We start from the raw sequence: 288,358 nt of genomic DNA, 5'->3' as shown, positions 1-288,358 counted from the left end.
CATTTTCTAATTCATTTTATTTATGGAAAAGGAGAGAGCTCTGTCATTTCTACTAATTCTATAGACAAATATGAAATGCTACAAAGCCAGAAAGAAATCAAACCCTACCACTGAAAACAGCAGAGGAAAACATGCTTTTAGTAATCTTGATTTTTAATTTTCAGCTGATGTAATTATCAGTGTATAAAGAGTGACAGTCTTATGTGAAGAACTTGGTACAGTTTTTCTCTTCCACTTTTCAGGAGAAGATCATAAAGAATAGTCTTCCTTGTGGGAACACTGCAGTTTAGCCTGTAAGTGTGACTTCTAGGTAAACTTATGAGTGAAGTTCTGCGGTTCAGTTTGCAGAGTGTCAGCAGAATTGTTTCTTCCCTTTCAATTCAGGTGGGTTTCAAACTAACCCAAAGTTTCAAGGCTAAATACTGTCACAGTGGCAACTTTCCATAAAACTATAACTCAGCCCAGATTCACGCAAACTTTCCAGAGGTTCGCGAGGTACTAGGCCCCATGGAGTCCCTTTTGCCAGACAGAAGAATCAAAACTGCTCTTAGTGAGAGGCTGAATCATAGAATATTAGGGTTGGAAGAGACCTCAGGAGGTCATCTAGTCCAATCCCCTGCTCAAAGCAGGACCAATCCCCAACTAAGATTTCCCCCAGTCCCCCAACATAGTGGCAGTGTTGGATAGGGGTCAAAGGACAGATGCAGTGCATTGTGCTCAAGGAGTCTCCACCATCTTGATAGTTCTTGAAGGAATGATACAAGATGGCACAATTCAGAACAACCATGACATGACTTAGAGGACTCGCAGCTGCTCCCAAAATTGGAGGGGACAGAAAGATGTGTGGTAAGCCCTGTATTACTGTCCCTGCACTTCCCAATGTGCTCTACAGATTCAACCCTAAGTGTGTAAACCTTAACAAACCTTTCAACAGGCCTGATCTGTGTCTCCAGTTTAGTAAAACTGAGCATTTATATAATGCTTCACATGTTCAAAGCACTCTGTGAACAATGGGGCAGATTATGATGTGATGTATATAGTGTAAATACAGAGTAAAGTTTTCTGAAACCAATAGAATTAGTGCAGTTTTACATTTGATCTAAATCGGGCCCATTAAAAGCTCTCTTCTTATTGTCTAAATCTGTATAAGATGGTGGCAAAATATGTAAAGGAATCATGATTTTAGTTTTTCAATTCTTCTTACAAGTTTTTTGTAATATCCCTTTTGGCTCTTACTCTCCTTTTAATTACATAAGTCTCAAAAATGCACTTTCAAGGGCTAACCAAGATTCTGAGTAATTGAAATGAGTGGAGGATTTCTTGTTCTGACACACACATTAGCTAATTTTCCTTGGGTTTCCATACTAAATATCAAATTCCAACCTCTTTCCGCCCCCCCACCCCCACCCTGGGGTCTTTCTGTGGGCTTGGTGGGTTGTTGGTTATCCTCCCCGCCCCCAACTACAAAGCAGACATCTGGCAGCTCTCTGAGGACTGACATACACATCTTATCATCATGCTTTACCCATTTTTCTGGTTTAGATGGGCAGAGACATAGTCCACGATTCAGAATCTTATTCACATTCTATGGATTTACATATGATGCTATTCCCCCACACCAGCCTTTCTCCTTAGGAAAGGCTATAGGAATATTTCTAATAGATATCTCTAGTAATTTAAGGCCCCAACCTTCCCTGGGTTTCTAATCATGGGGATTCCTTCATTTGGGAGCAGTGCTTTTGCCTTGTCTTTCATCTAGCAAAACTATTGGGGGGAGCTTCACCCCCCCGCCCAAAACCCCAAGAGGCAACAGGTTTCTGAACTGAAACCCCCTTACCTCTGCACTGGCACCTGGCCTCTGCTGCCACAGAGAGCACAGTTCTTCCAGAAGACATTTGTCAGGAGCTCCCCAACCTGACTTGCCTCCGGAAAGAATCCTCAAGGGGAAAAACCTGACACATAGGAGGAAGATTCTATCTGCAATAATTTATACTGCTTATCCTTTGAGTACTTGAGAGTTCACCATAAAGTCCTGCCTGGCCATGGAGTTTCATCCTCCTGTTTAATCACCATTAAGACTAGTATGATATTACCTAGCACTAGATTAAAAACAAATTTATTGATAAATGATTACACTCAAACAAGTAGACAGTCATTTAATGATCTTCCTTTTATCTGACATGTTCTATTTGCCTGTATTTTTTGCATAGATTGTGATTGGTTTTTATTGTAAAATTATTACAAATATTATTTCTACTGTGCATCTTCCTCACATGCTCTTTGAATATTTAATAACTTCCTGTTGCCTTACCTTGAACCTTCCATGACACACCCTCTAAAGTCCTTTAGGAGTCGTATAAAAATAATAAGATTTTATTCCCATGAATGCTATGAAGTCTTCTACTCTTTCAGTACTAAAATATTTCAGCTTTCATGCTGACACATAACACAACTTTGTTGTCAAAATACTTCACTTTATTTATGAAATAGCTTGATTTCACATGATGTTCCCCATTCGCTTTACACGATACACCCTGGATAGTTTTGAAATGATTTTGATATTTGGTTCTGTTAATTTCTTTGGGTTGCTTATGGATTTGCTGATCACTTTCTTATCATGTTTACTTCGCTCTTACTGTTTTAAACTCCAATTTAGTTAGTTTCCTGCTATCCACCTTCTTAATGCTTAAAAATAATTGGCAGTTCTGACTATGGATCTCAACCAGCCCTACCTCTTTAGCATGATGCCAGCCTAGAATAATGCCTTCAAACATTCTCTGAATAACACTGATAATTAACTCTCAAAACTGCATTTTTCATATTCTGAACAAACCATCATACTGTTCGGAGAATTCATATGAATGTATCTCATAAAGCTTTAGTATTGAAGAATATCAGAATTTATAAATATGGGAATGCAGGTAGAAGAAAAATTAATGCTCTTTTAAAAATGAGGTTCATCTGATTAAATCCAGGCTGGAAAGTTCTGAACTGAATTCTCAGAAATATGCAGTAGCAATGAGCACAAAATGCTGAGGAGGTGCCATTATCTCTGACTCAGTATTGGTTTGAGTGTGTCAGTGGCATTTAACACAGTTGATTATAGAATACTCCTGGGAAGTCTAGAACATGTATGTGAGTAGAGAAATAATTTGCAGCTTCAATTTTTTTTTTAGCTTCTGGATTATTGGTGAGAATATCACTATTTCCTCAACAGTATTTATAGTTCACAATATTTTTCTTACAATTTTTTTAAAAAAACTTTATTGTCCTGTCTCAACAGGTATAGTGCCAGCAAAATTTTTTGCATGAATGTTCATGAAAAGCAAATTCAGAATGGGCTACAAACATGGCCACGGCTGAGTTCATTGAAAAAAGTCAAGCAGATATTCACAAAAACGTGTCTGCAGTTATTTGCCTAGGTTTAAGGGAGAGGAATTTTCTTTTATTGGCCTTCCCTTGTTTATTCATGTGCAGCTGGCCAGCACAAGTATGTGACCCTTGTATTTCTAAACACTCATTCTCTGAGCCTTCTCCCTAGTCAGAGGTGCATAATGAGTCTGTCGTAGATTTTACTGCAGAAAACTGAGCATCTGAAATCTGAAAATAGCCGTGAGGATGTGTACTGTTCATTTCAAGCTATAACACAAAGCTAGTGTGGAAGAAGCTGGGGAAGGTTTTAAGCAGATGCTGTGTGTACAGTGAAGCAGACAGAGCCCGAGTAAGAGCAATTACACTGCTTTTTGTTTCCTTATTCTAATAAAATTCCTTCTTCAGTGTTAGAAGGGAGTAGCTTTTGGTGATTCTGTAATACTATCACCTGATGTAATCTCTACTGGACTAGCTGCTATCAGATTTGCTCAGACGCTGCAATGGAAGCTGCAGGATATCCGCATAAGTTCAGATTTGTTATGGAAAGAATAGTGCTTTGCTAGCATAGTTATACTTATCCAAACCACCAATACAATAAGAATATTGGAAAGGATTTGGGCTTGAATTGGTGATCCAAATTATTCTTATTTTTCTCGCTCCCTACATATAGGGTGACTAAAAGGAGGTCTCCAATATAAACAATTTGTTGAAACTGATCAGATTCTTCCTTCTGCTGTTTAAAAAGCGGGCAAGGTTGTGCTACAGACTGTTCTATCTGTCTGATTTGTCACTCACAGAACACAGCTGGAATTTAGCTAATGCTATCATCACAGACTGATGTAGTGCACGTGTCTGTAATCTCTTAAAAATAGACAATTGTACTGCTCTACTTTATGGCTTTCCTGAGAAAATGCTGCATAGCTTCCAACACTGGCAAAATGCTGCTGTCACTAATCTTGAAGGAACTGCATTGGCTCTTTGTAAAACATCAAATTGATTTTAAATTGGCTTTGATTACTTGTATGGTTGGGGAACAGTTTGGGGCCTATGTGTTTCTCTGTATGAGTCTTGTCACAGTCTGAGGTCATTGGGAGCTGGTCTATTGCCCATGCCAAAAATATAGGTTAAAGTCTTATAGCCTATATGCTTTTAGCTGCTGTGCACCTCAGATCTGGAGTACAAAGCTGGCTAAAGTATTTTTTTAAAATCAAACTACATAAGAACGGCCATACTGGATCAGACCAAAGGTCCATCCAGCCCAGTATCCTGTCTTCCGACAGTGGCCAATGTCAGATGCCCCAGAGGGAATGAACAGAACAGATAATCATCAAGTGATCCATCCCCTATCGCCCATTCCTAGCTGGTGTCATACAGAGGCTACGGACATGATCCTTGCCCATCCTGGCTAAAAGCCATTGATGGACCTATCCTCCATGAATTTATCTAGTTCTTTTTTGAACCCTGTTATAGTCTTGGCCTTCATAACATCCTCTGGCAAGGACTTCCACAGGTTGACTGTGTGTTGTATGAAAAAATACTTCCTTTTGTTTGTTTTAAACATGGTACCTATTAATTTCATTTGGTGACCCCTAGTTCTTGTGTTATGAGAAGGAGTAAATAACACTTTCTTATTTACTTTTTTCACACCAGTCATGATTTTATAGACCTCTATCATATTGCCCCTTAGGCGTCTCTTTTCCAAGTGGAAAAGTCCCGGTCTTGTTAATCTCTCCTTATATGGCAACCGTTCCATACCCCTAATCATTTTTGTTGCCCTTTTCTGAACCTTTTCCAAGTCCAATATATCTTTTTTGAGATGGGGTCACCACATCTGCACGCAGTATTCAAGATGTGGGCATACCATGGATTTATATAGAGGCAATATATTTTCTGTCTTCTTATCTATACCTTTCTTAATGATTCCCAACATAGATTCATAGATTATAGGACTGGAAGGGACCTCGAGAGGTCACCGAGTCCAGTCCCCTGCCCGCATGGCAGGACCAAAAACAGCAAACATGCTGTTTGCTTTTTTGACTGCCGTTGCATATTGAGTGGATGTTTTCAGAGAACTATCCACAATGACTCCAAGATCTTTCTTGAGTGGTAACAGCTAATTTAGACCCCATCATTTTATATGTATAGTTGGGATTATGTTTTCTAATGTGCATTACTTTGCATTTATCAACATTGAATTTAATCTGCCATTTTGTTGCCCAGTCATCCAGTTTTGAGAGATCCTTTGGTAGCTCTTTGCAGTCTGCCCAGGACTTAACTATCTTGAGTAGTTTTGTATCATCTGCAAATTTTGCCACCTCACTGTTTACCCCTTTTTCCAGATCATTTATGAATATGTTAAATAGGACTGGGCCAGATACAGACCCCTGGGGGACACCACTATTTACCTCTCTCCATTCTGAAAACTGACCATTTATTCCTACCCATTTTTCCTATCTTTTAACCTGTTACCAATCCATGAGAGAACCTTCCCACTTATCCCATGACTGCTTATTTTGCTTAAGAGCCTTTGGTGAGGGACCTTGTCAAAGGCTTTCTGAAAACCTAAATACACTATGTCCACTGGATCTCCTTTGTCCGCATGCTTGTTGACCCTCCTCAAAGAAGTCTAGTAGATTGGTGAGGCATGGTTTTCCTTTACAAAAAACATGTTGACTCTTCCCCAACAAATTATGTTCATCTATGTGTCTGACAGTTCTGTTCTTTACTATAGTTTCAACCAGTTTGCCCAGTATTGAAGTCAGGCTTACTGGCCTGTAATTGCCGGAATCACCTCTGGAGCTCTTTTTAAAAATTGGCATCAGATTAGCTATCCTTCAATCATCTGGTACAGAAGCTGATTTAAATGATAGGTTACAGATAACGATTAGTAGTCCTGCAGTTTCACATCTGAGTTCCTTCAGAACCCTTGGGTGAAAACCATCTGGTCCTGGTGACTTATTACTGTTTAGTTTATCAGTTTGTTCCAAAACCTCCTCTAATGACTTCTCAATCTGGGACAGTTTCTCAGATTTGTCACCTAAAAAGAATGGCTCAGGTTTAGGAATCTCCCTCACATCCTCAGCCATGCAGATCGATGAAAGGAATTCATTTAGTTTTTTCCGCAATGGCCTTATCATCCTTGAGTGCTCCTCTAGCATCTCAATCATCCAATGGCCCCACTGGTTGTTTAGCAGGCTTCCTGCTTCTGATGTACTTAAAAAACATTTTGCTATTACATTTTGAGTCTTTGGCTAGCTGTTCTTCAAATTCTTTTTTGGCCTTCCTAATTATATTTTTACCCTTCACTTACCAGAGTTTATGCTTCTTTCTATTTTCCTTATTAGGATTTAACTTCCACTTTTTAAATTATGCCTTTTTGCCTCACACTGCTTCTTTTACTTTGTTGTTTAGCCACGGTGGCTCTTTTTTGGTTCTCTTACTATGTTTTTTAATTTGGGGTATACATTTAAGTTAAGCCTCTATTATGGTGTCTTTAAAAAGTTTCCATGCAGTTTGCAGGAATTTTACTTTTGGAGCTGTACCTTTTAATTTCTGCTTAATTAACCTCCTCATTTTTGTGTAGTCACCCTTTCTGAAATTAAATGCTACAGTGTTGGGCTGCTGTAGTGTTTTCCCTGCCACAGGGATGTTAAATTTAAGTATATTATGGTCACTATTACCAAGCAGTCCAGCTATATTCATGTCTTGGACTTGATTCTGTGCTCCACTTAGGACTAAATCAAAAATTGCCTCTCCTCTTGTGGGTTCCAGGACTAGCTGCTCCAAGAAGCAGTCATTTAAGGTATCAAGAAACTTTATCTCTGCATGCCTTCCTGAAGTGACATATATCCAGTCAATATGGGGATAGTTGAAATCCCCCATTATTATTGAGGTTTTTTTTTATTTTAGTAGTCTCTCTAATATCCCTGAGCATTTCACAGTCACACTCACCATCCTGGTCAGGTGGTCTGTAATATATCCCTACTGCTATATTCTTATTAGTCAAGCATGGAATTACTATCCATAGAGATTCTATGGTACAGTTTGGTTCATTTAATATTTTTACTTCATTTGATTTTATGCTTTCTTTCACATATAGTGCCACTGCCCTACCAGCACAACCTGTTCTGTCCTTCCGATATATTTTGTACCCTGATATTACTGTGTCCATTGATTATCCTCATTCTACCAAGTTTCTGTGATGCCTATTATATCAATATCCTCATTTTATACGAGGCACTCTAGTTCACCCATCTTATTATTTAGACTTCAAGCATTGGTGTATATAAGCATTTTAAAAACTTGTCACTTTTTAGCTGTCTGCCATTACATGATGTAATTGAATGGGATTTTTTTTCATTAAACTGTTTCTTTCATCAGATCCTACCTGTATTTTATCATCTCCATCCTCTCCTCCTTATTACGACATAGGGTATCTCCATTTAAGTAATGTCCGAACCACGTGCTCCTCTGCACCTGTCGGCTTTCCCCCAGCCCTTAGTTTAAAAACGTCTCTTCAACCTTTTTAATTTTAAGCGCCAGCAATCTGGTTCCATTCTGGTGTAGGTGGAGCCCATCCCTCCTTTATAGGCTCCCCCTTTCACTACACCATCGTCTCATCCACGTACTGAGACCCTGCAGTTTTGCCTGTCTAACCGGCCCTGCACATGGAACTGGAAGTATTTCAGAGAATGCTTCCATGGAGGTTCTGGACTTAAAACTCTTACCTAGCAGCCTAAATTTGGCCTCCAGGACCTCTCTCCTATTCTTCCCTCTGTCATTGGTACCTACATGTACCACAAACTCCAGCTCCTCCCCAGCACTCCACATATGCCAATCTAGATGTCTCGAGAGATCTGCAACCTTTGCACCAGGCAGGCAAGTCACCATGCGATTCTCCGGTCATCGCAAACCCAGCTATCTATGTTTCTAATGATCGAATTTACTATTACCTGTCTCTTCCTAATAAATGGAGTTCCCTCCCCCGGAGAGGCAGTGGGAGAGGCTACCACAACATCATCTGGAAGGAGGGTCCCAACTATGGGATTGTTTCCTTCGGCTCCAGCTGGATGTTCTCCTTCCCTAAGACTTTCACCCTCTTCAACAGCACAGAGGCTGTCAGACAGGGGGTGGGACCATTCTACTGTGTCCCAGAAAATCTCATCTATGTACCTCTCTGTCCCCCTTAGCTCCTCCAGCTCAGCCATCCTGGCCTCCAAAGCCCATACACAGTCTCTGAGGGCCAGGAGCTCCTTACACCGAAGGCACACATACGCTACCCACCTATATGGCGGGTAATCATACATGCTACATTGAGTGCAATAAACTGGGTAGCCCCCACTCTGTTGCTGGACTTCTGCCTGCATTCTCTTTTTATTCCTGCAGCTAGTTCCTTTGTTGTTGTGTTGTTTAGCAGGGGATATTTTTTACCTTAAGTTTAAGGACTGTTAAGTGTATGTAGCCCCAGCCCTGTAAACTCCCTCACCAAACTTCCCTGTTTGCTAGCTCCTCTGGTCACTTAGGAGTGGGCTTTTTAAAGCCCTGGTCTTCCTGAGTAGCCCTGCCCCCTGGTTAAGGGTTGATGGGTGCTAAAAGGCTTAGGGATCAAAGCCTCATTAAGAAGCTCTCAGCCTTGCCTAGTAGGCCGCTAGGCTCAGCACCCCCACGGTCAGCACACAGTCCCGCAAACAAACAGACCACATGGTATATTTCAGTCCAGTAGCAATAGGGTGACCAGACGTCCCAATTTTTAGGTGTTTGTCCCATGTCCCGACCGATCTCTGACCCAATATTTCGCTCCGCTGGCAGGTTTTTTTTTTTTTTTTTTGCACCCCTCCTCCCCCTGGTGTCCCGATTTTTCTTCCTCTCATCTGGTGACCCTAAGCAGCAATCACACTACCACAAACACAAACAGACACACAACAGACAACAAACTTACCCCAAGGATCACATAATCGCTCCTCCTTCACCTGGAGACGTCCCTCACAAATCTCCCCTGTTAGCCGCTCCTGTTTGCTAGTTGATTTAAAATTAAACTTTCATTTTATCTATTTTTTTCTTTTAAAAATTCCTTTTAACGGGATACCACTGCATTTTAATTAAGCTTATATGTAGGCCGTATATAATTTTAGTTAGTATTGTATATGTGAGAGAAAAAGAGACCAAGAGAAAACTAAGGCTATGTCTACAAAAAAAAAATCATGCTGCTTTAACTATACTGGCTGTTATACTACCATGACACTACTTATACCTGTACAGGTTATTCTCATAATGGAAGGAGAATAAGCTATACCAGCATAAAGCACCTTTATACTTGTGTAACTGTGCCCATACTAGGGGATGTACTGATACAGCTAGTTGGGTAGAAAATCGCACCCCAAACTTAACTATTTAAATTACTACAAAAACTTTGCATAGACAAGGCTTGAAATGAAACAGTACCCCAACTGCTAGTTAAATTTGTCACAATACATGTTTTAACCCTCCTAGTTCTAGATCTGGGGTCGGCAACGTTCAGCACGCGGCTCGCCAGGGTAAGCACCCTGGCGGGCCGGGCCAGTTTTATTTACTGCTGACGCGGCAGGTTCGGCAGATCGCGGCCCCCAGTGGCCGCGGTTTGCCGTCCCGGGCCAATGGGGGCGGCAAGAAGCCGCGGCCAGCACATCGCTCGCCTGCGCCACTTCTCGCCACCCCCATTGGCCTGGGACGGCGAACCGCGGCTAGTGGGGGCCGCGATCGGCCAAACCTGCTACGTCAGCAGGTAAATAAAACTGGCCCGGCCCACCAGGGTGCTTACCCTGGTGAGCTGCGTGCCGAACGTTGCCGACCCCTGTTCTAGATTATGTGCTAGTTATCAGCAGTGGGAATTATTCTTTTCTCAAATTATGTATCTGGAAAGAAAAAAAAGTCACTTTACTATTGACTGGAAAGATTAAAGCTTTCTGTTCAAGCAAGAACTGAGTATTAAAAATTCAAAAACTGAAGACCAAGAAGAAATCTGACCCAAAGGTCATGTTGAATTGCTAAACTTTCTACATTATTTGTAAATTTAGTAGTGATGTTAATTAGGTGAAATTAGGAAGGAAGAAAGTAGGACAGAAACGTGATATCTGAAAACAAAACTTGCTAGAATTCTTGAACAAGCATGATTTGAATCTAGGGATCTGTCTTTAATATATTCACAATTTTAAAGAGAGGCAAAAAGCACCAGACCTTGAGACATATTTGATGGATTAAACTAAAATCGAATGTGGAATATACAGTATATAGCAGCATGTATGTGTAAACATGAGTTTAGAGAAAACTGCATGATGGAGGGACTGGATGGCTCCAGGAATGGGTAATGGGATACAGACCCTTTTACCTGACAGTACTACCTTTCAGATAGTATCAGTGGCGGTCTGGTGGCTTACAGTATAGGAAATGAGGTGGTAGCTTTGGTGAACTCTTCTTTGCACTCTTGGCAGAAAGTAGGGACAGAAATGAGATTGAGGCTGAACCCTCAGCACCAAAGGTGGTCCCTCCAGAGTGGTCCCCTCTCAACATATTAGTATAGGGCACTGACAATGTCCATGCTGGATAAATAGAATTTCAGGTGACCAGAGCCTCAGCTGGGGTAAATCAGCCTAGCTCTGTTGGAGTCAATGGACTCGGGCCAATATACACAAGTAGAGGATCTAGTCCACAGTGTCCAAGGCTGTCCAGCTGATTGCTTTCACAAGCCACTACATTTAAAAAGAAAGAAAGAAACCAACTTCCAGAGTTACTAGGCCTGATTCAGCCCTATGTAATTTCATGACTTCAGTGGAGTTATTCTGGCATAAAACTCAAGTAACCCAAGGGGGAAACCAGACCCAATATGTTTAGATACCACAAAGAAGCATTAAGGGACAGATTCTGATATCCTTACTCAGCCTAAGTTTCCCTTCTCCTCAAGCAGTCTGGTTGCAATCAGTGGTGTATGTCACAGAATAAGGTACAATTTAATGTGAGTAAAACTATCAGAATCTGTCTCTATGTGATTAACTTAATAATGAAGGCCATTCACTTGCCCATAGCTAGCTGACTTCTTAGCTCCAGCCTTTCACAGAAATGGAAGAGCTGGTTTAGTTGTTGGTATTTTTTAATTACAAACTCTCTGATTCTTTCACGACACACCTAGCAATTATTCCCTGAATAATGCTAATTAACAAAAGGAGTAGTTAAAGTAATGCACTGCCACATTGCCACATCCTCAGGCATCTAAAGCCTAGTTAGTATATACTGATCTTGCAACTGCTCAAGTCCATCAGATGAACAGGTAGAGTATCTCAGAGAAACAATTATACTCAGGACACACAGGAAGGCCAAAAACAGTCAAGACGGAACAAAAATCTGATCATTTTAACAGGGTAAAGCTACAAGGTCCCAATTTAGACCCTCTGTTATTAAGTGACAAAACTTGAGAGGTGCATTAATGAGCTATTTAACCTTATATATTGCAGCGATACTGTTCACACTACACACTGCTATAGGTAAAATGGGGCCAATATTTCCAGTTATAAAGCCATATTTTCAGAGCATAGGTCAGATTCTCTCTGGCATCCAGTTATATTGAGTGCAACAGCAAAGGGAAACCATGAGGGAACTGGCTGTTACCCCTTGATTCTCTCCTTAGCCCCAGACACCGGCTTGAGTAACTCGAGTTTGCCTGTGGCAGCTGTCTATAATCCCCATGGCTGGGACTGATGGACCACATCCTTCCTGCCCAGCATGTCCCTTCACACACCCCTAATTGCCCTGGTAATGAGGGCAGTAGGAAGGTAGACATAGGAGCCAGTTATGCTGGATCACTATGTACAGGAGTCATCCTCATGCCAAGGGTATCCCCAGCTGGAGGGTTGCAGTCAGTCTGCACTCCTGATTGCACCACCTGAGCAGTACAAATGGAGCAGAGCAATGGCAAAGAATCTGTTCTTGTGACTTTAACAAAACAGGCCTGATTCTCACCTAATTTACCCCAGGGTAAATGAGGAATTCCACTGAAGCTAATGGACTTGCTCTAGCATAAAACCAGAGTAAGTGAAAGAAGAATCAGGCCTAATATATTTGTAGATATGCAGATGTATGTGAATCTTATTTTCCTCTCATTTAAAGTGGGTTTTACATCTGTGTATCTTAATTGATGTCAGTGGAGTAACTGCTGATTTATGTCAGCATTGTGAAAGGAGACTCAAATCCATAGATATGAATAATCTGTGCACTCTTAAAAGTGCTGTTAGACTATACACTCTTGGTATATATAATCCCTTTGGTAGATCAGAGGCACTATCAAAGCATTCTGAGTACATGAAAATGCCAAGGACTACTAGTTTAATTTTTTTTTTAATTCATGTTCATTAAAACTGTTGTATCACAGAGTTAAAAAAATTAATCCCCCAGATTTGTGAGGCATGTATGAAAATGATAACATATTGTCCATATAACAGGGCCAGGCTCTCTCAATATGCAGTTGCTTTCAGTTTGAGAACTATCCTGAGAAACCAATTAAGGCTTTTCAGAACCTGTGAATGTATGCAAAAGTAATTAGAGCACTGTTCAATATACCCAGTAAAAGACATATGATCCCTTCTTGGCACAAAAGATTTTAGTTAGGCACTCCAAATAGAGCAGTGCTTCATTCTTACCACTGATGTTCCAGGTGCTGCCTGACCAGACAAGAGGTCATCAGAGCAATTGCTTAGGGCCCTGAGCCACTCAAGGCCATCCCTCTCCCGTTCGCTTTTTTATGATGTTTTGTTGGCCAAAAAATGTTCCTGCTTAGGGCCCCCAATGGGTTAGCACCACCTCTGCAGGTCACTATTTAAAGTCTAAGACTGAGGGGGGGTAAGGGGGGGGGGGGGGGGAAAAATCAAAAGAAAATCTACTTTGCATATACAGTATAATTCCAGTTAGCCAAATTCCCTTGATCCAAAAATCCTAATTATCTAGACCCAGTGTGTCCCACATGTAACCCTATGATAGTTAATAGCATTTCCGTTTATCCAAACATCAGTTATACAAAACTTTCAGATGTCCTCCAGGCCAGTGTGCTGTATAACCAGGCTCTCTCACAACCTCTGCTCCAGAGATCCCTGTGGGTATGTTTGATGCTCATGCAGAGGCCTGTACCCTTCCAGAATAGTGACAACCCCTGTATACACAAGTGCATAGGGCTATTCATATAGGAAAGGATAAATAATGGCAGCATTATAACACCTGTGCAATTCAATGAATTACTTACGTTAGAAAGGAAAGACAGTACATTGGTTCAGGAACTGGACTGGAACTCAGGAACAGAACCCAGATCTTATGGCTCCTCGACAGACTTCCTGTCTGACCTTGGGTAAGTCACTTAGGGTAACATTTTCAAAAGCACACACATGACTTAGGAGCCTACATCCTATTTTCAAAGATGACCTGGGCACTTGGCCTGACTTTCAGTAGGATATAGAATCTTAGATGATTAAATCTCTTTTAAAAATGGGGCCCTAGGCTCCTAAATCACATAGGTCTTTTAGAAAATGTTGCCTTTAAGGTGTCTGTTCCTCAGTTTGCTGCCTCAAAAGCATCTTGTGAGGATACATTCATGAATATGTGTGAGGCACTCAGATGCTGTGGTGTTGGGGGGCCATTTGCGGAAGTAGGTAGATATATGCACCTTGGATGATTTCGGTCCAAAGCAACACAGAGAGTTGTCTTCTTCCCTTTGTAAAGTGATATATTTCTGACCACTCTTTTTAACTAAAGAAGAAGGTTTTCTGGATACAAATTTCTTTTCGTCCATTAAAACAATGAAATCAAGAAAAGTGCTGTAAACAAAGGTTCAGTTAGGTGTACTAAAGATGTTATTCCATGTAGAAAGTGAAAGGCAGTAGAGAAGAGCTCCTCTTCAACAGAGAATTCTTGAAATTGTCTCCCTGAAATTGTATGCAAACCATTTATTCTTTCCCAGGCTTTTGTGTTCTAAATTTTGCAGTTCTGGAAGCTGTACTTTTTTTACAAAGCAAAATAGAAGCTACAGAAACAAAACTAATAAATTAAAAATAATTCCAATAAAAACACTGTAAAAAAAGGAACAGGGAAACATTGGAGTTCTATTTGTTAGCATTTCCTGGCTAGGCATACGTCAAAGTATCACTTGGCAACAAATTGGCAACCAACCAGAACAGTCTAAAGCACATGACAGTGCAATTAATACAGCCCTAAATTCATTGTAACTGCTGCTTGGTAAAAACCACGTAGTCCTTTCACTACTACGGTAGGTGATTATCTTTTTTTTTTTTTTTTTTTTTTTTTTTTTTTTGGTCCATCCTCTCTCTCTCACACACACATACACACACACACACACACACACAAAATCAGGTATATAACAACTTTTCAATTTCGGATTCCTCTGGAATGCTCTACTTAACACTTTCAAGTATACACACAGAGTTCACAGAAGAGCTGCATTTCTGAATTCAGTTATATTTTAAGCTTGTACAAACATTGCTCACTCAAAGAACCTTCAGCTTTACAAAATCAACTATTGTTATAGGTTTCCAGTCAACAAACAGTTCTAAATGTCCTTTAAAAGTCGGTCTATTTTGGGTTCTGTATTGCTATAGGCTTTTTTTTTTTTTTCAAATTTGTATCAGAAGCAAGGCATTTAAGAGGCTGAGCCATAGTTCACTGAAGTCAACAGGTTTTCTACTGAGTTCATTGGGCTCTTGATCAGGCCCTCAAAGGGCTATTGATGATGATCTATTAACCAAAACTTTCCAAGGACTATACCAGTCAGCTGAAATTTACATTGACACACCTGTGCAATATGCAGTGAATTCTGCTCCACACAGAAAAACAATGAAATAGCCAAGAGGATTTCTGTAATTTACTCATGCCCTCATTCGAGTGTAGGAAACTGATGAGGAAAAAATGGGACATAATCAGTCTTTTGGAAAATGTGGGCTCTAAAGCAGAGTACAGTTCATAAAGTAAAATTCCTGCAAGGCATATCAGTTGATTGGTTTTTAATGGAGAGCAGACTTTAATCCAGTTAAAAACCAAATCACACCTAAATCAATTTAGGATCCCTCTAGCTGACTTCAGGAAAAGAATGTATCACAAAGCAGCTAGTTTGTTATTGCTTTCATAACAAATTATTATGGATGTGGTGATGGGGAACACTTGTACAGGGTGCATAAGAAATATGGTATCTGTGCATATCTCAGTGTTAATGTAATTAGTGAGTGGACTTACAATGCTTTTCCCAGCATCCATTGCCATCTGGCATTCAGAAGGCAAAAGTTTGTGTTCTCTGAATTCCCCATTTATTTATTTACTCTGGAATTTATGAGCATACAGTCATCGTATAAACTTTTCAGAGTATTTAATTGATACATAATCTAACCCACCCTTAAACAAATACTTAAGCAAACATGACTCTTGTACCATGGGTTAATAAACTACAACTTTGGTGAACCAATGGAAAGCAAGAGGATTCTCTATTGAGTATGTCTTGCCTCCAGATCCCCAGAGTCAACAGAAGCACGTATCCATATCTCAGTAGTAGGAATGGCATGCAAGAAAAGGTGTGACCTTCTTATTAGCCTGAACCCAAATTCTGGAGGCCTAGTGTAAACCTAAAATTTAAGTTCACCTAGCTATATTACTCAGGGCTGTGAAGAATGTGCAGTCTAGTTTGGTGAGCCTAACCCCTGATGTAGATGAAGCTAGATCAATGGAAGAACCCTTTTTTTTTACCTCATTATGGCCTCTGAGAGGTGGATTTACTATAGTGACGGAAAAGCCCTTTGCCACTGTAGTACTTGTAGTATAGACATATCCATAGGCTTTTATAGATTAAAGCCAGCACTTGGAAATGCACTCAGAAGCAGATAAAAAGTAAGTGGAGCAATATGTTCAAGACAACTTATGCTGCTGAGCAGGTGGGCTATATTAGCTGAAAATTCCCAGTTTTTTCCGGGGTTGCTCCAAGTGAATGGCATTGCAGTAGTCTAACCTGGAGGTAACAAGGGCTTGGCTGCTTCCATAGAGAAGTAATCAGCTCTGTTCTGAGCAGGCTCAATGGTAGCCCAGATTGATCAGGCTGTTACCAGTCAACTGTTCTATTGGTGTGAAAACTTTTTTTCTTGTTTCTCAAGGAGAAGTTACAGAAGGTCACTTTGAAGTTGGTGTGACACTGCAGGTGATTATCTGAACTGTAATCATGATGATTTCTGCATATCCAGAGACTTTCCCTTTAAAACAACAGTAAATTTATCATCTCTCCCCTTTGTCTGTCCCCCACCCTCTCTTTTTTGTCCAGAAGTAATACCATAGCTCAAATACTAATTGATAATAATTAATAATTCTTGGCAATTATATAGCACTTTACATTTTCAAAGACCTTCAGAGACACTAACTAAGAAACCCTAAAAACACGCAATGACTTTCTATTAGTGTGCATCATGCATAACCATAATTTATACCCGGTGAAATACAAGAGGCTGCTTTCTCAGGACCACCTTGTTCTGGGGATGGCTATTTGCTTTCAGGTCAACTACACAGTTGTGCATGCTGTGCTACCAAATGCAATTTCTCATCCAAGCTATGTTGGGAGACAAAATGGTTTCAGTTGAGTATGTACATGAGCTTACAATTGTAACCTGCTGCTAAATTGCCCAATCTTTTGTTAGACCAATTACAACATGCTGTGCATTTTCTGATAGAAAGTTGCTGTTTTTTAGGGGGAGAAGGATGTTTCCTTGGATACAAAATGAGGACATTTCTTTAAACATATAAGACTAGGGGGAGGGTAGAATTGATAGGTGAATATTAAATACCCCAAAGGAATGCTGCCCTATCTCTCCTCTTATAGTGTATTCATTGTTGATAGAGGCTGTCTTCCCTTTGTTTGTGTTCATTGTGAAGCGAAGTGCACTAGTTATTTACTGGTGAAAATGAGATGGCAGTAACAAGAAATGGGAGACAGTGTTGTTTTTCATTTTGCATTGATGCCCCTCTACAGAGGCATGCATTTCTCACATTAATCTTCTCAAAGCCTTTATTGTCCTAGCTTCCTGTTACAAATCAAGCTAGTGATGGCAGCCCCATGAAATCCCATTAGAATACTGAGAGCAGTGTATTACAGTACCAGGCAATAGAGTAAATGTAGAACAATAAGTATAATAGGGAACGTATTAACCCAACATGAAATGGAGGCACTGTACCACTAATGTGCCTTTTCTGCTGTTTGAAAACAGACAGAGTATTTGGGGTTCAGCTTCACAGCCAAGTAAAGGCTGAGAAGTTCAAATGACAGAAAAGAGATAAGCAATAAGAACTGAATGCTCAGATGCTTCTGCCTGGTCTCCCTAACTGTTCTAATTTGAATCTCCCTGAAAAGAGATTGACTTGCAGGCATAAAAAGCTGTGTACATTTGATCTCAGGATCTGCAGAGGCGATTGGAGCCTGCAAACAGATGAACTCATTTTGGAGACTTTTCTTTCGTTTCTCCAGTATCGGATACAACTCATGGTGATCATTTGCCTTCAGGAGAGATGCTATCTTTAAAAGCAGCAGGGTTGATTTTCAGTGTCTGCCCCTGAAGGATAGATTGCAAGGGAAGCTGCAAGTTAGTAGCCGGGGGTCCAGGAGCCTGAGAGGAATATATTGATATGTGTGAATGGAAAGACAGCTGAGTCTTCAGCATATGCCAACACAGCAATTATGCTGACAGCTTCCCAGGGGAAGGCCTGTATATGTCTTCTCTATTGGTGGTCTTAATGGTTTTGCAATAAAGGCATATACACAGCAACTGCAAGCCACCTGTGAGAGACAGTGTATTTTTGCACTAACAACAAATTGAAATCCAGTTTAGAGACCACACTAAAAAGGAATTAGCATTTACCCCTCCCTGGAAAGAGCAAACCATTGTAAAGACTCTCTGAAAGCCAGGCCAAAACTGCACATTCCCACTCTCTCTCCTGCCCCCAAATATCTGTGTATTGGAAGGGTGAAAAATCAGCTTATATGACTTCAGAATGACAGGAATCATCAACCAAAAAAGATTTTTAAGAAGGGATGTCTGAGTGTCTTTTTTCATGTTTAATGTTTCTTATGACAAATCATGTTCTGAAATGAAGTAAGTGCATTGTGATTCTAAAAATGGATGTTGGCATTTAAAAAACCCACATACCCACATGCACATCATGATTGCTGTATCACCAAGTCAGTGCAGTGTCTGAATGTGGACATACTTTTTTTTTTTTTTTTTCTGAAATTATTTAGTTTCCAACTTGGGCCCTGACTTTACAAGCCGACCCAATGAAACCAGTGGGGCTCTGTGTGGGCTCAGGGTTTTGTATACACAGATCAGCTTGCAAAATCAGCACAATTCTATTTGCCCTAATAAAAGCAAGTGGTGGGTGACCTCAGAAAGTCAGACTGATTGCGATAAGCACCCAAATAGTCACTTATTTAACTGAAAATAACTGAACCATATTGTTTTGGAAATGGTTATTATATTAATATTGCTATGTTATATTCTGCTACAATTTCCTTTGGAAAATGCAAATTGTGAAATTGAACTTGTGCTGGAAATCTCATAAAAACAGACATATATATGAGATTCTGTATTTTCTGATTCCAAACAGGTTAAATTGCTTAGGCTCAGACAAAGGTAGGAAGTTTTTAAAAGCAGTAGCATTTAAAAACAAAAGCCAACGGGGGGGAAATCCTAACTTAAATACCTTTTGAATCTTGCAAAAATTTCCATTCAGGCGCGATATGGGTTCTGGGCAAAGATTTAGGCTGGACAATAGAGAGAGTTCCCCCCTCCCCTTTTTTAATGGAACAATTCCTACAGTTAGACCCCTTTGCCGTGGAGGCAAATTTGCCATACAAACTTCATCTAGGTTCTGAGGCCAATATGTCCAATACCAGCAAAATAATAGTTGTTTAATGATATTTTCAACAGTAGTTGTGGAGTTTGTTATTTATGCATCCAGGGACAGGCTAGGTTTCTCCTCTTAAAATATTCTAGAAACTTCTGAGAGGTTTTAGAATTCCACTTCCAATGATACTTCAGTTGTTCAATAGCACACATAGAATCATAGAACTGGAAGGGACCTCGAGAGGTCATGTAGTCCAGTCCCCTGCACTTGTGGCAGGACTAAGTATTATCTAGACTATTCCTGACAGGTGTTTGTCTAATCTGCTCTTAAAAATATCCAGTGATGGAGATTCCACAATCCCCTAGGCAATTTATTCCAGTGCTTAACCACCCTGACAGTTAGGAACTTTTTCCTAATGTCCAACCTAAACCTCCCTTGGTGCATTTAAGCCCATTGCTTCTTGTCCTATTCTCAGAGGTTAAGAACAATATTTTTTCTTCCTCCTCCTTGTAACAACCTTTTACATACTTGAAAACTATTATCATGTCCCCTCTCAGTCTTCTCTGCTCCAGACTAAACAAACCCAATTTTTTCAATCTTCACCTCAGAGGTCACATGCTCTGTGAGGTTTAAGAGCAGCTGTCACTACAAATGAAGGTTATCTCACTGATTCTAGATTCAACTTTGAGGAGTCCCCAAATGTAGAAAACTACAGAGGCAGCAAATGGTAGCATCTTTGATGATGATATACCTTTTACTCCAAGAGCATTGCTCTTCCAAAACTCTAACAATGAACTATTAGTAATCCCTCCAATTTGAAGATACATGTTTAAGCAGAAATATCATACATATTGTAAGAGGTAATATAATAACTTATTATTACTAAAAGTGTAATTGACCATACTGCGATAGCAATGATGATGATTACTACTCCTATTTTATCTCTATTGTACCATGTGCACGCATGACATTTCACAAGCCAAAAAAAAAGGCTAAATGGCCTCTAGTAACTATAAAATGCGAAAGCAAACACTATTTGTTTTACCTCAAACTAACCCACTTGGAAGATTCTCCTTAAAACTACCTTGAAATTATCTCTGTGTCATTCAAAGAGGAGTTTATTCAATGTTACATACTGGATCAGGTTATTACATTCTTCTTGATTCCCTGGAAGCCTTCTGTGCTTCAACACCCTCATGTCCAGGCTTTCTAAATTGTGAAGGTCACAATGATTACATGTTGAGTCTTTCTTTACTTTTTCAGTAGTGGTGTGCATGGGGTATGGTATATATTGGACCCAATAATGAAGCCCTTGTTCATTTGGGATACTAGAGGGGTAAGTGTTACTCAATATGAGCCATCAAGGGTCCCTTTATCAGATCTTAAAAATATAAATGTGTAACATTAAATTATTCAGGAATATCAAATATAGCTCAGCCCCCAATAAGAGAGAGCCATTAACAAATATTTTAATCAATCAAGACAGTCTCTAAATCTTCACAAGAAAATATTACAACAACAGTAATCCCTACAATAATACCCTCCTATGGTGCTAAAGGCAAACTGGATAAAAATCATCTAAGGTGTGTCTCAGCATAATTTATTTTGTGAGCTGGCATGTAGTTTTATGACACATTGAACTTCATTGATAGCTAGCCTGAAGAAGTTCTCTAACAATTAAAACATTAATACTGTGAAGAATGGATTTGACATGGCAAGCCATCATTTGGCCGAGGTGTTCTTTGTGGCTTCCCCTTTTTCAGAAAAAATAAAGAAACAATTTATCCTTAAAAGAAAACAAAATGAAAATCCTGAAAGTTTCACTATTGACAACAGACAACTAGAAAATATTATTTATTTGCATTACAGTAGCATCTAATATCTCCAGCTAAGATTAGGAGCCCTCTAGTGAGGCGGTGTGGCCTCCCTATGAGCCAGAGGTGGAGGAACCCCTCTGTCTGCCCGGGTGGGCGGAGTCAGGCTGGGCTCAATTCTCCCACTGGAAGCTGAGAGGTGGGGCAGGAAGTACGAAAAGGAGACAGATGTGCCTTGCTGGCTGCAGCCCGCCGACTCTGCGGCCAAACCGGGCGGCACCCTGGACTCAGAGAGGGCTGAGGCCAGGCAGGAACTGGTGGGACTGCCAGCGGCTGAGTACCCCAACGAAGCAGAGGATCCTGAGACTGCCAGCGGCTGAGTACCCCAACGAAGCAGAGGATCCTGAGACCACGGAGCCTGATCCGGAACTCTGGTAGGAAGTAGCCAGGGAAACCAGACTTCAGTTTGGTGGTGTTGTGGCTTAACAGCCGGTCAGTGTGTTGCGGGAGGATCCCCAATGACCCAGTGGCGGGACACCCCCCGCCACTTTTAGGGCCCTGGGCTGGGACGCAGTAGAGTTGGGCAGGCCTATGTCCCCCTACCCTTGGCACCCCACCCCTGAGGGCTAGAGCAGATACACTACTTGTTAGCCCAGCCCTGCCTGAAGGCCTAGGGCCTATTGACTGTTTGGGGTTCCACCCTGTTACGAAGGCTGGGACAATAACACCTAATCTGCTAATTTCCCTGACACTAGCCCGTGATCCCGGTGACATAGTGAGGCAGCATGGCCTCCCTCTGACCCAGAGTGGGAGAAATGACCGTGACACCACTATAGTCCCATTGCCCTGAACTCTGTATGTGTTTACACATTGTAAGAGAGTCCCTGAACTGATGAGCTTACAGTCTAAAGAGACAAAGGGTGGGAGAATGGACATTTTTATTATCCCCATTTTAAAGTGATTTGTTGATGTCATACTGGAAGTCTATGGCATAGATGGGAATTGAACCTAGAAGTCCTGAGCCCCAGAACAGTGCCTTAGGACCCGAGTCAGCAAAGCACCTAACTTCTTCCTTAAATGCACAATGAACAAGATGATCCTTCCACTCTAAAATCTAATTGGTATACTTTGAAAAGTATGGGAAGGAGAGTGGAATTTAATTTTAGTGGTTTATACTGAGTGCTACTCAGCTGCAGCAATCCAAAATTACTTTGCAAAATTTCCTGTTGGTGTTAGCGTGTTGCCCTCATTCATAGTGATCAGTGAGGCATCATTTCTGAGTATCTGGATTGGAAGTGATTTCTTTAATTTCCTTTGATATTTTCAAAAGCATAAAAAGACTTGCCACCTTTTGGAATGCCACTGATCCGCAGCATAGGGATTGTGAGAAAGTCAGTTGGAGCCAGTTACATTCTTACAGAACTGCTATAGCTTTAAAAAGCCAAACAGAACTTCCTCTATCCTTGCAAGATGGCATCTTGCTTCTATTTATTGTCTGATTTGGAGACGTTAGTCTTATAGATCTGAATTTAGTGAGTATTTTGTTATAACAATCAAATTGGGGTTAGATCCTTACTAAAGATTTCCCCTTGTTTCACTAAGGTATAGTTTGTCCATCTTGCATGTTTCCACTAACTGTATTATATTGTAAGTAATGCCTTTATTTTGAATAGATATGACAATGTTAGGATAAGGTATGGGCAAGAAACTGGTATGGGTAAGGTATGAGTAAGAAACTGCCTAAGCCTTCAAAATTTGAACTGAACATGAACCATTTTGGGAAATATTAAGGTAGGTTGATGATTACCTGTTCTATTCATTCCCTCTGGGGCACCTGGCATTGGCTACTGTCAGAAGACAGGATATTGGGCTAGATGGACCTTTGGTCTGACCCAGTATGGCCATTCTTATGTTCTCATGTTAACTTTTTTATTTTATAAGTACCTCTGGTGTTCCAACTTTCAGCCAAAGCCAAATGTGGATGTATTACAAAAGGCAATAAATGTCTCATGTGAAATTCTGCCTCATGGAACTTCCAGCCCAGTTTCTTCTCCAACTTTATTTATTTATTTAGGTAAGTTTGGTTAAGATTTGAATAAACACCCAAACTTGAAACTACACTGTACCTCTGTGCCATTTGGGATTGATTCATAAACTGCTTAAAATACCATCAAGACATGACTAACACATTTGAGAATTTCACTCTGATCTCACACTAATGTAGTTCCATTGATTTCACTCCAGTTAAACTTGACTTACATTGGAATAAATGAGATCAGAATCAGACCCCAACATATTTTTACTCTGGGGCCAGATCGTCACATCTATCATAAGGATTTCCTCACAGAGATTGACACACACAGAAGGGTCATGGAGCACACCCCATTCATGGTGCATTGTTCCCAGTGAATCTGTGGAAGGCCATGCGGACTGCCTGGAGGCCCTGTGCCTCCATATCAGCTATAGCCACCAGCTACCTCCATTCCTCAGTTCCCTAGAAACATAGCTCCATTGTCTCAGCATAGCTGCTTTGTTCTCAGATACTGAGGGGGGACATAACTGTTTTCAAGTACATAAAAGTTGTTAAAAGGAGGAGAGAGAAAAATTGTTCTCCTTAGCCTCTGAGGGTAGGACAAGAAGCAATAGACTTAAATTTCAGCAGAGGCAGTTTAGGATGGACATTAGAAAAAACTTCCTAACTGTCAGGATGGTTAAGCACTGGAATAAATTGCCTAGGGAGGCTGTGGAATCTCCATCATTGGAGATTTTTAGACAAACACCTGTCAGGGATGATCTAGATAATACTTAGTCCTGACAAGAAAGCAGGGGCCTAGACAAGATGATCTATTAAGGTCCCTGCTAATCTATGATTCTATGTTTGTTTTAAACCTGCTGCATATTAATTTCATTGGGTGACCTCTGGTTCTTGTGTTATGCGAAGGAGTAAATAACACTTTCTCAATACCATTCATGATTTTATATATCTCTATCGTATCATAGAATCATAGAAGATTAGGGTTGGAAGAGACCTCAGGAGGTCATTTGGTCCAATGCCCTGCTCAAAGCAAGACCAATCCCCAACTAAATTATCCCAGCCAGGGCTTTGTCAAGCCGGGCCTTAAAAACCTCTAAGGATGGAGATTCCACCACCTCCCTAGGGTATCCCATTCCAGTACTTCACCACCCTCCTAGTAAAATAGTTGTTCCTAATATTCAACATAGACCTCCCCACTGCAACTTGAAACCATTGCTCCTTGTTCTGTCATCTGCCACCACTGAGAACAGCCTAGCTCCATCCTCTTTGGAACCCCACTTAAGGTAGTTGAAGACTGCTATCAAATCACCCCCTCACTCTTCTTTACTGCAGACTAAATAAGCCCAGTTCCCTCAGCCTCTCCTCATAAGCTATGTGCCCCAGTCCCTTAGTCATTTTTGTTGCCTTCCACTTGACTCTCTCCGCTTTGTCCACATCCTTTCTGTAGTGGGTGAGGGGGCCCAGAACTGGACTCAATACTCCAGATGTGGCCTCACCAGTGCCAAATACAGGGGAATAATCACTTCCCTCGATCTGCTGGCAATGCTCCTACTAATGCAGCCCAATATGCCGTTAGCCTTCTTGGCAACAGGGACGCAGTGTTGACTCATATTTAGCTTCTTATCCACTGTAATCCTCAGGTCCTTTTCTGAAGAACTGCTGCTTAGCCAATTGGTCCCCAGCCTGTAGCAGTGCATATCTGCTCTCAGTCATCTCTTTTCTATGCTGAACAGCCTCAGTCTTTTTATTCTCTGATAGAAAACTTATTCCACTCCCCTAATCATTTTTGTTGCTCTTCTCTGTACCTCCAATATATCTTTTTTGAGATGAGGTGATCAGAATTGCACACAGTATTCATGGATTTATATAGTGGCATTTTGATATTCACTATTTTGAGTAATTTTGTATCATTTTCACTTTGCCACCTCACTGTTTATCCCTTTTTCCAGATCATTTTTGAGCAGCACTGGTCCCAGTAATGACCCTTGAGGGATCCTACCATTTAGCTTTCTCCACTGTGAAAAATGGCCATTTATTCCTACCCTTTGTAATTTTCTTCTTGCTCAGTTGAAGGGAAAATACAAGAAAACATTTCTGTTGTGACTGAGTCTCATTCAACTTTCTCCTGGCTGACCTAGACAGACAGTCAGAGAGGTACTGAACACCCCATTCTCCATCAGTGTACTCGACAAAATGAAATATACTCTTCTGAGCCAGAGGTGAAACTAGAAAGAATTGTTAGTTGTTCTGTTAAAAACAGAAAATCTCAGATGTCTGTCAATTTCCAGTCTTCTTAGCTAAGGCAGCACTTAAAGACTGAAATGTATTGTTTTAGTTCTGTTGTCAGCAGCCTTTGTTAGGTCTTCAAGTTGTCCATAAATTTTTATTTCAGACTTCAGGAATATTTAGGAAATCAAAACTATATCTTATGACAAAAGAAAATCTATGAACAGTTTTTCAATATTTAAATTGTTTAGGAAACTAGATTCTTTAATTCCTTTTATTCTTAGAACTATTAGTAATATTGCTACAGTTGACTAGGGCATTACAAATAAACCTTAGGGACAATATAATTATGTTGTTTGGGTTTTTTGTTTTGTTTCATTTATTTATTTATTTTAATAATCCACATTTTCTCTGAAAGTGAAATCGAGTGATCTGCCCTTCTTTTAACCTAGCAGATTAGAATAATCTCTTAAAACCTCATTCTCAGAAACTCTGCAAAGAGGTATTTTACCAAGGCTCAGTCAGGGCATTTTATCCAACCATGGTATCCTAGAAAATAGTGAATGTTTCAATCAGAACACCCACAGTTCATTAAGAATTCTACCAGGACTTTGCTGCTAATTGAAGAAATGGATAATGTGTCTTCACTTCAGCAGCCTTTATTTATTTTAAGGATATTTTTCATCAACTTTAAGAGATTTTCTCTTTGAAATGCAACATAATTTAATGTTCCCCATCTAGAAAGTTAATAATGTGCGTTAAGAAAGGGAAGGGCAAAAACAGAACTTAAAAAAGGTATTTGACTCCTGTGTCAGTGGACCCAATTAGCTGCATCAATTTCCAGCTGTTTGAGCTGAAGAAGAGGTCAACAGCTGCATCCTTCAGGAAAGCAGCTGATAAAGCCACAAAAACCCTTTTAGCACCTGGTCATCCCCCCCTCTTCACTAATACTATAGGTATCAAATCAACCAGGCTTTGTGTGCTAGCTTTGAAAACTCAAATCTAAAATGAAAAAAAACAAAACCCTTATTATTTTTTCTTTTGCAGTGAAATCCCTTTGCAGGTTCATTTATATAAGTGGTTTTGGTTTCTATTTTATTTTCTGTGAGTTGGATTGAACAGCATAATCCCATATGTGTGGAAATTTATGGGTTTTCTAGTCTGCCCATCAGTAAATACACCAGAGTAATATTGCAAATTACAGAGCAATCAATGAGTTTCTTTGGCACAGTCTAACTATGCAGTTAATTGGTAATATGTATTGTGCTGGGTGGCTTGTACTTAACCTATTTATTTGCTTAAAGAAATACCTACCGCTTAGTTATAGTATCAGTTTATACCTTGAAAACCAATTTATTTCTCACAGTTAAAGGGTGCTGTACTTTTCTTCTGAAAAATAGGAGCATGTTTACTGTTGGGATTGGTAAACCTCAATGAGTCCATAGTCCAGGCCTAGCAGGGTTGAGCAACTAAAAATTCTGATGTTTGTTCAAAGCAACTCTTGAGCCTGCAAAAAAAGGCTGGAAATTTCAAGACAACAGACTTTCTTGCAAGATTTTTGGCACTTTTGGCCCTAGCTGGAAATATTGAGAGAACAGCATTTTTCATGATATTTTGATGCTTCTGTTTTCAGGCCCCACCATAAACTACAAGTGAAAAAAATCACTTTTCTGCACATTTCAGAAACTTTGATTCAGTTTGGGGTTGGTTCTAAAACTGAGTGAAATGTTTGGAGAAGAGCCGGCAAAATTTTTTGAACAAATGGTTTATTTGGCAAAAATAGGTGCTTCGGTTGGCCCAAAACTATTTGAAAATTTGACAAAAATAGTTTCAACCATTCACAAAATGGCCAGAGGGGAAGATGATGGTGATGATGACGATGATGCCCCCTCCCTGCAACATTTAGCCCAGCTGTTAGGATGCTCAATGATAAAGTGGGAGACTCAGATTTGAATCCCCACTGTGGAACAATTCCCAAACAGACTTTTTCAATTCACCAAAAATTCTGGAAAAACTTCAGATTCAGTTCAACCCAAACCAATTTTTTTTTTTTTTTCAGTTTTTTGGAACTGCCACTGAAAAGAAAAATCGGTTATTTGCCCAACTCTGGTTTGGCATCAATCCTATTTCATCCAAATCAGTTTGTCCATCATTAATTTCACAGCAAAGTAAAAGAACAAGAGACAAAGCAAAGCACTCTATTCATAGTGAATAAGTTATACAATGAATCTGGGCCTTTTTCTGCTTTTACATTATTAATGTATTTTGCTTTCATTATATTATCTGTTATTCATTCATTTCCGCTGTGTGGTTAGTCACTTTAATCATGTGGCATCGTTTCTGGTCCCTGACTGGCTGGATGACACTAATAAGCCTTAGGCCAGCCAGATTAGGAATTTTCTTTTTAGGTTACCTGAATATGTAGGCCTTGCCTGAGAAATCACTGCTAGAAAAATTAGGCTATTGTAATATTATTGGTTTGTGTCAGTCAGAATTAAAATTTAATTTTGTCTCAGCATATTTACAAAACGTAACTGAGCATAACTATTCATGCACAGTCCTGGCTATGAAGTTTGTGAGCAGATTTTAACTAGATTTATTTAATTGTCTCTGTGTCAGAGAAGTTGTGTGGTCCTATTGTAAAGAGTGCTTCACATACATTGCCTCTCATTTAAATTAGTTAGCTCCAGGTCTGGGGGATTGGCAACATATTCTCTCCCTATCCTGTTTGTTTTTTTAAACATTTCACGCATATTACCTAGTGTATTTACCGGTCTTCAATTATTTCTCATACCACTATTTCCCACAGTAATTCTCACAAAAAATTAGTAATTGCAGCAAGAATGTATGTACACTATCAGGAAGGGTGCAGTCAAATTCTCATAATATCTCCATGTCCTAGTATGGCCAGAACATTTGAATAAATTTTTGTCCCTCTTTTGTGTTAATTAAGCTTTGTTCTATTTGTAGGTGTCTTTGCTGTCATCAGCATGCACAGTAAACAAGAGAGGTAGGAAAAGGGGAGTAAGAAATATGTATCTGAGCTTTGTGCATATGCCAGGGAACAATCCTAACAAGAATTATATCAACACAGCTTCATCCTCACAACCTGACATTTCTACTTCGCACACTTTGGAAATCTGTGTGTCTGTCTGTTGCTTTCATTCTTTCATTGTACACCTCTACCTTGATATAACGCTGTCCTCAGGAGCCAAAAATCTTACCGCGTTATATGAGAAACCGCATTATATCAAACTTGCTTTGATCCACCAGAGTACACAGCCCCGCCCTCCCAGAGCACTGCTTTACCGCGTTATATCCGAATTCGTGTTATATCGGGGTAGAGGTGTACACGTATAGAATCTGTTAATGGGCGCCTAGGAGTGGCCACATTTATTTAGCAGACTTAGTTTATTTTCCATATATTTTATAGCACAGAAGAGTTGTAGGTAATCAGATTATATGATCGTTCCTTTGAATGTCTGCACTATGCTGGGGATTAGGGCAATTTATTAGTCTACCTTAACAGGCTGGCCACATTGGAATAGCAACTAAGGAGGATGTAGCATGTGAAAAACAGGAGATTGTGATGTCCTGTATATGGTATAAGGGGAATGACATTGCTTCTCCTTCCTCGTCTGCTTTATATATTTCTGTAATTTAATTTATGGGCCCTCATCTAGATGGCTTTTATGCTATTTCCCCTTCCATCTGAAACAAAAGTTGTTTTATCATGGGCAGCAGCCTAAAATGTGTTTTCCATGAGAAGAAACTTTGCTCAAATGCATGTTCATGAAAAAAAAAAATACAGAAAGTCATGCCACTCATGTTGAATTGATATTCAGTATCTAACGCACCAGATTCCTCACAAATAGTCTTTCTCTATGTTCCCCCACCTCAAAAAGAAACATTATCTTCTAATGTCAGCACATGGAATTAATTTAGGCCAAGATCCTGAAAACATTTATGCATGTGCTTAAATCTTTGCAGGATGAAAGCCTAAAAGTATTCTCTTTTTAGACTCTGTCATGATATCCAAAGCTCCATATACACATGATAATGGTTTATGACAAATACTTATTTCTGAAGTATTTCAAGCCTCAAATTACCAGTATTTTCTCACTGTATATTTTTTTATTATTATTATTATTATTATACCCAAAAAACATGTTAAAAGAACATTGTTGAGCACTCAAAAGTTAGGAAATGCCAAAATTAAGGTGCAACCCCTTAATTCAGCTACCTTGTGCCCCTAGTGTCTAGGAGCAGCAATTTCAGGGAAAGTCCTGCTCAGGCCCTGCAGTCCTAGGACAGAGCATGCTGAGTCACTCTGTGAAGATGGCATATGTGTAGTCTGGTCAGCACAGCTGTGAGGGGAAGGAGCATGTTCATCACAGCTGGAAGCTTCAGACAATTTAGATGCCAAATTCTAACAAGTCTTTACTAAGCATGTACAAACTGCGATTAATTTTATTTTTAAAAGCTTTTTTAATTTGGGCAAATTTTCATAAGGACGTCAAAAGATGCTTTCCCAATACTAAGGTGAGTACTCTGCCAAATTTCAAAACCTTTGCTCCAAAGTATGGCATCACTAGAGCTTCTCAGCAAAACAATTGTAAGATTGATTTATTTATTTTTAAGATGAGCAAAATGATGCATTTTCCCTAATCTTGTTCTTGGATATGGCTGAACTATTTTTACTGAAACATTTAAAAAAAAAATCAGCCTGAGGCACATCACTGAAAATTTCAGCCCAAACAGTTTAAGTTTGGCACCGTTATAAACAACTGGAAAAAGGTCTGATAATGGGAAGTGTCAGGCAGCCTTAACCACAAGCATTGCTACCTTCAGCACTTATAATTTGTATTTATTTATGCATTACTGATTATATTTTTTAAAAACACAGCAAAAGCAACAACTAAAATTGTAATGATGATTTTTTAATATAATACAAAATGAAGGGTTTTTTTTTTACTGGCAATGAATTTCTAAGATAAAGCAATCTTTAAAAAAACACAGAGTAGTACAAGAAAGCTTTTAAGTTATTCAATATTTTGAGTCCTTAAAGGTCCATATATCTTTGGAGGATAATGACTTTTTTGACATAAAAATCACTACCTTACAATGACAATATCTGACTTTAAAACTGTCTCTGTTAACATATGTTTCAAGCCTAAAGATACTGCTTATCTCATGAACAAGAGGGTTTAAAATGACTGAATCTTGGATCTTGAATCACTAGGCTATTGTGTTACAAACGCTTATTCTGAAGTATAATGTTTCTCATAAGTATAAGGTTTACCAATACCTTCTCTCTTCATCTCTATCCTTCTGTTCTACTTTCCTCTTTTTGGCAATTACCCTCGACAATAAGTATTTCTTGACAATATTACCCTTTGTATCCAAGAACACAGCAGATCATAATAAGAGATTCTGCCATTAGCTTTTGAAGATGAGATAAAATATCCATAAATCAGAGATTAAGCTACATCAGCTAATTATATTTTTCTTTATTATTGAAGCTATTTGTAGAAGGTTTATTCTCAACTTGTATTCAATCTCTTCTAAACTTACTTTTAGTGTAGCTGGCTCATGTGCCAAAGATTTATAAAAGGTGTCTTTCCATCCATAAAATCAGCTCCAGATTTTAGACTTTCTAAAGACTGCACCTATTCAGGAAGTTCTCTGCTCCAGCCTACCCACTATAAACATCTAACAGCTAAACATTATTAGTCTTCACTCACAGTGCATCTCTATCAGAGATTTTGACATCAAAAAAGACTCTTATAAAGTTTAATGTACTAGGTAGTCTCACCATTATTACCCTTGTTATCACAGTACCTCTTGAGAAACAAACAACTTGGCTCCTGAAAATGGTTTTATATTGTATAAAGGGTTCATTATCCATATATGGTATATCATATATCTATAGATCAAGGAATGGAGAGAGAGAGGGATAATGGGCCAGAGCCACTGCTTTACAATGGCTGAGGATCTGGCCCAGTGAATCCTAGGTGTTTTCCTGATAGATCAAAGTAACAGAAAAATATGTAATTCTACCTAGTAAAAATAGTGAACATTTTTTAGATTAGAAAACTGAAATAGGGACAGGAGCAACCAATTCTGCCATGCCCTATATGCAGAAAGCACAAGGATTCCAAGTCCATTAAAGTGTATTAATTTTTATTTCTTTTACCAAATCACAAAATTTCCAATCTTAAGTACTTGAAATTTCACCTAATTTTAAAATTTCACAATAGGAAGCATAAATCAATACACATTTGTAGATATAACAGACCATAATTCTAAATTCAATAATACACAGATTATTGTTGTTATTCTGATGGTCCTAATCAATAGAGATTAGGGCCTCTTTGTGCTAGATGCTGTACAAATATAGAACTAAAATACAATCCCTGCCCCTAATAATTCACAATTTACTTTAAGACCAGAGGTAACAGGAAGGCAGTGTAAAGGTAAATGAGGGAAGCCCTAGTACAATAATGTATTTACACACTTTATAAGTATGTACATGAGAAACAAAAAATTGATAAGTCTAGTCTAGCAGATCAAGGCTAAAAAAATCCAAAGGCTAAGCTGAAGCCACACATATTCAGACTAGAAAGAAAGTACATATTTTTAACAGTGAAGGGTAATTAACCATTGGAACAGTAAGCTTTATGGTGGATTTCCCATTATTCACAATTTTTAAATCATTTGGATGTTTTTTCTAAAAGATATGCTCTAATTCAAACAGGAATTAATTCAGGGAATTTTATGGCCTATGTTGTACAAGTGGTCAGACCAAATGATCACAGAGGTCCCTTTGGGCCTCATAATCTGTGAATAGTCTGTTAAAAATTAGTGTGGAATATATTATACACATCTCTCTCATTTCCTATTTTGTTCTGACTTTGATAAATAAACTCTGCCTATTGCTATTTGTGTGATTTTTATCAGCTTTGAATGGGACACAATGGAGCAGTGGAGAGGTGAGAAGGGGAGCAATGGGAAAGTGAGGTGTTAGGATGGATTTAGGCAAGGGGAAGAGAAGAAAGTAGGGAAATTGTTGAAGGTGGGACAGGGCATTTGGTGAATGCAGGAGGAACGGGGGAGTGGGAGGGGGACACGACAATATATTAACCGTAAATGACCACAAAGAGTCTTACCCTGAAGCTAGATGTCAGTTTGAAAAATGTTGGCTATAATGTCAGGAGTCTCTGATGTGCTTCTGTCCATCACTGCTGCTGCTCACAATCCATCCACCCCCACCCACAGATGCCTGAGGAAAAAATATGAGATTTGCCATATTTCTGAAAGGCTAACACATTCAGACTCTGGTGGATCAACAGGTGGGGAACCAAATTCTAAAGTCTATGTGCCCTCACAGAGTATGCTCCCTTTGGAAATCTCATTCATTTACATCACTGGAGCACCCAGTTGAGCACCTCCAATCATCCCAGTGATATTGCCCAGTATTATACAGTGGTAGATGTTGTCTCTTGGTTATCTAGGTGTGAAAAAGACATAGTCATCAACAAAGGGCCATAACTTTGAACCAAGAAGACTTGTGGCAGTCCTAGAAGAAAGGCTTTACATCTGAGCTTTCAGTTTTATTGTAGTATTTTCATACTGTACATTTTCTTAAGAAGAAACCTGGATGGATTGCACTCAGTGACTCAATTTCAGATGCTGTAGAATAAAACAAAGGAAAGGGGAAAGAATTCTCAATGGAATTAAAGCACATTTCATCTCAGTTAACCAACAATTTCTTTTTGTTTGTCCCACATGAATTATTCTACTAGTTGTTCAAGACTTCATAGGTTTCATTTTTTCTTTTCTTTCTGGTTTTGCAATTATTATGTAGGTGAAATCACTGCTGTAAATGAATTTCTTCTGCTGCTTATGTCAAAGCAGCAGTAGCCCAAGTGTGCCTTTCTAGTTACGTGTAAATGACAAACAACAGGAAGGAGTCAAGTTAATTAAAAAGTGATAACTTGAATCAATTGTTTTTCCCATTTGTATTGTGTCCTTATAACCCCATATGCTCCTTCTTGATGTTATGTTGCCATGTGAAAAATAATATAGCTACTTGAATCATTTTCCCAATTCTCTTTAAGTCTACCTATAACAACATTCACTTAGACAAAATGCATTGTTCCACTGGATTTACCACAAGACTCTTCTGGTAAACAAACTCACCTTTAAAATAAGAAGATTGTCGAGCTTTCAAGCTTAAGAAGAGCTTCTTTAAAATCACTAGTGAAATCAAAAGTCTGAAAAATTAATGCAGCAAAACACAGAGAAAAGTATAGCAGAGAGAATTAGAAAAACATGATGGGTCAAATTCAGAGATGGCGCTTAGCAAATCTCAGTTCAGGTATAGAAAGCCCACTTGATGCAACTTAGACCTACTTCCAGTACCTTAAGTGTATATATTCTACAAATTTTGGCCCCAATCCTACAAAGACATATTTGCTTAACTTTACACACTGTAATTGTCCTGAGATTTCTCACAGTATATGTAGATTAACCTGGATAGATAAATGATATATGGGTATATGGATGTCCTGAACATCTCCCAACTCTGTTTCTACCAGAATCTCTTCCCCAACCCTTTCCCGCAACTACATAGTAGATGGCTTTCATTGGGTATAGCTATCATGGGTTCACCACTACACTTAGTGCTTCCATGTATAATACTTGCTGCATGTTCTTTATTCCTTGACATGTCTACAAAAAAAATCCTGAATCTTTTAGCTGTTTAATCAAGGGCAGGAGTTCTCTTAGAATAACATCACTAATATTTTGTTGTGCTTCAGGAAATTATCCGTGGCTAAACAGCTCCCCAGTCATACTGGACACAATAACAGCATAGCAAGTATCAAAATAGGGTCAGCAATATTTTAGCTTCCTAAGGGTATGCCTACACTTTGAGCTGGAGGTATAAATTCAAGCTCAAAGAGATACATCGGCACTAGCTTTGATTGAGTTAGTGTGCTAAAAATAGAACGTAGCCGTGGCTGCCCTGAGCAAGTGCCTCATATCTCGGATCAGTACGTACTTGGGGCAGCTAGCCCCTCCCATGGCTTGTGCTGCTACAGCTTCATTTTTATTTTTAGCACGTTAGCGCAATCAGAGCTAAAACAAGTATGTATCCTCCAACTGGAATTTACACTCCCAGTTCAAAGTATAGACAGGAGCAGTGGCTGATATTCTACCACTTGTAGATCCTGTGCTAGTGTCTTCACAGTCACCACACCTATTAGCTGAGCTTGCTAATGGGAAATCTTTCTCATTCCCCTGGACTCATGGCTCAGCTATGACACTAGAGACCTGAGTTGGGTGAGATTTATTTTAGACTTTTACACAAACTGAGATAAGGCGCTATATTGCATTGTTGGAAACTAGTGATTTTTCTATAGCGCTCTTTGGGGTGTTCAGTGATCACTCCGTGTTTAAGATGCTTCCTTAAGCTCTACTTTATTTTGTGTGGATTCCAACTTGCTATGCGTAACAATAAACTAGACCTTTGCAGCACCTCACTCAGGGCAGGGCTACACTTGCAGATGTAGAGCGCTGTGAGTTAAACCAGCCTTCGTAGAGCGCAGTAGGGAAAGCACTGCAGTCTGTCCACACTGACAGCTTCAAACGCACTGGCGTGGCCACATTTGCGGCACTTGCAGTGGCATTGGGAGCAATGCATTACGGGCAGCTATTCCAGCATGCAAGTGACTGCAACGTGCTTTTCAAATGGGGGTGGGGTGGGGTGGAGTGTGACAGGGAGTGTGTTGTGTGTATGTGGGGGGGGGAGAGAGTGGGTTTTTGGGTTGCTGAGAGTGTGTCAGCATGCTGTCTTGTAAGTTCAGACCCCCCTCTCTCCCTCCCGCCTTTCTCTCATTCACTCAAAGCAACAATAAATGTTTGCTTTTCTCTGAGCTAATAAGCAGATGACTTCTTCAAAATGGAGCTTTGAAAGGGCATTTCTGCATTCCTGAAGCTGATTTCACAACAATGACAAGAGTGGCTACTTGACTTAAGGGGATTATGGGACATTTCCGGAGGCTGGTCACAGCACAGTAACGCAACACCTCATTCACACTGGTGCCACGGTGCTCCAGCGGGGGCGCAGCAAACGTTATTCCACTCGCCGAGGTGGAGTACCAGCAGCGCTGTAGTTGCAGAGTCAGAGCACTCTAAGTGCCTTGCCAGTGTGGACGGGGAGTGAGCTAGGGCCCCCGGGACTGCTTTATTGTGCTGTAACTCGCAAGTGTAGCCAAGGCCCAAGAGTCGCTGTCTGGGAAGCAAAGCCCTTAGAGGCACAGTCGCCAATAGCATTATGTACATTGTTATTTAGTAAATATTTATATTACCTATACAAAGTTAATTTTCAAGAAATACCTGCTTCTGTTTCAGTATCTCCCTTCGGTGAAAGGAATATTTATTTTACTCTGGGGAAGCTACTATATGCTAAAGCATGTTTCCAGTTAAGATGATTTCTAACATGGTTAGATTAGATGGGGGTTAAACAATACTTGAATATGTTTTAAACATGATTCTATCACTTTTGATCCCATATCCACACTGGTTGGCCAAATCACATTAGAAACCTGTGTAGGTGGAACTGCGTCTAAAGCAAGTGTAGATGGGGGGGGGGGGGGTGAATGAGGACTTTTCACACCCATCTTCCTTGACAACCTTTCAAAAATAGAAAAAAAAATTGTACTAATCAGTGTGAATGTAGATGATTTTGCAACTTTGTGAAATGGCTACAAATAGTGTATGATGGAAACTAAAATGGAAAATCCCCTGCCCAGTGAACAGAGAATGTAGCGAGAGTTGAGTAATGTCAAATCTGATGTTCTATTTGATATAGCAAGAGATGTACAATATTCCTCTTCCAGAGACCCAGTCACAAATTCTGCCCCCACAAAAAAGTTTTCCAAAGATGAGCAACAAAACCATTCAAACATATTTATTTCTTTCCATTTCCATGCGTCATTTGTGGACTCCCATTTAAAAAAGATCTGAAGCCTGTGGAGAAAACCATTCTCTATGGAGCAATCTCCTCAAAATCAGAACCTTTTAATATAATTTTCAAATAACAGTATTACAGGGAAATATGTTTTAGAAATGCTGAAGAAACAAACTGTGGCCCTGATTTATGCATGTAAAAAGATTTACATGCATAACACAGCTTTACTCCCGTGACTTGTCCCATCAAACACAAAGGGTAAAATCTTACCCCATTGAAGTCAATGGGAGTTTTGCCATTGATTTCAATGGGGCCAGGATTTCACCCAAAGCGCTTACTTGTGTGAATAAAGTTAGTCACATGGGGTAAGTCTTCACAGGACAGGACTTTAAACTGTCTGCTGGGATAGCACAGAGAAATCAGGTAACAAATGTTTTTCTTCTGAGTTTAATGGATGAAAAGTTGTTGAGGAGAGGACTTGTTCAAATCTCTGGCAAACAGCTTGCTGCTGCAGTTCTATTTATTAATTCTGCAGTGGGTGTTTTGTAGACATCACACAATGCCATTGAAGGTTAGCACAGTAACACAGCAAAGTAGATGGGTACTACAAAGTCATTGGCAGTTTATTTTAATTCAGCTGGAAAGAGTGACTTGTGTTTTTATCAGCCTTTGTATTTGGCAAAGGTTAAGATTTATCTCAGTTTCACAAGGTGCCAAACTGTTGAGTAGATCCTGCCATTGTCTCAGTGAACTCTGAGTTGAATATTAAATCTGAGATCTAAGCTTCTGCATCAAAAGGCAAAAGTGTAACCAAACATTGCCCAGCTGGAACATGGGAATCTCTGAAGCTAGATGGGATTGTTTCATTTGACAATCACATGAATCTGATCCTTTTTATGTTTCCTACAGAAATGTTACTGACTCCTTTGAAAGTATGGCTAGAATTTGCTACTACTTGTGGCTTAAAATGAAGTGTAGGCCAGCCCGCTAGTGCAGCATGATTACCTTGTAATGCCATTGAAATGACCCAGGTTTGGAAACAACCTCAGAGTTCCTGCTCTCAGGGCCCCTGGAAGCCAGGTACATCATGGTGATGAAACACATGATTTCCTAGGTGATGTATTGATGACACACACTGCTGCATGCATACCCTGTACCTGCTACCAAAGACACAGTCAAGAATAGGGGCTTCAGCGGGGCTGCATAGTTCTCCTTTCCAGGGGGTAGATGATTGTGGTGAGGGCAACCACAGCAGCCGAAGGAGGAGTGCTTCAGAGTGCAAAGTGAAATAGCCTCTGTTTGCCACAAGCTGGGAATGGGAGACAGGGGATAGATCACTTGATGATTACCTGTTCTGTTCAGTCCCTCTGAAGCATGTGGCATTGGCCACTGTTGTTGGAAGACAGGATACTGGGTTAGATGGACCTTTGGTCTGACCCAGTATGGTTGTTCTTATGTTTTTAACAGGCAACAGTCATGACTTACTCGATAGCTAATGATTTAAGTAGCCACATTTTGGCATTTGACAGACTGTGTGTCATAAATTCATCACCCACAGCTAATTTGTACAGTCTAAATCCAAATCTGAAGTTAAAGAAATGGGAAAATGTGTTTTAAGAAAAAAATCTTCAGAGGAAAAAGCCATAATTTAAAATTGGGTCCTTGAGGTAAAAATATTATTTGCAATTTACCCAAATGCTTAGAGGTGACTTACAATCCCCACCCTGCTCCCAGGTCTAACAAAAAGAATGTTTTTAAAGTATTTTTTTTCTAGATACATTATGACTTCAAAGAAAATGCATCCCCATTGACAAAATGGGTCACTCAAAAGAGCTTAAGGGTAGAAGGAAACTGTAACAAGCAAGGAAATATGAAGAAGTGGGAAGTTAATTTCCTGAAGTTTCCTTTATATTATATAAAGGAGATCCTTGGCCTATTCTTGTTCTCTGCTGGGAACAGTTTTTATCTGCCTTGCTTTTTCTAACACAGAATATTCAAACTTCTGTAACCATGAACAAAACCTTGAGAAAATGACAGGTTTGGTTTTCTCTTTAATTTTTGAATTTTCCGGGAAGTTTTGGCTGGAATCTTCAAAAGGACTTAGCAGAGTTAGGCACCCTACTCTATTGAACATCAATCAGTGCAGCACCTAACTCCCATACAAATCTGACCCTTTATGTTTGCATTACGGAATAGAAGGCTAAGAGATGGGAAGCAATTCACCTCCAACTTCCATTCTTTTATTTCCCCATTCACCCTGATTGACTCAGCTCCTCCACATGATTCATTTTCAGCCTACTATTCTGATGTGAATTTGACCCTTACAAGTGCTGTGCAATGCCCCCACAAAATTATTGTTCTTGTTATTATTTATTATTTTATTTATTTTATTTGTATTACCATAGCACCTAAAAGCCCTAGAGTCATGGAGCATGGCCCTATTATGCTAGGTGCTGTACAAACACAGACCAAAAAGAAGATCCCTACCTCAATCAGTTTGCAATCTAAATATAAAACAGTTGTTTAGCCAATTAGGATGTACTTGCCATACATATATTAACAGTGTTTGCTCTAAAACCTGCACCTATGCTTCCTAAAGGATGTAGTACCTTGGTTATCTACAGTCTTGGAGCTGACTTGCACAAAAAAGTTGATTGCTCCTCCCTTTTCAAGTAGAGTCAAATACTGCAGCTGGAGTTTTGAAAGAGATGGATAATTTTATCACCATTAATAACATGTGCAGGTATGCAAGCTGTGATACTAAAGCTAATCAAATCTCCTGTGTCACAATGTAAACTGGTCTGCTGCAGGAGTCAGGAAGGAATATTTCTCCCAGGTATGTTTTTAGTGCATTATTGGGATTTTGGCTGCCTTGTGAGAACTGCTGGAGGCAGAATAAATTGGTTACTGTTTAAAAAGTCATCATTACCATCAGTTACTATAAAGTGCTGTTTATGATGACATCCAAACCTCCCCTACTTCTCCTCCTGTCCCCACCACCCACTCTATATTGATGGTTTCATGGGTAATTGTTGGCATATTTTAACATTTTAATGGCAGTCACTCATCTGTGTCAGTATAATGAATAGTACTGTCTGTTTCCAAATCTCAAAGGTAAGTAAGTTTCCTTTCGCAGTTTAAGCTTAAATGAGTGTCTATAGGACTCAACCAGGGTTTTTTTCCACTTTGACCATGTGTGCAGCAATGTATGCAGCAGAAAACTCTCTAACCTTCTGGTTCTATTGTATTTGCTTCCAAAGATGAGCTCTAAAGGGACCTTTGGGGGAGGGGGGCTGAATATCCTATATCTTCTGTTTTCACTAATCATGCATACTGTGTAACATAGAGTTTTAACTTTATATATAGCGCAGTTCACTTTCTTATGTGAAAAAGAGGCAGTACTGTTGCACTTCACATCAAAATCAGCTAGTTTGTAGCTGCTGGGACTTTTAATGATTGATGAGAACTTTGGCATAGTTTCTATTTGGAAAGGATAGCTTTGAACTGATGGATGAAATGCGAAAGGAAGAGGCTTAGATAAAGGGCCCATCTCCCCCTAATCTCCTCACCAAAGAATACTCAAGGAAGAAAAACAAGGAGTCCCTTGCAATGACAAGTGCCTTGTTTAATGTATTCAGTTACTTATTAGTAGACCAATATAAATCTTGCAGAACTGTGTGCAAAGTCAGCAGGGGGTCTGAATCCTGATGTTATTTTTCCCACCACTGAATAAATGATTCCTATCACTAGCTTCAGAAGCTCATCCTCATTAGTATGTATGAAATGAGTGGAATAAGCACTGGGAGATTTATATTGTTCTATATGCAATTTAATTAATAAAAGGCAGCACTGATTTCTGGGGGAAAGAGGCAATGTCCATAAGATTCCTGTGCACCTTTCATTGTAATTAGTGATATAAATCTATCACAGCATGGAGACCTTAAAAAGTGCCCTCATAATTTTCTTATCCTACTGATATTCATTAACCAGACCTTTCAGCAACCTGCATATTACAATGTGCTACCATCATTAAGGTGGCAGCAGAGTTTTTATTACAAGGCCCCCTCCTTGCAGGGGTTTATAGCTCTGCTGGAAAATTAAGGATGGAGGTGGACTGCTAAGGAACATTTTTTTAAATACAGTCTTTGCAGAAATAGTACTATGACTATTTTAAAATTCTAGACAGGTAAAAACAAAAAGGGGGAGGGGATGTAGCTTTGAGCCCATATGATTAATTTTAAAACGTGATCTTGTAGGCCACTCCTACATAATCTGGCCATGTATCTTGCAAAGTCTTGAGGGGGACACTGAAAATGCCTACTTATTGCCATTTGAATAGTAACTAATGAACATGAACAGCCACTTCTACAAAAATGTCAAAAGTTCACTAACCAAACCCCTGTCTCCTCACATGTGGAGGTTCCCCAGGCACTGAAACCTGTGCAGTTCTGCTCCACCTGGGTGACTGGGGTGGGGGGGGGAGCTTATAAGTGAATGTACTCCCTTTGTGGCATGGATTACCTTCTGCAGAATGGACAATATGGAGGCTTGGGGATCACACAAGGTTCCAATGGGCTGGAGTAGGCTATGCATCCCATTAGATGAAGTAGGCTGTGGGAGAAAAGAAGGGAAAATTCCTCCCTGCCTGTCCCTCTGTATATATACCCTGTGCCTGGCCTGCGTGCTTGGTGCTGGGGTCTGGATTTGTACCTAGGGGCCAATTCCTTGTTGCACTCAAATCAATGCCAGTTTTGCCATTGGCTTCAATGGGACCAGAATTTGGCCTCGACTTTCTAGATATATACATATTGTACCACATATCACAAAGTTTAGATATTCTATCTGATGCTCTGCAATCCCAGGGTTTAGAAGATAGTATCACAAACTGATTTATGTAAAGAATTTTGAGCATCAGAATTGAAATCCTAGCTCCACTGAAGTCAGTGGCAAAGCTCCCAGGCCATATTCAGAAGGGGACAGAGGGTATGTATACATTGCAATAAAAGGCCCACAGCACAACTGTGCCTGTCCCAGGTCAGCTGATGTGAGACTCAGGCTGTGGGGCTACAAAATTGCAGTATAGATGGTCAGGCTCAGGCTAGAGTCTTGGCTCTGAGAGCCAGGGAGGAAGGGCTCAGATCCCAGGCTTCAGCCTGAGCCCAAATGTCTCCACTGCTATTTTTAACCTCACAGCCCTCATGAGCCCAAGTCAGTTGACCTGGGCTCTGAGACTCGCTGCCATGGGTTTTTTTTATCACAATGTAGACATACCCTTAAGTGCTGCTTTAGGCATCTCGAAAATCACTGGAACAGCAATGAGTTAGGTGCCAACGGTCCCTATACAGTGCACAGGGAGAGAGAGGTGCCTTAGAATGCAATCCACAAAAGCCAGCATTCTAGGCTGCTCCCTGCGTAAGCTAACCAATGAAAGATACTGACTAGAGGGTTGTGTCCTAAGTCTGGGCTGAAGAGAGGTGCCTGTCTCTCGTAGGGAGCCACAATCACAAACCAGGTACTTAACAAAACAACCAGAGGAGGAGGAGCCTCCCCAGGTTAGAATGTTTAGACTAGTGGTTAAAGCACAAAGTTTGCTCACCTATTTTGCATATGGAGTCCAATCCGGCAGGTGTGCCCAGAGGCCGCCTACGGATTACGTCTGATTCAAAATCCATCCAGAGGAGATGCTGATGCCCACCTGTGGCTAAAGCACTCACGCAGGATATGGGAGACCCAGGTTCAATTTCACCCTCTGCCTGGGCGGGTGCCCTAACTATTGGTCTATACAGTCACTCTCTGGCCCAGTGATCATTTAAGTATTTATACAAAATGGAATAACTCCAACAGACAGAGAGACTCACACCAGAATATCCCATAGCTCAGTGGCTAGAGCATTTTCCTGAGGAGTGTGGGAGACCACTTGCAAAAGGGGGGATTAACCTTGGGTCTCCCACATCCCAAGTGAGTTCTCTAGCCACTGGGCTAAAAGTTATAAAATGGGCATTAGCATCTCCTCTGGATGGATTTTGAAAGAGACCTAATCCGTAGGCGGCCTCTGGGCACACCTGCCGGATTGGACTCCATATGCAAATAGGTGAGCAAACTTTGTTCTTTGTGGGGCTTAGGCAGAATAGGCATCTAGGCACCTACAGTGAGGCTGCAGTGTGCATGCCCAGAGGCGGAAACGTAGGTGCTTAATGATCTTTTACTGAAAAAACGTATGTGCTGAGTGAGTTTAGCTGCTCACAGGGTTAGGCAGCAGCCAAGCTGGGCTTTTGCAGACCACAGTGGTACCTAAAAATGGGACTTAGGTGCCTACATACCTGTTGTATCCAGGCCCCAATTACTTTATTGGGGGCCATGATTTTACCCCAGGTGTTCTAGCCCATAGAAAATATAGGTAATTTATAACACCAGATTTGGCCTTTATGCAGTTAAAAAGAAAAAGACTTAACTCTGACAGTGAAAATTCACTACTGGGCAGAGGCCCATACAATGCTTATGCACTGCTTAAATCCACTTATACCTTCAAAATAGGGCTAAAGTGGTGTGTAGGCCTTTGTGTTGGCTATGTGTGAGCTCTAATGCATATTCTATGCGAAATCTAAACAGCCACCACAGAAAGTCACAGCAATAAGGGAAGGATGCTGATTTCAGATATATCACCAGTAAAAGAGCCAGTCACCAATAATGTTATAAATGATGCTGTTGAGAATAATATGTGAGTTTATTTTTCAGAGAATGGAGTTTCATAAATGATAACACACAAATTTAGTGTGATGTTTATTTCATGGAATTTAATGTTTTTCCATATTTTCCCTCTGTTATATATAAACTGTTTAATTCTATTGTTATTTTGTATATATATTTATATGCTTTAACATAAGCAATAATGTCAATATTTACCAACAGAGGATGCATTCTTATGTTTATGTTTGGTGAGATGGATTAGAAAAAGGGCAAAGTTTTAACTCAGAAATCAAAGTTTGTGTCCATTAGTAGCTGGAAAATTCCCATTTGTATAAAGACTCAAACGGGCTTCTGTTCCTACATGGTTTCCTGACCACTTGTTGGTTTAATGAAAAATGTTCAAACTGGCTGGACTCTCCAGTGTATTTCACTTCCTTCCCATTTTGTTATATCAGTGTTGGCCTCAGGGGAGTAACTAGAAATTGTGGCAGATATGGCAATTTCCTGCAATATCTTTGGGAGATCTTACTGAATTAATTTTATGTATCATTGAAGGCCAGTGATTGTATGTAATTGTATTGGGGAGGGCAACCACAGCCCCTCCAGGAACTAGGAACAGTGGAAGGTGATTAGGTAAATTCACTCAGGTTGTAACACCTCCAAAGATGTACCACCTCCTGGGGAGGCTCACATATACTAGTTTAAACTGGATTCTCCAGAGGCCAGCAGGCAAAGAAAGGACTTTTGGATAAATAGTCTGAGTTTAAAATGACTCGGGGCCTTCTTTCTGATCTAGCAAATGGACAGGACCTTCTATCCAAGGGGGGTAGGAGGTGGGCAGTGGGCAGTGTTTAATTTGTGCCAAGGTTTGCCATGGCTGACCCAGCACCTGTAGGCTTGGCAGTTCATAGCCCCAGGATCTCTGGATTTGCAGTGTCAGTTATGAAAGTAAAAAAATTGCAAATTACACACTGGTGTGAGGGCACAATCCTTAGAGAAGAATTGGAAGATCTGACACCTACCAGAGCCCAAGGTTGGAGTTGTGGGTGAACTCTGCCAGGCTTTATAGAATGTGTGTATTGTTTTTTTACTTTTTTTTCTGTAATCGTTTCACCTGAAGAATAAATGTGCTTGTTTACCACTGTGTGGTAATTAACTGTGGGTAATTATGTTGTTCATAATATCTTTGGAGAAGGTAAAGCAGGCCTGCCTAAGCAGACTAACTTGCTGAGGAATTTACAGTGTAGGCAGGGAACTGTGCAACCTTAAAATACCCACTTCAGGAGAGAGAGAAGAGAGATGTCTCCACCCAAGAGAGGTGATGGCTGGGGAGCCAGAAGCCTGAGAGAGGGTTCCCTTGGTGAACCATAGATGGGGAATACAAGTGCAGTTGCCCTGAACTGTGACAGAACCTACTTAAACAACCCTAGAATTTTCCAGCTGGGATTTACCTGAGCCTGTCACAAGTGAGAGAGATTAGCTAACAGATGGTTCCAAGGAAATGAGCAGACACACACCATCTTCTCTCTCTGGTAACAGGGCAGGCTTCATTAGCAAATGTTTTTCAGCTCTAATAATCACCAGTAAGTCCCAGACTAGAATTTCCTCTCTTGTGTAAATGTAATCTAGTTACTTCCCTAGCTAGGCCAAGATACTAAAATTTAGTTTGTAGAGTGTAATACTAATTTCTCATAATTAGTCTTAGGGGAATTTAATGTCCATCACTGGCATTTAACTTCCACCAAGATAATATTATTTTTCAGTTAGAATAAGGCAGAGAGTGGTCTATTCAGTGTAGCAGGTCACCAGTAGTGAAATCCTGACTCCAGTGAAGTGAGTGGCAAAATTCCTATTGATTTCAAGGGGACAAGGATTTCACTCCAGAAGTTTGGGCTTCTGACACTCTTCCGGACTTTGCCACTGATTCAAGCTGCAGGACAAGTTACATCATAGCTCAATTTGCCCATTCATTCCATGGGCATCACAATACTCTCCTACCTCATAGGAGTCTTGTGAGGGTCACTTAATTAAATTTTGCATCATATTTTCTGAACTCATCATATAAACAATTTTCCCTCTAATAATATCAGGTATTGATAACCATTCTGTAGTGCCAGAAGAATAAATCCCCTAGATATGATATATATAGACTACACACACAACTATTTCTGTATCACATATGTTGCCCCAGTTCATTAACCTGTTCTGAACCTGAGAATTCTCTACCCTGGTTGGGCTGTGGTTGGGAAATGATCTCCAAAGTTGGGGCAGCATATTTTCTCCTCACAGTGTATCAAAGTATCAGAGGGGTAACTGTGTTAGTCTGGATCTGTAAAAAGCGACAAAGAATCCTGTGGCACCTTATAGACTAACAGACGTATTGGAGCATAAGCTTTTGTGGGTGAATACCCACTTCATCAGTAGAATGTAGTGGAAATTTCCAGAGGCAGGTATAAATATGCAAGCAAGAATCAGTCTAGAGATAACGAGGTCAGTTCAATCAGGGAGGATGAGGCCCTCTTCTAGCAGTTGAAGTGTGAACACCAAGATAGGAGAAACTGACGAAAGCCACCCACGAAAGCTTATGCTCCAATATGTCTGTTAGTCTGGAAGGTGCCACAGGACTCCTTGTCACTTTTTACTAACCCTCTTAAGTCAGCTTGGATGCACTAGCTGGTGCAATAGGAGAGGGTGGAGCTCAAGCTCACTCGTTCTCAATTTCCTCCCTGCCCAGGAGTAACAGTCAAGTAAAACCTGCTTTCCTCTCCCTCCCAGAGTTGCAATCTGGGTAGGCCATGCATGGAATGGTGCAACCTCACAACTTTTTTTAGCTGCATTAGTCTTGGCTGTACTCTGGACTTAAGTTCAGAGTATCTGTTGTTCACCACCTGCATATCATATATAACTTTTCCTGCACCCAAAATAAGCTCAAAATAACTCAGCAGACCTCTTTGTGAGTTGATTGACATAGATGAATGCTGATCAACCAAAATGGAGACATACTCTTTTCTTTCCTTCTTCTTTTTGTCATTTCTTTCAACATGCTTTCAGTCACTCCTTTCTTTCTTAGCATAATGTGTTTGACTTTAATTTTTCCTTTAATATGCAAAAGTATTATGCTGCTTCAGAACCCGTGCAAACACAAAACAACTCAGGCTCCCCTATCCCAGGTTCCCCTTATATTTTTAATTCTATGCTCCCACAAGATGAGAGGGGGAAATCTGTTTCATATGATCAGTTTTCATCAGTCGCTATCATTTTTCAGGGACCATCAGTGATTGGCCAATCACATTTTTCCTACATTCTCATCCTATAACTGCTAATACTTTGCTAGGCATAATCCTTTTCATCCTTAGCTTCCCCCCTCTCTCTCTCTAGTACCTTTCTCTCTCCTTAGTTCTTTCTGTTTTCCCTATACACGCACCTCTGCTGTTTTCTCAGTCTGTTCTAATCTCAGCAAACTCTTCTCAGCTGGAGCCTTTCTCTCAGCTCTTCCATTTTCTCCTATCTATTCTCTCTCTCTCCTCTCCTCCCCTCCAAATCCTTTTCTTTCTTCCACTGTCATCAGCTAGAAGGGTTTTTAAAAAGTCAGCTGTATGAGATTTAATGTTGTGAATTAAAGTGGGGGGGAGGGGTGGGGAATAAAGCCTCTTTCTTTCAGCTACTGAAACCATTAAAGATTTCTTTTGGTAATATTGTATTGCCTAGCAATTCCACACATTGAGTGTTCCTAAGGGCTCAGTTCAGCACTGAAAGCAATGATTTTTACTTATTTAACTAACTACTTTTTATTATTTAAAATTGGATTTGCTCTCAGTTTGATGCAATTGTATTTTAAACATTTTATTATAATATCGACCTCTTTCAACACTGTCTTTTCAATTATGATAATTTTACACTTTTCTTGCGCCCCCCATCTGAACTGTTCATTGCTATTTTGGGAACCGCAATAATGGTCTGCTTTGGGACACATTCATCCGCAGTAAGAACACAGACAAAGCTAAAATAAATCTACTCTTCCCTCACCACCTTCCCTAAGCTCTTGATTGATGCCCTGATTTTATCAAGTCCTGCTGAGAACACCATGAAAAATGCTTAAACTGGCTTGACTCTCCAGTCCAGATATCTTTTGCACATTCTCAGAGCGTTTTTTTCACCCCTAAACAACACCATTGGGTTAGCTTCAAACCTTGATCGCATAAACAGGGACAGCAACTGAGAATCTATGAATTTTATTATCTTTGGTTCTTAGCTGTATTCAGGATGTAATGGCAATGAACAAAGCAGAAAGAGCTAAAGAAAAAAAACTTCAGAAATGGCAAATAAAACGTACAGTACAATACTACTAACTAAGCTACTGTATAATTACTAACTAAGGAGCATCTCACACCTTCCCACAGTAAAACCCTTGGGAAGGACAGTCTAAAAACTCCACACAATGCACCTCGTACAGTTTCTGCTAAATTCTCCCCTCAAAGGGGACGGGGTTTTGGCATTATAGGAGACCAATGTGCAACCTTCAAAATCCAAAAAACCTGGGAATGTGTGAAGAAAAGAAGCTTTTCCTTATGGAAAATCTTCTAGAATTTAATAGCAAATGTTGACTTTTCTATAGATTTTTGGGACTGTTTTATAGAATTCAATAGAGAATTGTATCCTTGCTATAGAATTCTATAGGATGGTTAAAAAACTCTATACAAAGTGAACCATTCTCAATTAAATTCTATCAGCCAGATCCTCAGGTGGTGTAAATCAACTACAGTGGGCGCAGCTGATTTTTCTTTCATATGGCAAGAGAGGTTAGCAACATTCAACCAAGTCCAGATTAGTGAGCCAGTGAATACCTTTGGAAGTGGCTAGGTGTTATCTGAGATGCGACCAGCAAAGGACTGAAGCAAGCAATGTGGTCTGCAGTTTGCGACTAGTGTCCACGCTCACATTGTGCATTGTATCTTACATTCCAAAGATGACAGCATCTGATATATGATGTTCTGAGATGGTTCAATGCAGACCATTGTTTCTGGGATAGGCTGAAGTGTGGAAGTTCTTTTGTGAGGTCAACAATCAGGTGTTGTATGGGACATTAGCATTATCCCAGAATTATTTCAAATGTGCGCCAGCCAGGATTCAATGAGGATGCTTTGAGAGCTTTAGCCTGATCCCCAAAGGGCTTGCAAAATTTCAGGCATGTCTTTGGAAGGTTCTAGAGGTCCTCATAAATTGATAAGACCAAGTTGGCCATAAATTGGTAAGATCAAGTTGTTCTCGTGAGCTCTGTGTGGGTGTTTTCAGATTTTGGGTGGAGTTATATGTGCCAGAATGGGCAACCATTGAACAGGGCTTGACGTTAATGTTCAATTTAGGATTTTCATTGCAGCATTCAATTGAGCATCCAGAGATTTGGTATGTGAGCTGCTCACCCAGATTAGTGCACAATATTTAGTGGTCGAGTATACCAGGGTTAGAGTCACTGTTTGAAATGTGTGTGCATTGGCATTCTATGTTGTGCCCACAAGTTTTCAGGTGAAGCTAGTCCTTGCTTTTACTTTTCTTCATATCTTTTTTCCAGGTTAGCCTTAAAAATCAAGCTTCTGTCCAAAGTTGCCCCCAGGCACTTCAGATAGGTCTCATTTCAGACCACAAAAAGATGGCACTGAGTGGTTCCTTGAGGCCTTTTTGTTTAGGTGATAGGCTATTACTAAGGATTTGAAGGCACTGGGGAGGAACTTCCAATATTGAAAGTATTCTGCCATTATCTTGAGGTTGCTGGAGAGGGTGTTGCTGATGGTGGCAAGATCTTTGCTTTGTGCTGCAAGAGCAATGTCGTTAGCATAAATGAATTTATGCAACATTTTGTCAGGTAAGTCAATTCAATATAGATGTTGAATAGTGAAGGAGCCAGCATGAACTTCTGAGGCAGACCATCATTGAGGGTGCATGCTTCCCTGATCTGCTGATTCAAAAGGACATGGTATTTATGATAACTCAATACTGTGGCCAAGGGTTGCATTGTGCTATGGTATTTGATGCTCTTCGTGCTTTGAACAATAGTTCATATCCCCATACTGTGTTGTAGTTGGCAAATTAACTTATAAGTGCTGTTCCGGATTTTAGATTCTGCTGGAAGCCAGCCTCAATGAGACTAGTAATAGTGAGTATCTAGTTGCAGCAGCTTCATACCAGTCTAAAACTGGCCGGTTCCTTTGAGGATGGTCTCAAAGATAGGGGTGTAACAGGCCATCTTCATTGACTTGAGAGTTGTAGAGAGGAGTGATATTGGGCATTAGCTGGTGGCATAAGGAGGTAGTTTCCCATGTTTGAGAAGGACAATGACTATCTCCTCACACCAGCTTTGTGGGATAGTCCCCGCAAATAAATAGGTCTCCCAACCATGCTTGTCCCTTTGGCCAAACTCTTAAGGAATTTGGAATACATGCTGTAGCCTTTATTTTTATTTAAAGTTAATTTTAATGATGTTATATTACACCATGGAGGGTTCGGCTCTGGCAGCTACAGTCTTGAGTTCAGCTGCTTAGCAATATAGCTTCAGGCTCCCTCACTAGTTAACACAGCACTCAGTGATCTCAGCTCTTAATAACTTTAGCTCTTTTGTGATTTTAGCTTTTAGTGATTTCAGCTCTTAGAGGCGCCCAGGGGGTGGTATGTAATTGTCCCAGGTCACTGGGTGGGGGCTCAAGCCAGTTTTGCATTGCGTTATTGAAACGGAACCCCTAGATACAGAACCCGGCCCTTGTTGTTGCCAACTTAGATGGGCAGAAGCGTTACATCTGTAATTATAACTGGTGCATAGATAGATCTAGGAGTTGTATATGCTGTGACATTCATAACTTTGTTGGTAACTTTAATAAGATTGGTAAGAGACAGTGGACCTTGTTCTCATGATTGATGTGTTATTTGCCTATGGTTTCATGTGTTCCTATGAGCTCTAGATCTAAACCAGGCAGAGATAACTCTGTTGAACTTGAGCTGGTGCACCATTGGCCCAAAGTGAATTCAGCTCAGCAGCCTGTAACTAGACTTCTAATGGAATCAAAGTTAGCTCTGACATTCAACAGTGGAGAGGGGAGGTGGTGCAATTGGTGTTTCAAGCCCTCAAAGGGGGCCCATACCATCAGGTACAAATACCTATCCCCCATCCTCTCTCAAGTCACTGGGTTTTGTAACCCATGCCCCTTGTCAAGCAAGTGCTACTTAGCTAATGGGAGTCCTTCTGTCATACAACAGTTCCACTGGCCTTGATTCACAGAATCAGGGTAACAAAAATTTATTCTTCCTGCCCCAATAACAGAGAAACTGGGGATCCCACCCCATCCAAAGTAACCACTTTCAGTTGCTGTTGTTTCATGCCAGGCAGGTGGGTGTGCCTGTGCAAACAAGATCAGCCCCTGGAGTTCTTTTCCACACTCGCCATAATTCACCACCAGATGTCAGGATAGAGCTCATCCTGACTCTGCTTACACAGACATACCCACATCCTCCTAGATGGTGTTAGGGTCTGATGGGTCACTCATGGATTGATCAACAGACGGATGGTTCCTGCAGGAGTTTTCCCATAGGAAGCTCAATTTCCCCACTCTGGGCACCCCTTTTTTATGAGGGGATTCTGCCTATACCTACATTATGTGCACGTAGAAAAGAAGGTAAAGAAGTTATGTCAGTGGGCATAGGCCATTCCTGAATTGCATCCACCTTCTGTTGGGCTGCTGTTCAACCTTCTTGAGACAATGTGATACCTGAAAACAAACAAACAAACAAAAACATTTTTGGGACTATTAGTCGTACCTTTGTTGAGTTACACTTCAGTCCTGCTTCCTTGATGATTTGTAAAAGCTCATCCAGGCACTCCAGATGTTCCTCTTGAGTCTCTGTTGCTAAACAAATGTCAACTACATACTGAAATAAAACAGATGGCTTGGAAAACCTATACAGAATTTGCTTCATTTGTCCATGAAAGATAGATGGACTATTACGGAATGCTTGGAGTAAGACTTGGAAAGGGTACTGGGCCTCTTCTATCATGAAAGCCAGATGGTGCTGACTTTCCTTAAAACAGGTGCTGACCAGTAGCCATTGGCAATATCAATGGTAGAAAACCATTTTGCTTTGGGATTTAGATTTATTTAGGTCAGGCATTTTGGCTACAACAGTTGCACAAGCTGGAGTCACTTGATTTAATTTTTGATAATCAATAGTAAGATGCCATGACCCATCTGGTTTTTGTACTGGCCAAACTGGAGAATTGCATACTGAAATACACTTGCCAGCAGCTTTTCCACTTTTAGTGGCCATGAGAGCTTTGTTCCTATCTTCTATAGTATATGGAGATGAGAGCAGTGAAGTGGTGGGGCTTTGTCAGATAGGAAGAACTCTTTCTGAACTTTGAGTCCAGTCATTTTGTTAATTTAGGTCTTTGAGTTACAGAGAAGATATGAGGCAACGGCATTGGCCATCACTTTTGGTTGATGGGGTCTTACTGGGTCAGTGATTTCAGGCTTATGGAGGAGTGCCCAGGCTTCGCAATTGGAAAGAATGAAGTCAAGACCCTCCACAGTCTCATTCCATCTCTTTGGGAGGGCAGAGTTCAATGACTCTATTAGTGCTTTTGCTGTGTCCGGATCACTGCATGAGCTCTTCTCATACTATTTGAAGAGTACTTATCTCTGGCTGCCAGCAAGGCTTGCAATAGCTGCAGAGAATGTATTTCATGGCAACTTTGATAAGAAGGTGAACAAAGTGGTCATAGTTTTCTGGGATCAACTTGGTACAGTATCCCGTTTTCAATATCAGCAGTATATGCAACCCAGTTCACTTTGTGGAAATTCCAGTGCGGTTTTGGTGTTGATTCAATCAGCAAAATTCCAAAGCCAAAATGCAGAATGTGGTGTGCTACATAAAGAAAGTTTCCCAGTACTGTTTATGAAGCTTACAGAGGAACACCACTATTGTCTTTCATTAGAAAGCACAGGTCTGAGTTGTGTTCAGTGTTCCATCTGGCCAAGTGAAAAGTCTCTGATTGTTTGGGGTCAAAAATGAGGCCCAGTCTGTGAGTTTCTCACTAGCTGCATCATTTCTGCTATAACCCTGTTATAAGTAGTGGCTATTAAGGTCACCAAGGCACATGGCAGGATGGAGAAAAAATGGTAATGCGGGCTTTGGCCATTCAATATTTGGAGGTTTGTAGACATTCATGATGGTCAATTGTCTGATTCTTATTGCAGCAATAGAGATTCTTGTAGTCTTAGATTCCTCCAGGACTGAGACATCTATAAGACTGTGTCTGGTGTACCTGGCAAGGCCATACTTCCCATAATTCACAGTGGCAATTAGATCATAGCCCTGAATTTGGTATCTTGCAGCTTGCTCATTCTCTGCAGCATGAGTTTCTTATAGAGCTACAACATCAGTTTTATGCACTTTGAGAACTCTTTAAAGGCACTCACACTTGACATGTGACAAACCTTCTACATTAAGTTGCCAGACACATAGAACTTGTCCTACAGTTCTTCTGCGCTGCCCCAGACAAGGTCTTTTAACACATTTCACATAACTAAAATTTGATGACATTCATTATGTAGAAGAGAGAGAGACACACACACACACACACACATGCATGTGTGTACAATTAGTGCTCAATTTCTAAAAAAAAGAAGAGCTGGAACACCCCCTTCCCTAGAAGGAGAGATGCATGGTCAGCAGTCCAGCATTAACCTGTTTTTACTTTCAATATTCTTACTTTTCTCTATTTGTTGCTTTTCTTTTGTCCTCCCATCCCCCAATATTTATCCAGGAAAATGTGAAGTTAATTTTTTCACTGATTTTTCACTTATTTGTTCATAAACACTAATAAGTTCCTGAGAAAATTGAAACAAAATAAAAACTGGAAAGGAAGGGCCAGGATAACATGTAACAGGAGTACGATGTGAAGGCTGTCATTTTGGAAGCTGCACTGATGTCAATGTAATGCCACTTTATATCAAATGAGGATCTGACCCATATATTTTTAGTTATTTCATAGCAGAACCCTATTAAATAGCTATAGAACTCTACTGGTTTAACATCTATTAAATTCTACAGTTCTTTTCCATATTGTGCTCCTCATACCTGGAGTCTTTGTGTAAGGACAAGTCACTCTGTTCTCCTGACCCCATCCATGACTTTCTCAGGACCTCTGCTGCCACTACCTACTTTGGCCAAGCCTGTGCACCACTCCCCCTGTATGGGAAGCAGATGACACAGATGAGAAGTTATTGTTGCTTCTACAATAGCATGAGTTTCTGCTGATTTTTCTGGCAGAAATACAATTGGCTAACCAAGTCAGCATCTTGCATAAAACAGCTGCTCCCTGACCCTATTTCCCTTCCATCATTCCCCACAGCTGTGCAAACCCAGTTGCGTGGAGTTGTCATAGAGAGGCTCTCTGTGGGCTCCCAGGGAGGGACATATCATGCTGTGGAGCCACTGCTCTCCCTGGTGTGGATTATGTGGCCTTTCTAACCACATTTCTCCCTTCAGCACATCGCGCAGGGCCATCCTGCTCTTACCCTGATTTCAGTTCGCTTACAATATATCTGAAATATGTCGAAAGCTTACAACTCCTAAATCACGGGCTTCATTCTATAGCCCTTATTTAGGCAAAATGTCCATTGACTTCTTGCCCAAGTAATGAGTTCAGGATCGGGCGCCCATAAGTTAACTATTTACCCAGCTTTTTCTTCCTGCCAGCAATGGTGTGATAAGGAATGGTTATCTACTCATCTAATGTCAAACTGCTTTTAAACATACTTGAAATACAGCTGAATTTTGAGAATTCCTCTGATGCGATTAACAGAAGGATCTTATCTTCTCTGTGTAGGAGTAATTACTTTGCTAGGCATTCAACAATGTTGTCTTGACAGAAATCATATTTACAGTTTGGGCTTTCCTTGTTGCAGTAAGATTAAGAAAAGGAACAAAAACATATCTATATTAAGATGTCTTTTTGCTCAGTGCTCTATTCTTGCATTTTAACACAGATGTATCTCCCAACTTTAACGTCATCTTGGCCTGGCTGCACAAAAGAATGGCACCTGGAAAATCACTGCAATTCATACAGCCTGAATTAGGCACCTAAGTTTCTGTACAATGAATGGGGAGAGATAGGTGCCTTAGACTACAGTTCACAAAAGCAGGCATGCTAGGCAGGGAGCCTCCTAAACTAGCCACTTGAGATACTTGAGCCAACCACAGAGGTGTGTGTTAAGCCTCACACTTATCAAGGAGATAGGCACCTATCTCTGCTAACAATTCACAGCCAGGAATCCTCTTTGGAGCTAGGCGCCTATGCCATTTCTGGAAGAAGAAGGAGCAGTATAAAATTAACATGCACATATTAAATGGATGAACAACTGGCTAACGAATAGGTCTCAAACTGTAATTGTAAATGGAGAAACATCATCAGGCAGGTTTGTTTCTAGTGGGGTTCCATGGGGGTCGGTTCTTGGCCCTACGCTATTTAACATTTTTATAAATGACCTGGAAGAAAGCATAAAATCATCACTGATAAAGTTTGCAGACGACACAAGCCTGGGGAAGTGGTAATTCAGAGTGATCTGCTTCACTTGGTAAAGAGGGCACAAGCAAAAAATATGCATTTTAATGTAGCTCAGTGTAAATGTATACACCTAGGAACAAAGAATGTAGGCCATACTTATGATATGGGGGACTCTGTCCCGGGAAACAGTGACCATGAAAAAGATTTGGGGGTCTTGGTAGATAACCAGCTGAACGTGAGCTCCCAGTGTAAGGCTGTGGCCAAAAGAGTTAACGTGACCCTGGAATGCACAGACGGGAATCGTTTGAGTAGAGAAGTTATTTTATCTCAGTATTTGGCTCTGGTGCAACTGCTGCTGGAATATTAGGTCCAGTTCTTGTCCCCACAATTCAAGAAGGATGTCAATAACTTGGAGAGGATTCAGAGAAGAGCCACAAGAATGCTTAAACTATTAGAAAACATGCCTTAGAGCAACAGACTCAAAGGGTACGTCTACACTACAGTTAGGCACCTGCGGCTGGCCTATACCAGCTGACTTGGGCTCATGGGGCTTGGACTAAGGATCTGTTTAATTGCAGCATAAATATTCAGGCTTGGCTAGAGCCTAGGCCAGGGGTAGGCAACCTATGGCACGTGTGCCAAAGGTGGCACACGAGCTGATTTTCAGTGGCACTCACACTGCCCAGGTCCTGGCCACTGGTCCGGGGGGCTCTGCATTTTAGTTTAATTTTAAATGAAGCTTCTTAAACATTTTAAAAACCTTATTTACTTTACATACAACAATAGTTTAGTTATATATTATAGACTTATAGAAAGAGACCTTCTAAAAACGTTAAAATGTATGACTGGCACGCAAAACCTTAAATTAGAGTGAATAAATGAAGACTCAGCACACCACTTCTGAAAGGTTGCTGACCCCTGGCCTAGACTCTGGAACCTTCCCACCTTGCAGGGTCCTAGAGCCTGGGTTCTAGCCAAACCTGAATGTCTACATCGCAATTAAACAGTCCCTGAGCCCTGCAAGCCCGAGTTGGGTGGCACTAATTGCTATGTAGACATACCAAAAGAGCTCAATTTATTTAGCTTAACAAAGAGAAGGTTAAGGGGTGACTTGATTACAGTCTATAAATGTCTACATCGAGAACAAATATTTCATAATGGGCTCTTCAGTGCAGCAGATCCAATGTCTGGAAGTTGAAGCTAAACAAATTCAGACTGGAAATAAGATATACATGTTTGACACTGAGGGTAATTAACCATTGGACCAATTTACCAAGGAACACGGTGGAATCTCCATTACTTACAATTTTAAAATCAAGATTAGATGTTTTTCTAAAAGATCTGCTGTAGGACTTATTTTGGGGAAATTCTATGGCCTGTGTTATACAGAAGATCGGACTAGATGATGACAATGGTCCCTTTTGGCCTTGGCATTTAGGAGCTCCCTCATGAATTTTGGCCTAGTGGTTAGGGCACTTACTTGGGATGTGGGAGAACCCCATGTTCAAGTTCCCCCTCCATCTAAGAGGGAGATGGGATTTGAACAGAAATCTGCCATCTTGCAGTTGGATGCCCTAACAGTCGGGCTAGGGGATATTCTGATGTGGGGCTCCCTCACACTCTCCTGTTGAAGCTGTTGTACTGTGGCTAACAAATAAAAAGAGTCACTGGAGCAGGGGTACTGAATTCTGGATCTCCCAACACAGTGCTCTAGCCATCTCAAGTTATCAGGTGAGAGAGAGAGGTACAGATAGAGTATGAGAATCATGCTGACTCTTTAGCCTGAAATGGGAGGTGGGAGACCCAGAATTCAGTACCCCTGCTCCAGTGACTCTTTTTATTTGTTAGCCACAGTGCAACTTCAACAGGAGAAATTTAGGGTGCCCCACATCAGAATATCCCATAGCCCAGTGATTTGGGTACACACCTGAGAGGTGGTAGATCCTAGTTCACAATCCCATCTCCTCAGGTGGAGGCGCTACTTGACCTAGGCATCTCCCACATCCCAGGTGAGTACTCTAACCAGAGGCTAAAAGTTAGGAAGGAGCTCCTCCTCTCCCCATTTTGTGCAAAGCTCACCTATAGAGGCCTGATCCAGTAGGCAAGGTCTTGGTGCGATTACAGGATTAGGTCCTGCAGGCAGTTTATATGGAGGAATACCTATTTTGTCCCCAGTTTATGCATCACCCTGAGTTTTAAGTGTCTGGATGCCTCATGTACGGCTTATGCTCAGAGGCAGTAACATAAGCACCTAGCAACAGAGGGTCCTGTGGCACCTTTGAGACTAACAGAAGTATTGGGAGCATAAGCTTTCGTGGGTAAGAACCTCACTTCTTCAGATGCATCTGAAGAAGTGAGGTTCTTACCCACGAAAGCTTATGCTCCCAATACTTCTGTTAGTCTCAAAGGTGCCACAGGACCCTCTGTTGCTTTTTACAGATTCAGACTAACACGGCTATCCCTCTGATACATAAGCACCTAGGGAACTCTTACTGTAAAAATTTAGGTGCTGAGCTAGTTTAGGCACCTAAAGGGTTCTGGGGCAACAGAGCAGGGGTTTAGTGAATCTTAGTGGACTGATTCTGGGATTTAGGCATGTGAAGTGGCAGTTAGCCAGTACCTTTACCCTACAATAAAAAGTAGGCTAATGGGGCCAAATCCTCCTCATCATATTCACCTGCATAGGCCCAGCAAGTTAACTTATTAAGGTGAGCAGGATTCATCACTCAGTTTATCCATTCTCAGCAATTATTCTGCTTGGTGCAGAGCTGTCTTGTTTTAAATTTCCAGTGAAAAGAAAGAAAATATATAACGTCTCTGTTCCTTTGGTTAGAAAATTACTCTAAGTACATATTCGGTTTAAACTGTCGAGGGCTGGGGGGTGGGTGAATTTTCTTGATACCAGAAAAATCCTTTTCCTTGTAATCTAACAGCTAGAAATTGAATGTGTTTGTGTGTAACTTTAGATCCTAAAACAAATACCACAGCAAAGCCAATTTCTAGCAGTCTTTTTATTATATAAAAGTAAAAGGCAGAAAAACAGTTGTCATAAACAAGTAATTATTTTAATGCCATGCTTCTTATGGCCAGCTAGTAAATCCATCATTTCACAAATCTGGTTCTGAAATGTATTACTTGAGGCGGCTGTTGTAACATGGGTCAGTTGAGATCTGGAAGATGGAAATTATTCTTGAAGACATTAAGGTCCATACCATACAATTGAAGACCTCAAGAAAATATGCAATTTTGTTATTGTTTTTTGTTGTTGTTTTTTTAGTTACAGATCTAAGTTGTTTAATCTTTGATATTTTTCATCTTATTCTGCTCCAGTTATTTTTTAATTTCCCAAACAATAATTTGATATAAAAAGTGAATGGAGCTAAAGATTCAATGCAGTACAGTAGAATTATTGTTGAAAGGGAAAGGACAGCAGCCCTGTGGATCTATTCATGGGGCACAGATACAGTAAAAGTACTGTTAGGAAACATTTGCACACTAGTTAGATCAAGACAAGAGGAGATGGTCTCGCATCCCCCCAAATGAATTCAGGTTATAGTTTAGCTCCTTCCCAGGACTTTAAAGGTTATGTTTTATAGCCAGATTTAAGATCCTTGAGAAGTCTCCATGTGCTGCACTGAATTGCACTTCATTCACTGTAAAGAGACTCCAGTGTGGTTTGCATCCCTCCCACGTCCCAAGCAGTACTTTGTTTCAAACTGGAGACCAACTGATTGAAGTGGGATTGAGCACTCTGAACGTCAATCCTGTCTGTGAGTGTCAGGTTTTGACCATATAGCCTCTAGGTTTTAGCGGCAGCAGTCAGAGGAGGAACAGGCTGAAATCAGCAAAAGGGGGATGGGGGATCTTTTGCTTTCATTCCCCCCGCTCCTTCTCTTGCTGTCACAAAGGCACTGGTAAAAGAGTCTCAGAGCTCCAAGCGAGCGGATTTACACGTGGCTTCCACTACAGTTTCATCTCATAATCGAAATCCAAACGGTTTAAAATGATAGCTGTCTAACTGGATCGTAATGCAGCGGGATTTGGAAAATCATAGAGGTGGGACACAGCTTTCTTTAGTGATATGCTATGAAAAGGTAAGCAATTGTAAATCAGTGTATTACTGGTTGGATTGTACCAGTAGAAATATCCTCTTCATATAACGACTCTGTGAAATAAAATAAATAAATAAATAAACATTAATATTCAAAATAACAAATACATCCTGCGAAAGAAAACCCCACCCCGCCCTCTCTAGAAAAGCAACGTGTCTCCCATTTCAACGATATCCATAAAGAAAACAAGACAGCTTAATTGTTTGTTTCTCTAAGGGAAGGAGCTAAACCTGGAATTAATTTGGTTCAGCCTGTGAAACAATCCGTTTGCTCTGCCTAATTCCGGCAATTAAAGAAGTTTTCCCAGACACAATTAACATGTAAATCAACCGCGGAGTGTGGGGCTGGGGCTGTTGCTGGAGCCAAGAGTGAAAGGCAGGCTACACCGTTCCTTCACCGCACCTGAGCCTGGGGGCGCTAGTGCTACCACTCGCCGGAGTAGCAGCATTGACTGGCAGCGGTAGCAGCAGGGTTGCTGGGCGGGGGGGTGGGAAACCGGAGGATTAATTTATTAGCTCTGTTCTTGCTTTTCACTGGCTCTGAGACACGGACGGATTAACCCAGCCAGCAGCTAACAAACTGGGATTGGTGGGGTGGGAAAGACAACTGGGACCTGATCTGCCAAACACGACTAGCCCTATTTCCCTAGAGGCCATCGGACGGATGGCATCGTGGTACTGCAGATTAGTGCCCTCCGTGAATGTATAATGTCAGTAACATGCGATTAGGAGGTTACACAATAGACTGGAATACTTCTCCATATAACATGCGTTGTGGAAACTGTATAGCGGTAGCTGGAGATATACGTAGCATGCGTCTATCTGTACAGAGCAGAGACTGGAGCGGGAGGAGCTGTGTCTGTGTATCTGCGCACACAAACTGAACTCGCAGCTGAGAAGTGCGCCACAGTACCATGCTAGCATGACAGGAGGCAGGGGAGCTCCCGCTGTGCTAATACGTGCGCAACTCAGACGTCCGATCCTGCTGCCATTGAAGTTAGTGGGAGTTTTGCCGTCGCCTTCAGAGGAAGCCAGATCAGGCAGCAACTTTGCAAATTTAATCAAGTCTCGCATTGTTTGCCCAGGCGAATTAGTGCAGCGGCCCCTTCTGGCACACCGGGAAAACAGCAAGAGACAGCTCGGAGACGTCTTTCTCCCAAGGCTAAACCCCTCTAGGTAGAGCTATTGTGTGCGTGTGTTCTTAATCATATCATCTGAGATACACTGTACACACAGACTGTACTTATAATATAGGCATATGCTGTGTAACTTGTGTACATACGCAGTGGCACTTAGGTTTCAGAGGTGCAAGTTAGACCACCTGAGGCTTCTGATTTGTTTTTGACTCCGGGCACTTTTTCATTGTCATCTTTTCAGCTCTCTCCTGCAGACCTTGATATACAAGTATAGCTCCCTGCTCTTTTGCTGCTGCTTTCTCTTAAAACGAAACATTGCTACTGGTATGGGAAACAGTTTTAGTGGACCCGGAATAATCGCGGTGGTGGAAAATTTCGATTGCCAACATTTTCAACATTTATGGTTGCCTCACTCAGTACAAATCTGACGTAGACATAAGCATATACATATGGGGTAGAAATAAGGATATACCTTGGGAATGGAGAGGAGTGAGGATGTATTGGCCTTTGGCAAGTTTCCTTTAAAAAAAAGTCTTTTTTTAACGCGGGCGATGGATGGAGGCTGTGTCTTGGCAAGTTAATGTTTGTAGAAGAAAGGTTATCCCTTTTCCTCTCTTCATGCACCTGTATAAAATAAATATTTAAAATGTGCGTGTGTAGGTATTTTTATTGGGGATTTTTTATTGGCACTACATTCACTTTATTAAGGATTTAAATAAAAATTTTCTCATTGCATATAAATACAAAATTTCAATCACAGTGTTCAGACTATCATAGTTCTGTTAGTTTATTCTTGGCATATATTTTTCTTTCAAGAGCTGTTATATCTACTTATTTGTATAAGAATACTATGTACTGAACAGTTATTTTACATATATTTACATATCTTATAGTCAATTCGCTTTGTGTGTAGGATGTTCATTGCTCTAGGATTTGAGCAGTGGAACAGTTCTCAGAATTAGAAAGTCTTAATTCACTTACCCTCATCCTTCAAAACTTTTTTTCATTTAAGAAAATCGATGAGCAAATCCTTTCTTGTATCTCGTCTCCTGGAGCACTTCTTCCTTGCCCTTTTCTGCGTCAAGAATCAGTAATACTTCTCTCATCACTGCTTTATCCCCAGTCCTGATTACAAACACAGTACTGTACATAAATGCTGTATATGGGGTAAGGGCTTTTCCAGCTCTTCACTTTCGTTACCTTCTTGTTTGTATATGTCGGGGGGAGGGGGAATATCCACTTGGAAACTCGCCATGCTCTCACCCTATCCCCTACCCATTGCACATGCTCATCCTTGTTCGGTACAGCAAGGGACTGGAGAAGAAGGGTGGGTGGAATCAAGTGAGTCCATCTGGAGAGATCCAGTCCGGGATTTGACTCCACCCGCAGCGAAGCTGCCTTCCTTTGACAGAGGAGTTGGGACTCGGAGACAAGCAGTGGGGAGAGAGGTTGCTCTGAACTCCTCTACAAACACAGTTCAATGACCAGGAGCTTTGGGCTAAAGCAACCGCGCTTTCCTGCCGTGGCACACAGAGTGCCGCCTGCCTAGGAGTTTTCCTGAAGCAGCCTCTACACCTGGCGCACTTTTGGTAGAAAGGGAGCAGGACAAGACCCTGAAATGACTTATCTCCTAAGATTCGACTGAAGGGGACTTCCTGGAGTGGGATCCTAGTGGAATTTGGGTTTGGAGAGGAGTTGCTAAACCTTTTTTCCTCTTCCCCCTTTTCTCTCCCGTCATTGGAAATGAGCAAATTGCATTTGCATTCCAGAAAGTAGCAATATTAAACATCCCATCCCCCAAAGAAGCACACATGTAGTAATGACAAAGGATTGCAAAGGAGAGAGTGGATCCAGTTTCCCAGAGAGATCCCCTTAAATGGATTACTAAATGGGACACTACATCAGCTAGTTCTGTCCTCTAGCTGCCTAGATACATGCACCGAAAAGGTACAGTACTCCCCGCTCCATATCTATATCTAATCCTTTGGGTTGCTTGCAAAGGAAGGCTCCTCCTGGCTTGCACTGGCGGGTCCGGGAGAAGCGTGTTCGGTGTGTGGTTAAGGTTGGCTGCTGGTTTCTAGCTCGGCAGCGCTTCGGGAAGGCAGGGGAGAGCCGCCCGCCCTAGCACACGTTGTGCGGCTGCCCCTGCCCGGTCAGCTTGCGGCTTGGGCTGCCTTTTTTATCAGTCTAGCTGCTCAGCCCGCTGGCACACCGGGGCGTCCCTATGGGGCTCGGGCGCTAGCTGGGCTGAAGGCGTTTGTCCTCGCGCCTCACTCAGCCCCGCTTGTTCGCAGCGGACGCGGAGCCGGGCTGCTTTGCCCCGCCGCTGGGCGTGCGCGCTGCTGCGGTGCGGGGCGCCCCGAATGAGAGATCCAAAGCGGGCCGGGAGCGGGCTCTGGGGCTCCCAGCCCCCGCCTTTAGCTGCTCATCCCGGGGCTGCAGAGCGTCACGGGGGGAGCTGGCGAGTCTTTGTTATGGGGACAATGTGAGCGCCTTGCACGTGCGTAATCCCTGGGCGCTGCTCTTTAACCCGGGTATTGACGCTGTTGTTATTGACACGGGCGCTGGGTGTGGAACAAAGGAGCCTCCTGCCAGCTGGGAGCCCCACACGCTCTGCCCCGCGCCCCCCGTGCCCATGCTGGTCCCTGGGTGTGGATGTGCGCTGCTGCCTGGCTGGCTTTGTTCGCTAGCATGGGGCTGGCGCTCCGGGCTGATCTCCCCCTCCCAGCCGCGGGCTCCTGTCATTGCTTTGCCAGCAAGGAGCGGGGGAGGCTCTGGCGCTGTCCCCCCCACTCCTAGCTGGGGTGTGTGTTTGTGTCGGGAGCCACCACGGGCTGACTCCCCGCAGCGCCAGTCGGCTCCGAGCGAAGGTGGCTCTCGGGCAGGACTGTTCCCCGCCCCCTCTCGCCGCTGCTGTCAGCTCCTCTGGCACTGGGGTGGGGGCGGCTCAGGCACTCCCTCCCCCATGGTCCTGCCAGCCACACTGGAAGGGCCCACGGGGCTGACCCGCTCTTGCCAACTGTCCGCACTGACCCGAGCATGAAGGAGCCACAACACGGTCCTTTAGGAAACCAAAGCCCTCGCCCTTTCCCTCCTCTGAGCGCCCTTGCCCTGCTGCTCCCCCAGTGTGTGTCCCCCCCCACCCTTCAGACCCCGGGGAACTAGGCAACCCCATGGCAAAGTTTGTCTAAAAGGAAATAACAGGCCTGGATCGCACAATGGAGTGTTTGTTCCGAGCTCCCTCCTAAAAGTGCTGCCTGGGTGAAAAATACAAGGCGGGGGAAGGGGAGGCGAGGGGGGCTCCCTGCTGTAGGGAGTAAGAAGGAACCGTCCTGGGATGGCGATAAGCCCCCTCGCCCTCCGGACTATTTCAGACAGAGAGTGTTAGATCTGAAAGGGACAGAGGACTTTCCGCCACTCTCACCACCGAAATCCCAGCCAGCAGCAGAGGGCGGAGGGGGATGATAGTGGCAGGGAGGATGCTGCTGGTGGGAGGGATTTTTGTGTGTGTGTGCAGGAGCATGAAAAGCTCTCAGTTGAGAGTAATGTGCATTAAGTGCTCTGGCTGTGAATTTGCATGAGCGAAAGTGGGAGCCTGAGCCTGCAAATCCCCATGAGTTGTTTTCCTGCCTGCTGGTGTATTGGAAAAGTGGAGCAGAACTGAGACTGCCTGGGGGAAGGGGGAAAGTTGAGAGCTGGTGGCTGCTGGCCTCCTACAAGCAATTACAGAAGTAACAATTATTAGATAAATCAGTCTGGGTCAGGGGATTGTTGGCTCCGGGGCCAGTGAAGCCATTTGGGGCATTCTCGTGGCCCGGGAAATGTTAGTGAAAGTTTGAAAGTGTGAAAAGGCATCTGGTTTGGGCTGCACTGAGCGCTCTGTGCCAAAGATTTTTGCTTTACTTCCAACTAGCTTTGCTTGTGATGAGAGGAGGGGAAACTGGTGCTGATGACTGACATCCAGAGGAAGGGTTAAATGTAAAAACCACAGCTTTCCCTGTTCCTTTGAAGCTAGGCTCCCAGCAGCTTTGACAAAGTTAAGGCAGTAGGGCTTTTTTTAACCATAGTCAAAGAATCTCATAGAATATCAGGGTTGGAAGGGACCTCAAGAGGTCATCTAGTCCACTTGAGTGACTATTTAATGGCTAGTTGTAATATAGTAATTATTGGGTTCTTCCTACATGTCTGCTTGACCACTTGTTTAGAAGGAAATTTGTTCTTCTCTTTTCTTCTTTCCTAAGATAATTAGCTGGTCTTTAAGTATGTTTGTAAACCTACATACTTATGCCAATGTTTATGCATTTTCAGACCTCTTTAAATTGAGGCAGAATGAAGATCATGAAGTTCATTGCAGATACAGAAATAGTGGCTTTAATTAACTTGGCTATAAATAAAAAATGCAAATTCCTAATGGGGGGGCATGTTTGGGTCTGTAAATACATAACAGGAGAGTTAAATCATCCCAAACACTTTCTATCTCTGGTCTACATATAGTATGGTATTATTTGAAATACACCCTGATAACTCCTGCTTAATATAAACCAGAACTAACGTTAATTATTAACCCAACCTTAAATATAGGGGCAAAATCTTGTCTCCAGCTATTATCCTGTCTTTGTAAAAACAATTTCAATAACTGTGAGTTTGGTTTACACATTCTTATTTACTTTGGGCCCCATCCTGCAATCATTCCTCATGCGAGTAATCTTTACTCACAGGAGTAAATTCATTTACTTCAATAGGACTCTTCCAGTGAGTAAAAATTACTTGCAGAAGGAACGCTTGCAGGATCAGGCCCTTTATGCAGCTCTTGCCCAGATTATTCGACTGGTTTAAGATGTGCATAAATATTACTGTTTTTAGAGATTGGTTTGTGGATTTCAGAAAAAATAATGAAAAAGACAAATGACCTTGTTTTGGTTAATGGGGCTGGCCAGCATATTTTGAAGAAAAGTGGGCCGTTGCCAGCAAGCCCTTCCTTACAGTAGTAGTCCCACAGGACTTTGAATGGAACTACTGGCATGAGTAATAAAATAAAAACCCCAAACCACCTACAGTGCCAATGTGTTTCTCTGTTTATAGTTTTCTTTAGAATATAAAACATCCAATTTTTATATTGGTAACCATTTATAAAAGACCCAAAGACAATAAGACAAAGGGCGTATTCTTCTTGTATAAACCCTAAATATAAAAAATATGGGTGCAATTCTATACTCCTTGTTTCAGGAAAATCTTCCACTGACTTCAATGGAAGTTTAGTCGAGGGACTGCAGGATCCAGCCTTACCTCTGTAAATGATAAACTGATGTTTTTTTAAGAATAATTAATTTCATGCAATACAAGATATTTGCTACATTTGCTTTTCATATAATAGGAGTCAAAGAAGATATGAAACATGAGTGAATAGTTTGAGTGAAAAGAATCATATGCTCACAGATGTTTTGCATATTCTCAATTAGTTTACATTAGAACTGTATATTTTTCTTATGGTGGCAAAATCTACTTTATCAGCTAAACCAATACTCCTAAAAGAGGGGGATAATTGGGCTAAAATTTACTAGGAACATGTGTATTTAACATGTCTTAACTACTTGAAGATAAAAGTAGATGGTAGCTATGGCCCCTTTTTTAATGTTTGTAATTTGAGGAGGGCAGCTATTGCAATTGGAGTCAAAAGAAATAGGTAGCAGAGGGTATAGATAAGGAGCTGCTTTCATTGATTCATTGATTTTTTAAAAAGGAGCAAATTAATGACCTGTGATAAATCCAAAATAGAACTGTTCACATTAAAAAGGAAATAGGTGATTGTGAACCTGTTTGTGTGTGTGTTTTTGTAAGGAAAGGGGAAATTTGTCATCTTGTTTTGAAGAGCGAGAAGAGCCATACATAAATACATCTGAAAGGAGTTCACACGGTTTACAGAGGGAAGACATAAAATGTTTTAGGATTAAATTGGCCTGAGATAACACGTGGGTTGCAACCTACTTGTTTGCAGGAACACATTGTTATGCTACCCAAACAAATGTTTTGTGTATAGTACATGGCTACCATACATGATAATAAAATGCTCAAAACAAACTACAGAGTAAAATCTGGAAAGTAATATTCATTCTGATATATTTTTATATATTTTGGCAAACCATATGTAGGGAGAAAGGCTAATGATACTAAAATAGAAATCTTATATTCCTAAATAGGTACAGATGCTGCTTTCTTTTACCTTTTTTTTTCCATGTGACTTCACTAGTAATGTCAATTCCAGAGCCGGATCTTCAAAAGCTGACTCACGTGAATAATCCTTACTCCTCTGAGTAGTTTCATTAAAGTAAAATGGGATCATGTAAGCAGGGATTACTCTGGTGAGCAAGAGTTTGCAGGATTAAGTCCCTACACTGGAAATTCTATCCTATGGTAAGAAATGGTCCATAGTCAGGGCCTGATATAGTGAGGTGCTGAGCACATCCTTGCAGTATGAAACCCTTAATGGTAATATAGCCCTAAGGCTCTGTATCAGTGGTCTGATTTGAGTGAGGTCAGAGTCAGGTCTGTAATAAATTGTGCTGAACTCCATGTCTTTTAATTCCCTCTTACACCTACCAGCACACCTGGTGATTCTTAAAGCATTTTACAACCATTAACCAATTGTCCTCCATAGCATTACAATGAGGTGGGTAAGGAATATATGGAGATCACTTTGACAGTGAAATGTGGCCACCTCTGGTACAGAGTGGAATTGTTGTTCAATAGCATACAGCAGTAGTACACAACTGTTAGGATAGGAAGCAGAGAAAATTGGATCCTGATCTGTGAACTCTTAGGCTGGTGAGTAACTTTACTTGATCTCAGTGAGGCCACACATATGAGTAAAGTCACTCGGTAGTCAGTAGGCAGACCTGGGGCCAAATCTAGACCACCAGACACTTTTGAATAGACCACAAAATCTTTTTACAGTATTTATTTACTATTATCATCATTGTTATTATTTTTGTATTACTTTCTCTGGAGTCTGGAGCTTGACTATACCTTGACCAAGAAATTTGGACCTTGACAACAAATAATTGATTAACCCAAGGTGTTTGCAGCATTGGGCAAGCAGAACTTAATTTCCCGTTGGAATTTGGTCTGGCACCAGAATTAACATCTCTCCTTTTCTTATGATGCACAAATCTATTTTATCAACTAAATCAATATTCCAGATGGTGGAAATAATTGAGCACTGAAATTTACATTTTTGGGGATATTTAATTATCACAAATGGTCAAGAACTTGGCTTAGGGCTCATCCAAAGAGTGGCACTGGTAGATGTATAGTGCCTCCAAGCACAAAGCTGGGATATTGATATAGCACTTAGAGGGAAGAGTGCCCCTTACTGAATTGCCATTTATTGCAGATCCTAAATTTCTTCTGAAGATCTCCAAACCACAAACTGATCTTGCCTGTCGCTTTTTAGCAATAGTGAGCTCTGAAAGGGTCAAAGCAACAGGGAAAATGAAAATAATTTTAAAAGTAAAGACGTATAGCTAAGAAATCAATCGTTCAGAAAGTCATAGTTTATTTTAAAAATATATCCATAGAAGGACTCATTATTTTTTACATTTCAGAAGCAGAAAAGCTGCTAATGGTTAATGAAGGGGCCACAGGAAATAGAGAAGGGAAGAGACACATAGGAAATATCCCACTTCCTCCCCCAACACAAAATCAGCAAATTTTTGGCTTTTGTGCACCAGATGAACAGAAATAAGGCTGCCAACCTAATGTTTTTTGAAATTTAGAGTTTGACTCAAGCCATAATTTTACAATTTGAAATAGATATCACTTTATGAAAACAACTTTTAAAAAGCAAGAACAACTAGAAAAGAACCACAACCACATTATCCCATAATTCAACTGTAAAACCCCATGAAAGTTCAGTCTTCCAGGGCCTTCCACAGTTTGGAATTATAGTTATTTATCAGCTAAAAAGAGGGGTAGGTAATGCTGTGTGTGAAATACAGAGATTTTCTTGTATGAAAGGATATTTTTTGGTTCCCAAAATATATCTGTAGTGGTTGAAACAGAGATGTAAAATGAAATAGATAAACTAGCTATTAACAGAACTGCCAGTTGCTGTATCTCAAGAGTGAAGACATATGGTAATTCACTGCATTCATGATGACCTTTTTTTTTTAAGTATTGTTAGTAATAGCTATTTCTATATACAGTATTTTAGAGCAGATACTTGGAATGTTTAATATGCTGCCTTCTCCTATTTCTTTTCTGTGGTTATCAAACAAAACTGCTACTGAGGGGATTTCTGCAAAAATATTTGTTAAATGTTCATGCCATATTGAAATTAATAGGATTTTTGCCTGCATGAAGGATTGCAAAATTGGGCCCTTAGTGGTAGGTTAAGAAGAAAGTATGTTCCAATACATCTGTGGTTTCTATATCTAATTGCCTTCAGTGGAAACCAAATGTTTATGGAAGCAGAAAGAAGTGAAGAGTGTTTTTGTTATGGGGTTTTTAGGGTAGCCTGATACCAATGAATAGAGGGTATGTATCAGAAGTTTTCCTGGAGGGGATAGTGACTTACTTATTTATTATGCATTTTTATAAATGTTCCAGGCCTTTCATCAATGTTGTAGTAACCACTAGCCTCCAGCAGTGAAAATGAGTGTCCTGATGTTGCTGATGAAAAGGAATGTACCTCTTATGAATCCCAAACACAATGCGGAAAATTGTATCCCAACATATTCCCAACCCCAGCAAACATTACCCCCACTTCTTATACCCAGCTATGCAGGCTCAATTGGATGATTCCAATATTAGATATGCTTGCATTTGGCTTTGAAATGTCCAGGTAGGAAATTGTCTGTATTGTTCCCTTCATCGTTCTGGTGGATTTTTATCTGTCACTTGTATGGGAGAAACCCGTCTTTTCAGTGTGATATAAATTAGCATCTAAACAATGTTTTGGACTTAAAAGAACAAAAGCCCAGTTTTGTTGATGCCTATCAAAATCTACTTTTTATTGGTAGTTTGAGATGGATTCTATGCTAATTTCTCCTGCTTTCTTGAATTATGGCCTACCTAGACACTGTCGCTGGGATCTTCATCTATTAATCATGGAAGCTGCTTTCTTATTCGGTTGCCATAGTTTCAATGTCTCAGATAGTGTTGGGGTGCCTTGGGAAAGGCTTGAGATATACTAGGACTTGCAAACCTTGCCATTATTTTGGCACTAGTAGAGCTCTAAAAGAATAGAAAACAGCTTCCAACATAATTCAGTGTTGGATTAAAAGAGGCAACTCCTAGATATGTCTCTCTGGACCTTGTTATGTGAACATCCAGCTGATTTTTTAATCTCAAGATTTGCTTCTTGCTAAGTCTTGCTGGTAAAAATGTACAGTTCAGAGACTAATGGCTACTTTTATCTATTGCAAGAGCAGGAAAGGCTTTTCATTAGGACTGTTGATAAATGGTTGGGTAAATTAGGGCATTTAGGGTTTAGTTTACTAAGCAGTCCAGGTAATCTGTTTTAGAATCTCTTGGGCCTAGGTACATGACATCATGTTTTTGACAGAGTAAACATTTGTTTAGTTTCTATTATTAGCTTTATTTAACCCTTCCTTTTTGGGGAGGGAGGTCTCCATTCACAGTGAGGAACATTTTACTGGCTACAGTGGCCATTTGAGTTATTCAGCAGGGAAAAAAGGAAGTAAACTTTTGGCATTCAGAACTAGTTCTCTTTCAGCACTGTATGAGAACAAACATTTACTTTTCTTTAAGGTTGTAGTATCTGTTTTTAATTATAATATTAAATCATTTGTAGCTTTGTATAGGCAGAAGTAGAAGCAGATACTAGTAGCTCACCTGTAAAATGGTGTCTTGTTTGATAGTGGGGGGGAAAGTGGTAGACTAGTAAACTGGTATAGTAAGAAACACTAACTATAGCACAATATGCATTTCTCACTCTAATTAATTATTTGTGTCTGTCATATACGATGTAAAATAGTGCACAGCTTTCTTTTGGTAAGAAAATTATGGATCTGCCTGTCTTCCCATTGAAGCAAAATTCCCATTGACTTCAGCGTGAGAAGGAATGAACCATTCGTTTTTAGCAGATTCTTAAATCCCATTTTCTGTTCGATTTTATTTCCAGTTTCTCAAACAGGAATCAAGTGCTTCCCTCCAGTTTTAATAATGCAATTTGATTCCCATATAGATAAACTTGACCAGTATTTTCCCTTCAAAAAAGAAACCTGTAAAATTCATATCAAGCAAGGCATCATACTAAAAGCTGTGCAGTGAGATTAAAGAAAGCTTGACTTCATTATAAATGGAACTAATCTGAAAAATTAGCCCCTTTTTACTGTAAAATGGCTAGCTTCATTCAAGGATGAGCTTCAGAGCTTCAGTTTGGGATTTCACTACACCAGCTTATCAGTTTTCCAAAAAGATCAATAGTTTTAGTACATGTGCCTACTATACATAACCCTCCTTCATGAATTATACCAAATGACTGATTTCAAAGTCCAACAATTTAAAGTAAATTAGAGGGGATAACAAGGCTTTAATTGCTGTTAGCTTCCACAGATTTCTGGGCCCAGAAATCCATATAGTGAAGTTTTGTACTTTCATGTGACACAGAAGTTTTTGATCCTGTGATGTGACTTTCCCCTAGGCTGAAATTAGCTCCCCAAATCTTTTCCATTAAACAGAGAAAACATGTGTTAGTATATCCAGCATTGTGGTAGCTTGATGATTTAACACTTTAAACGGATAGGCCCTGGTCACTTTACATTTCCCTTATGGATGGGAGTAGGTGGTTTCAAAAGCAAACTGATATTAATGAAAAAATACTTCAGTTCAAAGGCAGTAAAGACAGTTTGCACTAGTTGTGCTTTCTGCCACCAGAACTTGTAGTACTCCAGTTAGTCTCAGGTTAGACAAGGTATTGTTCATGCAGCTTTAAGGAAAGACAGCAGCTCTTTTGTGGGGATGATAGTCATATATAATTTGGAGTTTAAATAACCTTAATTAACAATTTTTGATTACATATTTTTGTGCCTCCAAGGCATAGTCATATCTGAAGTTATGTTACTTCAAAGCATTGTTTTAAGCAGCAAGTTAACTTCAATTGTATTGTCTTTGTATGTACATTGTGCCCAGTCCTGTTCCTATTGAAGTCAGAGGCAAAACTCCTCAGGATTGGTCCCTGAGTATATTTTCAATTTATTAAAATATACGGTTGATTTGAGGTTGGGCAACTAAAGAATGTGTACACATCTCTTCGTAGCGAAACTGTAATATTGTAACATTGAATCCAAGGATCTCATCAAGCAAAGAAAACACACTTCATGAAGAGAATTAAAGTATAATATTTCCTAATTTCAACAACATTATGCAGCATGTTCTGCCACCCTTATTCATATTGAGAAGTCTCTTACTCTGTGAGTAGTCCTAATGGGCTAAATTCTGATTTGGACTGTGGCCCTGTGCAGAGGCTTAAGAAGAAGTAACTTCACCCCACTTCTTCTCCACAACTACATAAGAACGGCCATACTGGATCAGACTGTTGGTCCATCTAGTCCAGTATCCTGTCTTCTGACAGTGGTCAATGCCAGGTGCTTCAGAGGGAATGAACAGAACAGGCAATCATCAAGTGATCCATCCCGTCTTCCACTCCCAGCTTCTGGCAAACAGGCTAGGGACACTCAGAGCATGGTGTTGCATCTCTGCCCATCCTGGCTAATAGCCATTGATGGACCTATCCTCCATGAACTTATGTAGTTCTTTTTTTAACACAGTTATAGTTTTGACTGTCACTACATCCTTTGGCAAAGAGTTCCACAGGTTGACTGTTTGTTGTGTGAAGAAATACTTCCTTTTTTTTTTGTTTTAAACCTACTGCCTATTAATTTCATTGGATGACCCCTAATTCTTGTGTTATGTGAAAAAGTACATAACATTTCCTTATTCACGTACTTCACAATCGTCCTCTATCATATTCTTTCCAAGCTGAAAAGTCTCTGTCTTTTTAATCTCTCATATGAAAGCTGATCCATTCCCCTAATCATTTTTGTTCCCCTTCTCTGTACTTTTTCCAATTCCAATATATCTTTTTTGAGATGGGGCGACCAGATCTGCACACAGTATTCAAGATGTGCACGCACTCTGGATTTATCTAGAGGCATTATGGTATTTTCTGTCTTATTATATATCCCTTTCCTAGTGGTTCCTAACATTCTCTAAGCTTTTTTGACTGCCACTGCACATTAAGGATGTTTTCAGAGAACTATCCCCAATGACTCCAAGATCTCTTTCTTGAGTGGTAACAACTAATTTAGACCCCATCATTCTGTATATATAATCAGGATTTTGTTTTTTAATGTGCATTGCTTTGCATTTATCAACATTGAATTTCATCTGCCATTTTGTTGCCCAGGCACCCTGTTTTGTTAGATCCCTTTGTAACTCTTCACAGTCTGCTTTGGACTTATCTATCTTGAGTAATTTTGGGTATGTCTTCACTACCTGGCCGGATCAGCGGGCAGCAATCGATCCAGCGAGGATCGATTTGTCGTGTCTAGTCTAGACGCGATAAATCAATCCCCGAGTGCTCTCCTGTCGACTTCTCTACTCCAGCTCGGCAAGAGGCGCAGGCAGAGTCGACGGAGGAGTGGCAGCAGTCAACTCACCAGAGTGAAGACACCATGGTAAGTCAATCTATGTACGTCGACTTCAGCTACATTATTCACGTAGCTGAAGTTGCATAATTTAGATCGATCCCCCCCCAGTCTAGACCAGGCCTGAGCATCATCTGCAAATTTTGCCATCTCACTGTTTACCCCTTTTCACAGATCATTATGAATATGCTGCCCAGCACTGGTCCCAGTATAGACCCTTAGGGGACACCACTCTCCATTCTGACAACTGACCATTTATTTCTACTCTTTGTTTCCCATCTCTTAACCAGTTACTGATCCATGAAAGGTCCTCCCCTCTTATCTCATGACTGCTTACCTGGATCTTAGGTCTGGGCAGCATCAGTAAATGGGTGCTATGCACCCACTGCTTCCCTCCTAGAGAAGGGGGATGGAGAGAAGTGATGGGGAGAGTAGTTGGAGCCTTGGCTTTGCTTCCCCAGTGTTCTGGTACAACTGAGCCATTGTGGGTAATGTTGTAAGGTGGTGCTGGAACAGGCCAGCAGCAAAGTACTACCTCCCATGGACACATGACAGAGGAGTGGGGAAGCAAGGTGGGATTTGTGCTGCCAAGAGGCACAATTTATCCTCTGTACTACTCCTGGGGTACACCTATTTGTCACTCCATACACAAGTCTTGTTCCAAAGTAATGATCTAGTCCCAGGGGTCTCTCCATGGAGTGAGGTACTAGCCAACGTCAGCATGGCAAAATCTGACTCAGTATTTGTTTTGAAACACCTTTTTCATTATCAGGTACCTCAGAGCAGACCTCAACCTATTAATTACAATCTTCAAGCCCGGTTGATGAATCATCTCATCAAAGCCCGGTTATCTTTCATAGTACTTAGCTTCTAAGAATAGTTTTCTACTGAACGTAGGGTATAATACATTAGAATTTTAAATTAAATTTCTGCGCGTGAACAATAAATTTGTAGCTTACATAAACTCCTAGTAGCATTTGACCCATCAGTTTTAGAATAATTTGTACTCATTAATTATAAATGCTCAGTTTTTGCATTTATGACTTACTGATCTTTAGTCATCTTACTGAGAAAGGACCTAAATTAAATTGATTTTTAATATTTGCTGTAATGTGTTCTAGGAAACTGATTACATAACATAACTTTTCAGAACTGTACTCATCTAACAAGATTTCCTCTAATAGAAATAAATTCACGCATAGATTTATATGGATTTTTTTCTTGGGGCAGAGTGGAGAGAGGAAAGTAATTTCATTTTTTGCAAACAAATAATAAGACAAACTTCTTTGTAGTGGCTCTTTTGGGTCCCAATACTGCAGTTCAGGCAAAAAAAAAAAAATCTTTGAATTCCATAGGAGTTTTTCCTGAGTAAGTCCTGCAGAATCTGGCCCTTAAAGAGATATTCTGGGAATGGGAAAGCCTTTTGCATAAGCTATTACACTTCTTAAATTATCTTCAAGGTGTTTCCTTTTAGTTCTGAGGAAGGGAAGTTCACTGTGTTCAAATACTGATTAACTTCCTCACCAGAAGCATATTCGTAGGGTGGTGTCGTCTTTTTTCGCCTTTTATCCTGTTCTGAACATAAGACCCAGAGATATTGCCAGAGCATTTCCTTTCCCAAGGTCCTGTTCTTGTTTAACAGTCCAAAGGGATAGTTAGCCAACCTGGAGCTAACAGTCTGAAAACCTGGGATAGAAGGTGGATGGATGACTAACCACTGGAATAATACAGTTCTTTCATTGACAAGATATGTTTCCCAGTATAGTATATAATTCAAATATGTTTATAATGAAAGTTTGACTATACAGACACTACCCGGGTTATGCAAGACCCGACTTACACAAATTCGTACTTATGGAAAAAGTTCCATAAGCCAGAAATAGGATTTTCAAGTTGCAGAAATTTTTGCCTAACGTACGGGTATACGTTTCCGACTTAAGCAAAATTTGAGTTATGCAAGGCTTTCCGGAATGGAACGATTGCGTAAGTCGGGGGGCGTCTGTAATTGGAAAAACTGTTTAAACATAAAAATACAGTCTGTGTAATAATTAGACCGTGTTCTCAGACAAAGGTATTCTATTTCCTTTTTAACAAGTGCTTTACATTTTAACAGATATATGTTTATGTAATAGTTATATTTATCTGTGTTTATGTCTTAAGATATCCTGTGTAACTGAAATGCTGGAGATGACATCACTTGCAAAATCATAAATAGCACCTAGCAAGTGTTGTTTGTAACATTGTGTTGAAAGTAAATGCTGATGTACTGAAGAGGGAAGGAAAATGTAGAATGTGTAATGATTGTTAATGTCAAAGAAGGGATCTGTAAGAATACATGTATTGATTCACCTTGAATAGCAAATCAATTCTTTTAGACATTTTTCAAAAATGGTCAGTAATCAGTGTTAGTTTAAAACAGATGGAAACACTGATTGTCATTGCAATCCAAGAATCCTAAGAACTTTTCAGAATCTAAATCTCCTCTATAGTATTTTCTGAAAACAAGGCCTAATTCTGCAGTCCTGATTCATGCTAAACCACAGGATGCAACTCTTGGGGCCCAATCCTGAAAATCTTTTTTAGGCAAGTAGTCCTTACCTATGTGAATCATCTAATCAAAGCCAATTAGACTGCTCATGTGAGTAAGAACTAGTTGAGTGACTACTCATGAAGTTTTTGAGACTACTCACAAGAGTAAGGGTTAGGAGGATCTAGTGCTCAATCTATTTACACCTAATTCACAAAATTAAGGGCCAATCCTACTCCAAATGGTAAAATCCCAATTTATTTCATTGGGAACAGAATCGATCTGTAAGCGCCCAATCTGATTCCCACTCAAATCAATGGAAGGACTCCCACACATTTCAATGGGAGGTGGACTGGGCCCTCAATCTGGGAGATTTTCAACTCTCTAAAGAAATGAATGAGAAAATTCCATGACATTCAATCCATGAAGAAGTGCTTTATTTCTCTAGGTATATAAAGGTGTGAGTCTGAGTTAGTAGTTGTATTGAAGAAATAATATCTTTTAGAGTCCATGTGGTTGAAGGAGTTTAGATGTGAACTTTTTTTCAAAAGTTAAACCTGGAAAAGCTTGTTATTTAGTGTAGCAAGACTGAACCACACTTCCAGGTCACAATTTTGTTTACTTCTTCTGGAGTAAATAGCCAAAAATGAGCTGCTGTATGAATTCCTGAGGAGATAAACAAAGAATTCTGCAAAGATGAGTGAAATACACTTAAACCCTTAAACTTTGTCTTTCTAGAGAGTTCTGCAGGTAGAATTTACTTGGAGAGTATATGTTGCATTTTCATTAGTTGGGACAGCAAAATTGGCACAAAACAAGCAACTTTCCTTAGTGTTATATAGGAGCTTCAGAAAATCCCTATACTTTCAAGAGAAAAAACTTGTCACTTTATCACAAAGCTAGTTTTAAAATCAAGTCTTCTGTAAAAGTACCACTAACAATAAAGTGCCTAAGGGAACAAAGAAGGGCTTAGCTAGATATTTTTGTGTTGAAAATTAAAAATATTTGTCTTAAGTGTTGTTGTTTTTTTACCTCAGCAATTTAAATTGTGAAAACCAATAGGAAAATATGCATTTCTTTCGTGTTCCTTTTCATATTACATATAGTCTGCCCTCTTGTGTTTATAAATCTCAGTGCAGACACTCTTGTCAGCCAGATTTTAGTAAGGGTAGTGAAAACATTGAAGAGAAATAGGAAAAGACAGACCCAAGCAGCACTTTTCAAATGCCCTGTAGCTTTTATGTTCATGTGTTGTCTTGCTGTTTATAAGTAATATAAGAAGCAATGCAGTTGATAGCTTTTTGCAATAGAGACTGCTGATATCTCAAACTGGGTTAGTGAAACCTACTCACAGACATGTACTCAGAGCCAATTTACAGCAGTGGGTAAAGGCCATAATGTGTCTGATTCAAATGAGATTCACTGCCTTCCCTGAGGAACTGCCGCTAGGATTAACAGACACTTTTAGGGTCCAATCCTGCTTCTAATGAAAGTACTGGTAAAATTCCTGTTTAATTTCAGGGGTAGCAGGGTCTTGCCCTAACACTCCGGGATAAATAGGAATGTCAGGATATACAAGTGTTAACAACTTAGATATGAAATAATACAAATTTTCCTGCATCGAGGCCATGGCTGTTCATTTTGGCAGTACTTCATCTCAGGTTAATATTAAAATAGTGTGGTCTAGCTTTAGCTCTGAATCATTTGGTTTTCTGATTATCATGCAAAGGGGAATTCCTAAAATGGCAGATTAAGTTCAAACAAATTAGCTGGATTTTCCTACAAAGAAAGGAAGGAAGCAAGCAAGAAAGATTTCACGGTCTTTAAACAGTCTCTTCTCCCCGTCCTCTCCACATTCCCCCCCCCCCCCCGGTGAAACAAGAGAGTAAAAATGGCTCCAAATTATTAAATAGTTTCTGGCAATAGTCCCAACTCTCCCCCTTACTCAGATGAAGTATATTTTTCCTGGCTCACAGGAGTATTTATCCCCTATTTTATGTTTTAAACAAATATAAGCGTTTTGAAATGTAAAAAAGTTTTTGGAGGACGCAGAAAAATAGGCTGCCACAGTTCAGTATTAAGCGAGTGCTCAGCAGCACAAAGAAAATTAAGGTCAGTTGCTGTTTTTATTGTTAACCATGTTCATAATTCAACTAGTGGTGGGCCTCCCCTACATATCCAGATCCTGATGGATCCTGAGCCTTAGCATGCAGATCTGACTTCCTCAAAGCTTGGTGTGTATTTGGATCTAGGATTTTGATTCAGGTCCACTTCAAAACTCAATGGTTTTAAAACATTTCATTTGCATTGTGTTGAAATAGGGCACAAAAGCTATCAACCTTTACACCATTTATTGCTTTAAAACGAATCAACTTTTAGATCTGGAACAGGCAAAAGATAATTTTTGTAGCGTTTTTTTTAACCACTGCCTGATTATCAGCATTTAGGGCCTAATTCTTAGTGTGCTCAAGTCCTGTTGAAGTCAGAGGGTTCTATTTCAGACTTTTCTCCAGATCATTCTGCTTGGGGATGAGGTTTATGTGTATGGAGTGAATGAAGGGCCATGCAGACCCTTTGAGATCCATGAAGAGCCCAAGAAATGTGCAGAAGAGCAAAGCCATAGCCTCAGAGGCCCTGTGACAGGGGCTTCCTAACCCTCCTTTGCCTCAGCGCAGTGTGTCACCATGGAGTCCCTCCTGCCAGGGCATATTCATCTAGTATTTGCCACTTTTGCCTCAGGCCCATACCCTTCACCTCTTCTCTGCCCACTCCTCAGTCACAGATCTATAACGTTACACAAGTCCTCTGGGGAGGCAGTTAACCTCTCTTTCCATGGGAAAAGGAGAGGATCGGCACACAAAGGGTTCCCTCAGCACACCGATCTGAGCGGGGATAATTAGGTGTGTTTGTTTGTTTGCATTATTATGAATGTTTATAATATGTTTCAGCCCCAAATGGCAAGGGACTAACAATGTAAATAGCATAAAATTCAGATGTGAATAAAATGAGGGAATTAGGCAAATCTGAAGTCTTTTTCTCCCTGGGTGTGTCATGGAAGTGAGCTACCTACGCTCAGATGTGTGAATGAGAAGAAGGATGATGCCTGATTGCTTCACTGGTGCCTCCTACCTGCCAGTAAACCAACTTTTCCAGTCAAGCCATTTATTTATTTGGATTCATAAGATGTGCTAGTTAATAATCTTTTAGCGTACATAAACATTTAAAAACTGTACTTACACTGTCTATAACTTATCTCAGTGTCAACCAAAGACTCTCCAGCCATCTATTCCCAAACCCTAATCAACGGCTCTCTGCCTGTTAAAGAGCTTGGGAAAATATGTGGGCCTTGCAGTACATCCTGAAGGTCACCAAAAATGTAGTCTGGCTGACAAAGGTGGGGATGGGGAGGAAGGAGTTCCAAAGGCAAAGACCTTTCATTGAGAACACCCACTCACCAATCCCATCTCTTAAACCAATATGTTAACTCTAGCTCCTTTGTGCAACTGATACAGAGACAAACAATAAGAGAGGTGGTCTTTGTGATGATGCCTAGATTATGATGGGTGTGGCTAGGAAGAAGAACATCTGTTTAATAAAGGGGAGGACCACACTGAGGATAATATCTGAACTGGCTTTCAGTTAGAGGTAGGAACAACAAAATATTGGACAAGCTTAAATGCCTGGGGTAGCCTACTACCTCTAACTCAGAAAAAAATGTGTTAAAACACAATCTTAGAACATATGATTTCCTAGGACGGTGCACAGTACTTCCATTAATGTCAGTGGGGGTTCAGCATGCAAAACAAGAGCAGTATTTTTGGCTACAGCTTTAATTTAATCTAACAAAAGCAAGAACATTCAAAGTTAAGGCTGTCACTCTGTGGTTTAAACTCATTCTATTCTGCCTCTATGTTACAGTACACAATATAAAAGATCAAACATGGTTCTGGAAGTCTGCAGTACTAAATGGAAAGTTAAGTATGGAATGGCTCCATTAACTACATTTCTTTGCTTTCCTTGACTGAAATGAAATCCTTAACATTCTTTAACCAAGCATTTTGTCTCTAATACACAGTTTTAGTTCTGTTAACCCTCCGTTGGCTAAAGTAGCTATAGGGAGATGTGTCCTCCTAGTTCAGCATACATCTTAGAGCAATAAATAATACATTAGTTACCTAGGGGTAACACCTGTGAGTTTCTCAAGAGAGGTTTTAGAGACATCTTTGGAAAGTAAATAATGTTTGAAAAATAGTTTATATGACAAGCTGATACCTACTGTGTATGTTCAGTACAAAAGCTTCCAAGCTGAAAAAAAGACCTTCCAGATAGCCTTTTGCACAGCAACACTTCTAAGGTGGTCCAGTACAAGGTATCAGATTATCTACCTCATCTACATTTTCTTTGGATGGAGCTTCACCCTATTTGAATTAAATGGACGGTGCTGTGTTGATTGTAAATCCCCCGCACAAAAAAACCCCTTCATTAAGCTGAAATGAAGATGGCAGGAACACATCAGTGGTTTGCATGTATATTACCTTTCGGGGTAAAAAGAAATAAATTAAATAAAGTTGTAACCCAGTAAATTCAGAGTTAAGGTCAAGCTCACAAGAAGTTCTCTAAAAGGACAGGCAGTTGCAGTGATGGTAGCCTTTGGTTCTTGGCAGGTGCCCTGCCATCCTAACTCTTGGGACACTGGAGGAGGAAGAATAAAGACATCCAGGGGAGTGAGAGTGTGACATTAGCCAGGGTACAATCTGGACTGTTGAACAGCTGTCTCTCCCCAGTTCTCCAACCTAGGGTACCTCTTACAGTGCTTTACTGTGAGAACAGTCACTCCTGGCCGGTTAACACACAGTGTCCAGCGTGTCCCAGTTACATGGTATTGCGTGCTCCTAACTAGCCATTCATGAATTAAACCGCAGAAGAACACCAGCAAGCTCTCTAATCCCAGACTTTACCCCAGAAATGTGCATCTTGCACTGTCCACCACACTGCTGAATAATGCAAGTTCATATAAAGTCTGTCTTTTCATCAGTGGAAAATGATATGCACCAACCTTATTACCCCAATTGGAGCTTCCCACACACTTTAATCCAAACACACTGGTTAAGATAAAACAGTTAAACAAGTTTATTAACTACTAAAAGATAAGAAAGATTTTAAGTGACTGCAAGCAATGAGGCATAAAAGTCGGGATTGGTTACCAAAGAAATACAAGATAAAATGCGAACTGATGGCTAACTTAACAGACTAACAGAATTCAAAGCAAAGGCATTTCTCTTACCACACTCTGCAGTAAATTTCACAGACTGGGTCTCTTTCCAGCCTGGAACCCTTCCCCCTTAGTTCAGTGTCCCTCAGGTATTCATTGAGGTCATGAGCATAGAGATGGGAGGAAGATGAGTGAAGTCAAGCATTATCCCCCCTTGCTGAGTCATGGTGACAAAACAGTCTCTTTCGGCTATGACGTTTGAACCATCCCTGTGATGGAATGTAAATTTCTGTTTACCCCTTCCCCTCTGCTGGAGAATGTCTCTTAAGCAGGCGATAGCCTTTTAGCACCTGGCTGGGGTGTCCGTGTGTCTTTGTCTCTGAGAAACAGGTTTGAACCTGCTTTTCTTAATCTTGGAGCATGTTATAACAATATTATACAGTGGAGTCTTGTAACTTTATATACAATGCTGCCACACATATTTTATCAGGACAATAATGTTCAGCAGATTATGACCTTTCAAATGATATCTCACAAAGCATATTTTGTTCAAAATCTATCATAACCTTATAAAAGGGTACCGGTTGTCACAGGAGACATTCAGGGAACATTTGAGGGAGAGGGGCTATAGGGACCCGGGAGGAACAGGTCTCTGGGTGGGCCACAGGGGGACTTCCAGGACTTGAGGTGGGGAGGTGTGTACTGGCGGGAAGCTCTGAGGTTCAGGAGCTGAAGTGGGGAAGAAGCAATAGCACCTTTCCTGTCTTCTTCACCTTACAAATCTATGGTTTGCACCAATGAGATTTCTTTATGATGAGCCCTTCCATTAAAGGACCTCAGGAGATCCACAGTGTGTGTGGGGGGGGAGGGAGGGGAATGGTGGTGGGTGGGAGGGGGGCAGTCAGAGACAACAGAAGGTTTAGGGAACAGGAGATCATCTTCCCATAGAACTCCTGAGATTCGTAGGTGGGGAAAAATAGAAGTCCCCCACCTGACTTCTCTTTCCTACAAAGTCTTAGGAGACTTGCTGACCCCTCTTGGAAGCCTTTGGTGGGAAAATTGTCTTTTCATCATTAACAAGTGATTGGGTTAGAACTGGAGGTCTAGCTCTCAAGAACAAGAGCTTGATATTTACTTGAAGAGAAAGAAGATTTGCCTTCCAGCAGTCATTTGACATTCCACATGAGGTTCACCAAAGCCAACGTTGACACTCTTGATTCAAAGCAAATAGGTTTTTAAATTAGAATTGAAATTCTGGTTCTGAACAGCTAAAGGGCAGTAAGGTAAATTTTATTGCTTTCCTGCTTGCTTTGTAATAAAGTGGCAAAAAAATTAGAAGACATTTTGAACTCTGGTGAATACCTCTATTTTTAGGGTGTCCAAACTTAGGAAGCTAATTCACTTCAAACTTTGGACCTTGGTAGAATAATTCTACTTCGACCTCATCCCTAACCTATCAAGCACCACCTATCAGATGCTTTTAATGGATTTTATGGAAAGGGGTCAATTTGGGGCCTCTAATGGAAACTGTTTTAATCTTAAATCTACAATAGGTTGAAGGAGGCTTTTCCAAGCATTGGTCTTGAAGCAGTTATAACAAAGAAAACATGTTGATCCTTGCTGAACTACCCACTCATCCGTGGAGGGTCAGACCAAGGTTACGGCATTTGACACGGCTTGCATTGCTGCTGTCCATGCTCTACCTCTTCTGTGATGGGCAGGGGCATTTCTGGCATTTTTCATAAGGCTTAAAAAACATGTTTATTGCAAAGAATATATTGCAGTGAATTTCCAAAACTCAAACTGCAATGGAAGTATTCCCTGACATATTCAAAATACAGACGTACTGGACTTTTCAAATGAGTGCTTTATAAAAATGATTAATCCCTACCTTGATTAGGAACCTTGCTAGAGGAGCTTGTTCATGTTATTCTTTTGAATGTAATTCATTAGTAACAGCTGTGATTTTTTTTCAAATATTTTGATTTTTTTTAAGAGGACAGATTTGAAAAATTATTTTAAACTGGGCTTTTCAAAGCTAAACGTGCTTGACAATGTCCCATTAATAATTAGATGGACTTGCTCCTACTTGGATAGGCTGCAATTAACTGTCTTTGGTTCGACCAGACAAACTGTCTTTTCAGTTCCTGGAGCGCTTTGTGAATGTTTTTAGTATTGGTTGCCTGTGTGTTTTGAGAACAAGTGCTAAAACCTGGCTTTATTATAAATGATGCTATTTTGTGCCAAACTGTTTGAACTCAGCAGAAACCTGTCATAGCTACATTATAAATTAAGTTACACATATATGTATACCATACATATTTTCTAATGGTAGTTATTTGTTTATGACCCATGTCTGAATTGGTTTATTCATGGTGCAGTGCTCCATAGAACGTGACAGCATTCAGAATGTAAGGACCTTGATTGTCTTCCCTTCCCTCCTACCCATCCCCCCTCTGCATGGAAAGTAGCCCTGATTAAAGGAGCCAGAACATACTCAATCGGTAGTGCTGTGTGCTATTGAATCCATTGTTTTATTCTTCCAGTAAGAAGCCAAATCTCATTTTATAACACAATGTGTTGTAGAATTTTCACTTCATTAGGACAACAGGCTTCCCTATGTCTCCGTTTTTCCCATTTATTGCTATTGCTGACAGTACTGTACTGTTTTCTGCAAGTGTGATTATAATCTACTTCTCTGAAAATTTGGTCCCTAATATTATCAGGGAATACAGGCACCATATACTATATCATTTGTATACTAATGATCTTGTATACTAATGAGATGAAGAGACAAAGATGGCAGTGTCTCTGATATTTATTCTTAGTGTAGCTTTTTGGACTTATTTGGAGTTTCAGGGTGGTCTTGGGGGAAGAGTTTTGATAAAGCATTTGTTGTGTGTCTTAACATTTGTTAACATTGAAATAAAACATTATTAAATGATTCATTCATTGTGACACCACAAAGTTAGAAATGTAAAAATACAGTTAGATCAACATTATGATATAGATAAAAATACCATAGGGAAACAAACATATTTGTTTGAAATTTGTCAAAATTTCTATATATGCCACCTATATGTGGTGTCTATGTGATGAATGGCAGAGCCACACATTAAATAGCATTTGTTATGTATCTTTGGCTACCTCACCTGCATTTTGCCCACTAATATATCCCTCCTGGGATTACTTACAACATTCCAAACTTAGAAGCATCTTCATACAGCTGCAATTTTCTTCAATAAACAACCCACCAGAAAAATGTGGCCCTCTTTTACCCAGTAAATGAAGAATTATGTGCCCGAAACTACACTTTGCCCAAGATCAAGGACATTATTCAGTCCTGCCCACAGTGAGAGGTTTAGGGATTGATACCTTCTGACCTATCTTCAGGGTTAGAGAAGCATACAGCTAAGTATCAAACCCCATAGCTCTAAACTATTGGAAAAAGGAGATCTGTATACTGCCAACCAGACACAAGGCACTTTATTCCTGGGACATTTTTAGATACCAGAGTTTAAAATGTTGACATTATTATGTATAGAAAGGCTAATTTGGGTCATTCTTAGGTTTCCAGCGTTGTCTTGTTCATAATTTCCCCCCTTCGGATTTCTGTAAACTTGGATGCTGAGTAGCTAAAACAGTAGGCTCAGATGTTGACAAAGGGATACAAAAATAGTACCAAGTGCTAAGTGTGCTTTAACATTGTTATTGCTAACAGTTTTCAACAATATTGTGCACAGAGCCTTAATTTCATGCCATAGTTCCACACCCTTTAGCTGCTACTGTCTTTTTTTGAAATATTATGTAAAACAGATTTTTTTAATGGGAAATAGAGGAGGTTTTGAATGCTGAATCAAATGATAGAAATGATATTCCGGCTTTCTGCGGCATTTCTCAGACTCTCACAACCAATGGAGGTAAAGGAAGAGAGAACTATGGAGCCACACTGGTAACAGAATACCGCTATCAGAGAGCTTCTGTACAGCAAAATATTGTTAGCATTAGCAAATTTGCTAGGTTATTTCACAGTGCTGATTTCAAACCCCAGAACTGGAGCATTGAAGCTCTGCCAGTATCAAGTAACATTTGAGATAATTCTTTCTGTAACCTTTTTGCAATCCATATAAACATTGCTGACATTGTAAAATTTGTAGCAGACCTTCAGTCTAAAAGTGCAGTTCAGTTTCACTCACCATGGAAAACAAGTGTTACTTATGGTTTTGTCTGTTGTATGAGAGAATCACAGGTTTAGGGAATTGGCATTGGGAGTAGATTGCATTAAGCGGATGACAAAAATCTGCAGGCCTCTGAAAATATATGCAAGAAAGGTGTTAATAAAGGATGGATGCGTGTTATACAATATGATCTTTTGGAGTACTGCTCAGTAGCTCATTAACATTCAGTATGTACCAGAACCTATACAGGCTTTGTAAAGTAAAATGGAAATACGGATAGATAATCTCTCTTTGTATGGATTATATAGAAGAGGTATTTGACTTAATTATCAGAGACCTATTTACATGCTGCATGTGAGAGAAAGGAGGGATGGCCTCATAATCGAAACACAGGCTGTGGAGTTTTCTATTTCTATTTTCATTCTAATCCCCACTCAGATTCAGACTTTTACACGACCTTGGGGAAGTCACTAAACCTTTTTCTCCCTTAGTTCCCCCCATCTGTAAAATGGGGATAGGTTAAATTTTTCTGGGAGGCGTATTACAATGTTAAATTAATTAATGTTTGCGGAAGATGCTGCAGAAGTGCAGTTTATTCATTTATTTAATAATAATGGCTAATATTATCAAAATGAATGTCTTATTACAAATTCATATGATAATTTTCCATTTATTACAAATGAAGGGATTTTTTCTCCAGAGTTTTGCCTTCATGTTTTATCTTCCTCATTCATTTTTTGCAGCTGTTAAGAAAGATATTTGGTCTGACTTCCAGACTTGCTGGATACCCAGCAATGACAGCTGCAGGGGCCCCCTCCCTCTGCAGATCAGATCACTAGGTCTTTACTTTCAGCTCACAGGGTGGGTAACATTGGTATTACCTTGAGCCAGATCCCACAGTTCTTTTTACGCAAATCTCCCATTGACCTCTGTATGTGTCGCACATGCGTAAGGGCTTCAGGATTGGGCTCTTAATGGATTAGCTGACATGGAAGGTACATAACAAAAGCAACCAGATCCCCTTGCCATTTTCCCAGAAAGATTATGAAGAAAATCATTGCAACACACCAAGTTTTCATAGGCAGAGTTCATTCCCAAATGCAGGTCTCACAAGTGGCACTAAAATGTGTCACTGGATAAGCTATGTCTGGTTAAAATTAAAACAAGACAATAGTTTTCAGGAAAGTTTCTAACTTTTTGAGTTCCTCAGAATTCCAAATAAATACAGTATTGCCTATTCAAAAATCATGAGTCAAGACTCCAAAAAACATAAGGAGGTTGACTTCTAAATCATGAGATTTTGAAAAATACTTAATGTTGAGATCTTTTTATTGCCTTCTGGTTTTTGTGTCTTTGAAATTCACATTTTCATTCTTTTCTCCATAACTATGCAGGCTAGAAAATAGGAGGTTTTTTTTAAATAGAGATTTAGATTCTCATATAATCACATGATTCCAGAAGCTGAAGCTTTAAAGGAAACACCAAATATCATGTATCAGAGGGGTAGCCGTGTTAGTCTGAATCTGTAAAAAGCAACAGAGGGTCCTGTGGCACCTTTAAGACTAACAGAAGTATTGGGAGCATAAGCTTTCGTGGGTAAGAACCTCACTTCTTCAGATGTGACTCCTAATAAAGTGGCAAGAGTTAGGAACAATGAAACTATAAAAACATTGCTTTAAAAATGTAAAATGGGCACATTGCATTTCCTGACAATTGTTCCTCTGGGTTAGGGGTTCTCAAACTGGGGATTGGGACCCCTCAGGGGGTCACACGATTCTTACATGGGGGGTCGCGAGCTGTCAGCCTCCACCCCAAACCCTGCTTTGCCTCCAGCATCTATAATGGTGTTAAATATATAAAAAGTGTTTTTAATTTATAAGGAGGGGTTGCACTCAGAGGCAAAGGGGTCACCAGTGCAAAATTTGAAAACCCCTGCTCTGGGTAATTCTGTTTGCAAACAATATTTATTTTTGTCACCTGTCACTTAGCACAAAAGGTAACTTGAGTAATAAAGCAATGAAGGTTTGCTAAGTGGTTACATCATTCACTCATTGTCAGTCACCATAATGTAAACAAGATAACGCATCACAGTAAACAAACAGTTTGTGAAACTAATGCTATTCCTGTGGATTTCAGGATTGCATTCGTTTGGGGATGGATTGTTTGTGAATCAATTGTTGGATATACAACATGGTTTAAACAGGATTTCTCACACAATAAGGGACTAGTCAGCATGAGTAAGTATGGCAGAATCTGGCACATGGTGATTAATGCAGAAGAAACGTTAGTATGGGAGAAACAGCCAGGCATACAGATAGCTCTTAATATGTACAGTTTTAAAAAAATAGCATTTAAGTCTTAACTTTTCACAGGCTGAAAATGTACATATTTTTGTATGAGAGAAAGATGAGAATAATTTTAGAACTGTATCAATAATAGTCTAGTGTGTGATACAAATCCAGATAAAGGTGACTCTCAGGGGGTAGGTGTTCAGCATAGTATGTGAAAAATATGATGCACAAGTATGTTGAACTTTATTCCTTGAGCTTTACACAGAAAGTTTACCCTTTCATAATCAGTGAAATTTTATTGAAAAAAATGCCATGTGCAGTGAAAGCTATTTTATTAACCCCAAAAGCCTTCAGCACCCGAATCTAATGGTTGGTATTGGACTGGCACACCAATTTTATTTAAAAACAGGAATTAAATCCCTTAAAGACTAGAAACAGGAGAAAAAAAAAAGGTTCAAGTGGGCAAGGTCACCCTAAATTGGCCAGGCGCAGTTCCATAGTCACCAGCTACAACTACAATGGAAGAATGTGCCAAAAAGCAGGGAAGAGGTCCAATATCTCTGTTAAAAATATATTCCATGGCTGGATATCTGGATTCTGTAGTTGGCAAAAAAACTTGTAGCTGCAGGAGCTAGCTTCTATGTTACAGCAGGTACAGAAGGATAAGATAAACAAAAGAAGAACATTCTCAACCCCTACTTGTGGTCATTTGAAAGCCAGAGTAGAAAATACATGATGATTTATTTTAGCAAGCATCCCTTTCAGCATTATTCACGAAGCCTGCATAATTTCCTATGGCAGAAATATTTCTCCAATAGCATTTAATATTTACTGTTTCTGCTGAAAGTTGCAGCCAATACATTTATTTATTGGAGTATCTACAAGAGCAAGCAAAACAGAGACATGAAAACAGTAAGAGAATTTATTTAAAAATTCATAGGTATATTTTGTAGGATATGTTCCGCTCTAGTGATAAATTAATCAAATAGACTCCTGAAAGTTAAGGATGAAGAAGACATACTAGATTATTGAGCACATCCCCTAGCAAAAACAGGATATAGTCTGCAGACAGAGCAAACACCAGATGTTAAACTGACATGATATTTGTTCTTAGCCAAAAGGCCAAGAGAATATTTATTGAGTACTTATTGAGAAAAACCCATTTGCAATTCAGATGGGAACAAATAAGCAGCATAAAAAAGTTTGTGAAAGAAATAAAACTAATTCAGAAAGAGAAATGATATGTTAAGGTAAACATTGTGTACTTGAATATTATTCATTAGTAGGTTCTTTAAGGAGTTTTTGATTACTGCCTGTTGTTATAGTATAGTATCTTACTTCCACATAAAATCAATTAGTAGCAGTGAAGTTCCTGTTGGACTTCCTGGAGGTTACAAAGTATTATTCACTTACTTCTCCTACAGTTTTAATGTTCGGCTCATGGGAATTCTGTGCTCTAGAGGAACTACAATACCGTAATTTTCATGTTTTGAAAGAAAAATTTATAGACCCTGACCACATATTCTGTATTTAAGAAAAGCTCCCCTTGACTTTAGTGGTCTGTAAAATAAGTGATAATTTCAGGACATATACACATTATGTACTGAGTCTGTAGATTAGTCATCACTTTTACCTAGAAGGTCTTATTCTGGGCTGTGACGAAGAGTACATAGTAGAGCACAGTTCATGGGGAAGTTCTGTGAAAGTTGTGCCAAGGGGCAATCCCAGTAGGTGGAAATCACCAGAGCATAAGAGCACTTTGGTTATATCCTCATTCTTCTGGCCACTTCCCTTATGTTGATGGCTTGGAGGGCAATAGTGCAGGCATGACAGTAGCAGATCTATGCCAGGAGAAGATCCCTTTACCAAAGGGAGTCCTCAAGTGGTTGGATCTGATAGGCTTATGTCAGTTTTGCTCTGGGGGAATGGAGCAAATAAGATGCTGGAGAATGAGAGCCAGAAAACCATTTTGTGTTACTTGTTTGAAAAACTATGGTATTTACAAAGTCCAAAAAACACCACAAAGAATGAAAACCTAAAGAATATGACACAGCAGCTCTTTGTCATAAAACAAGGAGGGGCTTAGAAATGTTTCTTTGTTTAGCCTTGCAATTCCTTTTAATTGTAGAACATTATTATATTTTTGTTAGTCATTATACTTTAAACATATAAAACTGCCAAACTTTGTCTGAAAACTAATTAAACTAGACCTCAACATTTTGCATGCCTTATGGAACGCAACACCTGCACTATAGAGGATAGAATTCTTAGCTGATATGACTGGAGCCATATTCTATCAGGGTAAACAGAGACTGTAGACTTTACTGACTGAATTTGCTAAGAAGAATTAGCCTAGATTAGACTATTGTTTGGATTAGTTTTATCCTTATCACAGTGTTCAACAACACTTACTTGGGGAAAGGGCCTTTATTTTATTTATTCAGTGCGTGACTATAGTTTATAGTTGAAGACAAATTCAGTATGAAATGAACAAGGGGAGCAAACAGCTTGCATGTGTAGATGTGTCATATTATATGGCTGACTGTAAAACAATAGTTTATAAATCTCCACTAGTGATCAAGGAGCAAGGTGAATAGGGAAATGTGTTTGCATGAGAAGGAATAGGCTAGTTCATGGCAAAGTTCTGCTATCTTTGCTGCAGCCTTGATAATTATTAAATAACAGTAGCAGCAAGGGCAGAACATGCTGTGCTTTTGTTTGAAATACATTTCTACTTATAGTATTTCCAATAGTAATAAATGGAGTATTCAACTGATTAAATGCATCAAACTACATGTAGTGCTTTACATGGAAAATTTCTATGATGGACAAGAGACTGAGTTGGGTTAATACCTTGCTATGCACTCAGGAGAATCATTTAAGACCCCACAAGCAACTCTGAATGTTAAATCCTACATATACCACTGTGGAAAAACTTGCTATAAATAGTGAAGGTCAAATCTCAAAGATCTGGCTTTCAGAAACCATAAACCCTCAGAGATCTGAATGTGATCTGGACCTTCCACCTTTCTCCACGTCTTATCCTAGGACATGTCTACCAGGGAACGCTCAGAAAAGTTAAGCTGAGTTAACTAAACGTGTGAATTTCAAATGCAGTATTTAAAACTCATTAACGCCCTGTGTGGACACTCTTATTCAGAAGCAAAGTGGCCTTAGTTTGCTTTAGCTTAATGTACTTTAACTAATATACTTTAAATTAATCTCTTTAGTTAATGTGACAACTTTCCCGAGTGTCTTCATGTAGACAAGTCCCTAGCATTCTTCCCAACTCAACCTGATCTTTCCTTTCTCCCAAACTACACTATCCAGATCCAGATTCTTGCTCCTTCCCTCCTTTTGTATGAAATCAACTTTCTTAATGATTTTCCCAGCCCTACAACTTCATTCTGATTATGCCTTTTCCTCCATGTTTTTCTTCCATTTTTTGTTTCCCTACTCCCCAGTCTTACGCTGCTATCTTTATTATTGCCCCAAATCCCCAGCAACATCTCAGCAGGTCGGGTCTTCAAGTCACTTGCATTACAGGGCTTTCCCAATTCATAGGCATCCAACAACACTGCACACTGCATTCCTGAGGAAACCCTGGATTACCTGAGATCTGGAGATAGCAGTCAACCCAGCAGAGACTTTTCCACCTGTTGAGCACCATATGATAGAGACTGATATTATCCTAGTAACCAGGGGGTCCTAACACTGACATCAGAAATTACTTATCCAAATCTTTAGAAAGATTCAGATTTCATTCAGTGTCTAGGCTGAGATTCCAGCTGGTAGTCATTTGTCCCCAAACAAATGCAGCCATCCCTAAGTACATTCAGCGATTTAATGTTGTATCAAAGGAGACTCAAATCTGCCTTTATGTATTGTTGATAATACCTTGATCAACATGAATCCCCTGCTAGTACAAATCAAGTCATTGCTATCAAAGCTCTTTGTGAAAATTAAATCATTTTTATTCATTACTGTAACTGGGGCTGTGGAAAATGCTAGTTTTAGTGTTCTTTGGAATGGATATCATAGAGAATCAGTGGACCGCAGATGTGTGTCCTGTACATGGTTACATTTTTTAAAACCTTTTTGTTTAGTTGCAACTATCAGATAATGAACCTGTGTCCAAAACAGGTGGAACAATTATCTGCCAAATGCATCTAAATACAATGTTCATCTTAAAAAAAAGATAGTTTTCCTGCTGACTTAAATAGGAGCAGAATAGGGCCCTAGGAGTCCAGGGATGAAATCCTAGTCCCATTGAAGTCAATGGCAAAACTCCCATTGACTTCCATGGGCCACAAGTTCACTCCAGATTCTCTTTTCAGAAAGCTGGAATTCTGGAAAGATAATATTCTAGACTAGATGTGTTTATCTGCAAGGTCATTATGTACTAGTCATCAGGTTGGAAAGTCTGCATAATAGTTATAATATTTTTGTAGTGACTTTAATGGGCAAATGGCTGGAAATCTATCCTATTGAGTTTAGTTAAGAACCAGGGGAAGTAACGATGAAGGTAATCCTTTGATTGAAAGTAATCTCTCAAAAAGGAGAAAAAGAAAAAAAGGGGAGAAAAGAGGGTGAAAAAATGGGAAAAGAGAGATCACCCTTCTTGTATCGTGTTCAGTTTTTCTACAGATTATATGGGTGTTTCATTCCATATCCCCAAAGACTGGAAGTTTTTCTATACATTAAGAAGGAATGAATCTGAGAAACAGTTGATGGGCTCTGGCCAAGTAAAACAAAAACCAGCACAGGTCCTTTTACACCTTAAAGGTGTTCTAGTTGCAGCTGGCACATGGTCAAAACTGTCATCACCTCCATTGCCTTTGAACAAGGACAATTTAGAAGACGTTTCAGTAAAAAATAGAGAAGTATGTCTCCCCTTTTGTTTTGTCTACAAAACTTTTTTTGATCTTCAGCCATAAGAAATGCTGCCTACATACAAACTGATCTCCATTCACAACGTCTTAATTTATGGAAGCTCATGTTTATTAGCTTGTTTTAACATGCCGATCATTAATTACAAGCAGAGACAACAAATGTGAAAGAGAAAAGGGCGGAGGGTCTTGTGTCTGTGGTTACTATAAACCTTTTAAGTAGCATAGTATAAAGATCAAAAACAAAGGAATGAAAGTGAAAATCCATCTACTCTGGAAATTCCATAAAATGGGGAAATGTCCCTATTTTAATGTTGTGATTCTTAGAAAGTATCTTTACATTTTAAACTGTGCATCCTTCCTGGGCATTTATAAAATGGGCTTTTCAGTGTATGCTTAGATTTAAAGAGAGAAAATGGAAAAGAAGCAGGAATATGATAGGCAGGAAGACAAATGCTGATTACTCTTCGGAAGTTATTTCAGTGAAAACGGCCTACACCTCTGAATTAGACAAACATATTATTAAAGACTTCAAGGCTAAAAGTGTGTAATTTCTAATTATAGTCTTAGAGTATTACATGATCTGTGCAGCAACCAACTCCATTTTTGTAAAAAGAATATTGTACCTCATTCTGCTATGATACTGGTGTAAATCAAGAGTAACTCCATTGAAGCCAATCAGTAATTCTGTCATTGAGTACGAGTAAACCTCGTGTAACTAAGATCAGAATCTTTTCTTTAAATTGAACTTTGTCTGGAATTTTTCTGCAAAGCATACCTCAATCTGCTAAACTTCATGTAAGACCCTCAACATTACATGGATGGTATTCTTTACCAGGACTAGTATGATAAACTTCAAGTTGGTGTAAATAAGGCAAGTAGTTTGGTTTGTTCGCTACGAAGAGAATACCACCACAAAGCAAATGTTTGTAAACCTGGAGATTGTCTTCAGTACTTCTGAATTTCTGATTAGCATTCCTTCAGCATGTTCTGTACTGCTCTTAGTCTAAAGAAGAGCCAGTTGTGCATCTTTAATTGTTACTTCCCTTTTTAAATAGAAGTGTGTTTTATAAGACCTGGCTGCAATGATATAACTCACTGAAGGAAGATGGGACTAATTTAGAGGTGAAGATTAATGCAAGAAAGAAAAGATGCAAACTAAGATGTAATATATTAGAACATGAGACTTCACATCTTCATGGATCAAATTTCTTTGAGGCATGCAGAATTTAGGGTTTTCTCCTGCCCTGAATATCCATTCATGTGTAAGATACAACTAAGCACACTGGAATTATTAATATGTGCTCTGGAATCAGTATTTGAACAGTAATGACAATAATGTGAGCTCAGTATTGACAGACAAAGTTGTGTGGGTGGACTATTAGCAGCAGCATATAGTAATTGATCATTTGCTCTATCCATGGTATTCCTGAGTTTCCAGCAAAGTCGTGTGCAATTATATTATTATTATATAATTTTCCATTCAAAGTCTGTGAACTATCATCACCTTTAGAGGTGAGAAATCGTTGTACAGTTTTAAAGTATCTTTTCTTTTCTTCCTTAAATTAATCATTTTAGTTTCCAAAAACTGATGGAAAGAATTGTGGTGTTAATTTTATTTCTACAAAATCAGAATTTTTTGATTATGAATTGATTATTGCCAATTAGCAGTTTGCCTCAGCAAAGCCAGCATGTAATTCAAGCATTCATCAAAGACTGGGCTTTCTCTCTCCCAGAATAATGTGCATAAATGTTCATAAGGATATTCAGCCTCGAGTATATAGGGAACAAATCTAGTTGTTGACCTTCAGCTACCTTGCCTTCTTTTAGAGATCTCTATAAAGAACCATTGCAGCAGGGATAAGAGAACTAAATTATATGTCACTGTCAGTATGACTTGTTTTAATTCCTATAGTTTACACAGAAAACTCTGACATTGACTTAACTTTGCTAGTGGAAATTATATTTGCCAAGGGTTTCTAGCCTGAATTTAGAGACAAAGCAATAAGATGTAGCCCCAGGACTGAGGGAGATTAAAAATGAAGCAGGGAAAAGAGGGAACTGTGCCAACTGGAAAAGGGGGGACTGCCAAGGAATAATATTATCATGTACTGTATTGCGTCTTTTATTTGAGGATCTTACAGTGCATTACAGACATTAATTAAGCTCCTAACAGCCCTGTGAGGTAGCTATCATTATACAAATTTTGCAAATGGATAAACTGAGTCACAAGGTCATAAAGAAAGTCAGTGGAAGAGCTGGGAAGGGGAGCAAGGAGTGGCTACTCTACACTTTTCCTGGAAGACAATGGAGTGAAAATGATAAATAAATTACTCATACTATATCTGGTCTTTGGATGAATAGAAGGCTCAATCTGTAGGACTACTGGACATCTTTCACCAGGAATACATAGACTTGAAACACTTAAGAGAAAACAAAAAAATGTGCATTAAGAACAAAAGAGGAAATGAAGGCAGAGATACTTGAGAAAAGGTAAAATCAGGAACTCATGCATTTCAATTCCTCAGAATTTGTTCCATTTAGGTTGCCACTATTAACAGCCCTGCCCTGCCTTTTGCCACATTGTCCTCTTGATGTCTTCTTATGCTGTTTCTCTTATTATTATTTCAGTTAAAATCAGATAATCAGGAGCCAGTAATAAATATTAACAGTTTGTGTAAATAATTACAGAATTTATGTCAGTAGTTAATACCCTCTAGTCAGGCATCAGCACAGGGATGGACTCAATGATCTAAAAGGAATTTTCCATCTCTAATTTCTATGACTATGATTTATTTGGGGGGGGGGGGAAGGAATTAGGTTTTTTGTGGGGAGGAGGAATCCAATCTTTTTTTCATCTGTCACAGGGCTAACATATAATGACAGCGTTGTGTCCTTTATTCTTACCTCTGCTGGAAAACACAACCATTCAGAGGAAAATGTTCCAGTTTTACCTCACTGTGTACAATGGGCATGAGTGGCACTGTGACAGAGTGTTTGATCACTGTATGCCAAAATAACTGCCTTATAATTGACATAAAAGCTGCTCCTGGCTTGGTATTTAGGATGTAACACTGCTCTTAGCACAGGTCTGGCTTCCAGAATAAAGCATATTCCTTTTTCTCATGCATGTTAATGCTTTGTCCTTCTTCCTTCTTCTAATAGCCCGTGAGATTTGAACTTGGAGTCAGCAAAGTACAGGCTTTGTGGTGCACAAAAGAACACCAGGTTTTTATCACACTATGCCTGTGTAAAAAAAGCTGTTCAACCATTCAGTTGCTGCTTGTATTGTGCAGCTGTTATTTTACTGCTGAGAACATCTTGCTGTCGACAATGTAGTACCTGAAGGAAACACTAGCATACTGAGCTTTTCAGGAGGAGCTAGGATTGGGATTTTGCCAGTTCACTCTCTGGAAGGTTCAGGCTTTTTCTTTTCTTTTTTTTCTCCACCTTAAAATCTTTGCAAATAAATTACACTTTTTTGCTTGTTTGCCAGTATTTGCTCCAAGATTTTTTCACAGTGACGTCTTCTCAACACATTGGCAGTCACAATTTGTGTTTTAAGCCCACCTCACTAAAACTTACAGTGAGATTTTGATTGGTCATAGTCCACTCACAGTTTGCAATACATCATTGTGTTGACTGAGTTCCCATGAGTGTGAATTCCTGGGACAATGTCCCTTTCTTCACTAAACCGACAGTCAATATCTGGTCAGTCTCATCTATTTAAAGTCAGCCAAGCAGGAATCCCAGTGCTCATGGAGAGGTCTCTTTGTTTGCTTACAAGTTAACAGGAGATTCAATTGTTCCTAATTAAAATTAAATACAAACAACTGTGTTAAAATTACACTGAGGGGCTGATTTAAACCTACAAACCCAGGAAATTCAGAGATAATTTCAGCCTTTTATAGGTGATAGACAAAATCCTGCTTTTGGTGGTGGTGGTGCTGGGGGAGATGTGCAATTCTCATTGCAGTCCAGGGCTCAAATCCTTCTTGTCTCAGTAATGCAAATAGCCACATTTTTTTAAGCAGCAACTTTTCCCCATACACGAATGGAGCATTCCTGTCGCATGGGATAGTGCGAGGCTGAATTTGTGTATTATGAGTCACAGTGCACAATACAATCTACAACAAGACACAAACTATCATTCTAGTTGGTACAGAATACTAATTTCATAGGGCTCCATGTTGCCATCCTCTAGCTGGCTACCCTCCCATTCACTTCATTAAATTCAATGGCAGATTTGCAGGATCAGTCTAGTAGTTTGAATGTGTGACAGCATACAACTAATGCTATGGTAGCATCTAAAGCCCTGACCTTTTCACTACTAAATGCTAAAAGTTTGTGCAATAAAAGCAACCCCAATAAAATAAAATGGTATTTTAGGAAAAATCTGTGAAAAATTAATGTCTGCACTCTAACAATCATAATGTGTTGTATAACGTGAGAACTAATGGATTCTAGTGTGTGCTGTAAACCAAATTCAAAGAACTATTTTACATGCTCAGGAGATATTTTTCAAACTTAAATAGTGGTGTTTTGTCTGATTTTTCCCCCCCAGAAAATGCCCAAACTTTGAGTGTGTTACTGATCCAGCTCCTAAATTCATTGAGAACCTTTCCATTAACTCTAATGTGAATTTGAACTGGGCCTTATACGTTTATAAGAGTTTATGTTTTTTAAAATTAAACTGTCCTTTCCTTTTCTCAGGAACTGTGTACAAAGAGTCCAAACCTCTTTAAAAATACAATATCAGGGTCCAAAAAAGAGTGCAACAGATTCTGGGTTCTTTGTTTTTTGTGGTGGTGTTTTTCTTAGCTGAATTGATATCTGGGGCTGCTGTTCATTGCATTTAGAAGAGCTGATTTACAATTTTATATAATGGATTTATGGGGGAAACATGGGGATTCATGTTTATCTTTGCAGCTGTATAAAACTGAAGTCCATTTTATTTAAATTTAACAACAAGGATTCCCACTATCTATTCAAATTAAGTTAATGTGTGTCAGGGTTTGTGTGCAAATTCCTGCTTTCTCTCATTTCTTCCTGATTCCCCTCCTGCTGCCTAGGCTTCTCCCCAAACTCATACTTATATCCTTATCCCACTCTCATCTTGCTCCTTCTTCCATGTTGCCCCTGATACTTGGAAGCCTTTCTCTCTCCTTATGGGCCATTGCTTAATCCTCTTCTTTCCAGGCACTGTTTTAGGTATACTTGTCATAAGGAAGAATTTTTCTTTTTTTTTGGTGCTTCTGTAACAAGTCCATGTGCACACATGAACCCATCTAGGGTGCTGGGACTAGAATCCAAGCCATTTGTTTCTAAAACCACACAGCTAGAGAATTCCTTAAGCATAGCAGTTCTCAAACTTTTCAGTTTGAACCTCATATGAATACAGTGATTGTTTCAAGGACCACCCGCTTTTACGATTCATGAACTGAAGGCTACCTCCACTCTCCTATATAATCAAAATACATCCCTGAGGAACTTTGGTAATTGCTGATGTGGAAATGTGAGATTAAAGAAGTATGTAATTTATTTTGGCTCTTTTAGTGTGAGTTAGCAGCAGGAAAAGAGGGGAAGAGCCAGCAGCAAGTGACCAGCCAAATATTCACAGAATGATAAGGAAGTGTGCCCCTCAGCCTACATACTACAGTCTACATGCTACAGTTTGAGAATGTCTACTTCTGCTAGCAAGAGAGAGGGGGTCAGTTTCCTCTCTGTGGACCAGCCACTAGAAGTCAACTTCATTCATTCACTAATATATACATGGTATCAATATACACAAAATACTTTGCTCCTATCCTTACACCTATACAAGATTAAAAGGGTCGGTGAGATTTGAAAAGCAAAATAATATATCACATCCATGAGAGCCAACTTCCAAATAAAGGCTTGGAATGAAAATGAATAAAATAGACAGCAGTAACTTTAAAGTTGGGGGGAAGGCGTTTTTTCCTCAGTTTACTTGTTTTTCTTCTTTATTTCCCTCTTTTCCTGTTGGGTCACTTTTCTCTTGTTCTTTTTCACAGTGAACCCTCATTTGTCTTTTCCTTTTCTTCTGCCTCTGCCCATGATCTCATTTCCTTCCTTCTAAAATCATCTCCACTTTTAGCCCTCTTTGCAATTCTTCTCCTGCCCCACAGAATCATCCTTCTTCCACCTATTTGCTTTTTGGGATTTCCCTCCAGCTTTCATTCCCTCATCCATCCTACTTCCCTTCCACCCTTCTTTTTCACTCTAGATCATGTCCCCCAAACACTTCCCTCCCCCCCCCCCCCGCCCAGCCCCCTTTGGCCTAAGATTGCCAGAGCAGGGCAGGAATTATCTTGCGCTTTCCATTAGCACACCCCACTCCTTTGTTTCCTGTTGTTAGGAAGCAAGGAGTCTGACTACTGTCCAGTCAGCAGGGGGCAGAATGAGCAGCTGTTGCCTTGCATCCCAAGAGTTACTATGTTCAATGTGAAGCAGCATTGCTATGGAGCAGACCAGCCTGGCAACAGTGGCATGAAGAGAGGAGCAGCCAGAGTCTGCAGAGGATTTTTTGACATTGTGACACCCACTTGGGTCTACACCTATGATGTTCACCACTACAAAGGAGGGATAGCTCAGTGGTTTGAGCATTGGCCTGCTAAATCCAGGGTTGTGAGTTCAATCCTTGAGGGGCTATTTAGGGATCTGGGGAAAAATCAGTACTTGGTCCTGCTAGTGAAGGCAGGGGGCTGGACTTGATGACCTCTCAAGGTCCCTTCCAGTTCTAGGAGATGGGATATCTCCATTAAAAAACAAAAAAACTTTTTCATACCCCCTCTTTACAGGTGTTTCCATGAGGCCTAGCAATATTAACCCTCCTAATAGTGTTACGTATACATAAAACAAATTAACTCCACCATATCGCTGAGTCTGTACTGTAGTGTTTGTATCACTTAGTGCTTGCTTTTGCAACGGCTTCCCAAGAGAATTCTCAGTGTAGTCAGTGGGAGTTCCACATGGGGAATGACTGCCAAACTGGGCTATTCTAGATGAGATAAACTCACTGGAAGCAGGGAATACATCCCCTCGTACAGTGCTGAGCACATAGCTGGGGCCCAGTGAATAACAGATACACAGGAATAATAATGAATAAGGCTAAGTTTTTGTCACAGATATTTTTAGTAAAAGTCACGAACATGTCACAGCCAATAATGAAAAATTCACGGAAGCCCGTGACATGTCCCTGACTTTTACTAAAAATATCCATGACAAAATGGGGAGCCTGGGCAGTTGCCGGTGGGCTGGGAGCTCCAGGGGTGGCTTGGAGCTCCAGGGTCCCCCTCCGCTGGCAGCCCCCAGCTGCGGGAGCACCCCCTGCCACCTGGGGCTGCCAGAAGCGGTGAAGGGCTCCCGTCTCCTGGGGCAGCAGGGGTACCCCATAGCTCCCTGCCTCTGCAGGCGGCACAGGACCCTGCAGCTACCAGCCGGCACTGGCTGAAGTCGTGGAGGTCTTCGGAAGTCACATATTCTGTGACCTCCATGACTAAATTGCAGCATTAATAATGATACTCTTGTAGATTAAAAGTCCTTGTATAATCAGGAGCGGTGCATTATATTGGCAAATTTTATAATTTCCTTCAAGTTTTGAAGAATGTCACCAGCCTATGCAGGGAAAACTCATTGAAACGTTCCCTTCACACAATATGTCCCATGTTTCAAGTGACAAGGAGGGTAGGTTTTTCTCTTCAGTAGGACGCAATGTGATTAACCTGTCTGGGCACCAGCAGTAGGCAGCCATTGAACAGATCGTTATTAGGGTGGGTATAATTACATTCAAAGTGCCTGCAGGTTATCTGCTTTGAAAGCTGAGGACGCAAAGGCTCATCTCCTTTAGATGTTGAGTTCTGGGCTGTCAGTAAAGTACACATAGATTTTTTTATGTAGTGTCAATCATGTCTTAGGCTGTTAACTGCTGCTGTTTGCTTTTGGAAGCCTGCCTGTTTTTACGATTATGACGAGGGGGATATAAGATATGAACCAGTGATGAGTAAAGGGTTGTAAATGGTATAGCGGTGACACTTCCACAAGTGCTATCATACTATTGCTCTAGTCATTAGCTGAGTGGATATTTGAGCCTAATCAGTATCAAAGGGACGTCCACAAAGTCATCTATTTCATTAAGCTAATTTACATGACTCGGCTTACCCAAGAATCAAATTTTCATGTAGTGTCAATCTTCCTAGCAAGGAAAATAAGGGGATGGGGAGGAGGAGGCCACAAGGCAAGGCCTATGGATGTGCGTATTTCTTTAATCAGATACCCTCTAGTCTTTCATAAGTCCACATTGCTTTTAAAAACCAGAGATAAGTACCAGTAAGCTTTGAAAAGCTTAATTTTAGTCACTTCTCATTACAGGGGACTGACTTAGAAGGAAGAAATTGCATTGCCAAAGTTGAAATTGTAGAACTGGCCTAAGTTCTTGAAGGCTTGAAGGCTTTAGCCACTCCTCAGATTAGAAATGAAGGTAAGTGTTGTTTTCAGAGAAGGGGATCTGAGGGTTAGAATAGTTTGCTCAAACAGACCTTGAAAGCTCCAGTGGTCCCTGAGAGACATCAGTGACGTTTGTATATAGACTCACACAACAATGTGATCCTAGAGGAGTCGTGGCTGCTATTTATATCATACAAGAACCAGCTGTTACTTTAACAGAAAGCTGTAATGTGCTGCAATGTTTTCTTTCTTTCCCCCGGTCGTCAGCATACCATCTTTTTGTAATCTGACTTTTAAAAAAAATCATTACAATATTTAGTATCATCCTTTTCATCATTGCTAGAACTGAGGCTTAAAAAATTAATGACTCCTGAGTGAAACCTTATTCCATTAGTTGGATCAGCTAGTAATTGTTTGTATGTTAAATCTTAATCTTATCTAAAGGAGTTGTTTCTGAGTTTTGTTTTTAACTGTGAATTTGTAGTGATCACTGGCATATCCTTGTTAAATACAGGTGCCAGAAACCATTAATTACAATTCATTTTACATGACAAACGAAAACTGTTGTGTTGGATTTAAAACTATGTCTGGAAAGCACTTCCATAGTTATTGGATCAAGGATGGGGTTCAGCTATTTAACCCATCTTCAAAGGTTTCTAAACCTGTTCCAGCTTCTCTAATAATGATTTCATTGTTTATCCAATTGTTGCTCTATTTTTGATGGCAACTTTTCAGGATAAAGATCTCACAGCAGTCCTCTTGGTATTTATGTAGCTCTTGTCAATGCACCTAAAAAGTGCAGCTCTGAGTGACCATTCAGTAATGAGGAAAACACAAAACAAAAACATGATTATGAGTTGACTGTTACCAGAGAGATGAATCATCATGTTTGTGCTTCTTGAACTGGAAACTGTACTTTCAAGCCATGTCCCTGCTGGAACACAAACTGTGCTAGCAATAACTCGTCTTTTTTGGTGCATATTTCCATGTGCATACTGAGGGTTTTGAAGGCCTTGTTACAGGACTGAGGAACAGTAGTTTTATATAATTGTCAGAGTGTTGGCCGTGGGTGGCGAGGCATGGCTCAGGGTTAAAACTGGCGATTTAAAAATCAAAATGACTAAATAAAACTGCCCGGTTTAAACCATCAGAACTGCAAGTGAGGACCACTTTCAACATGCTTAAGTGAAAAAAAAATCTTGTATTTCACCTCTTATCCTCTTTGTCTGTGTATATGAATTGTAAGCTTTACAGGGCAGGAACCTGTTTTCTTATGCTTTGTAGACCTCTACCACACTTTCGGGAGATATATAAATAACAATTGGATGGTTTGGTCCGGTGTGGCCAAGGCTATTTATTTATATTTTTCTCCAATTAAGCAGTCTGGTTGATCCCAGGGCACAGATTAATCCCCAGCAGTATTCTGGCACTGGGATGTTGCACAAGGTTTGTAATTTGTATGTATGGTAGACACAAATTGGGTTACAACAATTACTTTATGTGTGAAAATGGTTCCAAACCCAGTTACAAGCACTGGTGTGAACAGGGCCTCATACTGCAATCTTTCCTTCAGCTGGCACAGTGTTACTAAAGCCTTTTAGGACATTGGTAATGGTGTGCGGTTGGTTAGAAGCAAATCAGTTATCAAATTTCTAATGTATAGGTCACCAAAGTCAAAGAGAGAGGATGAGCCAGGGAGGGGGGAGGCTGTTGTTGGATAAGCTGGGGGGATAGGTTTCCTATCCCAGCAGTCACACTGCCTTAACTCTTAAGTAGCATCTGGTTTTTCTAATTAGGGCTGCTTTATTTCAGGCCTGTCATAAAGGAGAACATACCTTTTGTCTGTGTTTACATTAGAAATACCTTGAAAGCAGCATATTAGAAATGAAAGGTTTAATATGGCTCTATGTATTTTTTTAAAAAAGTGATAATAAATCCTGTTTAAAAAAAATCCAGAGAGAAGGAGAATACTGGCAAATATTTGCATTTTTTAAGCTGCACTATACGGCTTATATTAGGCCAGCATTTTTTCTGATATGATTAATTCTGTTCATTTCTAAACATGCATAACAATCAAACAAAGACTGTGACTTGAAGAAACTGAAGTGGAAAATGTTACAAATTAGATTTTTGTCACCATTTGCATATCCAGTCAGGCAGAATGCTGCTGGGGTACTGCCCCTCTCTCCTGTAGCAGGAGGGCCTCATACTACTCTGCTGTTCCCGGGAGAGAGAAACAGCACATTCCACTCCAAGGGGAAGGGGAGGAAAGTTGCCCAGTTCCATGAGGGAGCAGGCAGTGAATTTCATTCTGTGGGGAAGAAAGAGGTGAGGGGAGGAAGCGCACTCAGCTCCCAGAAAAGTGAAGGCAGCTTCCTATACAGAACTCCCTCCCACCCCAGTACAAAAGCTAACCACATCTTTCCATTGCAGTCTCTCCTTAAAACACACCTCTTCTGCAAAACCTACCAGTGTTTTCCACTAAGTGAATGTTACAGTCCTGATTTACACAAACACAATAAAAAAGTACGTTCCAGCATTGTGAAATAAAATAAGACCATTTTCTGGCCATCCAGAGCATCCTGGTTATTTGAAGCACTGACAGCGTACTTGGCAGTGTCCGAAAGGCAGGGGAAGAGACTGTCTCCGTCCCTCAGAACTTGCAGTCTAAATAGGCAGACAAAACAATTTGGATATATCAACTCTTGGGAGAGGTTGGAAGAGCTCGGAACATCAAGAGGTGTGTGGGTATAAAGTGGCGGGGTTTTCAGTGCCTAGTGTAAGGGAGGCAGCATCCTTAGCTTTTGTAGGTGAGGGAGTCATCATTATATCTAGCTCTGGTGATGGACAGAAGACTGTGGGGAGCTTTTGGGGTTTATGCTCAGTGTTTTCCTCATGTACTCAGTAATTACTTTAGAAGATTCCATTCTTATTAAACTGAACTGGCTGTTTATTAAAGCAATTTATGGCTGCTCCACTTGCAGCTTCGTCTTCCTATCTGTGTGCAAACTCTGACTTCCTGGAGCCTTTTCCAAATACTTCTCTCCTGCAACCCTTGCTCATCCTTCCAGATTCCATTCAAGTTGCTGTACTCAGCTTCTATGGGAGGAGGTAGCTTGCCCAGAACCTTAGTGAAAGGTGCGCACTTGCTTGCTGAGGGAAACACGCTCAGTTCTAGGGCTGGAATGAGGAGCAGAGTGCTTGGATCCTGAGGTTGCAGGTGAACTCAGGTCCTAAGCAGAGGTGATAATGAAGTACTGGGTGAATTTCAACCCTTTTTCTATTTGTAGATTCAAGTTTTTAAAAATGTATTTGTTATTCAAAATAATTCATCAAAATGCAATTTCATTTATTCTGTGGATGATTCTTTTAGCTGTGTTGCTTAGCTGTGATTGGCCAAGTGGTGGTCTTTCTGGGATGAGCCTAACTCTTACAATCAAGTTCCTGGTGGGAATGTTTTCAAAAATGAATTCAAAATTTGCTTTCCACAACTATTTACGAGTATTATGTCATTCTGCAGCTGCTTCATTGACTGATTCAGCTCTGTGATGGATATCCATGAAAAGTCACTCCTGACGGTCAGGAGATAGGAGCAAAGTGTAGAGATCGGGAGTAGAGATGCTCAACACTTCCAGAACAAGAGATTTGGACAATAAGGTTTTTAATTAAAAATATTTTTTCTAACAGAACTGGTGAACACACACAAAAACTGCAGGAAAGAAAATAATGCTGGCCCTTCACACTATCTTAATCTCATATCTGAGAGAAAGGACCTCTGAAAATCTGTTCTATAGGGGATACTGTGTCCTATAGGGTTACCATATTTCCACAAACAAAAAAGAGGACACTGGGGGGGAGGGGCGGGGGGAAGCCCCGCCCTAGCCCCGCCCCATCCACTCCCTCCCACTTCCCACCCCCTGACTGCTCCCCTCAGAACCCCAACCCCCCCTGCTTCTTGTCCCCGGACTGCCCCCTGCTGAGAACCCCCTACCCTAACTGCCCCCCCCCCAGGACCCTACCTGTCCCCTGACTGCCCTGACCCTTATCCACTCGCATGGGTGGCAGGGTTATAGAAATTTTGGTAGTGCCCAGAACCCCCCACCCCACCTGCCTAAGGCTCTGGGAGGGGGGTTGGGTGGGGGGAGGAGGTCTGGAGTGCAGGTCCTGGGCTGGGGATTAGGGTGCAGGAGGGGTGCAGGTTCTGGGATAGAGTTTGGGTGCTGGGTGCAGGCTCTGGGCTGGGGCAGGGGGTGGGTGTGCAGGAGGGGGTGAGGGGTGCAGGCTCTGGGATGGAGTTTGGGGGTGAGAGGCGGTGCAAAGGGAGGGGGTGCAGGCTTTGGGAGGAAGTTTGAGGGCAGGAGGGGGTGTGTGGGAAGGGGGAGGGGGATTGGGAGGGAGTTTGGGGATAGGAGGGGATGCAGGGGTGAGGGCTGTGGGTCTGGAGGTGACAGGTTCATGATGCAGGAGGGGGCTCAGGGATGGAGCAGTGGATTAGGGTGTGTGGGGATGAGGGCTGGGGCTGGAGGGTTTGGGGTGTTGGAGAGGCTCAGGGCTAGGGTGGAAGGGCAGGGTAAGGGCAGCCTGTCTTCCCATTAGTGGATGGGGGCACTAGGACCCGGGGGCAGCAGACAGCAGTTGCTGCTGGCTCTGGCAGTACACGCAGACAAGGGAGAGGCAGACAGGGAGGGGGGACCCACGGAGGGGGGGATGCGCAGAGGGGGGATGGCAGGTGGAGGCTGGGGACCCATCCAACACTCCCCTGCTCCCTGACTGCCCCCCCCCCCCGACTTCTCTTACCATTCTGGCTCCACGTGGGTCGGTTTGTGTGTTACACAGGACTACAGAGAGAGGGAGGGGGGAGCAGGGGAGGGCTCTGGCTGCTGGAGGCCAATGGGAGTGGGTCAATCGGCCTAGCTGCCCAATCAGCAGCCACACTCTGCATGGAAGGGAGGGAGGGAGGCAAGGGAGAAAACCTCCCCGGACATTTTAACCTTGTTACCAATTTCTCCCGGACGGCTATTTAGAGACGCAAAAGCCGGACATGTCCGGGGAAATACAGACGGATGGTAACCCTAGTGTCCTAGAATTTGTACATATGCACACACACACCTCTTTTGGTGTGAATCTTAAACTCTTGTGAATAATGTGTTGGCTGTGCTGCATTTAGAGTTGAAAGCCTCTGAACTGAGCAACCATATACCATCACATAGGTGATATTGATCCTGTTGTTCAGGACATCAGAAACTCTGAAGGCTGGTTAGAAGGGAGAATTCTGTTATATTTCATGGGCAGCTGAACTGCAATATGTGCCTTTCTTCATTTCAGCAGAGAGAATGGGAGTCAGGACATTGGTCAATAAAGCTGTACAAGGCCAGGAGAAGGTAGTTATTCCGACGGGATTTATGAAAGAGGTATTGCAAAATCATCCATTCCATGAGCCAAATGCTCAGACCTGCTGAGCACCTACGACTTCTGCTGAAGCCAGTGGGAGTTGTGGATGCTTAATCCCATGGACGTCAATGTCAAAATTTCCACTGATTTCAACAGAAGCAGGTCCAGGTCCTTTATTTGTAACTGGTATTTGGCATTTCTCTAGCAAGCCAAAGAATCATTGCTCTAAAGTAATGCAAAAACATAAGACTCAGTCCTTCCTCTCGTACTCATGTGAGTATTCCTATAGATGCCAATGGTCTTATTCACATGAGAAAGGGCTGGAGGACTGAGTCTATGGCAAGAACATGAAACCATCATGCCAGCAAAGATCTCTCCAGGCTTTTCAGGTTACCACAGTACACGCATACAGGCTGCAGTCTCATTAAAAAGCTATTTGAGTATCTGATCTAATTCCTTTTGTGCTTTTAAAAAAAATCTGTTCTCTCTCTGCTGGCAGAGATTCTTGTCTTGGCTGTAGATCAACAAACACTGGCAACTGACCAATTGAACATCCAGGTTATTGAGGCCCATCAAAAGTCATAGGAAATCGTTCTCTGCCATACTTGATATAGATTACATAACCAGCCGAGGTGCAGAGGGAGAAACAACAGAGCAGCAGCTACAATGTTCCTGTTCCTACACAGGAATTATACTTTTCTCGGGCAATTCATGAAGTATTAATTCAAGCCAGGAAAATACACAGCCATGCTAGAGAGATCACAAATGTTCATGAATTTTTCTTTTCATGCACCCCTCCCTCCCCTTCGAAGAGCGAAGCTTGTGGTTGGGGAGGAGGAAAACTCTCCGGTCATCTACTTTTCAATTACAGCCAAACCAAACAATTGTATATGATCCAAACGTACATCAATCCCTAAAGTTAGTGACCTATCCTGGCAGTGAGTTGGTGGGTATAATTTCATAGTTTGGCAGAGTGCCGATGTCTGGTGCTGTATGCATTTTTTTAACTCTACAAAATTAGCTAGAATACTTGTAATAATGTTTTCAGCATCAGATTTAATTGTGTGTCTGAGCCGTTGAAGTTTTTTCCTCTCCAGTATATCTCATTATTGTTTGTTGGAACACGAGTGCAGTCAATCATTCCTAAAATAACTGTAGAAACCATCAATGATATAGAAATCTTTTTGTCTTACTGTTATGGTGGTGGGCTGAATAGTTTAGCCTGTCCTAGCATGCTACCTGGAAACAGACTGCTGACTCATCCATGTGACATTCTTTATTTCCTTTGCAAAGACCATGTATAGGTTATTGAAAGGGCAGCGAATATTTCTTGCAGGAGAGGAGAATGACTTTGCTTTGTTCTACTAGTTATCCAGAGACTGGATTAGAGGTTTCCCCTGTTGACAAGGAAGCTAACCCATCATTTCAGTTCATGTAGACCCCTTTTCTCTCACTGCACTGGACTGGATCTTTTCCTCAACCTTTCCAAAGATGTAAAGTACATAATAACAGAATTATTACTCTTGTAACTTGCACTTTAGGAAGCTATCAGAGTCACTCTGACTCCCTTTCTACACTATTCTTAACCCCCCAAGAAACAGGTGTGAACGAATGCATATGGATGCTTGTACTCTAGAGTAAATGGGTGAGGGCATGTCTATATTAACAGGGCTGCAGCGGTGCAGCTGTGCCACTGTAGTGCTTAGTGAAGACATTACCTATGCCTACAGAAGAGCTTTTCTCATCAACATAGATATACTCTGCCTTCCCGAGAGGTGGTAGTTATGTCAACGAGAGAAGTCCTCCCGTCAACATAGTGCTGTCTACAGGGATTAGGTCCATACCCGTGAGCGAGGTAGTTATCCTGACATAAGTTTGTAGTGTAGACCAGTGCTGAATGTATGCCTGCATAGAAATGTAGTGTGCCTCTTTGGTGCAATGTCTGAGCTCTTCCTGAATTACCACCTCTTTGTCTGACCATCAGTATCTCAGTTTTGTGCCTGCTTTTCAAATCCCTTCACATGGGATAATTTCACATTTCCTCTTGATACTGGTCTCTTGGTAATGAGAGTGATTGTGCATGTTCTATTAATTAAAGAAATTGTGATTTTATATTTAGGGGTTAATTGGTGATATCTGCATATAACATTTTCGTAAAATAAATTAGATTACAGTAATTAACCTTGTGTCCAGTATAGCAGACAATAAGCGTTTGTCTTAAGAGCATCCTGGAAGTAGGATCATTTAATATAGCTATTGGCTCCTTTCATTGACTTTTTTCATATTACCAAAGTAGGTGAAATTAAGCTATGGATGAAAAATATGCCATGTTGTCATGAGTGATCCTTTTTCCACAAAAAAATTCTCGAGGGTAGGATTTTTTCTTGTATCAACCTCTCCATAAACTGTTAAGATTATAGATGATGTATAATTTGGTAATTTTCTGGGCATAAATCCAGGCACAGTAGAGCTCAGAGACTGCCACTTGCAACTAGCAATTACCAGCAGACTGCATGAACTGTATGATTGGTAACTGCAAGCCTGGGGATCATCCCTTTTTGGAAAAGCAAAACTAGATAGATGTCCAGAATCCTTTAGGGTTTTTGTTTGTTTCTTTAAGGCCATACACACTAATGAAAAGATCTGAAAAGTATATGATTCCACAAATTACCAGTAAAAAGAAATAATTAAAGACAAATAGAGATCAAGACAATCTATCTAAATTTTACATGCCCATTACCTTGATATGTGAGCACATGAGATAAAGTGTGTGTGGAATGGTGGAGGCAACATTCCAGTCTCATTCTTGCTGTAAGTGCTCTCAGTTTTGTTATCACCATCAACTTATGCTTACCTACAAGGTGCTTTAAAATTTGCCTTAGGGATTACATCTGTTTTTCGGCCGTTACTCATTTTTGCAGCAATCTCCCTCTTGCCATTCTGAAAGGTGAAAAGAAACCAAAGATTATTGATTTCATAAACAAATAAGGGAATAAATGTATAAACACAAGTCTTCAAGAACTCTTTGCTTACCTGCAGTTTTTATCTGTCAGGGACATACATAAATTCTCATTATGAATTGGTTGCTTTCTGGGGGAAAGTCTTACCTTTACCTTCTCATTCTCCTTCACAAGTTGTGATGTACATTTATAAAAGTCTTCTTGCTTGAGTGGAATGTTGCTGTATTTCATTGAGCAACCTTTCATAGACTATGATCTTGAAATTTGGCCTAAATCCTGGACTAGACTATTCTGGTATATAATGGGTACTGGATTCTCTTAAAGTTGCCATTGTTGCTGTGGAAGTAATGCACTTTCATGGGGGCATGGCACAAGTGATCGGTTTAATCAAACCATGATTTAAATTTTTAAAATTGATTAGCATTGTGGGATGGTTACAGTAAACTTGATCCATATTTTTTGGACTGTGGAGCTTCAGTCACTTTTGAGCTAAAGTTGATTAGTACCTTTTGAAACATATACTGTAGAAAGTTGTTATTCTACTGAATGTAAATCAAGCCAGGTTAGTGACTCTTTTTTCTGAGTAAATTGCATTAATGTGGCCAACGTTACATATCGGTAATTGCACAAAAGCTAGGAGATGTGCTCTGATTACTCAACAGTTGAACTTAAATGTGTTCTCTGCTGTTTCGGGAAATTAAAAAAAAGATGGACATTTCCATTTCAAACAAATAAAATGAGTGTCTTAAAGCAGCCAAATACCACAAATCAAAAGATAATATTTCATTTCTTGAGTTTAGTTTTGAACTTTAAACAAATATGCAAAATAAAAAATATTTATTTATGATTATGTTAAGCAGCAATCAGCCCCTCTAAAACACAATGATATGTTATGTGGGATCCTAATTTTGGTCTAGAATAATGCTGTGCTCTTCATATGATTTGATCTGTTGTGCAGACATAAATCCACTGTAAATTACCTTTTTGTTTTCCTGGATGGGGGAGGAGATTGAAGAAAAGACTGGACTCTATTTAAATATGCACCCATAATAATGAAAGGAGACATATGCTAAGCAACTGAGGGAATCTGACCTGAAGAGTTTAATGCACTAGAGGGATTATTTTAGGATTACTGCCTGATCCTGATGTTATGTTTACTGCAGACATGTAGCAGCTCAGACGATGTCTGCAGGGCTTTGTCAAACTTTTAATCAGTGGCAATTGGCAATACTGTTGTGAAAACATATATGGTTTCATGTTTCACCTTTGTTGTTATCGATAATAAAAAAAGGGAAGAACACATTTCATTCTCTCTATACCTGTGGGTCACAGGCTACAGTGTAATTTTTATTCCATATGCTGAAAGAGAGAATAGAAGGTCTATTGACTAGCACTGATATTTCCCAGGCAAAGTTAGGGTCGGGAAGACTAATGGTATTGTTGGTAGTGTATCTGTTTTCTATTAAGGTTGCTGTGATTAAACAGCAAAGACTATATTAGAGATAGTGTTCTTTCTTGTAAAAAGGTAGTGTTACGTTTAGCTCTTACATCAGTTAAAAATCTTGACAGTGGTTTATTGAAGCCCACAAACAACAAATAGAGCTATTTTTATCTCTTAAACAAATGAGGTGTATTTAAAATAATAAAGAGATCATTGTGATGACTGAACAAGCTGTTCTAAAGTTAGATCTGTTGCTGTGTGTTTCTGGTGGTAAGGAAGAGGAATAATTTGGCCACTGTCTTTGTTCTTTAATGCAGGCTTATTGCCCCAAAAATAAAATTGAAAAATGTTTCTAGCAATAATTCTCCAAGCACAAATGCCTTTCTTGACAGTTTTGGCAAGCCTGTTTTCAGTATAAAACTGAGCAATTATTAGAAAGTGAAATATTGCATGATATAATATCACCATCAACATCAAGACAAACATATTCATTGTGTCTTTTGCTGTGTGAGCAGGTTATTGCCATTACATTATCCATTCCGCTAAAATGTGTACCTCTGATTCCCTGACAAATAGATAACCAGAAGAGTAGAGAGGAGCAGATGCTTTAGCAAGGAACTGTGGCCATTTTCTCATTTGCGTTGGCTCCATATTTCAATGCAAATATCACTGAACAGGTGGTTGATGAGGTCCCTGTAGATTGTTTACAGTAAAGGTTACAACCAGAATCGATAGGCCTGAGATACTTCTAATTCCATCTGGGAGATGTTCATCTTCCATCTGACTGTTCCCTCTCTGAACAACAGCATCCTATTAAAGCTGAAGTCACTGGAACTGTGTCACTCAGGTCAATGGAAGGTTCTTCCTATTAAAGCTTTCATTTGTTCTTCACATTTTCCGTTTGTACTATTCTGGGGTGATCAGTAATGATGATCTATACAAGATAGGTTGCCAGTATTACCTACTGAAATGACACCTTCTTTAGGAAGAGGTTCATTGGTTCTTACTGGGGGTTTTCCAAATCTGTTCATCTTCTCAGTCACTGAATCAGGGGGTAGTGATATGACACACAGAACTGACATTGCAGTGTATGATTTATTGCCTGTGTAAAACTGCAGACTAGTACTTACATTTACACAAACATCAGCATGCTACAATAAAACCAAATCCTCTTGAAACATTTTTGAGAAATATTTGCATTTTGATTTGAAACTTGATTTTAGCCTTAAGTTTGCCCTAGCTTTACTGGAAAGTTGCATAGATCCTTGAATAGATGATTAAATAGTATCTGGTTATACTTGTTTGGTAGATTTTTATTACTCTCTTCAATAAAGGTGTATGCTGTCACTTGCTATATAAGGAAAAATATATCTTATGTTCCACCCTTGTATATCCCCCGGGCCCAATCGTTATATCTGGGATGTAGCCTGCAGCAGGGAAATGAGTAAGCAATGCTAAATCCAATTAAAATGGTAGTAAAGTGCATATATCACAGGATGCCCATATATTCCCCCTATGTGTAAGGAGCGCTTTGGGTGTGCATAATTGATGTGCATTGAATTTATGTGCACATTTTATTTATTTATTAATTGTGGTAGCACCTAAGTAGTCAGATCATAGACAAGGAAGCCATTGTACCAGGCACTATAGAAACACCTACAAAATGGTCAGACTTGCCCCAAGGAACTTACAATTAATACAGGGCATACTCAATGGAAAGTGGGAGGGATATGGGCCTCTCTGCACAAACCTGGACCATGTGCCATTCTCTGCCCCCTAGTAATAATCAGTGGTTCTCTTTTACTGGCCAGATACCTGGAGTGTTTGAGACATGTTTGGCCACAGGAATCAGATGGGCAGCTGTAGAGACAACAGGAGCAGGACAAGATAGGGAAAGATGAATGATGGATGCACAGTGGATCACAGAGAGATGTTGATGGTTAGTAGCTATGGAGGAAGAGGAACCTGGCATGAGTAGTTACAGCCACTCGCACTCAGGTGACTGATTATCATCACAGGAAAAATGAATTGGCCATCCCAGACATCATCTTGCTGTGTGCCAGTTCACTGCTAATGTCTGGCACTCAAAGCGGTTTCCTGATGATTACCACTGTGTCATCTGCATTGTAGTGCTTGTTGAGCTCTGCAAGCACCCTTGAGCTTTCATTGCTTCTGTTTATTCCTTTTTGTCTGCTGCCTGTGGCACCATTCCATTCCCCAGTGGTCATCAGGACCCTTTGTGTGATCTTTTTCACTGCCACACTCAGCCACACCTGAGAGTGGTACCTGGGTGATAGATCTAATTGTTACAAAACAAAACCGCTACCCAAAAATCACATATAGCAATAGCATGTTCCCCTGGACACCTCCCTTAGCTGCTTGCACCTGCCTAGCTTTCCTTCTTTCACAGGGACTGTGGTTCACAAGCTACATTCCTGTTATTGCTGTTTTATTTCTAGCCTCTTTTTCTGGCTTATATAGAGCCATGTCTTTCTCTGTCTAGGAACTGTGACTTTAAAAAGTAGTAAACAATAATAATAATGATACTCTGAATTTATAATAGTGCCTTTTCAAAGGATTGCCAAAGGTTTCTCCAGCTGGAGACAGGGGGGCATAAGTGAATTGCCCATCAACACGTAGCAAGCCTGTGATAGAGTGGGAAATTTTACCACTAGGAAGCACTCTCCTTATATAGAGCAAGGGACACACTTTCAATGAGAGTTAGGCTCCAAGTGTCTAAATCACTTTTGAAAAGGGGACTTAGGTTCCTAAGTCACTTTTCAAAATTTTCTGCCTAGAGATGAATAAACAAATTCAGATGAACCTGCCTTTTAGAACTTTTTACATGTTTTTAAGTTGTCTAATTCCTCCTCCCATCCCTTCATTATTTTTCATGTTTGCTGGGCCCCTGAATGTGATGAGAGTGCCTGTTCTCCAGATATTTATGGGGATCCCCTTGGATTGTGGCTCCATGGATACTGCTGGTTTTACTGGCTATGTCTCCTTTCCTCATGCAGTGGTTCAAATTCTGTTCCCTGGAGGGAAGGTATGACTTGACCTCTTAGATTTCTTAGGCCTTGGCTACACTTACCCGGTAGTTCGACGGCTGGAAATCGAACTTCTGGGTTCGACTTATCGCGTCTAGTCTGGACGTGATAAGTCGAACCCGGAAGTGCTCGCCGTCGACTGCGGTACTCCAGCTCGCCGAGAGGAGTACCGCGGAGTCGACGGGGGAGCCTGCCTGCCGAGTGTGGACCAAGGTAAGTTCGAACTAATTCGAACTAAGGTACTTCGAACTTCAGCTACGTTATTCACGTAGCTGAAGTTGCGTACCTTAGTTCGAATTAGGGGGGTAGTGTAGACCAAGCCTAAGACTTGTTTGCAGGAAGGTAGCTTGTCACCTTTAATTTGTACAAATATATACTGTGACAACGTTCCTCCTCTATCTTGGTGGGTCCTGCGCTTATTGGCAAATTTTCTTGCCAGAGATTTACCATGTGGGTTGGGGAACAGCCCAGAGACCTTCCCCTCTGGGAGGACCCACAGTCCAGGTCAATTGGGAGGTTTGGGGGGGAACTCCTGGGTTCCAGCCCAGGGCCCAGTGGAGTGCAGCTGTCTATAGTGCCTCCTGTAACAGCTGCATGACAGCTACAACTCCCTGGGCTACTTCCCCATGGCCTCCTCCAAACACCTTCCTCCTGATGTCTGATAACACTTGTGCTCCTCAGCCCTCCAGCAGCACACCCTCTCAGCTCCTTGTGCCTTTTGCTCCCAGCTCCTCACAGTCCCACCACAAACTGGGGTGAGCTCCTTTTTAAAACGCAGGTGCCCTGATTAGCTTGCCTTAATTGATTCTAGAAGCTTCTTCTTAATTGGCTCCAGGTGTCCTAATTAGCCTGCCTGCCTTAACTAGTTCTAGCAGGTTCCTGATTACTCTAGTGCAGCCCCTGCTCTGGTCACTCAGGGAACAGAAAACTACTCATCCAGTGACCAGTATATTTGCCCTCTACCAGACTGCTGTACCCCACTGGTCTGCGTCTGTCACAATACATATTCTTCTTATTAATAGAGTCATAGATTGTTATGCTCATTAAGGTCATTTAGTCTCACTTCCTGCCTAACACAGACCACTGGATTTCACCAAGTAATCCCTGCATTGAGCCCAATAGTTTGTGGGTTGAATTACAGCATATCTTTTGGAAAGACATCCAGTCTTGATTTAAAGTAGGTTTATGATATGTGTGAATCCAGCAAAAGCTATGCAAGACTGGTCATGATTGGAGACCCACAGAAAAACCCTGGCATTGTTCTGTATTCTGACTTTACTTGGAATTACACCTGATTAACTGAGGGTACAGCTGAGCGGCAAAGTTAAATCGGTGTTTCTCTGACATGGAAGATTGTAGCTCTTAAGGGCTAAGCACCATACTCTTCTGCAAATATATTTGCAGCTGCTACTGATTTAACAGAAACTATCCCTCTGTTCTCAGGCTTCAAACTGGTCTTAAGTTATCACAGAATCTATCAGGAAATTGGCACTTCATTTTTACATTTTATTTGTAATATGTACAGACTAAGCAAACCCTTCTTATACAGTCCAGACACACTCACAAGGTAATAGGATATTATGGCAGTAGCAATATATTCATTTCCTTAGCCAAACGGTTATTCTGCATGCATTTTTGCCTTGAACCATCACTCACTAAACACTAAAAAAGATCAGACAGCAGAAGGCTGATGTCATGCTGGTGTCTTTCTCTTTGGCTCCGAGAGTCATGGTTTCTAGAAGTTATATATTGCATTTGGCTCAAAAAATCAAACCATTCTCCTTATATCACAAGCCATATTGAGCCAGGGACACTATTTACCTCCTTATCTTCAAATACTCCTTGAGGCCAATAATTTGGTTTTTCCCAATGTATAAATTAGAGACTAATAGCTATAGAAACTTTATTTATTTATTTGTATTGAAATAGCACCTTGAAGTAGCACCTCAATACCCTTATCAAGATCAGTGCCATGCTGTGCTGTACTCTAGCCCCCAGGAGTACAATCTGAGACAACATTTCCCTATTTTCTCCCATAGCGGACTCAAGATTTGCATATGAGACAAAAGATTATATGATTTCTTTAAACTAATCACTACAACGACTAAGACAGGGGAAATATATACTTACTAAGGAAAAGTCTCCTCACTAACATCTGGGCAACTTCAAGAAGACAGTTCAAGGAAAGATCCTCTTGCATCAATGTATACTTGCATTAGTCCAAGGAATTCAAGAAAACAGACTGCTTGTTTGTGTTCTTCAGAACTCAAAAGCAAGTCATACCCTTTCGCAAAACCTCACTATCTCAATGACTAATAATGCTGTGAATTGATATAGAATCTTTCATTCAAGTACTTTAAAGCATTTATCATGCTGTGTCTCCAGAGTTTACAAGTAAAAAAACCAAGCGAACAAAAACCCACTTGGCAAAATTAATACTTTTTCTGTTGGAGCAATGTGTGCTTTTTGAATAGGAGGAATGGAAGTTCTTGGAGTCAGAGCCTCAGCTGATATGAATGGACTTAGCTTTATTGAAGTCAATGGAGCTACTCCAATTTACACCAGCTGAGGATCTAAACCTTGATGTTTACAAAGCCGTTATTTGGAGATGGTACCTCTACTCTCTGGGCATCACCATCTGGCTACTTGTGCTTCATCACATGCTGCATATGGAAGGACATTTGTTTAGGAAGTAGTTCCATTACACTTGTAAGTCAAAATACTTGTATCATTCACAGGAGCCCAACTAAAGCAGAGGACTTGCTGAAAAGGGAATTTATATTAGAAAGGAATGTAACTATTTCTAACAAGCATCTTTCTAAAATGTCACTGAAACTGGACAAAAATCTTGCACCACAGAAAGGATGCCAAAATTCATATTAAATTAGTATAATTACCTTCCAGAAAAAGCTGACATTGGCTGATAGACTCACCTTGGACCCAGTTCTCCATTGCTCAGTAGGCATTTACCCCAGGGAAGAGTGGGTATAATGTTCTAACAGATCAGAATGGGAGCGTTTTGTACTTACTTTGTACTGGTGCTAATGACTACACAAAGTGTAGGGTGGTACATAATCAGCCTCCACGTTTATTAAAAACAAATAAAAATATCCTTAAGAATGACAGAGGATTTTGGCCTGAATTCATTAAACGAGTAAGGTGCCAAAGTCCAGGTTTTGGAACACTGCGGTGCACACAACTCCCGCTGAACCCTGTAGGCATCTAAACTCACATGACACCTACTTTTTTGCAGTAAAGATCCGTGGACACCTATGTTTCAGCCTTGGAGCATGCATACTCATGCCTCCCAATAGGCACCCGAGCAGCTATCTCCTGCTGTAAAAGTGATTCACAAACCAGGGAATGCAGGCATTCCGCTGCCTAAGTTGGGTGCAGGGCCAAATCCGGTAGGGGCCCTGTGAACATGTGTACTGGATTGGGCCCTTCAGATGAGTTCTCACAAAATACCTGGGAAAGAGGAGGTGTTCCCTCATAGCATTTAGCTCAGCGGTTAGGGAACTCACCTGGAATATAGGAGTGCCCCAGTTCAAGTCCCTTCCTTCACCTGAGGGGAGAAGGGATTTGAACAGGGATTTACCACCTCTTAGGTGATTGCTCTAACCACTTGATGTGGGGCTCCTTTAGTTTCTCTTGTTGAAAATTTTGCACTGTGCATAAATATTTAAAGAGTCATTGGAGCAGGGAGACTGGATCCTGGGTTTTCCACCTCTCACTTGAGTGCTCAAACCTCTAGAGTCGTTCACATGCTTGTGCTCTCCCTCTCAGTTAAGGAGACATTTTGGGCAGAGAGTGCAAGCAAGCAAGCAAGCATGAACATGACTCTATAACCAAGTGCAATGATATTCCCTCCAATTTTCTACACCCATGTGCGGAATGAATTTTGTTATGTGCACCAATATGGAGGTGATGTGTGGCTGGGGGTGGGGCCGAGGGGTTTGGAGTGTGGGAGGGGGCTCAGGGCTGGGGTAGAATGTTGGGTGTTGGCGGTGAGGGTTCTGACTGGCGGTGCTGGCTCTGGGGTGGGACCAGGAATGAGGGGTTTGGGGTGGAGGCTGCCCCAGGGCTGCAGTGGGGAGAGAGGACTCCCCCCAGCCCTCTCTCCCTACAACAGCCCAGGGCCGGGGGAGAGCGCCTCTCCCCACTGGGGCAGCTCTGGGGCCAGGGCCAGGGACAAGGTGCCTCTCCCGCCTGCACAGCCCTTGACAGCCTGCACAGCTTAGCGGGAACTTAGGCTAGGTCGTCAGAGCATGCAGCTGGGAGGTGGGAGACAGAAAATCAGGTCCCCATGCTCCAATGACTCTTCAATTAGTTATCTAGAGTGCAGCAGCTTCAACAGGAGAGACTGAGGGACACCCTGCTCCCACCTCCAAATATCCTATTGCCCAATGGTTAGAACACTCATCTGAGAGGTGGTAAATGCCTTCTCCCCTCAGAGGAAGGGGGAATTGAATCAGGGGCTCTCCCACATCCCTAACCACTGGGCTAAAAACTATGGGAGAAGCACCTCCTCCTCCCAGCTTCTTGTTAAAATGGTGTAGGCACCTAATGCCAAGAGAGGGTTTGCATCTGGGCATTGCAAAGAGCGATAGGGCCTCCCTGCGGCCTGCACTTAGACACTTATCTCTGAGACATGAGTGGGGCTTAGTACACATTCCTGTCGTTGGCATCTCCCATTGGCTAGTTTAGGTGGCTCCCTGCATAGCATGCTGGCTTTTGTGAATCACAGTATAAGATGCCTATTCATTTGATAGGAGCTTTGGTGCCTAACTGAGGCTTTGTGAATCACAGTGATTCTCTAGACACCTAAAAAAGTTAAGTTTCAGAGTAACAGCCGTGTTAGTCTGTATCCGCAAAAAGAAGAACAGGAGTACTTGTGGCACCTTAGAGACTAACAAATTTATTAGAGCATAAGCTTTCGTGGACTTCAGCCCACTTCTTCGGATGCATAAAAGTTAGGCATTATGACACGGAGCATCACAACGCCTCACTTCTTTTTGCAGACTCAGGCCTTTGTGTGTAGAAACAGCTTTGCACTATTAAGCTGTTAGATGGCAGAACTGAAAACTCCTTAGTCTTCTCTTTGTGTTCATGTGAAGAAAAAAATCCTGTCTGTTAAACTATACTTAAAATGACCGGTAGTATAACAGAGGTAATTAATCTGACTGGAGACCCTCTTGTCTACATGTTTACATGGGACGGTTCAGAAAGTTGAGTGAGAAGAAGGGAGTGATATATCACAACCTCTCCTGAATAAAGTTTTTAAAGCTCTAAAGTGGAATGGGCAAGATTTATCAACGCTGCCTTAATGCTTTTCCACATATAATACATATATTGTTAGCTAGCTGATGATGTGCTGATAGGGAGTAACATAAAGCAGCTATTCTTCTGTTGCAGTCCCACTGTAAGCCATGTTAAATTTGAATTATCAGCCTGCAGACTGATATTGTGGGTGGAAAGGATTTAAATTGAGAAACTGAATTGCTTGTTAAATTTCTTCTAGATAAATGACTGTTCCTCTCCTGTACTTCAGAAAAGAGCTTTGCATTTGACCAAAGCATTTGCAAGAAGGAAGGAATTGAAATTTGTTGATATAGTAAAGCAGTATACTTTGTTTTGTCACCTTGCAATGCACTTGTAGAAACAAAACAGGCGCTTCATACCGAATATGAAAAATGAGTCTTTAAAGGTAAAGGCAAAACTGTATTTCAAAAGGCTTGTAAGAGGGACGAAAATCAGCCCCTTAATTCTTTTTTTCCTTTTTAAATCCTTCCTTGAATGCAAACCCCGAGGAATCTGTGGTTTTGAGTATTCTCCTTCTTATTTGTTATTTCTGTTGTGGTAGCACCTAAGGACCTCAAACAAGGATTATTATATTAGGCACTATACAAAAAATAACATGGAGATAGTCCCTGCCCCAGAGAGCTCACAATTTAGACACTAGGAAACAGGTGATTAATGAGACAAATGTGGGAAGGGAGAAAATAAAGTAGCTATGGGGAGGCACAGTTGTCTCAGTAGTCACAGGTGGCCACTAGCCTAATGCCAGACAGAACTGTTTCTCTCGAGACTCCTGTGCATTATGCTCTCCCCATATGTTTCCTCGTGTAAAATATAATAGCCAGCCAGTTTCTGTTTTATGTTTTACTTACTCTTGCTGTTGTACCTTTGCCATTCTTTTAACGCTATGTGGCAGTCGAGGAGTCAGTTAGTTAATCACAGAGTGGCTCACATCAGAGTTTATTTTCCATGGGTTCAAACTTTGGTTAATAAAAATACAGAAGCAGCCAAGTTTTCAAGTCTGTGTGTGTGTGTGTGTGTGTGTGTGAACAATAATAGGCAAACATGGAGTATAATAAATCATCTAGTTATAGCCCCGAGGGATCACAATGCCCTTCAACAGAGTTTCCATCTGAAGTTCAGTTATAGGAGCTGGGATTTTATTTCAAAGCACATATTAGAAAAGGCAAATTAATTAGTGTGACGTTTCCAATTGAATAAATGATTGGGAACCAGCTGTGTCTGTGAAATTGCAAGTAAAAATGCAACACTCAGAACTTGTTAATGCTTTTTTTGGCATGGAAAAAGGAGACATAGGTATCTAATATTAAATAGTGTTGCAAAAGGGCAAGTTAGCACTTTATTTGCCAAAGTAACTTTCAAAGACTATCTAGGTTACAAAGTTTGACTTTCTGCACATAAATCTTGAATGATTGACAGACTGCTGTAAAATAGCTTTGTTCAGAAAGATAATCTTTGGCACGCAGCATCAAAGGTTTAAAACCCTGGAAGGGCTGAAAAGAAAACCCCACTTTTAGACTGATTTCCCCTGCAGATCAGCACCTCTGTGAAATTTGCCTGGGAGTTATGAGCTATTTACTGTATTATGATGTTTTCTTTCACTGTATGCACAGGCACCTTTTGTTCTTTTTATCTCCAAGATTTGGGGATTTATTTATTTATTTAGCACATGGAATGTCAATGAGCGAATGCATTGATGCAACATGAGGGAAAAAACCCTGATGTTAGACAGTTCTATTCACCTTTATTTTATTGCAAGTTGGAGTGTTGGTTTTATGGTACTTAAATTTATGGGTACATATTTTTATGGTAAAGCCCAATGACATGTTCAGTGTGCTCCATCAAACTGTCTGTGTTTCTGTGTTTGATTCACAACTCTGCAGGGTATGAATCAGTCTTCCAGTATAACCTTTAATCACTTTTTTTAACCTAAATAATGTAGTGTGGTTTTTATTTATTGCCAGTGTCATCATCTAATTATGTAAACCTACCTAAAGAAACAGCAGATGGAGTATTTCCCTAAAAACTCTTGTCAGCTGTCGATTGACTCAGAGGACAAAGTTTCTTTATTGGGGCCAATCAGCTGAGACAGAAAATTCACAGGTAGCTCACAGCATATTTAAATCTGTTCAAAGCCAAGTTGCAGGTGTGACTGATACGGGCTTGAGGAATGAAAGAAAAGTGGCCCAGCAGGGCAGACTCTTTTAAAAATTACACTTATGTGTTACTTTATAGTGAGAATCCCCTTTGTTATCTGTTCACCATTCAAACCCTACTTTCTGTGTGCAGTAGTTAAAACAGAATGGACAGGAAGCTCTTATGCCCTTGTTTGTTTTCTACAGGGTGAAGTGAAGAAGTAAAGTCTCCCCGCTGAACTACTATGAGGTCAGAAGCCTTGCTGCTATATTTCACACTGCTACACTTTGCTGGGGCTGGTTTCCCAGAAGATTCTGAGCCAATCAGTATTTCGCATGGCAACTGTAAGTATGAAAGGCCTGGTGCTTTTTTTCCTCCCCCAAGTTCCAAGAAGGAATGTATTGATCGCTGAACTTCAAAATTACACAGTTTTAGCTGATCTGAAATGAACAATGTTTTTTATTTCTTGATGGCTCTTCAGATCAGCCAGATTACATTCCCAGATGATAAAACTGGAGCAGAACACTTCTGCCCTGACTTGGGTTTTCAGAACTGATGAGCTGCTTGCTCCTCCAAAACCATAACCTAGAATACTCTTCAAACGGGAGTTCCTGCAGTGCAGTCAGGCCACAGTTTCCCATTCTACCCAACAACAAATGAAGAAAGCTTGTTTTTTATGAACAGAGAGTTTTTTTACCTGACTCCCCAGAAGCAAAGTTCTGGAGAACCAACCAAGTCCATATATCAGGTGTAGCTCACTAATGTAGCTGTGTTGAGGAAATACCATTGAAATGATTTTTCTAGAACTACACAAATAACCAGACTTGTTTGCTCAGCCTTTGATGAATCTTTGTCCCACTTTACCATTTGGCATTTTGGGCAGTAAAACTGTTTGTAAGATTCTGACAAAAACATTTTGATGAAAAGGCTAAATTTTTGCAACAAATATTCTCCATTTTCTATCCTGCTTTAATGGGGACTCTCTCTGAGACTAGGCTAGCACAGGGTGCTGCAAGTCAGGATCAAGATGGCCTGGCTGGACTAGGTGAGAAAGCATGCACTGCATTTGACGACCTAGCTCAGACCCTCAGTATTATTACCAAGTTCCTCTTTATCATGGTTATCACAGTTCAATCACAATTATTCCAGAAAAGCCTTCTGGGGGCTAAATTCACAAGGGGGACTTAGGCATCTCACAGCCCCTTTAGTAGCCTAAGTACAACAAGCAGGTGCCATTGGCATTCACACAATGCCCACCGTAATTCTGGAGCTACCTAGGCATCGAAGTTTCCTTTGTGAAATTTATGAGGTGCATAAATTTATGCCACGAAATCTTACACTGTCCAGCACCTTGGTATCCAATTCACACCTGTGCCCCAGTGAGTTTACAAAGTAGGCATCCTCCCCGCCTGTATGGCCCGATCCATTAGGCATACAAATAGCCCAGACAAGAAACAGGGATTTGAACACAGAGCTCCTTCTCGCAAGTGAGTGCTGTAATTTCTGGGCTCTCTCTCTTGTTGGAGCTATTCCACTTTGTATAAATAATTCAATATTCATTAGTGTAGAGACTTGCACTTGAGTCTCCCCCCTCCCAGGTGAATGCCTTCCAGGCTATAGAGTCATTACCACTCTCTCTGGCCCAGGAGTTTTTAATTAGTTTATACAAAATGGAACAGTGTCAACAGGAGAGACTGAGAGAGACCCACCCCAGAATACCCAGTGGTTAGGGCACTCTCCTGGAAAGTGCGAGAACTGTATTCAAATTCCCCTCTGTCTGATTTGAACCAACGTCTCCCTTCTCTAAGATGAATGCTCTAACCCCTGAACTATTGAATAAGAGGGTGAGATACCATCTGCAACTCAGTTTTTCTTGGGAAAGGGCTGACCTGACTTAGGTACCCAAGTCCATGAGAGGGTTCACAGCCATGAATCCTGAGGGGGGATAAGCATTTCCCTTGGCCCAGACTTAGGCACCTAACTCCTTTTGAGGGGTAGGGCTTAGGCCTCTCTCCTCAGCATTTCCTACAGGCCAGGGGTGAAAGTTACATTAAGCACTTATCGATATGGGGCCCCGGCCTCGGGCAGAAGGGGCAGGGCTGTGGGTCAGCCTCCCCCAGCCAGCCCATCCATGCTGCCTGGCCCATGCTACCCAGTAGCAGCGGCGGTGGTAGGGAGCCCTGGGCTCTTTTAAATTGCTAGCTCCAGAGCAGCTGCCCCTTTTGCCCTGCTGACGGGATGGGGGACAAAAGGTGCAGCAATGTTAAAGTGCTGCCGCAGTCGTACTTTAACGTTAGCTGCATACGGGCTGGTACCAGTGGCCACTTCTTAACGGTATGCCGTACCAGCCCACACTGGCCTCCTTTCATCCCTGCTACTGGCTAGCTTAGCTGGCAGACTGCTCAGCTTGCTGGCTTCTGTGAATCCCATTTTTAGGTGCCTAACTCTCCCCACATATTATATAGGAAGCCTTGGCGCCTCACTTGGGGCTGTGAATTCCACTAGGTGTCAGGGCACCTCGAAGTTAGACACTGCAACAACTAAATCCCCCTTGTGAATCTAGCCCTGGTGATCAGCACTTGTCAGGATTGGCACCTGCATTTGTAAAAGTGTGATTAAGGAATGGCAAGTCAGCAATCTTAACCCCTCTGCAGAGAAAAATATGTGAAACTTCTATTTCTATGTTATGAATGTCAAATGGCTACAAACATACAGGCCTCCGTTCACACAAGGGCAGTCAGTTACAAAGGAAGCAGTGTTGGACAGAGGAAAGGAAAGCTGGAATGTTAAAAATTAGTACTTCTCAAGTAAATCTTGGTCAGGAAGATTAACCTTCTGAACCTCAATCCTCTGTGAGTTTGGTTAATTTATTTACCCAGAAATGGTCTGCTCAGATGCAGCATCTGGATTGCAGGGAAGTTCCTGTTTGTACCAAATTTTACAACTGGGCTAACTAAGACACAGTGATTTGCCCAAGCCTATGCAGTGAGTCAGTAGCTCAACCAAGATTAGTACCAAAGACCCTCCGAAAGAGAGTTCACCGAGAAAATTAAAGCAGAATATCTACAATAATACCACTACCCCCCTCCAAGGTAGCGCTGTTTGTTTGGAGCAAACAGATTTCGGGAGAAAGGGCTTAATGCTTGATTAGATGCCAGTTAACTGCATTATGTGAATGTGCAGGATTTCTGCCTTCTGATGCTGCTCCTACTCATAGTCTCGTTTTCTTTCTGTTTTCTGGGCGTCTTTCTGATTGCTTTCCTGGGAGCTGCTTAGTTGACTGGCTCTTACATCTAGAGACATGCATTGCAAATGCATCAGACAGACAGAAACTCTGTCAGAAATGTTTTCTGGGTGTCTATTATAGGATCTACATACAGATTGTATATAGATCCCATCAGTGCATGTTGACTTCCCAGCAACGAGAGCTCTGGAATATAATGAATAAGTGCTCTCACTGACTGTCAGAGTTGGGGAAAAGGCTGAGTGGCTACTGGTACAGACTTCCAATCAGCATTATCATCTGGCTGCTAGGAAAACTGATGTATCAGACAGGTTGCCAAAAATAAATAAATACAACCAAAAACAGTCAGGTTAAATAAATAAATAAATTAAGGACAATTAATGGCTACCCACAGCTTCTAGAAAAAATACAGCTGCCCTGCACTAGCAGCCCAATCCTATAGGAAACCTGTGAAGCTGGCAATTTTATACCTAGTAATGCCAAGTCCTTAGCTCTAACCACTAGCCAGCATAGCCATTGCAGTGACAGGTAAGTTACTATAAAATAGTGGGTTTGACTCTCTTATTTGTGGACCCCTAAAAAATTTCAAATGGAGATGCGGCCCCCTTTGGAAATCTTAGACATAGTCTGCGGACCCGCCGGGGTCCATGGATCACAGATTGAAAACCACTGTACTAAGGTAATGACAACCTTTCACAGATCCTTTAGACATAGTCTGCGGGCCTCCGGATGTCCATGGACCACAGATTGAAAGCCACTGTATACTGTACCATAAAATAGCTTTGTCCTGAAAGATAAACTTTGGCAGGCAGCATCCAGCATTTAAAACACTGCAGGGGATGAAAGGAAAACTGTGTGGAAGTGCTAAGTACCTTTATGCCAAGAACTCTCAGAGCAGTTTTATGCTCTCAGAAATCACAGTTTTTCATTTCTAAAAACATAATGGCTTTCTCCTTGACAATTGCAAACGAAGATTATAACCTTGATGAGCTATGCAATCCACTGTGCTATTACTTCAGTACCCCAGGCTGTATGGTGGGGAGAGATCGTAAGAGCAGGAATTATAGATTTTGGCAGTGGGTTTGGTGATGGGATATTCCATGTTAACATGATTTCATAATGTGAGTGTCTCTGTGTCTTTTTGCTTTCTTTCTCCCAATCCCTTTCCCTTCTCACAGATACAAAACAGTATCCGGTGTTTGTGGGGCACAAGCCAGGACGGAACGCCACACAAAGGCACAGGCTGGACATCCAGCTGATCATGATAATGAACAGAACCCTCTACATTGCTGCTAGGTCTGTAGTGTTTTCCTAATTCCCTTCTTGCTACTCCTAGAAAAAAATTGATATTCTGAGTTTATCTCTGCCAGACATTTATTTTAGGATTTTATCACACACATTGGTCTTTATAGTCTATCTGTGATACGTCTTAAAAGCTACATTAGTTTGTCATCTTGGGCTCAATCCTGCAAGGCGCTGAGCAGCTTCTGGGGGTGCTGGCCATCTGCAGCCCCCATTAAAGCCAACGGAAGTTGAAGGGACTCACAAGGACTTGGAGGATAGAGACAGAATTATTATTTCCTTAAAGGTGTTTGTGATTTTGTTTGAGCACACAATTAATTACATATTTTGGAGAACAAACACAAATGATCCACTGTGTGCATAAGTACATATTTGAATAAGAGTAATTAAAGTTTAATGTTCTAAGCATATTTTATAGTAAAACCAAAAAAAAAAAGGCAGAAGAAATGTTTACTGCTTTTCTTTTGATGTACTCCATGAGGTTAATTAAATGTCTTTTCTGCAGCTTTTTGCTAGACAGTTATATTTTTATATACACAAACACATGCATTTGTATGAGAAGGCTTATAAAGCCAGCTCCTTAGTCGGTGTAAATTGGCATATCTCTTACAATTTCATTGGAACTATACCAATTTTTAACAGCTGCAGACCTGGTGCATATTATATGTAAATACTCATTCTCCCATATGTTTTTGGCTTTCCAATGCTAACAGGAGGTCAAAACTTATTGTTATTACATAAATGTCACAGAATGGTACCTAAATACCCTGCTGATTGGCACACAAAGAAAATATTCAGGGAGCAGATGGGTTAGAGTCATTGATTGATGGATTGATTGATATGCCAAGGAACAGAATTGTTGAGTAAGAAGGTGCCATTTTTACACCGTAACTGCACTTTCAAGTTGCTTCTCATTATGCCTAGACATTGGAGGAATCTGAAGATTTCACTGCAAAGCTCAGTTTCTGACAAACTCTTCATATATAGGCTTGCATTTCTCACATGTCCTGGAGATTTTGGGTCCACAGTTCTCTGCTGGTTTCCTATGATCTTTCCTTTCCTTAGCAAGTACTCTCCAAGGCCAGCAGTCCCTAGAAAAGGATGCACAGTCTTAGAGTTATGGCAGAGTAGGGAGTAGTGTTTTAAGTTAAGACCATATATTTTCAAAACAAGGCCATTTTGTCTATTTTCCCCCCTTACCCTTTCCTCCGACCTTTCCCATACATCATTGTGCTGATCCTCATGCGTGCTCCAGCCTATTACAAAGTATTGCACGCCATGCTTCTGTAACATTCCCAATTCCTGTCCACAAGGCATTAAAAGATTATCAAGTCTCAAACTCAGATATTCTGCATTGCAGTCTGTTGCACTCAATAAAGGACTAGATAACCAGGCTAGCCTTTAATTTTCATTAGAGGCCAACTGCTGGGAAAGAGCAGCCCAAATAAATAGATGGTTGTACCTCACAGGCAGAGGACTAGAATCCTTAGCTTCAGCTTCTATAGCATTGCTATAGCACCTCCTACACTGCCCAAACAGGTGACAGTTTCTACTATAGGTTTGGGATGGGCGCAATGGATGTGATTTATGCTGCCCCATGTAGTATTTTGGGCAACAGGATCCATGTTATGCATGCAACCACTGTCCATGCCTCCCACCGAACAACTTCGCCTTCAATTATTCTTCAAAGAACAAGTGTGGAACTTGGCTCAATGACACAGAGATTGTGCAGAGTCTCTCAGGGAGAGTGCTCCACTCTTCGCCTTCCCATGAAAACATAGTACCTGTGTGGTTACATGCATGTGGGGGAGCCAGAGGGAGGGCAGGATTTACTCCGTAATGTAATTTTTCATGGGGGAATTGCCTTATTTTTGTGTATGTTTTTTTTTTTTTAAATTGGCAGGTTATTTGCAATGTGACAATTAGAATTAGAAATGTGAATCTGCTTGGTGGATTAAAATATCCAAACATTGTTCCCAGACTAAAATGTTGATGCAAATATTAACTTGTAATCAGCAAGCTACATGCCTCCGCTGCACACTGATGCTACAGTTTGAAAAAGAATCTGAACTTTTCGTGATGGCAAATTACAATTCACAAATTACAGTTCATGTTTAAAAAGTATTGGCTCCTTAGTCTGTGTATGTGTAATATACCATAATTGTGTATGAGTGTGTGTGAATGTGTATATATAAAATATTTTATTATATTATATTCAAATAGAGAAGTGCTTCGACATTATTGGGGACAAATGACCTGCAAAAAGAACAGAAAGACGTAATCCATTTTTATTTACACAAGCACAAAAAATCTTCTTAAACTTTTCTTTGTTCCAGTAACTAAAAAACTGTTAAGTAGATTATTTTCCTCCTCAGAATGTTACTGGGAAAAAATCCCTGCTAGATTGAGAAGCCTATGTGATAAAAATTAAAATTCAAAAGGTCATTTTTATCTTCAAGTGATAAACTTTTAAAAATGAGTGATCTTTCCATAATTAGAGTGAGTGAAAGTTTATATCTGTAACGCTAATGGTGGCAATAAACTGAGAGACTGAAGCAAATGGGAACACAATCAAAAGTGTTTATCAAAGAGCTTCATAACAGGATTAATTGAATCTGTATTTAGCATAAATCCCTTAGCTACCATATCAGATGCTTCTTTTAAGTTGTTTTCTGGGTGTCTAAATATAGTGATACTAAGTTTACATTTGTACCCAATTATCTGAAAACCAATGAAAACAAATGATTAAACATAGAGGTTTTTAAGAAAATCCAGTGCTCACTGTTCACTTTGCAGTTAATTCCCCTGGAAAAAAGGACAAACTAATTTCAGAGACAGCTAACCGTTTACTACTGGATGTCTGGTATACAACAAAATCTGTTTGTCAATTGCCTGTTTTGTCAAATAGGATATGGGGATGTATATAAGAATTTTGTACTAACTATTATTAAACACTTTTTGTGGGTTTTGAAAGATTTCAGTGCAAATTATGGGCTGGATATTCAGCTGATGTAAGTCCTCATAGCTTCACTGAAATCAATGAGGCTAGAGCAGTACACCAATTTACATCAGCTGAGCATCTTTCCCAGGGGCATCATTTGCTATGGGACAAGTAGGGCAGTTGCCCCTCCAGACCTTAGTTTGCTCCTTTCAGACTTTTCCTAGGCCTGTATGCTCCAGAATATCTTCCACTTTTTGCCCCTCCCCCAACTTTACAGGGTACAATACAGTCATAAATTATGTTTTGTGCTGTCACAACTTTTCCCATCTCTTACCCCCAGCTGAGTTTTTCTGAAATGTTGCCCCTGAGCTGTCCCTCTGGATATGTAACAGAATAGCAGCATTTTCTTCTTCCCTCAGAGGGTGCAGGTTTGCACACACCTTTCCTGAAGTTCACTGTGTCATCTCTTCCTGCTGACTTGTTTGGTGGTTGCTTTTGCTCCCATGATCTGTCACCTCCCATATGTATGCACAGAATGGTTCATTGAGCCTCTGCAGTACCAGAGTGCAGTTACACATTTCAGACATTGCACTGAGTGGCCAAGGGTCATGCACAGCCAGCAGCATTATTTAAATTCCCTGCCTCCACAAGATTATACCATGGCAACAAAATTCAGTTCTGCTGATGAGGTGGGAAAACAGAAGCACTAGGATTAAGTCAGTTTGTGTTAGAATAACTTAATTAGCAGAGAACTGTACACATACCACAGCCCGTAGGCAGTATTGGGGCAGAGAGGGCAAAACAGTCCGTTAGTATCTATAATGCCTTTCACTAGACAGTTCTTTTAATTTTTGCCAACACTGTGGGCAACTGTGCGTTAGATACAGCCTGCGGAAATGGTTTTAGTTATCCTGAAATCAGATTTCATTGACATAATTCCATAACTTGGTGTCTGAATTCTCCTATGACACTTTGGCAAGCCAGAAAGTAAGTCGCTTACTCACTTAAGTCGCTCAGAAGGGCCACGGTGTGAGTGATGCTAAGTAACACAAGCCTCTTTCTGAATTTCACCCATTTATTTTTACCGGGTTTTTGTTGTTGCTAGTTTTTCTTTTTAAAAAGAAATCCACAGCACTAAAATGATAATTAATGTAAAGAGTTGTGCCAGAAGGGGGCCAATCAGAACACTTTTTCAGGTGTTGCCAATGCATAATAATCAGTCAATTTACAATTCAGATTCTTGGTTTCTAATTTTATGTGGTAGCCCCAACTGCAACTATGATATATATATATATATATATATATATATATCAAAAGTAACATTGCTGTCTTAAAAGCTGATATGCTAATATATAATTTTATTCTGACACTGACCATGACCATAGCTCCGCTGGTAAAGTCAAGGAAATAATAAGGCATTAAACCCATCTTGAAAGTAAATGATAGTTCTGGTTTGTATTGAAGACTGAGGGAGAAAAACACCTCCTCAGTTTGGCATCTTACAAAACAAACTGCCTCAACTGCAGTGGCAGACAGATTTTTTTTTTTAAAGCCAATTTCTATTAACAATGCTGCCCCTTTTCTCCATGTGAGAGAAGTGTTGCTTATTTTCATCTTACAGCAAAGAGTGTTTTCTGTCTGCTTTAGTTAGAAGCTAATATTGTTTCTCTCAAACTTGATAAAATGAAGCTAATCTTGACAACAGAGGCTTCTAAAATGGAAACAATCTGTATCCTACTTTCAACAGACTCCGATATAACCCCCTTTTAAAGCTATGAATCGTTTTCTAGCCACAAGACTTCCTGCATTTTTAAAAAAGTCATTGTTATTTCAAGGAAAAATTAGATGTTGGGTGTTTTTCACCCCTCCTGCCCAATTTGGTGTGGCTCTTTCAGGTGTTTTGTTTTCTTTTTTAATTCTGTGCCCCAGTCAAAAATGTCTCTGTGATCCACTCACACAGAAGGGGACTGCTTAAAAATATCCCCTCACCTGACTTTCTGAGTCTGTTTCCCCTTGCTCAGGGAAGATTGGTAGCTAATTGTAGAGAAACCCAGGTTTTCAGCAAAACAGGAAGGTGAGCACAGGCGAGATTTAAACTTCTTCTGAGGATGAATTTTAGAGTTTAATTTGGCCATCAGTGTGTGAAGAGAAGACCAATTTTGTTGCTGTCAATTTTTTCCCTTCCATATTGTCAATCAAATCATTATGGCTGAGGTTGGAGGTATAACTTAAAAAAAAAAAAAAAAGCATTAACCTCAGATGACTATGAATGGCATACTGAATGCCATCCCAGGAAGCTGGTAAAGGTTGCCTAAATAGGATTGCAGTTGATATAAAGATGCACAAAAACATCTGCCCACCAGACCCCAGAGATGAGGAACTAGCCCCCTTTTTTAAATCTCATTCATACAAATAAGATACTGGGAAGAATCTTGAGTTAGCTTTTTAGAATTTCTCTTCTAATTGAAAAAGCAAAGCAGTTTATGTACAGTGGTGCATTCTCAGAAGAAGCAGACCAAGCAATCAGTAGTGTTTTCTTGTATCATGTCTGTTCTTTTTTTTTTATTGTATAAAATAAACTGACCAGTGTTTTTGACTTTGCATTGATTTACCTTTGTTTACAGGGACCATATTTATACTGTTGATATGGACACATCACAGACAGAAGAAATTTATTTTAGCAAAGTAAGTAGCTTTTTATCATCCTGAAACTAAAGGCACTAGAAAGAACAGAGAGTAAATAGGAAGTGGGCATTGTTTCAAACAGCTTTCCAGCATTGCTGTAAAAATTGTATTAGTCAAGTAAGGTGGAATTGCTAGTCATATATGGGGAAAGCTGGAATAGCAGTCATGACCTCTGTGAATTTCTTCTAAGCGATTTAGCTAGCTTGATAAGCAGCCAGTACCGAAATACACTGAGCTCCCTGGAATCCATCAAACATCTATTCATTGATATTATGTAGCTTTCTATAATTGATATACTATACCAATTAAGAATACTAAAAATCTCATCATAAAAGGCAAAGTCTAATATATTTTCATATACACATTTTTTAGTCAGTCATGCCAGTATGCAGTAAATAAAATCTTCTTATAACATCATGCTATAAAGTGTTGTAAGAAAAACCACATTACATTCACGGGAAATTATATCCAAAATGGGAATAGTTTTTCTTGCATTGCTCTCCTCTTTATTGTGTGAATGTTTCTAGAAATGACCTCCCACCACTTTCGTCATACTAATCGGCACATGGCATACCCTATATGCAATATATGGTATTCATAGAACACCGGGGTGAATTTCACCTCAGGAAAGGAAAAATGGGCATGTTAAATCCATGAATGATGCCATATATGAGTTTATGACATGATACTCATATTAAAATGAGGTCATAGAGCAGCAGAGAAAAGAAAAACTAGTGTTACATCCATAGGCAGTGGGTGAATCCCGGGCTCGGGGAGGCTAGCCCCCTGCCCAGCCCACCCCATCTGCCTGAGGCCCCACCCCTCCCACCCTCCTTCCCCCGCTGAAGCCCAGAGCTCCCATCAAGGGGGAAGGGCAAGCAGGGAGGGACCTCGGGGTGGAGCATGGGCAAGGCCACATGGGCTGTTTCGGGAACTACAGCCTTCCCCAGCCTATTATACCCGCCGCTCATGCTTACATCCATGAAAAATGTTTTAGTGAAGGACTGTTAATGAATGAGTACTAACTCAATTCATTAAATGGAGCTGTCAGGTCAAAGCCATGATTATTGTTATAAAGGTGTTCGTATTTTAAGCTAGGGACTTCTTAATGAAGTTTTACTATAATTATTCAAAGCTAATACACTCAATCCAGGGCCTAACTGATGGCAATATGTGGGGTCGGGAAGGAATTTTCCCCCAGGTCAGATTGTCCATGATCTTTTTTGCCTTCCTCACAGTGGAAGGTGTGGGCAACCTGCAGGGATCACCCAGGTGAATCACACTTAATTCCCTGCCCTGTCAGGGGCCTCAGGCATCGGTGCACCTCCCATTCTCTGCCTCTGGCACATAAGTCTAATATCTAGTCAAAAATACTTTGCTTTAATTTCAGTTGTTGGGTTAGCGTGCAGGTCCTGGGTGGTATTGGTGGCCTGTGATATACAAGTAGTCAGATTAAATGATTTGGTGGTCCCTTTTGGCCTTAAACTCTATAACTATAATTCAGCTACTTGGCAAGTTTAACGTAACTTCATAACGTGGTGTATCTAGATTCCGGTTCATAGAGGAATGAAAATCCAATATGGGATTTACCTATAACTGTTCCAGGGAAACAATGTTAGAAAATAAAACCTGTCTCTGTACTTCGATAGCTAGAGGATCTCTGAGCCTATTAGCTAATGTGAAGTAAGGAGAATAACCTGAATTGGATTTCTTTGCTCATCTGAACTGGACTGTGCCAATGCGTATGCTTTGGCTTGATAACTAATGAGTTTATAGTCCATTTGCAACAATTTGCTTTGCAAAACAACATCAAATTAAAAGAAATGATGAGAAAAGTCTTTTTTAAAAGTGCATATATTTTTAAAAATTGGCAAATTACTAAGTTCACATGTTTGCAGGCTTTAGAAGGTGAGATGCTATCTATTCATTAAACTAGAAACCCAACAGAAAATTAAGTGAATGTTCTACATCACTGATCTTTCATTGTTATGGTGAATTAATCATGGAGAAAGGGTGCAGAAAGCTTTCAATAAATATATGTTCAGCAGCTAGTCTCCCCTAGGGAACTCTTACTTCTGAAATCAAATGCAACAACCTCTGGGCTCTAATTGATTTCTTTCTTGATCCTTGCAGAAACTGACATGGAAATCTAGACAGGCTGATGTAGACACATGCAGAATGAAGGGAAAACATAAGGTAGGCAATTTTCATTTCTCCTGCAGCTGCCACTTTAGTTTAGTTTCTTAACTATTATCTCAGACTGCTCTCTGTGATGTGGAATGGATCATGCCATTCACTTCTTTGCTAGTAATTGCTTTTTCCATCAACTTACTGAAGTCTTTAATTTGCAAAAATAGTTTGCTTTTAATGTGATGAAACATTACGACAGCAGCTGCAGTAACATCATGAAATACTTAGAAGCAGTGGGAATTATGGACACAGTGCTAAGTGTACTGACATTGCTTAATGCTGCCTCCTATAGCTAAACACTATTGTCCATTCTCCATTGGGAGTTAACTGAAGAGCTCATAAAAAGCCATAATACAAAGTGTGTGTTTCTAGATGCAGATGAACTTATTCTGATCTCACCCCAATTTTACACTAGTGCAAACACTGACTAACATTAGTCAGCTCACAATCGGGCCCAGAGTTTCTGGACCTGATTTCCATCAGTTTTACGTTAGTGTACTGCACTGAATAAATTAGTGTTACTATTGTATTACAGCAATATATCCGAAAGGTCCTCAGTTTTGATTAAAGCAACAAAGTTCAAACAAAATTCATGAACAATAATGAAGTCTGAACTGTAATGTAAATAAAATGTCCTCAGTTCCTAGCAACTGTGTTGAAACAAATGGAATGAAAATTCATTGTCTTGTTCACTGTCAGTTAAAAAATTGTGAAACTAAAGCCCAGAATGTCACAGTGGCTACTAGCCAGCTTCATTTTAGCCCTGACAATGAAAGATCATGGCACAAGAATAAAGCCAAACATTTGTAATATATTGTGTAAAATACTTTTTATTATTTTTCTTCAGGATGAGTGTCATAATTTTATTAAAGTCCTCCTGAAACGAAATGATGATACCTTGTTTATCTGTGGAACAAATGCCTTCAACCCTTCTTGCAGGAACTATAAGGTAGGTGTTATGTTTAGGAGATTGCAGCTGTGTGCTGAGAAATTTAACAATTTATTTTGACTGTGTGGTTGGCAGCATAAAATGTATCATTCAACATTACATAGTTTATCCTCACTTGTTTGACTTCTTCAGCATTCTATATGTGGAATCTTCATTGGGTTTCTACGATTTGCCTGGATTGATATAGACACCTCTTTGCAACCTCTACACATAAAAGTATATTGCTACTTGATCTTATCCTTCTCAGTTGTCTTGAACAATAACTTACAGCTCACTGCAAAAACATGGGCTAGTACCCTGAACTTTCTTAAGTAAAAAGTTTACTTCTGACGCATCTCAAAGTACAGGCCTGAGGCTGAGGATTTCTCATCCATAAACCATTTTGAATCTGGCTGTTGTGTTGTGCCCAATCCCAAAGATACTAGCCTAGACACTTAGGGGCTTAGCATAGTGGAAACTATGCATTTTTTTGCTGCATTGGTATTTGGGGACCCAATTAGTAGGGAACCTGTGCAGGACTCTACACACTTCTTCATTCTGTGAAAGTGATTTCAGCAGTAGACTGCTACAGGGAAATGCAGAGGGGGAAAAGAAATGGGGTATCTACAAGGTCAAAACATCATATAGAGATTAGGAGCAGGCTGCACTAAACAACTGCCCATCTGCCCTGCTAATAAACCACATGTTAGAGCTGAAGATTCCTTCCCTCAGCCCAATTGTGTGCCAGTGTTTCTGCATTCATGCAAAGCCATTTATTCAACCTTTGTCTATTGTCTGAGGAGTAGGGTTTTAGGTCCTGATCCAGACCCCACTGAAATCAATAGGAGTTTTCCAATTGCTTTAATGAGAGTTAGATCAGGGCCTTAGTATTGAGCCTAAGAGCAGTGCACTCTTTTAGAATCTGCCTTTGTCACAAGGTGCATTTCTAACCTTTCTTTGGAGAGGAAGAAGATTCAGTTACTACTGATAAAAAAGCCTACTCCTGTTCATATAGTAGTCAATGGCAAACCTCCCATTACTTCAAGGTACAGGATCAGATCCAGGATTATTGTAAGAAGTGTCCTGAAAACAAACTGAAGATATCAACTGCCAGGAAAGCAACTACAGCGGTGATACACAGTATTACCCTACTTCTCACCATCCTTCCTCTGCCATGCTGGTTTAGCTCCTGCAATGGCTTTAGCCTGGAAGGAGCTAAACACATCAACACATGTGCAGAGCAGCAGCACAGTCTTCTCTATAGCTCTGTGTTAATTATATAGTGCAGATACCTGATATGAGGAGTACTGAAATTAGAACAACTGGTCTGGTTAAAAAAAGTCTCTCTTTTTTCCCCTTCCCTTATCCCCAACCTTCCATCCACATCATGTTGCCAGGTTTCCTGTTTCCAGTCCTAAGTTTAGTTTTCTGTTTGTCATTGCTTAGTGCTCAGTACAATTAATGCTGCTAACAAATTCCTAGGAGTCCCCTTGCCGGAAAGCTATTTTTTAGTACAAATACGGATTTTCTTGGCATCCTAATGTGAGGATCCTTTCTGCAGATGTTTCATTCCCCATGATATATGGCCCATGCTGATTCCCTCAGCTGTTGCTATGCTCTGAGAGCCTGCACGGTGATGTCTCTTGGGGCCTACAGAAGGTCACTCTGACACCTGCACTGACTTTCCTGACTGTATTTCAGGGATTACAGATGGCACCGGGGCACTTGAGATATGCCAAACTGAAGATAAGGCCATCCCTCAGCACTGTAAAGTGAAAGTACAGATGACCCTGGAATGTTGTGCTCCTTGCAGAGGGAAGGACCTCTGGAGCATAGCTCATTTCCTTTCACCATCACTTTAAATGCTTTCCCATCCTAGAGTAAACACAACTGATTCCGTTCAGAAGGTCTTGACAGAAAAGATACATGACAGAAAACAAATGATGACAAATCATCCATTGAATGAGTTAGGTTTCATAACATATGAGCTTAAAGTTGATTGGGGTAGCTTGATGGTGCTAGATGGATTATTTTTCATGGTCTATGATTCTGAACTCTGCATTTGATTTATACAGTGTGTACTGTTGAAGTGAGTTAAATATGTTAGAAGGATTTTACCCCAACATACAAGTTATTGATGTAGCCTGATCCTTTTGAATGGTTAATAATAATAGTATTGATTGCCAATTAATACTAATGAATGAGCTGGAGGGGGGAAGGTAATAGTGTTCTCGTCCCAGAATCAGGCTCCACAGAATTAAAACTGACAAGTTCAATATCTTGTAGGGTACCTCAGGGTGAATGGCAAAGACACTCACACTGAGGATAAAGCAAAGCCTTTGCTATCTTTATTAAAACAATCAGTAAAGACAAAAAACTCCAAACCACATAAACAAATAGCTGTAATACAGTATTAGGGATATCTTTGGTGTCATTCCCTGCATATGCTCACGTTCTTATACTCAACCCTTCCTTGGGGCTCTGGGGGTGAGAGACAAAGGTCGAGCCCTGTCCCTGGCATGCCAACTGAGTCCGATGGTCCAAATCCTCAACACCCAAAGGTCAGTGGTAGATAACAATGAAGAGCTAAAGGATGGAAAGCTAGCCCTTGCTACATGGTGGCTTAGCCTATTATAGAACCTGGGCACTCTCACAGATATTCACTCTGATGCTCAGCCTTCCATGTCCAAATCTAACTTCCTCATCCTCATAATATTGGGGTGCATTTATCCTATAGGTTAACATATTAATGCCATTTACCTCTTTATCATATACGTCACCTATTGCTCAAGCAAGTTGGTGGTTAGACATCTGCCAACAATTGTATCCTAAAATATCCAGGCCAAGTATCAGTTCAGTATTCCTGCATTTGCCTGGTATTATGTACCAACTCCCTCTCTTGAGCAAGCTATTCCCACTTCCCCAAAATCTAGGGTAACTGTCAGGCCATTTTATCTATGCTAAGGGTCATAGGCCTATTTTACTTATTCTAACTTACTTATACCAATGTCTTACAGGATACAGGCCTGTAGGTTCCTTGCATTACTGAAAAGTAAAATAAAATGCTAAGCTAGCTCTGTGGGCTACACTACTGATTAATGTTGCCAGCTACGATATATGAGTCTTAAACATGTGGGATCAGCACCTTTACGTGTAGTTTACTAAAAACCCTTGAACTTCTGCATGAGGTTGAGCTGGTTATTTGTATAATTACCTGTACCTGGTGGTGAATTAATTTCCTAGGGGTTATACTTAAGCCTAAGATTTTAGAACTACCGCACAGATTAATTCTTGCTTGATGGTAAGAGGGTTGCTATATGACACAGGCCCAGTAACACCTGGAAAGTGGTACTTTCCAACATGCAAATCAGAAAAGAGAATAGCACAGTTTTGACTAGTCCAGATAGCGCCCCAGCTTAAGAGGGAGAAAAAATGCACACATAGAAAATTACCTTGTGCTTTTCCTCTCATTTGTATGGGTTGCAGGCTATTGCTCTGGATAATAGTACTTCTGTTGCATCATTTTGAGGATAACATCTGAATATTTTCCAGAATCACAGACCGCATAGCCCATTACAGTTCAACAGGAAACCCATGTACAGAGAAAATATCAGCTGAATACTTTTGTAAAATGTAATGGGGATAAGAACGAGAAGCTTTAAAGGATGTCTGACTTATTGGATACTCTTTCATAGATTGATTTTATGCAATGCTATAATTTTGCACTGTTCTTAACTCATAGCCAAAACCACTGCTACAAAAAGGAACTTCTTCCCTGCTATGAAATGAATAGTATCATAGTTTTTGTCCTGGGTAATAAGTTTCATTTTTTTATTCTGAAGAGATTCCTTTTTTTTCCCCTTCAGATGGAGACACTGGAGTTCCTAGGAGATGAGTTCAGTGGAATGGCCAGGTGCCCCTATGATGCAAAACATGCCAATGTTGCACTGTTCGCAGGTAAATAAGGAAAAGTGAGACTAACCCATTCCTTCCCTTCTTCCAAGTCCTGCTTGCCATGGTACAATATCCCTCCCATACAAAATGACACTTTTAAAATATGAGAGACAAGATGGGTGAGGTAATATCTTTTATTGGACAAACTTCTATTAGTGAGAGAGACAAGTTTTCGAGCTTACATGGAGCTCTTCTTCAGGTCTCATTTAAAATGTGGCGCAATAAGTGAATAATGTCTCAAAATAGGGGCCACAAGAATCATTAGTGCAGGAAACTTCACAAGCTGCTGTATTAACTTCAGTACCATAATCAACATTGTCTAAAGCCTCAGTTTCCTGATTCATGTTTACTGGATTCGTGGTAAAAGAAGTGAGATAATATAACGCCAGATCAGTGTGAGACAGAAATACTGACCGCTTCTATGAAAGCCAAGGATAAAACTCATAATGATTTTAGCGGGAGCAGGCTATGGTCCTGTATTTGGTTAAAACTAAGGTACCCTTCATAATGAAGGTCAGTTCAGAGATGTTTAAAAATATCTGTGAGTGCACTCCTCTGCATCAACAAGGAAAGCAGAAGTGCTAGCTCTCTTTTTTTTAAGTAGAAACATCTTGACAGATCATTCCCAGCTGTGGCAGGGGAAGGAGAGAAATCTCTTGTTTTAATGATGATTTATGCTGCATGTAACCGAATGCAGTTAACTATTGTTTCTCACAGTAATTTAAAAAGTGAGTGCATATTAATGGTTTTAATTTGGGCCATTGGTTATAAAATGATATTTTGGTACTTCTTCCCTTTTATAGATTTCTGATTATATTGTTTCATTTTTGCACTTCTATTTATTATGAACTCTCGTGATCACATCTCAGGTTTGGCTGTAACATAGATGGTAAAGTGTGTTAGCAACCTAGGATAACATTACTCCTGTTTTTTGAGCGGGTATCTTGCTATTACATAGAAAATAATGACTAACTATTTGTTAGAAAAGATGTTAGAAATTCACTTGAGAGTGTAGCAGTTCATAAACAGATCAGCCACTATTAAGTGGAGATCATTGCTGTAACCAAAAAGACATAGTACCACCTACAGTGTCTGAACTGACATGGTGTCTTTTACAAAGGAGAGATTCTCTAGTAGGATGCAGCATGCCCTCACTCAGCTTAGTATAAATTAATGGCGCCATCTAATTTAAAAATACTAATGAATAGTTCATTAATTATAGTAAGGACAAAACTAGAGGGATTTTTCTGGATGTTGGGGAGTGACCTTCTTTTTACTGACTTCTCTTTTTTAATCCAAAAGCAGTTAAATGCTTCCAGAGGAAGAGGGTTTTAAAGAAACAGCATCCACTAATATAAGTGTATTATATAAGTAGCTGCTGTATATTAGCTGCCATTCCCATGTCATAGGCACATATCACACATTCTTACAGTACCCTCATTTTAGATATGTTCCTAGGAGCAAGATACAGTGCAAGTTATCACAAATTAGTCAATTGACTAATGAGGTTCTGTGTATCAGGACTGTTGCCTTTCAGTATAAGAGGTAAAGTTTGTCAAATAAATTGTTACAGAATGGATCAAGTAAACTCGCCCGGCTTTAGTAAAAGCATTCTATGTTTGATAGGTTATAAAGTCTGATCCCCTGGGAAAAGCTTTTGTAGTAACCAGCAGTTTAGGGAGCTAGCCCAGCTGACTTTAATCTGTAGGATGTGCTTATGTGTATATGACTCTTCTTGCAGCTATTGTAGCTAGTGTATGTGAAGTGTGATTGTCACAAGACCTACTGGGATGTGGCAGGAAGGAGAGTGATTATATTAATGTTGAGCTCTGACATCCACAGCTGAAAAGTTCAGCCTTTTTATTGGTTTTAGTGTCTGCTTTTAAAACACTTATTTATTTTCGCCTAAGAAAGTAGACCTATTTTTAAACAGCCAAAATCTGATAGGAGTTGCGTGGTACAGAAGTAAGATTACTGCCCTGGTAATGAAAAGATTTGATCTGTTTTTTAAACCTTGAAGGGAAATGAAATGCTGTCTGCTGCTGTTAGCTGGAAATAAGCAGAGGTATAGGCCAAAAGGGTTCAGAAACCTCTAAACAAGGGGGCACCCACTTTATCATATATCCAGCGTGGATAAGTTCTAGCTTAATACCCATTATAGCTCCCAATGAGGTGGGTGCACCCCATACCCACTTCATTTAGACACAACTGAGATTTGAGTTATTGGAGCTGCATAATGTTCTTTTGTTTGTGTTACTGTGAATTATCATGGGTGAAAGACATTTCTTATAACCTAAAATAGCCCTATGGTACAATGACCAGATTTTGCAATTACTATCAAATTAAACTTTGTCAGTGCTTTCCTTGTGATGTTTTGCCTTACTCTCTTGTCCTTGCTGTGCCCTATTTACAGCACATTCTTAGCTTTCCTCCTCTTATGCTCTTTAAGAGGTAAAGATGCCTAAGCATAGATCAGATATCTAAAAGGATAGAGAGCCTTCATCAGTCTCTTCACAGTTATATATTTGCTTTGCCATGCCATACACTGATAATTTTTGTGCTAGAACTCTTAAAGGAGCGGAGCTTTTTGCACATTAAAGACAAAAAAAAAAGAAATACTAAGTGTCAATTAGCTAACATAACAAAATCAAGGAACAATGCTCTCCAGAAGTACATAGTTTGACAAACTTGTTTAAAAACTAGCAGTTCTCTTGGTCTCCCTCATATCCATTTATTTTGCTGGGATCTGTGGATAACAACCCCATCTTTTCCAGCCATTGTTCCAGTCACATTAGATTACCTATGGTATTGTGGTAGTGGTGTCTACAATGAAGCCGGGCATTCCAGTCCCAATTTATCTAATCTAGTAAAACAGAGGACATTTTCTGGGAATGCCCTGTTTCCAGTGCATCCTTCTGAAATTGCCATTTCATTTTTAAAATGAGGAACATTTCAGTCTGCCTGTGATTCCAGTTACCCACTCAGAATTTTCATTCCAAAGAGATTGAGATGATTTCATTTGTCCCATCTCATTTGATTGATGAAGGAAAATAATTACATTATTTCTCTTTCCTCCCATTTTTTTTCTTTTTCTTTCCCACTCCCCAAGAGGGAAAGCTGTATTCTGCCACAGTGACTGACTTCCTTGCAATAGATGCAGTCATTTACCGGAGCCTTGGAGACAGCCCAACCCTGCGGACAGTCAAACATGACTCAAAATGGTTAAAAGGTGAGTACACAAACGAGAAAAAAAAGGGAGCTGCATCTCTGATGAGAGTCTTGGATTGCTGACAGACCTCGCTGCAGTTTCATTTCATCAATGTTTTCTGTCAGATAGAAGAAACTAAATTACATCTTTTACCTACTCTGATTTCCTTCCTTCCTTCCCCTTCTTCCCTTCCCACCTACCCTCCCCGTTACTGGATACTAAAAGAAACTACAAGTACCACCACAGTAAAATACATTACATCCAACTTTCCAAGCCTGAATCTTTCATTTCATAGCTATTGTGTAAAAAGATGAAATTTTCAGAGCTGGGAGAGGAGACCAATGTTTTTGGGCTGTGCCTGAACCAACTCCTTTCCTAGGATTGTGGTAGGTAACAATCAGGGTTTTATGAGATACAGAGAATTTGTTCTGCAACATTATGATTCATCGATATAAATACCATTCTGGGGATATGACACAAAGCCTTCATTTTAGGTGCTGTATGGCTTTGCCGGTGAATTAGGCAATTTGTAAATACCTTCGTTGTTAAGAAAGTTACTGCTTACCCTCACAAACGCATCATGAATGGCAGTGAGACAGTGAGCCAAGCTCAGGTATAAGGGCTTGGCTTGCATGCAAAAATGCTGAAACAGAATGGGGTTGAGGGAAGAAACCATTAGCCCAGTGTGTGTGTGTGTGTGTGTGTGTGTGTATATGTGTGTTAATACCAGGTACCCATGGAGCTAGTCCATATGTGCTACTGCTATCACTAACACTAGGGAACAGCAGATTGCATGGTTTGCTATTCTCTCCACGTGTGAGGTTTTGGCCATAAGGATCTACCCTTGCACCAGCTACCCATGCCCATATTTGAAAGTGTCACTATCTTCACCTTTCCTAATTCTCCTGCAGAAATCCAAAGGGGGGTAATTTCAGTGGCATGCATGTAAGTGCGTAATTGCCTTGCACTGGTTCTCCACAGAGTTGCCTTCAGCCACTATATCCATCCAAAATGAATTGTTTCCTGTCTGATAAGCCATGGTCTGGGTGAAAGGGCTGAAAACAGAGCTCTGTCCCCCTCCAAAAAAGTTTGTCTCTTTGGGTATGCAATGATATGTTTTGCTCTTATCTGTGCCTTTGATTCATTTTTATTTTATATATGGTGTACACATAGACAGAATGTGTTGTCTGTTTACAGAGCCATACTTTGTCCAAGCGGTAGATTATGGCGACTACATCTACTTCTTCTTTCGGGAAATAGCAGTGGAGTACAACAGTATGGGAAAGGTAAGAGAATTGCCTTCGATTCTTTGTAATATTCAGAAAAAACTGCTCTTGGACCAGTGCTGTTAGGAATGACCTTGAAATGAGAACCATAAATCACAATGACAAGGTCATCGTTTTGAGAGGATCCTACTGCTCGAGCCAAAAGGTTGGTTGAAGTGAAACATTGCACTGTCTGGATACACAATGTGATGGTGGCAATATGTGCTGGAAGCTCTTTTATTTTCCTAACTCTGCAAAGTAAATGGCAAATTCATTTAATTCATCGTATCAGATAATAGTTAAAATTTATACTTTAAAGAGGCAGCTATATTTAGGAGATGAGAGTCAGGAGCACTAAGTAAACAAGGGAGGAATTTTGTTCTTTGCCTTATTGTAAAGAACAATTGAACACTTACTGAATAAAATTTTTTGATATTTCCACAATAGACTTCCAACTAAGCAGACAGAAAAGCTGACAAGGGTCACAAAGGTGCAGGGTATGAATACAAGCCCAGCGAGGTTTGCATAGTTTTGAGTGCTGAAGATACAAGACCCAGAGGCTGGCAGCGTGGGTTGCAGGGATTGTGAATATAAAGTGCTTTTGTTTGGGGAAATAGAAAGCTAAGCAGTCTGTATGGAAATGAGTTTATATGGGCTGAGAACTGATCTCCTGGAGGATTTATGGCTGGGTATTAAATGCCTCAGCCTTATCTTTTATAGCACACTCTTCCAAAGCTGAATTTTCCTCTGTTTGTTATTTGTCACAGATTATGGAAACATGGGATTAAATTAAGCACCTCGCTGTGTCATTTCTATTTTTTTTTTTAAGAAAGTTTCTCTGATCAAAGAAATATTTCATTTTCTCTATTTTTTTCCTTCACTGCAGGTAGTTTTCCCAAGAGTGGCTCAGGTTTGCAAGAATGACATGGGAGGATCCCAGAGAGTTCTGGAAAAACAGTGGACTTCCTTTCTCAAGGCTCGCCTGAACTGCTCAGTTCCTGGCGATTCACACTTCTACTTTAACATACTGCAGGCTGTTACGGATGTTATCCATATCAATGGCCATGATATTGTCTTGGCAACCTTCTCCACCCCTTATAACAGGTAACCAATGCAGTAGCTTTTTGGTTTGTGCTAAATACGTACCGTGTGTTTTGCCTTTTCATTCCAGTTTCTTCTTACACTTTAAAGCTACAAGAAGCAGTAGCTATTAAAATATAAGTTTTATTTAGCATGCACATATGGGCACCCATTTTTCCAATTTTAAATACTCTAGTATTGTTTATTACATTATATGACTGATGCTTGAGATGAGTTTTAAATCATGGCACATTGTCCTTTATGCCATAAAAGGCACATTGTCCTTTATGCTGGAATCATTTTAGATAGGGGACAGAAAACTCTGCAATGTCCAACTTGCAGAGTTTCCTACTCATTCTTCTATTGGCAGAGTGTGGTTTGCCCCTCCCAGATCCCTAGAAGAAGCCCTGGGTTCTTCAAGATACATACAGATGTCCCTTGCCTCCACCCTGCCGCCTTACCCCACCAACTCCTGCTAGCCCCTGGCAGTCTGTCTTCTGGAACAGCTGATCTCTTAAGGTCTTGACCTGGCTGCCCACACATCCACAGAAAAGGGCTCCAAAGTGTGGACAGGATAGTAGTGGAAGTTAACACATCCTCATCTTGTGTTAATCGCTGTAGCTCTCACCATGAGTTTGTAGGGGAGAAACTGGAAGACTCCAGATCTAGCTTGCCACTTTCCTGTCCCTTCTAAGCCAATGGAGCTGTAACCCCATGATGCTCCATTAAAGGGATTCTGAGAGGAAAACAGTGGGCATGCCAAGTGAGGGGAACTCTCCCATTTCATGAATGCAGGATCCCCTCTGTGTATAGACATGCCTTCCTGTGTTTGTACAGAACCTAGCACAATAGAGGTCTGTTCTTGGTAATGGCACTGCCACAACACAAACAATAAATAATAATGGGACCCGTTGTTCTAACACCTGCATTTTATAGTTCAGCATATAAAGGCTTTCCATGACATCTGTTTAGAATTTGTTACCAGTGTATATTATAACATGCTGCTTGGAAAGTTATTAAAACATGTAACTGCATCTAATTACTGAGGTCTCAGGAAAAGTTAAAAAATGTTCTAATTAAAGAAAAATTCCTGCAGGGCCCCAGAGGGTCTGTTTCTTTTCCCCTGTTCTATATTACAAGAGACACTGGGGCTGCAACATGAACTTTATTGCTGGAGTTCATCTGCTCTTGCCGTACATTTCCCACCTAGAGTCAAAGGGTGACCCCTCTGAGGTCAATGACAAAACTCCCACTGATTTCAAATGGGAGCAAGCGCAGGCCTCCAATGTATAATTACTGCTTCTGACAACAAAATTAGAGTAGCTGCTGTGGAATGATTATGCCACAAATGCAGGACATGACTTCAAATAAAAACTAAGCACCAGGAGCAGATGATTCTGTTTTCATGCAAATCACCTAAATAAAATAATAATTAATAAAAAATCAAAAGAATGCACCAGAAAGTGGGCTATATCATCAGAATTGCCTCTAAATTGAAAGTTTTCCAGGGTTTTCCATGCTGTGCTGTTAGTAATCATTAAGATGTCTACTACTGCAACCGTCAGCCCCGAGACCCACCTCCTCGCAGCTGAAGCCCGGAGCCCTGCCACCCTGCAGGGCAGAAGCCCCTAGACCCACTACCCTGCTGCAGGGCAGAAGCTCTGAGTCCTCCCGTCCCCCCAGCCCAGCAGCTGAAGCCCAGAGTCCCAAGCCCCGCCCACCACTGGGCCCTGGAGATTTTATAGCATGTTGGGGAGGCTTGGAGGGCTCTGGGAAATAATCTATGAGAATTTAAGACGTGGAAACCATCATATAATATGTGAAGTATTATTCCTGTGGGCAAAGTCTTTTTTGCAGGGGATGGAAGGATATACATTGCGGCTGGAGACACTGCAACAACAGGTTTATGCATGGAGTGGCTAAAGCTAATTTCTGATCCATTGAGCAGGGCCTTGTAAAATGTCTTTGTTCACAGGAACTAGAAGGGGCTAGTAAGAAGGGAGTCATCAATCCCTGCCTAGAAGTAGGCCATGGGTCTGGGTCCAGCTCCTACTGGGTTATGGGGAATATTGGATATGGCTTGCTGTTCCCGCACTGTGCTAAGTGGATCCACCTGCTGCGATCCTCAATAGCTAGACCTTTGGCCTGCCCATATTCACTTCCACGGGGATCTCTTCACTATGCAGGGTGTGTGGAGTTGAACTCTGCAGGTGGTTTTTGTTCTCCATACCAAACCTCCTGCTGTTAAATTGCTTTTCGCCCTTCATTAGGGGCTTAATCTTATAAAGTGCTGAACTCCTCCATCTCCAATGGGACTTGAAGGTGCTCAGCACGTGCAGGAATTGCTCTTCACCTTTCAGGATTGAGCCCTAGATACTTCTGGCACCCTCAGTTAGACTCTCAGGACCAAAGTCACCCTGGTATAACTCCATCAAAGTTACACCAAGATGAACTTGGCTCTCTCTCTCTTTAAAATGTTTCAGAATGTGGACTCACATTAGCAACCTTTGCACTAGGTCTCCTTCCATGGGACAGCCCAGCCTTTGGAGAGCTAACCACCTCCCTTTGTTTCAAACAGGGCTAGTGAGGTTCCCCTATTTCTGTTTCATTTACTAGCCCTCTGGATGTTGCATTTTGAAATTAAAATGACAAACTCTCATTAATATTTATAAAACTATTTTCATATCAATTTACGTTCCCTTCTAAGTCTTGTGGTATCCCCCCATAGTTTTGTTCCCACTTTCAAAGGCCAAGGAACAAGGTGTCTTCTGTGGTGTATTATAGTCCACTAGCCAAAAGCCTGATTACAAATCTTGGCCAGCTGGTGCTCAGTATTTATCTGATCAAAATCAAGCAGCGGAAGTCAGACGCAAATGCAAGAGTTCATGTGTAAACAATAAAAGGTAGATAAATGAATAATTCATAACTTAAAGTCATTGACCAAGGGAAACCTCTAAGTCCTTCCAATAGTATTTATATAAGAATGTAATTATATTTGGACATGGTTACTATCCGGTTACATGCAAATAATCAAAATCCTAATTGAAATTTTTAGTGGCTATAAGCAACACTGTGTTTGTTTCTGCAAACTCTTTACAGTTGATTGAGTTAACTGTGTATAGGAAGTCAGTTAGAAATGTACAGGAAAACCTGATGGAGATCTGAACCTGAAAGGATGTTGTGATACTGTTCAACTCTCAGTCTTAATGGGATCCTTCAGCACAGAGAGATGCATCAGCTCCAATTTCTGAATTATCTCTAGATTGTATTTTGGGGGCACAGCAAGAACTGTGAGAATCAGTACTGAGAGTGTATTATGAATTACAGGAACTTGGCTTTCCAAGTACTGGGCGCTAAATGAATAGCCTGTTACTCTTCATACATCACCAATGGCAAGCAGAGTTTCCCAGATTCTTTTCCCTCTTCAAGATTACTGAAATTCGTTCTTTCTTTAGAGGCTTTTGAAACTGACTACCCATTGGTACATTTCAAACTTTTGCATGGGGCAGCCTTTTACTGTCAATACCCGGAGGTTATAAAGTTCAGGACTAAGTAGCCTGTGACAGGAAAACTTCTATGCAGCATGTTTTTCAGTCAAAATTTTATGCATAACTGCATAATGAGTAACAATTTCTGGGAAATGTCACGTTGCAGCATCCCTGGCTCTGCAGTCTGTGCCTATGACATGCTTGACATTGCCAATGTATTTACTGGGAGATTCAAAGAACAAAAGTCTCCAGATTCTACGTGGACACCAGTTCCTGATGAGCGAGTGCCCAAACCCAGGTATGCATTCATATGCTGTGTAGTAATGGATTGTGTCTTGGTGCACACAATACAACATGTTAGACAGCTTGAGCAGCAATGTGAGATACAGATGTAATGGGAAATGCATATTTTAACTGAAATAGGAATTCAGCCTGATTCTGATCTAAGTTATGGTGGTGTATCAGTAGTAGTCCATTGAAATCAGCTTTAATACAGGTCAGATCAGGATCATACCCATTAGATCAAAATCAGGGGTTGCTTAAGATGGTATAAGTTACACGTTGTCGGGAAATGAATGGCACCAATTTGCCATTTGGGGGTAACATAACAAATATAACTTAATGTGCCAAGTAGGAGGAAATAAGGCGGAAGAAGAAAAAGCAACTAACTAGAGGGTGTAAGATAAAAAAGGGGATCTGCTTTATCTAATAGCACCTATTAATTGTTTCCCTTATGTCCATTTCCCTTCCACTCCCTTAGACATGTTCATTGCACTCATTTTGTAGACCCATTAAATACCAGTTCAGTGCAAGTTACACTACCTTGCCACCTACACCCATCACACTCAGAGCCAGATTCCACTTAATGGTATACTGGTGTAAATCTGGAATAATTCCATTTATGTCAATAGAGTTATACCACTGTAACCATTAGTAGAATCTGGTCCCAAATCCATCATTTAATTTGATCCAAAAGACTTCCATTGCACCCAGTTACACCAAGTCTGAATTTGGCCCATTATGTTTTAGAGACTTACTGAACCTAGCATTTCAATTTCTTCATTAGGCCTAAGTGTATCTGTCTTCAGCTTTATTTGTAAGTTGTTCCCTGGACAGGAACTTTGAAATGCCATCATGTATATGTTATGTCTACTGTCCCGGGGACAGCCCCTGGGAGCACCTGAGCAGCGGTCCCTGGGACCTCGGAGCAGGGGTTGCTGGGGGCAGTCAGCCCCTGAGGCCAGTGCAGGGGCTAGCCATCGGTGGGCCCCTGCAGCAGCGATGTCCTAGGGGCCCCACAGAGCAGCAGCGCCTGGAACCCCAGGAGCTGCTAAGGTTTAGTCGGGTATTTATATAGTAAAAGTCATGGACTTTTTTTGTATGGATTTTTTGTTTAATGCCCGTGACTTGTCCATGTCTCTTACTAAAAATACCCATGACTAAATCTTAGCCTTACTCATACCTACAGTACTGGGTACTACAGTCACAGTTCAGGGCAATTACACCTGTATTCCTCTCTATGGCACAGCAACGGCACCCACTCTCAGGCTTTCAGCTCCCTAGAAGTTACCTCTCTTGGGTGGAGCCATGTGTCTCCCTCCCTCCTGACCAGGGTATTTCCGGGCTGCCCAGTTCCAGGATTATACTGTGATTTTCCCAGCAAAACACAGTCTGTCTGAACAGGCCTGCTTGCTTCTCCTCTCAGAGACAGCATGCCATGTAATTGCCAACAGTTATGAGTTATCACCCAGCACTTCCTATGCAGACCTATTTTATTCGTAAGGAAAAAGCACTGCATTAAAAACATTAAAACAATAAAAGAATCTACACTCATGCTAATAATCTTACCAGGTTTCACCCCAACTTTAACATGGGCTGTGGTAGGAGCAGTCCTTCATACCTTCACCCCAGAGATTCCTTGTGGTTTCAGATGCAGATGTGGTCACCCCATCTCAAAAAAGATGTATTGGATTTGGAAAAGGTTCAGAAAAGGGCAACAAAAATGACTAGGGGTATGGAACGGCTTCCATATGAGGAGAGATTAATAAGACTGGAACTTTTCAGCTTGAAAAGAGATGACTAAGGAGAGATCTGATAGAGCAGGGGTTCTCAAACTGGGGGTCGGGACCCCTCAGGGGGTCATGAAATTATTACATGCGGGGTCACGAGGTGTTAGTCTCTACCTCAAACCCCGCTTTGTCTCCAGCATTTATAATGGTGTTAAATATATTTAAAAGTGTTTTTAATTTATAAGGGGGGGGTCGCACTCAGAGGCTTGCTATGTGAAAGGGGTCACCAGCACAGATGTCTGAGAACCAGAGTGATAAAGGTCTATAAAATCATGACTGGTGTGGAAAAAGTAAATAAGGAAGTGTTATTTACTCCTCTCAACACAAGAACCAGGGGTCACCAAATGAAATTAATAGGCAGCAGGTTTAAAACAAACAAAAGGAAGTATTTCTTCACACAATGCACAGTTAGTCTGTGGAACTCTTTGCCAGAAGATGTTGTAAAGGCCAAGACTATAACAGGGTTCAAAAAAGAACTAGATAAATTCATGGAGGATAGGTCCATCAATGGCTATGAGCCAGGATGGGCAGGGATGGTGTCCCTAGCCTCTGTTTGTCAGAAGCGGGTAATGGGTGATGGGATAGATCACTTGATGATTACCTGTTCTGTTCATTCCCTCTGAAGCACCTGGCATTAGCCACAGTCAGAAGAAAGGATACTGGTCTAGATGGACCTTTGGTCTGACCCAGTATGGCCGTTCTTATGTTTAAGTTGATCACAGCTTCAGCTCAGAACAAGCATAGTCATGAAAAGTTTAGTCCATCCTTTATACAGGGGTCTTTGATCTGGGGTTTCCAGGAGTAGATAATTAGGAGACAATGGGTCTTTTTCCAGGGCATAGCTGCCAATGGCCTCCCAACTATCTACTAGGAAACCCACTTCACACATATTCTCCCAAAGAAGTTATTTGAAGTTCCTAACATTTATATTAGTCAAGTCCCTAGAAAAATTACATACAATCCTACAGTAACATGTAAACAGTTGCAATTGTAATACAATGGACCCCAAAGATATTAAATCTACTTCAAAAAGGTTTAACTTAATTCACTAAAATGAATCTTTATTCAATGAGGTTTGTTCAGGATATTGCAGGATACTGTCATTCTGCCACACTGGAGTTCTCATGCTTGTCAGAAACAAAGTGAAACCACAGTAAATAAGGTGTTCACATTGATGCTGGGTTCTCCCACCCCCCACTGGGCTGTATTTTGAACATTTTATTTCACACTGTAAAAAACCAACTTTCCCCTTGTAAATTAAATAGAGTACACTTATTCCATGAGAAAGCGCCACAGTAATGGGGCCAGTTAAAACCGGGAGAGTGCCTTATCCATGTACAGTATTTTGCCAAATAAGTCTGTACATTTATTAGACTCCATGTGGGTGGATGGACTGCAGACTCATGTATTTAAAACGTCATGATCTGCTTGTTAGGGTGGCAATAAATCAAAGTATTCCTGAGATAGGCACAACAGAGTCCTGGACTCCCACTAAGATCTCAGCAGGCCCAAAGGAAATCTAACAGTACTTCATTTGGTGGCATTCTGAATTGTTCAGCACAGAACCTTTGGCAAATTCTTGCCTAGTGCCAGATGCTTAGAAAAGCAATTCACTTAGAAGATTTGCCCCCAGGCACTAAATAAGTACTTTCCCCCCTTGTTTCATTTAGGCCAGGTTGCTGTGCTGGCTCTGTATCATTAGAAAAGTACATAACCTCCAATGAGTTCCCAGATGATACTCTAAATTTCATCAAAACGCATCCTCTCATGGACGAGGCTGTTCCTTCAATTGTCAGCAGGCCCTGGTTCCTGAGGACGATGGTCAGGTAAATAACTAACTTCCAAATGGACTTTCCTAACCCTCTTAACATGCTGTCAGGATGTGTTAATGAACTATGCTTAGAATATTTTGAAATTCTAATAATCATTTCTGCTGTGCTGGGCATGAATCCAGCAATGAATGATGACAGTACTGAGTAGATGCCACAGAACTCCCAGAGCAGCTTTCAAGACTGGAAATGATTTCAGTCCTTTCCAACCATGCTGCACTGAAACCAGATTGCAGAGGAAATGTAGAGCAGGGAACATTGCCCTGCATGTTAGCTTATGGGCCAGTATTTGAAACAGCTCTGTAGAAAATTTTGGGTAAAGTTCAACAGATAGCCAGGGGATATGTCCACAGGAAATAAAGATGCCTGTCAGGATATGTTCACAGGATACAAAGATGTCTGTCAGGATATGTGCTGGTGTGTTTCAGTGTTTGCACAAGTGTACAAACAGAAATAATCACATAACTCCCATCTGTTCTATGACAATGAGAAAAGAAATAATAATACAGAGATTTGTACAAAAGCACATAAATCAGCAATCCTCAGATTGTCACCACCACACATTGGGAAACACATTTCTATTCTATTCTGTAAAGGTTCTTACGCTGCTCTCATCATGATAATATCTAAGCACCCTCCTGTAGCGTATTAAGCGAAGTGACTAACATCTGCCTCATGTAGTTTATTCTCTCGCTCTCATTCTCTCCCCAGGGGGAGAATTGTGTGTGCAGTATAGTGTTTAGTTTGGGTTGGGTTTTGTTTTGGAGGAGTTTGTATGTTAGAGAAGACAAGGTCAAACAAATGCACCTAGCACTTGGAGAAGAAGGTGATAAGGTTTGTGGTGGTCTGCGAAAGTTCATTCCACAGTCTCGGACAGACCTCAAGAAAGTTTTGTCTCCCACATAGATGAGCTTTATCCTTATTGTAGAAAATTCCATTGTGCCAGAGGAGCAGAAGTGTCAATCATGGGAGCTTTAGATGGTCTTTTAGATACCATGGGCCCAGGCCATTGACAGCTTTGAAGTTAAAGACCGAGACCTGGAACTTGAGTCAGTAGTCTATTGGAAGTCAGTGAAGAGAGGGGAGGACAGATCTGATGTATTTGTGGTAGGCCATGTTGTTGAGAAGATGTGCTGCAACATGCTTGTTTTAGGTGGAGTTTCCTAAGGGATGGAGGCTTCATGCCCAGGTATATTGCAGTGCTATTATCCAGATGAAGGTGATGAAGGTATGTGTAAGGAATAACGAAGGACTGGAGTCATTGGCATTTCCCAGCCCACCAGAGAAGACAGAAAGCTGCTATGTGAGAACTTGGCATCAACGAGGAATCGAGGCACACTCCTAAACTATGAATCAAATTGATCCATTGTGGGGGGGTGTCTTCAATGAAAGGAGACCACACCATGGCTGCAAACTCCTCTAAGGTTTTCTTCTGCCCACTAGCATCATCTTTGTCTTGCTCAGGTTCAGTTTCAACAAAGCTATTCTTCATCATGAGCTGATGTTGTTGTCCAATCCCTGAGCTATCTTGGTGGTAGTGGTATGGTCATATGTGGTGAAGTATAAGTTCGCCTGATTTAGCTTTTAGCTTTTCAGTATTGTGCTGACACAGCTTTTACTACCAAAAGGATGAATATGGATATGCCATCACTATTGCTTTCTATGACAGAATATGAAATTTTAAACATTTCCACGCACTCATTTTCTTTCCCTGCTCATAGAAGTCATCAGACTAGCACTTTGCTTCTGATTGGAAGAGTAATTGCTAAGTGGTTTCAGACATTTATGCACCTCTTCAGCTGGCTGCTTGAGCTTTGCTGCTGCAAACACTTTTGCTAGCTGTATAACATACATATTCACACACAAAACAGCATCAGTTTGGTGCCCAGCTACTACTCTCTGTGTGAACTAATAGGGTCAGCTCAACTGAAAAAAATAGATTATATTTCTTATATGATTACTAGAAAGCTATCAACTATTATTTGAAGTGGGAAAAGTGATAAAATAAATGATAGACTAACTCAAATAATGACAAATGCTATGTTGTCGTGCTAGATACCGTCTGACCAAAATTGCAGTAGACACTGCTGCTGGGCCACATCAGAATCACACGGTGGTTTTCCTGGGATCAGAGAAGGGAATCATATTGAAGTTCTTGGCCCGGACAGGAAACAGCGGTTTCCTAAATGATAGCCTTTTCCTGGAGGAGATGAATGTTTACAATCCCGAAAAGTACGTATCTGTTTTTTTGTACTCATTTACGGGACAGCATTGACACGTCTGAATTTCCATGGTGCAGGTAGTCCCATAAAAAGGGAATGGCCACAGAATTCAGAGTTTTCGAGTCATTTTGAACGTTCCTTTAGTGTCTGCTTCCCTCTGTTTCTACATTTTATTTTATGTATTTTAATTTCAACACATATAGATAATTGCCCATCACAGCAGGGCCGGCTCTAGGTTTTTGCTGCCCCAAGCAAAAAAAATTTTGGCTGCCCCCCACCCCAGCGCTGGGCTCCCCCCGCACTCACCTGCTGCCCCAGTTCTGGGCTCTTTCCCCCACACCCGCACCTCCTGCCGCCCCAGCCCTGGGTCACTGGTAACTTGCTCCCAGGGTGGGTCATCAGCATCCCGCTCATGACACTAGCAGAGGCGGAGGCTGCATCCACCAGACTCCTTCCCGGCACCCGGGGGTTACTGACTCCACCCGCTCCCCCCTCACCTCCAGCCGGTCTAGCACCGGCAGGGTTGGGGTAAGCAGCGGGGCTCCTGGGCCACGCCTCAGCCCAGGGTCCCTCCAGCCGGGACTCCTGCCTCTAGGACTGGCCAGGAATTGGGAGGGCAGAGCCAGGGGACCGCCCCAGCAGGAGGCTAAGGAGCCGGGACAGGGCAGCCTCAGAGGGAACGGCTAGCGCGGAACAGAGCCCCGGAGAGCGGGATGTGGGCCCCGCACGGCAGCGCCCCGGTCACCAGTTCCCTCTATTGCCGCGCTGCTGCTCCTGGCCGCCCTGCCGCAAGTGTCCCATGATCCACGTGTCGGATGGCCCACCCGGGCCTGGTGGCACGAACCACAGCGGTCCCAGGGCGCTCCCCACGCACGACGCGCTGCTGCTGCTGGACCTCAGTCTTGGGGCCAGCTTTGGCCACCCGCTGCAGCTCTTCCAACTGGACTTCAGCATCAGCTTGGGGACCAGGACAGCGTCTACCTGGGTGAGTGCCCGCAGGGCCGGCTCCCAAACAAACAAACAAACAAAAAGGATGGCCCGCATGCCGCCCCTGCAAATATGCCGCCCCAAGCACCTGCTTGCTTTGCTGGTGCATAGAGCCGACCCTGCATCACAGGCAGCTCTTAAGCATCCCTGACAATGCAATCCAACAAATACAAGAATAGCAGTAGCTAACCAACAACTTGCCCATAAAAATGAACCCCCCCACACTCAAAATGCTGATTCCCCTCAAAAACCCACCCCCAAAATAAGACCTCCTGACCTTCAACCCTCCTCAAATGTAACTAGATTAGTTTTGCAGCATACCATAAAGGTTAAGGAGGGGACTGAATTTGAAAGTCAAGGAGCTACATGGAGTCGTCCCTACTGGCAGCTCCCTCTTGTATATATCCTTTTAACAGTTGTTTATATATCTTAGGAACTATGATTTTAATAGAGTTCATGTATTCTTTTCCTCTGACCTAATAATTTCTCCTCTCTGGAATTTACTCAGATTAAGAAATCATTATGTTATAATTAAATTTGCCAAGAGAACCCATTTATAACATTATCCTACTCTGTCAAATCAGGTGCAGCTATGATGGGGTAGAAGACAAGAGGATTATGGGAATGCAGCTTGACAAACATAGCAGTTCTCTCTATGTAGCATTCTCTACCTGTGTGATAAAGATTCCCCTGGGACGATGTGAGCGTCATGGCAAGTGCAAAAAGTAGGTGTTTTGTGTCAGGGTTTCTCCCCAAGTTTACAAATCCTTTTTCAAGCCATATCGAGCATTAGAAAACTGAAGAAGAAAAAATTCCAGAATGCTTTATGATCTTCTTCTTTCTTAAGGGCCTGCATAGCCTCCAGAGACCCATACTGTGGCTGGGTGAAGGAAGGTGGGGTATGCACACAGCTGTTACCTGGTGTAAAGTAAGTAACCGTTGGCATTGGATAGACAGAGTAAAAATTAGGGGCTTTAGCAATGATGCCATTTAGATACACTTTTGAACAGAACTGTGAAAAAGCCCAGCAGGAGCTCTTGGAAAAAGAATGTGCAAAATGTTTGCTTTCATCCTATTTGCATTCTCTGGAATTCCAGAGTATGATTTGATGCAAACTCTCCACTGATTATTTACCCTTAGGAAAAAGAAAAGAAGATAGATACACAGTAAGTCCCATGTATTGCTCAAAGAAGGAGAACTGTATGAGCAGGTTTGGCACTGGTGCCATCAAAGCTGATTAAAAGAGGCAATAGAATCCAAATTAGATTACTGAAGCAGTCTGACCACCGAAAACAAACAAAGCCAGCTCTCCTAATTTGCTGTGTATTACTAAAATGAATCACAGATCACTAAAGTACACCGAAAGAATTGTTGGGTCTCTTATTGCTTAACAGTGGAATTTCAGTACTTCATAACAACATTTTAGGACTCCGGATGCTTGTTTTAAATGCATTTATAAATGCCTCCTTGCAGGCAACAGATCCACCTGAAAAGTCTCATATTTTTGCCAGGTCTGACACACCACAAGATTGCTCACTTTAAGCCTTGGCTGTACTTCAGAATCTTGGTACAGGTGTATTGTTAACATCAGATAACCTCCGTATTCCTGCCAACAGGAAGCCCCCTGCTTCTTTACAGATCCTCAATAAATATAACTGCTGTGTTATCATTCTTATACCTAGATCAGGCATCTTATTCTTTCTATTACTTTAGAATGTTTTTTTAAAGATTCACTGTAGATCTTTGTTAACTATAAGTGCCCTGTTGCATTCTCTTCATTACAACAATGTGGAATCTGCCTCAGATGGGCCATTTGGTAGAATAGTATTTAAGCATATAATGTTGACATCTATTTCTGCATCTGTGAGCATTTCTGTAGTGATTATTATCATAGTTCCTAGGCTCAGTACCTACATTTTGGGTTAATGTATTTTTCTTGTCAAAATACCAATGCACCTTCTGTAGAATACGAGCAAGTTCAGATAGAATCATAATTGCTTGCTGATAACTTCATTATTTGTTTTAGACTTATCACTTTATTCACAGATGTTCTCCCATTTTTCATAAAGATATGTATCTGTTTGCCTGATTTAGCAATACAAGATGTAGTAGATTTTGCAGAAAAAGATGTCAAAGCATCTTCTGCACCCAAAAGAACCATTAAGAGATGAAAATAATTCAATTTGTCTGTGTTTGCATTTTGCAAGTTTCCCAGTGGTGTATTAAAGAAATGACCAGTTTCTCTCTGTATCTTTATTTCATTTTTAGATGGTATGATTTCTCTCTGGTGATGCCTGTGAGTGTTGTTATTCACACTATTATGTTTCTTTCTGTTATTTAGGTTGGCATTTGAGCAGGACATAGAGCATGGCAATACAGATGGCCTGGGTGACTGCCAAAGTAAGCAAAGCTTTTACTCCCTGTTTATCTTGTGTCAGAGAATCTTTCTGACTGCCCAGAATCACCATTACCTGCCAGGGCTTTATTGGTAGCAATGAAAAACATAACAACAGCAACCACACTTAAAGTAACCAGTCCAAGAAAAGCATTTGTGTGCCTGTTTAAAGAAAACAGCATTTTGGTTTATACAAACAATGGCACTTGTTTTAATGGCAATTGTGTTGTGGGACAAATCCAGCTCTGAAGGATATTAATTATAGCAGCTGTATACACTGTATCTTCGTTGCCATTGTAAACTCAAGGGTGGGTGGGTGGGTTGGTTGGTTTATGTGTATGATCTTGCATGCAGGGTCTCAGCTCCACAGTGCAAAATGAACATTTGTTGCTTTACAAATGTTGGGTGAGATTGTGACTTGGTCTGTGTACCTGTACATGAGAGCCCCTCTGCTCTCTTTACTCAGACCTTGAGTCGCAGCCCGCAAGGGTAAGCAAGGCTACTCTTAGTCCCTCTCTGGAACAGATGGGCAGCAGTGACTTGAGGAGGGATGAGAAGTGTGCATAGCCTTGTCTCCACTCCCTACTCACTGGCCAGCACAGCTGAGCCAGCATGTTGTGGGAGGTAGTAATTTGCAACTGGTATGGCCAGCAGTAAACCCTGAGGAGTAAGGGGCAGAATGGAGGGGAGTGTGACTCCCTGAGAGGCAACTGCTGACTTGGGCTGCTCCTGAGGCAGTGCAGCTTCCCATCACCCCTTATTATGAACTGTGTCATGTGCCAAAATATAGCTCTTTCAGATTAAGCATATTTAAATTTAGGAAAAATACAAGTGTGTGCATAATAAGCCTAATCTTTTATTCTTTGTGCATCCAAAACCCTAGGGGGTGAAATCCAGGCCCCACATAAGTTAGTGGGAGTTTTGCCCTTGTCAGTAATGGTGTCCGGATTTCATCCTTGCTGCCTACAGAATTGGGCTTGTTTATGTTATGGACTTTTTTCTGATTTCCTTGAATTTATGTACATTTACTAACAGGGACAATGTAGACAAGGAGTTTGGAATGAAGACTAATCAGTTGGGACCAAATTCTGATAAACTGAGTTACCATGAGCAGGGCCTAGAATATTCACATTGAAGTCCAGGGCACTCTGGTCAAATAAGGTGCTAGTCAACATGATGAACAAGGCTAGGAGAATGTGGCCTTTGGGATGAAAGAAATGACACACGTTATATGGCCAAGCATTTAACCTTCAAACTCGTGGACTGTATATGTGAAGTGATTCTTTTTTAAAATGACCCTTTAACTCTGCCTATCTGTGCTAACTCCATGAGAGGCATTTAGAAAACCCATGCAAAAATTTTTTTAATAACCACTCCCATGGCATGGCTTTACACAAAAGATCTATGTCAAAATTAGTTTAGCGGTGCTTAAGGTTATGTTGAGCTGCATTTGACATACTTTAACGTACCTTAATATCCTTAAAGAGCCTCAGCATTTTTAATTGGAGAGAGATTTAATACAAACCACATGTAACTTTACAAGGTAAATTTCTTGTGCAGCAGAGTGCAGGATTTCACTTCATCATTCCCAGCAGTAGAATCCTGCAGCGCAATCCCTGTATAAAACTTTGGATAATATGCCTCTTTATATCTTAGAAATTCAAAGTGAAAGCTGTCAAAGTGAAAGCTGAACTCAGTCTTTAAAGTGCATGGTGCCCAGGGACTGCAGCACATGTCACATGCAGTGAAATCTTATGTGCTGATTAGAGACCCCAGAAATACTTAGGGTTGCGTTCAAGATGGCCATTATTCTTAATGTTCTTGCCTATGTTGGTTTAATTCAGAACCTGGACATTACTTTAAATCCATGCAACCAAGAACTCAGTTCTTCATAAAACAATTTCCACTGCTGCCTGTGGCCACAATAAAACTGCTGAAGCTGAGGAGTTAATGTACAGTGAGCCAACACTTATGGCATATAGAGTAATGGAGCATGTACACTGAAGGCCAGGGTGTGCTTGACTCCTGCACAGACGCACTGCTGAGGAGAATACCGGGAGCCTCCCACTCCTTACACAGCCATTTCTTATTGCAGTCCCTCTGCTTGGGAGAGCTCAAGGGTTTAATCTTTTGTATCAGATGTACTTAGATTTTCAGAAAGCCTTTGACAAGGTTCCTCACCAAAGGCTCTTAAGCATAGTAAGCTGTCATGGGATAAGAGGGAAGGGCCTCTCATGGATTGGTAACTGGTTAAAAGGTAGGAAACAATGGTAGGAATAAATGGTCAGTTTTCAGAATGGAGAGAGGTAAATAGTAGTGTCCCCCATGAGTCTGTACTGGAATGAGTACGATTCAACATATTCATAAATGATCTGGAAAAAGGGGTAAACAGTGAGGTGGCAAAATTTGTAGATGATACAAAGCTATTCAAGATAGAGCTACAAAGTGATCTCACAAAACTGGGTGACTGGGCAACAAAATGGCAGATGAAATTCAATATTGATAAATGCAAAGTAATGCACATTGGAAAACATAATCCTAACTATACATATAAAATGATTGGCTGTTACCACTCAACAAAGAGATCATGGAGTTATCGTGGATAGGTCTCTGAACATCCACTCAATGTGAAGCCGCAGTCAAAAAGGCAAACAGAATGTTGGGAATCGTTAAGAAAGGGATAGATAATAAGACCGAAAATATCATATTGCCCCTATATAAATCGATGGTATGCCAACATCTTGAATACTGCGTGCAGATGTGGTCACCCCATCTCAAAAAAGATATATTGGAATTGGAAAAGGTTCACAAAAGGGCAACAGAAATTACTAGGGGAAGAGTTTCCGTATGAGGAGAGATTAAAAAGAGTGGGACTTTTCAGCTTGGAAAAGAGACGGCTAAGTGGGTACATGATAGAGGTCTATAAAATCATGACTAGTGTGGAAAAAGTGAATAAGGAACTATTTACTCCTCCTCATAACACAAGATCAAGAAGTCACCAAATGTAATTAATAGGCAGCAGGTTTAAAACAAACAAAAGGAAGTATTTCTTCACACAACGCACAGACAACATGTGGAACTCTTTGCCAGAGGATGTTGTGAAGGTCAAGACTATAACAAGGATCAAAAAAGAACTAGATAAGTTCATGGAGGATAGGTCCATCAATGCCCATTAGCCAGGATTGGCAGGGATGGGGTCCCTAGCCTCTGTTTGCCAGATGCTGGTAATGGGTGATGGGATGGATCACTTAATGATTACCTGTTCTGTTCATTCCCTCTGAAGCACCTGGCATTAGCCACTGTCAGAAGACAGGATACTGGTCTAGATGGACCTTTGGTCTGACCCAGTATGGTCGTTCTTATGTATGTGTAACACCGACAGACCCCAGTCATTGGTGGGCAGGGTCAAGCCTGGGACTTTTGGAGCTTAGCCTATGAGCCTCTACTGCATGAGCTAAAAGCCACATGGTCCTTAGCTAAGGCTGTAGCAGAGTCATTAATCTCTAAGTGGTCTCAGTGCCACTAGAGGGGACAGAACACCACATCCTGGAGGTGTGTGGGTCACATATGCGCCCCGCCTACTTCCACGTCAGTCTGCTTCATGGACTAGGAGGATAGGGTAGCCTATACTCTGGGTTGTTTGAGAGATTTATGCACAGTCCCTACAGTGCTTCCCATGGGGTGACATGGCACCTATCTCAGGACACTATCTAAATGGCCCTTATTGTGCATGGGTTCAGTCCCACTTTTCTTAAAGTCCATGTGATTTTTGTCAGTAACTACAATGGCAGCTGCATAAGCATGTTTTTATATTTACTCTGTAAAGAGTTTCATATTTGAAGCAGATAATTCCATGGTACTCTTCACTGCATATCAGTGCCATGTACATAGAGACACCAAGAGTGATCTCACTCTAGATTTGGTCCTCACACAATACCAAATACTGCCAAAACTCAGCTTGAGACATGGAAAAATTAGAGTGGGGATTTCTCCAAATTTCTCCTTAAGCAGACACCTAATGACTTGACCACAATCAGACAATCAGCACTTGCAGATTTTGAATGTAAGAATAAGTTGAGGCTTTAACTATTTAAATGTATAATAACTAATGGTCTATGAGGCAACTGCCCTCTTCCTGTTCCTTCTCAAGACTCATTTCTGCTGCAATGGTTACAAGAAATTGGCCAAATAACAGTTGGCCAGGTTGAATGGCAGTGGGGGATATCTGACATCAGTCACCTCAAAGAAGGGTGAGAAATGATTCAGAATCAAGCTGTGCACATTGGGTGAAATTCACTTCTTGGAACTTGATCCTGCAAAGAGAGCCATGTGGTGGCTGGGGTTTGCTTGCACAGTTGTCTTCGAAGGAGTGAGGCTTTAGCTCGTAAGCTCTTTGGAGCAGACACTGTGGTGGTCTTCTATGTTTGTGCAGCATCTAGCACATTGGTGTTCCAATTTTGATTGGGGCACTTGGGCATTGACACAGTACAATTAAATAACAGAAGCATAAGAGGTTTTTTTAGTAGCAAGTACTTAACACTGTGTGAGAAACAATGATTTTTACCTCTTGTTTTTGTTTTTCTTTCAGATTCCTTTGTAGCACTGAATGGTAAGGAAGTTCTTAGTCACATCATTTCCTAACTGTGCTGCTCAATTTTGGAGGGATCATCTTACTAACCTTTTAAATATTGTCATGCCTTGATTTTTCTATAATGTTTTTTCCTAATTTATTTTTTTCATAGCCATTTCAACTCCTTCACCAGCTCATGAAATATCTTACAACACAGTGTATGGTCAGTTTATTGATATTTTTAAAAATTCTCCGTAGGGTCCTAGTGTTAGCTGGTAGACCCCATTGCCCAATAGAATTTTGTCTTTTTTGTTTTGTTTTATTGGGGCCTGATTCACTAATCTTAGGATTATTTGTGCTTTTCGACATACAATTTTCTATCTTGCACCAAAACTAACTTAATTGAGCTAAAACAATTTATGGCCAGTCTTAATGGTACTCCAGATTCAGAACTTTTAACCAAGCTGACCCAAGCATGCTTCACCAGAACATCTAGATAGAGTACATGGTACAGTGAATACATTTTGTCTATTCGCTGAGGAAAAATAGGTAGGAAAATAGGTCCATCTAGCCAAGTATCCTGTCTGTGACATCAGCCAGTACCAGATGCTTTAGGGAAAGGAGAAAGAAACCCCTGCCTCGGGCAGTTATGGAATAACCTATCCATAAGGAAAATTTCTTTGCAAGCCTCATTAGTTAGAGGTTGGCTCATGCCCTGAAACATGAAGGTTTCAATTGCTTCCAAACTTTTGGACTGCCTTATTCTTTCTGGTGCTTCCATGCTCTATGTAACTCCCTAACTTCCTGGTGTTGCCTGCTCCCAGCAAGCCATCTGAAAACAAAGGGCTTCACACTAGAAAGTTCTAACTTCCAGAGCCAAAGAGTTAGTCATTGCTTCCACAACAGATCTTCCTCCAATGGCAGATATCCATAGGCTGTGAGTGACGTATGGTATTTCTCCCAGTTAAGGCAATGGCATATTCCCATTGACTTCAGTGTGGCAGGGTTGGGGCTTAGTGATCAGACTCTTATCAGGCAGCACTGGACTAACAAGCCCTGGACGAACAAAGTAGATCAGAATTGGGACAAAATTAGCACATGCTCTGCATCTGCAAGTGTTTTCAGTGTTATTCTTCCAAAGCATATAGCAGTAACTGACGAATAGTAATGTTTCTGAGTCTGAAAAAAAAAATTGCCCTGTGTAAAGCACTGATGTTCAAAAATATTTTGACTGGCAAATGCATTGGTACTCCCACTCATATGAAACAACGCTTTACAGCAGGGCTGTGGAGAGACATCTTATTGGTTTTGGACTGTGGTGGAAGCTGCTTTTTTCACCTGACCAAAGAGTCATGAAGATGGCCCTCAGGGAGAAGCATCACAGCCCCAAAGGGTGTGTGTATTAAAAAAAAAAAAAAAAAAAAAATCACTCTGATGTCTGTATCTCCCTCTCCCAAACTGATTTATTGCATTAACATTTCAAAAAAGGATCTTATTTATCTGGGACTATGGAGAAATGCTACCCAGTGCTAACTTTAAGTCCCAATCACACCTTATCTGTCACCTAATACTAATGACATGCCTGGGCCAAATCCTGATATGCAGTCATTAGATCAGTGAATTTCTCTTATTGGTGTCGTAGTTAAAATACAAGTGGTGACATTATGATGTAGTTGACAGTCCTTCTTCCCTCCTGCTTTGCGCTCAAACTACCAGAGAAAAGGGGGTTACAAAAATCTCGTACATGAAGAGAGAAAACTCACAAACATACAGTAAAAAACAGCCTCATGTTAACAATTCACTGTATAAACACACTTATGTTTGGTATTTTAACTGAGCCAAATAAGTCATTTTAGCATGAGAAGAAAAGTATACCCACTTTAACTAAAATTATATAAACAGTGCATTTGACTGTTATTGAACATAATTAAATGCAAAATTAAATGGCATTTCATTATGGCTAGAACCTTAGAATGCTGGTATATATGAGCATGTCAATCAAATGAATGCTCAGGATGCGTTTGGAGCTTGTGGGATATATATCTATCTCCAAAGGCATCTGAAACTCCAGAGTCACAAGAAGGCTTAGGGCTGCTTCCTCTCATACTTGTTTTACACCATTGTTACTCCACAAACTTTACTGGAGTTACTCCTAGTTTATGCCAGTGAAAGTGAGAAGAGAGTCAAGCCCTTAATCTTTGTATTCTTGGCATCAGCATCCTCCTGAATTTGGCAGATGGGGCAGCCTCGCATGATCATCTGTAAACAAGTGATAAAGTGCAAAGCTCATATCGATAACTGTTCATGCACATTCATTTTTCCATGCAGAAGGCCACTCCATGAAGGTCAGCTATATATGGAACAAAAACCACATATTTAGACGAAAGGCTAGGATTCTTAGCTTAAAGCAAGCTTTCCCCTGTGCAAAATTGTATGCAACTTAATTACTTTTGGAAACATCAATTTTTAGTGAATTGGGCCCTTATTTTACCCCCTAGCCACATTCCTTTCTCCCTCTGTAGTATTGATTTAGCCTTTCCCTCTAATTGTCTAATTAGGTTGCTATAGTTGTTAATAGGATAGTGTGTGGAGCATCTTAATCTCTGGAGTCTTAACACCTTTTGCATATTAGAGCAACTATCAAATCCATATTGCATCCCCGACACTGTGTTAAAGTTAAAAAAATCATCTCTTCATTTCATAAAAACATGGTTAGAATGAGTTGTAATTACAGAAATACAGTTCTTCTGACTCATCGTCAGTGCTCACAGACACTAACCATATTACAGCTTCCAAATTCCTCAACACGCACTTCTCTAGTTATATCTGCTTTCTTGTTCTTGCTGTATTATTGTGACTACAGACTTGCAAACGAAAAGCTTTACAAATTAATCACTAAATCATTTTTTTTCAAACAGCATGTGTCCTTAAACTTCTGCTTTCAAAATCAGTACTTGAGGAGCACCATACATCTGCAGTTGTTCAGATGGGGGTAGTTTAAAACAACAGGAGAATCTTAATGAGGAAGTAACTTTAGACATTTTTTAAACATAAGCCATGTTAAAATAGAGCTGTTGAGCCTGGTTCCCATTATGCTAAAGCCACTTTGCATTGCTGTAGTTGTGTAAAAAGGCTTTAAAGTGGGTGTAAATATAACTTAAGGTCACTTTAAGCAGGCAGCGTGGAATAAAGTAGCCTTAGTGTACTTGAGAAAAAGGCATATTACATTACATATGACAGTCATTGCTGAGGAACAATCATCACAATGAGTGAGTCACCCCTGCACAGAGGGGCAGCACTAAGCCTATGCAGCACTTTTAACCGTTATTTTCAGTGCTTAAGTAACACATACGCCTATGCAGTGCACCATCGTAAATTTGAATTTCACAAGGGACTAATTGTGTCAACACTCACAGGGCACGATGAGACTACTCAGGGCAGGGGTGGCTCCAGGCACCAATGCATCAAGCGTGTGCCTGGGGTGGCAAGCCGTGGGGGGCAGCCTGCCGGTGGCTGGGAGGGCGGCAGTCAGGCTGCTTTCGGCGGCATGCCTGCGGGAGGTCCGCCGGTCCCGCGGTTTCAGCGGCAATTCAGCGGTGGGTACACCAAAGGCGTGGAACCGGCGGACCTCCCGCAGCATGCCACCAAAAGCCGCTTGACTGCTGTGCTTGGGGCGGCAAAATACATAGAGCCGCCCCTGACTCAGGGGAAAAAACTTTGTGCCCAGCAGTAAGTGTTTGCAGGATCCAGTCTGAATCCAAGTGGGAAAGGTTATGATGTTCTAATCTGCTGCTGCCCCTCGCTCAGATGGAAGCAAATGTCTCTCAGCTACATGTAGAAAATCATTTCTCAATGCATACTATACCAACACTTTAGTAACAGAGTGAATAGACTGATTTCTTGCATTTGTGTGAAACACTTCTCTACCTAACTGCCATCTGGTACACATTAATATCATCATATAGCTATAGATTTCTATTACAAGGAGTTCTCCATGTATTTGTAGCATATGGTTCAGGAACACTTTTTGTAAAGAATGTGTCCCTCAGGCATATCTTTCCCCTAGATTACCGTATTAAGAAATGTTTTTCCTTAACTATACTTATTGCATTACCATAAAATTGCCCCTTGAACACAGCTAAATTGAAAGTGTCTGCATGGAGATGGGGGCACAAAATGCATATCAAATACAGGTATAAATTATGACTGCTATTTGGCAATGCTTTCTCCTCAGTCCTTATCAAGCTAGGACTAACTGCTTTCTTATGTTGAGTGCAGCATTATTTGTAGGGCTGATCAAATATTGTACAGTATTGCAGTGGTTGAATAGGGTGTCAACTTGCAGTCTGGAACCCCATGAATACTGGCACTGTGGTTTTGTATTTAGAGAAAAGAAGCATGGAAGCTCATAACTTCCACTTTCTAGGTTGTTTCTGTCCCGTTGCTTCTGTTATTTCTTTGGGATGAGCACAGGAGCCTATTGGCATAAAATGGTATGGTCGAAAAGCCTTACAGTTCCAGTATATTCCTAGTTTAAGAAGGCACATATTTTCAGTAGCTGGCTCCATACTAGTCCCTTTGCATAGAGGCAGCTGTTTGGAATTCTTGGAGACAAGACAGCAAATTTGGTTCAGAATCCATCCATGTAACTGTTACCAATATTTCCAGCAATGCTCTTGGCTTTATAGAAATCTTTAGAAGTGGATAACCACTTAGCTTCTCTTTTTTTATTTAAGCAAAATTAAAAAAAGCTTATTTAAACAAAATGAAGCCTCTAATTTGCAGTATTTTAGAAAGACAGATAGTGGAACCACACTTCCTGTCATGATAGATTAAAGAATAATACAGTGCCCTTGTCAGTATCATCCTTCAGCCTGGGGTACACTGCTAAATTAATCTTGTTAATGATTAGCTGTAGCATCTCAAGACTAGATCCATGGTAAAAACACTAGAGCTGACCTCCTTTCCTGCAAATTGTATCAGTTAAATACAGGCAATAGTTACATGCATGTCTTGTGTTAAACATTGTTCAAAGTGCTGCTGTGTGTAACCCTATGTGATGACTCAAAGGACCTCCTCAAAAATATAGGGAGGCACAGAGACATTTTCTGTCTCTCCACAATAATTAATATTCAGTAGAGCGCTTTTACATCATAGCAGGAACTTAATAGAGCTGCTGCCTTTTCACTGAATTCATTTGCAACTCAACCTTGTGAGGTGGATAAAGGACTATTTAACCCACACAGATCAGTTCTCCACCATATCCCAACTAAATCCCACTTCATGTGAATATTGCCTTGTGCCTGGCTGGCCATGTCTCATGAACATGTTTGTTAATCTGAACCATGTCAAAAGGTGATTGCCACAAGCTGTATAGTTAAAAACAGCAATAATGATCGCAGAATCATTATAAAACTCCATGGAACTATAAGATTTAAGATTATGTCTCCTGTAGTGCACGGTAAATTGCAGTAGCCTGCATAGAAAACACAATGTGGTTTGGAGCCAAATAAACAGCGTGAAAAAAGCTTTTCTTAAGCAGGAACAAATTAAGGTTTGAAGGTGCCTGGATTGATTTTTTAAAAAATAGTGTTTTATCCTTAAAGGGGGGGGGAGGCAAATCTCACCTGGAGACTGCTGCAGGGGCCACTAGAGTCAGTAGATCATGGTCATGAGACAGGGGTATTGACACTTGTGTTCCTGATCTAGATCAGGTGAGTGGAGCCAGGACCCAATTATCTGTTTTTTTGCCAGCACTCCTACTCCCATTACAGGGACCCCCTTTTGATCATGCTAATGCGTCCATTTGGGCAGAGACCACTCCAGAGTATTAAAGTAGTGTTAGCGAATCATGGAGCTTATGGCTTTTCAGAAAATTGATACCATCATGAGAACATGGTCAGGTCCTGGACAATCTGTCCTGCCCCTGAGAGCACGAGGCAGGGATCAGCTGCCCTATCCCTGCTACAGTTAAGCTGTCATTCTCCTTAAGAACAGCAGCCTTGTCTACAGTAAATTTTCACCAGTTTCACTTTAAGTTGGTTTAAAACAATCAATTAACTTAAAACAGTGTGGACATGCTTAATTCAGTGTAAACCAGGCTCATATTGTTTTAGCTCAACACCCTACTGAATTAAGCTAACTGGACTGAAATTGTAGAAAGCATGCCCACGGCACCATTTCAACTCAATCAGTTTTAACCAAAACCTTTAGGTAAACCAGTGAAGTGTTAACTGTAGTCAAGGCCCATGTCTCCCACTGACACAGGCACACACATGCCTGCTCTGACTACTCAGAAAGTAGTTTTTCTCACAGCTGCAAAAGATTCAGATGCTACATTTCCTTTGGGCAATGTTGTGAAAGGCTTTTGAAACATTGCTTGGTTTCAAGAAACCCTTCCAGCATTCACAAAAAACAATGCTTATTTTATGCTCCTGAGTGACTAATGTGTGGTGTCTTCCCTAATTGTATTTGTAATGTAAATACAGGCCACTCCAGTTCACTAGTTCCAAGCACCACCACTTCTGACTCTCCAGCTCAAGAGGGTTATGATACTAGGGGACGTATGCTGGATTGGAAGGATCCGGTTGGCTCATCTGAAAACACAGATCCATATGCAGCAGTCTCATCCCATAATCACCAAGACAAGAAGGGTAAGGCCTTGGAAATGAATCCAGTGGTGGAGGGGAGGAGGGAGTGACTACAGTGTAACTAACTGCTTCCAGCTGGATCATGGTAGCCTGTAACAAAACTCCTGCACTGTAATTAAAAGCTTATTGGAAAGGCGGAAACAAAATAACCAATCTTAGACTTAGTTCTCGATATTCATTGACTAAGGAAACCACACAAAACAAATGTGAGTGAGACTATGTGTGACTGGGGAAGTGTGGATTTAACCCTGTTTAAGCGTGATCTTCATGAGTTAATGATGAGCCACTTCCACTGCTTTATATTATCATTAACACACGGAGCTTCCATGGTGCCTTCCATCCAATGGTTTAAAACATACTGTAATTAATTTAGCCTCATCGCCCTGTAAGTTAGATAGGGAAACTGAGGCATGAGTTAGGTGCCCAGGCTTCTTATACAATGCATAGGGAGCGTTAGGCATCTAAAAAGAGATTCTCAGAAGCCACAAGCTGAATGGAGAGCTGCCTTTGCAAGCCAATAGGAAATGGTGAGACGGGGGATGCAATTTAGGCCCTGCTGCTCAAAGTTAGGTAGGCATCTAACGCTGGGCCAAAGGGAAGCACCTGGCTCCATTTGGGATTCCAGGTAAACCCTCTCTTGAAGTTAGGAACCTAAGCCAGGCTCGCCATTTTCTCATGAGAGCAAGATCTCCCCACCTTTATACCAATAGCCCTAATAGTGAGTGATTAGAGCACTCACCGAGACCTGAGGCCAAGTCCTCGTTTCAAATCAGGCAGAGTGGGAATTTGAAAACAGGTCTCCTAAGTGACAGGGGAGTGTCTGGGTATTCTAGAACACTCACACCAGCCAGCCTGACCCAAACATTCTTGATCAGGTAGCCCCCAGCTGTCTTCTATATGGGTCCTGATCGGATAGGCATGCTCTGAGAATGCCCGGCAGATGAGATGGATGGAGAACGCCTCACTTGCGCATCCCACCATGGCTCAGGTATGAGCATCAAGGTGGCACCAGGAGTTGAGCAATTTTGCACGTGAACTAGTAGGAACTTAGGTGCTGAGGAAGCGTTACTGGCAGAAACATAGGCACCTGCAGGATTACGCAGCAGCTAAGGGGAGGTTTTGATAATCTCAGTGGCTGCTAAATGTTTGACTTTAGCACCTAAAGTGGCAGTAAGACATGTAAGTCCTTTTGTGAATCTAGCTCTTGGTGCTCAACACCCCCTGAAAACAATGCTTTTGTAAAATCCCACTAGGTGTCTATCCGCATCTTTAGGCCCCTGAATACCTTTACAAATCTGGACATAAGGAACTTGCCGAACATCCAGGAAGACTGCAGCATGAAATAGAACTCTGGGACTTCTGATTTCTCATCCTGTGCCTTAAATATAAGAGCATGCTTCTGCCAATAAGTAATTGCTGGTTCCTGCAGACCCCATCTTCACATTCATTTCTTTGTCTTAGTTCTTTGATTGGCCCATCTCTTCTCACTCCAATATTATGGTAGTAAACATCAATCAGAACCTCAGAGTTTGGGATTACTCCAAAGTGAAACCCTTGACAAGTGGCTGTAGTAATCCTTCATGAGCCTGCAAGCTTCTCATACATTGCTGCTGGGCCACCCTGCCTTTATGGGCCTTGTGCTTTGATTTATTGTAAAAGCAATTAGTTCTTGCTATGGTAACAGCTGCAGAAATGTTTGCTTTTCTGTCTGCCATGTACTTAAAGAAAGCAAAACAAAATGACTCAAAATGATAATATGTGCTTTACCTTGAATCCTTAATTTCTCTGGTCAATAAATCTGGCACACTGCAAATGGCAGATAAGTAATTGGCTTCTTTTTGTTCATCCCTCTTGATAATACACACCATTTTGAGCAAGTGCTTCTGTTCCTTCTCTACTACACTACCCCCAAGAGAAAGTGTTGGCCTCCTCCCATCCACTTAGACAGATGTGTTTACCTTTAACTAGGCCTGTATCTGTAATGGGGAAAGGATAACGCCTGGGGGCTAGCCAGCTCCTCAGCTGGTGGACATTGGTGTAGCTCCATTGATGTCTATGAAGATATGATGAATTACACCAGTGGAGAATCTGGTCATTAATGTGCCAGGGAGGAATGCAGAGGTGTATGTTAATATTAATGGCATTTGTTATGTGTGGTTCCATGCATCACAACTGTTTTGCACAGCAGTACTCTTAATGGTCAGAAGGCTACTTCTTAAAAGCATCTTGTATGCCAGGAGCAGCTTTCAGAAGAGCGCACAGTAAAAATATTAATAAATGTATAGCTGTTGGGTTGTAAGCCTTTTTGCTTCTAGTCACTGACTGATGAGGTAGCTTGCACTGTATAGTTACCTCCCCAGGGAGCGACAGTTACCAAAGAGTCTTCTTAGCACTTGACAGGGTCATTTAAATATCATGCATTCGTTGGGGCTTAATGATGAATATTGATAAAGCTGGAAGTAGTCTACACACAAACAATGGTGGCAGAGGTGACCGCATGGTTGTTTACCATTACCATGTACTTGTGTGCTGTTACTCCTTGCCTTGCCCAATCAGACCCCAGTTAGGTCCAAAATTACTATTGATCCAATATTTTAAAGGGCAAAGGAATGAGTTGTTATGCAAAATTAAACCAAACAAGGTTACGTTTAATATTCATTTATAAAGTTTTTTGGTTTTGTTTCACTGTGTGTTTTTTTTCCCTTCACACGTTTACAAAAAAAAACAAAAATCTCTTTTATGTTTTTAACATTTTCCTTTTGTTTTGCAAAGTGCTGTGTGGTGTGGTTGTGTTTATTCCTTTGGAAGGTATTTTCTTTCTTTTCCTGCACTCACAAACGACTTCACTCTAATTCTACTGAAACCACTTGCTACTTTATTTTCTGTGACACTGGTGCCTTGATGATGTCACATCCATATGTTCAGCTGTTAATTCAGCACAGGCATCTTGGGGAATATCTGCGGGGGTGCAAAGAGGGGGTTCTTTAAATGGGTTGACTCATGGGAATGTGACATTTGTGTGCCACAGCTTTAGTAGCTAAATATACTCTGGAATTGTTGTTTCTGAGATACCTCACATTTCTTGCCAAAATGAAAATGTGTAGTGCACTTCATAGAGTAGGAGCTGTTTGTTGCCATCCCAATGGCCTTTTCATTTTGGCCACTGAATAATCTGTCATTGATATTGCAGAATGAAAAATTAATTGCGATTGGCAAACTCCACCATTTTTTCTTCTCCCAGCCCTCTCCAAAAAGAACACATTTCCAGAGTGTGCTTTTGTTTGTTTTTTCTTGCTGTGTTTTAATTTAATTATTTGTGTTTCTCACCTCTGTCAAAACAGTAGCTCCTCACCTTGCAGTCTAACCTTCCCTTCTGCTGCCATTGTACTTAGTCTCCCTCCCTCAAGTAATAAAACCAAGCTCCTTGTGTGGAATATTCCAAGGCTTTACCCTGTTCACTTTGAATCGTACGACAGTGCTGTATCTATGTATGGTCCTACTAACAAAATGGGGAGTAGATACATAAATCTATTAGAGGGTATAAATGAAGAAAATGAAGTAATTTTCTTCAACCGTAACTGACCTTGCCCTTCGTTACCCTACTGGCCCTTGTCTACTGTCTTCTGTCCTTGCTGCCTTTCTTTAGAAATGCCTGATATCTTTCAAGTCCTAGATTCATTAACACAAACACAGTAAACACTCTGTTTTCTCTCTCACTTGCTAGATGGTTGGAGCCTGCCCTTTAATCAGATTCATAAATTAGATGCAGTCGTGGCTTCTACTTTCTTGGTTTTGCCAGTTTTTATTCTGTCTAATTCAAGCAATAGAGGAGTTAACTGCTTAGTCCACTGAAAGATTAAAGTCCAGGGGTTATTTTTAGCAGTTTTAATATTTGTCTCTTGCATGGTTAGGTGACCCTGACACCTTTCCTCTCTTAACAAACTTTTTGTTCAGTGTCTACACCTCAATAATAGTACAAAGCTGATTCAAAATAAGAGGTGAGGTGTACAAATGACAAGAGTAGCCAGTACATTAATTAGGCTGTCAGGGATGCAACTGTAAATATTATATATGTTGGAACCTCCTTTTTTCAGCTTCTCTTAACAATATTTTCAAACCTGTCTCTGTCACAGAGTTTCTGTGCACCATTCTGAAGTAGTCAGCTAATAGCCACAGGGAGGGCAAAGATTTTACATTTCAAGAGTCCGTCTAAAAGAAAACATTCCCTTTTGCAGGAATAAGGTAGTGCTGTTACTATTATTACTACTATTTGAATGATTTGCTGAGTGTTGACACTATACTTAGCCTGGGGAGTTCACAAAAATAAAGCCAGACTCTGCTCCAAAGACCCAAAATTATGTGAGGTTTCAGCTACTGTCATGATAGGAGGGACTGAGAAGGTAGAAATCCAACTGGGGTTTTAATGGTTATTTACTGAAATCCTGTTCACATTGAAATGAAAACAATAACAACCTACAGTAAAGATGGAGGCTCAGCTTCATTTTGTATAAATTGAGGCTAATGACGCTGTACCCCTTAGCAGCATGGGTGAATTTGGCCCAGAGAGTACATTTAAATTTACTCTATTTTTACATGAATTTATTTTGATTTATTCAAGGTATGGAAGGATTCCAAACATGTTTACAAAAGAGCGGTAGGGGAATTCCTTATTATCCTGCTGCCATTTTGTAACAACTCAGAAGTGGATTCTGTGTAGCACAGAATTTGTCCAGATCATCCTTTGAGTTCAGTGTTGTCTTTTCAATTTCCAAGGTCAACAAAATATTCCTTAGCCAGTCATAGTTATGGGAATATCAGAAGTGACTGACCCTTGCTAAAAATTCACTTTAATCAACAAAGTAGCAGCATGCACGATCATTTCCAGGGAGCCAGGAAGGAGACTTGTACTGAAGATGTACATGACTGGAGTAAGCACTACAATTACACCTGTTGCTCTAGATACCTGTTTTTAGTATCCCTGATCAAAACCAAACCCTTGTCTGTACAATACTTCAGTTTCACAACATTTCTAACTACGAAAAACAGAACCTAGATGCTGGAGAAGCAGTGAAAATAAAGACAGTCAGGGCTTACCCTTTAATTTGTTACTCTGCTGGTGGAACTCTATTCCTAGACTGCAATCAATTAAAACAGAGATATAAAAACAGTGTGACAGAGTGGAGAATCAGCCCTGACTATCTGTATCTTCATTGCTTCTCCAGCATCTATCGGCAGTTGGTGGAGAGAGGTTTGAAATGAAGTTAGTTATAATCCAAGTAATATTCTATTCCATACTGGGATTTCAGTAAAGTGTCTTGAGATTATGCAGGATTTAGTCTGTTTAAATCTTTTATGTATCTCCATGTAGATTAAGACATAATTATTTTTCACATTTGAATTTAAGTAGAGGTTGTTTAGAGGAACCTATTCCTAACAAAACCCAATAGATTTTTTTTTCTTTAAAATGTTCTTAAGTGAATTAGCATCAAATTGTTGTAAACAGCCACGTTTATAAAAGGAATAGTATTCATGTTTGTCACATAATGGGTCTTCATCGGAGCTGTAAGAAATTTTCTTTTAAAATAATCAAATGCTTGTCTGGAATAGTCCTAATAAGTGGCTTGTCTTGGGGAATTGGATGGCTTGGGGATTTGGCAATGGGATTCAGAGCTTTTCGACTCCAGTTTGACTGCGAACCAGGTCAGTACTAACAATATAATCACCATATAAATGGAGTTAATGGTCTCAGTGCAGTTCCTAATGGACAGGTGTCCTCATTGCAAAAGCCACGATCATAACTGGCAGCCTCAGCAAAAGGGTTGACAGCTAAATGGAGCTGGAAGCTGAATTATCCTAACACCTCAAGAAGTGGTCTCTGCAGTTCAGATTTAGGCACATTAGCAGAGCAGTGTGGAGAGGCTTTTACTGATGACACTTCTGCTGTGTGTCCAGAATTATACAATATAATTTTTTCGCCTATTGCATCTTTCATCGCAACTCTAGACCAAAACATGGTAGAATAACAGTAGTCACAGAAGGGTAATAATTAATAGCAAGAGACAGAAATTAAGGGGTATAGGTGAGAGAGGAAAAGAAACATTTTCAGCTGAAAGTGGAAATGAGATGGGAAACTGATACAAGAGAGAGATGAAGGAAGGCTGTTCCAGACAATAGACTGTCTTAAGACTTTATTTCAATGAAACGTTCTCAAGACTATATCTGACAGATGGTGGAGGGAAAGAGAGCAGACTACTGCAAGGTAAGCAGAGGAGATGAGAGATACGAGGTTCATGAATAAGTTTTAAACCGAAAGAGGGAGGCGGTCATGTAATGCAGAATAACAATTTAGTAGCATCTCCCTTAGCTCCTGGCTGAAACTCTTTTAGATCTTCATTTGAATCACAAAATAATTGATTCCCCAACTGATACAATCAAAGCTTTCTAAACAATATGTGGACTCCTTTTGGAGTTGTAAGAAAGAAAGCAAAACTCTCAGCGCTAAAAGATGGGAGAAGATCAGGAAGACAGCCGAGAACCATGCTTTCTGCAAAACGCTGTATCTGGTAACCAAGATCATACACGGAATTGCCTTACACTTGACCACAGTAATTAATTTTAAATCAAAACAGTTCTACAATCTTTCTTAGCTAATTATGAAATCCATCTACCCTTCCAGCTAATTGGTCTAACAACTGAGGAACCATCAGTAACAATGTATGTATCAGCTCAAATAGCAACAGAAACCTGTCAGCCTACTCCGAGGATAAAGATGAAGATATGAAAACAAAAGCTGACAACTTAACATGACTTCTGGGTCTCCCTGGAAGAGTGGGGAAAAAAAGAGCTTTTTATCTGAAAGAACATCCAAACTACTGGATCTACAAGTAAAACATTAAAAACGGAGCTCATCAGGTGTCAAAAGTGGCTTCAGGAGACGAGTTCTCCCCCAACCTGTAATTATCCACTTACATAGCTTTAAAAGCCTGCAATCCATTGTAGCCACATTTGACAACTGACAAGCTCTATTTTTAAGGTTTTGCCTTTTTACTTTTAGCTGTAGTAGCTTGGGGGGTCCATTCAGAAAAAAGCTCTTAGAATTAGAGTTTTCCCCTCTTTCAGGGAGCAAGAAATAAAGATCTCCCTCCACCAGGGAAAAACTGCAATTGACACAGGACTTTTCTCCATCTTTGCAGCAAAAGATGCTGCATCCAATTCAGCAAGAATCAGGGTACCAGATATATTTCCTCAAGGACTACATTCGCAGCTGCACTCTGCTATCGGGGCAGCTGCATGATGGAGCACAAAGGGTTTGACTTTCTGATTCTGGGGCCGGTTCTACACTAATCCTGAAATATTTTCAGATTGGGAATGGCTGTAAAGTACATTAACTGGGCTGTGGCCCCACACGGTCATCACAATATCAGAAAATGGCCAGCGAACAGTTGGAGGCAGTGATGTAAGTGCTGACTACACCAGCTCTATGATAATTATAATGGCTTTATGCTAATTGGGGGGTTATCAGGCAGCACAAAGAGGTCAGGTCTCCAGGAGAGAATCTGGACTTTCCAACTTAAAAACCATGAAAAGGCTCTAAAATTCAAAGACACTTTAGAGCAAATAACATAACTCTAAAATGAGTCTTAAAGAACTTTTTTGTGTTAAATTAATGCCAGTATATAATTAAAATGGCAATACTTTGTTAAATTAAAGCTATTTGAATAATTCATTTTTCTTATTAGTTATATAGTATGTGCTTAGATTCAGTGATTATATTAATTAATAGAGAACATCTTCTGTAATAATTTTATGACAACCCAAGTGTTGATTGAGAGCAGCCTACACTTTCCATATAGCCTACAGATTATTTACTAATTGCATAATCCTAAATGAAATACCACTTCCATTCTTTTCATGGCGATAAACTTGCCCTGACCATTTTCAATAGCCTTTCTCTGCTGAAATTCCGAACTATTGATCCTTACACTTGATTAGGATTATGAAAAAAGAGATAAATTTAGATGTCTTCTTTCACTCAAGGATGTATCTTAGTTTCCTGATTAATGACTAACACACTTAATTATGAAAGTTTAAGTAGCATAATTCACATTTTGCCATGGTTTATTTTATTTAATATTAAACACAGAAAGCCAGTTGCATTGCACCTGATAAGCAATCTCTCCTACAAATGTCCTTGATTCAGCAAAGTACTTCAGGCTGCAGGGTCTGAGCAGGATTTTCCCTGCAATTGCTCCTGGTGGGTATCAGGCGCTGTGGCATTGGATAGCACATCTGAGAGCCAAGAGACGGTCTCTCCTGTGCTCTCAATGCCCCTTCCTCTCCCCCCACCATCCCTCCCATGGAGGAGAAAGAAGTAGCAGCAGCCTGACTGAAATGCAGAGGGATGAGGAGCCTGTGCAGTTTCATTCAGCCATCTTGTGCATATGCACTATGATAATAATTATATTTAAGAATACTGTTAAATTTAGAAATGTAATTTAATAAGTTTACAATAGATTAACCATCCACTAGCTCACCTAGAAGCAACATTGTTCATAGCGGCGATTACTTACCCAAGAATTCCTTTGTTACAGCCATGAAACAAAATACAACCTCCCACCACAACTCTTTTGCAGTTGCTAAAATTCTGTATTTCGACTATTAAAGGAATTAACCATCTAAAAATGTAAGTAAGTTCTCTGCACTCTAAATTGAGGCTATATATCAAAATGTCTCTAAACATAATGGGGCAGATCCTCAGCTGATGTACATTGCAGTTTACACCAGCTGAGGAACTGCCCCAATAAAGTTAATAAAGTTGGCTGGAACAAGTATTTGCTGCATCTAAGCAACTTCTTGTAAGAGAATTTCAATAAACCATTTACCCTTACCCTGAGTACTTCAGTCATTGCTGGTGAAAAAGGATGTGATCACTAAGCTTCTGGCATTAATTTTACTATCTAGTCCCCAGAGTCCTCAACTGTGGCCGAGGAGCACACAGCCACAACTCAGGAGAAGCGGATAGTGTAAAGCCACCATACTGCTCCCTGCATCTTGGTCATAGCTGTGTGTTGGGCCACAACTTTCCCATATTTCAGAGCTGCTTGAAGGTTGCTCTTACCTATGCAAGGTGGCCAGTAACCCCAAAGGACCCTTAAAACTATCCAGGGAAGCCCCAGCCACATTCCCTGGGCTGACTAAAGAGGAGGTGGCATTAGAGCCACCACACCAATCTTATGCTACAGTAGCATTCATCTGCACTGGAGTGATTTTTCATAGACAGTTAAGGCAGCTTTGTCTCTCCTGATGAATTTCTCAATTTTCTATCAGATTTATTTACTAATTATTTCCCTTAAATAAATACTAAATTCTACATTGTAGGAGATTTTAATGCTATATTAAAGTTAAATCTCTCCCTCTAAATCTCTTAGCTTCTAAGATAGGTGTAATACTCATCTCAACTCACGCACCAATATATACCTTGCTAGAAGCCTAGGATCTCAACGACCAGAATTACAAATGGAGAATCCTCTTTTATACATATTAAAAAAGTAGAGCGTTTTTTCACTAAACATCAGAGCAGATCCTCAGCTGGTGTAAATTGTCATATGAAGCTATATTTTAAAATAAATGGCAGTTGACAGCAGTCTCCTCATGAGTTTTTGAGAAGTATTTAAAGCATAGAATTATTGTTTCATATATGGTACAGCTATTTTATCAGAACAGTCAGTCCTGGATAAGAAACTGTACTCCTTTTAAGGACCACTGAGGACGGGTATTTTTCACGAAACAACAGCTCAAATGAAAATGCAGCTTGATAACATTATCACATCTAGGGCCCAGGCAGCTCTTTTGTATGCCCAACAATGATTTTTTGAATTTGAAAATAAAGACCCCTGAATGCTTCCAAAAATATGCCATCCCACTAATGATTTGTCTATGATACTTACAGTTGTGACAGAAGAAAACAAATGGCGTATTTTTAAAATTCTCTTAAAAAAACCCCAAACTCCCCTATGTTATTCTTGCCCATATACTCCTACAAAAAGACTGAGGAGCAAGCGGTATCATTTGAAGCAGTGCTATCAATGTGCATAAGAAAGTGTAAGGGACCTCACACATGACAACTGTCCCAAGTCCAACGGCTTCAGTGACAAGTTCCATAAACCTGTTCTAGAGAGTCAACTGACAGATATTTGAGTTGTTCTCTCCCTCGTCAGACCAGGGAATCTTACCCAGTTCCAGTTTGGAAGCCAGTATAACTGCACTCTGGGGGAGGGGGGGATTTAAAAAAATAATATCATTCACATCAATTAATTTAATAATAAACTACTGGGAAAGAGTCTTTTTCAAAAGGTGCTGTCTAACCCTACCACTACTAATTTAAACTGACCAATCTGGCTATAGTCCAGGGATGGCCACAGGTTATAATATTTGGTAAACACTAAACATCATTCATCACATCAAACTAACAATAATGGCCTTGTAGCGTTAGATGCTCTAGTTCAGGGGTAGGAAAACTTTTTGGCCCGAGGGCCATATCGGGGTGTGAAACTGTATGGAGGGCCGGGTAGGGAAGGCTGTGCCTCCCCCAAACAACCTGGCCCCGCCCCCTATCCGACCCCTCCCACTTCCTGCCCCCTGACTGCCCCCCTCAGAACCCACCACCTATCCAATCCCCCATGCTGCTTGTCCCCTGACTTCCCCCTCCTAGGACCCCCCATCCCTAAGTTCCCCCCTGGACCCTCACCCTCTATCCAACCCCCCCTCCGCTCCCTGTCCCCTGACTGCCCCCCCCCAGAACCTCCGCGCCATCCAACCGACCCTCCCCCCCACCCTTACAATGCCGCTCAGACTGACAGGAGCTCGCAGCTCCGCTGGAGCCAGCTGTGCTGCCCACACGGCAGCATAACTACAAGGAAAGGGGGACAGCAGGGGCTGGGCAAGACGGTCCTGTGGGCCAGATGTGGTCCACGGGCCATAGTTTGCCCACCTCTGTTCTAGTATTACATAGGTTCTATGGAACTATCTGTTTGTAGTACTGGAGAAATCTAATTTCTAACATCATTTTAGAGCCTCCATCATGTTCTACATTTCTTCATGTGTATTCTTTATTTGAGTGGCACCCAATCAGACTCTCTCAATGGCTCCATGTCTAGTTGGCAGCTGGTATCAAGCGGAGTGCCCCAGGGGTGGGTCCTGGGGCTGGTTTTTTTCAATATCTTCATTAATGATCTGGAGGATGGCATGGATTGCACCCTCAGCAAATTTGCAGATGACACTAAACTGGGAGGAGTGGTAGATACTCTGGGGGGTAGGGATAGGACACAGAGGGACCTAGCCAACTTAGAGGATTGAGCCAAAAGAAATCTGATGAGGTTCAACAAGGACAAGTGCAGAGTCCTGCACTTAGGATGGAAGAATCCCATGCACTGCTACAGACTAGGGACCAAGTGGCCAGGCAGCAGTTCTGCAGAAAAGGACCTAGGGGTTACAGTGGATGAGAAGCTGGCTATGAGTCAACCGTGTGCCCCTGTTGCCAAGAAGGCTAACGGCATTTTGTGCTGTATAAGTAGGAGCATTGCCAGCAGATCAAGGGACATGATCATTCCCCTCTATTCGGCATTGGTGAGGCCTCATCTGGAGAACTGTGTCCAGTTTTGGGCCCCACACTACAAGAAGGATGTGGAAAAATTGGAAAGAGTCCAACAGAGGGCAACAAAAATGATTAGGAGGCTGGAGCACATGACTTATGAGGAGAGGCTGAGGGAACTGGGATTATTTAGTCTGCAGAAGAGAAGAATATGGGGGGATTTGATAGCTGCTTTCAGCTACCTGAAAGGGGGTTCCAAAGAGGATGGATTTAGACTGTTCTCAGTGAGAGCAGATGACAGAACACAAGGAATAATGGTCTCCTGTTGCAGTGGGGAAAGTTTAGGTTGGATATTAGGGGGAAAAAAATTTCACTAGGAGGGTGGTGACGCACTGGAATAAGTTACCTAGGGAGGTTGTGGAATCTCCTTCCTTAGAGGTTTTTAAGATCAGGCTTGACAAAGCCCTGGCTGGGATGATTTATTTGGGGATTAGATGACCTCATGAGGTCCCTTCCAACCCTGATATTCTATGATTCTCAAAGAGGGGCAAAAAGCAAGTTTGGACTCTGTAACTTATTCGGTATGCTCTCACCATTGAACCGCTTGCAAGCACTACAGAGACTCTGCAGAGATTTAGGGAATCAGAATCCATAATAAAGAACATAGCTGTTTTTGCAGATGACATCCTGCTTTATCGTCACAAAACATTAGTTTCCATTCAGTGCCTTAAAGAGGTCTTGAAAGCCTGCAGCATTCTGTATATTTTTTGCTAAATATGGCCAAGTCAAAGGTGATGTGCTTAGGCACTCATTCAGCAAGACGCTAATTAATTTTCCATGCCAGTGGTCCTCTGAGAGATTCATATGCCACAGGGTACAAATCTACAGTTTAACTAAGATAATATTGCTAAAACTGCACCCCCTTGTAAATATCTGACATCAAGACCTTCAAAGATGAAATAACTTGGCATTATCTATGTTTGGCTGAGAGAACTTCATAAAAATGAATGCCTATCCCCATGTGATGTATTGCCTACATGTCCACCACATTCTTCCACCTACATGGCATTAAAAAGACCTAAACAGAATATGCAGCAATTTTATATGGCATGGAAGGAGACCAATAAACAGCTTGTTGAACCTCCAAAGACCAAAAAAAGAAATCCTCTCCATGGAAAATTCTGTAGTAGATCAGACCACATCCTGTCCTAAGGAACATTTACAGATATGCAAGAAGCCTACCAGGTACCTTGGTATAACACCATCATTCTCGTTGACTTCCATGGCATGCAGGCTGCCAGGTTTTCCTCCAGGAGAGGAAAACGTTGATTTTAAAAAATGAACAGAAACAGAAGCTTTACAAAAACAAGAAATCCAAAGAGGAAAATTTGAACTGGATCCTGAAATGAATGGAAAGCCGGGGAAATTGTTTGAGGATGACGATTGGGAGCATACTGCACATAACAGAGTCTGGAGACCTGGGACTAGGCAGGAAGCCATAGAGAAGGGAAGTGTAAGAGTCAAGGTCAGAGGAGTGAAAGGCATAGATGAGAATTTCATTAGAGGTACAGACAAAGCAATTAAGCCGTGACATACAGTGGTGAAAACAGATTTGCAGACGTGGGAGATCTAGGAAAATAAGAGTCAAGAATCAACATTATAAGCAATGGGGGGGGGGGAAACATGTCTGAATCACGGCATAAGATCAAGGCCATCAAGTTGTGCTTCTGTTTGGGCCTCTTACCCAACAGAAATATTGCTGTATTTGAGATATTTAATAAAATAAAGCTAGATCAAAGGCAAAAGTTTACTTGATCAAGGCAGGATAGAGAGTGTGGAATCTCTGAAAGTGCTAAAAGATATGCATAAGCAAGTATCATCAGGATAAATATAGTGGACAAGTTTAAAGGTAGTGGGTGAAGGTAGAAAAATGCAGAGGACCGAGAATTTGACCATTTATAGAGTTCCATAGGTGAAAGGGTTTCAGTGTGCAGATGGAACCACCAGCCCAGTTGGAGAATGAAGTGTGAGATAGATGGGAATAGTACATGACAGGATGTCTAACAGAGAAAATGTTCAATTGCATACCTGTGCCACACGTGTGCGAGAGAGAGAGAGAGCGCGCATACCTGTAATTATTTCTGTTACTCCATTGTCTGGATTTGAACTGGTGTAACTGATCATAGAATTCAGCTCCTTGTCTTCTATTTTGAAGTGGGAACAGAAGTGTAGATATAAAGAGGTGTTTCTGTAGTGTGGGCATTGCTTCAAATTCAAAATGATTTAATACTCACTGAATTTATTCAAGGTCATAGGGCGTGCAATAAGGAGAGAAAAATAACAAGCGTGATATCACCTATGTACCAACTATTTTCTCCTCTCCACCTACTTGCTTCTGTCCTCTGATTATTTCTAAGACACAGTCATCCAATCTTTCCTTTTGCTGAACAATAAATAGGAAAATATATTTTGATTCACACATACAAGGCTTTAGAGTAAAGCTTTGAGATCAGGTCCTTTACCATTAGCGGAGAAGCAACTAAAATTTCAACAATCATATTTGGTTTTTATCACAAAATACATAATAAATATTGTGATTTTAATTATATGAAGGATTCACAGACGTCTCACAGATTTTCAAACAGTTTTCCCTTTCACCCTTTCTTTGCAAGAGCAGAGCTAACTTAAGGCCTGATTCTGCAACCCTTATACACAGACATAGTCCAGTTGAAGGCACAAGGACCATCCCCATGACCTAAGGGCCACTTGCATGAGAAAAGGTTGCAGGATCAGTCCTTTAGTTTTTTGACAGCTTAACAGCATTCTTGATGGACTTCAGAGGATTTGATGTACAGGGCACAATCTTATTAATTAAACATCTGGGTATTCAATAGATACTTCATTAATTAGTTCAGCTATGCCCTCTTCATTCACACTAGTAGCTTGCCTTAAAAATGTTACTTTCATGTTTTGACTTGAAAAGAGGATTGGAGTGGATGAGGAATCCAATTTATGATTTTGGGTCACACACACACATGATGATGAAAAATTAACCCCGATTCTTCCTCAAGTCTGCTAGCCAGAGCAGATTCTAGTTTCATAGAGCTATGCAGAGCTACTTATGCTTACATTCAGCAAACTTGAGTTTTTCCCACTGTTCAGAGAGGTCATAGATCAGAATAGGCTGTGTGGAAAGAGAAGAAGCGCAAGAGAATTTTTCAGTGACAGCTTCTCTTTTCTTGACACTGCACATAAGAACTGCCTCGGGAGCGGCACAAGGCCTCCCAGAATACATAATGCCTACTGCTGTCTTCAGATAGGAAAAAAGCTCAATTTATTTTGTGCCATGAGAGGAGTTAACATGCAGTGAAATGGGAACGGCTAAGATGAGCGATGCACATTGCATGCTACAACAATTACTCTGGAGCCCTGAAATCATACATATTCACAGAAGCACATGTAAATCTAGTTCAACTCAGCTGTGAGACGATCCCCTGAAGTAAACTAATAAAGAGCAGCTAAATATCTTTAAGCTCATCTCAAGCACTGTAGAAAGATCCTAAAATGTGCTCACAGATTCTTTTACATCAGAAGAAATTTAGACTTTTTCTAAGAGGCTTGTATTTTAAGATGCAAGGCAGCATAAAGTTTCTCTCTTCAAAGAAAAAGCTACAAAGGAATTAATTTTCCTGAGGATTTGAATTTTATTATACATTTTGTTTTATCTTTTGCAAGCGCCCATATTTTATTTTTTTCATAGGAAACACAATTGTTATGCCTTTTCTTATCAAACACACGCATCTAAAATTACCTTTGCTCATGGTGAAGAGTGAAAGGGGAGAAGTAAGTACAGTACTAAAATCAGTAAAATTCACAATGAACAGCCACTGAATACCATTAGTCACTGGGGGAAATGGTGTCAGGTAATTTCTACTGTAGGGACTTGCCTTATGTCTAACCTTTGGGACAAATTAAAGTGTACAGATTTCAGAGCTGTAGTTTCTCTCTCATAAATAATAGATCCAGTGGAATATGTACTTTGAACCTAATGTCAGATTTAAAAAGGTCAGTAAATTAGTTCATTTGTGGAGGTACCACTCACAAAACAGACTATAAAAAAATCGAGACAGGCCAGGCCTCCAGTCTTTACTCAGACACACTTCCTTCTTATTCAGGCAAACCTTCCACTGAAATCAAATCCCTTTGATTTCAGTGGAAGATTTGCCTGAATAAGAACTTCAGGATTGGGCTTTTAATTCATAACTACGTTACAAGCTTTTAAAGAGAGAAATTATTTATAAAAATATTTCTCCTTAATGCTAGATCTTCAGTGTTGTACAGTCAATAGAGCAAACCCATGCTTTAGGATTTATGTGGCTGCTATAATGCACACTAAAAATGGATTGCATGCCTCCCATTGAATTAAAGACTGTACAATGACATCTCGCCTAAGGAAGTTTTTTTAGGTCAGCATGCCAGCTGTCTGACCTGGGACCTTTAGAATGCTCATGGTGGAGAGGTTTTTTTACATTTGACCCTTACATTTAAGACTAGCATTCATTACATTTTTTCCTTCTCATTATAAGCAAAGCCATGCATGTGCACCTTCTCCTCTTGTCGGACACAATCACCTTTTTTTCATAGTGAGTTAGGCTGAAAGTCATTCATCAGGAGGGGTAGGGGCATTTAATTTGGATCAATTGGAAGAAGGAAAAAAACACCTTCAAAAACCAGTAAACAAGCCCTTCTTGGAGGGACCACTATTGAGATTAGGGACTAGTAATCACAGTCTCTCCTTTATGCTTGATCAGAAACGCAAATGCTTTTCAAATTGCACTTCATGTTATCAAAGACACATAGTCACTGGATTTTTTTCGTAGTTTTCTGGCTTTGAAATCTACAAAGCTATGAAATATATACAAAACTTTATAACTGTGAACTAACCTCATCCTTCCCTGCAGGATATGTGCACACTGTTTTGATATTGCAGAATTTCCTCAGAAATGCTGGGCTGCTGGTATAGGTTGTTCAGAGAGTGAGAGAAATCAATCACATAAAACTTGCATTTGCAAAGCTGTATGAAAACAACAGGGCAGTGGTCCCCATTAAAAATTTATCCTTTACCAGCGGTTTTAACAAGAGTGTTTTAACTGTTGGCAAATAGTAACTTTTCTTATATATAAATGGTGAGATTGGCAGGCCCAGGAGAATGGATACTGAGTATAACTGCACTGGGCCAGTGGAACAGAAGGAGTAGAAGGAGGGGGAAAACAGGTTGCTTATTTGTCTCCACGATGAGGGGCTCCCACCAGAGTGGTAGATATCAGATGAGTTGTGGGTGAGATTGTGGGCTTCCTGACCTTGAAAGTGTTCCTTCAAGCAAAGTAATTATATCAAATAGCAAAAAAAAAAAAAAAAAAAAAATTGGAGACCATGGCTATTCCCATACCTACTATCAACTCAGATTTGGATGTGCGGTTTAACTTCAGCAGATTATTTTGTGACACATATTTAGGGAAGCGAAAAAAAAGCTTAAAAATACCTTGAGAGGCTTTCCAGACCTGATATAGAATTTATCAGCATGTGAATGTATGTAAATACAGCACTAACACTTGAATACACATATTGAAAACCCATTCTTTTGTATCCAGAAATTATATTTTAAAGCCCATAAACACAAACATTCATACTGAACCAATACCACCACTCTTTGCGGTGCTAATTAACTCTAATGCAGAGAGAGGTACACAAACAACAAACAAAAAGATGGTACTAAACAAAAAATGTGAACAGCAGGTTTTCCTCTTTTTTCAGGCTCACCTTGCCCAATGTGCAGCTATGCCTAGCTCCCAATAAAACCTTAAGTGATTCGAAAGGTAGGGCGGAATGGAAGTGGGCTGAATCCCATTCAACCACTGAGTGTATCATGTCAAGATGTGAAGCTCAAAATAGCTAAAATGGGTACAACTCATTGGCTGCCTCCCTGCCATGATGTATTCAGTCACTGAAACTTTATACCCAATTAGTAGTTTCCCTTTATCCCTGCCAAAATATCATATATCATTTACCATCTCTAAGTTCCATTTCCGTGTATGCCATTGCCAGCGGTTAAGTTTAGTACTTTACCATCTGGTCCACATTATACTGGGAAACAAGAAGACGACAGCTTCCTGCTGAGATAACCACATAGCGGTCTCATTTCACTTTTGGTGTGGTCATCCTGTTTGTCCGGGGTGCAGCTCAGAGTATAGAGATCTCTTTTAATACAGATTACAGCTAACAACGGTATTGAAATGAAAATGCATTGTTTGTGGTGACAGGTAGCTAGCTTTTTCATGTGTTCTAGTGACGGGAGCAGATTTTGCCTTCAGTTACATGTGTGACCTCCATTGACTTCAGTGGGGTTGTATGTGAGGAGATGAGGTCAGAATTCAGCCCCTTGTATTTATGGAATGTCTTTTCAATAAGCTATTCAAACCAGAAAAATGAGCTAGTTCGTTTTTGTTCACCAAAGCAGTTGTGATGAGTTCACTGAAATATCAGACTTGCCTTCACCATAAGGCAAACTCCAGAATCTATTTTTAGGGGACTCTGACTCTAGGGCTTTTCTTGATAGTTTGCCATCTCTATCCATGATCACAGACAAGACAAACAAACTCAGGCTTGTACATGGGAGACTTTTTTTTTTGTCTTTTTTGACTGAATGTAATAAAAAAGAATACAGAGAGTTTTTGTTGGATCTGTGGTCACTGGGTCTGCTCTCTACAGATGCCTATTAATCACTTCACTATGGAGAAGACACATCCATCATATCATAACAGCCTAGAAACAAGAAAGCTGGTGAACTGATAGCAAGACAAAAAATGGAAGAACCATCACATTTTATATTATGGCTTGGGCTTTCCTTGTTCAAAGTTATGATTTTGCTTTGGTTCTTAGTATATCATACTTGAACAGTCTGATTTATGACATTGATTGTTTCTTAAGAGGTGTTTCTATTGACTTTGGTGGGATCAAGCCCTTTAAACACAGCTTAGCTAAGGTACCTTATATGTTTTTTTGTATAATGTAGGAATGATTAGTTGGGCTTCAGAAGACACAGTTTTCAGAGTACACAGTACAACTGCATTTTAGTGTTGAAGACATTGAACCTATGGATGATTATTACCAGGCCAGTAATGAACCAGTGCAGATAAAATAAGAATTCATCTGAGCTTTGTCCATCCCTCATGTCAGAGCTGAAACATTTTGAAGTTTATGAAACATTTTTCTTAGGTCCCCATTAAAAACCAACCACCCAACTCACTACCTTAGTAGCATGTTCTCTTGGGGGGTGAAGATGGGCCTTGATGCCTGTTTCTGTCCTCTAACACTGGGTCTCCTCTCCTGAATGCAACTTGCTATCATGATGTAGCAAGTTATCCTTCTGCTAGACCTCTAAATCTCACCCCTCTGCATTTAAATGGCACTCTGGAGTTTCCTCACAATTTATGCATGACTGTATATAGAGTAGAATGATAAATCCCAGAGGATGTGAGATCACTCTCCTTTCACTGGATGAGCAGCTTTGATGGAAAAGTAAGAAGAGATGATCCTGCATGCTCCAGGATTTTACAGTCTCAGAAAGTACTGGGCATAAATCCTGAGGACACACAGAATTATTTTCATATTTTAAATTGGTAAGATCAACAGGCCCAGAAAAATGAATACCAGACACAATTGCACTGGTTCAGTGGAAAAGGTTCCCTTGAACAGGAGGAGGAGGAGAAGGAAGAGATCAGGTTGATTACTGTCTCCATGAAGAGGAACACCCACCAAAAAAGTGAGGACATCAGATGACTAAACTGCCCCTCAGTCTCCCAAGAGGATAGCATAGCTGATATGGGGAAAGGGATGTATTCAGGAGGAAGAGTACTAGCCTGGTTCGAGGACCGCAAGAGGTTTTGTTAAATATCAATATGATTAGATTCTTAATTACATGTAGGCCCTGATCCCTAAAGGTGCTGAGCACTCATATCTTCAAGCCTATGACCTCTGATGCTTTTGAGGTTTACTACCGCAGTGCTTTCTCCTAAGATTTATTTGAATGTATTCTGTAAACAACAAACATGTCCAGGGAATGGTTTGTTATCATTTATGGAGATCAACCTGCACATGCTATATGGAAATAATATGAACATATTTGTAGGAAGATCTTTCAAGTTTATCTAAAGATAAGGTTGAGTTTGAAACAAAAGAAAAACCCTTCTAATACAATTATAATCACAGCAAATAAAATAAGCAATTAATGTTCATATTTAGAATGACGAGCTACTCAGGTCATTTTAAAAGTAGCAAATAATATTTTGTATAAGAAATTTGTTATGGTATCATGTATTATAAAATTAGCAAAACTCATGTCCAGAACATCCTATGATCTTGTTTTAAAAAAAACCTCAGTAATTAAGAGTACCAGCACATGATGTAGTACTAGGATTTTAGATAATACATAGATTCAAGCCTTTTCAATACAATGAAGTCTTTGCAGTTTATCTGCTATGTCTTTAAAGGTGTAGATTGGATGATGACTTGAATCCCTTATATGCTCCAGATTTTCAAGAGTCTAGGTTCTACATTTTTGTCCATTATTTTTCTGCTTATGTTAATATTTTGAATTATTACTGTTCAGAAATGCCACTGGAAACCACTGTTCTCTCAATAGCCACTGAACAAGGAATGCATGGGCAGCAGCACAGTAAGCTTCCTCACACTGTGGCCCCAGTGTCCTCCTAGAGCGACTGTGGCTTAGTGTGAGGAGACAGTTTAGACCAGAGGTCGGCAACCTACGGCACATGCAAAACACAGCACGCAAGCCGATTCTGAGTGGGACGCAGCTCCCTGCCGCGGTCCCGGCCCCCAGCCCCACTCAGCCCCCCCGCCCACCACTCTCCCCTGCGGGGGCAGGAGGCAGAAGCTTGGTTCTGCGGCAGCCAAGCTTCCCCACTCCCCCGCTTCTTCTCCCAGCGTGGTGCTTTCCTGCCCCTCCTCCTCTCCTTCCCTGCGCCAATCAGCTGATGGCCCTAGCAAGGGGGAGGGGGAAGAGCGGCAGCGTGCACACAGCTCCGTAGAGGAGGCAGAGAGAGATAGGGACGGAGCCTGGAGAAGGCGATGGAACAGGGCATACCCCTTCCAGCCCGCTGCCTTGAGCCGCTCAGGGCAGGGGGCTGGGAGCACCCCAGCCTTCTGCCCTGCATCCCCCTCCCCTCTGCCCTGAATCCCTCCACCCCCAACACACACCCATCCCTCTGCCCCTACACCCCCATCCCTCTGCCCTGAACCCCCCCATTCAGCCTTCTGCCCTGAACCCCCACCCCCCCACCTACCACCCAGCCTTCTGCCCTGCACCCCCACAGCCCCATCCCTCTGCCCTGAACCCCCATGCCCCAACACACACCCAGTCTTCTGCCCTGCACCCCCACACACCACCAGCCCTCTGCCCTGATCTCTGAACCACCCCCACCCCAGCCTTCTGCCCTGAACCCCCTCCCCCAGCCCTCTGCCCTGACCCCTGAAACACCCCCCCCCCCAGGTCTGGGGTCCCGACCACAGGCCCTGATCAGCCCTCTGCTGGCCTAGGTGAACAGAACCCGAGGCTGGTTGCATAAGATCAGCATTTTAATTTAATTTTAAATGACGCTTTTTAAACATTTTGAAAACCTTGTTTACTTTACATACAATAGTTTAGTTATATAATATAGACTTATAGAAAGAGACCTTCTAAAAACATTAAAATGTATTACTGGCAAGCAAAACCTTAAATTAGAGTAAATAAATGAAGACTCGGCACACCACTTCTGAAAGGTTGCCGACCCCTGATAGAGTAGACCCATCCACTCTGCCCCAGTCTCTTGGGACTGCTACTAATGGTGTTGAATATTTGGGATGTGCATTGGTAATAGATTGAGATCATCCCCTTGTTTCAGATAAGGTTTTGGTGGTGTTCCCTCCTAATACTAGAATGCAAAACACTCATAGCCACTACGTTTTAGTTTATTTTACTTTATCTGTGCCCTGAACTTCATTAATTTGTGGTCAAATCCTGCCCACCTCAAATCATATGATTAAAGCTAAAGTTGTTGGGATTACTCAAGTAAGTCAGGCTAGTTGGATTTGACCTGTGATCAGAATAACCCATTTTATTAACACAACATTGTATCCAAAAGATCCACACACTTAAGAGCAAAGCCACAGAAACTGACCTTGGGCTCTGTTAGGACAAAGCTCTCTTTCAGAGTTTATGAAGATTTGGGCAGAATTTAGAACTCATGAAAGTGAGACTCTAATGGCACTGGTTCAAGTCAAGAGGCCTCATGAAATTGTGCCAGTGAAGAAAAGCTCTGACCTCTAGCACCATTACTATTCCACACAGCTCTCTGGAGCACACGTGGCCACTCATTCCGAATTGTGGTGTGGTTTTGTAATTTAAATTGTAATGATTCAGAATCCATTTGTAATATGATAGTGATAGCGAGGTCCCATACAGTTTTTGGATACAATAGCAAGGGCTCACTATATCACAAGTATTCAGAGGTGCTACCAAGCCAAACAGCAGCAAAACTGTTAGATGAATGAAAGAATTTGAAACATAATTGTTTCATTTTTATTTAATCTGTTTATTCCATTTTCTTATCCTCTTTTAAATATATTTTTAAGCAAACTCAGGTGAAATAAGAAGCCAAGTAAATCAATATCAAAGTTTTAACTTTAGCTGACAAAAGCAAGGAAATGTAAATTATGGGCCCAGTTCTGTAGCTGCTTTGTGCACTAAGTTCCAGTGGTCTGATCTACATGAGTCACCTGTGAACTTGGATCCTGAGGGCTGAAGCTGGTCTTAGCTCAGCCCATTGTGCCTAACAGTATATGTGTGGATATGACCTAACTCATTTCTCACCATCCTTGCAACACCAAAGTAATATTTTGCATTTATAATGCTTTCCATTTCTGAGTGTCCTTCTGAGGATGTCAATGCACTTTACAAATATAAATGAATTTGGTCTGAAACACCCTTCTGGGGTAAGTAAATACCCATTTTACAGTTGAGGAAACTGAGGCCCAGAGAGTTTAAGTGACTTCTCCAGGGTCACAACAGGAAGAGTGTAGCAGAGCAAGGAATAGAATCCAGGTGTCCTCATTTCACATCCCATGCCTTAATCACTAGACCATGCTTCCTGTCAGTAAGGCACAAAAAGATTTGCATTTTGGCTGAAACTTTAACTATGAACTTCCATACTATTGTTGGTCTAAGCTCAACTATAAGGCCAGATTCTACCATATATATTCACATTAAGTATTGCTTGTGGTAAAAGGGTGGCAAAATCTGGCCCTTGAAAAGCTTCTGGGGCTTCTTGGAAGAGTCTGAAAAGCATTTAATTTGAAGATTGTTTCTACTTACACATTGTTTTCCCTTTGGGAGTTATCTTACTTACCTTGTTCTTTTATTATAAAGGACATTTACATGAATTCATGTAACTCTCAGGATCTTTGTTTCTTAAGGGATTGACTGCTCCTGCTATTTTGTTCCCCACTTGAAATCACAATCCTCTGTCACAACACAAGTAATTTCCATGGCAACCAACTGTGATGTCACAAGCAGGAGATTATGATTTCAAGAACAGTTCAGCTTTTAAAATTCCTGGTTTGTATGCAAATATCATTTGTCCACTTACACACACTAATTGAAATGAGGACAAGTATGCTATAGAAGTAGAATTGAATCTAGACAGAATGCTTATCAATGCTTTCCATGAGGCAACAGCAGCATTTCAGTGGTATTTTGAAAAAGTTTGCTGGGGTTTTTTGCACTTGGTTCTAATTCTGGACCACAGCTATCTGCCTACTAAATACATAAAAGACAGGATTCCTGAAACCATTGATTTATGACATGAAAGACTGGTATCTTCACAAAGTCTTGTGAGGCCTTCGAGGTACATTTTCTCTCTCACTATCTCTCTCATAATAAGAACATTGTTTACATTTCCTCAGAGTACGCTTTTAATGCACTTGCATTTGCACGCTCTCCAGAGAAGGGAATGGGGTATTTGAGTTGTGGCTTTTTAAACTACTTTGTCAGGCACTTAGGATCTGACAGTTGCGACTCCTTCTCACTTAGCATTAAAAGAACCCAACAGGTTCCGCACCTGCATTTGATTAGCGTGTGCTGACTTGGTGCACAACTAAGTAGGGAAAGGAAAAGCAATGTTCTTTATATGTGCAATATCTTGGTTATTGTTCTGTAGGATTATTGACTGGTGCATTCACATCATTTTTATTAAGTTGAGGATATTAACTCTACTGAAGAAGCCTATTATGACAGCATGCCTTAGGAGCAATAAGACGACCTGACAACATCTCTAAGCACAGTGCAATGCCACAAAATCGGCTTCTCACTGTGTGTGCTTTTAGCCAAAGCAGCAAAGAGAATCCAGCATATTTATCTATCTAGAACAGAAGAGATTTAAAAAAAAAAATTAGCAGTGACACTTGAAATCTGGAGGGTATTTTTAAACCTGTTCTGTCTCAATGTATTTCAGTGTTGGGCTCTCTCTCTCATAGTTACTCAGGATATAAATACTCTATAACATCCCTGCTGCAGCCCAAACATATGACACCAGCTTCCAAACCTTGTGACAGAGACAACAAGTAAATAGCAGGGGAGAAAACTTGAAAGCATGTGAGATTCATTTATGTAACCTACATAAAGCTTCTGACTCCTCAGCTTTTTCAGTGTCGGTGATTTACTGAAATAAAACGTGGGATAACATTAGGTGGGAGGAGAGATGGGGTTGAGGGATGGGTGAAGCAATATATGCTATTTCTCAGCCTGCGAGACAGTCCTAACTAAAAACCCTGGGTGAAATCCCAGCCCTGCTAAAGTCAATGGGAATTTTGCAATTGACTTCAGTAGGACCAGGATTTCACTTCCTGATCTAAATACCCTGGAATTTCAGGGGTATTTTGAAAGCTGATCTCTGATACAGATCCAAATGCTGCAAATGGTCCCTGTCTTTATAAAGACTGAACCCTGAACACCCCCCGTGGGCTCCAAGTTGTTCAAGCCTGGATCTTAATTCAACAGCTTGAGTTCAACTTTGCTCAAAGTGAGTTCCAGCCAGCAGATACAGTATGGATGTGAACTTGGGATAGTTAATGAAAAGCTGAGAACAAATAAAATCCCCAGTTAATGCCTTTGAATGGAATAGATACATTAAGAAGCTTTTCCTGTTAGATTTTTGCTTACCATTATATGTTTGTTGCAGGAGTGATTCGTGAGAGCTATCTCAAAGGCCATGATCAGCTGGTGCCGGTCACCCTCCTGGCCATTGCAGTCATTCTTGCTTTTGTCATGGGGGCCGTCTTCTCAGGACTCATAGTTTACTGCATCTGTGACCATCGCCGCAGAGACGTGGCCATTGTCCAGAGGAAGGAGAAGGAGCTGGCCCACTCCCGCCGCGGCTCCATGAGTAGTGTTACCAAGCTCAGCGGTCTCTTTGGAGACACACAGTCCAAAGAGCCAAAACCAGAAGCTATCCTCACACCTTTGATGCACAATGGCAAACTCGCTACCCCGGGCAGCACTGCCAAAATGTTAATCAAAGCTGACCAGCACCATCTGGACTTGGCTGCTCTGCCAACCCCTGAGTCCACCCCAACCCTGCAACAGAAGAGGAAGCCTAACCGTGGCAGCAGGGAATGGGAAAGAAACCAGAACCTTATCAACGCCTGCACAAAAGATATCCCTGCAATGTCATCGCCTGTGATTCCAACTGACCTGCCTCTCAGGGCTTCTCCCAGCCACATCCCAAGTGTTGTAGTCTTGCCAATCTCTCAGCAAGGCTATCAACATGAGTATGTTGATCAGCCAAAAATGAGCGACATGGCACAAATGGCCATGGAGGACCAGAATGCCACGCTCGAGTACAAAACCATAAAGGAGCATCTCAGCAGCAAAAGTCCCAACCATGGGGTTAATCTGGTGGAAAATCTGGATAGCATGCCACCAAAAGTACCCCAGAGGGAAGCCTCGTTGGGTCCTCCTGGCTCCTCTCTGGCTCAGAGTGGTCTGGGCAAGCGATTAGAAATGCATTCCTCTGCTTATAATGTGGACTACAAGAGAAACTACCCTACGAACTCACTCACGAGAAATCATCAGACATCAACTCTCAAAAGAAACAATACTAACTCCTCTAATTCCTCCCACCTCTCTCGAAATCAGAGCTTCAGCCGGGGAGAAAACCCTCCGCCTGCCCCACAGAGAGTGGACTCTATACAAGTCCATGCTGCCCAGGCACAAGCTGTGACTGTCTCTCGGCAGCCTAGTCTCACCGCATACAACTCGCTGACAAGGGCCGGGTTGAAACGTACACCTTCGCTAAAACCAGATGTGCCCCCCAAACCTTCCTTTACTCCACTCTCAACATCCATGAAGCCCAATGATGCGTGTACATAATCACAGTGGGGGGGGGGGGGGACAGCAATGAAACAGAGTTTGCCCTTTAAAGCCAGTGTTCTGCAACTGCATCACTAGTTCCAATTGACAAGAAGGCTGTTGTTAAGCTGAGGATGTGTTGATCCTGCTCTCTGGGAAAAGTGGAATATTTTTTAAACCGAGCCATCTGATCTGCAGTGAAGGTTTCAAACTGCAGGACTCACCCCCACTACCTGACAGTTCTTTACTCAAAACACTAACTTAACATCACAAACATTGAGCCAAAAGCACACAGGTGAATGATGACTGTGACATTTCACCCCCAATTGCACAGTGCATTTCTGAACTGGGAAAGAGTGCTCTGAAAAGCAAAGCAAATAAAAGAACTTAAAAAAAATAAAATAAATACAAAATAAAAAATTCATTGATAAAGCTAACTCTGACTTAACAATGGCAGAAGTTTACTATGTGCAGGTACTGTGAAATGCCCATCAGTGTTACAGCCGTTTGGTTATAGCAGATAAATGCCACGTTGGGCAAAACTATGTCATAGATTTCTGCTACTCTTCTTTTAATGAATAACATGTGACTGTTAACGCAAATAACTCCTATTATTTATTGTTCGTCTTTTGTTTTTCCTAAGGAAATGACTTCTGCATATCATCCTATGAGCAGCTCTTCAGAAAAAAATACATTGAAAATTATACCTATTTAACATGAAACCCATTAACTGGAGTAATTAAAACTCTTTTATTTTTCCAATAAATTCACTGAATTAAATAAGTTGGAGCTGGAATTCTGAACTTTGTGTTTGGACTGTTTGATCTCTAGCTGAAAAAAGGGGAATATTTATTTAAATCTGTTAGTTAATTTGCTTGCTGGGCCTCTGATCTATGACAGGCAACAAACAAACAAACAAACAAAAACTCCCCCAAATTTATAACTCCTAAAGCAAAAGAAACTCTTTAAAAACTGCACATTTGTGCACCATTGCTGTCAACATGGCTTTGTCAGTCATTAATACTTTCTGTGAAGGCACCAGCTTGTGATGTGCCATCTCATTTCACCTTGCATGTGAGACGGCAAACAAAATCCACAAACAGTGTGAACTAATTAATATGCCGGCTGTTACCATGCATAAATTATGGTCTTATCACACGGGTTTTTCTTGGGAATACATCTGTGAATAGCCTGTTTTCTTCCACATGTAAATTTGTGCCTTACACCCTCAGTTGTGTATATTTGTGAGCTGTAGTATGTAAAACTTTCCCCTCCCCGCCCTTTGAATAAATGCAAATATTTATTTACCTTCCCTCTCCGAAGCCCCCTGGAGAATTGAGTAAAGAAGTTCAAAGAAGAATGTAGTGGTTATTGTAATAACACCATATCCATCAAGAAATTAGAGTAGTACTATACCCTCCAATTCAGTTTGACTTTCTAGTTGTGCCAATTCTGCCCTCAAACCAACCCTAGGCTATGCTGGCAGCATAGACACCGTATTGTGGTTGGCAATTTCCTCCCCCTTATACTTTCATATCATTTCAGTATGGTGATATTCTCATTAGCCAGCAGAGAAATGAGTAATGTATGGTCTCCAAGTCTGGTTTGTCCACTAGATAGAGACAAGCACTGTGTGTGACTGGCCAGCCACTGGAAGCAAGCCTCAATGATACATGCTGCCGTGTGCATGCACAGTATACAAAATGAAGTGAAATGGAAGTAGGATGAGGCAGGCTGGTTCCTGCTGTTTAACTGAATAAGGCCATCCAGAACGATGCTGCAAAAAACCTTTTGGGGGAATTAATTTTGATTTTCATTTTTTCCTTTCATGTGACTTTTCATGTGGCCTGAGTGTGCACGTGCCCACGCCCACGTATAAGGTCTTTTACAATTTTCCAGTTATTCATGCACAAAGGTAGATTTGATTTTAATCTGTTATAACAACTGTGTCAACATACTATAGAAAATAAGGGAGGGCCATTTTTGTTTTTTACTGGGCAGTATATTTGGGGAGGGGAGGTTGTTTTGATTGTTTTTTAAATTTTATACCTAATTTGTTTTGCAGGGTTTTGGTTTTGTTTCCGAACAATCAAAAAGAAAGAGTTCAAGTCAGCTAGCGTGTAGATGGTATTTAGAAAGTCTGGATGATCTAGACCAAAGTGTGTAACAAGGGTGCTTGCATGTTCTTTCATTCCATCATTGCTGCTTTTATGAAACTGACTTGTTCACCATTAGTGAACTATTCAGATGCTGTAGATAGATTGTATCCAAAGCAATGTTTTTTTTAATTAAACCCTTCAGAACAGTATGTAGCAGGAAAGTCTTTTTTTCTTTCAAAAAACAAAAAAGTAGCAGCAGCAGCAACTTGCAACCTTTTCCCCCCCCAAACTCCAATCCCTCGAGTACCAAATGTGCAGTGCCCATTGCTATTATTAAGCAAAGTGTTCTGACATCATGTAGAAATGAATAATCACTGCAACAGCCTTGTACAGAAATATGCCTTTGTAATATACATCACATCAGTTACTGGGTTGACCTTGAAATGCTCATTTTGTACTCAGTGGGTCTTTTGTTTCTTTTGTTTTAATCCTCTCTCACCCCAATCTCCCTGCACCCCTCACTTGGAGGGGTACATAAACCTAAGTGTGCCTTTGCTTTCCACCCTTGATATACACTGGTAGATGCAACAAATTCAGACTCTCATTTGTTGTAAAGTTGTAAAATATTGTGATGTCACTGACTTTCCTTCATCTCCACATCCCCCTAACATCTGATTCACAACTTAATGTATGTTGTAAAAAAACATAAAACAAAAACAAAAAACATAAAACAAAAAAAAAACAAAGAATGGGGAAAAAAAGAAAAGGAAAGGAAAAAAGCTCTTGATTGCATAAGGTAATAAAACTAGACTGTTCTACCTTAGTCTGTGTCCTGTTCTTTTGTTTCGGTGATGATTTCGCTCCCTGTTAAAGCTCTAATCTGAGATGTGATGCTGATTGTTTAAAGAAGCTTACAATAAGAGAGGAAATTGTAGGTTATTTTCTACCTCTTATGGAAGATGAACTTTACTTTAGCACAAGACACTGGTAATTAAAAATTGAATTACATATTTGCTCTCCCTCTATTCATATTCTGCATTTTCTTTTTATGGGCTTGTTCATCATCAAATATTTATGGCAGACTTGATAGTTTAAGAGATCAAGGCTGGGATTTTATCATGCATGGTCCACCAAAAATAGATCATTATACAGATGGGACTTCACTTCCATGTTTTATGTATTAGTAAATTGGAGGGGGGGGGGTGTCACATTTTTCACATGGCAGGCAAAAAATTAAATTTCATGGGCATGGTTTACAGGATGTTATAACATCATATTAAACTTTAATTTTGCAAGAAAATACTACTAAACAGTTAAAGAATAAAGGAGTTTATTTATCCATTCCTGGATGTTATTAAAAATTACCTGCATACTCTATATTGTGTAACAGAATTCCATAAATGTGGAACACTTTAAAAAAAAAGCTATTAAACAAACCTTCAAATACCCATTATTTTAACAGTTTTATAATATGAGTTTAAAGCTAATGGAAGTGAGGGCTACACTGTAATAATCAATGTTAGTCATCGTACAGGCCATGCATACGCTTTCCTAAATAGCTCTTGGAATGCAACTCACTCCTGACCTGCAGTTCTGCCCAGATAGATTCCCATATACCTATCTGTCCCCATTACTAGCTATCACATATAGCAAACATTAATTAATCCTCACAACATCCCAGTAAGGTAGGGAACTACTGTTAAACCCCTCCCTCGCCCCGCCCCCCATTTTACATATGGGGCATTGGCCCATAGAAAGCTTAAAGATCTGATCCACTGTCCGTTGAAATCAATGGGAACATTCTCATTGGCTTCAGTGGATTTTGGATCATCCTTTAAGTGACTTGCCCAAGTTCACACAGGAAGTGGTAAAGCTATGAACTCAAGTCTCTTGACCTTCTGTCCAGTGCCTCACCCACAAAACTATCCTTGCCTTTTTCCTGTCAGACCTAGGGTTTTCTTGAACAGAATTTGCCAATCATACTGAATTTTAGATGGGGCATTGATGCACATTTACTGATGACAAAGGTGAGTCCACCACATTCATTTGCTCCAACCCTGAGTCTGATTCCACCAGAGGTTGCTTTCCCTCACTGGGAGTTGAGGGCACTCAGCACCTCTCAAGAAGTGCTCAACGTCTTGCATGATTGGCTCCTAGAAGTTTCATAAAAATCACAGAGCGTAGAAATGGAAACGGTCTATAGGGTACAAAGTATCTATCTCCTGCTAATGCATGAATATTCTCTCTGCTATGTTTTCTCCAGCCTAGTCTTAAATGTGCCAAATAATGGAGCATCTGCCACTGCCCTTGAGAAATTATTCAACAAGTTAAAAGACCTCACTACAAGAACTTTTGCCTAACAGTCAGTCTAAGGCTTCCCATTCATCCTATTATTCCTGGTTATTGTTCATATTAAATAAATAATTCCTCCCTTTAGTGTTTCCCCCTTCAGATACAGCAGCTGTGAACTGTAATCACATTCTGTCCTACCCTCACTAGTTGTTGCTTAACTAGGTTAGACATATTTAACTCTTTTCTTGTCCTCAGTTGTTCCAGCCCTCTAACCAGCCTCTAGTTGTGAATAGCTTTCCAGCAGTGAGACAACACCCAAAACTGAACACAAAATTCTAGGTAGGGTTGCATTAGTGCATATTGGGAGGGACTATTGTCTAGCTAGGTACTTATACTGTGCTCTTCACTATACTATCTGTGTGCCCTTACTTCCTAGTTCCATGACATGGCACATTGGTGTATACAACCCAAAACTAGATTTACCTTTCTTGCTGCTGTAACACATTCAAACTCATGTCTAATTTGCTGTCCACTGTCACTCCTAAGTCTCTTTCAACATTACTATTTTCCATGTTTCAACTTCCCATTGACTAATCACATTTGGATTGTTTTCTCCAGACATTAGCATTAGCATGTGTTCCATTTGAATTATTCTATGCTAGCCCTGGCCCCATTAGCCTTTGGAACAGAATGAGAAGAAGACTGAGCTTTTGCTGTCCTGGTTTGCTTCAGAATACTGTTTCATACAGAACCTTTCTGCAAATGAAAATTAAATTTATGGGGTTAAAAAAAGGAGGCCAGCTGGAAAGTCTTGTGCTGCCATGTAAGAGTTCTTAGACTGAGAGTGTTACTGAGCTCTTAGACTGCTCAGCACCTGAGGACAGAGAACACTTCAGACCCTGGTAGATCTAAGAGTAGGAATGAAGGACATTTTTGGGAACCCCACCCAGCTGTTTTCAGCAGAAGGACAGTAACTGCAAACCAAGGTCGTGATGAAGAGGGTGCAAAATCAGAGATCCTCTGTGGAGGACCCTTGGGGATCTGTAAATAATCTGCCTGTATGACAAAGCATCTCTTTCTGGGATAAGGTGTAAGCCTCAAAGCCACTCTTCCTCCCAATCGACTTCTTCAAGGCAGTCTCTACAGTAGCATTAACAGTTTGTAGAGGCAGTCATTCATCCTGCTAATGCGCTGCAGTAATGGCCTAGTAGAGGAGGAATAAATGAGGAAGAAAAATGTGCATCATGAAATAAGAGGCATTTTTCGTTTGCTGTTTAAAAAAAATTGAAGGTGTCATTGAAGAAAATTAATAATTGGGTACCATATAGCAGAAATTCCTCTAGTCTGGATGGGTCAAGCAAAAAGTGTCAGAAAAAAGCAATGGAGCTTTGAGCAGTTTAATCAATTAAATGACACAGTATTCATTGTTAATATTCTTACTCGTGATGACCTCATTTAGCATGTTTTGATATGTGAAAGCTCATTGCAAATCAGCATTAATTTGCATAAATATTTTGCACAAAATGAAAGATACTCTGGTAAATGAATCCCAAAAGTGGATTTTTTTAGATACTGTAAATCCTTGTTCATTGGCTTCATTTAGGCCATTTTTACAGTGGTTAGCACTTACTGTGATGGGTTCCCCAGGGTGCAACCTGAACTTGCGGTACTGCTGAGCCCTCTGTCTTACCAACCTGGGCTCCCTCTCACACTGTGATGCTGTGGCAAGCTGCAAACCCCTCCAGGTACTGCACTTGTACAGACATCCACAGGCCGACACACATCCAATTGAATTACGCGAATGCTTTTGCCAGCCACTCATGAACCAACAATAAAGAAGCTCCAGCCAATTCCCCACAGCTCCCCAGCCTAGGACCCCAGAGCTGTACTGCCTTGCCCTGGTCAGAAGCCTGATCAGTGTAAGTTTATTATTCAGTCCACCCCTCCCTCAATGTGGAGAGGACATGCACCATCTCTTGTTCCTGAGCAGATTTCCCAAGTACTTCAAGCAAAACCCATTGTTTTAGGTAAAATATAAAACAGATTTATTAACTACAGAAAGATAATTTTAAAGGATTATAAGCGGTAAGTGTACAGCTCAAAGTTGGTCACCTAAGAAATAAAAGTAGAATCACAATCTGAGTTCTATAAAATAGACCGGATTTGAATCAAGCAGTATCTCACCCTGATGGTATAGTTCCTTCATACACAGGCTGGGATTCCTCTTTTCAGCCTGGGAGCACCTCCCCAGTTCAAAGTCTTTGTTCTCTAGATGTGTTTCCAGGAGCTGAGTTGTGAAATGATGATGTCATTTCCCCTTCTTTATAGGTTCTTCCAGCTTCCTGGAAAGAACTTTTGCTATGATGTGAGTCAAGCAGTATCCATTGGCTACATGCTCCCTCTGAGAAGTCTTCATTGTATACAGATTCTGTAATAGTCCTTGTTCATGTGGATTTCCCTTAATGATCCATCAATGCTGTCTGGCTTCTCCATTGTTGTATCTGAAAGGCTAGTTGTGGATGTTTCCAACTTCACAACATATTTCAGTAACACACACACACACACACACACACACAGAAAAACTTCATAACTGCACATAAAATGACAGCCCATGCAATTTAACAGGATATCAATGGTAAACTGGTCAATACTTTTAAAACGATACCTCACAAGGCATACTTTGTACAAAACATATTATAATACCACCATGGCAAATATGGGGGTGCCAGGGTGTTGCTCTGGTGTACAGAGAGTGTCACACTCACATAAGCTGCTCCACTAAAGTCAATGGAACTACTTTCATGAGCAAGTGCTCACCATCGCACTCAACCTCACAATGCAGACTGAGACATTAAAACATTTTTATCTGAGAAGACCCAGGCTTTGTACCACCTCCAACTCTAAAATCCATGAAACATTAAAGGCCACATTCACTCCCGCTGTGGGCCTAGGTCCTGACACTAGGAACTCTAACATGAGCAAGTCCACCAGGATTGCCATCTCTTCTCTATTCCCAAAAGGGAGCCAACACAGCTTGAAGTTGGGTGGTTCTGGCCAGGCAAAAAGCTTAGCTAAGCTGGCCTGGAAATGCAACTATTCAGTTTTTGTCTATACTCATATTTTTGTTAAACAAGGGTGAAATTCCCCCCAGTACGTGGCCTGAATAGACTCTGCACTACAGAAGCCTTGCAGCACTGATGGTGCAAGCAGAGCAGCAACACCAAGGAGCTTCTGCACCATTGACAGCTTTACCATTAACTTTAGTGGACACAGGGTTAAGCACCTCCTGGACTCCGAGTGTCAGACAGGAATGCTGTGCCAGCCCCAGATAGCGTGGTGTGGAACTTCAGGGTCAGGTCAGAAGGAACAGTGGCCACAATAGCTGGGTACCACCCCATGCAAAGGAACAGTAGCAAAGGAACAGCCTACAGTAGCTATTTCATCTCTTTAGCCTGTCCGTGGGTTGGGGTGGATTCTATCCCCACAAATCCAGCTTTATTCACCCCACAAAACCCATTTACTCTGGCTTTTAGTAGGGAGGAACAAGTTTCATGGAGTGGGAGCCAGATGAGTCTTCCTATAGTGTGCCAAACGGCAAAATACAATAGGAAACTGACTTGAAAAGCAATACATAAGCAATAGCTATTTAACTACTAACATGTATTTCCCAGAACTATGGTACTCCTCTAACCAACAAATTGTGTTGCGTAACAGTCATATGCTTCATGCTGATGAGTAGGTCTGCTAATGAGTCTCTTAGTAGTTTTTCTTTTTCTTTTTTTAAAGAATGAAGTTAATTCTATTTCCCAAATAAACACTAAGACCATCATCACATGCCTTGAACAGAAAAAGGACAATGTGTTAGACTTGTCTGTATGAATAGAAACAGGTAAATAGTCATCAATCCTTCTGACTTTGTAATTTAAACAGTGTAAGTCAGTAGGGAAGGGCTATAATTGGAGTCAAAGTAAGTGAGGTGAAAATTGCTAGGTGACAGTGCCATCTGCATCTCCTTTTAATTAGGCAAGTTTATTATCTGTATTTAAAACTTTCTGTTATTCAAGGCTTTGGCTTTTTCTAACCATCAGTCTAAAGGGATTGTCACATGTCTAGGTAGGTGTGATTACTGATCAGCAAAGGAGAGCTATCTTTCAAAATGGTCTGGCTAACAGTTAACATGGCTGGGAGTAAGGACAAAAATACGACTAACCAAGATCACTGTCACATCTGCTTAGTGTTTCATGACAAACTCTATTAAGCATAACAACACCATTGTTAATTCAGTTAGATCAGTGTTTTCCTTTGCTGGCCATGATGCATTTAGAAGTTCAACAACTGTGTGCATAATGTGGATAGCAGTCCATTGCACAGAATAATAGCATCATAAATAATAGAATAATAAAATATTGTCAGAGATCGTCAGAAATGTAGCTGAACTCTGGACTACAACAAGAAAAAAAATCACAATGAGCATGATGGGAAATTATAACAATTATATATGACAGAATATGGGACTAGAACAGATCCATTAGGTCACACCTAAGCAAAGTGCAATGGAAGCAAAGGCCAATCTACCTGCAATAGTAAGTCATCAAATTGCTCAGAACTGACAGTCTAAATTCTAAAGCTGACTTTAAAATTAAAACAACAAAAAAATTAAAAATATGAACCTCAGAAATGTGGGATCCCAGGACCCTACATCCTCCAGGGTCAAGAACCTGTAAGCTCTTCTTCACTATTCAGCATTACTGGTGAAATTCATGCCAGTACTGTGAGCCTACAGATCCCTGTAGACAGTACCACTTTAAACCATAAGGGACAGATTCTTGTCTGGTGTAAATTGTCACAGTTTCTTTGACTGCAAAGAAGCTGGGACAATTTATACCAGCTGAGGATCTGCCCCTTAATGCAAGCTTCCTGCACTGGGGAGAAGCTCATCCTGCTGTAATAGACGTCAGAAACAACTCAAGTCAGAAGAATATTCTTTTGTTCCTACCTTCTGAACCTTTTATCGCAGATGGGAACCCACAAATCAGCGTATGCATCGCTCCTTGAAATAAAAACAGTGAGAAAACCCAACATCTATGGAAATCTTGTTCAAGTCTCTTGAATGCTCAGGAAGAAATGTGTATGTCTCTCTCAAACAATAGTCTAGCATGGACGTGCTGATAAGAGCCCCCAGAAATAATTTCATGGTTTTTTTAATGCTGCCTTGGTGCACAGAAAAGACTTATCTACAAAAAAAAAAAAAAAAGACACACAACAAAGATTTTATTTCAGAGACTCTTCAGAAATTATGGCATAATCTTATCAATTTTGAATAAATATAATCTAAAGCATGTAAGCCTCTGATAAAAGTATCACTTTCATTGGTGCCACAAACTGCAGATTAAGCTTTTTTTAATGCTGCATAAATTGCTTGTGAAGCAACCTTTTACGAGATGTGATGGTTCAAACAATTTTGCAAAGGAGACAAAGAATTTGTTTTACACTGAACTGGTTTCCTAGGAAACACTGCAAAATGTAATACAATATCTCTTTGCAGTAGTTCAAGGACCAGCATATGTGTGTGTCTCTCTCTCTCTGTTTTTGTTTGTTTGTTTGTTTTGGGTTTTTTGTAGCATATAATATCTGCCTCTACCTTTCTCTTTAGAGGAAAGCCACAAGGACAGAACAAGTTTTGTCATACTGCAGCACTGAATCTGAAGGATTTCTCCCTGATAATCATGTGCCTGTTCTGAATAGAAAAGAAAAACTTTGAGCAACTCCAAAACTTCTTCATTTTTAGCAGTTTGGATCCACAATCAGGAAAACCAGGGACTGAAAGCTCTTAGAGCAAAATTTCAGCCTTAGACTGATCCTTATGGCTGATCTTGGTTATTTTGCCATCTGTATGGGCTCAAAGCTACACCACAAATCCATGGAAGGTAAGGGACCTATAAATACAGAATGACCTATGTCTATTAGACACCTAGTCATGTACTGTAAGGAGATCAGAATATTAGTTTATACTCTGACCTGAGGGAAGAATTTTGCCCTTCTCCTATGTAAAATTAATGGGCCCCAGGAAAATATGTTATAATTCAGAAAAAGTCTGCTATTCCTCTAACCAAATAAGTACCTGACGGTCTATCTGAGTGCATGTCTCTTTTAATAACATTATTAAAGCATTTGGATAATTATATATTTGCAATAGTTAACAGCAATACGGGGTACTAGGTGCATTATCCAAATTAATGCTAAAAGACTTTAAATACATCAACATGTCTCTCACCATGCAGGGCCCATATATGGGTTAAAAACCTAGAACTAGATTCACAGATATGCTCTGGCTCCTTAGTTTGACTCTACTGATGCTAAACCCCTGTAAATACAGGGTAAGGTGCCAGTTAAACTGGTTTTATGGTTACCTTACACTGCTGTGGTGGCACAAAGCAGCTGGACTATACAGGTGACGCTATCCCCTAAACTGAATTATACGAAAAATAATAATGTGGGATCCATTTTGTTAGTAAAAATTATGGCTGTCAATTAATTGCAGTTAATTCAAGCAATTAAAGCAAAACAAATTAACTAGATTTAAAAAATAGTCACGATCAATCACAGTTTTAATCACACTATTAAACAATAATAAAATACCAATTTAAATTTATTATAAATATTAGTGGATGTTTTTCTACATTTTCAAATATATTGATTTCAATTATAACACAGAATACAAAGTGTACAGTGCTCATTTGATATTATTTTTATTATAAATGTTTGCACTGTAAAAAAAGTAAACAAAAGAAATAGCATTTTTTAATTCACCTCATACAAGTACTGTAGTACAATCTCTTTATCGTGAAAGTGTAACTTACAAATATAGAATATTTTTTCACATAAGTGCACTCAAAAAGAAAACAATGTAAAACTTTAGAACCTACAAGTCCACACTCATTCCTACTTCTTGTTCAGCCAATCATTAAGACAAAAGTTTGTTTACATTTACAGGAGATAATGCTGCCTGCTTGTTATTTACAAGGTCACCTGAAAGTGAGAACAGGCATTCACATGGCACAGTTGCAGTTGGTGTTGCAAAGTATTTTTGTGCCAGATATGCTAAATGTTCATATGCCCCTTCATGCTTCGACTTGTAGATTGCACTCTCTTTTATCTTTTTTTATAGTACAAATATTTGTAATCAAAAATAATAATATAAAGTGAGCACTGTACACTTTGTATTCTGTGTTATAATTGAAATCAATATATTTGAAAATGTAGAAAAACATCCACAAATATTTATAATAAATTTCAATTTTTATTGTTTAAAAGTGCGATTGAAGCTGTGATGAATCACAACTATTTTTTAATCTCGCTATTAATTGTGATTATTTTTTTAATCATTTGACTGCCCTAGCAAAACATAAAATTTCACATAACCTCAATTTGATTAGTAGATTATAAGGTTAATAGGGACCATTTGTTGTCTTCTAGTTTGACATCTAGTATAACACAGGCCACAGGACTTCCCTGAATTCCTCTTTGAACCACAGTGTCTCTTTTAGAAAACCATCCAATCTTGATTTTAAAAGTTCCAGTGATGGAGTATCCACCACAACTCTGGATAAACTATTCCAGCTTGGCAAATCTAACGATCCACCATTTCTGACATAGGGAGTCCTATGATGGTAGCAAGCTGTAGCATGCATTCTAATTAATATGAATCTGATGCTTTCACTAGCATGATAGGAACCGAACATACAACTGCAAATGGAATTAAAATAATTAAAATAAACTGCTGGTAGCAGGAAAAAACACAAAATGAAGTCCTCAGATCTTAGCCCTTATTTATATCTGTGCAAAACTCATTAAAAAAAAAAAAAAAAAAAAAGATTATGGACCAAGTTTTGCTTTCACGTGTAAATGTTCTGGAATAACTACTGAATTAAAGGGTGTGACACTGGAGTAAGCGCACAGTAAATGAGAGCAGAATTTGGCCCAAAGTGTCCAGTTAACCTGGAAGAAATTGAAAGAATTACTGCTGGAAGCACAATTAGGCTGCAATCCTGCAAAAATATTTAAGAACGTTTAATTTTAAGCATGACTTCAATTGACTTCAATAAGACTGATTCATTCTTAAAGTTAGGCAAAAACTTTAATGCTTTTCAGTAAAACTAAGAACAGTGCTATCCTCCTTATAAAGCATCTTACAGCAGATTGCTATGAATCCTCAGTAACAACAGTCATTGCTAAAGCAAACAAACATCAAGGAATTATTTGACAGGATTAAACATGCAGAAAACAACTCTATGCCAAGAAGGCAAACTACTTATCTCTAAAAAAGATTCAGGCACTCAGTCCTGCAGCCTTTGCTCACATAAGTAGTTCCATTAATTTTATACGGGAGTATTAATTACTGTACATTACAACTACTGGATAGAGAAATAGGGTTGGGCCCAAATGGCAAAATCCTACTTATCTTACAGGCAAAATTATGGATTTTTAAAATGGTCAGTGCTTCAAATCAACCTGTAATCAGAAAACCAAGTTGGGTCCATTCTGGCTTAACGCATCAAAAATAAAGATTCTGCAACTGGAACTTTGTTAACAATGCTGATGATATGTGAATCTAGTTTGTTCTTCCTTTTCTGTATTGGTTCTGCTGTGCTAATAGGAACAAGATGTATTAGACATATTTTAGTCATTAATGTCAGCAAATAAATACGCACAGCAAGCAGGTGCTACTATTATACAGTCATCTTTTCAGAGTAGAAACCTTGAGTTCATAGTATTTAATATATTTCACTGGATTCCAGGAAAATTAAACAGATCTGGTTTTAATCATTCACATTTATATCCCAACAAACTCAGTCTTTATAGTAATTTTTATATCTAAATGTCTTGGAACTATGTTGAATTTGTAGTTGATTTTTTTAAAGAACATTAAAAATACATTGCTGATGGAAATAATAAAAATATGGCAACACAGTTAAATCTGATTTTAAGATGAGGGATTATCTTTAGCTCTCTGTGCTGATGAGGAGTTGGTAGAAATGCAGATCAGGAGAGTTGCAGCTTGCACTGCTTTCTAAATTCAAATAGGATCCATTTACATGTTTTATATTAGCCTTTCCAGAAGCAAATCTTGACCATAAACACACTTTTTGCAGGATCTTCTCTACTATTCAAAACCAGAGTGGAAAATGCATTAGGTTGAGTAACAGAGCATTAAGTAGTCTCTTGGGGATTTGCTTTTAAACAAACATGACGTTTAACATAACTAATGCAACTCAATATATTCTTCGTTCATCTTTATTTTTTTAACCTTTCAGTACAAATCAACGATACACAGTAGTTTATCTAAGGATTAAACCACCACCTTTTAAAATGACGGGAGGGATGGCACACATCTTAATCCTAATGGTAGATGGTTTAAAAAAAACATATTTAGAGTCTATGATTAATTTATATTTAGGTAAATAAAGGGAAAATAAGAGAAAGAATAAACAGTGACAGTTTATCAAATTAGTGAGCAGGAGATCCCCCATACCACAACTACTTTACTACTACGTCATAAATAATTTAAAACTCTAGGATAGTGTGTTGTAATTTCTCTACTATAGTTGGCATTCTACCGTACCCATAAGAACCCTACCCATAGATCTAAGTACCCTATCCATAGGAACCAGAATCAGAAGGTGGGGATCCCTACCCATAGAAACCCTAAACCTAGCTATAAGTACCTAACCCATAGGAACCTTAACCCAAGGGTGGAAAGCCTTGTCCAAAGGAACCCTAACCCTAGCTCCAAGTGCCATACCCATAGGAAACCTAACCCTAGCTCTGAAAGCCCTAGCTATAGGCTCCATAACTCTAGCTCCAAGTGCCCTGCCCACAGGAACCCTAACCCTAGCTCCATGCATTCTCCCCATAGAAAGCCTAACCCTAGCTCTGTTCCCCATGCTCATGGGGACCCCAACACTAACTCTGAGTGCCCTGCCCATAGGAGCCCCAATCCTAGCTCAGACACTCCGGGAGCCCTACCTATAGAAATCCTAACCCTAGCTCCGGACACCCAACCTATAGAAACCCTAACCCTAGTTCCGGGTGCGCTACCCATAGGAGCTAACCAGAGCTCTGGGTGCCCTACCCATAGGAAATGTTTCAGGCACCCTACCCATTTGAATGCTGACTAACTCCCGGGCACTCTATCCATAGAAGCCATAACAATAACTCCCAGAGCCCTACCAATAGGAACTCTAAACCTATCTCTGGAAATCCTACCCATAGGAACCATAGAACTATCTCTGAGAGCCCTACGCATAGAAACTCTAACCCTGCTCCGAGTGCACTAGCCATAAGAAACCTAACCCTAGCTTTGGAAGCCCTATCCATAGGCACCCTAACTCTAGCTCCGCGCATCCTATGATAGGAACCCTATCCCTAGGGTGGGGAGAACTAGCCATAGGAACCCTAGCCCTAGCTATTGGTGCGCTACCCTAAGAAACCCTAACCCTAGGGCGGGGAGAAATAGCCTTAGGAACCCTAGCCCTATCTCCAAGTGCTCTACCCATAGAAACCCTAACCCTAGTTACAAGTGCCCCACCCAGAGGAACCCTAAGACTAAGGCAGGGAGCCCTACCCATAGGAACCCTAACCCTAGCTCCATGCCCATGGGAACCCCAACCCTAACTCCGAGTGCCCTGCCCATATGAGCCCCAACCTAGGGCAGGGAGCCCTACCCATAGGAACCCTAACCCTAGGGCAGGGAGAACTAGCCATCGGAACCCTAGACCTATCTCCAAGTGCTCTACCCATGGAAACCCTAACTCTAGTAACAAGTGCCCCACTCAGAGAACCCCAAGACTAGGGCGGGGAGCCCTACCAATAGGATAGGAACCTTAAGCCTAGCTCCAAAAGCCCTATCCACAGGAACCCTGACCTTAGCTCCATGTGCTCTCCCCATAGAAAGCCTAATCCTAGATCCATACCCTGTGCACATGGGAACCCCAACCCTAATTCCGAGTGCCTTGCCCAAAGGAACCCCAACAGTTGCTCTGGGAGCCTTACCGATAGAAACCCTAATCCTAATTCCAGGCGCCCTACCTTTAGAAACCCTAACTCTTGGTTCAGGTACACTACTCACATGTACCCTAACCACAGCTCCAAATGCCCTACCCATAGGAACCGTACCTGCAGATTCCGGCATCCTACCCATTTGAACCTTGACCCTAACTCCAGGGACTGTACCATAGGAGCCCTAACCATAACTCCAGGAGCCCTAACCATAACTCCAGGAGCCCTACCAATAGAAACCCTAAACCTATCTCTGGGAATCCTACCCACAGGAACCATAGAACTATCTCTGGGAGCCCTACGCATAGGAACCCTAACCCTTGCTCTGAGCTCACTAGCCATAGGAAACCTAAACCTAGCTCTGGAAGCCCTATTCACATTCACCTTAACTCTAGTTCCAACCGTCCCACCATAGGAACTCTAACCCTAGTTCCAAGTACCCTACGCATAGGAACTGTAACCCTAGGGCTGGGAGCTCTACCCACAGGAAACCTAATCCTAGCTCCAAGGGTCCTGCTCACAGAAACCCTAACTTTAGCTTGAAGTGTCCTACCCATAGGAACCCTAACCCTATCTCCAAGTATTCTACCCATTGGAACCCTGTACCTAGGGCAGGGAGCTCTACCCATAGAAACCCTAATGCTAGCTCCAAGTGCCCTACCCATATGAACCCTAACCCTGGCCCCAAGTGCTCTACCCATTGGAACACTAACTATAGCTCGGAGCACTCTACCCTTAGGAATCCTAACCCTAGATCCTGGACCCCGTACATAGAAACCCGAACCCAAGCTCCGGGAACCCTTCCCATCCAAACCCAAATGCTAGCTCTGGGCACCCTACCCAAAGGAAGCCTATCTTGAGCTCAGAAGCGCCCTGCCCATAGGATCCCCAACCCTGCCTCTGGGAACCCTACCCATAGGAACCCCGACCCGAGATCCCAGAGCTCTACCCATAAGAACACCAACCCCAGCTCCATGAGCCCTGTCCATAGGAAACCTAACCCTAATTCTGAGAACCATGTCGAAAGGAACGCTAACTCTAGCTCTGAGAGCCCTACCCACGGGAACCCTAATCCTAGCAAGGTACTCATAGGAAACCTAACCCTAGCTCCTAGCCCCCTACCCATAGGAACCCTAAGTTTATCTTCAAGAGCCCTGCTTGTAGGAAGCCTAATCTTAGCTGAGTACACCCTACCCTTAGGAACCCTAACCCCAGGTATGGGCGCACTACTCATAGGAAGCCCAACTCCAGTTCCAGGCACCTTACCCAGAAGATCTTAACCCTAGCTGTGGGCGCCCTGCCCATAGGAACTCAAACCCTAGCTGTGGGTGCACTAAGAGCTAGGGTTGGGTTCCAATGGTAAGGCTTTCAGCCCCAGCATTAGGGATCCTATGGGTAGGAGGCCCACAGCGAGGGCTAGGGTTCATATGGGTAAGGCTCCTGGAGCTAGGTTTAGGGTTCCTATGGGTGGTCCTTGTGGAGCTAGAGTTAGGGCTCCTATGAATAGGGCGCCCAGAGTTAGGGTTAGGGTTCCTAGGGGTAGGGTGCCCGTAGCTAGGGTTAGGGTTCCTATGTGTAGTGCACTATGAGCTAGGGTTAGAGTTCCTATGGGTAGGGCACTTGACGTTAGAGTTAGGCTACCTATGGGTAGGACTCCTGGAGCTAGGGTTATGGTTCCAATGGGTAGAGCTGTTGGAACTAGGGTTAGGGTTCCTATGGGTAGAGTGCTCCGGAATAGGGTGAGTGTTCCAATGGGTAGGGCACTCCGAGATAGGATTAGAGTACCTATAGGTAGGGGACCGGGAGACAGGGTTAGGGTTCCTATGGGTAGGGTTTCCAGAGCTAGGTTTAGGGTTCCTATGGGTAGAGAGCTCAGAGATAGGGTTAGCGTTCCTATGGGTAGGACACCCGGGGCTAAGGTTAGGGTGCCTCTGGGTAGGGCTCCCAGAGCTCAGGTAAGGGTTTCTATTGGAGGGGAGCCCAGAGCTAGGGTTAGGGTTCCTATAGGTAGGGTGCTCCAAGCTAGAGTTAGCATTCCCATGGGTAGGGGTCCCGAAGCTAGGGTTAGGATTCCTATGGGTTGAGCACTTGAAACTAGGGATAGGGTTGCTATGTATAGGGCTTCCTGCTCTAGGGTTATGGTTCCTATGGGTAGAGTACTGAGATATACAGTTAGGGATACAATGGGTATAGGTCCGATATCCAGGATTAGGTTTCCAATAAGTAGCGTACTTGGACCTAGGGTTTGGGTTCCTATGAGTAGGGTACTTGGAGTTGGTTTAGGGTTCCTATGCATAGGATAACTGAAAATAAGCTCAGGGTTACAATGGGAACTTATGCAGCTAATTAAAATTCTTTCCTATATTACAAGCACAACATTCACAGCAATAAAAATAAAAATAATTATAGACTTCACTCCACTTGGGTTAAACAGAGAAATCTGCAGATCCAGCTCAGACTATTTCCCCATCTGCTTGTGGACTTGACATACTGCAGTCAGCGAAATGCTGCAGCAGAGTTCCAAAAAGTGCAGCTTTCTCCCAATTCCACTCACATCTACTGAGACCAGGATTGGGCATGAGTCAGGTATCATTGGTCTCCAGTGAACTAAGTCTTTTATCACAATCATCAGATCTAGTAATGATACTTTATTATCTTGATTTAGCTCCTATTTACACATTAATTGAGGGTTTATATTCATTTGTTTTTAAGTATTGTGTGCTGCCATTAGGGTTCATCTGAGGGGTGGAGAAAGGCTGCCTATTAAATACAATTATTATTACTAGTGCCACCTCATTTCCAATTCCCTTCTGAACTTACTTGCTTGCTCCCAGCTAGAGAGTTACTTTAGATTTAAGCAGCAGGCAGTACCCGGCCTAACTGTGTCCTGTTGACCCTGAGAGAGATGGCTCCTGAATATTAGAAAATCATGGCTATCTTAAGTAGGGTCAAAACATTTTCTTCACTCCCTTCATTCTAAGTTCTCTTTATCCCCCTATTGTAATCCCCTGCTCTTTCCCTTCCCATTCAGCAGACCTGCTATGCTAAAAAGGAGAAGAAGAAAAGCTGTAGCATGCTTGATTGCAGCATATCCCAGCCCTCATCCAAGTCCGTCCTACTTCCCTTGTTCATCCATGGTCAAGAACTTGAGCCTTGCACTGCCTTCATCTGTCAGAAGGGCAAGTGTACTGAGGGTAATTCCAAAGCATAGTCTTCTGCTCCACATCATTTTCTTATTACCGTATATACTCGTTCATAAGCCAAATTTTTTTTTAGTAAAAAAGGGAAGCACCAGAGAAGGGGGTCGGCTTATGAACGGGTATAGAGAGGGAGAGGTGGGACACAGCCCCTTCCCCCAACAGAGGGAGCAAGGAGAGGCAGCAGAGCCAGAAGGGAAGAGGCCGGGCCAGAGTCTCTCCGCTTCTGGCCAGGCTGTTCTCCCCCCAGTCTCCGAAGCAGCTGCAGCTCCCGGGCTGGCAAGCTACAGCCGTGCCACTCGGCCCCGCCCCCCAGAGCAGGCTGTGGCCGCGCCGCCGGCCCACCGGAGCGCACTGCAGCCGTGCCGCCTGGCCCAGCCTGCTGGAACACGCTGCGGCTGCCCGGTCTGGCCCGCCAGAGCAGGCTGCGGCTGCGCTGCCGAGCCTGCCGGAGCAGCTCCGGCCAGGCCAGCTCCTCCCCTGGCCCTCCCCAGATAAGGTGGGAAGGGATGTGATGGGGAGAGTTTGGGGGTCCCGGGCTAGGGGTGGGGTCATGTGGGGGGTGGGCACAGGGGTTACTCCCCTGACCCCCAGCTTCTCCTCCCCCCAAAAAATTTCCCCACCAGTTGCTGGCACGCCCCCCAGGGTAAGCAGCTGGCACACCGGGACACTTTGTTTACTTAGGTTTATCTCTGTGCCTGCAGACGCTCGAGGTAAACAAACCATTTCGGCCTGCCAGCGGCTTATCCTGATGGCCCAGGAGCCAAAGTTTGCTGACTCCTGAATTATAGGGTCCGCTTATGAACGGGTCATAAAATTTTTCCATTTTTACTTATACTTTACTTATCTTGGGGGGGTTGGCTTATAAACGAACTGGCTTATGATCGAGTATATATGGTAATTCTTCTTATTATTTCTACAGAGTCCAAATGTGCTCCATGCATTACAGGGAAAGAAAAGATGAGATTCCTCCCAAAGATGTTACTTGCCTAAATAACACAAGTAAGGCAGCAAGACAATAGGAGAAGGGGTAAGAGAAAGGAGAACATGAGATTATACAGTAAGAATACATGGTTACTTTGCTTCCCTCTGTATGTGTAACCCATGCTTACATGGTGTGGCTCTCTGATGGCCCTCTAGTTTTACTCCACATGTACAGATTTAAGAGTCTGCTTCAACAGTATTGTGAAATTTAGGTCAGGTAGTAGACATTCATGCTTGTAGATTTAGAGGTGCTGGATTCAATCCTTGCTGGAGGTAACCCATCAAAAGGCATTGTATTATATATACTTTGGCATTATATACATATATATATACACACACACACACACACACACATACATATATACACACCCCCATTATATATTTATTACTTACAAAAGCTATGTTGAAAGAACATTAAGCTTGCAAAGTCTATCACTCAAAAGTTAAGAGAGGTCAGAATTAAAGTTGCCCAAGCAACTTTAATTCAGCCCCCTTTTGCTTTATAATACAGTCTTTAATTACATGATCACATACTACTTTTCCCACAAGACCCCTGCACCATTCAGTGCATTGGGTGGATGACGCTCACTGGATGGGTAGATATTTAATACTTTTTTTACCCTCATCATTCAGTTTGTGGCTCCATCACTTATACAACACATATCATCCAACCCCTCCACTAAATGAGACATTTTGCGAGTGGGTTTCATGATTAGCTGACAGCAGAGGAATGCTGTGACTCAGGAATCCTGGGTTCAATTCAAGATTCTGGAGAGGAGTGTGCTCTAGTCCTTACAGAGTCCTGCCCCTAGCCTGATTCCATCTGCCCTGTCCTCTGCTGTCCCTGTCCTCCCTGCTTCTCTCCACCTCTGCTACCGTCCTGTAACACACACCTGCCCTTGTCACGCGTGTCCCAGCCTGAACACCATGCCTGACGCCGTTCCTGCCTTTTGCTCCTTACATTTCAACATTCTAGTCCAGCCGATTCCTCCGCCTTATCAACACTACCTGGATGCTAGCAGGGAAAGCACTGGAAGCACAGGAAAAAAGTCTCTGTGTTACCAGACCAACCACCTCCAGATGTCAGAAAAAGCCATTTCAGAAAAAGGCCAGATGAGTTTCAGGCTGGAACATGCTCAGTGTGTATAGTATAGGGCTTTGTGAGCATGATGCACAAGGACTCCTTGGAGAATTTACCTCTACTGAGCATGTGCAAACAGTGATTTTCAGAAGTTTATATTGCAGCCAAATTTGGGTGGATTTTCACCAGGGCCACCCAGAGGATTCAGGGGGCCTGGGGTCTTCGGCAGTGGGAGACCCCCACCGCCGAATTGCCGCTGAAGACCTGGCACTTTGGCGGTGGGTCCCGGGGCGGAAGGACCCCCCCGCTGCCGAATTGCAGCCGAAGACCCAGAGCGGAAGAAGCTCCGGTGGCCCGGGCCCCGCAAGAGTTTTCTGGGGCCCCCGGAGCGAGTGAAGGATCCCACTCCAGGGGCCCCGAAAAACTCCCATGGGGGCCCCTGCGGGGCCCGGGGCAAACTGCCCCACTTGCCCCCCCATCTGATTTTCACAGGGATAGCCAAAGGCACCTCCCTGACCACAGGGTGATCCTCCTGCCAAGTATCAAAACAAGGAAGCACTAGAGATTCTCAATGACAGTTGTAAGAATTTTTTAACTGGCAAATGAACCTCTTTCCTGACTTTGTTCACAGAAAAGCCCAATCCATTTTTGCTGAAACTTTCAAAAAAAATTGAGCCCGAGGCAAATACCTGGCATAGAAAATTTCAGTCCCAACACAATAAAGTTTGTCAAAATTATAAGTACTTGTAAACAGGATCTTATAATGGAAAATGTTAAGCAACCTTACCTATAGTTGTAGCTATACAGACATGTTACCATCTTCCATCAATCCAAGTGATATAATCACAATCAGAAAGCTACCATTTACCAATAGTTATTACGGAGTGGCATCTGACATACCACAGTTTCCCCCTATATTTAGAACAGGATATTACTGAAGTATCTCAATTGCCACTCTGTGGTAAGCATTAGCAAACAGTGCTTTTTTTTAGTGATGAGTACTTCAAGCATTCTGATTTGCAGCTCTGTGTGCGTGGAATGATTTTCCCTCTTTCATTTCATGTCTGTGTTTTCAACCTTACTAGTTAATACACAGTAAAAGATGTACAGAGATTGCTTTTATCCTCCTAGGAAGTAAAGAATTGATGTAAGGTAGCCTCAGGATTGTACAGGTGGGCATTAGGATTTGTTTTGTAAATCACGAGTCCACGCACATAGCAGGGTGGATTTTACAGGGTAACATGATAAACTGCTATTGTAGCTGCCCTCAGTTAAAGCACATTTCTATAGGGTACAAAGGCACTGAGTGAATGAATCTGACAGCTATGTGCTGAGTACACTGTTTTCCAGTGATCTTTGTAAGCATCAGCCTTCAGCCTCATCCCTCTGTATTGGTTTATGCTATATCGAAGCATAACTCCCTACACTATATAGTTGGAAAAAATGTTGGCTTCAATTAAAGAAGCCACTTTTTAATATATATTTTAGACAATGAGCTCTTTAAAACAAATTGAAATTTCAAAGAGAACTGAGGATACTGTGGTTGTGATATTTGCAACTATCACTTGCTTTATATTTGAGGAATAAAGAAGGCACTGAAAATGCTACTTACTGGTAACATATAAAATAAAATATTTGCAGATGAAACTAATCACAGAAGTAAAGGTTCCATATTTCTGCCTTACAAAGAGATAAAAAAAGCCATCCTGTTGGCAGAACAGCCAAGAGCAGGGCAGAAACCAACTGTCTATGAGGTTTAGGGCCCTTAGCAACTTTCATGAATAGTGTAAATCTGTCAGGTATTTTGGTAAAGTACAGAGTGTTTTTCTGTCCAAATCTGCAGGATGGTTTCTGGGAAGAGACATTGCCTTGCATAGAATGGGAGACTGAAAATCAGGATTCCTAGATTCTATTCCAGTCACTCTTTGGTGTTAGGCAAATTACTTTAGCTCTTTGTACCTCAGTTTCCTCATCTTAAAATGGGGAAATCTTAAAATCTCTAGCTCAGAGAGTTGTTCTGAGGCTTAATTCATCAATGCTTATGAAATACTTTGAGATCCTTAAGTGGAAGGCATTGTAGAAATACAAAGTAGCTTTATTATTAATAATAATGTATTCACATCTCTAAAGTGCTTTAAGAACTATGGATAAAGGTGCTATGGGAGTGCAAAGTATTAATTATTAACGATAATTCTTTCAATTGTGTGTGTTTACTTGACCTTCATTTTATCCATTCATACCAGATCCTAATACAAGATGCATGGAAGGCCTGAACAAATTTACATTGGCTTATTATTTTGTCTGTCTTGCTCATGGAGGTGGTTGTATGGAAAACCTCTCTAGGAGAACATACCTAATTCTGCAAGCCACAATGTAGGAGCTTTTCAGCTCATATGAAAACTCCAGTTCTTTAAGGAAAGTTGCAAACATCAATGTTATCTGAAATATCAAAAATAGGGGGGAAAAGTTAAAACATAGTTTTAACACTTGTAGCTTCACTCCTTTGGAATGCCCTCACACATAAATGGAAAGTGAGGAAATTAAAGATTAAAGTGGGCATTAGGGCACATAAAAAAAAAAGAGAGACCAGACTAAACAATAAAGAGGACTGTGGTGGGGTCCAGGCAAGTCTGTTGCTACTGATGGGCATTTTAAATGTATATCAACAAGGTGTCAGTCTAAGATCTAAAAATTTGGTACAAACTAATTAATTCCATCGTCTAGCTATGACAGGCCTGGTGATGACAGATCTAGAGAACACTAATGGCGTGTGATAAATAAGCACAGATATACCAATCAAATTTGTGGCATGTTTCTGGTACAATGATCAACAGGGAAGTTGTTAACAACGTTGGCAACTATACTTTTAAGATAAACAGGAAATGTTTACACTTTTTAGTTCTATTCTTTCATGTTGTCTGCAGGTTTCCATGGGGGTTATTTCCATGCATTCTTCAGATTCATTTAAAAATAGCTTCTATCTATTCTGCCTGCAAAGATACCCTATTAATTATAAAATGATGCAGTGTTGTCTTGCTAGCCCTGTCCAGAAATGAGCATAATATATTTTGTGTCCACACCTCATTACAACGTGCTAAGAACCATGTAACAGAACAATATTCAAACACTGCTAACGGGGCAGACCTAACCATGGCTCTCATTGATTGTTATTGTTCGTATTACAGTAGCATCCACCAGGAACAGGACCCCAAAAGGGCGAGAGGGGAAACAGAAATAAAGTGACTTGCCCAAGGTCTCACCTCAAGTCAATGGCCAAGCCAAGAATTGAACCCACATCTCCCACTCTAGTGCCCTATCCACTAGACCAGGGGTTCTCAAACTGGAGGTCGGGACTACTTAGGGGGGTTAGGTCGTGAGGTTATTATGTGGGGGGTCGCGAGCTGTCAGCCTCCACCACAAAGCTCGCTTTGCCTCCAGTATTTATAATGGTGTTTTTAATTTATAAGGGGGGGTCGCACTCAAAGGCTTGCTATGTGAAAGGGGTCACCAGTACAAACTTTTGAGAATCATGGCATTAGACCATGCTTCCGCTCCACTTGTAACAGTTTAGTGCCTTTGACCTTGTTGCAGACCAGCACTGTGGAAATGCTAAGCCAACTTTGAATAAGATTTCATTTAACATAGTTCAATGGTAAATAAAACCCACTGGTAGCTTTTCGCTACTAGTAAGACAACACTCCCAGGTTATCTTGCAAAAAGGAGGGTTAGAAATTTTATTACTACTATGCCAGGCCACGGCCTTTTAAAGACTGTCTGATTTACAGAAGGGATAGCTATTAACAAGAAACTCTAATTTAAAAGAGAAAATAGGGCCCTATGCTTCTCAGGGCATTCAAAAACAAACAAACAAACAACAGAAACACCATTGAACATGAACACCCAGTTATTGATTCAGGCTATGGCAAGTCTACAGGTAGGAAATAGAGAGCAGCAGTAAAGATTCAGCTCCAAATTGGGTGTGTGGAGGAGCAGGAGAGAAGCGGAGCACTAAACCCAGTGAGTCAATGCTATCTCTCAGCCTCTACCCAGCAGGCTTGCCTCAGCAACAGTTACAGCTCTGCTGCATGGTGGATATGGAAAAGAGGCAGCTGGAAATGCCAACACTAGGCAGACACAGCTCAGCAACTTAAGTAAGCAATTGAACTTGGCTTCCAGGCAAACAGACAGTGTTCTGATAATTTTCTAAAGATCTGCAGATACTCCTAATAATTCAGTATACATTTTAAAATGTGCATTGCACATCCACATTGTGCTCCATGTTGTTTGATGCCTCAGCTCTGCCCTCACTTACCCCTTACATGTGTAATGCACTTCTTTACACCTCGTGTTTAAGTTACACATAATAAATGTTCTATACTTATTACCATCCATCTCCTGTAAAGCCCACAGCAGGGTATGTTGAACTTACAAAACAGAACAATGAGCATCCAGCTAAAAAGGGCTAAGAGCACATAAAAAGTTACTGTCCCAAGGGAACAAAATGATTCATGTCATCCTTGTTCCAAAACAAACTGTCTCCCCCCCACCCCCCAAAACCTACAACAACAACAAACTAGAGGCATCAGTTAGAAGTGATTCTAGACAGCTTTAATGTACAGGTTAACCCTGGGCTTAGATTTTTCACATAAACATAAGCTAATAAACTATACAGCTACATGAACACCCTCCTTCTCTACATCAGTCACTTACGCCTTCTTCCGTAGAATATTAACATTGCGTGGCTCTGAAATGAGACAAGTGTGACATCCTTTAAGGAAGCACTAAGATATACTGCCAAACATCAGGCACACACTAGAACATAGATCATTAAAAGAATCCATTAGGGGAACAGCATTCAAATAGGGTAGGGGAAATGCTGTGTGAGCACCGCCAGTAAAGGAACCTGAAAGAACGGGTAATACGAATCCCTATACCAGTTACTGTTAATGACAAACTTCTTCTTTGAAATCCTATTGTGTTCATTGTGCGTACCAAAGCAAACTGTCATTCTCAGCCCTTTCTCAAAACAGAGAAAAAAATTGTTCTCACTTGTTTTCAAACTGGCAGTATTTTAATTTATCATTAACATCTTGTAATTGTGTAAAACAGTAATAAACTGGCAATAAACATGATTGTAGGGATCCATATGTTGGATTGCTCATTATACCCAACTAAATAATACCTAAAATATTTTAAAACGATGATGATCACTTTTCCAGGATTACCCACAAGATCACAGTCCACTTTGTAATACAGATTCAATCACACTGCTTTCTCAAGAGCATTTCACACATAAAAAGGCTTTTATTTGCCTATTCTCTTTTCAAAGGATTGTGTTGTTTATAACAGGAGGAACAAGGGGAATATTATTAATGAATTATATTTTTTAAAATTGGGATTGCAGTAACCCTTAAAGGCCACAACCAGGATAGACTCCATAGTACTAGGTATGATATAAATATGACAGCATTTAAAAGAAAAAAAATCAGATGATACACATATGATCAGCATATTGGGCCAATTACATTGAGATCAGTTGTTGTTTGCCTGAGTAAAGATTAAGTAAGAATCAAGTAAGACCTCACAGGAGTTATTCCATTTTCTTGACAGATTCACGAATCCTTTCAAATCCTCTGGGAAAAAAGGATCTGGAAGTAACAAAGGATTGAAAATGTCTTGAGATCGGATAGCAGAGGAAGATTTCTTTATGCCTCTTATACTCTATGCAGAATTGCAGAGAGTGCCTGTCCTATGCTGCCTAACTTTTTTGTTCATTGGTTTGAGCCAACCTACCAAATTACTGTCTGAGGACAGAGGCCATCAGGGACCTGAAATGAAAACCTTAATTCAATGCAAAAGAATTAATTGTTGGCCTGCTTTCTTGTAAACTGATCTCTGATTTAGAGTCAGGCTTCTTCCCTGCCACACCCAACCTGAACTAGAACAAAGGAATAAAGCAGTCACTGGAAGCAAGTACCTTTGTGTTTGGGGGGAGTGGGGAAATATATCCAATCATTCCTGAGCTATAAATATTACAAAACCCAACAGTTCAGAATAGCTCATCTGCTAAGGGCAGATCTTCACTACAGGGGGAGTCGATTTAAGATAAGCAATTCAGCTACGCGAATAGCGTAGCTGAATTAGACGTATCGCAGCCGACTTACCCCGCTGTAGGGACGGCGGCAAAATTGACCTCTGCGGCTTCCCGTCGACGGCGCTTACTCCCACCTCCGCTGGTGGAGTAAGAGCGTCGATTCGGGGATCGATTGTCGCATCCCTATGGGACGCAATAAATCGATCCCCGAGAGGTCGATTTCTATCCGCCGATTCAGGGTAGTGTAGACTTAGCCTAAGATGACCATCCTGTAGCTCTGCAAATCCACTGTGAGATTGCAAATCAGGTGAGGTAAATGAAGGAGAAACAACAATAACAGTTATAGATATGAAGTATGCAAATATTTTATTTTGTTTTGAGGCAGCCTCCATCCTACTGAAAAGACTAAACTGAGGATAGGTTGTTGAGGAAATGTCCAGAACACAAGCAGCTGCAGTGCTCAAAGCCAAATGCAACTAATTATCCCTAGCACAACTCAGCATTTCCACGGCACTCCCATCCCATCAGAGACTGAAAGGACGATGGAGCAAAGAGAATCCAATAACTTGGGTTTGCTGTAGTCAAGCAAGTTATTGGGCTCAATGCAGGGGTGACTGGATTAAATTCTCAGGCCTGTATTATATAGGACATCAGACCAGATGATCTAATGGTCTCTTCTGGCCTTAAAATCAATGCATCTATGAGGCCTTCCACACACAATCTAAAAGATTATTTAGAAGATGGGGGACTAGGTAGCTCCAGGCTAGAGCTGGAAGAAAACATTTTGTCTAAAAACCTTTTTCAATGAAAAATACCTTTTCAATAGGCTTAGACATTGTCACGGACATTTTTCAATTTTTTTTTCAAAATATTTCCAAAACTTTTCTTTCATTTCAATGGGGAAACAACACTTTTTCTTAGTGGAAAAAAGAGGGAAACATTTTTAAAAGGTGTTTTCTCTCTCCAAATGAAACTTTTCAAAAGACTTCAAAAATCACCAAAAAACAACATTTTCACAAAAGTTTTTGAATAAAATGAAAAACTTTATTTCCTTCAAAATTTCAGTGAAACACCTTTTTTTTCCCACCAGCTCTCTACTCCAGGCAAGTACCTTGAATGATTACGTAACCCACATTTGTTAGACCAAAAGCTATGCATTAGAGAGATGCTCATCTTTTTTGTAAATCAACTATGCTTTATTCAATATTAAAGACAGCAGAAAAATGCAAGTGTCTTGTCAAAAACGGCATGTGGCTGCCTTAATTTTTTAAAACAGATTTGACATAACATAGCCTCAAGTAGCCTGGATTCATATGCAAACCAAATGTGGTGTAGATATCCATAATCTAGATATTTTGACTCCTGCCTTTCTCCATCCAGAATATGTAGGATATACATATATACAGACCTGTAAAACTTTGCTTAAGTGGAAGTGACAAAAAACTGTCTTCTACGAACTATTCTGACTTATTTCTCTTCCCTCTGCAATTAACATGGATTTGAAAAGAAAGAAAGCCTAAATTTGTCTCAGAGGCATGAAATGGTTAAGTTGAAGGCATCTCCTCACTGCTTCAGCAGTAAACTTGCAACCTGTCCCTCCCTATAGCACTTGAGTATTTCTATTCAGTTTTTCCATGGTTGAGATGCAGTATTCATCTTTCAGGGAGATCTGTCCTCCTAAGAGATTGGGGAGAAGGATGTTAAACGGCAGACCACTCTGAATCAGATGGTGATGTGCTGGTTAAAAAAAGAAGTCTTTGGGGGGAAAAAGTTTCTAGTCTAAGGTATATCAGGTTTTTTCTGCCTCTTCAAGGATGTCCTTCTCTCTCTCACTCCGCATCGAGATATCTTCACCGATTTCTAATATTATACAACCACACGTTGTAGAATGATGTGCTTTGACTGCTGGTGAGTCATGCAGCTTGGCAAGGACCCAGTGACACCATGTGGTTCTGATTCTCCGTGGCCTAAAGGAAAAAGCTGCTAACTGGAAAAGATTCTTCTGGAGCATAAGATGCTTTATAAAGATTAAAAAATGCATTTACATGCCTCATTGACTCTCAGTCTCTTTTCAAATCTCATCTGAAAACGTATCTTTTTTTGTCTTCAGCTATGCCTCTTAATTTCCGACTCCCTCAGGTATTATTTATTATTTCACCCTGCAGCTGTATTAACTGTAAAGAAATATGAGATGCAGTTTGAACGAAAGAAGCTATACACAATAAAGTCATACTGTATATATTACTCTAAGACATTATGTTAAAAATCATCATGTAATATGTGCATCAAATTGTACTGTATAGGTTCTTACTTGAAATTGCTTTTAGTCCTTGTGGTCTTGGTCTCTGAAGCTACTGTAGAAGACGTCGGGTTGAAGAGAATTTCTGGAGGTGGTACAAAAGGATGCAGTTAGGCCAGAGTACAATGAGTACTGAACTGAGACTTCAGGTAAGAGTGGTAGTGGGTTGTTTCTGGATTTTACAGTGTGAATACAATCACAGGGCAAGATTCTGCCACACTTGCTCCTATTGAGCAGTAGTTAACTCCCAACTATTCAAGCAGTAAGGTACCACTCAGTGTGACTAAGAGTGGCAGAATCAGGCCCACTGTGGCTATAGCAAACAAATATTAAGGCAAACAAGCACATTTTTATCAGAGGAGAGCTGTGCAGTTTTGCACATGCTCTACATTTTTCCTTGTATCACAATATGTATGCACTGAGTTCTTGTTACACATGAACATTAATTCTAAAATTTATAAGAAAGATATTATTAAAATACTCATAAACATAACTGAACACTATGGGCCAGATTCCGGCACCTTTACAGTACTTTACTCCATGAGTAGCCCTTTGATTTCAAGTCTGTCCGTCTTAGGTAATTATATAAACTCCGTCACTAATATCTGGGTAGCTCACAATCTTCACAACAGCCTTGTGGGGCAGGGTGGTTCTATTATCCCCATTTTACCCAGATGGGGAACAGAGGCATGGAGAGACTAAACATGGTGCCCCAGGCCACACAGAAGACTGGGGCAGAGCAAGAAATCCCAAATCCCAAGCTAGTACCGTAACCATGAGATGATCTGCCCTATACACTCAAACACCCTCCAAAGTTGATGGGGCTATTCATGAAGTAGGGTATTATTCATCGTGAGTAAAAGTGGCAGAATTTGGCCCTACATGATTATTACTACACAGGGGCCAGATCTTCAGCTGTTATAAATCCACTGACTTCAGTGGAGCTATGTCAGTTTAAACAAGCTGAGGATCTGGGCCATATGTCTATAAAGTATCTATTTCATATGCTTCCCATAGCCCTTGTAACAAAACACTGGGAAATGTATTGTAGGAAACAAATCCGCATTGGGAGCAAGTTCAATTAGATTACCCAAGAGTTCTTTCTGTCTTTGTGATGACTACAGTCTCTCATAAATGCAGTAATATATACTAGTAAGTCCTTTTTGCATACCTGTGCATTTCTCTGAAGAACAGACATATTTTGCAATTAACTTTTATTGCCACTATTTCCCATGTTATTCAGTTACATTAGGCATCTTAATTACTTATTTACAATGTGTTAGTGATGTCATGCCGTGTACCCAGCTTACTCGAGGACTGATGGCAGCTGGGCTTTCTTATACATTTGTTTTCTTTTCAGCATCTGTCTTCAGTGGGCCTGTCCTACAAGACCCTTGTTCAGCAAAGTTTTTAAGCATCTGGGTAACTTTAAGCACCTTAATTGCGGCCTAAATGAGGCTGTAATATTTGGTCGCTTTCTGCGTTATCACACTTTCTGTATTTTCCTGCCAAAGGTTTTCTCCTCTTGGAAGCAGAGGAAACAGTATGTGGTCTTTCATTCACCCCGCTGGTGTGGATATACTAACAGCAGATGTGGAAACAGCAGCAAGTCACCCAGCAGCAATATTAGCATCAGCAGAGAAAGATGCTGACATGGCTGTAGTAACAGCAAGAGGTTGAGAGAGAATCGCCACAAGGAATCCTTATTTATGGGACAATGTTTATAAAGCGAACAGATTCTGGTGCCATCATGCCTTGGGACCATAATTTAACAGGACTGAACACTTGTTCATCTTACCCATCTGGAGTTACACCTGTACTTAGGACTTCCCCTGTGTTACTTAATACACTGTACCCTTCATATGTCTTTCAGAACCAGTATTGGCAGTTTACACAACCAGATGAATAATTGGGTGTATATCTTGGCCTCATAGATTTAGCAAATGCAAACTAAATATTGTATTAGGATATATTAATTTAAGGTCAAATGATCAGACTATATCTCTTTAACCAAAACACGGGCCTGACCTGACTCCCACTTACTGCAATGGGAGTTTTACTATTGGCTTCAGTGAGGACAGAATTGATCCCTAAGCTCCCAGTCTTGCAAGTGGATGCACAGAGCAGGCCCTGTTTCTCTTTGAGCTGCTCAGGTGTGTAGTGAACTGCATGGAAATTGGAGGGAGGAGCACAGATTGCTGAAGGAATAGTTTAGAGAAGGCACCAGCAGCTCAGTCTCTATGTATCTGGCTACAATGACAGCTGCAGTTCCAGCAGCTCTGTAAACCTCAGAATACTACCAGTTTAGTTTTACAAGCATGGAGACTGCTCACGTTATTACCCAGCAAGGTAAGAGAGTGTGATTAAGAGGCAAACATAGCAGCACCTAGAAGCAGAGCAAATGGGTAGCATGGAGGGACTCAAACCAAGAGGAATGCTATAAACAGAGCTGAACATGGGGGATAAAGATGTGAAAATGAAGGTAAAGCTTTTCTACTATTGCACTGGGTGTGTGGGAGAGGACAAGTAATGGGTGAGACACTAGTGCCATGAATAACAGCCAAATACTGCCACAGCTGATAAAGGTGTCTGATGACTACTGTGATCACAGACACAGTGAGACACTAGTGAGATACTGGTTTTTACCTGGAACTGAGAAGCAGAAAAGGAAATAGATATGTTACAGAATTGAGAACTCTGGCATCCAAATGTCATTTTGTAGACATTACAGATTCCCTAATTAGAGACAGGACCATTTGTGGCTACGTGACTCCAGTTTACAGAGAGACTGTTGAGAGAAGCAGATGTAACCTGAGAGAAATGGCTCCAAATATCAAGGGCATCTGGCCTGTCCAGGGAAAGGAGCAAAACAATAACAGCCACTAGTGCAAACCAAATACATGGGCTCAACCTAAAGCAACCCAGGAAGTAGGACAGAGCCAGGACAACAAAGAATGTAGAATGGAAAGCAACAGAAAAGGCAGAAAGAAAAATGCCCACTGGGCAACTGTACAAGGAGTCTGGGAGACAGAACCTTTTCATGTCCATATTAGTTCCATGACCAATTTGATTTCAGCTAGATTATAGGGTCAGCTGTCATGGAATCACAGCAACACTGATAAACAGCAATATTCAATTGGAGAAATGTGACCAGGTGCTGGTGACGTACAGTAAAACCATTCTGCAGCCAGTGGACAAATGCAGGCTGCTGATCAGAAACCCACACTGGAGTCCCACTCCCTGCTAGGCAGAAGGGCAGAGTAAACCATGGATTAGATCATAGCACAGAACCAGCATATTCTCAATGTGGGAGAGGAGGAAGAACAGACACCTTGGCCCTGACCAGCATTCTAACAGAATATAAGGACATATTTTAAGGTGATGGACACCTATTAGGGCAAACCAAATTTAGAAACAGACCCCCAACATGCTGTCTGTGAGAATATTGAAACACAGAGTACCCTTAGCCTTGGGGGAGCTGTTGAAGAAGAAACCGGCAAGCCTGCAAAGAACAGGAGTGCTGCCAGCTTTTTTGCCGCTCTAGGCAGCAGAATGTCCCGCCCCCAAAATGCCACTCCTGACAGAGGTGGTGGAAGATCCCACCCCCGAAATACTGATGACAACTGGGTCGGCCGAAGATCCGGCCGCGCAGTCGCCGCCCCCCAAATGTTAGAGCCCAAGGCGACCGCCTAGGTCGCCTAATGGGTTGCACCGGCCCTGGCAAAGAAGAGGCATCATTACCCATGTGGAAACTAGCACAGAGTAGATCAGCAGACTAGTAATTGTGAGAAAACCTTTGGGTAAACTGAGGATATGCATTGATTCAAAACCACTGCACAGAGCATTGACAAGAAGTCGCTACCCTTTACCAATGGTTGAGGACATACAGGGAAAAAATGTTCACTGTTTGGGATGTCAAGAATGGATTTTGGCATGTTGAGCAGATGAGCAATCCAGCTTCCTGACAATCTCTGCGATAGGTGCCGATTCCGTGGGTGCTCCAGGGCTCGATCATCCACAGGAAAAAAAATTAATGGGAGCACCCACCAGCAGCCAGTTCCTCCTGCACCCCCCAGTGCCTCCTGCCAACCAGCAGCCCTGCTGATCAACTCCTCCTCCTCCGTCCTCCCAGCACCTTCTGCCTGCCACATTCAGCTGTTCCATGGCAGGAGGCGCTGGGGGGGGGGGGGGTGACGGGGTGCTCTTGGGGGAGGGGTGGAAAGAGGCATGGTGGGGATTTGGGGGAAGGGAAGAGGTGGAGTAGGGGCAGGAAGAGGAGGGGTAAGAGTGGGGTGGGAGCGGGGCCTGAGGTAGAGTGGAATTGAGCACGCCCGGAGCAAGGAGGAAACCAGAGCCTGATATCTCTGCCACACTTTTTGGCAGGTACCACTGGATACAAATGCCTATAGGCATCAGCCTGGCTCCAAAGATGTTCCAGTGTAAACTGAACCAGGCACTCCCAAACAGACATCGACATTGTAGCTGATGACATTCTTAATGTAGGGGTAGGAGAGATCAAGAAAGAGGCAATTCAGGGCCAGGATATCCAGCTGTGATAACTCCTAAACAGGAGCCAGATATGGAATATTATTAGGCTGAATACAACAAGCTGAAGCTGAGGAGAACTGAGGTTCCCTACATCGGACACCTGACTTCTGAGGGATGTCACATGGACCCTGAGAAATTGAGAGCCCTTAAGGAAATGCCTAGACCAAAGGATGGGAAGGGAATCCACAGTTGTATAAAGAAGAATGGTCAACTCTCTTCCCAGATTCTGCAAACACCCCCTATCAGAAGCCTTGGAACCCTTGAGACAGTTAGCTCTCAATGATACAGCATGGGAATGGTCAGAGACCCAAAAACAGGCATTTAGAAAAGAGTAAAGAAAATCATAAGTGAGGCACCAGACTTAGAGAACTACAGCCTGCAGAGCAGCTAGAGCTACAATGTGATGCCTCAGGCGGAGGTCTCGGAGGAACTTTCATGCAAAGCCAGCATCCTATAGCAATTCTTTCTAGTGCTCTGACAGACACAGACGGGAAATGCACAGTCAGAAAAGTTGCTATTGGCTGTGCTCTTTGGAATGGAATGATCCATCAGTTCACCTTTGGGCAGGAGATGGATGTACAGTCAGATCACAAGCCATTACAAAGCATCATGGAGGAGTTGCTGCTGAGTGTACACAAGAGACTACAATGCCGGTTATTGGGATTGCAGTGCTATGATCTGAGGATAAGTTCTGCTAAGGAAAGTCACCATTGATGGCAGATACACTGAATAGTGCATATATTCCAGAGGACAACACAGATGGCTTTGTGGGACAGGAGACAGTTTATCAGCATTCTGCAATACCTTTGTATCTCTGATGGGAGGCTCCAGGCAATCCAGTAAAGCACTGAAGAGGATGGAGTGCTACAATATAACAGTTCATACCCCAGTGCTGGCTGGAATCACAAGAAGCAATGCCACAGTAAGTTATCCCCATTACCAAGTGAGCCATGAGCTGTGTGTTCAAGACAGGATTGTATTTAAAGGGAACTGAGCAATAATCTGAGAAGATTTAAGAGCTCCCTTCAAGAGATGGTTATACATTTCACACTTAGGGGTTCAGAGGCATGCCTAAGACAAGCTAGGGAGATATTCTACTCTCCAGGAATGCTTTCCAATTGAGAGTGTATAGGGAACAGTGTGAGGTGTACAAAAATGTAGTGATCAACAACAGGAGGACACTTTACAGCCTTGTGAAATCCCAACCTGATGCTGGGGAAAAAAGATCATAGCTAGATTTGAGTGGAAATTGTTTTCCTGTCCCATGAACATTTAAGATTTCAAAAAATTTTACATTCTACATCAACAAAACCAACATCTTTTGACATTTTTGGGGGCTGGGAGAGAGGCAACCAATGAGACAGACACCACCCCAGAATAGCAGGCACTTGAACCTCTCGCTTTTCCACATCTGAAGTGTCTGCTCAGACTCTATTCTAGAGTTCTTATACCCCTCTCCACCTTCCCAGGCACTAGCCCAGCATGGGACTGATGGTTTGGAGAACCATGAGGGGATAGCCAGCTGCAGCCCAGCAGAGGAACAATAGACATAATACAGAAGTAGTTGAGAGAACACCAAGATAAGCAGGCAGCCTATTAGAAAAAGAAGCCAAGAACCCAAGGCTACTACACAGGTGAGCCAGTCTGGGTCTAAATACTGAATAACCACACAAAGCAATGGCAAAAGGTAACAGTTCAACAGTGGGACATAGGTCATATGAGACAGATATAGACTGAGGTCAGTGGTAGAAATGAGACCAAAGAACAGTGGAGAAGCAGCAAGAGAGCAGGCTCACCCAGACAGACAGGGCCAAGGACAGGAGCAGGAGGGCATTGAAAGAGCTTCAACTATCAGCTGGCCAGATGCGGGAAAGTCAGAAGAAATCAGGTACATGAGTAATGCAAAGGCCCACCCAATTGAATGAAGGCAGCAATAAGGTGGAAGCAAGTCCCCCACCAACAGCGATAACACAAACAAAAACTGGGAGGCTATGAGGCCTAACAAGCTGCAATGGTATGGTGGTAAACACTCTGGCCCTAATGCCGGCTACGTACTAGTAACCTCTGGCTCCAGCAAGTCAGCAAATGCTTGCACAAAAGGCAACAACAACAAAACTGTTAAAAGGAAAGATATAGCAACTGCATGAAACTTGAAGGGAGGAGCACAGGTTGTTGGAGAGAAGAGTTTGGAGGTCTGCATGCACATAGCTAGAATGCTAGCTGCAGTTGCATCATCTCTTTACATATTTCTCTTAATAAAAAGCCAGTTTAGTTTTACAAATATGAAATCCTTTAACATTATTTGCCTAGCACACAATACATGAAACATGGGGCACTGAGCTTTTTGTGATGTGTGTGTTAAGTTCTCTAAAACAACTATATGTGCTGAAGGGAAAAATATAAAGCAAGGACTCTGAGGTTAACACCTACGCAGAGCTGGAGATGTGAAGACATTCTGGAAGCATTAGTGCTAAATTTAACAAAAATCTACAGAAACTACTATTATTTCATTATGCATTTTTACACAGTGAAGAGGTTTTGATTGGTGAAAGAACTAATTTGAGATTTATTCAAATCTTGTGTACACAGTAAAACCCTATCAAATTAAGACCTGCCAAAAGAATAACACATTAAAATGAGGAAACACCCTTCCTGCTTTGCAGCTATGTATGCCAAGCTGCACGTAAGCATAAAGCAAAACCTTTTAAAATCCCATATATTGTAGATGCTGAAAATAAATCCATGCAAGTGAGCATAATTGCATGCCCCTAATAGTAAAATATAACTATCAGCTTAGTTATAAAAATAAATATCAACTGAGCTTTAATTTATACTGATGCCACAGAAAATTCTAATTTGACAAATGCCTGCTACAGGATTACAATGTACTTAAAAGGTCTTCAATTTAACATGCACTGGAGAGGTGTGGAAAATTCAGAGCAAACTGACATATTCGATTTATTCTTCAAAGATCTCTGGAGCTCTGTCAACTCATCACAATTAATTCCAAAAGCAAAAAGAGCTTAATAGTGTTTGTGTGGTGGAAGAACTGGTTGATATCTCTGACTAGAGAATATTTAAGATAAATGTTTGAGATATTTTAGTTTCATTTCTTTGTTGTGACAGAGCAGCAGAGCTCACCACCACAAGATGACTAGTCTATGTTTTATTTTTTAAATCATCAGCAAATTCAAGAAGATATTACAAAAAATTCTCTCCTCCTCACTGAAATTATGCCAGTTTAAGGAAACCAGGAGTTGTTCCTCGTTACTCCACCACATCAGCAGGCTCAAACACTCACAGATTCTGAACCCACTCCTACTGCACAAAACACTCTTGGATTTTTGAAAAATTTAGACAAAATATGTAGGTAGTAAGTGGCTTTTTCAGTTTAATTATTCAGTGTCAGCCTTATTGCTACCAGAAATTGGGGCAGATCTCAGAAATCTTGGCCAGGTGGGAATCGGGGTTGGTAGCGATAGGAATATCCAAGTAGAGGAACTGGCCCAAAGAAGTTGCACATATTTGCATTTTACAAATTGCCTGCATCCTTTGGGGTAGAAAAATACTGGATGTGTAACATAAAGCAGTCAGTAGCTTTAATTTGCCTGACTGGCACTCAGACAGGAAATCACTGCAGACCTCACTGACGTTGGCAATATTATAAGGATTTTTTTAAAAAATAGGAATGAACCGTTCCTGAACAATTTCTCCAATATACCTCTACCCCGATATAATGCCGTCCTCGGGAGCCAAAAAATCTTATCATGTTATAGGTGAAACCACGTTAATCGAACTTGCTTTGATCCTCCGGAGTGCGCAGCCCTGCCCCCCCGGAGCGCTGCTTTACCACATTATATCTGAATTCGTGTTCTATCGGGTCGCGTTATATCGGGGTAGAGGTGTATATTCAATCTAAACAAGCCTTTCTTTCAAATTAGCCAAGCAGGTCTTCTCTGCCCACTCCTTTTGCTTCAAGAGAAACTTCCCATGCAATCTCAACATTGTGGTCACACCGAGAAAGTTTCTCAGTTCATTAATATTTGTTTGGATTCATCTTAAAATAGCTTGGGGGCAGAGATGAAGTATAGAAGCTTGATCTTGCCTTTGTTAGCACTCCAGTATGACAAAGGCACCTGTGCAGCGGTTTGATATTGATTTACCTTCGTCCTCTCACACAAAAATCCATATGATTATTTTGTCACGCAGATAAGGAGACTGTGCTTTTTGAGAAATCAAAGGTGGCAGGCGCTACCTGACTAAACTGCACTGAGAAATTTCTAGCCCTCCACCTCTCCCAAAGCTATTTCACTAGGAGGGTGGTGAAACACTGGAATGCGTTACCTAGGGAGGTGGTGGAGTCTCCTTCCTTGGAGGTTTTTAAGGCCCGGCTTGACAAAGCCCTGGCTGGGATGATTTAGCTGGGAATTGGTCCTGCTTTGAGCAGGGGGTTGGACTAGATGACCTCTTGAGGTCCCTTCCAACTCTGATATTCTATGATTCTATGATTCTATAAGTGCAAATTATTTCAATACATTATGCACTGTTGGGGCTGCTTCTTGATGACAGAACAACAATTAACATGATTCCAGATGGCTAGATGATGCAGTGGGCTAACCCTCTGCGTGCCTGTGTACACAGAGGGGCAAGACTGGTTTTTAAGCCACTATCTGCATTATAAGGCCTTGAGGAGGGGCCACTTCCCCAGGCGCCATTCCTGAGGCAAGTGTAATGAGTCTAGTTCTGCTTTAAAACTTTTACGCTGTTGTAACTCTGATCAGAAATAGCCCCAATGACTCTAGCAATGCTGCAGCAGCACAAACCGCAGTGGTTCCTATCACACACTTTTACAAATGCACTCCCCTCATCTCAGCCCACCTGTGAAAATTTGCACGTTCCATTTACTGCTATTTACAGTTAGTATTACCCAGATTTATCAGCACAAACCAGTAGGTTAATCTTTCCATTAGTTAAATGGATACTAGTAAATAAAATAAAGATAAATATGAATAAGTACTTAGGATGATAATTTTTGTTACTAGCTGTATTTGTTGCTAAGTAAGCTGATTTTAATGCTCCGGAAGGAGCACTAGAACTGAATTCTCTCTGCTCAGAACAAGTACCACTGAGTATGGCAGAACAATTTCCGCATCTTCTTTTGCCAATATTTCCAAAATCATGTTCCGTAGGGACCACATGCCAAGCAAAAGGATCCAGCAGTTCCCCCTTCAGCGCTCAGTCAGTCTTTGGCCTCTCCAGAAATTGCCAAACAACTGATGATATTGTTTGGGATGAGGTCACCTGTCAACTTGGGCATGGACTGAGACCACCAACTCATTTCATTTAAATGGTAATGATTTCTGGGTGCTACTAACCTAGGCTGAAATGAAACCAATGGCACATATTGATCGCTTGAGACCATCCATTCACATTATCAGCCATAAAGATATCTTCAGTCTCTGCAGTTGTGAAATGTTTGGAACACATTGGAAAGCTGCCTTTTGTAATGTTATTGTTCATTGATTTCTAAGACCCCTCAGTCTATCCCCTAAAGGGGTACTTTTCAATGGTGCTGCAAGCACTGGTGGATCACAAGGGATGTTTCACCAACATCAACGTGGGATGGCCGGGAAGGGTTCATGACATTCGCATCTTCAGGAACTCTGGTCTGTTTAAACGGCTGCAGCAAGGGATTTACTTCCTAGACCAGAAAATAACTGTTGGGGATGTTGACATGCCTATAGTTATCCTTGGGGACCCAGCCTACCCTTTAATGCCATAGCTCATGAAGCCATACATAGGCAGCCTGGGCAGTAGTCAGGAGCTATTCAACTACAGGCTGAGCAAGTGCAGAATGGTGGTAGAATGTGCATTTGGATGTTTAAAGGGTCGCTGGTGCACTTTACTGACTCGCTCAGACCTCAGCCAAACCAATATCCCCATTGTTATTGCTGCTTGCTGTGTGCTCCACAATCTCTGTGAGAGTAAGGGGGAGACGTTTATGGCGGGGTGGGAGGTTGAGGAAAATCACCTGGCCACTGATTACGCGCAGCCAGACACCAGGGCGATTAGAAGAGCACACCAGGAAGCGCTACGCATCAGAGAAGCTTTGAAACCCAGTTTCATGACTGACCAGGCTACGGTGTGACAGTTCTGTTTGTTTCTCCTTGATGAAAACCTGCCCCCTTGGGTGACTCATTCCCCGTAAGCCACCAACCCTCCCCCCTTCGATCACAGCTTGCTTGTAAAGGAAATAAAGTCACTATCATTTAAAAAACATATATTCTTTATTAATTAATTATAAAAATAGGGAGATAACTGACAAAGTAGCAAGGGTGGGGTATGGGAGGAGGGGAGGAAAAGGCCACTTCAAAACTTGTTGAATGACAGCATTCTGTTGCTTTGGCTGTCCACTGGGGTGGAGTGGTTGTGTGCCCGGAGCCTCCCCCCTGCATTCTTGGGCGTCTGGGTGAGGAAGCTATGGAACTTGGGGAGGGCAGTTAAACAGGGGCTGCAGCGGCAGTCTGTGATCCTGCTGCCATTCCTGAAGCTCCAAACGCCGGAACATGTCCGTTTGATCCCACAGTAGCCCCAGCATTGCATCCTGCCTCCTCTGATCTTCCTGCCAACACCTCTCATCTCGATCGTCCCTCCTGTCCTCACGTTTGTCCCTTCTGTCCTCATGTTCATTGACCACTTTCCTGTACTGTGATACTGTGTCCTTCCATGCATTCCGATGAGCTCTTTCATTGCGGGCCGACTGCATGATCTTAGAGAACATTTCATTGCGCGTTCGTTTTTTTCACCACCTTATCTGAGATAGCCTTCGGGACGGAGGAGGGACGCTTGAAAAATTTGCTGCTGCAGGAGGGAAAAAAGGGAGAGAAGTATTTAAAAAGATACATTTTACAGAACAATGGGTATACTCTTTCATGGTGAACAACACTATTCACATTACATAGCATACATGATTTCGGTACAAGGTCGCATTTTGCATCTATTGAGTGCCTGCGGCTTTGGTGTTAGAGATCACAGACGCAGGGCCGGGCAACAGAATTTGGCTTGCAGGCAGCCATGCTAAGCCATAGTCTTTCAGCTTCTGCAAACTTTATAAAAGCAGCGCCCTCCTTTCCCATACCAAGCAAAGTCCGTTGAGTGCTGTGGTTTTCATGTTAACATGCAGCAACTAACCCCCCCCCATCCAATTCTCTGGGCTGATCGTTTTACCCCTCCTCCCACTGCGTAGCTAGTATCAGGGATCCCTGCCAGCCAAACGCGAACAGCTCAACACCAATGCCCCCCGCCACACACACACACCGCTTGGCTAACTGCGGGGAGGATTTCTTTTCAGCCACAGGCAAACAGCCCGGTAGGAACGGACACCTCTGAATGTCCCCTTAATTAAATTCCCATATTTCAACCAGGTTACCATGAACAATATCACTCTCCTGAGGATAACACGATAAAGAATGGATGTTGCTTGAATGCCAGCAAACACCAGGACCATACGCTGCCAGGGTTTGTCATGCAATGATACCAGATTACTTGCTACTAGCATGGCGTGGTAAAGTGTCCTACCATGGAGGACGGAATAAGGCTGCTTTCCCCAGAAACCTTCTTCAAAGACTTTTAGAGTTCCTCCAGGAGAGCTTCACGGAGATATCCCTGGAGGATTTCCGCTCCATCCCCAGACACGTTAACAGACTTTTCCAGTAGCTGTACTGGCCGCAAATGCATCCCAAGTCCTCAGGGCAAATTAATCATTAAAAAAAGCTTGCTTTTAAACCATGTATTATATATACAAAGGTACACTCACCAGAGGTCCCTTCTACAGCTTCATGGTCTGGGATACTGCTTTGGGAGGGTATTTCAGTCAAGGTGAGAAAAAGATCCTGGCTGTTGGGGAGTACGGTGTGCTGTGTGCTCTCCTCAAGCTCGTCCTCCTCCTCCTCATCATCTTCCCCATCCTCAAAATCCTCAGGCGTGGTTGATAGTACCCACTCCTCAGAATCCACGGTCAGGGGTGGGGTAGTGGTGGCGGCCACCCCTAGAATTGCCTGCAGCTCAGTGTAGAAACGACATATCTGCGGCTCTGCCCCAGAGTGTCCATTTGATTCTTTGGTTTTCTGATACGCTTGTCTGAGCTCCTTAACTTTCACACAGCACTGTGTTGAGTCCCTGTTGTGGCCTCTCTCCATCATGCCCTTGGAGATTTTTTCAAATGTATTGGCATTTCATCTTTTGGAACGTAGTTCTGCTAGCACGGAATCATCTCCCCATACAGCGATCAGATCCAGTTCCTCCCGTACAGTCCATGCTGGAGCTCTTTTTCGATTCTCGGACTGCATGGTTACCTGTGCTGATGAGCTCGACTGGCCAAACAGGAAATGAGATTCAAAAGTTCACGGGGCTTTTCCTGTACACCTGGCCAGTGCATCTGAGTTGAAAGTGCTGTCCACAGTGGTCACAATGGTGCACTGTGGGATAGCTCCCGGAGGCCAATAACGTTGAATTGTGTCCACACTAACCCTAATTCGAACTAATGATATCGATTTCAGTGCTAACCCCCTCATCGGGGAGGAGTACAGAAATCGATTTTAAGAGCCCTTTATGTCGAAGTAAATGGCTTTGTTGTGTGGACGGGTGCATAGTTAATTCAATTTAACGCTGCTAAATTCGACCTAAACTCATAGTGTAAACCAGGCCAGAGACAAAACTAGAAAGGTACACATACAATTGTGGACTAATCGAGAAAGAAGTTGAGCTATAGTCCAGATGTGCTTTTCAGAGTACCGAGTGCACTCCAGTGTAGTTCTAGTCCTCTCACAATGAAGAGTACTATCTAAAAAGAAACTAACTAAATACATACATATGCAGGTTGCATTTGATGCCAAAAACTTATCAGCAATGAGGTCTAATGTTCCAATGAGTACTTGTAAGTTTAAGATCAGCTTAACCGGATATGCAAATGACTTCACTGTAGGGTTATCTCACTAAAGATTATCAGTGATTTGGGGGATTTATATTATTGCCTAAACCTATGTAAACACCATTTAGAACAAGGAATAATAATCTTAACCCTTTTTCTACCAGATAGATTGTGTTGCATTTTTATATTGGATCGAAAAATGCAAGTTCCAGGAGGGAAAAAGCATTCAGTTTTCTTTTAATTCATAGACAATGATTTACACCGCACATTTCTAAAGGGCTTAGTCCCGATAGGTCCATTGGGAGTGGCAAGTGCTTAGTACTTCTCAAGACTCAGACATTTTGTGTATTATATACACATAAGCAGTGACTATTTTGCAGTAAATAATTATGTTAACTAAAATTATAACTATTTTTATTCAACTTTGAGGCAAGTCAGGGTAAATCATACGTGAAGATAAAACCAAATTCCTTCCTGGTATGATTCCATTGCAAAGAGGCAACCATGGAAGCCAAGGGATGAAAGCAGACATTTTTTAAATCTATTCTGGTGATCTCAAACCAAAATGAGGCTACAGAACTCATATATTTTCATTCCTGGTGTCCTGCACACTTCCAACTATAATAAATTTGTGACACATCAGAATGCAGGTAAGAAACTGCACTGGATTTCCTGGTCCCAGTCACATGATCTGGGTCAGGGTTACAAAGAACAATACCCATGTCACATGACAGGGTATTCCACATATTCCAGGGGCCACTCACTTTTTAATGTGGCCACACCTCTGCAGCATTCATGGGATGAACTTGAGCTATAACATTTTCAGACTCTCAGTTTTCCTAAATGTTAAAGGACATGAAAGCTTAAAAACCAACAAAATTCTGAAATTTGTCTGCAAGGTTCCAGAAGAAGAAAAACGTCCACAGCTGTTATTTAAACATGTAATTAGTGCTTTTAACTAAATGTGAGACAATCAGTAATAGAGCCATGAAGTTGTGACAATGTGAATGAGATCTATTTTTTTAAAAAATGTTTTTTTAAACGTTTCTTGGAAGCAGTAGAATATATACTGAAACCCTTCATCACAGAGATCAGGGCTATAATATAATGAAGCACACAGGACAGGAGAAGACGTGGGATGGTGCATGGTGTTTCATAAAAAAAAATTAGAGAAGGTGATCAGAGGGACATCTGTCCTCTGGGGGAAGGGGAGTAGATCTACAAGCTCCTGAACCCTCTCTGCCTACAAAGTATCAAACATAAATATAAAACTAAATTATATTTACAAAAATTAAAGAAATACTACCTAAAAACTTCAGACCAGATCCTTAGCACTGTTCTCTCTTTTACGTCATGTGACATAAATGGGCAGACAGCTGACCTCAATCCACAGAACCTCCTTGCGGAGGGAAATGTCTGGGTGGTGTGATGATGGCATAGCCAGCTGCACACCACCTATTCCCTGGCACAGGCAGAATTATGGGGAAACCTGTGAAGGGCACAGCAGGAACATGCCATGTTCCAGTAGTATTGGGCCGGCGGGCTGCTCTAAATTGTGCAAGGACCAGACTGGATCCTGGTTGCCCCCTCATCTATTTGACTTTGTTTTTCCTCTTCAATATCATCCTCTCTCTCTCTCGTGTGTGTGTTTTACACACACACACACACACACACACACTCTAATCCAACTATTCCACCAACATGCTGGTAAGGAAGAAAGAATGATATACTGTTATTGTATTTCTTTTGAAATACTTGGGAAATGCTAAGCTAATATCGTGATGGAGTTCATAGAAGATATAACTAGATGGAGAGACAGAAAGAGAGAAAGCTCAAGGATGTCCACAGCTACAGAAATATTGAAACTTCCGCAAGTATTGTTTTTCTTTCATAAATATTTGTATTAATATTGATATATAAAAATACACAAGGCTCTTAAACATACCCAGACAAGATATACATATTTAAATACAGGTAAATCTCATGCACACAGATACCCATCTGTGTAGATACCCATCAACAGTCTAATCCCCCAGACATGGGTGTAAATCAGGAGTAACTCCTCTGAAATCAATGGAACTACATTGGTGTAAAACTGACATGAGATCAGAATATGTCCCAGAAGTTTTCTTTATTTTTTTTTTAATTTTCGTCTATTTCTTTCTAGAACTAATTCTCTATCACCACAGCATTTCCTAGAAAAAACACTGGCATTTTAAATGGAAAGCTTGAAGAATTTTACCATTAGGTATCAGGATTTTTCCTTCGTTCTCTGGACTTGTGGATTTTAGCATTCTCCTGGTATTACCTGCGGAAATACTTTGATAATATACTTTTGTGCTAGAAGAATGACAGCTCCCTGGAAATTCCTTTGCCAGAAACATTTAGACACACAAAAAATAAATATACAACAAAAAGGGAGGAAACATGATGTTCTAATTGATCTGAAGTCAGTGATCTCCCCCAGAGACTGCAAGTTTTGCAGGTGCCTAAAGTCAGATCTGGCACATCATATTGTAGACCTATCTTTGAAAGGAGTTGGGTGCTTTAATAGATCGAAAAAAATATTATCAAGTAGCCCCAGGAAAAAAATGTAAAATCTCCATTGAGTATTCCACATTATGTATAAAATCTAGTTATAAAATAAAAGATGTATAAAAATACCCACTAGAGGCAACCTAAAGAATTCAGAGTTGCAAGGATAACAATTGCAGAATTTTAAAGAGATGTAAGAGGATGCTGGGAGGACAGAGCTTTTTGATGCTTGACTTTTTTTTTTTTTTAAGAGGTATGGTACTGAAACTTGCAATAGGTCGGAAAGGTACGTTAGTGGATTGGGCACTGGACTGGGACTCAGGAGACCTGGCTTCAAACCACAACTTAGCTATGGAACTCATGTGTGAGCTACAGCAAGTTAATTATCTAACCTGTGACTCAGTTCCCTACTCTCAGGGGGTGTTGTGAGGATACTAGTGTGTTGAGGCCCATGGAAGTTTCATCACTTCTTTGGCTACCATCCCCAAGAAGGCTGGACTAGTTAATGGAGGATTTGCAATTTGGTTCTGGGTTTTGAAAATAAAAATGTGAATTTAAGATTAACTTGATACAAATGGTCAGTCTGGAGTGGGAGAGCAAAATAATTGGGGAAAAAGAAGAAACCTCCAGAGATGGGGCAGAAGCAGCTGCTGCCCTGCAGTAGCAAACTCAGTTTAATCCCAGTGGTGTCTTTTTAAAATCAAATTAGTCTCCTGGCAGTTGGTAGCTTGATCCCATTTAGTCCACACAAATATCAAACTATTTTATTTCTAAATAGACAAGTGAAAACTATTATGCAAATCCTACTTATCCTAATGCACAGGCAAATTATCAAATTAGAGTGATAGGATTCAATGCTAATTCATCAATGTGATAGTTCAATTTAAAACATAAAAATACCAAGCTGACAATAGTTTTTGGTCTCCTAGTCAACCATACTCAACTATTGTATATTCCCTTCCTGCAGAAAACCCCTCTGGAGTGAGGTGATGTACTCTACTGCTGGAGCAAGGGCAAGTGGTAGCAGTGACCTCGCTCCAGCTGACTGAAAAATCAGCTTTGTGAGCACTACATGTTTTATATCCTTTAAACCCTGCTCCCAATTAGCATACTGAGCAGAGCAGGTCTCTACTTGAGACTTCTGCCATGTCTGGGGATTCCTGATTGGGTCTGGGAGAGAAAAGCTGCACCATCATGATGCCCTTGCTCTCATTTCCTGATGCAATTAAATTAGCTTGATGGACCATAGTAAGGCTAATGCAATGTCACAAACTAGCTCTCATAAAGAACACCATATCCAGCAGTTGCCTCAGAAAGGTATGCAATGGGTATTCATATGCATGAATATAGGGACGGCCCTGCTGAATTAACAGAATGTAAGATTATATTCTGTATTTCTAACAAGGAACTCCTTTCTGGATTCTAGCACCATAGGAAATGGCAAGTCCTATAATTTTACACTAGTGCTAAAATCCTAGCCCCATAAAACTGGGCTTCTTAAGCTTTAAGGCAAAGTCTGTTGGCATTTGAGCCTTCCACCTTCTTTTCTCTGCAGCAGCAGAAACAGCACAGACTGCTGTTTCACCTTCAACAAAAAAAGATCCACGGAAGATGCCTGATCATGATCAGATAAAGTACAGTAGAAGCAACACTTGGCTCGGATACAGCAATTCTTGTAGGACACATTTTTCTCTTGATCTCTGCCAGGCATACAGACACTTGTGGAGGAGAAAAAAAAAATTACAAGCAACTTTGGAAGTAAGATGGTGGGCTCTTAAATTCTTTATTTAAAAATCATTCTTGCTTTAATAGAAATATGCTATATGTTTACACCCGTCTTCAGTATGGAAACCGGGTGGAAGTGATACTACTTTTTGTTTAGTTTGGATCATAGTGCATGGGGACAGCAACTCAACAAGGGCTGAAAAAGTTCACAATTTCTATTACATATAAACCCACTGCTTTTCTGCCTTGACCTTAAAGGGAAGCTGCTAGGATAAAACTAATATGTTGTTAATAACAAAACTCCTTATTTATGACACAAATTATATGACAAATTATTAAAAGAAAATAATTGTAAAAAAGTCTAATTTGGATGTATGGTCATCGTTCACTTTTGCATTTTACTTGGCTTGGACGATGAAACACTTTCTCACAGACTAGGACAATGTTAAGATGTTTGGGTTCACAACACTGCTAGAGAATGTTTATATGAAAATATTTTTATTCATTTTGCTACATTCTACCACTCTTAAGCCCACTGAGTGGTACCTTATTCTGAGAGCAGTCTCATTTTATTCAATGGAGCTGCTTTTGCAGTAAATCTTTCTCAACAGGAGTAAGATAGGCAGAATCTGGACCATAAAATTTTATGAAACTTTTTATTGTTAATATTATTTATTAGTAGTATTGTGGTAGAACTTTGGACTCCCAGTCATGGACTAGGACCCCACTGTTTGTTGTGTCATAAATGTTGGTCTTATACTTTCTTGACAGAGTTCCTTTTAATTGAAAAGAGGCCATAAAAACCATGGAATTCATATTTGCAGAAGAAGAAACATGCCAACACACACACAATCAAGGCTTCTTAACATAATTCTGTGAAACAGAATTGTCATCCACCAATCAACTTTACTGACTATGCTACACAGGGAAAATGATGATGTTAATATTGGTATCTTTAAAATATACTCAAGTATTTTGCTAAGCTTATTATGAAAATTTCCAAAAAGGTAGAATATTTAAAAAAAAAAAAAAATAAATATATATATATATATATATATATATATATATATATACACACACACACACACTCTGTGACCCAAATTTAAATGGTAATTGTTTTGAAAGCACCATGAACACATAAAATATTTGTCCCTAAGGTGAATGAAGTTTGGAATACTACCTTTCTTTGTGTTAAATGCTCATTCAATCCCGGAAGCTACTCAATAACAGAAAGAGTTACCAAACACAACGTGATTCCTCCCTAGTCAAGCACAGTTGCGGTAAAGCTTTCTTTACTGCAAAGAGAGTAGAGAAAATGTATGTGATGTTGCTTATGCAAATTCATGACTAATACGTCAATATTTTGAGACAAAACATCAAAAGATGGTGCAGTGTAAAAGAGAGATCACCCTTGTGTCATGTCTTCTACAAAATAAGCAATAAAGGTGTGTTCCTAACATTTGCTTACAATTCTACCTTGAGCCTATAAAAATAGATAAGGAGCTGTATTTGTACTCCACTGAAAATGAAGAGCTGCTGAAGCAATGGCAGTGAAAGGGGAAAATGGTTTATAAGTGTAATAATCTCTAGCATTGTACAAGATCTGGATTGCATATTTGATTAAATATCCAAACTAGAAGAAGATCTAACAACATAAAATCATGTCCTGACACTTTCCCAAAATCTCATTCCCTATCCCTTAAAAAGAGTTTTGAATTGTGTTTTAGGGTGATTTTTTTCATTAAAAAGCTGACATCTTTGGCAGAAATTTAATGGTCAGGAGGTAGCTCGAATAGGAAGAGTTTTCTTTCCCCAGCAGTCTGGTTTCTCTTTTTTCTTCTATGCTTTACTTGGATCAGTGGGTAAAGGAAGGAATTCTAATGATAAGGAACACACTTTCAGTCCCAGGGTGAAAGAACATAACAGGGAAATTAATTGGGATTCTGTTTTTAGCTGAAATATATCACTGTATATTCATCAGCATTGGGCATGACAGCACATAGGGAAAATCACTCATGTAGATGTGGTTTGTATAATAAAATATCAATCCGTGTCTGCAAAATAAAGTATTTCCTTGAAGGTTCATCTGTCAAACTTCTTTGGCACCCAGAGGTGAGGGGAGAGAATGTAACAGCACTGCAATAGCACCGCTTCATGTGGAAAGATAATAAAATTATGGCACATTGAATGGTGACAGACAGTTAGGATTCTTTTTAGCACTTCACTGAAGTGTACTTGGAGAATCTTAGTTATTTCCATTTTTCTTCTCTCTGGTTTTCCATCTATTATTTGAATAAATATCTATATTTTTGAATATTTTACTTATATATGTTCATTCCTTCCTCATCGTAATTCCATCTAGTTACTAAGTGACAAGGCATGCTGTTGCTATGCTTCCTTTCTGTTAACTTGATGCTGTCATTCGCCGCATACTGCAGAAAGCCCCAAGTAACCACCAGAGAAAATATTAGCTTTATTTCAAGCACCAGATTTTCCCCACTTTTTTATTACCATGTGACCCTTATTAATATAACCAATTTGTGGGCCCCTAGGAACTTTATTGTTGCTATTATGCTATAAGCCATGGCTTCTCAGAGTTTCATGGTGACAAAGGGAATGGAATGCAGAACCACCTGTTCTAAAAATAGTCCCCTGTCACTTGAGCTAAGTGAGACTCTTTTAGTTGTTAGCTGTATAGGGAGTATGAACCACAGTATAGCAGTTCTGACTCCATCCAGAAGAGGACAGTAGTACATGTGTACACACAGCTCAAGACCAGTTCATGATAATATCTTAGAATTCAAGTGTTTGGATGATTTAATCATAATCCTTAGCTAATTGATGCCATCTCAGCTTATACTCACATGCAGAGCTCAGATGAGACCATTATGATAATTTAATCATAATCTGACCTTCGACATACACAGGCCATAGAATTTCACACAGTAATTCCTGATCAAACCCATCTGGGCATTAGTATGCAACATTTACATCAATAATACACTAACTTGCATACAGTATAAGAAATTACAAAATATGGCTGTATATTCATTAACGTTTATTCTGAAACAATCACTGATTTCATTTAACTGTACAGATACACTCATGCCTCTCTCATATATATTAATCACACTCCATATTAATGACAGCAACATTTTTAAAGAAAAGAAACATACTGAGTTATAGAACTGCAGTTAGAAAGAGCCCAGATCCAGCAAATATGCACATTTGCTTGTACTCCTGCTGCAATTTAAACATAGATGATATTTTTTAAAGGTGCTTTAAGGGGTTAGACCTGTCAGACAAGATTTTGGTTCAAGCCAATTTTTTCTAGTTGCTTATAAACCCCTTAAAATGGGTGTTCCTAATCCTATTATGAGCACAGACAAGACAGATATGGTTCTAAGTGAACACCTCTGTGACAACAACATTAATTACAGCTAATGGACGCATGTTGAGGCAAGCTTCATCTCCCTCATCCTATGTTGTATTCCCAAGTTTCACACACTGCAAGTTATGCATCTCAGACCAACAGTTAGTTGATAAAAACTTCAAATCTTGCTTTCCTAAGCTCCCTCTCCTGTATTTTTTTAAGCTCTGATAGCAGTTGGTATCAGTAGTCTGATAACTACATCTCCTTCTTTGTGCCCCTCATCCTCTTCCCATGTCATGAGCCACTGTAAGAGTTCTTTCATGATCTAATTGCTCTAGCTTAGCATGGATAGCAATTAATTTTAACAGGAAAAATAGTGAGCCAAAATTCACTGGTGCAGACATAGAGAATTTCCAGTGAGGAAACAAAATATTCTCCTTGCTTCCTTTGAAGTCCAATTCCTGGCATGTTTAATTTAAAATGAATATCCCTCCTGCTGCGTGGATAGTCAGTTTGAAATTTGAAATGAAGTGATGTCAAGCTGCTCTGTGGTAATAAGTGGTAAATTTGCCTCAGCTTCCCTTCAAGAGGTATTTATTTTTGGTCTGGGAACTGTGCAGTTATTTTAAATAGGGCTGTTAGACTAGTGAACCATTAGTAACAGTAAAGATTTTGTTTTTTCTATAGACATGACAGATAGACAGAAACTAATATTGTACCTTTAATTGTGAAGCTATGACAGATTCCTTTCAATTGTTTCTCAGGCTAAAGTATGTTTCCCTGTATGGGGTTATTTACTCTCAGATGTACCCTGTGCTTTATTTACTCATCTTTGGGGGAGATGCTGTACACAGCAGGCATTGCTCCAGATAAGGGTACTAATTATTGGCCAAGGTAAAGCAGTCATTTTACAGGGTTTTTAGCAAAGGAGGAGAAGGGTAATGAGCTATTTCTCAGCTGGGATCTTTTGTTACATTTCTTTGTCCACGTGTTTGTGACACGGTTCACATTCATCTATCAGGCCTTTTACACTTTGCTTATCCTGGCAGTATCTGAGCACCTAAAATGGATGATTAAAAACAGAAGTAAAGAATGATAGATGCAGGTGTGATAGAGACAGCTCAAAATAATCTTCAAAAAAAAGTCATCAGCCTTTAGATAGAAGCATTTGCATGTGATATACTTTAAAAAAAACCCGCCAGTGAATGTTATTCCACATGATAAAATGTGACAGTTCAAAATGCCATCATGTTTGTCATCAGCCTTAATGTTTATACTGGTTTAAAATATATGTATATTAGATCAATGAAAGTAAAAATTTCAGTGTTGAGATTCTATTTGTAGTTTAAAATAATTCTGTTTGAGTAACAGAAAATAAGTGATTTATAGTGCATCACGGATAAATTTCCAAGTATCTGGATAATCTTGGAGTTACCAATTTTCAGAAAGGTTGACTATTCCCGCATCTTTGATAGAGCCACCAGCTAGGACCATTGTCCCAACCAGCAAAGGGTATTCATAGGCAAAACAGGAAAACACTCCCACTCCAGCTGGTACTAGATTGAGGGTAAAGTCTCCATAACCACAGTGCAGTAGCTTAGGAAACCCATTGAAGTCACTAGCAACTGGTGTGATTGTGTGTGGAGCGGGACTGATTGATCACAGTTTGGCTAGAACCTGAGCTTAGCCTACTATTTGATGTGGCAGGACTAATAACCTTACTATGCACCATATTCTGCCACCCTTACCCACACTGAGTAGCACCTTACTTCTTGAGGAGGACCACTGAAATGAATTGAACTATTCAAGGAGACAGGTACTAAACATGTGAAGGGATGGCAGAATCTAATAAAAAGTGCTGTTTGTCTAAAGAGGATATAGTGCCTATAATAACAAGAAACCAAGACAGCAGTCTGTTACAGTAGTTGTGCTAAGACTTTCATAGTAATAGCTACATTGGCTTCTTACATTACAGGATATATATTGTAGACAGAATGTATTGGAGGAAGGGACGGGGGCTGACTCCTGGATCTTGCCATATCCTTTATGGCAAGGTGTATCACACCAGGTATATCACAGTTACTACTCACAAAGAGCATACAGCCCCTTTGTGCTGGCCCTATGGCACAAAGGGGTCACAAAGCTGCCCTAACTGGACAGATATGCATGGCCCTGGTGTGCACAAATTCCTATTTGATATAGAGCAGGTAGGACCTACCAGCAACATAGGGATTACATTGGGAGTGGGCCATGAAGGGGAAAGTATTGTATGAGAGAACTACTGTGCTCCAATGATCTCTAGCTGGCATAAAAGTCACCTGAAGGCCATTAACTGACCTATATCAGTTCAAGTGCAAGGCTGGCATATAATCACATTTCCTCTCCTTCCCTGATAGCTTGTACACACACAAGGATTGAGCCCTAGATGCTTTGGATTAACAGGTGGTGAATGTGCTGTACCCAAAAAAACATTAAATAGCAACCAGATTCCTTAGCAGATGTCTTCTTTTTGTTTTACCATTAACTTTTCCATTAGTACTATAGCAAAAACCAGGGAAATAACCCGACAGTTGTTAAACCTGGGGGAGGAAGTATGGGTCCTTTCTTCTAAATATTTAGCAGCTACTAGGTGGTGCGAAATTAAAGTGCAGTTCTACTCTGAAAACTGACTGCAGAAATGACACCTTCTCACATAACAGCTCTGCTCCCTCTGTGTATTCAGTCACGGTTACTGACTTTAATGACTAAAATACATTTTTACTGCTTTTACTTGTTAGCCCTGAGGAACCTACACAGCCCAGAGAGCTGGATTCTATGCCTTCTTACACACCGACAGAATTGTTTACTAACTTCCAAAGTTGAAGACAATGAATTCCACTTGTGCCACTGAAGGCATGATTTGCACAAGAACCTCAAGTAACTGGGTGATAAAACAAGAAAATGAAAAGCCCAGCTTAACGTTTAGATCCCAGGTAATCAATGAGACACAAGAAACATGAAACCTTACAATGTCATTTTTCCAAACAGAGTACAACACATTTTAATGCTTTTATGAAGTTTAAAGATGGTTTATTACACTGATAACCCCAAAACTAGTACCAGGGATTTGTATGGCAAAGCATACTCTGTAATGTCCAAAACCGATTCTCAAATCATCCTCCACAAAGATTCTTGGACATGTGGACACATGGTCACTATATATGAAAAAAGTCCACAGTTCAATCGCACTGCCATAGAATCTTTCTATCTGCATGAGTGGTCAGGATATATTATCCCAAATATGCCATTTCCAGGACCACATATAGTGGCATTGGTTCAGCGATGATGCAGAGGGAAGAGTGACACCTACTGAATCACTAACATCACTTTCCACAGTACCCAAGTTTTCTTTGGAGGTTTTTCATTCAAGTACAGACTAGACCAGCTCCTGGTTAGCTTATGACATTTGACACAACAGCTGAAGGTGGGATGGGGTACTGAGTTTAGAGGGAGAAAGAGAAGCTTGACTGCTTAACTAATAGGCATTGGGCAAAAGAGAGAAATTCTAGGAAAGTGAGATATAACACTGTCACTATTGAGTGACTGGTTTGTTCAGTACAGTATAAACACCGAAGAGATTAAAGATAATCACGTTCGATTGTGCAAAGAAGCACTGATGTGATGACAGAAACAATGAGACATATACAGCATAGTATGGTTAATTACAAAGGCTGCAACTTTATTTTAAACTATTAACTGGATTAACAACCCCAAACTACCTAGCAGGGTTGTTCCTGTGTGGACCTCAACTGGCACTAATGGCCACAGGTATCATAAACTTGAGAATGGTTATGAAGGCCATGTCCCCTTGGAACCTCAGGTCAGCACTGGGCCCCTAACTTGAAGTCAGGTTCCCTACCCACTCCCTTCCTCTACACAGGAGAGATGAGATAAGGGGAAGATATAAAATGCATGAGACATAGACACACCTCCAGTCACTCTGCACTGCTGTTGTGCCCAGGTTCAAAGCCCAGGCAGCCCACCAAGTTACAGGGACCATTTTTAACCCATCAATCATACTGGAACCTTGCAACGTTGTAATATAATTAATGCCAATCAACATGGGTTTATGGAAAATAAATCCTGTCAATCTTTTTTTTGATTAGATTACAAGTTTGGTTGATAAAGGTGTTGATGTAATATACTTAGACTTCTCTAAGGCGTTCAACTTGGTACCGCATGACATTTTGATTAAAAAAAACTAAAAAGATGCAAAATTAACATAGCACACATTAAATGCATTAAAAGCTGGGTAATGATAGGACTCTAAATTTAATTGTAAACAGAAAATCATCATCAAATGGGTGTGTTTCTAGTAAGGACCTACAGGGATTGGTTCTTGGCCCTACGCTATTTAACATTTATCAATGACCTGGAAGAAAACATAAAATCATCACCGATAAAGTTTGCAGATGATACAAAAATTGGGGGAGTGGTAAATAATGAATAGGACAGGTGACTATTACAGAGCCATCTGGATTGCTTGGTAAGCTGAGCACAAAATAACAATATGCGTTTTAATGTGGCCAAATATGAGTTTATACATCTAGTTACAAAGAATGTAGGCCATAATTACAATAAGGGAGAGACTATCCTGGGAATCAGTGACTCTGGAAAACAGTTGAGGATTGTGGTGGATTATCACCTGAACATGAGCTCCCAGTGCAACGCTCTGGCCAAAAAATGGATCTTTGGGTATATAACAGAAGAATATCAAGTAAGAGTAGGGAGGTTATATTACCTCTGTATTTGGTACTGGTGTGACCGCTGCTGGAATATTGTGTCCAGTTCTGGCATCTAGAATACAAGAAGGATGTTGATAAATTGGAGAAGGTTCAGAGGAGAGCCATGAAAATGATTAAAGGATTAAAAAACATGCCTTATAGTGACTGAGCTACTTGAGTCAATCTATTTAGCTTAAATTAAATAAATTAAATTAATGGAGATATCCCATCTCCTAGAACTGGAAGGGACCTTGAAAGGTCATCAAGTCCAGCCCCCTGCCTTCACTAGCAGGACCAAGTACTGATTTTGCCCCAGATCCCTAAGTGGCCCCCTCAAGGATTGAACTCACAACCCTGGGTTTAGCAGGCCAATGCTCAAACCACTGAGCTATCCCTCCCCCTGATAATAATAAAGAGAAGGTTAAAAGGTGACTTGATAACAGTCAGTACCTACATGGGGAACAAACATTTAATAATGGGGTTTTCAATCTAGCGGAGAAAGGTATGACGTGATCCAATAGCTGGAAGTTGAAGCTAGACAAATTCAAACTGGAAATAAGGTTTAAATTTTTAATAGTGAGAATAATTACCCACTGAAATAACTTATTAAGGGTCATGGTGGATTCTCAATCACTAACAATTTTTAAATCAAGATGGGATGTTTTTCTAAAAGATCTGCTCTAGGAATTGTTTTGGGGAAGCTGTATGGTCTGTGTTACACAGGAAGCCAGATTAGATTATCACAATTGTCCCTACTGACCTTGAAATCTATGACTCTACGAAAGTTGTGATGATTGTAATTTAAAACACCCAAAACTAGAACTCTAGGATGCCAGATGGATGGTGGAAACAATTTTGCCATATGGAAAGAATCCTTCAAGACTGCAAAACTGGTAATGAGCCTCGCCCCGGCATCACCAAAGATCCAGCATATTAGATTAAGGATGGGAAGAATCAGCTGAAACAGGAAGCCCAAAAGGGCTACTTGCCTAGGCAGCATACAGTAGCAACCTCTCTCATCCCCAGCTTCTCCAGGCAGGAGCCAATCACCAGTACCATTACCACCCCCCCCCCCCACTGCCCAAAGGCATCTGTGGTGGGAGAGACAGGCTCCAGTGCCTGGCTGCAGCATGTAACATCCTTCCTCCCCCCGCATACATGCCTGTATTGCAACATAAGGAAGGGGAAGAGGGGAGGCAATAGAAAGAAGCAGCCCCCCAGCAATTTGGGTGTGGGGAGAAGCATGTGGAGCACTGCCCTAACTGCTCCTGGTTGATATCTTATTCCTCCCCCCCCCACTCCCCAATGGTGCCTCCACTATTCCTGGCTCCACTTGCTAGTGAGATGAGCATTTTTTCCCTTGGTAGGATCTTTTGTTTCCCAGAGTACTTAGATACTAGGCTGATGGAGATGCGGAGTGGGGGGGGGGGTCATGTGTACATATAGTGCTCAAGAACCCACATCATGCCACCCTCTTTAAGCATGAAACCAGCCAACACCCTTCAAAGCCGGCCATTGCTGCTCCTTAAACAGGTGAAATGAACCACAGTTCAGCAATGTTAAATTACCTCCTTTCTCCAGAGCCTACATGACCTGTCAACAGATTCCAGGCCCAGTGGAAAAAAGGAGAAAGGGACTGAGAAGTAAACCTATGTTTCACATGTGCTAATGCAGAGCAAGACCAGTAACAAACTGTGCAAGGCAGAAAAGCAGTTACTGCATATGTTTCAGAATAAATGAGATGCCATTGTGAATTATGAAACTCATGAAGGCTAGTAACTTTAAATCAGAGTTGTTCTTCCTCTTCAAGCCACAATTCATTCAATTACAAGCATTTAAAATTAAAATTCCACAAGAACTCAGTTATTTACTGTGAAAGGAGACTATCACAAAAATGAAATTTCACAGATGTTGATAAAAATCATCATCATCATCATTTTCCACAAGGAAAACATGGCTTAGATCCTTAAGACCAGTCCCTGTGTACACAGCTTTAAGCCACTCAACTGTAAGAAGTAGATTTTAATGGAGATTTGGGCCAGATTCTCAGCCGGAGTAAATCAAATTCAGTGGAATGATACTAAGGATCTGTCCCTTTCATTTTAGGGATTTTTTTTCTAATTGTTTATTGCCAAAAGGAGGCAAAAGGAATCTGGGTTCATATCCACTTCTGGGACTAACTTTTCCAAAAATGTCCAAATTTTCCAGAGACTATCACTATTACTTTATTGCTTAAGCAAGTTATACCTCTTTGGACAGGATTCCTAATTCCAATTTATACCTTCTTTTCACATATCCTTAATAGAGTCATAACTAGAGAGCTTTACATCCTGTGCATCTTGCCTTATGGAAAACTATAAATGAAAATGGCACAAAGACTAGGCCTCGTGTCTCAACCCAGGGGAAAAATATGAACCTGCCTACATTTCAAAAAAATCATTATTAAGTCTGGAATAGCAAGAAAATATCTTTGAATATCTGATATGTACTGACTTACAAGAGTCGATCTATTCTCTTTGCCTACTTCCTAAACAGGTAAATTATATAAAGAAAGCATCCAGATCAAAATCCCAAAGGGAAATCTTATCTTGTTTAAGACATAATGAATTCAGTCTTCAGAGACCATGAAGTCTAGGGGTTTTTAAGCTCTGTGATGTTGGCTGAATAATTATCTAAAAAAATGTGTATGTAGGTGAATTCCCTGTGATTTAGTTTCTTTCCTGTTATGAAATATAAGGTTGCTAACCTCTTGAGCAAGATATAGTGAAGCCAGGGAACATCAGGTTTGTATAAACATGGTTTCCCACTTGTATCCTTCCTTTAAGTATTATTGATATTTGATAAAACAACTCAGAAATTGTATAACACAGCTTTCTCTCCCAGTTGTATTTACAGACTAGTGGAGTGAAGTGTTAAAAAAAATAAAATGAAACACTTTGCCAATACATTATGTGCTAAATACACCATCTACCAAAAACCTTATGCTGAAGCGAACTGACATACTTATTTTAAAGTAAAGGTAGGCAGAAATTATTTGGGTCAAATTAAACAAGGGGATTTTTAAGAAGCAGATCAACTACACTTACTTTAACTTTGTAAACTTAATTTAAATTAGAGCATTAGTTAAGTTGTAAAGTAATTATGTTCTTAATTTGATTACTCAATGTTTTCAAAAATTTAAAATGTTTTAAATTTAGGAAATAAAATCTGGCAATGTGGTCCAGTGGGCAGGGTTCTGGATTAATAATTGTCCATTAACTTGCTGTGCAACCATGGGCAAAGCCTATAATCTCACTGTCTACCTCACTTTCTTCATCTGTAAAATGGAGTTCATTGTGCTTACCATCCACTTTCATAAAGTGCTTTGAGATATACTGATAAAGAGATCTGTAAAAGTGATTGTTATTGTTAGATGAACATTGAAATGCCAGTCATTGATTTCAAAAATAGCAGGTGGGACGGTCTCCTTGATTTCGGGACAAGGTTAAAATTACCAAACAAGACACTTGTATTTGAACCATCAGAAATGATCTCCCATGGCCAAAGAAGCAATAGACAGAAGCGCTACAAAGGTGGTATTCTCAGATCCAATGGAAAAGATGAGCCTCAAGTTGCTCATGTGGCCAATCAGGAGTGGCATTAATAGTCTAAGCATATAGGTCTGATCCAATGCCAATTGAAGCCTATGGAATGACTCCCACTGACTCCAGTGGGCATTGGATTGGGCCTTGTAAGAGGACGCAATAAGGCCTAGTGAAATTGCAGATATAGTTCCCTCTAGGCTCTCTGTCAAAAAATTCCAGATTTGACAACCTAGATTATTCTTTCTCCTTGACTTGAAAGCATTCCTAGTCTAAGACTATGAGGATTCATGACAAACACATCTGTATGAAGTTGGGGAAATCAGTGCTGTAGGAGGAGGAGGGTATGTGAACAAATATAGAGATTCAACAAAAAGCAACTAGGAACATTTGCAGGATCCCACAAACACCTGCTACATTTTTATGTACTGCATGTATTTTAGATGAGAATGGTAAGATAAGCATTTTGATAAGATGTTAGGAAAGTATCTTAACAGTATATGTGATCTGACAACAGACTGCCTACTATGGTAATTGAGGCTGTATCATTACAGGTGTTCAAAAATGGGCCTGATAGACATCTAGAGGGATCTGGGTGGGTGGTGGAAAATTGTGTGTGATGCAACCAGTGGAACTGAATAATATGAGCTTTCCTTCCTACCCCTTTCATTTGTGAATTGTGATGTCTCTTTAGTTACCTTAAATTATAGTCTTGATATCTCCCTTCCCTGTATTCTGCCTTCCCCCTTTCTCTCGCTTTCCACGGCTCCACATTCTCCCAATGCATTTTTTCTCTTCTTTATTCCACTCTACATTCCAGATGGCAGCAAAATAAAACTGACCAGAACTGTGATCCCTGACGCTGCTGTAAACATTGCTTAATAGTTTACTGTTCTAATTCAGCTTCACTTCGTTGCCAGCAAATCACCAAAAGGACAAATGTAACAAACTAAAATTGCAAACATCAAGGCACTGTCTGCCAGAACTTCACAGGTCAGGATTTTAGTCGACTTCACTGCTGCTCATCCAAAATAAAAATGGGAGGCGCTGATACAAAATTATTGTGTCACATTTGTTCATTTTCTTGTCTGGTGCTGCTTGTTGTGTACTCAGATGAGACCTATCTATAATTTTAGAAAGAACTGAAGTTTCCTATCATTCTCCCTGCAGAAGAGAGAAAACAGCACAGACTTCAGCATGCTTAATATGCTAGATCTGTACCCAGGATCCAAGGAAGACTTTAAACATTTTTTGTTTATTGTAAATCAAGAAGTTTGACAAAATTCTGACTGAGCCCCAGTTCAGGAAGTATTTAAGCATATGCCTAATTTTAAATGTATGAGTAATCCCACTCAAGTCAGTTGAGCTATTCACATGCATATATATTTAGGCATTTGTTTTAACTACATTGCTGAAAGTGTCCCAAAAAGCTTATTGATTTTCTAAAACTTCTTCTTAAGACTGCTTACTCTATACAACAGTTATACTAAAGAATAATTAACAACCCCCCTCCCCAGTACTTACCTGATGCAGAAGCACAATTTAAAAGTACAGGAAGAAACAAAGATAGAACAAAAGGAGAAAGATAAACGCTACCAAGGCCTAGATTCTGATAGCCTCACATTGAATGACACCTTATATCGCGAGTAGCCCAACTGACTTCACTTGTGAAATAAGGTACTATTTTGATGGGGGTAGGAATATCAGAATTTGGCTCTTAATGAGCAAAGAAAACACAACGAAAAAGGCAAACAAAAAACAAAAAGCACTAAGCAGACAAAGAACATTTGGTGCAACCTAGGGTTACCATATTTTGTGCCTCCTAAAGGAGGACACTCCATGGGGCCCCGGCCCCGCCCCCAGCCCCGCCCCCTCCCCAAAGTCTCCGCCCCCTCCCCTGCTTCCCGCGAACATTTAATTCGTGGGAAGCCTGAAGCAGGTAAGGGGGTGTGTGGGGGGAGGAGGCGCGGCCCAGCCCAGCCTGGCCCCCCCGGCAGCTCCAGCCTGGGTCGGCTCGGGCCCTGGGATGCCGGCCCCGGCCGACCACCCCCGGCCCGCCCAGCACTGCCGGCCCCGCGACCCCGGACCGGCTCCCGGACCGGCCTCTTGTCCCAGCGCACCCCCCGGATCCCGGCCCCGTGGCCCAGCGCACCCCCCGGCCCCGCGACCCCAGACCGGCTCCCGGCCCAGCGCACCCCCCGGCGGCCCGGCCCCACGGGCCCAGCCCGGCACTGCGCCCCCGGCCCGACACTGCGCCCCTGGACCCCGGCACCGCGCGCCCGGCCCCGGCCAAAGAGGCCCCGGCCGAGCCCTCCCTCCCTCCCGATTTTCCTGGACATGCCCGGCTTTTGGGGATTTCCCCCCGGACGGGGATTTGAGCCCCCAAAAGCCGGACATGTCCGGGAAAATCCGGACGTATGGTAACACTAGTGTGCTCCAGAGTCCACTTGCAAGTTATTTAGAAGGGACCCATAGAAAAATAGTTTGGCTAAGCGGCTGGGTTTCTCGTAACCTTGTCAACATGGGAACACATTCCCTGTATTCAACCTTATGCAACCTTTGTGCATGGTACACTAAGAGAAGGAACTCACTACAGCAAAAATAACAGCCAAATAAATAAACATGCTTAATGGTTTTGTGTATGGGGGAAAACATTTCACCTATGTCTATTTTGCAGTGGTGCATTTTTGACTCCTCATATTCATGACTGAACGATGGACACAGAACAGTTCAGCAGGCAATATATCGTTCTCTTCTATCCCTGTTGGATATTTTGCAGTAAATACGTGAGCATCATCTACTGCAGCCCCAGATACCAAGAATCCCAGTCACAAAGAAAGCCAACGCTAGAAAGAGAAAAGAATTTAGGGTTCAATAATAGCATTTTATATAGGGATTTACAACTCCCCAGAGTAGAGAGTAAAATTTGTATTTCCTCGGATATTCTGTGCTTATAAGTTTCTTTGGATCTTACTATTAGCCTCATCTATGACCCTGTGCAACTAATTGATACACTGGTGAAAAATCAAGAGTAAGTATACTGAAGTCAATGTAAAAGCATTCTGTGATTGAAAACCGAGGACCTAATTCTGATCTATCAGTTGTATAGTATTATATGGTGCTGATGGCTTTGTGAAGAGGACCGTTGTCTTCAAGAACCACAATAAATTCAATTGTGAAGGGGAGAGATAGGCCCTGAGGCCCCCTGCTGGAGGCCTTGTGGCTCTGCTGCAACCCACCCCAGAAAAGGGCAGTGGAGAGGGTTTTCCAAACTCCCTATAGCAGTTGCATGGGACACAGCCAATGAGGAAAGAGGCTGCAGGGAGCAGCCAATCAGGGCCAGCCGTCTTGTATAGAAGGAACTGCAGAGTGAGTTCAGTCTGCTGGCAGGGACCAGGTGAGCAAAAGGTGTTCCTGGCTGGGTGCAGAGGCAAACGGGCTGGATAGATCAGTTGCTGGAAGGGACAGAGGAAGCCCGAGAATAGCTCCTGACTGGCTGCTGGGACTCAACTAAGACAGGCTATAGGGAAGTGGCCCAGGGAAACGCAGAACAGCAATTACTAAAGGAACGCAGCGTGAGGCTGCTATATTTAAAAGAAACAGTGGATTGGACCAGATTCCCCTAATGGCTGGTGGGGGAAGTGTCTACACCCTAAGGAAGGGAATTAGAACTGAGACACCCCAGGGAAGAGGGCTGCACTACTGGGACTGACTCAGTGGGGAGCTGTGGTTAGCGAACTGAGTCCAAGAAGAGTGGCTCAGTAGGAAGGACTCAAGTAGAGGACTCAAGTAGAGGCAAAGAGTCACCAGGGAAGAAGCCCTTGGGGTGCTGCTCAATACCAGAGTTGGAACTTTGCAATCTAGATGGACTGGTTAATGACTGAGTCTAGGGAGGACTACAGAAAGATACACCAACTGACAAGCATAATGGCTGATGGGGCACTGTGAGTGAAGAAAAAATTGCAGGCAACCATGCACTCAACCACGGGATGCTCGTGTGATGTGAGTGCACCCTGTTACAGCAATACACTCATTTCATTGTAGATATTGTGCAAATTAATCCTGATAGTATCTCCACTGACTTCAGAGGAAACACACCAAACAGAAATCTGTCTCATTAAATTGGATTTGAACTCAAGTCAGAGAGGGGAGAGGATAATCTTTTATGAGTATCCATTAACTTATCTAGTAAAATATATAATATTCCAGATTTTACCCATCTGATTTTATAAAGGTTTAATAATAGAAACAAATCTAAATGCTGGATCTTATAAACTGTTCATCTGAATACAAAAGATGTGGATCAGCAGAAAAGTGGAGCATATGAAAGTTTAGCTTCAGCCTCCCTTTTGTTTTTCCCACCGTAATTTTTTTTCACTTAAGACTGATGCTTATTCTAGTTCAGAAGCTGATTTGGAAAGAAACAGAATGGAATGAATCTGCCCTCTGGTAATTCTGGTATTGCCGGGCCAACTTGAGTCCAATAAAGAACTCTAACCGCAAAGCAACTTTCAGATCTTTATGTTCTAGGAGTGAAAAACAGTTAAAATAGAATCAAAAATGTTTTTATAGAACAGTATGTACATGTAGCATCAAAATGAACATAGAAGTGTAATTAATTCAAACAACAGAGTAACATCCTTCTTGGCTAAACTCTCAGTCTGGGTTGCAAGTTTGAAGGGCACGTCCATGAGAGCTAGAATAGTTCTTCTAGAACTACTGGTTTACAAACTAATAAACTTGAATAAATGACAATCAAATCCATAAATTAGCTTATTAGTATAAACCCAAACATCTTTTAACATTAGTATTATTCCTGGATGGATGACAAACAAGCTGTGCCATTTCCCCTCTTGGTCAAGGTCGTTCTACTCCATCTTACTACCGGCGTAAGCAGTATAGATTAATGCTCCAATTTGTGTCAGGTTCAGACCGCTGGACAAAGCTGAATGATGGAACATGTACTGATGATGCATGTCACTAATAAAAGTTATTGCAAGAATCAGCCCCATTATTTGACTGAATTCAACATAATTTACAAGACATATGCTTCTGCATTACTTCACCAAGTTCAACACCCATCTTCCACCCCAGAGGAATACTGGCTATAGCTATAGACAGAGTAAAGAGTCAAGTAAGAATGGGAAGAAATTAAGCTACTATTCCTCCTATTAAAGAGAAGCATAAATACATTAGAGAACAAACCATAAAGAGCTTGGGCTAATCGTACAGTGAGTAACTAGAAACAGCATGGAATCCTTTATTTCCTGTATCCCCTAATCTTGGAGGTTTACCTTATAATGCTTTATAAAAGTATGGATATTAAAATAGGTAACTGACTTTCAGATTCCCTCTGTAAAAGAGCTTGCTCTGTCTGCCCATGAGGCTGAAACTGAACTAGGAGTGTGTGCTTTAATCACATCTGGTGGAGATTTGCAGGCTTCAGATATGCAGCTTTTTAAGTCAACTAGTTAGTGTGGTTTTAAAGGTTTTCTTAACCTTGTATCTAGGGTGGAGATGTACAAGCCGAGCTTGTGAAAGTCTGAAACTTAGTTCTCTTTAGGTACATTTTTAATGCCCTCCTCAGGGCCTTCTGACACTAAACCTATGCCATAGCTTTTCTTTGCTATGTTTAGGTTCTGGACAGAATGATAACATTATGACTTGATCTATAAAAAACAGAATTCACTTTGAGAGTGAACTCTGCAGCAGTTCTTCTTACTACACTATCCTGATGAATGCTGAAGAACTGAATTTCAATGGTCACAGCTCTTACTTCTGATATTTTCCTTCATGAAGTTCTAACTTGACTAAAATGAAATATAAGGAATTTTCATCAGTTATGTTGTAAATACCACCCAGAGGCCCAGAGCTGGATGTGGACTTCATTGAACCAGGCACTGTACAAATGATTCCTGCCCACAAAAATGTAGTTTGAGAAGACAAGTGCCATATGAAAGGTGTAAGGAAACAGATACAATCAAGCAAAAAGAATATACTCTAGAAATTATTTCTGGGAAGTTCTATGGCCTGTGTTACACAGGAGGTCAGACTAGATTATCACAATGGTTCCTTCTGGCCTGGGAATCTATGAAGCATATACAATTTTTATATACACTTGCATTTTTATAATTTTAAATAAATTGCAGCAGGTTTAGAAATTTTACCATTACATTCCTTAGTGTAGATCAGTGGTGGGCAACCTGCAGCCCATCAGGGTAATCTGATTGCGGGCCGCAAAACATTTTGCTGACATCGACTGTCTGCAGGCATGGCCTACCACAGCTCCCATTCCCACAGCTCCCATTGGCTGAGAACGGAGAACCGCGGTCATTGGGAGCTATCAGAGGCCATGCCTGCGGACGGTCAACATCAGCAAAAATGTCTCGTGGGCCGCAATCAGATTACCCTGATGGGTCAGATGCAGCCCGCGGGCCACAGGTTGCCCACCACTGATGTAGATCCTATAAGATGGTACTCCAAAAGTTAAGTAAATTGATGGTCCACAGGACTATTGTTACATAGAAAGAATATGTATACATACAGGTTGAAAGGGGAGGATTGTTGCAAAGGTGGTGTAAAACTCAACTTTGCATTCCTTCAAGCATATTGATTCTTTGGGAATGGCCAGTCTTCAAAGGTAGGTTACAGCAGGGCTGCTAAAGGGCCCAAAGAACTGAAAGCTGAGCTGGGCATAAGACATAGCACAAGGTTTTCCTGACTGCCTCCTTTCCTTTAGCCATGCCCCCTCTGGTAAAAGCAGAGTGATGGTGGTGTAGGAGCCTTTACGCAGCCTATATGCCATTGCAGGATCCCACTACACCAGTTGATCCTCCCAAGGCTGGTTACACTTACTTTATAGCAGAATCCATTGAGAGGATGGCACACATCAGCCACACTGCACCCCACAATCTTGCCCAAAGAACATATATGATGGTGAAATGTGGTATAAAGGTTTTTATCAGCATGAACTTGGGGCGACTGCATTACCCACAAATAGAAAAGCCCTGAATGACTTATGTTGGTTATCCCAAGCAAATGCCACTCCATACTATCCTGAATTCTGTACATGTGTCTGTACGTGTGTCACAAAGGGTCCACTCACCGTTTGTTACGGCACCTCCTCCTGGCCATTCTGGGGATTAGTTCCTTCCAGGGGCTGAGCCCTCCTCTAGCAGTCTCTCCACCCATCATCCTCTCACCCTGCAGCCCCTCTTGCTCCAGGAGCAGCAGCTTCCTCTTCATGGCGTGGACCTCCAGCCAGGTCACTATGGTCTTCCCCATCCGGAATATTAAAGTCTTTTGGGGAAAACTGCCCAAGGAAGTTCACTTTTCATGGCCTGGTAGGGGAACCTGGGCCTACTCTCTACTCCGGGTTCCAGCTCAGGGGCCCTCTTTTTAGCAGCCAAGGTCTGCACTATCTCATTCCTTGCTGCTTTTCTCTGGAGCCTTTCCTCATTTGCCAGCTCAAGTTCCCTTATCCCAGGGAGTAACTGTAGGGTGCTTGCTTCTATACCTCCAAACACACCTTCCTTCTCCCAGGAAGGGACTGCAGCCCTCAGCTGCTCTCAGCTCCTGGGCTTTACACAGGCTGCTTCAGTTTCTGTCCAGCTGAGCCTCATCTAATTAATCCTTGCTCCCTGGCTTCTCCTCCTTCAGGTGCAGCCTGGGCAGTTAATTGGCCCCCCTTGCCACTTTAATCCCTTCAGGCCTTGTGGGGGGTGGATACGCCAACAAAATATGCTATATATTTTACAGGGAAAAAACCCTAATTTAGAAGTGTTCTAGAGTATTTTCTTTTATATAGTGCTTTGTTTTTCCTATGACTGAAAAGCCAGGCTAACTTTGAATGATGATTTCAACTAGCCTCAGTGAGAGAGAATTACTAACAAATTTTGTAAACCTCTGAAAGTAAACTAAAACAGCTTTACTATCCAGGATAATGTTGCAGTTTTAACATCCAATATCTTTCAATCTACCATGGCTAAAACAAATTACTTACACTATTACAAACAGGAGATTCCTGTCTATCAAGATTATTAGACTTTGCTTAGCATTATTGTATATTCCATCACTTTCCAGTCACTCCTTCTGCCAATTCAATAGTATAAGGTTTCTGTTTTTAACCCTGCTGTGTCAACAAATATCTTATGTGCATCACATCATTGTCCGAATATCCCTTTCCTATGAAGCTCTGCCTTTCAGCATTTAAGCTCCCCTTGTTAGGCTAATTGTATCTGACTGAGAAATAGCTCCTTTTATATTGCTATGTTCAATGAAACAGCTATGGATTTCAGTCTCATCTAAGTTCAAATACTGTACCAAAAGTCTTCATGGTAATTTTGTTGCTATTACTCTCATATTGCAGATCTACTCCATTTTTTTTTGTAGAGTCAGAGAAATTAATGGCATTGAAGGAGTAATTTTTACAAGTAGCAAGTGTATTGGGGCTACTGCTGTTGGATTTCATGCTCTACTATAGACATGAAGCAGTTCATGTGTGTGCAAATGCAAACTGGTTTATTTTGGATAATAGAGACTATCCACTTGGAAACCTGTTGATTTGGCTCTGTTTTATCTGCTGAACCAGACAGTGAAGTTGTCATTTACTTAAATGGCTCCACGGAACAAAGAGCAAGCATTGCCCAGTGTACTAGTCTCTGTCTGAAAGCAGTAAAGCTAGTGGTGCACTGTTTTATTGCTTTAAGACTGAGAATAGTGCTGCTTGTTCCAATTTGCCTATGTTGTGGCAAAGGCATTCGAAAGGCATTTTGATATATTAATATAGCTACTCAGAGGGCATCCAACTCTAGGAAACATTTTTTTCCTTCTGCTTCTATTCTCTGATAAGGGTTTTTCCTTGATCTGATAAGGGTCCTGAGTGAGTGTGTCATCCATTTGAACTGACATAATGCCTTCACTATGGATCCTGACAGTGTCAGTAGAAAAGATCCCTAAAGAATTTAGTTTTCTGTCCAACCAATTATTTTTCTGTTGCCATTTTAGAGATTACCAAGCACTTACTGACATTGGAAGTCTCTTCTTGGTGCTGTCTGCACCTAGTTGTCCACCAGATAACTTTACAGTGTTTGTAGGGGTAAACTCGGCCCAAATAAAAATCTCTATTCCAAGGGGAAAAAAAACAGTTAAAACTAGAACTAAAGTTGTAAAAACTTGACTTAAAGAGGGCCGGGGGAACCTTAATTGAACATGCTAAATTAAAAAAAAAAAAAAAAAGACCAAAAAATCCCAGAATGAAGAACATCTGAACACAAGGTTATGAAAAACTGAGAGCAGCATCCAAAGTGAATCCAGACCATCCTTCCCATGAGTAAGTTATTTACCTTATAGTAACTGGAGGTTCTTTGAGGTGTGTGGTCCCTGTCTGTATTCTACTGTGGGTGAGCATGCGCTCCATGCACCCAGACTTTGAGAAATTTTGGAAGCAGGACACATTAGTTCACACATGCACCCTTGTTCCCCTCATGCCTCAACCTGAGAGTATAAAGGGAGGAGTGGACCAAGTGCCTCTCTAGTTCCTTCTCTATTGTGAATCCAGGAATGAGCTGAAGCAGAGGGGAAGGGTAATGAAATACAGATAGGGACCACGTATCTCAAAGAACCTCCAGTTACTATAAGGTAAGTAACTAACTCTTCTTCTTTGAGTGCAGGTCCCTAAGTGTATTCCACTGTGGGTAACTGATGAGCAGTACTCTAGTAGGAGGAGGGTGCAAGGCTGAAGGTGGCAGAGCCATCTGAAGGATGGCTGTTCCAAAGGATGCGTCACCAGTGGAGTCCTGGACTACAGCATAATGTCTTGTGAACGTGCGGTTGAAACGTCACATAGCTGCTGTGAAAATGTCAAGTAGAGATACTTCCTGAAGTGATGCCATTTATATGGCTTGTGCTCATGTAGAATGAGCCCTTACCTCATGAATAGGGCCCTACCAAATTCACGGCCATGAAAAATGTGTCACGGACTGTGAAATCTGGCCTCCCCCTGTGAAATGTTGTCTCACGGGGGAGACCAGCATTTCTCAAATTGAGGGTCCTGACCCAAAAAGGAGTTGCAGGATGGTCACAATGTTACTTTAGGTGGGTCGCGGCATTTCCACCCTTACTTCTGCATTGCCTGCGTGGCCGGAGAGCTGGGTGACTGGAGAGCGGCAGCTGTTGGCCAGGCACCCAGCTGTGAAGGCTGCCTGCAGCAGCACAGAAGTACCTTTACTTCTGTGTTGCTGCCTTCAGAGCTGGGCAGCCGGAGAGTGGTGGCTGATGACTGAGGGCTGAGCTCTGAAGGCAGCAGTGCAGAAGGAAGAGTGGCCATACCATGCCATCCTTACTTCTGTGCTGCTGCTGGCAGCAGCTCTGCCTTCAGCAACTGCCACTCTACAGCTGCCCAGCTCTGACGGCAGCGCCGCCACCAGCAACAGCAATACAGAAGTAAGGGTAGAGGTACCGCAACCCCCCCTACAATAACCTTGCAACCCCACACAACTACAATTACAACACTGTGAAATTTCAGATTTAAATAGCTGAAATCATGACATTTACGACTTTTAAAATCCTATGGCCATGAAATTGACCAAAATGGACTGTGAATTTGGTAGGGCCCTACTCCTGAAGGGAAAGATCATGTGACAGCTAGTAGTGGTGTATGATACAACAGAGAGCTTCTGTGAAGATATACCTTGACCTTGGAGTCATTTTGCTATGGCAAGAAACAGTCTAGGTGATTTTTTGATTGTTTTTATCCTTTGTAGGTAAAAGACCAAGGCTCATTATACGTCGAGGGAATAAACTCTTCTCTCTGCCTCAGATGCAGTTTGCTATTCTGAACTGAAGGCTAGGGGATGTGAAGACTTTCCTCCCCAACAAGTCTAGACATTTAGCCTCATTGTCAGAAGGAGTGGCTTTTGGATGTTGTTGTCTAGATCTCTCCATGGCATCCTGAATGACCAGAGAGTTGGGTATGGGGCGGGTAAAAAGAAATTGCACTTTCTTGGCTGGAACAAAATAGCATTTCTCTGCCCTCTTAGGGATAGGGGCACATATAGCTGGTGTATGCCAGACTTCTCTAGCAGGTTCCAGAATAGCTTAATTAACTGGTAGTGCTATTCAACTGGATCCAGTTGTTTGCAATATATCCACGAATTTATGTTGAGAGTCCTGTACCTCCACTAGGGAGACGTATACAGATAGGGGCCACCACCTGAAGAAATGAGACTTCTCCCACACTGACACTTCAGCAGACAAATGCTTCTTTCATGTCTTCAAGCTGAAAAGGGGCTGAAGATAATGATCAGTGACATCTACTTCCTCTTTTTCTTCTCCCTCAGTGAGAGAGATCTTTGGGCTCTCTGCAGCTTCAAGTCCAGGCAGCTTGCAGATCTATTCTTTGATTTCTCTTCAGGCTTCTGTGGTGAAGGAGCATAGCAGGGTGGTCACCCACTCCAGTCATAAAGGGCTTAAAATAGCCCAGGAGAGGGCTGTGGCTGGAGGCAAGCAGCCCAGGCTGATTGGGGAAGCAGCCTCAGCTGTGGCCATGCCCCAATCAGGGCCCAGCTGGTCCTTATAAGAGGGCAGTGGGCTAGGAGCAGACAGACTCTCTAGCCTGTTGAGAGGGAGGGACCTGGCTGCTGGGAGCATACCAAAGTACCTGAGCTGGAGCAGGGCTGGGGGAAGGCCCAGGGAGCTGGGGAGCTCTGGTCTGGAAACCCCCAGGCTGCGGCCTAGTGGAAGGCCAAATAGGTACTGGGGTTGCAGGGGGCAGCCCAAAGGGGTAGGCAGAGGCAGTAGGTCCAAACCCAACCTTGCCTGTGATGAGTGGCTTATACTGCAGTCTGCCCCAGTGAATGGGGGCTAGATGGAGACTGGGTAGTAGCCAAAGACTGAGGCGACTGGGGATAGAGGGTGGGGGTTCTCTGGGGAGGGGAGACCCAGAGACTGAGCGGTGTACTGCCAAGGGACAGCACCCGTTCCGGGAGGGACACAGGGGCCAGGGAAAGCGGGACACTGGCCTGCAGAGGGCGCTCTGATGGCTGGAGAGCTAATTCCCAGAACGTACCAGCAGGAGGCGCCGCAGGGATGAGTCCTGCATGGTTACAAGGAGTCAAATGTCTTTGGCCTGGCACATAGGGTGACCAGACAGCAAGTGTGAAAAATCGGGACAGGGGATGGGGGGTAATAGGAGCCTATATAAGAAAAAGACCCCAAAATCAGGACTGTCCCTATAAAATCGGGACATCTGGTCACCCTACTGGCACACCTCATTAGCTCTAACCCCTCTCTTAAAATAGCCCCCCTATCATTTTGTGCCCCGGTAATAGTTGGCACAAGCTGTGCAGTATCCCTGCAGATACTTCTTGCTGAGACATAAGACCCAAGAGGCTTGTTGGCCCAAAAGACATCGGTCTTGGCAGTACGCAGAGCATTAGATGTCATCCTTCTTCTTTAGTGGCATCCATTCTAATATGAGATGTTGACACAGAAACTGAAAGGAGCGCTATGGATAAAGAAGCTGATCCTTGGGACCTTGAAAAGCCACAAAAACAACTATCAGCTATCTGAAACACTAAGAATAAAAATCAGTTTAATGCTAAAGCTAGGAACCAGTCCGAGAAAAATGCCAAATGTCGACAAAGAGAAATCAAGAAAGAAAAAGTTCCGATTTCACAGCTTTGATGGTTGAAAAAAAAAAACTATCATGACAGACAGTTAGATGAATGTTCAGATCTGAGAGGGCGCATACTCATTGCTTTTCAAAATGTAGAGAACTTCTGGGCCAAGGGATGTGCACATTCTAGAAGCTGACTCTCCATGGACAAGATTCAGAGACAAATCAGTGTACCCTGGTTAGCAGATAAATTTTTTACAACACAAAGTTGGAGTATTGTGCTATAGGCCTCACAATGCCAAGACTTAGTGAAGGCTATCCTGCATTTTTCTTCCATACCAGAGAAATCTGACAGAGATCAACGATGTTGTAGTTTCCTGAGAAAAATTTTGTCCGGAAGTTTGAAATATTCATGTAAGTAAATATACAACGAAGTAAAGAAATAATACAGAAAAAGAAAAATGAATGTACTAAAGTATATGCTTCAAGTGAGAGTGCTCTAAAATGTAAACTGCTCTCAAAGTGAAAACAGAACTTTCAGTGGGTGACAGAGGTGGTTCTAAGCGGTGGTAAGTTTGGCAAATGCCCTGCAGCCACTGTATAAACTAAAGGGCATCAGCAGTGCTCAGGCTGGAAGACAGCTGGAAGGTAGCTGACTACCCAGTCAACTCTTCAGCTCCATCCTTTCTTCCTTCCCCATATAGCTTCTCCTTTCTTTTACTGGCAGCTTGAGAGGAGAGGGTAGAAGGAACAGCTTGCCATGTGGAAGCAGGTGACAGCCCCAATTCACAGCAGATGTGCTTTTTCTGTTTAAAAAAATTAAAGGGACAGACTATTGTGCTCAACAAGCAGTTGGTTATAAATCATGTAAATATTCAGAACTCATACTTCATGTATAATATTTAGGTCATTAATTTATAATTTGTTAGATCCTTCAGCCAGAGGTTAACTCTTTAGATTTCAATTAGTACAAATAAAGTCTTACCTGAGGATGACAAAACACTTGGAAGCAGCAGCACATGAATGTCTATGAGGCTGTATGAATTCTAGCTATTATAGCCACAGGCGATTTGTTCCTAGTGCAACTTACTTCTCGAAGATGATAAACTACCATGCTGAAACATTCTGTCTCTTGAATGTATGCACTAGCTAATGCACAGTAGAATAAAGCACACTCCACAAGATCTTCATAGAAGTATTTGTATTATAAGCAGCAGGACTGAGCTTCCAGCTGTATGAAGCAAATTTGTAAAGAGGCAGTAGATTAAGGAAGTCACTTTACTCTGAGTACTGTCCCCCAAGAAGCGGGAAGCTAAGACTTATCTATCCTAGATTACAATGTTCTGAGTTAGAGGTGTTCACTGAAAATTCTACAGATCGTAGCTATGTTTCACTGGATCCTTAGCCAAACAAATAGACCACTATATGTAAATCACCACCCAAAGTACTGTATTAATTTAAAGTTTATCCTAATATACAGGGGGTACAGTATACAGTACATAATGTCTGAAAAGAGCATCCCATACATGTCCTCTGTGGTGAGAGTGACTATAATGAGGATTAATTACATTATAATGCGAATAATGATAATGACTTCTTTGCATTTGAAAATCTTTGGATGAAAAACACTATATAAGATCTATGTAGTAGTATTACTGTAAGTTAATGGCAAGTTTAGCCGGTTGACTAGAAAAGTGATGTACTACAACTTGCTGTTTTCTTACTGCTCCAACTGTTTTGCATTCAGACAGTTAACAGGTTAATGTACATGAAGTAAAAAGCTTCAAAACAATGGCAAACAGAGCTCAAGACTTAACATGGTTGAAAATCTCTGTATTACAAAAGTACAAATAACAGAATATCAAGAGACTAATGGTCCAACATTCAGAGGTGCAGAGCACCCACAAATCCTTGGAGAAAATCAGGCCATTTAAAATGTTAAGTATAACTTTTTTTTTTGTTTAAAATATTAAACAATTCTCTGGATAACAAACCCAAGCTTGCATAAGAAAAGATTATTTAGCAGCCTTATATACTACTATCATTAGCTTGGCAGTAGTCTCAGTGTGAATATTCTAGTTCAATTCTGTACATTTATTATAACATGGAATAGTTTGCACCATATAAATCAAGACATTTTGTATCCTTATCATTTGCTGCTGAGGGAAATCATATCAATATTGCATATTCAGCAACTAGAATTTATGTGTATCTTTGTTCTGATCATGAATCATACCTTAGCAGGAAATTAAAATCTACCATGTAATAAGACCAAATTCATGCTTACAAAACATATCAATAAAAATCCTGCTAATGTCTCTTCAAAGGATTTAACTTGACCGTGTTGCATTAATCACCTCTGAAGTATAGAAATGACTCAATTATTTTTCAGTATATGCAGACCTTGTGTTTACTTTTTCAGTTCCACAAGGAAGTCTGGGTCAGCACCACTGGCTATCATAAATTCCCATATTGCTGTGAGATATACATTTTATTCTCTTTATTCAATCCGACATTACACATTAACTATTTCCTTATTATGATAATCTGGATAAATTAAGGGGCGTTTTTAAGCACCAGGTTTTCAACATTTGTCTAGACAACTTTGCTCATATTAATCCTTAAAAAGAGGAAGAATGAGTTTATAAAATAGTACCATGTTCCTTGGGGTAACCCCAGACCCATTACTTTTCAGCCAGAAAACTGAGAACTACTGTAAACCAATATGTAAATAAACAGACCGCATTCACTGCTGACAAACAAAAAGAAAAAAAAATTCTTAAGTGATCAAGGAACCAGCAACAAATTAGTTTCTTAATAGATGTGGTCTTCTAATATTGATGGAGCAGAAATGTTACTATTTTTGTGGATACTTTGACAATGTTCTCACAAGCTAGGAGGTTTCCAAATAAGGTCAGTCTCTTGAACAGGTTTCACTGTATTATTGTGTCCTTGTCTTGTTAGTTTATTTTTTACTTTCCTTTTTCTAGGCCTGCATGTAAGATCAGGCAGGAATGACTCTGAGCAACATAGGTATGAATAATGCATGTGTAGACACCTGACTACATTTAGAAAATAATTTTTCCATGGTTTGTGACCTTTCTTGAGCCCTTCAAAATAAACAAATACTCACTGTAGCAGGGTGCTGGTGCAAAAGCACCTAATTAGCTCCTGCCTAGTCAGCTCCAATCAGGGGAAACAGATTGGGGCTGATGGAAAAGGCCTGATGCTGGTCTGAGGATTGGCAACACCTGCTGGCCTGAGAAGCCAAGGGCTATAAAGGTAGCCAGAAGGTGTGGGCAGCCAGGGAGAAGTCAGTCAGGGAGGGAACTGGAGGCCTCCTAGCTGAAGGCTGACTCAGCCTGTAAAAGAGGTTGAATAATCCTGTAAACTTGTAAATAGACAGACACTGTTAGTGGGATAACTAAGTAAATAAAGACATGGGTATTGCACAACCCTGAAGCCTCCCTGAGCCTTACTGGGGCAGCAAGCGGGTCCCAGGAAGAGGGGTGGGTTGTGGACCCTGTTAGACTCACCAAACAGAACCACAGTTTCATTAATATACAGTAAACATTTATGGAAATTTTTTACATCAATTTTCAGTATAATTAGCAGGAAAAGAACAAAAGGCAGCACAATCTTCCAATCTTGTTGAAAACTAATGGAACAGGTGAGTCCAAAGAAGGAAGTAAGCATAACAAAATGTTAAACTTTTTCATTCTGTGAACCTTCACATGAAGAATGGGAAGATTTATCTATGCTTACCTGAAAATAAGGTCCACAGACACCTTACAACAGATACGCCAGCCAGCTTGGAGGCAGAACCAGACATATATCAGTCACTGACAGCAGGGAAATGCCCCAACTTCTGAAGTTCCCTTCAGTTAAGATAACCTCTACAGACAGGTTGACTCAGATCTACTTTTCTAAATTGTAGTTTGTATTAAGAAAAGAAGCCAATTTCTACTATTACAGAGCATGGTAAATTCCATGGAAAGACAATAAACCCAAATCCTTGCATGTTAATTTCCATCCCTATTCTGGATGATCTATTTTCTCTAGTGTGGGCCAGATCTGCAGATCTTATTACCTGAATAAAGGACATTCACTGAAAATTTAACCTATTCTTCATGCGAAAGTCAACAGATCTGTTATGATGGGAGCAGTTTAGCTCCAGGATGGGCTCATTCTTTAAATGTGGACATCCAAAATGGGATAGATTACATACAATATCTTGTCAGTCTTCCCCTGGTCACTAAGGTGTGGCAAAGACTTCTGTTAAAAGACAGGAAATGGCATTAGCTAAGATTGGATGACCAATATGCAGAATTTGGTAAATCTATGTATTGATGGCCACACGGTCACCCGGCAGATCTCAATACAGGAAACATGACTCCCTGCCTTGAGATAGCCATCAGTTCTAAGGATTGGATTTGATGCTTAACCCAGGAAGAAATATTTCTTGAATTTATTAGGGAATGAATGTTATGACAGTTGTAAGGCCTACCTATCTGAATTAAAAGTACAATATGGATTGTGTTAGAGAAAGCTTGCAACTTCAAATAAAGTACTCATCTGATTGGAGATAGTAGCCAGAAGGTCTACTCTAATGGACAGGAAGTGTAATGACACCCCCTGCAGACATTCAATCTGGGTATTAGTGTAGGGGGCAGAATAAGATTCCAATGTCATGCTCCATGACCTATAGGGCTGGATTAAAGTTGATCACACAATATGCACTAGCTTAGGCCATACTTCTACAAAGGTCATAAGGAATCATTTAGTGCTTCCTTTTTCTTGAACATTTATAATACAGACACCTGATCTCTTTGCTTGGAGACTCATACATCCACATTAAGGCCCTCCTGGAGGAACTCAAGGCTATGTTTCACTGGTTTAATATGGCAGTTAAACTGTGGACTTTGCACCAGACAGTAGAATAAACTCTATTTATTCATTTCTCTTTTGAGGTCCATGAACACAATAATGACTTCATCCAAGTATTCATTTTGAATCTGCTGGGCCCAGATGGAGGATTGGTTTTACAACAGCAGACCTCTTCTGTGAGGTAGAAACATCTGAAGAGCCAACACCAAGTCGGAAAGGCATGAACAGTATCACTGCCACTCTTACATTCCTATCTTTTGAATTGTCCTGTGGAACAGTGGAAAAGGTAGGAAGGCATATAGCGGAGACACTGCCCAACTTTGCAAACCATTATTCACCACCTTACATTCTGGGTCCTGACACACACAAGCCACAGGACACTTTATTTAACTGTTTCCAGAGGCAAAGACGCACCAAATAACCAAATTGACTTAGGATGAATGAGATATTTTTGGGTGAAGGAGCCACTCTGCTAACTGATTTCTGCCATGTAAGTCTTAGTGTTCATTTCCTCGTTAGTGGGCAGTGCACAGAGATAGGAAACTGTTCCATCTGGAACAGGAGATGTCTCTCTGGGGTAGGGCCAAATCCAGTCATTTTCTTCCCAGTTATTTTGAGAAGCCTCTCAAACACAATTACTGTTATCCATGGAAGGAGCAGAGCTCTGAGACATTAATGAATCACTATGGTCCAGATGGTGGATGCCATGCTCTCTCTTTCTAGTACCCATTCCCTGAGCTGAATTGGGAAGATCCCTTCAAAATAAAATCTGATTCTCGGAATTCATCAGTTGAGGGAGTGAAGAATATACAATTGAAACTAGATCTCTACCAAGGGGTGAGATGCAGAGGGGATACCTGACTATATGTTGTGAACTCTGGATCACTGAAACATTCGTGTATGAGATCAGAGTTTTCAACAGGTTCCGATAAGAATAGGATTTTTGGTTCTGTGACACTTGTTTTGCATTTTCATTTTCTGTTAATATTTTTCTGGGATGAGACCTCGTACCTGGTAGTATTCATCCTCAGTCCAGGCCTATTACTGACTTCCTTGGCACTACAAGTCTGTGTTTATCATGAATCCAAGGTATTCCTGGAACTGTATCACTCTGTATGTTTGCTTCAGCTTTCTCTGTGTACAGAATCCTGAACAGAAAAAAAATGTCTGGGAAGAGATCAGATGGATTTCCTTCTTCTCTAAAGCAATATTATTGTTACCATGATACTAGGAGCACATGCAAGATCAATCATAGTGATCAAAGTAGGGGCAAATGGATGGGATCCTTTTTTTCAAAGCATAAGAATGGTGGGTGTGGTAAAATGGGAATGCTTTGAAGACAAGCCTCTTTCGGGAACTTATTTAGATGCTTCAGACAGGGCCCTGCTCCATTTGTCCCCAGTTCTCTGAGGCTAGAAATAGGATGGGGAGCAAGCAGTAAAAGCTTTGATCTGTTGGGAATGGGAAAAAGCTGTCCTTATCCTTCACAGCTCAATAGGGTACCCCCTATGGATAATGTCATGTAACCTTATTTGATCAAAGTTACAGGTAGCCCTTTTAGTTCCAAATTCAAAGAGACTGGCACCAATCAGGGTCTAACTCTAGATAGGGCTAGTTGGATAGCTCTGAGGCAACAAAAGGCAGCTACAGACCCTGCACTTATTCTAGCTAGCACGTGTATGGATGTATTTTCTCCTGGTGTATTTCACAGACTGCTTCAGCTTGCCCTATAACCTGTATTCCTTTCTATACAATCTGGCAGAAGCCAGGAATGTAAGTCAACTTTTCTGATGACTGAATAGTCTCGGTTGTCCATAACGTTTCCCACTGTATCACTAAGATAGCTGGGAACTGATTTGTCTGAGCATCGGATCCCAAAGCCCCATATACCTGCATGAACAGATTTGAATACCATTCTTTTATTTCACTCTCTTCCAGGGAGAAGCCGTTAGCCGTATGATTTTCAGACTGAGAAAGACCATACTTGCAATATTGCTCATCCATGTTAGCATTGTTTGTGAAAGCATGCAGGGACACTGAGGATATCAGATAACAATTCATATTGGATTGCGTGTTTATTTTTGTTGGTCTGATGCCACCTGAGAGTTTTCATGTCCAGAAGAAGGCACTGAGACTATGCTTGCCTGAAGCTGCCCGTGAAGAGTGAGAAGGCTACTCTTTCAGGTAAAAATGCCCCCTAGTTAGAAATGCTGAGGTCCTTATTACCAGGCAAAAAATAGTTATGTTTATCTTTGGTAGTGATACGACGTTAAATTTTGACTAGTGCACACTGAGAACTTATTGGCCTTACAGAATGGAGATGGGCAGGAAAGGAAAGTAGAAAAAAAAATGGCAAGCCAAGAGGCTCCTAGCAGCCTGCTGGAGTCAAAACTAATTATGAGACAAATGGAAGTGCTAGCAAACAATGCACTCAGCTGAAGCAGAGACATTAATTTTGTTTTAAGATTCAGTTAGATACAACCAAGCATATTATGTTAGATTAAGACAGGTCAATCTACCCATTTAATTTTGGTGTTTTGTGTCAATCTTGAAGTTCAAAATTTTTGCTTTCTGCCCCATGAAAAACAATATTGATTCAATATGCTTCAAGTGTACAATCTTTTTCTTGTATTGCCTCTGCCCAGTGGGATCACTGCATTGATGGTATCACACTATACTGCAAGTGTGGTGGTATGTTATCAGCAATTAAAATATTCCTTCAGTAGATATGTTTGCCCAAAGACACTGGGACTATTGGTTGTGATCTCTTTGGTGCCCTTTACTCACTCTTTCTTCTGTGTAGGCCGCTGTCCTCAAAACCTTTCCTCTAATCTTACAGCCACTGAAGAGTTCACTTCTCTTGTTTGAAATTTTGCAACTGACAACATCTTTCCCAAAAATAAACTGAGTTGGTGATCTGTTATACAATATATGCCACAAATTAGGCACAAGGGGACCCAAATCCCAGATACTCAAAGTATGTTTTTGGTGATACTTAAAACTCATGACATCCCCAAACTGAGATCTCAAGAGAACGCCTACCAAATGCTGCACTGGGTGTTAACCAGGCCCACTGGAGGATTTGGACGTGAAAGTGCAAAACCTTGTTCACAGAGTTGCTTAGATGAAAAAAGGCATGATAATATCTTGAATTTCTATTTCTTTTCACCTCCTATTAGCCCAGAGTGGAAGATTCTCTTACCTTTCCTGTTATTAAGATAAAGTATTAACAGTGCATGTTTGTTTTCTGCAGTGACAGGCAAGATGAGGACTTCTAGCCCTCTAACAGGATCAAGTGCTCCTGGACTTGAGTTCTTCCCGCAATAATGTGAAAATACTGTTAACTTGGATTTTGAGATATTTCACTCTATGAATATCTTTACTTACATTAATAAAAACAGACAATATTAGGAAGGATCAATGAATGGCTTTCAGGAATCTGGTCACATGACTAGTTCAGTGTTCTTGATAATCTATTCTCAGTATTTCATCCTCCCTTTTTATACTCAGTGATTATTATTACTTCTTATCTTTACTACTGCAGTGCCCAGGAGCCCTAGTTAATCTCAATGTCAAGAGCAAATTTTCAAAGCAGTGACATTATCATCAAGAACAAAAAGAAACCAGAAATGAATATAAATGCAATTAAATCAAATTAAATGACCCAAACTAAGACAACCCACTTTTTTCATTTTTTATTTATTGTATTTATGTATTTTGGCTATTTTGCATTCAACACTATTGGGGGGGGGGAGGGAAGGGAGAAATTCAAAAGGATGGAGACAATTCTGTCTATTTTTTGACTACTTCTACTAATGTTACTCCTTAAATTTTATATTCTTCTAATAACTTTGAAACAGATTTTATTCCTATCCCTCACTAGTATGTGAATTGCCATCAGACATGTAATGAATCAAACAGCACAGGTAATAAAGCATAAAAGAACTATAAACCAACAGTATGGTATTACATTTTTTTCTCAAGTAACACTGTTCTTAACAAATTCTGTTGGTTCAAAAACAAGAGAAAGTCAATTAGAAGCTCAGAACTCTTAACAATGATCCCCCTTGGTTAATGTTACTGGTCTAAGAGGAGATAAGCCATATAATTTTACAGGAAGCAACCTATTGAATCCATCAGCGAACACAGCTTGGCAATCTATCTTCAATTCAAAATAATGAGGTGGCAGGAGTGCGATGGAGAAACAAGTCTTCAAAAACATCACGTAAGGGAATCCAGCTGTGCTTGTATAGTCTCCAGCTATTTAAAGCAACAACAACAAAAAAGAATTCATATAAAATGTTGTGTAGAAACATGCAAACAGACAAGAAATAACTGAATCTGCAACTCTGGATATTAAATCTATTCATATGGCAATACAAAATTCCTACTCATGAATATTTGTTTTTACATAAAGCTATTAGAATTCATTGCTGCAGTTTAAATATTCAAATTTTAAAGAAACAGTTGTCTAAGTTCTCCTTTTTTGCATGCACAGCTGTTTTGATGTGAATTTCCAATGCATAATAACAAAGTAAAAAAATAATAAGAGTTTATCTTGACTGGATTAAGAGCCTAGCATTTTGGGCTGATGACAACACACAAAGATGCTCCTTCCAGATTGCTTCTAACCGTTAGTCCTCAGCTCCTCTTCTAGATTTAACAGCAAGATATATTTAAGAATGACCAACCCACTGTATTACATTTATTCTAACACTGAATGCAATCACCATTTTGAAAATGCTTTATATGCAAGCTAACAAATTAAACGGTTCAATAAAATTATTTCCATTTTTGTTCTAGTTTCATCAGATTTTATTCATCTAGGCAAATAATTCCTGCTGAGGAGCATAAGGTGTTTACAAAGGAAGTTAAGTGCAAGCATCTCTGTAATACAGGGAAACAGTGATGCAGGAGTATTTAATATGAGATTTATCAGTGTGAAATAGAAGTTATTAAAATATATTAGGAAATGGTAACGGTAAAAGCTAGACCTTGTTATAGAACTCAAACAGCTCCTGATGACTGAATTCCACAAATACTTTCTCCAGGTTCTATGAAGAAAAAATAAAAAGGAGGGAATTAGTGTGTTCAGTGAATTTCTTTTTTTATTTTCTTACTCTTCACTTATAACAGAATGTTAATTTGTCATTGACTTTTGGGTTTAAGTTTAGCTAGAATGTACAATACTTGCATCAGTAACTCTAATTGCATTAATGGATGTGTAAGTTTCTAAAGATCACAATGTCCCTAGTAAATACACATTCCATTTTAGCAAAGAACTTAGGCCTACAATTACCTCTGTTCTTCTGGAAGTGATTTCACAAACCACAATAAAATATATGCTAGGAAGAGAATGATTTCATTATCTATTTTTTTAAGTTGCAGATAAAACAGAAGATTATATTTCACTTTTCTCAGCAGTCCATTTGAGACCTAGTAAATACCATTATGCAGAGACACTGGAGGCAGTGTATTTGATTGAACTTACACATCCATTAATGCAATACACCAGCACAGAGCTAATAGCTCTATCATTAATCTAACAGTTATGATCTTAACATGCTGAGATTGCTATTGTCATTTACGTATAATCTCAGCCAAAATTAACAACACAACAGCTTCAAAGTAGTGCTTAAACACTAATAAAACCCAAAATAACACAATCGATAGAAAATACTGTGGATAAAACAGATGGTAGATAATAACCCTCTGCACGCATGTGCTTATGTGTGTTGGGGAGGGGGTTAAATAAAAAATTCTATCCTGCTTTACTTGCTTACACAAAACAGGTAGTTTAATGCTTGCCACTGACGTCATTATATTACTGATCTGGCAAATAAGTTCCCACTTCATACAATGTTATTTTGGTGTTTCAAAGAAAAATGGTGGGAGGCTGTGTGAAGAAATACCCAATTTGACTGCACAGTATTCGCTATTTGCATTAACGCTGCATCCACAGGTACCAATCAGGATTAGAGTCCCAATGTGCTAAGGGATGTACAACCATGAAGTAAGAGTAAGAAGTTGCTGCCCTGAAGCGTTTACATCTAGATTTAAACAAAAGGAAAATGCGTGGGTGTGGCAGACAAACAACAATGGGGACAATAAGTTTGCACAGACCAGCTATGGGGGGAGGGTGTGTGTGCACATTTGAACTTTTTAAAATAAACCAGAGATACTAATGCATCTCAATACATCACTCTAAGTTTCTCCTGATACCACTGTTTACATTGAAGAGAGCCATAATAAAGAGGGAAATATAAAAAGGAGGATAAATGAGTTCATTTGTCTTTCTACGGGCTCTATAGCTTCTTATGTTACTGTTATTTTTCCACATCTATTTTTCTCAGTTTTTCGTGTCACTTTCTTATTTTCTTGTCACTGAATCTATAATCATTGCTCTATATATTATATGTCAGTGTTTGACTTTCCAGGACTTATACATGTTCTTCATGATAACAATGGCATTTTCAAAAAAGCCTTCTAAGGCTCTGTATACAAAATGTGTCTACGGTCTTGTCAATACACAAAATTTGCACCAATTTAAGAAAATTAGTTTAGAAACCAATCTAGTTAAAATGGTGCCAACTCCTTGTGTGTACTCTCTTAAGTTAGTTTAATAGTATCTTGTAACAGTCTATCTTAAGTTAGTATGGAAATCTTTGCATTTACCAAGGACTATGGGCCAGATTTTGTTCTGAGTTACAATGGTGTCAATCTGGAATTAACCCAATTTACACTGGCCCAATGATGTCACAGAAGTAGCTGGAGAACTGAGTGGAGTACTCAAGGTAAGTAATGCCTAGTAGTTACTTCTAATATGAGATATTAAAAGCCATAAAATTACTGGGGCCAGCCTGTTGCTCCAATGCCACCTCCTCTTCTCTACAAAGAGGGCTTCTTTCCAAGGATTTCAGGAAGGTTACAAAGACCCAGAAATGGACCAGTAATTTGTATGATAGACAAGTCTTCCCCCTGTGAGAGGGAACAAGGCAATTCTGGGAACGGGGTGGTGAATCAAAAATCAAAGAAACAATGGTTCTTTTTTGCCATGATTCCAGCTGATCCTCTTTCCAGAGAACATAGTACATTGACAGGAAAATAAAAGTGTTTGTAAGAAATTCTATCAGCTAAGAAACCAAGAGAAAGCAAACAAGTGGTTTCTGCAGAAGCAAAAAGAAAAAAAAACCCCACACAGTACGAAATGGATCCATCATTCAAGACTTCAGGTTTGGCGTTTGCAGTTTCACTGCTTTAAAAAAAAAAAAAAAAAAAAGAATGTAACAGAAACTCTGAAAAGTAAAGGAGCAAAGTAAAAGAAAGATATATTACTTACAGTTTATTAGTCATATTAAATAAAGTTTGGGTGAGCTTGTGTAAGTATCAATCAAGATTTGGCATCTTCCACTACTGCTCATAAATAACCAAGTTATGAGCAGTTTCACACACAAAAGTTACACTGAAAATATTTTCTTTATTACTCTTCTTTAAGTACACGTGAATAAAATGTCACAACTGAGACACAAACCACTGAAAAGAAAACAATTCTGAGCTGAGCTGCAAGTCTGTTTAACTTACCGTAGTTTTGATTTACACTACAAAAACCCAACATGTCTTTGAGAGCTGGTTGGGACCCCCTCCTCATTATTATTCAATATTTACATTCTGATAGCATGCAGAAAGCTCAATAAGAATTAGGTTCCACTGTGCTAGGCAATGTACAAATATCTGTGAAGACTCCAAAGAGTTAACAGTCTAAAAGCAAGCATGCAGTCTAAGAAATCTAACACACTTTAGTTATGTCTGGTGGGAATATTTTTGTTGGGGGGATGGAGGGGAAAAAGGGTGTTAAACACAACACAACCAGAGCCCATATCAACCATTGTGTGTATCTCTACCAACTATTCTGCCTAAGCATACTTGCATTAGAGCATTCTGGGAAAATGCAGGCAACTATGTCATATTGCCTTAGCAGAGGATAGTGTGACCAGCATACAAGGTGGCACCAGCAAAACACTGGACAATGCTCAATGTGATGCCCCATTACAGAATACTGAGAAGAAGAAACAGCAGCCAGTCTGCTTATAATAACATGGTGAGAGGTCTGTCTGCACTGCAGACTAAGTGTCATAACCCCGTCATAGGAATATAATTCTATGACAGCCTAGGCTTCTGTCAACAATGAAATATTAATGGTTGCCACAATTACTATCTATTTATTACCCATATTCTGGTGAACACAAACTATGTTTAGAGCCAATCACAATTAAACTATAACTGAGTCAGGGGACCAGGTTACTACCCAGCTGTCTAATGACCCAGCAGAATATAATTAAAATCTGTAGAATGGATGGGACCCAAAAATTAGGTTAAAACCTTGGCTTGTCCAAGGCTTTTGCTCAGGTACAGGATTACAATTAGGTCCTATCTACACTAAAACTTCTATATATTTTGCAATTGAGTCAAGGGACAAAAATGTTGTAGCCACAACCTACTGACTCAATGGCCATTGTAGAGTATAAAGTCTTGCTTGGTCTGTCTATTTCTTTTATCCATCCATTCAGGGGTCGATCTAAGATGCGCAACTTCAGCTACGTGAATAACGTAGCTGAAGTCGACATACTTAGATCTACTTACCGCGGTATCTTCACTGTGGTAAGTCGACAGCTGACACTCTCCCATTGACTCCATTTGTGCTTCTCGTTCTGGTGGAGTACCAGAGTTGATGGGAAAGCGCTCAGTGGTCCATCTATTGCGTCTATACTAGACACAATAAATCGACCCACGCTGGATCGATCACTGCCTGCCGATCCAGCAGGTAGTGTAGACAAGCCCTAAGAGTGTCCATCACTGTAATATCTGATAGCCTCCCAAAGTACAAATACAGAAAAACCTGTTTTAGAGATCACCTCTAAAGAGAGACCACTTGTCAGGAGCAGCTGTTTGCAGAGGTCACGGAACATTTTCTCACAATAATTTAAATGTGAAGAGCAATGACCTGTCATCTGCGACTGGCGAACATATTTGTTTACAAATATCCATTAAAAACAAATTTGTAGGAGAAACCAATCTTCCTTACTTCTGTGCTGCTGTTGGCAGTGGCACTGCCTTCAGAGCTGGGCGCCCGGCCACCAGCTGCCACTCTCTGGCTGCCCAGCTCTGAAGGCCATGCAGCCGTCAGCAGCAGTGCAAAAGGAAGGGTACCAACACCTTACTAAATATTATGAAATTAATAAATTAACATACTTAGCCACCTAATATTACTGAATATATATTTAACTGGTTAATTTTAACCCTAATGCTATTTTGCCTTTCTTCATACATCTCCATGAAATCTAGTTTCATCCTTACTTTCCTCCCATGCCAATAATGTACCAGTTTGAGAACATCTGGACAATTCAAATAAGTCTAATTGATTAGGGTTGTTTTCCCCAACTTTAATTTCCCCATTACTCTCTGCTCTCATTTTTATAGCCACTAAATTCTCCCCAATCTCTGACATGGGTTTTTTTTGGCACTGATTTTGTTACAGAATGAAAATTCTATTATTGGGAACGTAATTCATCTTTATTAGTTCACAACATATGCTGGCTGGTGCTCAACAGTTCGGAAAGTGACCAATTACCTATTACTGCACTGTGTCACTCAACTCATAAAATCATTCACAAAAAAATTAAAAGCTGCATGGTCAATGTTATATCCCTACATGTACAGCAATCACCACATAATTCATACCAGGCTGCAAAAGAGCAGGGCCATGTAGAGCACATTACCACAGCACACACTACTCTAGCTCACTATTAAAATGGTCTTTCAAAGCCTTCCTGAGCTGCAGAGCTCCACATTAAACTCTGCTAACAGCCCTTGTATCTGGTTGTTCAAAGTCAGCAGACAGCTGCTCCACCTCTGTCCTCCACTCCAGTAGAAATTTTTCCCCCTTTGCTTCACAGATATTATGCAGGACACAGCAGGCAGCTATAGCCATTGGGATATTTCTCATTGAGGTCCAATCTTCTGAGTAAACAATGCCAGCATCCCTTCAAATGACCAAAGGCACATTCAGCTGTCATTCTGCACCTACTGAGCTGGTAGTTGAAGCATTCCTTGGTCCTCTTAAGATGGCTGATGTACAGCTTCATTAGCCAGGGGAGTAAGGAGTAGGCTGGGTCGCCCAGGATCACTATTGGCATTTCAGCATTGCCAATGGTAATCTGCCGGTTGGGAAAGAAATTCTCTGCTTGCAGATTTCTTAACAGTCCTGTGTTCTTAAAGATGTGAGCGTCATGCACCTTCCCTGACTAGCCCACACTGATGTCAATGAAGTGTCCCCAGAGATCTACCGGTATTTGCATAACCATAGAAAAGCAGCCCTTTCTGTTGATGTACTCTGAGGTAAGGTGGTCTGGTGCCAAAACAGGGGTATGTGCGTCACCTATCACTTTCCCGCAGTTCGGGAACCTCGTTGCTGCAAATCCATCCACTATGTCCTGCACATTGATGAGAGTCGCAGTCCTGCATAGCAGGAGGTGATTAATGCCCTTGCACACTTGCATGACTGATGGTTCCCACAGTAATTTCCCAACTCCAAAATGATTCCCAACTAGCCGTCAGCAATCTGTTGTTGCACATTTCCACAGTGAGATCACCACTTTTTTCTCCACTGTCAGTATGGCTCTCATTTGGAGTGCCTCTGCTGGAGGACTGGGGTGAGCTTGGCATGCAGATCCAGGAATGTGGCCTTGTACATCTGACAGTTCTGCAGCCACTGCTCATCATTCCAAACCTGCATTACGATGCAATCCCACCAGTCAGTGCTTGTCTCTCAGGCCCAGAAGAGGCGCTCCACCAATTGTAGCTGCTCCATGAATACCACCACCAATCTTGAATTGGTTCTCGCTATGTCTCACAGCAATCTGTCTTCCAAGGAATCATCATGTTCCCCGTGGCTCTTCTTGCAGCTCTGCAAATACTATAGGATTATGCACCCAATGATTGCAATGATAATGACAATAGTGCAGAGCTGTGCATGCTTCTGTCGGAGATAGTGGACAGCGAGGAGGGCCACACGGATTTGTGGGATTTTGAAAAAAAAAAGGCATCAAAATTATGGGATACAGATGACATTACAGGATGGAGACAGTTACAGAATGGGAAGTTGACTCCATCCTCCCAGTCACCCTGTGCAATTTGTTTCGGCTCCATCATGCACTGCCAAAACTTCCCAAAAGACAATGCACTGGATGGTAATGAGTTGCACACCGGGATAACTGCTCATGGTGCACTGCACTGTGCACTGATACAAGCACTCCCGCTGAGTATGCACATCATCGACACAAGGAGCCAAGTATGCACACGCACATGCGACATGCTAACTGCAGGAGCTGTATGCTGATGTTACTTCAGTTGACACAAGTTTCTTGTGTAGATATGGCCTTGGTCAATTAATGCCAAGTACTTCAAAGCAAACAGGTTGGCTTGTATTTATAAATCATTGATGACAATAATGCTTTATGTATGCAGTGTTGTTGTAGCTGTGTTGGTCCCAGGATATTAGAGAGACAAGGTGGGTGAGGTAATATCTTTATTACTTCAGTTGGTCCAATAAAAAGATATTACCTCACGCACATTGTCACTCTAATATACTGGGGCCAACATAGCTACAACAATGGAAGATATCGAATTTTGCCGTCTGAAATGGAAGCTCCACAACATGAAGAAAAAGGAAGCAAAACTTAAGAGCGACATCTTCCTGAGCAAATGCAAGACACAAATCATCATCCTCATAGGTCTCACCACCTGTAAATCTTCTGACCACTGCATACAACTCCAAATATGATGAACAGCTCTGCAGAAGAACTTAAAAAAACAAACAAACAAAAAAATACTACGGAACCACTTACTGCCCCTCATATACTCCAGAAGGGACCACCTCAAACAAAAAAATTATCACATGCACCTACACACTGGAAGAAAAAAAAAATCAGGGAAACTTACTTAGAAATCATGCAAGAAACCCAAACCAACAACAGAAACTAGTCCAATAAAAATACTACCTCACCCACTTTGTCTCTGTAATAATGCTGTGGAGCTTTTAATTCATGTAAAACATTCAGTATATTCAGTGCAATTTGCTAAGCGCAACTAAGTAGAGCCTACACAAACCCAATATATTCTTCATAGTCCCAGATTTTAATGCTATCTTGGTATGGAAACAAATAGATGGTTTGAAGATCCCAACATCATTTGTTTAAAATATTAGGCAGGCAGAGACACCTTTGCAGAGATCGTGTAATTTGCCATTTAAACTATCTGTGAACTTTCCTTCTCTTTCTTGTATGATTATTCCTAAAATTTCCCAGTCCAAGTGAATTTGCAATAGTCTCCTACAGCATGAATTTCTTGTGTTAATTCATTCGCTTCATAAGACCTAACAGACATGCTCCTGAAAACAAGTGTGTTCAGAGATACATGGAGCTAAGCCCACTTGCTACAGGTTCAGGTCCAAGAGAGTGTGTATTCTCAGAGAATTTCCGTTACAACCCATTGCCCTGTCTGATAAGGAACCCACAAACTCCCCGGAGAACTTCAGAAATGGCTAGGCTATTTTCAAAAACAGTGAAGGTAAACAGCAAATTATTTGTAATTTCTGTCCCCGTATAAAGGCTATCTGAAGAGGTGCTCAGCTATCATAGTGACAAATGGTATAAATATCTACACAGACTGATGAAGTTAACAGGGCACTACTGGCAGAATAGGTCTCTCTTCACATTGAGATAACTATCCTAATGTAAAATCCTAGTGCAGACAAGGCACAGTAGGCTTTATTTCAATGTAGCTAGCTGAGGTAAACCCCAGGTGAGGGACACAGTGTTGTCCTCAAATAGTTATATTGAGGAAAAAATTATTTGTCCCTTGTCTCCACTAGGAATTTACCATGAGAGAACTATCTCAAAGTAAAAACACCCCTTTTTCAGTGGAGATATAGTCTAGATTAGAAGATGAAGAAATCAAGAGTTTTCAGGTTTGTTGAAAAAAATACACCTATTGTAATCTATGTGATTTTGTAAAAGAAGTGTTTAACAACAAACAAATAAGCTGTTCAATGAATTACTAACTGTATGAGTTAATACGTGAAATATTTTGAACTGAAACAGCTTTAGGCCTGGTCTATACTACTCGGTTATTTTGGAATTAGCTGAGTTAATTCGGAAAAAAAAAAAATGATTCCGTCCACATGACCAAACCATTTTTTTTTCAATTTAAAGGGCTCTTTAATCTGATTTCTGTACTCTACCTCAGCAAGTGGAGTAGCGCTTAAATCGAGATCACAATCCCAGGTTAAAGGTATTGTGAACGCAATTTAACGTTATTGGTCTCCGGGAGCTATCCCAGAATGCTCCCTTGTGACCGCTCTGGACAACACTCTCAACTCCGATGCACTAGCCAGGTGGGCAGGAAAAGCCCAGGGAACTTTTGAATTTCATTTCCTGTTTGGTCACCATCAGCACAGGTGACCATCAGCACAGTCCAACATCACAGGCGACCATGCAGAGTCCACCATCACACGAGATCACGCAGTCCCGGATTCGCAGACGAGCTCCAGCATGGTCCAAACAGGAGGTACTGGATCTCATTGCATGTTGGGGAGACGAATCTGTTATGGCAGAACTACATTCCAAAAAAAGGAATGCAAATACATACGCTAAAGTCTCCAGGGCCAAGAAGGAAAGTGGCTACTCCAGGGACATAGAGCAGTGTCATACAAAAATCAAGGAGCTCAGACAAGCATACCAAAAAGCCAGGGAGGTGAATGGGTGCTCTGGGTCACAGCCCCATACATTCCGCTTCTACCGTGAGCTGCATGCAATTATGGGGGGCTGATGCCACCATTACCCCACCACTCTCCATGGACACCTGCAAGGGGGGCATTGCACGGAGCAAGGAGGATGAGTTATTGGAGGACGGAGGAGGACGATGACAGTGCACAGGCGGCAAGTGAGGAATCCGTTTTCCCCCCTAGCCAGGAACTATTCTTTATGCTGGAGCCAATAGCCTCCCCCCACTCCCAAGGCGGGCTCCCGGCCCATGACCCTGGAGAAGGTACTTCTGGTGAGTGAGAGCCTGATCGGAACCACACGGTGGGGGAGGGAGGAACCCAGCCGTACTGGGCTGTTCTCGTTTAGTTTAAAGGGCTCATCGCTGCTCAGAGCCTCAATGGAGCCACGCGGGGTGTGTGTGTCAAGGGTGTTGTGTGAAGCGATCATCCCAGAGAGCCCGCAGGCTCTCCTTTTATATGGTGAACCCACCAGGCATTGCTTACTATGGAAAAGGGGGCCCAGCCGTTTGAAAGCATTGAAATGAATGCGGAAGAAGCAGAACCCCACATGCCCCTACGGCTTACATGGTTGCCTGCAAGCTGAATTCTGTTGCCCAGCCGTGTGTGATGGCTTACTCACACCAAAGTGGCAGGCACTTCAGTCTTACAGGCAAAATGCTAACTTGTACAGAAAGAACATGTGCTGTGTACTATGAATTGCCTGTTTCACTGAGAAAGTGTTCCCTTTGTTCTCTGAAATATATCTTTTAAAATACTACCCTCCCTTTTTCTCCTCCTGCAGGTGCAAATGTTTCAATGCAACCCTTATCTACTCCGTCCCAGGGGCTGGTCCAGATTAGAAGGCGGAAAAAACGAACTCAGGACGACATGTTTGCTGAGCTCATGCAGTCCTCCTGCACTGATAGGGCCCAGCTGAATGCGTGGAGGCAAACAATTGTGGAGTCCCTTAAAGCATTACAGGAACACGAAGAGAGGAGGGACGTGCGTGATGAGAGCAGGCAGGACGCTATGGTCAAGCTCATGGGGGAGCAAACTGACATGCTGCACTGTAGGTGGATCTAATGCAGGAAAGGCAGCAAGACCACAGACTGCTGCTGCAGACCCTGCATAACCACCCTCCCTCCTCCCCAAGTTCCATAGCCTCCTCACCCAGATTCCCAAGAACACAAGGGGGGAGGCTACGGGGACCCACACACTCAAACCCAAAGGATCACCCAAGCAGCAGAAAGCTGGCATATGCCAACTTTTGATTTGGTTTCTGGATTTGTCCTTCCCTCCTCCTCCACCTCCCTAGCCCAATACTGACCTCCCCCCCCCCGGTCTACCTTCTGATTTCTCTCAATGTGTTGTGCAACAAATAATAAAGAATTTTTTTTAAACAATTGTGACTTTATTTCCTTTCATATATATAGGGGGTGGGTAACTTCAAGAAAAACAAACAACTGTCACAACGTACCCTGGCCAGTCATGAAACTGGCTTTCAAAGCTTCTCAGATGCGCAGCGCGCCCTGCTGCGCTCTTCTAATCGCCCTGTTGTCTGGCTGTGCGAAATTGGCCACCAGGCGAGTTGCCTCAACCTCTCACCCCGCCATAAAGGTCTCACCCTTACTCTCACAGATATTGTGGAGCACACAACAAGCAGCAATTACAATTGGAATATTGGTTGTGCTGAGATCTAACCGAGTCAGTAAACTGTGCCGCCGCGCTTTCAAAAGCACATTCTACCACCATTCTGCACTTGCTCAGCCTATAGTTGAACTGCTCCTTACTACTGTCCAGGGGGCCTGTGTACGGCTTCATTAGCCATGGCATTAAGGGGTAGGCTGGGTCCCCAAGGATAACTATAGGAATTTCAAGATCCCCAACAGTAATTTTCTGGTCTGGGAAGTAAGTCCCTTCCTGCAGCTGTTCAAACAGACCAGAGTTCCTAAAGATGCGACCATGTTGATGTTGGTGAAATGTCACTTGTGATCCACCAGTGCTTGCAGCACCATGGAAAAGTACCCCTTGTGGTTTACGTACTGGCCGCCCCGGTGTGCCGGGGCCAAGATAGGGATATGCGTTCCGTCTATCGCCCTGCCACAGTTAGGGAACCACATGGCATTAAAGCCATCCACAATGGTCTGCACATTTCCCAAAGTCACTACCCTTGATAGCAGCTGGTCAATGATTGTGTTGGCTACTTGCAGCACAACAGCCCCCACAGTAGATTTGCCCACTCTAAACTGATTCCCGACTGACCAGTAGCTGTTAGACGTTGCAAGCTTCCACAGGGCTATGGCCACTTACTTCTCATCTGTGAGGGCTGCTCTCATTTTGGTGTCTTTGCGCTTCAGGGCAGTAAACAGCAAGTCACAAAGTTCCATGAAAGTGGCCCTACGCATACGAAAGTTTCGCAGCCACTGGGAATCATCCCAGACCTGCAACACTATGCGGTCCCACCAGTCTGTGCTTATTTCCCAGGCCCAGAATTGGCGTTCCATGGCATGAACCTGGCCCAACGCCACCCTGATCTCCCAATCGCCACATGCTGTGCTTCTAGGAACGTGTGTGTCTATGTCCTCATCAGTATAGTAATCGCGCTGTCGTTGCTTCCTCGCCTGGTTTTGCAGGTACTGCACATACTGCTGGATAATGTGTAAGGTATTTACAATGGTCAAAACTGCAGTGGAGATCTGAGCGGGCTCCATGCTTGCTGCGCTATGGCGCCTGCATAGGTAATCCTGGAAAAAGGGCACGAAACGTAGGAGAGCTGGTCGGTTCAAGATGGCCGATAAAAGGCAGGAAATGGTTGTCTTCTGTAGCTTTCATGGAGGCGGGAAGCTCGCTAGAGCTGCAAGAGCGGGAGAGCAGAGTTTGCAGCGGAAGCTGTGCGGCTCAGTTCACGATGGAAGAAAAACGGTGGGAAATGGTTGCCTTCTGTAGCTTCCATGGGAGCCCAGGACCGACAACATGGAGAAATTTGCTAGCGCTGCAAGAGTGGGAGAGCAGAGTTTGCAGTGGAAGCTGTGCTGCTCAGTTCACGGTGGCCGAAAAAAGGCAGGAAATGGTTAGATAAAAGAGTAGATAGAAAGACGAGAGGACATGCAAGGTGGATTCATAGTCCCAGGAGAAAGACGGTGCACCGTACTGCACCGTCTGCTGCCAGTATGGCGTGTGCCGTAGCTTTCACGGAGGGAGGAGCAAGTGGCGACACACACCCAGAAACACCCGCAAGAATGTTTTTGCCCCATTATACACTGGGAGCTTAACCCAGAATTCCAATGGGCGTCGGGAACTGTGGGATAGCTACCCACATTGCACTGCTCTGACATTCAATGCTAGCCTCGGTATTGTGGACGCACTCTGCGGAATTCACGCACTTTAGTGGGGACACACAACACCGAATGTATAAAATCGCTTCCGAAAATTCGAATAGAATAATTTCAAATTAATTTCATAATGTAGATGTACCCTTAGTAGCAGATAAAGTGTCTTGCTACATCCCTTTCCCTCCTCCGCTCCCCACCACCTGCTGGAAAAAAGTCCACTGAAGGCTTATTGTGATTAGTCAAGCGTTGCCTTCTTTTTATGCCAGCTCCCTACCCCACCCTTCATGTTCTTCCCTTTTTTGAACAATATGTACTGTACAAATAGGTTATTGACTCCCTGCCAGTTGCAATACAGCATTCACTAAATGTAAAATGAAGTGTATGCGTGTGCAGATAAGTCACTATAATTTTAAGACTCAACAGAGGATAGCTTAGCTGTGGCTGCCAAATGTAATATGTAAGAGAGGTCTTCGAAAATCATTAGTATCACTTTCTCATATTACTGTACTTTTCACCATTTCAGCGTACTCTACTGATTAAGCTAAGGAACTGTGACAGGGTGTATCAGGCCCTTAGAGGCCCCCTGCTGGAGGCCTTGCAGTCCTGCCATACCCCACTCCAGCAGTTCCCCACACTTAAAACACATTACCCCTGGGAAATCACTCTTCTTGGCCCCAGGCTGTCTTATCAGTCCTTTTCACCACCATTGGAGCCTCTGGCATCTGAGCGCAGACATCCTTTGTGACCCGAACTTCCCCAGGTGTCTCAGTGCCCTGCACATGCCAATAATCCCCCTTATCTCTGTTACTCCAGGAGCAAACTGAACTTGCATGCCCCCCTTGTCCACAATACCTGCATCCGATTAGCGGGCCTGTCTGATCCCTTTCCCTTTGGCATCTGCGACAGCCAGGTTTATTTGGATGCTGTTGTGGCTGCTGGGCTCCCTGCCAAGACCAAGAGTGATGATGCTGGAGTCATTGTTGCTGCTGCAGCTGAAGTACCTCCAAGAGTACATTCTGCTGTTGTTGGGGAGCCAGCTGGGCCTCTTGTTGCTCTTCTGCTAGTACCCACTGGGTTTCAGCCCAGCTGTGTTGCAGCTGAGTTAGCAGTCTTATTAACTCCTCCATTGTCCCCTTGTTTTCAGGGGCTGGTCTGAAAAGATCCAACTTTTGCTACCAAGTTGTGGCAGGGCCACTCACCTCTTGTGAGAGTCTCCTGTCAGTCAGGTGTGAACCGCACTCACTCTCTCTTGCTCCCAGCCCCCCTGTCAGCTATTAACCTCGTCAGGTGGATTTTCAGGGGCACAGCCCTCTGGCCAAGTCACATACAGTCAATATGCATGAATGCACAAACCCCACCCAGGGTAAAAGGTCCATCAGGGCCTGTCCCTGTGCCCTTGGTAATGTTGTTAGCCCTGTCTCTGGGCTCAGTTCTTAAAGGTCCACCGGGGCCTATCACAGTGCCCTTGTCAGTATCTGTACCTGCAGCCCTGTCTCTGGGCTCAGTTCTCAGCCCCTTCTGGTCTATCTCTAAGTCTGTTCCTGCCCTGGGATAGAGCAGTCCCCCCAGGGCTTCTTCCCTGGAAACTATGTCCTCAGTGGTTCTCATTGATGCAGCCCTCCAGCCAAGTCACCTCTCACATTCAGTCCCCTTCTGGGGGTAACAAAGTTCAACAAATGGTTGGCCCACTAGTGTCTTCAGCCAAGTCCTTGAGCCCTTTAAATTCTATCCCCTTTCTTGAGCTTCTAAACAATAC

At 41.1% G+C, this 288,358-nt stretch overlaps 2 protein-coding genes and 1 long non-coding RNA gene across 8 annotated transcripts in view; 2 read left to right on the top strand and 1 right to left on the bottom strand.

Moving 5' to 3' along the window:
• The first annotated feature begins 61,224 nt into the window (after positions 1 to 61,224).
• Positions 61,225 to 196,231, top strand: SEMA6A (semaphorin 6A). 6 transcript variants are annotated; one of them, XM_034774674.1, is made up of 21 exons: positions 61,225 to 61,751; positions 120,536 to 120,673; positions 124,752 to 124,869; positions 130,441 to 130,501; positions 132,635 to 132,697; positions 133,539 to 133,640; positions 137,486 to 137,576; positions 140,683 to 140,802; positions 141,979 to 142,067; positions 142,933 to 143,150; positions 146,781 to 146,912; positions 150,354 to 150,509; positions 152,568 to 152,744; positions 154,306 to 154,446; positions 154,569 to 154,649; positions 156,063 to 156,121; positions 160,705 to 160,725; positions 160,859 to 160,909; positions 167,175 to 167,339; positions 175,928 to 176,019; positions 192,222 to 192,297. In XM_034774674.1, the coding sequence occupies exons 2-20, from the start codon at positions 120,574 to 120,576 to the stop codon at positions 175,996 to 175,998; spliced, it is 2,016 nt and encodes a 671-aa protein (XP_034630565.1). In that variant the 5' UTR covers positions 61,225 to 61,751; positions 120,536 to 120,573; the 3' UTR covers positions 175,999 to 176,019; positions 192,222 to 192,297. The 6 variants fall into 6 exon arrangements, with proteins under 6 accessions (XP_034630565.1, XP_034630559.1, XP_034630562.1 ...); XM_034774668.1 differs by lacking the exon at positions 175,928 to 176,019 and having other exon boundaries at positions 192,222 to 196,231; XM_034774669.1 differs by lacking the exons at positions 61,225 to 61,751; positions 175,928 to 176,019 and adding an exon at positions 99,981 to 100,069 and having other exon boundaries at positions 192,222 to 196,231.
• Positions 196,232 to 211,879: 15,648 nt separating this feature from the next.
• Positions 211,880 to 220,188, top strand: LOC117879360. The gene is made up of 3 exons (XR_004646248.1): positions 211,880 to 212,033; positions 212,959 to 213,066; positions 219,712 to 220,188. It is a non-coding gene; the product is annotated as an uncharacterized LOC117879360 (long non-coding RNA).
• Positions 220,189 to 273,133: 52,945 nt separating this feature from the next.
• The window catches only part of COMMD10 (COMM domain containing 10), a 171,898-nt gene continuing 156,673 nt past the window's right edge, over positions 273,134 to 288,358 (bottom strand). Inside the window, exons 6-7 of the mRNA XM_034774899.1 lie at positions 274,446 to 274,505; positions 273,134 to 273,711 (exon numbers count right to left, since the gene is read on the bottom strand). Coding sequence (XP_034630790.1) covers positions 273,673 to 273,711; positions 274,446 to 274,505 — 99 coding nt within the window. The 3' untranslated portion in view covers positions 273,134 to 273,672. The remainder of the gene's footprint in view (positions 273,712 to 274,445; positions 274,506 to 288,358) is intronic.

This window comes from Trachemys scripta, chromosome 6 (genome assembly GCF_013100865.1).
Source record: "Trachemys scripta elegans isolate TJP31775 chromosome 6, CAS_Tse_1.0, whole genome shotgun sequence".
Lineage (NCBI taxonomy): Eukaryota > Metazoa > Chordata > Testudines > Emydidae > Trachemys > Trachemys scripta.
This window is presented reverse-complemented; position numbering and strand designations above follow the sequence as displayed.

Excerpts from the sequence above, each read along its gene's own strand:
- SEMA6A (XM_034774668.1), top strand. The coding sequence starts at position 120,574 with ATGAGGTCAGAAGCCTTGCTGCTATATTTCACACTGCTACACTTTGCT. Across the intron at positions 130,502-132,634 it reads AAGAAATTTATTTTAGCAAA|AAACTGACATGGAAATCTAG; the intron begins GTAAGTAGCTTT and ends TGATCCTTGCAG. Across the intron at positions 137,577-140,682 it reads CAATGTTGCACTGTTCGCAG|AGGGAAAGCTGTATTCTGCC; the intron begins GTAAATAAGGAA and ends CCACTCCCCAAG.